We start from the raw sequence: 288358 nt of genomic DNA, 5'->3' as shown, positions 1-288358 counted from the left end.
TCAAAATCCACTTGATGAAAGACAAAGATAAGCAAGGAGGTAGCTGGCATCTCTTGATGCGCACAGTTCAAAACTTAGCGTTTTAAATAAAAATGACCGCCGATAGCAGAAACCAAACACTGGCCGCCACAGAGGCGTACAACCCGAACGTAGCCTTGAGACCACCGTGCCGGACAGGTCAATCCATAGATATTTTCAGGACAGTGAGGTTTGTTTAATATGTGGCGCATATGGGCATTCCAAAAGCTGAATTGCAATATCTTCAGCATGTTGTGAATATATGTATCTAGGAGATAATTGAAATTCAACAGAATGTATCCCAGTGGATTGATTCCAACATTCCAACTTGTGATGCGTTGACTCCTGGCTAAGTTACCTCTGTAATTATCAGATGCATGGAACATTCAAGCTTGAGTTCTATTTTCCAAAATAAAAATGGAAAGTGTTCCTTCCTCTGTGAGATTGGTTAGCAGGTGGCAAGTGTCTTTTAACAAAAGTTTTTTTTTTCAATCAATCCGTAGACTTTTCCAAGACAGTGAGGTTTGTTTAATGAATGGCTAATACTCCTGATGGTGGAATTGCAATGTTTTCAACATGTTGTGAATATAGGTAACTTGGAGAATAGATTAAAATAGAATTGTGGTAGAAATTGAGTAGTTATGTATGGAACAAAGCACTTTTCACTGGTTAATAAATAGATCCCTGTATTTCATTGTGCACATCCACAGTTTTCCACGGAAAAGTAGAAAGCTAAAAGAAAATGTGATTGACTTGGAAAGAGTGTGATGTGGGAGTCTAAGAGGCCCCAGTGAGATTGAGATTTGAGCCCTGATTCAACCTTCTTTGGGGGGTGTCAAAACTCCACATGTGGAACGTCGTCATCCAACTTGCAAGGAAAACCAAGGTTAATTAATATGGTAGGAAGAAAAGATATTTCTCTTGAAGGACATAGCCAGTTTGCTTCTCTGAAATATGTTGCTGAGAAAAGAAACAATTGGAGAACACACCTAGAGCAGCAGCAATATATGGTCATCCAATTAGTTGTAATGTAGCTGGCGATACCAAGCAAGCTAACGATAGATCGCGATTGCTTTGAGCAAGAAATAAAGCAGTAATGTCAGAAGTGGGATTCGAACCCACGCCTCCAGAGGAGACTGCGACCTGAACGCAGCGCCTGAGACCGCTCGGCCATCCTGACTGGCTTGTGCTTGACTGGCAAGTGAGCACCGGCTATCGCAGACAGCTTGGAGAGCGACAAATGGAACTTCTGTCATATCCTACTTTAGTCCCTCAGCTCTACTAACAAGGAAGGCAGCCCAATAGCTATGTCTTTTTAGTCCATAGTGTAGAATTTAGAAGATCTGCATTTTTCTCTTGCACGTCTTGAAAGAAAACACATGAATGCGTCTTTTTTGTATGAGATTAGTAATTGAGAGGCAATGAGCACGAAAAGTCGGTTTTCCTCTTCAAAATCCACTTGATGAAAGGCAAAGATAAGCAAGGAGGTAGCTGGCATCTCTTGATGCGCACAGTTCAAAATTTAGCGTTTCAAATAAAAATGACCGCCGATAGAAAAAACCAAACACTGGCCGCCACAGAGGCGTACAACCCGAACGTAGCCTTGAGACCACCATGCCGGACAGGTCAATCCATAGATATTTTCAGGACAGTGAGGTTTGTTTAATAAGTGGCGCATATGGGCATTCCAAAGGCTGAATTGCAATATCTTCAGCATGTTGTGAATATATGTATCTAGGAGATAATTGAAATTCAACAGAATGTATCCCAGTGGATTGATTCCAACATTCCAACTTGTGATGCGTTGACTCCTGGCTAAGTTACCTCTGTAATTATCAGATGCATGGAACATTCAAGCTTGAGTTCTATTTTCCAAAATAAAAATGGAAAGTGTTCCTTCCTCTGTGAGATTGGTTAGCAGGTGGCAAGTGTCTTTTAACCAAATGTTTTTTTTTCAATCAATCCGTAGACTTTTCCAAGACAGTGAGGTTTGTTTAATGAATGGCTAATACTCCTGATGGTGGAATTGCAATGTTTTCAACATGTTGTGAATATAGGTAACTTGGAGAATAGATTAAAATAGAATTGTGGTAGAAATTGAGTAGTTATGTATGGAACAAAGCACTTTTCACTGGTTATTAAATAGATCCCTGTATTTCATTGTGCACATCCACAGTTTTCCACGGAAAAGTAGAAAGCTAAAAGAAAATGTGATTGACTTGGAAAGAGTGTGATGTGGGAGTCTAAGAGGCCCCAGTGAGATTGAGATTTGAGCCCTGATTCAACCTTCTTTGGGGGGGTGTCAAAACTCCACATGTGGAACGTCATCATCCAACTTGCAAGGAAAACCAAGGTTAATTAATCTGGTAGGAAGAAAAAATATTTTTCTTGAAGGACATAGCCAGTTTGCTTCTCTGAAATATGTTGCTGAGAAAAGAAACAATTGGAGAACACACCTAGAGCAGCAGCAATATATGGTCATCCAATTAGTTGTAATGTAGCTGGCGATACCAAGCAAGCTAACGATAGATCGCTGTTGCTTTGAGCAAGAAATAAAGCAGTTATGTCAGAAGTGGGATTCAAACCGACGCCTCCAGAGGAGACTGCGACCTGAACGCAGCGCCTTAGACCGCTCGGCCATCCTGACTGGCTTGTGCTTGACCGGCAAGTGAGCGCCGGCTATCGCAGACAGCTTGGAGAGCGACAAATGTAACTTCTGTCATATCCTACTTTAGTCCCTCAGCTCTACTAACAAGGAAGGCAGCCCAATAGCTATGTCTTTTTAGTCCATAGTGTAGAATTTAGAAGATCTGCATTTTTCTCTTGCACGTCTTGAAAGAAAACACATAAATGAATCTTTTTTGTATGAGATTAGTAGTTGAGAGGCAATGAGCATGAAAAGTCGGTTTTCCTCTTCAAAATCCACTTGATGAAAGACAAAGATAAGCAAGGAGGTAGCTGGCATCTCTTGATGCGCACAGTTCAAAATTTAGCGTTTCAAATAAAAATGACCGCCGATAGCAGAAACCAAACACTGGCCGCCACAGAGGCGTACAACCCGAACGTAGCCTTGAGACCACCATGCCGGACAGGTCAATCCATAGATATTTTCAGGACAGTGAGGTTTGTTTAATAAGTGGCGCATATGGGCATTCCAAAGGCTGAATTGCAATATCTTCAGCATGTTGTGAATATATGTATCTAGGAGATAATTGAAATTCAACAGAATGTATCCCAGTGGATTGATTCCAACATTCCAACTTGTGATGCGTTGACTCCTGGCTAAGTTACCTCTGTAATTATCAGATGCATGGAACATTCAAGCTTGAGTTCTATTTTCCAAAATAAAAATGGAAAGTGTTCCTTCCTCTGTGAGATTGGTTAGCAGGTGGCAAGTGTCTTTTAACCAAATGTTTTTTTTTCAATCAATCCGTAGACTTTTCCAAGACAGTGAGGTTTGTTTAATGAATGGCTAATACTCCTGATGGTGGAATTGCAATGTTTTCAACATGTTGTGAATATAGGTAACTTGGAGAATAGATTAAAATAGAATTGTGGTAGAAATTGAGTAGTTATGTATGGAACAAAGCACTTTTCACTGGTTATTAAATAGATCCCTGTATTTCATTGTGCACATCCACAGTTTTCCACGGAAAAGTAGAAAGCTAAAAGAAAATGTGATTGACTTGGAAAGAGTGTGATGTGGGAGTCTAAGAGGCCCCAGTGAGATTGAGATTTGAGCCCTGATTCAACCTTCTTTGGGGGGGTGTCAAAACTCCACATGTGGAACGTCATCATCCAACTTGCAAGGAAAACCAAGGTTAATTAATCTGGTAGGAAGAAAAAATATTTTTCTTGAAGGACATAGCCAGTTTGCTTCTCTGAAATATGTTGCTGAGAAAAGAAACAATTGGAGAACACACCTAGAGCAGCAGCAATATATGGTCATCCAATTAGTTGTAATGTAGCTGGCGATACCAAGCAAGCTAACGATAGATCGCTGTTGCTTTGAGCAAGAAATAAAGCAGTTATGTCAGAAGTGGGATTCAAACCGACGCCTCCAGAGGAGACTGCGACCTGAACGCAGCGCCTTAGACCGCTCGGCCATCCTGACTGGCTTGTGCTTGACCGGCAAGTGAGCGCCGGCTATCGCAGACAGCTTGGAGAGCGACAAATGTAACTTCTGTCATATCCTACTTTAGTCCCTCAGCTCTACTAACAAGGAAGGCAGCCCAATAGCTATGTCTTTTTAGTCCATAGTGTAGAATTTAGAAGATCTGCATTTTTCTCTTGCACGTCTTGAAAGAAAACACATAAATGAATCTTTTTTTGTATGAGATTAGTAGTTGAGAGGCAATGAGCATGAAAAGTCGGTTTTCCTCTTCAAAATCCACTTGATGAAAGACAAAGATAAGCAAGGAGGTAGCTGGCATCTCTTGATGCGCACAGTTCAAAATTTAGCGTTTCAAATAAAAATGACCGCCGATAGCAGAAACCAAACACTGGCCGCCACAGAGGCGTACAACCCGAACGTAGCCTTGAGACCACCATGCCGGACAGGTCAATCCATAGATATTTTCAGGACAGTGAGGTTTGTTTAATAAGTGGCGCATATGGGCATTCCAAAGGCTGAATTGCAATATCTTCAGCATGTTGTGAATATATGTATCTAGGAGATAATTGAAATTCAACAGAATGTATCCCAGTGGATTGATTCCAACATTCCAACTTGTGATGCGTTGACTCCTGGCTAAGTTACCTCTGTAATTATCAGATGCATGGAACATTCAAGCTTGAGTTCTATTTTCCAAAATAAAAATGGAAAGTGTTCCTTCCTCTGTGAGATTGGTTAGCAGGTGGCAAGTGTCTTTTAACAAAAGTTTTTTTTTTCAATCAATCCGTAGACTTTTCCAAGACAGTGAGGTTTGTTTAATGAATGGCTAATACTCCTGATGGTGGAATTGCAATGTTTTCAACATGTTGTGAATATAGGTAACTTGGAGAATAGATTAAAATAGAATTGTGGTAGAAATTGAGTAGTTATGTATGGAACAAAGCACTTTTCACTGGTTAATAAATAGATCCCTGTATTTCATTGTGCACATCCACAGTTTTCCACGGAAAAGTAGAAAGATAAAAGAAAATGTGATTGACTTGGAAAGAGTGTAATGTGGGAGTCTAAGAGGCCCCAGTGAGATTGAGATTTGAGCCCTGATTCAACCTTCTTTGGGGGGGTGTCAAAACTCCACATGTGGAACGTCATCATCCAACTTGCAAGGAAAACCAAGGTTAATTAATCTGGTAGGAAGAAAAAATATTTTTCTTGAAGGACATAGCCAGTTTGCTTCTCTGAAATATGTTGCTGAGAAAAGAAACAATTGGAGAACACACCTAGAGCAGCAGCAATATATGGTCATCCAATTAGTTGTAATGTAGCTGGCGATACCAAGCAAGCTAACGATAGATGGCGGTTGCTTTGAGCAAGAAATAAAGCAGCAATGTCAGAAGTGGGATTCAAACCCACGCCTCCAGAGGAGACTGCGACCTGAACGCAGCGCCTTAGACCGCTCGGCCATCCTGACTGTCTTGTGCTTGACCGGCAAGTGAGCGCCGGCTATCGCAGACAGCTTGGAGAGCGACAAATGGAACTTCTGTCATATCCTACTTTAGTCCCTCAGCTCTACTAACAAGGAACGCAGCCCAATAGCTATGTCTTTTTAGTCCATAGTGTAGAATTTAGAAGATCTGCATTTTTCTCTTGCACGTCTTGAAAGAAAACACATGAATGCGTCTTTTTTGTATGAGATTAGTAATTGAGAGGCAATGAGCAGGAAAAGTCGGTTTTCCTCTTCAAAATCCACTTGATGAAAAACAAAGATAAGCAAGGAGGTAGCTGGCATCTCTTGATGCGCACAGTTCAAAATTTAGCGTTTCAAATAAAAATGACCGCCGATAGCAAAAACCAAACACTGGCCGCCACAGAGGCGTACAACCCAAACGTAGCCTTGAGACCACCGTGCCGGTAATGTCAGAAGTGGGATTCGAACCCACGCCTCCAGAGGAGACTGCGACCTGAACGCAGTGCCTTAGACTGCTCGGCCATCCTGACTGGCTTGTGCATGACTGGCAAGTGAGCGCCGGCTATCGCAGACAGCTTGGAGAGCGACAAATGTAACTTCTGTCATATCCTACTTTAGTCCCTCAGCTCTACTAACAAGGAAGGCAGCCCAATAGCTGTCTTTTTAGTCCATAGTGTAGAATTTAGAAGATCTGCATTTTTCTCTTGCACGTCTTGAAAGAAAACACATGAATGCGTCTTTTTTGTATGAGATTAGTAATTGAGAGGCAATGAGCATGAAAAGTCGGTTTTCCTCTTCAAAATCCACTTGATGAAAGACAAAGATAAGCAAGGAGGTAGCTGGCATCTCTTGATGCGCACAGTTCAAAATTTAGCGTTTCAAATAAAAATGACCGCCGATAGCAGAAACCAAACACTGGCCGCCACAGAGGCGTACAACCCGAACGTAGCCTTGAGACCACCATGCCGGACAGGTCAATCCATAGATATTTTCAGGACAGTGAGGTTTGTTTAATAAGTGGCGCATATGGGCATTCCAAAGGCTGAATTGCAATATCTTCAGCATGTTGTGAATATATGTATCTAGGAGATAATTGAAATTCAACAGAATGTATCCCAGTGGATTGATTCCAACATTCCAACTTGTGATGCGTTGACTCCTGGCTAAGTTACCTCTGTAATTATCAGATGCATGGAACATTCAAGCTTGAGTTCTATTTTCCAAAATAAAAATGGAAAGTGTTCCTTCCTCTGTGAGATTGGTTAGCAGGTGGCAAGTGTCTTTTAACCAAATGTTTTTTTTTCAATCAATCCGTAGACTTTTCCAAGACAGTGAGGTTTGTTTAATGAATGGCTAATACTCCTGATGGTGGAATTGCAATGTTTTCAACATGTTGTGAATATAGGTAACTTGGAGAATAGATTAAAATAGAATTGTGGTAGAAATTGAGTAGTTATGTATGGAACAAAGCACTTTTCACTGGTTATTAAATAGATCCCTGTATTTCATTGTGCACATCCACAGTTTTCCACGGAAAAGTAGAAAGCCAAAAGAAAATGTGATTGACTTGGAAAGAGTGTGATGTGGGAGTCTAAGAGGCCCCAGTGAGATTGAGCCCTGATTCAACCTTCTTTGGGGGGGTGTCAAAACTCCACATGTGGAACGTCATCATCCAACTTGCAAGGAAAACCAAGGTTAATTAATCTGGTAGGAAGAAAAAATATTTTTCTTGAAGGACATAGCCAGTTTGCTTCTCTGAAATATGTTGCTGAGAAAAGAAACAATTGGAGAACACACCTAGAGCAGCAGCAATATATGGTCATCCAATTAGTTGTAATGTAGCTGGCGATACCAAGCAAGCTAACGATAGATCGCTGTTGCTTTGAGCAAGAAATAAAGCAGTAATGTCAGAAGTGGGATTCAAACCCACGCCTCCAGAGGAGACTGCGACCTGAACGCAGCGCCTTAGACCGCTCGGCCATCCTGACTGTCTTGTGCTTGACCGGCAAGTGAGCGCCGGCTATCGCAGACAGCTTGGAGAGCGACAAATGGAACTTCTGTCATATCCTACTTTAGTCCCTCAGCTCTACTAACAAGGAAGGCAGCCCAATAGCTATGTCTTTTTAGTCCATAGTGTAGAATTTAGAAGATCTGCATTTTTCTCTTGCACGTCTTGAAAGAAAACACATGAATGCGTCTTTTTTGTATGAGATTAGTAATTGAGAGGCAATGAGCAGGAAAAGTCGGTTTTCCTCTTCAAAATCCACTTGATGAAAAACAAAGATAAGCAAGGAGGTAGCTGGCATCTCTTGATGCGCACAGTTCAAAATTTAGCGTTTCAAATAAAAATGACCGCCGATAGCAAAAACCAAACACTGGCCGCCACAGAGGCGTACAACCCGAACGTAGCCTTGAGACCACCATGCCGGTAATGTCAGAAGTGGGATTCGAACCCACGCCTCCAGAGGAGACTGCGACCTGAACACAGTGCCTTAGACTGCTCGGCCATCCTGACTGGCTTGTGCACGATTGGCAAGTGAGCGCCGGCTATCGCAGACAGCTTGGAGAGCGACAAATGTAACTTCTGTCATATCCTACTTTAGTCCCTCAGCTCTACTAACAAGGAAGGCAGCCCAATAGCTATGTCTTTTTAGTCCATAGTGTAGAATTTAGAAGATCTGCATTTTTCTCTTGCACGTCTTGAAAGAAAACACATGAATGCGTCTTTTTTGTATGAGATTAGTAATTGAGAGGCAATGAGCATGAAAAGTCGGTTTTCCTCTTCAAAATCCACTTGATGAAAGACAAAGATAAGCAAGGAGGTAGCTGGCATCTCTTGATGCGCACAGTTCAAAACTTAGCGTTTCAAATAAAAATGACCGCCGATAGCAGAAACCAAACACTGGCCGCCACAGAGGCGTACAACCCGAACGTAGCCTTGAGACCACCATGCCGGACAGGTCAATCCATAGATATTTTCAGGACAGTGAGGTTTGTTTAATAAGTGGCGCATATGGGCATTCCAAAGGCTGAATTGCAATATCTTCAGCATGTTGTGAATATATGTATCTAGGAGATAATTGAAATTCAACAGAATGTATCCCAGTGGATTGATTCCTACATTCCAACTTGTGATGCGTTGACTCCTGGCTAAGTTACCTCTGTAATTATCAGATGCATGGAACATTCAAGCTTGAGTTCTATTTTCCAAAATAAAAATGGAAAGTGTTCCTTCCTCTGTGAGATTGGTTAGCAGGTGGCAAGTGTCTTTTAACCAAATGTTTTTTTTTCAATCAATCCGTAGACTTTTCCAAGACAGTGAGGTTTGTTTAATGAATGGCTAATACTCCTGATGGTGGAATTGCAATGTTTTCAACATGTTGTGAATATAGGTAACTTGGAGAATAGATTAAAATAGAATTGTGGTAGAAATTGAGTAGTTATGTATGGAACAAAGCACTTTTCACTGGTTAATAAATAGATCCCTGTATTTCATTGTGCACATCCACAGTTTTCCACGGAAAAGTAGAAAGCTAAAAGAAAATGTGATTGACTTGGAAAGAGTGTGATGTGGGAGTCTAAGAGGCCCCAGTGAGATTGAGATTTGAGCCCTGATTCAACCTTCTTTGGGGGGGTGTCAAAACTCCACATGTGGAACGTCATCATCCAACTTGCAAGGAAAACCAAGGTTAATTAATCTGGTAGGAAGAAAAAATATTTTTCTTGAAGGACATAGCCAGTTTGCTTCTCTGAAATATGTTGCTGAGAAAAGAAACAATTGGAGAACACACCTAGAGCAGCAGCAATATATGGTCATCCAATTAGTTGTAATGTAGCTGGCGATACCAAGCAAGCTAACGATAGATGGCGTTTGCTTTGAGCAAGAAATAAAGCAGTAATGTCAGAAGTGGGATTCAAACCCACGCCTCCAGAGGAGACTGCGACCTGAACGCAGCGCCTTAGACCGCTCGGCCATCCTGACTGTCTTGTGCTTGACCGGCAAGTGAGCACCGGCTATCGCAGACAGCTTGGAGAGCGACAAATGGAACTTCTGTCATATCCTACTTTAGTCCCTCAGCTCTACTAACAAGGAAGGCAGCCCAATAGCTATGTCTTTTTAGTCCATAGTGTAGAATTTAGAAGATCTGCATTTTTCTCTTGCACGTCTTGAAAGAAAACACATGAATGCGTCTTTTTTGTATGAGATTAGTAATTGAGAGGCAATGAGCAGGAAAAGTCGGTTTTCCTCTTCAAAATCCACTTGATGAAAAATAAAGATAAGCAAGGAGGTAGCTGGCATCTCTTGATGCGCACAGTTCAAAATTTAGCGTTTCAAATAAAAATGACCGCCGATAGCAAAAACCAAACACTGGCCGCCACAGAGGCGTACAACCCGAACGTAGCCTTGAGACCACCGTGCCAGCAATGTCAGAAGTGGGATTCGAACCCACGCCTCCAGAGGAGACTGCGACCTGAACGCAGTGATTTAGACTGCTCGGCCATCCTGACTGGCTTGTGCATGACTGGCAAGTGAGCGCCGGCTATCGCAGACAGCTTGGAGAGCGACAAATGTAACTTCTGTCATATCCTACTTTAGTCCCTCAGCTCTACTAACAAGGAAGGCAGCCCAATAGCTATGTCTTTTTAGTCCATAGTGTAGAATTTAGAAGATCTGCATTTTTCTCTTGCACGTCTTGAAAGAAAACACATGAATGCGTCTTTTTTGTATGAGATTAGTAATTGAGAGGCAATGAGCATGAAAAGTCGGTTTTCCTCTTCAAAATCCACTTGATGAAAGACAAAGATAAGCAAGGAGGTAGCTGGCATCTCTTGATGCGCACAGTTCAAAATTTAGCGTTTCAAATAAAAATGACCGCCGATAGCAGAAACCAAACACTGGCCGCCACAGAGGCGTACAACCCGAACGTAGCCTTGAGACCACCATGCCGGACAGGTCAATCCATAGATATTTTCAGGACAGTGAGGTTTGTTTAATAAGTGGCGCATATGGGCATTCCAAAGGCTGAATTGCAATATCTTCAGCATGTTGTGAATATATGTATCTAGGAGATAATTGAAATTCAACAGAATGTATCCCAGTGGATTGATTCCAACATTCCAACTTGTGATGCGTTGACTCCTGGCTAAGTTACCTCTGTAATTATCAGATGCATGGAACATTCAAGCTTGAGTTCTATTTTCCAAAATAAAAATGGAAAGTGTTCCTTCCTCTGTGAGATTGGTTAGCAGGTGGCAAGTGTCTTTTAACCAAATGTTTTTTTTTTCAATCAATCCGTAGACTTTTCCAAGACAGTGAGGTTTGTTTAATGAATGGCTAATACTCCTGATGGTGGAATTGCAATGTTTTCAACATGTTGTGAATATAGGTAACTTGGAGAATAGATTAAAATAGAATTGTGGTAGAAATTGAGTAGTTATTTATGGAACAAAGCACTTTTCACTGGTTAATAAATAGATCCCTGTATTTCATTGTGCACATCCACAGTTTTCCACGGAAAAGTAGAAAGATAAAAGAAAATGTGATTGACTTGGAAAGAGTGTGATGTGGGAGTCTAAGAGGCCCCAGTGAGATTGAGATTTGAGCCCTGATTCAACCTTCTTTGGGGGGGTGTCAAAACTCCACATGTGGAACATCATCATCCAACTTGCAAGGAAAACCAAGGTTAATTAATCTGGTAGGAAGAAAAAATATTTTTCTTGAAGGACATAGCCAGTTTGCTTCTCTGAAATATGTTGCTGAGAAAAGAAACAATTGGAGAACACACCTAGAGCAGCAGCAATATATGGTCATCCAATTAGTTGTAATGTAGCTGGTGATACCAAGCAAGCTAACGATAGATCGCTGTTGTTTTGAGCAAGAAATAAAGCAGTAATGTCAGAAGTGGGATTCAAACCCACGCCTCCAGAGGAGACTGCGACCTGAACGCAGCGCCTTAGACCGCTCGGCCATCCTGACTGTCTTGTGCTTGACCGGCAAGTGAGCGCCGGCTATCGCAGACAGCTTGGAGAGCGACAAATGGAACTTCTGTCATATCCTACTTTAGTCCCTCAGCTCTACTAACAAGGAAGGCAGCCCAATAGCTATGTCTTTTTAGTCCATAGTGTAGAATTTAGAAGATCTGCATTTTTCTCTTGCACGTCTTGAAAGAAAACACATGAATGCGTCTTTTTTGTATGAGATTAGTAATTGAGAGGCAATGAGCATGAAAAGTCGGTTTTCCTCTTCAAAATCCACTTGATGAAAACCACGATAAGCAAGGAGGTAGCTGGCATCTCTTGATGCGCACAGTTCAAAATTTAGCGTTTCAAATAAAAATGACCGCCGATAGCAAAAACCAAACACTGGCCGCCACAGAGGCGTACAACCCGAACGTAGCCTTGAGACCACCATGCCGGACAGGTCAATCCATAGATATTTTCAGGACAGTGAGGTTTGTTTAATAAGTGGCGCATATGGGCATTCCAAAGGCTGAATTGCAATATCTTCAGCATGTTGTGAATATATGTATCTAGGAGATAATTGAAATTCAACAGAATGTATCCCAGTGGATTGATTCCAACATTCCAACTTGTGATGCGTTGACTCCTGGCTAAGTTACCTCTGTAATTATCAGATGCATGGAACATTCAAGCTTGAGTTCTATTTTCCAAAATAAAAATGGAAAGTGTTCCTTCCTCTGTGAGATTGGTTAGCAGGTGGCAAGTGTCTTTTAACCAAATGTTTTTTTTTCAATCAATCCGTAGACTTTTCCAAGACAGTGAGGTTTGTTTAATGAATGGCTAATACTCCTGATGGTGGAATTGCAATGTTTTCAACATGTTGTGAATATAGGTAACTTGGAGAATAGATTAAAATAGAATTGTGGTAGAAATTGAGTAGTTATGTATGGAACAAAGCACTTTTCACTGGTTAATAAATAGATCCCTGTATTTCATTGTGCACATCCACAGTTTTCCACGGAAAAGTAGAAAGCCAAAAGAAAATGTGATTGACTTGGAAAGAGTGTGATGTGGGAGTCTAAGAGGCCCCAGTGAGATTGAGCCCTGATTCAACCTTCTTTGGGGGGGTGTCAAAACTCCACATGTGGAACGTCATCATCCAACTTGCAAGGAAAACCAAGGTTAATTAATCTGGTAGGAAGAAAAAATATTTTTCTTGAAGGACATAGCCAGTTTGCTTCTCTGAAATATGTTGCTGAGAAAAGAAACAATTGGAGAACACACCTAGAGCAGCAGCAATATATGGTCATCCAATTAGTTGTAATGTAGCTGGCGATACCAAGCAAGCTAACGATAGATCGCTGTTGCTTTGAGCAAGAAATAAAGCAGTAATGTCAGAAGTGGGATTCAAACCCACGCCTCCAGAGGAGACTGCGACCTGAACGCAGCGCCTTAGACCGCTCGGCCATCCTGACTGTCTTGTGCTTGACCGGCAAGTGAGCGCCGGCTATCGCAGACAGCTTGGAGAGCGACAAATGGAACTTCTGTCATATCCTACTTTAGTCCCTCAGCTCTACTAACAAGGAAGGCAGCCCAATAGCTATGTCTTTTTAGTCCATAGTGTAGAATTTAGAAGATCTGCATTTTTCTCTTGCACGTCTTGAAAGAAAACACATGAATGCGTCTTTTTTGTATGAGATTAGTAATTGAGAGGCAATGAGCAGGAAAAGTCGGTTTTCCTCTTCAAAATCCACTTGATGAAAAACAAAGATAAGCAAGGAGGTAGCTGGCATCTCTTGATGCGCACAGTTCAAAATTTAGCGTTTCAAATAAAAATGACCGCCGATAGCAAAAACCAAACACTGGCCGCCACAGAGGCGTACAACCCGAACGTAGCCTTGAGACCACCATGCCGGTAATGTCAGAAGTGGGATTCGAACCCACGCCTCCAGAGGAGACTGCGACCTGAACACAGTGCCTTAGACTGCTCGGCCATCCTGACTGGCTTGTGCACGATTGGCAAGTGAGCGCCGGCTATCGCAGACAGCTTGGAGAGCGACAAATGTAACTTCTGTCATATCCTACTTTAGTCCCTCAGCTCTACTAACAAGGAATGCAGCCCAATAGCTATGTCTTTTTAGTCCATAGTGTAGAATTTAGAAGATCTGCATTTTTCTCTTGCACGTCTTGAAAGAAAACACATGAATGCGTCTTTTTTGTATGAGATTAGTAATTGAGAGGCAATGAGCAGGAAAAGTCGGTTTTCCTCTTCAAAATCCACTTGATGAAAAACAAAGATAAGCAAGGAGGTAGCTGGCATCTCTTGATGCGCACAGTTCAAAATTTAGCGTTTCAAATAAAAATGACCGCCGATAGCAAAAACCAAACACTGGCCGCCACAGAGGCGTACAACCCGAACGTAGCCTTGAGACCACCATGCCGGTAATGTCAGAAGTGGGATTCGAACCCACGCCTCCAGAGGAGACTGCGACCTGAACACAGTGCCTTAGACTGCTCGGCCATCCTGACTGGCTTGTGCACGATTGGCAAGTGAGCGCCGGCTATCGCAGACAGCTTGGAGAGCGACAAATGTAACTTCTGTCATATCCTACTTTAGTCCCTCAGCTCTACTAACAAGGAAGGCAGCCCAATAGCTATGTCTTTTTAGTCCATAGTGTAGAATTTAGAAGATCTGCATTTTTCTCTTGCACGTCTTGAAAGAAAACACATGAATGCGTCTTTTTTGTATGAGATTAGTAATTGAGAGGCAATGAGCATGAAAAGTCGGTTTTCCTCTTCAAAATCCACTTGATGAAAGACAAAGATAAGCAAGGAGGTAGCTGGCATCTCTTGATGCGCACAGTTCAAAACTTAGCGTTTCAAATAAAAATGACCGCCGATAGCAGAAACCAAACACTGGCCGCCACAGAGGCGTACAACCCGAACGTAGCCTTGAGACCACCATGCCGGACAGGTCAATCCATAGATATTTTCAGGACAGTGAGGTTTGTTTAATAAGTGGCGCATATGGGCATTCCAAAGGCTGAATTGCAATATCTTCAGCATGTTGTGAATATATGTATCTAGGAGATAATTGAAATTCAACAGAATGTATCCCAGTGGATTGATTCCTACATTCCAACTTGTGATGCGTTGACTCCTGGCTAAGTTACCTCTGTAATTATCAGATGCATGGAACATTCAAGCTTGAGTTCTATTTTCCAAAATAAAAATGGAAAGTGTTCCTTCCTCTGTGAGATTGGTTAGCAGGTGGCAAGTGTCTTTTAACCAAATGTTTTTTTTTCAATCAATCCGTAGACTTTTCCAAGACAGTGAGGTTTGTTTAATGAATGGCTAATACTCCTGATGGTGGAATTGCAATGTTTTCAACATGTTGTGAATATAGGTAACTTGGAGAATAGATTAAAATAGAATTGTGGTAGAAATTGAGTAGTTATGTATGGAACAAAGCACTTTTCACTGGTTAATAAATAGATCCCTGTATTTCATTGTGCACATCCACAGTTTTCCACGGAAAAGTAGAAAGCTAAAAGAAAATGTGATTGACTTGGAAAGAGTGTGATGTGGGAGTCTAAGAGGCCCCAGTGAGATTGAGATTTGAGCCCTGATTCAACCTTCTTTGGGGGGGTGTCAAAACTCCACATGTGGAACGTCATCATCCAACTTGCAAGGAAAACCAAGGTTAATTAATCTGGTAGGAAGAAAAAATATTTTTCTTGAAGGACATAGCCAGTTTGCTTCTCTGAAATATGTTGCTGAGAAAAGAAACAATTGGAGAACACACCTAGAGCAGCAGCAATATATGGTCATCCAATTAGTTGTAATGTAGCTGGCGATACCAAGCAAGCTAACGATAGATGGCGTTTGCTTTGAGCAAGAAATAAAGCAGTAATGTCAGAAGTGGGATTCAAACCCACGCCTCCAGAGGAGACTGCGACCTGAACGCAGCGCCTTAGACCGCTCGGCCATCCTGACTGTCTTGTGCTTGACCGGCAAGTGAGCACCGGCTATCGCAGACAGCTTGGAGAGCGACAAATGGAACTTCTGTCATATCCTACTTTAGTCCCTCAGCTCTACTAACAAGGAAGGCAGCCCAATAGCTATGTCTTTTTAGTCCATAGTGTAGAATTTAGAAGATCTGCATTTTTCTCTTGCACGTCTTGAAAGAAAACACATGAATGCGTCTTTTTTGTATGAGATTAGTAATTGAGAGGCAATGAGCAGGAAAAGTCGGTTTTCCTCTTCAAAATCCACTTGATGAAAAATAAAGATAAGCAAGGAGGTAGCTGGCATCTCTTGATGCGCACAGTTCAAAATTTAGCGTTTCAAATAAAAATGACCGCCGATAGCAAAAACCAAACACTGGCCGCCACAGAGGCGTACAACCCGAACGTAGCCTTGAGACCACCGTGCCAGCAATGTCAGAAGTGGGATTCGAACCCACGCCTCCAGAGGAGACTGCGACCTGAACGCAGTGATTTAGACTGCTCGGCCATCCTGACTGGCTTGTGCATGACTGGCAAGTGAGCGCCGGCTATCGCAGACAGCTTGGAGAGCGACAAATGTAACTTCTGTCATATCCTACTTTAGTCCCTCAGCTCTACTAACAAGGAAGGCAGCCCAATAGCTATGTCTTTTTAGTCCATAGTGTAGAATTTAGAAGATCTGCATTTTTCTCTTGCACGTCTTGAAAGAAAACACATGAATGCGTCTTTTTTGTATGAGATTAGTAATTGAGAGGCAATGAGCATGAAAAGTCGGTTTTCCTCTTCAAAATCCACTTGATGAAAGACAAAGATAAGCAAGGAGGTAGCTGGCATCTCTTGATGCGCACAGTTCAAAATTTAGCGTTTCAAATAAAAATGACCGCCGATAGCAGAAACCAAACACTGGCCGCCACAGAGGCGTACAACCCGAACGTAGCCTTGAGACCACCATGCCGGACAGGTCAATCCATAGATATTTTCAGGACAGTGAGGTTTGTTTAATAAGTGGCGCATATGGGCATTCCAAAGGCTGAATTGCAATATCTTCAGCATGTTGTGAATATATGTATCTAGGAGATAATTGAAATTCAACAGAATGTATCCCAGTGGATTGATTCCAACATTCCAACTTGTGATGCGTTGACTCCTGGCTAAGTTACCTCTGTAATTATCAGATGCATGGAACATTCAAGCTTGAGTTCTATTTTCCAAAATAAAAATGGAAAGTGTTCCTTCCTCTGTGAGATTGGTTAGCAGGTGGCAAGTGTCTTTTAACCAAATGTTTTTTTTTTCAATCAATCCGTAGACTTTTCCAAGACAGTGAGGTTTGTTTAATGAATGGCTAATACTCCTGATGGTGGAATTGCAATGTTTTCAACATGTTGTGAATATAGGTAACTTGGAGAATAGATTAAAATAGAATTGTGGTAGAAATTGAGTAGTTATGTATGGAACAAAGCACTTTTCACTGGTTAATAAATAGATCCCTGTATTTCATTGTGCACATCCACAGTTTTCCACGGAAAAGTAGAAAGATAAAAGAAAATGTGATTGACTTGGAAAGAGTGTGATGTGGGAGTCTAAGAGGCCCCAGTGAGATTGAGATTTGAGCCCTGATTCAACCTTCTTTGGGGGGGTGTCAAAACTCCACATGTGGAACATCATCATCCAACTTGCAAGGAAAACCAAGGTTAATTAATCTGGTAGGAAGAAAAAATATTTTTCTTGAAGGACATAGCCAGTTTGCTTCTCTGAAATATGTTGCTGAGAAAAGAAACAATTGGAGAACACACCTAGAGCAGCAGCAATATATGGTCATCCAATTAGTTGTAATGTAGCTGGTGATACCAAGCAAGCTAACGATAGATCGCTGTTTTTTTGAGCAAGAAATAAAGCAGTAATGTCAGAAGTGGGATTCAAACCCACGCCTCCAGAGGAGACTGCGACCTGAACGCAGCGCCTTAGACCGCTCGGCCATCCTGACTGTCTTGTGCTTGACCGGCAAGTGAGCGCCGGCTATCGCAGACAGCTTGGAGAGCGACAAATGGAACTTCTGTCATATCCTACTTTAGTCCCTCAGCTCTACTAACAAGGAAGGCAGCCCAATAGCTATGTCTTTTTAGTCCATAGTGTAGAATTTAGAAGATCTGCATTTTTCTCTTGCACGTCTTGAAAGAAAACACATGAATGCGTCTTTTTTGTATGAGATTAGTAATTGAGAGGCAATGAGCATGAAAAGTCGGTTTTCCTCTTCAAAATCCACTTGATGAAAACCACGATAAGCAAGGAGGTAGCTGGCATCTCTTGATGCGCACAGTTCAAAATTTAGCGTTTCAAATAAAAATGACCGCCGATAGCAAAAACCAAACACTGGCCGCCACAGAGGCGTACAACCCGAACGTAGCCTTGAGACCACCATGCCGGACAGGTCAATCCATAGATATTTTCAGGACAGTGAGGTTTGTTTAATAAGTGGCGCATATGGGCATTCCAAAGGCTGAATTGCAATATCTTCAGCATGTTGTGAATATATGTATCTAGGAGATAATTGAAATTCAACAGAATGTATCCCAGTGGATTGATTCCAACATTCCAACTTGTGATGCGTTGACTCCTGGCTAAGTTACCTCTGTAATTATCAGATGCATGGAACATTCAAGCTTGAGTTCTATTTTCCAAAATAAAAATGGAAAGTGTTCCTTCCTCTGTGAGATTGGTTAGCAGGTGGCAAGTGTCTTTTAACCAAATGTTTTTTTTTCAATCAATCCGTAGACTTTTCCAAGACAGTGAGGTTTGTTTAATGAATGGCTAATACTCCTGATGGTGGAATTGCAATGTTTTCAACATGTTGTGAATATAGGTAACTTGGAGAATAGATTAAAATAGAATTGTGGTAGAAATTGAGTAGTTATGTATGGAACAAAGCACTTTTCACTGGTTAATAAATAGATCCCTGTATTTCATTGTGCACATCCACAGTTTTCCACGGAAAAGTAGAAAGCCAAAAGAAAATGTGATTGACTTGGAAAGAGTGTGATGTGGGAGTCTAAGAGGCCCCAGTGAGATTGAGCCCTGATTCAACCTTCTTTGGGGGGGTGTCAAAACTCCACATGTGGAACGTCATCATCCAACTTGCAAGGAAAACCAAGGTTAATTAATCTGGTAGGAAGAAAAAATATTTTTCTTGAAGGACATAGCCAGTTTGCTTCTCTGAAATATGTTGCTGAGAAAAGAAACAATTGGAGAACACACCTAGAGCAGCAGCAATATATGGTCATCCAATTAGTTGTAATGTAGCTGGCGATACCAAGCAAGCTAACGATAGATCGCTGTTGCTTTGAGCAAGAAATAAAGCAGTAATGTCAGAAGTGGGATTCAAACCCACGCCTCCAGAGGAGACTGCGACCTGAACGCAGCGCCTTAGACCGCTCGGCCATCCTGACTGTCTTGTGCTTGACCGGCAAGTGAGCGCCGGCTATCGCAGACAGCTTGGAGAGCGACAAATGGAACTTCTGTCATATCCTACTTTAGTCCCTCAGCTCTACTAACAAGGAAGGCAGCCCAATAGCTATGTCTTTTTAGTCCATAGTGTAGAATTTAGAAGATCTGCATTTTTCTCTTGCACGTCTTGAAAGAAAACACATGAATGCGTCTTTTTTGTATGAGATTAGTAATTGAGAGGCAATGAGCAGGAAAAGTCGGTTTTCCTCTTCAAAATCCACTTGATGAAAAACAAAGATAAGCAAGGAGGTAGCTGGCATCTCTTGATGCGCACAGTTCAAAATTTAGCGTTTCAAATAAAAATGACCGCCGATAGCAAAAACCAAACACTGGCCGCCACAGAGGCGTACAACCCGAACGTAGCCTTGAGACCACCATGCCGGTAATGTCAGAAGTGGGATTCGAACCCACGCCTCCAGAGGAGACTGCGACCTGAACACAGTGCCTTAGACTGCTCGGCCATCCTGACTGGCTTGTGCACGATTGGCAAGTGAGCGCCGGCTATCGCAGACAGCTTGGAGAGCGACAAATGTAACTTCTGTCATATCCTACTTTAGTCCCTCAGCTCTACTAACAAGGAAGGCAGCCCAATAGCTATGTCTTTTTAGTCCATAGTGTAGAATTTAGAAGATCTGCATTTTTCTCTTGCACGTCTTGAAAGAAAACACATGAATGCGTCTTTTTTGTATGAGATTAGTAATTGAGAGGCAATGAGCATGAAAAGTCGGTTTTCCTCTTCAAAATCCACTTGATGAAAGACAAAGATAAGCAAGGAGGTAGCTGGCATCTCTTGATGCGCACAGTTCAAAACTTAGCGTTTCAAATAAAAATGACCGCCGATAGCAGAAACCAAACACTGGCCGCCACAGAGGCGTACAACCCGAACGTAGCCTTGAGACCACCATGCCGGACAGGTCAATCCATAGATATTTTCAGGACAGTGAGGTTTGTTTAATAAGTGGCGCATATGGGCATTCCAAAGGCTGAATTGCAATATCTTCAGCATGTTGTGAATATATGTATCTAGGAGATAATTGAAATTCAACAGAATGTATCCCAGTGGATTGATTCCTACATTCCAACTTGTGATGCGTTGACTCCTGGCTAAGTTACCTCTGTAATTATCAGATGCATGGAACATTCAAGCTTGAGTTCTATTTTCCAAAATAAAAATGGAAAGTGTTCCTTCCTCTGTGAGATTGGTTAGCAGGTGGCAAGTGTCTTTTAACCAAATGTTTTTTTTTCAATCAATCCGTAGACTTTTCCAAGACAGTGAGGTTTGTTTAATGAATGGCTAATACTCCTGATGGTGGAATTGCAATGTTTTCAACATGTTGTGAATATAGGTAACTTGGAGAATAGATTAAAATAGAATTGTGGTAGAAATTGAGTAGTTATGTATGGAACAAAGCACTTTTCACTGGTTAATAAATAGATCCCTGTATTTCATTGTGCACATCCACAGTTTTCCACGGAAAAGTAGAAAGCTAAAAGAAAATGTGATTGACTTGGAAAGAGTGTGATGTGGGAGTCTAAGAGGCCCCAGTGAGATTGAGATTTGAGCCCTGATTCAACCTTCTTTGGGGGGGTGTCAAAACTCCACATGTGGAACGTCATCATCCAACTTGCAAGGAAAACCAAGGTTAATTAATCTGGTAGGAAGAAAAAATATTTTTCTTGAAGGACATAGCCAGTTTGCTTCTCTGAAATATGTTGCTGAGAAAAGAAACAATTGGAGAACACACCTAGAGCAGCAGCAATATATGGTCATCCAATTAGTTGTAATGTAGCTGGCGATACCAAGCAAGCTAACGATAGATGGCGGTTGCTTTGAGCAAGAAATAAAGCAGTAATGTCAGAAGTGGGATTCAAACCCACGCCTCCAGAGGAGACTGCGACCTGAACGCAGCGCCTTAGACCGCTCGGCCATCCTGACTGTCTTGTGCTTGACCGGCAAGTGAGCACCGGCTATCGCAGACAGCTTGGAGAGCGACAAATGGAACTTCTGTCATATCCTACTTTAGTCCCTCAGCTCTACTAACAAGGAAGGCAGCCCAATAGCTATGTCTTTTTAGTCCATAGTGTAGAATTTAGAAGATCTGCATTTTTCTCTTGCACGTCTTGAAAGAAAACACATGAATGCGTCTTTTTTGTATGAGATTAGTAATTGAGAGGCAATGAGCAGGAAAAGTCGGTTTTCCTCTTCAAAATCCACTTGATGAAAAATAAAGATAAGCAAGGAGGTAGCTGGCATCTCTTGATGCGCACAGTTCAAAATTTAGCGTTTCAAATAAAAATGACCGCCGATAGCAAAAACCAAACACTGGCCGCCACAGAGGCGTACAACCCGAACGTAGCCTTGAGACCACCGTGCCAGCAATGTCAGAAGTGGGATTCGAACCCACGCCTCCAGAGGAGACTGCGACCTGAACGCAGTGATTTAGACTGCTCGGCCATCCTGACTGGCTTGTGCATGACTGGCAAGTGAGCGCCGGCTATCGCAGACAGCTTGGAGAGCGACAAATGTAACTTCTGTCATATCCTACTTTAGTCCCTCAGCTCTACTAACAAGGAAGGCAGCCCAATAGCTATGTCTTTTTAGTCCATAGTGTAGAATTTAGAAGATCTGCATTTTTCTCTTGCACGTCTTGAAAGAAAACACATGAATGCGTCTTTTTTGTATGAGATTAGTAATTGAGAGGCAATGAGCATGAAAAGTCGGTTTTCCTCTTCAAAATCCACTTGATGAAAGACAAAGATAAGCAAGGAGGTAGCTGGCATCTCTTGATGCGCACAGTTCAAAATTTAGCGTTTCAAATAAAAATGACCGCCGATAGCAGAAACCAAACACTGGCCGCCACAGAGGCGTACAACCCGAACGTAGCCTTGAGACCACCATGCCGGACAGGTCAATCCATAGATATTTTCAGGACAGTGAGGTTTGTTTAATAAGTGGCGCATATGGGCATTCCAAAGGCTGAATTGCAATATCTTCAGCATGTTGTGAATATATGTATCTAGGAGATAATTGAAATTCAACAGAATGTATCCCAGTGGATTGATTCCAACATTCCAACTTGTGATGCGTTGACTCCTGGCTAAGTTACCTCTGTAATTATCAGATGCATGGAACATTCAAGCTTGAGTTCTATTTTCCAAAATAAAAATGGAAAGTGTTCCTTCCTCTGTGAGATTGGTTAGCAGGTGGCAAGTGTCTTTTAACCAAATGTTTTTTTTTTCAATCAATCCGTAGACTTTTCCAAGACAGTGAGGTTTGTTTAATGAATGGCTAATACTCCTGATGGTGGAATTGCAATGTTTTCAACATGTTGTGAATATAGGTAACTTGGAGAATAGATTAAAATAGAATTGTGGTAGAAATTGAGTAGTTATGTATGGAACAAAGCACTTTTCACTGGTTAATAAATAGATCCCTGTATTTCATTGTGCACATCCACAGTTTTCCACGGAAAAGTAGAAAGATAAAAGAAAATGTGATTGACTTGGAAAGAGTGTGATGTGGGAGTCTAAGAGGCCCCAGTGAGATTGAGATTTGAGCCCTGATTCAACCTTCTTTGGGGGGGTGTCAAAACTCCACATGTGGAACATCATCATCCAACTTGCAAGGAAAACCAAGGTTAATTAATCTGGTAGGAAGAAAAAATATTTTTCTTGAAGGACATAGCCAGTTTGCTTCTCTGAAATATGTTGCTGAGAAAAGAAACAATTGGAGAACACACCTAGAGCAGCAGCAATATATGGTCATCCAATTAGTTGTAATGTAGCTGGTGATACCAAGCAAGCTAACGATAGATCGCTGTTGTTTTGAGCAAGAAATAAAGCAGTAATGTCAGAAGTGGGATTCAAACCCACGCCTCCAGAGGAGACTGCGACCTGAACGCAGCGCCTTAGACCGCTCGGCCATCCTGACTGTCTTGTGCTTGACCGGCAAGTGAGCGCCGGCTATCGCAGACAGCTTGGAGAGCGACAAATGGAACTTCTGTCATATCCTACTTTAGTCCCTCAGCTCTACTAACAAGGAAGGCAGCCCAATAGCTATGTCTTTTTAGTCCATAGTGTAGAATTTAGAAGATCTGCATTTTTCTCTTGCACGTCTTGAAAGAAAACACATGAATGCGTCTTTTTTGTATGAGATTAGTAATTGAGAGGCAATGAGCATGAAAAGTCGGTTTTCCTCTTCAAAATCCACTTGATGAAAACCACGATAAGCAAGGAGGTAGCTGGCATCTCTTGATGCGCACAGTTCAAAATTTAGCGTTTCAAATAAAAATGACCGCCGATAGCAAAAACCAAACACTGGCCGCCACAGAGGCGTACAACCCGAACGTAGCCTTGAGACCACCATGCCGGACAGGTCAATCCATAGATATTTTCAGGACAGTGAGGTTTGTTTAATAAGTGGCGCATATGGGCATTCCAAAGGCTGAATTGCAATATCTTCAGCATGTTGTGAATATATGTATCTAGGAGATAATTGAAATTCAACAGAATGTATCCCAGTGGATTGATTCCAACATTCCAACTTGTGATGCGTTGACTCCTGGCTAAGTTACCTCTGTAATTATCAGATGCATGGAACATTCAAGCTTGAGTTCTATTTTCCAAAATAAAAATGGAAAGTGTTCCTTCCTCTGTGAGATTGGTTAGCAGGTGGCAAGTGTCTTTTAACCAAATGTTTTTTTTTCAATCAATCCGTAGACTTTTCCAAGACAGTGAGGTTTGTTTAATGAATGGCTAATACTCCTGATGGTGGAATTGCAATGTTTTCAACATGTTGTGAATATAGGTAACTTGGAGAATAGATTAAAATAGAATTGTGGTAGAAATTGAGTAGTTATGTATGGAACAAAGCACTTTTCACTGGTTAATAAATAGATCCCTGTATTTCATTGTGCACATCCACAGTTTTCCACGGAAAAGTAGAAAGCTAAAAGAAAATGTGATTGACTTGGAAAGAGTGTGATGTGGGAGTCTAAGAGGCCCCAGTGAGATTGAGATTTGAGCCCTGATTCAACCTTCTTTGGGGGGGTGTCAAAACTCCACATGTGGAACGTCATCATCCAACTTGCAAGGAAAACCAAGGTTAATTAATCTGGTAGGAAGAAAAAATATTTTTCTTGAAGGACATAGCCAGTTTGCTTCTCTGAAATATGTTGCTGAGAAAAGAAACAATTGGAGAACACACCTAGAGCAGCAGCAATATATGGTCATCCAATTAGTTGTAATGTAGCTGGCGATACCAAGCAAGCTAACGATAGATGGCGGTTGCTTTGAGCAAGAAATAAAGCAGTAATGTCAGAAGTGGGATTCAAACCCACGCCTCCAGAGGAGACTGCGACCTGAACGCAGCGCCTTAGACCGCTCGGCCATCCTGACTGTCTTGTGCTTGACCGGCAAGTGAGCGCCGGCTATCGCAGACAGCTTGGAGAGCGACAAATGGAACTTCTGTCATATCCTACTTTAGTCCCTCAGCTCTACTAACAAGGAAGGCAGCCCAATAGCTATGTCTTTTTAGTCCATAGTGTAGAATTTAGAAGATCTGCATTTTTCTCTTGCACGTCTTGAAAGAAAACACATGAATGCGTCTTTTTTGTATGAGATTAGTAATTGAGAGGCAATGAGCAGGAAAAGTCGGTTTTCCTCTTCAAAATCCACTTGATGAAAAACAAAGATAAGCAAGGAGGTAGCTGGCATCTCTTGATGCGCACAGTTCAAAATTTAGCGTTTCAAATAAAAATGACCGCCGATAGCAAAAACCAAACACTGGCCGCCACAGAGGCGTACAACCCGAACGTAGCCTTGAGACCACCGTGCCGGTAATGTCAGAAGTGGGATTCGAACCCACGCCTCCAGAGGAGACTGCGACCTGAACGCAGTGCCTTAGACTGCTCGGCCATCCTGACTGGCTTGTGCATGACTGGCAAGTGAGCGCCGGCTATCGCAGACAGCTTGGAGAGCGACAAATGTAACTTCTGTCATATCCTACTTTAGTCCCTCAGCTCTACTAACAAGGAAGGCAGCCCAATAGCTATGTCTTTTTAGTCCATAGTGTAGAATTTAGAAGATCTGCATTTTTCTCTTGCACGTCTTGAAAGAAAACACATGAATGCGTCTTTTTTGTATGAGATTAGTAATTGAGAGGCAATGAGCATGAAAAGTCGGTTTTCCTCTTCAAAATCCACTTGATGAAAGACAAAGATAAGCAAGGAGGTAGCTGGCATCTCTTGATGCGCACAGTTCAAAACTTAGCGTTTCAAATAAAAATGACCGCCGATAGCAGAAACCAAACACTGGCCGCCACAGAGGCGTACAACCCGAACGTAGCCTTGAGACCACCATGCCGGACAGGTCAATCCATAGATATTTTCAGGACAGTGAGGTTTGTTTAATAAGTGGCGCATATGGGCATTCCAAAGGCTGAATTGCAATATCTTCAGCATGTTGTGAATATATGTATCTAGGAGATAATTGAAATTCAACAGAATGTATCCCAGTGGATTGATTCCAACATTCCAACTTGTGATGCGTTGACTCCTGGCTAAGTTACCTCTGTAATTATCAGATGCATGGAACATTCAAGCTTGAGTTCTATTTTCCAAAATAAAAATGGAAAGTGTTCCTTCCTCTGTGAGATTGGTTAGCAGGTGGCAAGTGTCTTTTAACCAAATGTTTTTTTTTCAATCAATCCGTAGACTTTTCCAAGACAGTGAGGTTTGTTTAATGAATGGCTAATACTCCTGATGGTGGAATTGCAATGTTTTCAACATGTTGTGAATATAGGTAACTTGGAGAATAGATTAAAATAGAATTGTGGTAGAAATTGAGTAGTTATGTATGGAACAAAGCACTTTTCACTGGTTAATAAATAGATCCCTGTATTTCATTGTGCACATCCACAGTTTTCCACGGAAAAGTAGAAAGCTAAAAGAAAATGTGATTGACTTGGAAAGAGTGTGATGTGGGAGTCTAAGAGGCCCCAGTGAGATTGAGATTTGAGCCCTGATTCAACCTTCTTTGGGGGGGTGTCAAAACTCCACATGTGGAACGTCATCATCCAACTTGCAAGGAAAACCAAGGTTAATTAATCTGGTAGGAAGAAAAAATATTTTTCTTGAAGGACATAGCCAGTTTGCTTCTCTGAAATATGTTGCGGAGAAAAGAAACAATTGGAGAACACACCTAGAGCAGCAGCAATATATGGTCATCCAATTAGTTGTAATGTAGCTGGCGATACCAAGCAAGCTAACCATAGATGGCGGTTGCTTTGAGCAAGAAATAAAGCAGTAATGTCAGAAGTGGGATTCAAACCCACGCCTCCAGAGGAGACTGCGACCTGAACGCAGCGCCTTAGACCGCTCGGCCATCCTGACTGTCTTGTGCTTGACTGGCAAGTGAGCGCCGGCTATCGCAGACAGCTTGGAGAGCGACAAATGGAACTTCTGTCATATCCTACTTTAGTCCCTCAGCTCTACTAACAAGGAAGGCAGCCCAATAGCTATGTCTTTTTAGTCCATAGTGTAGAATTTAGAAGATCTGCATTTTTCTCTTGCACGTCTTGAAAGAAAACACATGAATGCGTCTTTTTTGTATGAGATTAGTAATTGAGAGGCAATGAGCAGGAAAAGTCGGTTTTCCTCTTCAAAATCCACTTGATGAAAAACAAAGATAAGCAAGGAGGTAGCTAGCATCTCTTGATGCGCACAGTTCAAAATTTAGCGTTTCAAATAAAAATGACCGCCGATAGCAAAATCCAAACACTGGCCGCCACAGAGGCGTACAACCCGAACGTAGCCTTGAGACCACTGTGCCGGTAATGTCAGAAGTGGGATTCGAACCCACGCCTCCAGAGGAGACTACGACCTGAACGCAGCACCTTAGACCGCTCGGCCATCCTGACTGTCTTGTGCTTGACCGGCAAGTGAGCGCCGGCTATCGCAGACAGCTTGGAGAGCGACAAATGGAACTTCTGTCATATCCTACTTTAGTCCCTCAGCTCTACTAATAAGGAAGGCAGCCCAATAGCTATGTCTTTTTAGTCCATAGTGTAGAATTTAGAAGATCTGCATTTTTCTCTTGCACGTCTTGAAAGAAAACACATGAATGCGTCTTTTTTGTATGAGATTAGTAATTGAGAGGCAATGAGCAGGAAAAGTCGGTTTTCCTCTTCAAAATCCACTTGATGAAAAACAAAGATAAGCAAGGAGGTAGCTGGCATCTCTTGATGCGCACAGTTCAAAATTTAGCGTTTCAATTAAAAATGACCGCCGATAGCAAAAACCAAACACTGGCCGCCACAGAGGCGTACAACCCGAACGTAGCCTTAAGACCACCGTGCCGGTAATGTCAGAACCCACGCCTCCATATTCGAACCCACGCCTCCAGAGGAGACTGCGACCTGAACGCAGTGCCTTAGACTGCTCGGCCATCCTGACTGGCTTGTGCATAACTGGCAAGTGAGCGCCGGCTATCGCAGACAGCTTGGAGAGCGACAAATGTAACTTCTGTCATATCCTACTTTAGTCCCTCAGCTCTACTAACAAGGAAGGCAGCCCAATAGCTATGTCTTTTTAGTCCATAGTGTAGAATTTAGAAGATCTGCATTTTTCTCTTGCACGTCTTGAAAGAAAACACATGAATGCGTCTTTTTTGTATGAGATTAGTAATTGAGAGGCAATGAGCATGAAAAGTCGGTTTTCCTCTTCAAAATCCACTTGATGAAAGACAAAGATAAGCAAGGAGGTAGCTGGCATCTCTTGATGCGCACAGTTCAAAACTTAGCGTTTCAAATAAAAATGACCGCCGATAGCAGAAACCAAACACTGGCCGCCACAGAGGCGTACAACCCGAACGTAGCCTTGAGACCACCATGCCGGACAGGTCAATCCATAGATATTTTCAGGACAGTGAGGTTTGTTTAATAAGTGGCGCATATGGGCATTCCAAAGGCTGAATTGCAATATCTTCAGCATGTTGTGAATATATGTATCTAGGAGATAATTGAAATTCAACAGAATGTATCCCAGTGGATTGATTCCAACATTCCAACTTGTGATGCGTTGACTCCTGGCTAAGTTACCTCTGTAATTATCAGATGCATGGAACATTCAAGCTTGAGTTCTATTTTCCAAAATAAAAATGGAAAGTGTTCCTTCCTCTGTGAGATTGGTTAGCAGGTGGCAAGTGTCTTTTAACCAAATGTTTTTTTTTCAATCAATCCGTAGACTTTTCCAAGACAGTGAGGTTTGTTTAATGAATGGCTAATACTCCTGATGGTGGAATTGCAATGTTTTCAACATGTTGTGAATATAGGTAACTTGGAGAATAGATTAAAATAGAATTGTGGTAGAAATTGAGTAGTTATGTATGGAACAAAGCACTTTTCACTGGTTAATAAATAGATCCCTGTATTTCATTGTGCACATCCACAGTTTTCCACGGAAAAGTAGAAAGCTAAAAGAAAATGTGATTGACTTGGAAAGAGTGTGATGTGGGAGTCTAAGAGGCCCCAGAGAGATTGAGATTTGAGCCCTGATTCAACCTTCTTTGGGGGGGTGTCAAAACTCCACATGTGGAACGTCATCATCCAACTTGCAAGGAAAACCAAGGTTAATTAATCTGGTAGGAAGAAAAAATATTTTTCTTGAAGGACATAGCCAGTTTGCTTCTCTGAAATATGTTGCTGAGAAAAGAAACAATTGGAGAACACACCTAGAGCAGCAGCAATATATGGTCATCCAATTAGTTGTAATGTAGCTGGCGATACCAAGCAAGCTAACGATAGATCGCTGTTGCTTTGAGCAAGAAATAAAGCAGTAATGTCAGAAGTGGGATTCAAACCCACGCCTCCAGAGGAGACTGCGACCTGAACGCAGCGCCTTAGACCGCTCGGCCATCCTGACTGTCTTGTGCTTGACCGGCAAGTGAGCGCCGGCTATCGCAGACAGCTTGGAGAGCGACAAATGGAACTTCTGTCATATCCTACTTTAGTCCCTCAGCTCTACTAACAAGGAAGGCAGCCCAATAGCTATGTATTTTTAGTCCATAGTGTAGAATTTAGAAGATCTGCATTTTTCTCTTGCACGTCTTGAAAGAAAACACATGAATGCGTCTTTTTTGTATGAGATTAGTAATTGAGAGGCAATGAGCATGAAAAGTCGGTTTTCCTCTTCAAAATCCACTTGATGAAAGACAAAGATAAGCAAGGAGGTAGCTGGCATCTCTTGATGCGCACAGTTCAAAATTTAGCATTTCAAATAAAAATGACCGCCGATAGCAAAAAACAAACACTGGCCGCCACAGAGGCGTACAACCCGAACGTAGCCTTGAGACCACCGTGCCGGTAATGTCAGAAGTGGGATTCGAACACACGCCTCCAGAGGAGACTGCGACCTGAACGCAGTGCCTTAGACTGCTCGGCCATCCTGACTGGCTTGTGCATGACTGGCAAGTGAGCGCCGGCTATCGCAGACAGCTTGGAGAGCGACAAATGTAACTTCTGTCATATCCTACTTTAGTCCCTCAGCTCTACTAACAAGGAAGGCAGCCCAATAGCTATGTCTTTTTAGTCCATAGTGTAGAATTTAGAAGATCTGCATTTTTCTCTTGCACGTCTTGAAAGAAAACGCATGAATGCGTCTTTTTTGTATGAGATTAGTAATTGAGAGGCAATGAGCATGAAAAGTCAGTTTTCCTCTTCAAAATCCACTTGATGAAAGACAAAGATAAGCAAGGAGGTAGCTGGCATCTCTTGATGCGCACAGTTCAAAATTTAGCGTTTCAAATAAAAATGACCGCCGATAGCAAAAACCAAACACTGGCCGCCACAGAGGTGTACAACCCGAACGTAGCCTTGAGACCACTGTGCCGGTAATGTCAGAAGTGGGATTCGAACCAACACCTCCAGAGGAGACTGCGACCTGAACGCAGTGCCTTAGACTGCTCGGCCATCCTGACTGGCTTGTGCATGACTGGCAAGTGAGCGCCAGCTATCGCAGACAGCTTGGAGAGCGACAAATGGAACTTCTGTCATATCCTACTTTAGTCCCTCAGATCTACTAACAGGGAAGGCAGCCCAATAGCTCTGGGCTGCATTTTTCTCTTGCACGTCTTGAAAGAAAACACATGAATGCGTCTTTTTTGTATGAGATCAGTAATTGAGAGGCAATGAGCACGAAAAGTCGGTTTTCCTCTTCAAAATCCACTTGATGAAAGACAAAGATAAGCAAGGAGGTAGCTGGCATCTCTTGATGCGCACAGTTCAACATTTAGCGTTTCAAATAAAAATGACCGCCGATAGCAGAAACCAAACACTGTGCGCCACAGAGGCGTACAACACGAACGTAGCCTAGACACCACCGTGCCGGACAGGTCAATCCATAGATATTTTCAGGACAGTGAGGTTTGTTTAATACGTGGCGCATATGGGCATTCCAAAGGCTGAATTGCAATATCTTCAGCATGTTGTGAATATATGTATCTAGGAGATAATTGAAATTCAACAGAATGTATCCCAGTGGATTGATTCCAACATTCCAACTTGTGATGCGTTGACTCCTGGCTAAGTTACCTCTGTAATTATCAGATGCATGGAACATTCAAGCTTGAGTTCTCTTTTCCAAAATAAAAATGGAAAGTGTTCCTTCCTCTGTGAGATTGGTTAGCAGGTGGCAAGTGTCTTTTAACCAAATGTTTTTTTTTCAATCAATCCGTAGACTTTTCCAAGACAGTGAGGTTTGTTTAATGAATGGCTAATACTCCTGATGGTGGAATTGCAATGTTTTCAACATGTTGTGAATATAGGTAACTTGGAGAATAGATTAAAATAGAATTGTGGTAGAAATTGAGTAGTTATGTATGGAACAAAGCACTTTTCACTGGTTAATAAATAGATCCCTGTATTTCATTGTGCACATCCACAGTTTTCCACGGAAAAGTAGAAAGCTAAAAGAAAATGTGATTGACTTGGAAAGAGTGTGATGTGGGAGTCTAAGAGGCCCCAGTGAGATTGAGATTTGAGCCCTGATTCAACCTTCTTTGGGGGGGTGTCAAAACTCCACATGTGGAACGTCATCATCCAACTTGCAAGGAAAACCAAGGTTAATTAATTTGGTAGGAAGAAAAAATATTTTTCGTGAAGGACAAAGCCAGTTTGCTTCTCTGAAATATGTTGCTGAGAAAAGAAACAATTGGAGAACACACCTAGAGCAGCAGCAATATATGGTCATCCAATTAGTTGTAATGTAGCTGGCGATACCAAGCAAGCTAACGATAGATTGCGGTAGCTTTGAGCAAGAAATAAAGCCAGAAGTGGGATTCGAACCCACGCCTCCAGAGGAGACTGCGACCTGAACGCAGCGCCTTAGACCGCTCTGCCATCCTGACTGGCTTGTGCTTGACCGGCAAGTAAGCGCCGGCTATCGCAGACAGCTTGGAGAGCGACAAATGGAACTTCTGTCATATCCTACTTTAGTCCCTCAGCTCTACTAACCAGGAAGGCAGCCCAATAGCTATGTCTTTTTAGTCCATAGTGTAGAATTTAGAAGATCTGCATTTTTCTCTTGCACGTCTTGAAAGAAAACACATGAATGCGTCTTTTTTGTATGATATTAGTAATTGAGAGGCAATGAGCACGAAAAGTCGGTTTTCCTCTTCAAAATCCACTTGATGAAAGACAAAGATAAGCAAGGAGGTAGCTGGCATCTCTTGATGCGCACAGTTCAAAATTTATCGTTTCAAATAAAAATGACCGCCGATGGCAGAAACCAAACACTGGCCGCCACAGAGGCGTACAACCCGAACGTAGCCTTTAGACCACCGTGCCGGACAGGTCAATCCATAGATATTTTCAGGACAGTGAGGTTTGTTTAATAAGTGGCGCATATGGGCATTCCAAAGGCTGAATTGCAATATCTTCAGCATGTTGTGAATATATGTATCTAGGAGATAATTGAAATTCAACAGAATGTATCCCAGTGGATTGATTCCAACATTCCAACTTGTGATGCGTTGACTCCTGGCTAAGTTACCTCTGTAATTATCAGATGCATGGAACATTCAAGCTTGAGTTCTATTTTCCAAAATAAAAATGGAAAGTGTTCCTTCCTCTGTGAGATTGGTTAGCAGGTGGCAAGTGTCTTTTAACCAAAGGTTTGTTTTTTTTCAATCAATCCGTAGACTTTTCCAAGACAGTGAGGTTTGTTTAATGAACGGCTAATACTCCTGATGGTGGATTTGCAATGTTTTCAACATGTTGTGAATATAGGTAACTTGGAGAATAGATTAAAATAGAATTGTGGTAGAAATTGAGTAGTTATGTATGGAACAAAGCACTTTTCACTGGTTAATAAATAGATCCCTGTATTTCATTGTGCACATCCACAGTTTTCCATGGAAAAGTAGAAAGCTAAAAGAAAATGTGATTGGCTTGGAAAGAGTGTGATGTGGGAGTCTAAGAGGCCCCAGTGAGATCGAGATTTGAGCCCTGATTCAACATTCTTTGGGGGGGTGTCAAAACTCCACATGTGGAACGTCGTCATCCAACTTGCAAGGAAAACCAAGGTTAATTAATCTGGTAGGAAGAAAAAATATTTCTCTTGAAGGACATAACCAATTTGCTTCTCTGAAATATGTTGCTGAGAAAAGAAACAATTGGAGAACACACCTAGAGCAGCAGCAATATATGGCCATCCAATTAGTTGTAATGTAGCTGGCGATACCAAGCAAGCTAACGATAGATTGCGGTTGCTTTAAGCAAGAAATAAAGCCAGAAGTGGGATTCGAACCCACGCCTTCAGAGGAGACTGCGACCTGAACGCAGCGCCTTAGACCACTCGGCCATCCTGACTGGCTTGTGCTTGACTGGCAAGTGAGCGCTGTCTATCGCAGACAGCTTGGAGAGCGACAAATGGAACTTCTGTCATATCCTACTTTAATCCCTCAGCTCTACTAACAAGGAAGGCAGCCCAGTAGCTATGTCTTTTAGTCCATAGTGTAGAATTTAGAAGATCTGCATTTTTCTCTTGCACGTCTTGAAAGAAAACATATGAATGCGTCTTTTTTGTATGAGATTAGTAATTGAGAGGCAATGAGCACGAAAAGTCGGTTTTCCTCTTCAAAATCCACTTGATGAAAGACAAAGATAAGCAAGGAGGTAGCTGGCATCTCTTGATGCGCACAGTTCAAAATTTAGCGTTTCAAATAAAAATGACCGCCGATAGCATAAACCAAACTCTGGCCGCCACAGAGGCGTACAACCCGAAAGCAGCCTTGAGACCACCGTGCAGGACAGGTCAATCCATAGATATTTTCAGGACAGCGAGGTTTGTTTAATAAGTGGCGCATATGGGCATTCCAAAGGCTGAATTGCAATATCTTCAGCATGTTGTGAATATATGTATCTAGGAGATAATTGAAATTCAACAGAATGTATCCCAGTGGAATGATTCCAACTTGTGATGCGTTGACTCCTGGCTAAGTTACCTCTGTAATTATCAGATGCATGGAACATTCAAGCTTGAGTTTTATTTTCCAAAATAAAAATGGAAAGTGTTCCTTCCTCTGTGAGATTGGTTAGCAGGTGGCAAGTGTCTTTTAACAAAGGTTTTTTTTTTCAATCAATCCGTAGATTTTTCCAAGACAGTGAGGTTTGTTTAATGAATGGCTAATACTCCTGGTGGTGGAATTGCAATGTTTTCAACATGTTGTGAATATAGGTAACTTGGAGAATAGATTAAAATAGAATTGTGGTAGAAATTGAGTAGTTATGTATGGAACAAAGCACAGTTTTCCACGGAAAAGTAGAAAGCTAAAAGAAAATGTGATTGGCTTGGAAAGAGTGTGATGTGGGAGTCTAAGAGGCCCCAGTGAGATCGAGATTTGAGCCCTGATTCAACATTCTTTGGGGGGGTGTCAAAACTCCACATGTGGAACGTCGTCATCCAACTTGCAAGGAAAACCAAGGTTAATTAATCTGGTAGGAAGAAAAAATATTTCTCTTGAAGGACATAACCAATTTGCTTCTCTGAAATATGTTGCTGAGAAAAGAAACAATTGGAGAACACACCTAGAGCAGCAGCAATATATGGTCATCCAATTAGTTGTAATGTAGCTGGCGATACCAAGCAAGCTAACGATAGATTGCGGTTGCTTTAAGCAAGAAATAAAGCCAGAAGTGGGATTCGAACCCACGCCTTCAGAGGAGACTGCAACCTGAACGCAGCGCCTTAGACCACTCGGCCATCCTGACTGGCTTGTGCTTGACTGGCAAGTGAGCGCTGTCTATCGCAGACAGCTTGGAGAGCGACAAATGGAACTTCTGTCATATCCTACTTTAATCCCTCAGCTCTACTAACAAGGAAGGCAGCCCAGTAGCTATGTCTTTTAGTCCATAGTGTAGAATTTAGAAGATCTGCATTTTTCTCTTGCACGTCTTGAAAGAAAACATATGAATGCGTCTTTTTTGTATGAGATTAGTAATTGAGAGGCAATGAGCACGAAAAGTCGGTTTTCCTCTTCAAAATCCACTTGATGAAAGACAAAGATAAGCAAGGAGGTAGCTGGCATCTCTTGATGCGCACAGTTCAAAATTTAGCGTTTCAAATAAAAATGACCGCCGATAGCATAAACCAAACTCTGGCCGCCACAGAGGCGTACAACCCGAAAGCAGCCTTGAGACCACCGTGCAGGACAGGTCAATCCATAGATATTTTCAGGACAGCGAGGTTTGTTTAATAAGTGGCGCATATGGGCATTCCAAAGGCTGAATTGCAATATCTTCAGCATGTTGTGAATATATGTATCTAGGAGATAATTGAAATTCAACAGAATGTATCCCAGTGGAATGATTCCAACTTGTGATGCGTTGACTCCTGGCTAAGTTACCTCTGTAATTATCAGATGCATGGAACATTCAAGCTTGAGTTTTATTTTCCAAAATAAAAATGGAAAGTGTTCCTTCCTCTGTGAGATTGGTTAGCAGGTGGCAAGTGTCTTTTAACAAAGGTTTTTTTTTTCAATCAATCCGTAGATTTTTCCAAGACAGTGAGGTTTGTTTAATGAATGGCTAATACTCCTGGTGGTGGAATTGCAATGTTTTCAACATGTTGTGAATATAGGTAACTTGGAGAATAGATTAAAATAGAATTGTGGTAGAAATTGAGTAGTTATGTATGGAACAAAGCACAGTTTTCCACGGAAAAGTAGAAAGCTAAAAGAAAATGTGATTGACTTGGAAAGAGTGTGATGTGGGAGTCGAAGAGGCCCCAGTGAGATTTGAACTCACGACCCCTGGTTTACAAGACCAGTGCTCTAACCCCTGAGCTATGGAGCCCTGATTCAACCTTCTTTGTGGGGGTGTCAAAACCCCACATGTGGAACGTCGTCATCCAACTTGCAAGGAAAACCAAGGTTAATTAATCTGGTAGGAAGAAAAAATATTTCTCTTGAAGGACATAGCCAGTTTGCTTCTCTGAAATATGTTGCTGAGAAAAGAAACAATTGGAGAACACACCTCGAGCAACAGCAATATATCGTCATCCAATTAGTTGTAATGTAGCTGGCGATACCAAGCAAGCTAACGATAGATCGCGGTTGCTTTGAGCAAGAAATAAAGCAGCAATGTCAGAAGTGGGATTCAAACCCACGCCTCCAGAGGAGACTGCGACCTGAACGCAGCGCCTTAGACCGCTCGGCCATCCTGACTGGCTTGTGCTTGACCGGCAAGTGAGCGCCGGCTATCGCAGACAGCTTGGAGAGCGACAAATGGAACTTCTGTCATATCCTACTGTAACGGACCGTTTCACTTACAAGAGGATAAAATCCGTTTAGGCGATAATCCCCTTTTTGAGAGACAGGCACAGCTACTGCAGAACACCAAACTCCCGAACTGGATACAAGATAACACTCCGAACTGGAACAGCTGAACAAGAAAAGCATACAATCCGCTTACACTCCTGGCAGTCAGCTTACAATCCAATTCCCCCCAAGAACGAGACGACACTTCATTTTGAGGGTTAAACAGGAACTCTGGACTGGCTCATCCAGCCTGGCTTTTATTTCCAACTCACACATACAGGCCACACCCAGGGGGAGGCATAAAAGAACCAATGACATAGATGTTACCTCCCACACATCCCCTCCCCTTAGTGTGACACATAATCCCATTATTCATACAGTTGAAAATATACTTTTTACACAATATTTATAACTTCAAAACCATACCTCACATTCACACAAAATTACATATCCACAATCAATCCATTCAGGGGAACAACATATTAAAAAATGGCATGGATCAGACCAGGGGTTCAAAAGTTACTAAAAGTATCTTTTAAAACCCCTAGCTTTCCAGGGCCTTCTCTGTGCTGGAGAAGTAATCCAATTATCTCCCAGCACAAAGACAGACTCCATTAAGCACATGGGGACACAAAGACAGTAAAACACTTTGAAATACATAAATTCACCTTTTACACATAGCACACAGACATTTCACCTATCCCCAGATAGCTGGGATCTGTGCGCACAAAACTACCGAATAGCACGCAGATCCTACTCACACAGTACAATTGCCATGGAGCTAAAGTCTTTCCCATAGTCTTTCATTATGAATAGGCTCCATGGTATAGATATCTGGGGTATCACATTCCCATAAAGTCTGGTCCATAGTCCAAAGGCAAGAGGCGGGCAATCGGCCCCCTCCAAGGACACGTGGCGAGGTCGGTTTCGCCACAATCCCAAAAAGTCCCAATATGTCCATCGATGATTTTAAAAGGGCCAGTTGCAGCAATATAAAGTACAATATGCCCCAAATAACCCAGGGGCCATAGTCAGCAGGTAGGAGGCTAGCAAACAGGCTTCTCCAGGGCCCAGTGGCGAGGTTGGTTTCGCCACATTTCTCCCCTTTTCCAAACAGACTAACAGGGTACCTGACCTCTTGCCGGTCAGTGCCCTTGTTAGTCCAGCAGCCCACCCACAAGACAGAAACAGCAGTACAGCCCACCCGCAATAAATGGTTACTACACCTGGGTAAGGGAGAATCTTGTCCATGTCCAGGTGCCTTACCACGGCTGTGTGGGGGACTGGTAGGCTGCCTTGGTGGGTTGCTGAGGGGGCAGAGACCAGCGGTACTCTGTCCTGGTGCCAGCAGTACCACGGGAGTAGTCTGGTTGGAGCCTGGTTGCTGGAGACCGACTGTCTCCTCTTTAGCTGCACAGCTCTGCTGCTGGAGACCGACTGTCTCCCCTTTGGATACATAGCTCCGCTGTTGGAGGGGGAGACCGACTTTCTCCCCTTTGGCTAAGCAGCCTTGTTGCTGGGGGACAGGACTGACTGTCCGAACCCCCTGTGCTGTAGGTGCAGAGACCACAGTCCCATCTGCACAGTTGTGGGGCTTACAGTCTCCCCCTGGTACATTAAGCTGCCGCTGGGGAGAGGTGGTAACCAGCTCCTCTCCCATTAGAACACTCTGCCACTGGGGAGAGGTGGTAACAATCTCCTCTCCCATGCATACTTTCAGTCTTTGTGGAGGGAGACCGACTGTCTCTCCTCCCAATGCAGTGTCCTGCTGCTGGGGAAAGGAGACTGGGCTCTCTATTCCCTGCTGGACACTCTGCCGCTGGGGAAAGGAGACTGGGCTCCCAATTCCCAACAAATCACACTGCCGCTGGGGAGGGAGGACGGCCACTTCAGCTCCCTGTAACTTGGGCGCAGAGACCACAGTCCCATCTGCGCTGGTGTGGGGCTTACTGTCTCCCCTTGGTGCGCTAAGCTGCTGCTGGGGAGAGGGGGTAACAAACTCCTCTCCCTTACACACTTTCAGCCGCTGGGGAGCAGGGCTGACCCTCTGTACTCCCTGTATTCAGGGCGCAGAGACCACGGTCCCATCTGCGCTGGTGAGGGGCTTACTGTCTCCCCTTGGTGAGCTGCGCTGCCGCTGGGGAGAGGGAATAACAAACTCCTCTCCCTTACACACCTTCAGCCGCTGGGGAGAGGGGATAACAGGCTCCTCTCCCTGCACCGTAGACTGCCGCTGGGGAGCAAGAACGGCACCTTCAGCTCCCTGTAACGCACACTGCCGCTGGGGATCTGGGCCGACTGCCCAGCATCCCTGTAGGGCCGGTAGAGAGACCGCAGTCCCATCTCCTGGGTCTTCCCAGGACCAGGACCAATCCGTGAGGCCCCTCAACATTTGTGAGTAAGGGCCACCTGCTTCCCCACCTGGCAACTCTGGCTGCTGCTGGGGATCTGGGCCGGCTGCCCAGCATCCCGGTGGGCCCGGTGGAGAGACCTTGGTCCCATCTCTACCTGCCTGTTGTGGTTCCTCACAGGACCAGTCTATGAGGACCCCCACTTCGGGTTCCTCCCGCCGCCTCAGGGAAAGACGGCTAACCTCCTCGGATGCAGTCTCTACTCGGCTGCTGTAATGCTCCTGCTGCTGAGCATACTTCCTCTCTTTTGCCAACCGGAATTCTCGGTCCAGCCTTGTGTTTCGCTCAGCCATGACCTGGTTCCAGATCACCCGGCGTGTCTCCATGGGTATATCATCCCCATACTCGGCCACTTGCTGCCTCACCTCGGCCAGCCAATCATCTCCAGAGCCAGAACCTTCCATACTTGTCTGCTCCCAGGGGCGCTGCACGACTGCTAGCGTTGCCCTCAATTTGTAAATCCAAACAGTGTCTCTGAGCTGCTTTACCTCGCACTAGGATGCCATCCCACCGCTTGCCACCAATGTAACGGATCGCCTGGCCCCCCGACTTGGTACCTCCGTTAATGGATGCTCCTAGTGCTTCCTGAGGACTCCAAGCACTCTGGCAGACACCACAATCACAGAACCGATGCAGCATATGAACCTTCTCAAGCATAGGAATGCTGTAGACCGTTGAATAGGAACCATACGAATAGGCTTGCACTCCTAGCAGTCAACTGGAACAGCATGCAATAAATCCTCCCCCCAATAATGAGACGACACATCACTTTGAGGGTAAAACAGGAACTCTGGACTGGCTCATCCAGCCTGGCTTTTATTTCCAACTCACACATACAGGCCACACCCAGGGGGAGGAATAAAAGAACCAATGACATAGATGTTACCTCCCACACATCCCCTCCCCTTAGTGTGACACATAATCCCATTATTCATACAGTTTAAAATATACTTTTTACACAATATTTATAACTTCAAAACCATACCTCACATTCACACAAAATTGTAGATTATGCTAGCTTTAGTGTACCTATAATCTTAATTTTATTAATGACAGGAGGCGAGTATTTGCTTAAGTCTCTCTTTACTAGAACTCCACAGCAGCACAGAAAAACAACCAATCAGAAAAAAGTTAGGTACTATAAAACTCCCCTCCCCATGCATCATTTCCTCTTTCAAGCTGCGACAAAAACAGAAAAAAGGCAGAGAAACATCATGGGGAAGAAACGAAGTCCTAGATACGATGAAAATAACGATGTCCATCATCCGAGAGTAACCGTCCTACTAGATAGTGTTGATGGACTGTAAACTGAAACGAGAGAAAAACAGAATCGAACAGGCTGATTATCCAATGAAATGTACTCTAAATAAACATGTAGGCAACCAAAATTAACTCTAATATATCCCAACCCTACTATGAAAAAGCACAGACATAAGGAAAAAGCGACAGGTAGCAGAGACAACAAACAGAGTTGCATACATACCTGACAATCCAAACTATAACATTAACAAGGGAGGGACAAGAATGGGTGGGAAATACTCGCCTCCTGTCATTAATAAAATTAAGATTATAGGTACACTAAAGCTAGCATAATCTACAATTTTATAACATGACAGGAGGCTTCGTATTTGCTGTTTCAACGCTCAGTTCACCAATCCAACGCTGTTTGTGTCGCTGGTATCTATTCCAGGAAATTTCAGAGTAATCCTAATCGGACATTCCAAGAACGATAAACGACAGCCGACGGATCAAAGAAGATGCCAGCCGACGAAGCATCTCAAATACAGAAAAAAGCACCATCCGCTGGTAAATCCATTGTACGTGGTGTTGCGACCTGTTTCCTAGCAGTTGGTCCCTGAGCTGGCAAGTTGACCTGTTAGCCATATTCCTGTAGTTGTATAATATTGAAGGTCAATCTCGGACTTAGGGTCGCGAGGAGAAACTGCCACCCTGTCTCAACTCACGATCCATAAGGCGGCTCCTCCGATCGCGCCAGGGTCCTTCGGCGATGCGGCATTGCAGGTAGATCTCCAATCTCAAGGAATGCGCCTAAGTCCCCCACCAAAATTGCAATAGAGAAACCGAGGAAGATCTTCCGTTCCTTCCTGTCCTACCCGGTGAGATGTCTCATCCGACGATAAATACATAATGCAGGCAAGAGTGTGGCCAAACCAGCCCTACTCTAAGTGATACCAATATGCCAAATGGACTGAGTAATCCTCGGACGCAGTAGAGAAAAGACTCCAAAGGACGTCCATGCAGGGTTCCGAACTGAACTTGTGTGGAGGAAATGGTGGTCGACTACTCTGGGAATAGTGAATCCCAGAAATCTGCAAAGGAATGGGAAAAGCAAACTGGAGCGCAGATTTCCATCCAGAAATGCCCTCGTCCAAGAGTGAAAGATGTCTGTGTAGGAATCGGGGCACACCAGGTACCTCCATGAAGTCTCGTAGGCCTCCTCGACGGTAGTTGAAAAGTAGGTTAGCACGAATCCAACAAAATGGCTCTCGTGAGGGATAAATAGAGCATAGACGGAGGGCCCTCGTCCGAGGAGACGGGGCAGTCCAGCCGCCTTATCCCAAGATCATAAAGACCGGGGAAGTCAAGACAACCGGGGTTTCCAGTCTTACCCTGTGATCCATACGTATGGTTTTACCTTCCGACCAGGAAATAGGCCTTCCATAATCTTGTTACCCGAGCAAGGCAGTGCCCGTTTGCTCCATGAAGGTCTCTATATCTCCTGACATCTTGACATGGGAGAAACTGTCTTCGCAGTTTGTTCGGAATGGTCTGGATATCCAAAACAGAAAGCAATCTCTGTATTACATGGTGCAGAGTCTGCCAAAAAACCTGCACACTCCTAGTACCGGAGGGTCACCTGTTAGCCGTACCATCTCCAGGGGTGTGTGCAAATAAGTGTGAGACTCCCCCCCGTTATACCTCTGAGTATCTCTTGCTCGTTTTACAGCGGTCCGGATCCAGGGATCTAGACTAAACATGCAATTCTTGCATGACCAGGCAGACCTCTAGAACGAAGTCAGTAGCGTGGATGTCAGTTCTAATTGAATGCAGGGGGGACGCCCCTCTGTGTAGTCATCGATGTTTTGCACAGGTACAAGCCTGTGTGATGAACAAATGGCCAGTATAGTAGAGCGTCGAGTGTATGAGAGAGCCGCGCTCTCTACCACTGTGATCGCATACCGTGAGAGCGTCCGGCTGCTAGCCTGAGCGGGCCGCACCCGTTAGTAACCAACAGCCGTGACCGGATGCGAGTGGGTCCTCCCAACCTGTCCTCTGAATCCAGCCCAGTATCAGGTTGAGGACGAGTGAGGGGTTGCGCCCTCTAATAACAAATCAGTATCCGGTTCTGTATGAGAGGGTTCGCCCTCTGTTCCCGAAAGAAAATATACTCGGATCGAGGTGATGGAGGGCCGCACCCTCCCGTGGTGCAAATTAGAGTCCCTAGAGATTCAGGGGGACCAAACTGTAGTGCGCACCAATTATTAATGTCAGCATAAGGCTGAGGGCAATCTTCGGAAACAACGATGGAAAACTATCAACCGACTATCCGGATCCCGTGCGTGCGCGCGGGGTCCAGGTAGACCGTTGGTAGTCTGAGGAAAGCTGGAGACGTTCTCCTGCGATCCACGAGTGCCTGGGAGGTCGGAGGAGGTCAAGTCTGGCCTCACGACGACCCGAGCGAAAAGGAAAAGGAAGTCAAGAAAGAAACAAAAGGCAACAATTAACGTAGATAAGAATAATACGCCAATTCTATCTCGGATAGAAGGTAAACAGCAGGCCGGAACGTAGGAAAAGTAAGTCCCGCTGGACATGGCCAGGAGCTAACCTAACGCAGGAAAAAACTACTGAACCTATAAGGATTCCGGGAGGCAGATACGGAGTAGCCGGTAAAGACAAGGAAAAAACACAGCTTTCTCCTGTAGGAGTCTGAGTACCGGTCCTTGCTTGTGCGAAGTTCTCCTTGGAGATGCACCGTCACCGGTTTGGAGGAAAACGTGGATGTGTCCGGGGTCTTCATAAGAAACTTAGCCCTCCAGGCCTGAGGTTTAGGGCTTTCACCCTTCCCACCATACTCAGATGGCCGTATACTTGTGTCCTCTCGAACACTATGGCAATGGTGTTTGTCTGGACACCTGCCTACCTCCATGTCACTGGTGGGCTCAGGGTTATCCTCAGTGAAATTACCCCAGGCCGGCGGCCAAAAGGGGATCGGTACCAACAGTGTAGGCCCATCAGTAGGGCACAGGCCCAGCAGACCAAACGAATGGACACGGAAAGGTAGCCAAGCAAATAGTCGCATACATAGCAGGCCATCAAGTAGGCACCAACATAGCAGGCTATTCGATGGGGCACAGGCATAGCAGGCCGTTTTAATGGGCACAGACATAGTAGGCCGTTCTTATGGGCACAGACATAGCAGGCCGTTCTTATGGGCACAGACATAGCAGGCCGTTCTTATGGGCACAGACATAGCAGGCCGTTCTTATGGGCACAGACATAGTAGGCTGTTCTTATGGGCACAGACATAGTAGGCCGTTCTTATGGGTATAGACATAGCAGGCCATTCTCATGGGCACAGACATAGCAGGCCGTTCTTACGGGCACAGACATAGCAGGCCATTCTTGTGGGCACAGACATAGCAGGCCATTCTTGTGGGCACAGACATAGCAGGCCATTCTTGTGGGCACAGACATAGCAGGCCATTCTTATGGGCACAGACATAGCAGGCCAATCAATGGGGCACAGACATAGCAGGCCAATCAATGGGTTGAGTGATACCAATATTATTAATAACATGTATTTATATACAGCGCCTTCCAATTCTGTAGCGCATTACAGTGGGTATCGAATGAGTAACGAGGACCTCTGAGTTCGGGTAGAGGTCCCCAAAATTGTAGATCCTCAGGGCATCTTGTGACATAGGACCCTTATACAATCAACCCTTTTAGACAGCGTAATGCTGTCTGAGTAACTTGAACCGGGACTGGCAGTCCCTAAATGCCCAGCAGGCAAATAGCGTTATCCCAGCTGTATTGGTATAAGCGGAAGTTGTCACAGTGATTACCATGTCCATGAAAGTAGGATACATAGAGCGATACTCTCCTTAAACTGTGAATTGGTATGCACAAGCTCACACAGATCTGTTTGATGTCTCAATCGTAAATATAGATACCATCATCATCATATCTGAAAATATTGAATAGAATCAATGTAGACTGGTATTCCAGATCCAGGTCTGTTAACACTATATGTATGCCATGGACAGTGAGTTCATACCAGAGTAGTCTCCTCAGAGACCCCATAGCTGGACCCGAAAAGCTATATACTGCGAGGCACACTAATCCAAGCTCACAATACCTGTAACTCACAGGAATCTGTGATATACACTGTCAGCAAAACTACAGTATCCTGAGATATACACAGCAGTCAAACTCACCGCAATATGTGATATACACTGTCCGTAAAAACACGCAGCAATCTGCGATATACACTGTCAGTAAAAAACACCCAGCAATCTGTGATATACACTGTCAGAAAACACATAGTAATCTGATATACACTGACAGAAAAACATATAATAATCTCACATACCCAGTCAGAAAAACACACAGTAGTCTCATATATACTGTCAGAAAAACACTTAATAATCTCATATACCCAGTCAGAAAAACACCCAGTAATCTCATACACAGTCAGAAAAACACCTAGCAACCTCATATACACAGTGAGAAAAACACATAATAATCTGATATACATAATCAGAAAAACACACAGCTATCATATATACACTGTCAGAAAAACACATAGTAATCTGATAAATATAGTCAGAAAACACACAGCTAGCTCATATACACTGTCAGACAAACACATAGTAATCTGATATGCACTGTCAGAAAAACACCTAGTAATCTCATATACACTGAGAGAAAAACGCATAGTAATCTCATATACACTGAGAGAAAAACGCATAGTAATCTCATATACACTGTGAGACAAATACACAGCCAGAAAATAAAAAACTGTCATAGGAAACCAGAAGTCTGACCTATAAAAAGCCCTAAAGCTCACAGCAAGCTGTGAGATCTACACTAAATAAACTATAGTGATATATGTGGAATTGTGGTAAACCTGCTGAGACCCGCCGGGGAATCTTAGCAGGGCAACAAACGCAGAGATCCGACCGTGGAAGGAGGAGGGGCCGTGAGCAGGCACCCCTTTCTCCAGCCGGTCGGATCCACGAGGCTGAAAGAAAACCCGGCCGCGGCGAGGCGGCCACGTGCGTTAGCAGACCCGGTCGCGGGGTGCTCGCGTCTGACTGCGAGGAACCCCGGGCGCCGGCAGTCTCACACCAGAGCGGAGTCAGAGGAGGCAGCCAAGCGGCTAGTCTCCTGACACCCGAGCAGAGCGCCCGCATCCCCACAGGGGAGGGAAACTAATAGAATGGCGCCAGGGAGTGGAGAGGGGGGGGAAACAAACAACAGGAATCCCCAGGGGCCCCCCAAATACCACAAACATCCCCAAAGACACAGGGGAAAAGAGCAAAAAAACAGGCAGAAATCCAGAAGCAGAAATAAAAGTAAAAACGGAAAATAATATAGGTATAACTAAATGCTATAACATAAAATATATACATGAAAATACAATATATATATAAGCAAAACAACATGACTAAAATAACAAATATACACCCTAAATAAATCATAATAAAACCCAAAGCCACCAACTAATATTAGCAGGAGGCAGTGGTACTCTGACCTGTACTGATGCGAAGCAGCAAAGAAAGAGGAAATAATGCATGGGGAGGGGAGTTTTATAGTACCTAACTTTTTTCTGATTGGTGGTTTTTCTGTGCTGCTGTGGAGTTCTAGTAAAGAGAGACTTAAGCAAATACGAAGCCTCCTGTCATGTTATAAAATTACATATCCACAATCAATCCATTCAGGGGAACAACATATTAAAAAATGGCATGGATCAGACCAGGGGTTCAAAAGTTACTAAAAGTATCTTTTAAAACCCCTAGCTTTCCAGGGCCTTCTCTGTGCTGGAGAAGTAATCCAATTATCTCCCAGCACAAAGACAGACTCCATTAAGCACATGGGGACACAAAGACAGTAAAACACTTTAAAATACATAAATTCACCTTTTACACATAACACACAGACATTTCACCTATCCCCAGATAGCTGGGATCTGCGCGCACAAAACTACCGAATAGCACGCAGATCCTACTCACACAGTACAATTGCCATGGAGCTAAAGTCTTTCCCATAGTCTTTCATTATGAATAGGCTCCATGGTATAGCTATCTGGGGTATCACATTCCCATAAAGTCTGGTCCATAGTCCAAAGGCAAGAGGCGGGCAATCGGCCCCCTCCAAGGACACGTGGCGAGGTCGGTTTCGCCACAATCCCAAAAAGTCCCAATATGTCCATCGATGATTTTAAAAGGGCCAGTTGCAGCAATATAAAGTACAATATGCCCCAAATAACCCAGGGGCCATAGTCAGCAAGTAGGAGGCTAGCAAACAGGCTTGTCCAGGGCCCAGTGGCGAGGTTGGTTTCGCCACACCTACTTTAGTCCCTCAGCTCTACTAACAAGGAAGGCAGCCCAATAGCTATGTCTTTTTAGTCCATAGTGTAGAATTTAGAAGATCTGCATTTTTCTCTTGCACGTCTTGAAAGAAAACACATGAATGCGTCTTTTTTGTATGAGATTAGTAATTGAGAGGCAATGAGCACGAAAAGTCGGTTTTCCTCTTCAAAATCCACTTGATGAAAGACAAAGATAAGCAAGGAGGTAGCTGGCATCTCTTGATGCGCACAGTTCAAAATTTAGCATTTCAAATAAAAATGACCGCCGATAGCAGAAACCAAACACTGGCCGCCACAGAGGCGTACAACCCGAACGTAGCCTTGAGACCACCGTGCCGGACAGGTCAATCCATGATTTTTTCAGGACAGTGAGGTTTGTTTAATAAGTGGCGCATATGGGCATTCCAAAGGCTGAATTGCAATATCTTCAGCATGTTGTGAATATATGTATCTAGGAGATAATTGTAGATTATGCTAGCTTTAGTGTACCTATAATCTTAATTTTATTAATGACAGGAGGCGAGTATTTGCTTAAGTCTCTCTTTACTAGAACTCCACAGCAGCACAGAAAAACAACCAATCAGAAAAAAGTTAGGTACTATAAAACTCCCCTCCCCATGCATCATTTCCTCTTTCAAGCTGCGACAAAACAGAATAAAAAGGCAGAGAACATCATGGGGAAGAAACGAAGTCCTAGATACGATGAATATAACGATGTCCACCATCCAAGTGTAACCGTCAAACTAGATAGTGTAGATGGACTGTAAACTGAAACGAGAGAAAAACAGAATCGAACAGGTTGATTATCCAATGAAATGTACTCAGAATAAACATGTAGGTACCCGATGTAGCAACCAAATTAACCTAATATGTAAATATCCCAACCCTACTTATGGAAAAAAACGGACATAAGGAACAAGCGACAGGTAGCAGAGATAACAAACAGGGTTGCATACTTACCTGATAATCTAAACTATAACATTAAACAAGGGAGGGACAAGAATGGGTGGGAAATACTCGCCTCCTGTCATTAATAAAATTAAGATTATAGGTACACTAAAGCTAGCATAATCTACAATTTTATAACATGACAGGAGGCTTCGTATTTGCTGTTTCAACGCTCAGTTCACCAATCCAACGCTGTTTGTGTCGCTGGTAATTATTCCAGGAAATATCAGAGTAATCCTAATTGGACATTCCAATACGATAAATGACAGCCGGCGGGTCAAAGAAGATGCCACCCGACGAAGTATCTCAAATACGGAAAAAAAGCACCTTCCGTCGGTAAATCCATTGTACATGGTGTAGCAACCTGTTTCCTAGAAGTCGGTCCATGAGCTGGTAAGCTGACCTATTAGCCACATTCCTGTAGTTGTATAACTTCGAAATCCGATCTAGGACCTAGGGTCGCGAGAAGAAAACTGACACCAAGTCTCAACTCATGACCCGTAAGGCGGCTCCTCCGATCGTGCCAGGGCCATTCGGCGATGCGGCCTTGCAGGGAGATCTCCAATCTCAAGGAATGCACCGAAGACCACCACCAAAATCGCAATAGCAACCGAGGAGGATCTTTCGTACCTTCCTGTCCTAACCGGTGGGGTGACTCATCCGAGCATAAATTCATAATGCAGGCGAGAGTGTGGCCAAAACAGCCGTATACTAAGTGATTCCAACATTCCAAACGGACTGTGTAAACTTCGGACGTCGTAGAGAAAAGGCTCCAAAGAACGTCCATTCAGGGTTCCGAACTGAACTTGAGTGGAGGAACGGTGGTCGAGTATTCTGGGAATAGGGAATCCCAGAAATCTTCAAAGGAATGGGAAGTGCAAACAGGAACGCAGATTCCCATCTAGAAACGCCCCCGTCCAAGAGTGAAAGCTGTCTGTGTAGGAGACGGGGTATACCAGGTACCACCATAAGGTCTCGTAGGTCTCCTCGACGATAGGTGAAAAGTAGGGCAGCGCGAATCCAACAAAAACGGCTCCCGTGAGGAATAACTAGAGTATAGACGGAGGGTCCCCCATCTCCGAACCCTGATCACCAGGTATGCGTTTCGAGGAGACGGGGCAGTCCTGCCATCTCATCCCAAGATCTGATGACCGGGGAGGTCAAGACAAACCGGGTGTTCCGGTCTTACCATGTGAACCATAGGTACGGTTTTTACCTTCAGAGCGGGTAATAGGCCCTCCTTAAACCTGTTACCCGAGCAAGGCAGAGCCCGTTTGCTCCATGAAGGTCCCCGTATCTCCTGCCACCTAAATACGGGAGAAACTGTCTGAGCAGTTGAACACAACGGTCTGGATATCCAAAAACAGAAAGCAATCCTCTGTTTTTATGGTGCAGAATATACCCAAACCTGCACTCACATAATACCTGAGTTCCATCCGATAGTCGAACCATGTCCAGGAATGTGTATAAAATAAGTGGGAGTCACCCCTCGATATACCTCTGTGAGAATATCCCTCCATGACAGGAGATAGACTAGAGGGATCCAGTCCAAATATGGATATCTTGCATGACCAGGCAGTCCTCTATATCGAAATCAGTAGCACGGACGTCAGATCTACTTGAATGCAGGAGGGACACCCCTCCATGTAGTCAGCGATGACTTGCTTACAAGTCTGAGTGCTGAACAAATGGATGGCACCGTAGAGCGTCGAGTGTATGAGAGATCCGCTCTCTCTACTAATGTGATCAAATAACGTGCTAACGTCCGGCTGATAGCCTGAGCGGGCCGCACCCGTAAATAACCAAACAGTAGAGTCTGCATCCGTGACCGTTCCTCTCTATGAGAATGTTTCCTCCAAACATGACCCCTGTATCCAGCTCAGTCTCTGGCTGAGGTTGAGGGAGGGCTGCGCCCTCTAATAACAAATCAGTGTCCGGTTCCGTATCTGAGAGGGGTTCGCTCTCTGCTCCAGCAGATAAAATATTCTCGGATTGAAGAGATGGAGGGCCGCACCCTCCTGTGATCCAAGCTAGGGTCCCTAGAGACTCAGGGTGACCAACTAGAGGGTAAACCAAATATGAGTATCAGCAGAAGGCTGAGTGCAATCTACGGAAAAACGATGGAAAAACTATCAACTGACCATCCGGATCCCGTGCGCGCGGGCACAGACATAGCAGGCCTTTCTTATGGGCACAGACATAGCAGGCCGTTCTTAAGGGCACAGACATAGCAGGCCGTTCTTATGGGCACAGACATAGCAGGCCGTTCATATGGGCACAGACATAGCAGGCCAATCCTGGGTTGAATATTATATCCTATGAGTATCTGTTATTTATATAGCGCTACCCAAATCCACAGCGCTTTACCATGGGTCTTGGAAGAGTAATGGGGACCTCTGAGCTAGGGTAGAGTTCCCCCAAAATTTTGTAGATCCTCAGAGCACCTTGACATAGACGTCAACCCTTTTAGACAGCGTAATGCCGTGAGAATAAACTCGAACCGGGACTGGCGGTCCCTGAATGCCCAGCAGGCAAATAGCGGTATCCCAGCTGTATTGTTATAAGCGGAAGTAGTTTCAGTGATTACCCCGTCCACGAAAGTAAGCTACATGAGCGATACTCTCCTTAAACTGTGAATTGGAATGCATCTGCACACACAGATCTGTTTGATGTTTCCATCATCGATATAGATACCATCATCATATCTGAAAATATAGTATAGTATCCGTCTGCAATTCACAGCAATCCGTGATCTACACTGTCAGTAAAACTCCCAGGAAACTGTGATATACATCAGCAAACACACAGCAAACTGTGATATACACAGTCATGAAAACACACAGTAATCTGTGATATAACTGTCAGTAAAACACCCAACAATCCGTGATGTACACTGGCAGCAAAACGCGCAGCAATCTGTTTGCCATAATAGGGTCTGGTGTACCATGCGAAAAAGGGGGTCAGACGTAGGTCCCTGATACAGTAGATATGGTGTATGCAGGGCACAGGTTCCCACTGGAAGTAAGAGTAAGAAGTAAGGAGCCAGTGGTAAAATAAGGTCTGTGTCACAGACAGAGCATTAAATGGATACTGTCTATAGGCTGTACTACAATCCAGAAAAGGATATCAGATATACACATATCTCAACATCCACACACACACACCTATCTACATATATATACAAATACATACACCCACACATACATACACCTGGATATAGAAGAACTCATGGAAAAGTCAAATAATGTCCCATGTAGAAGGTGTCAGCTCAAAGCTGCATTAGGTCCCCCAAAGCAAAAACTGACGTGCAGTGGAAGACGCTGAGCTGGTGGAGGCAGACCTCCCACAAGTAATGCACCGACGAGGGAGGGACCGCGAGCGGTCGCACTCCCTCCCGGTCGGGCTCTCCCCCACCCGGTCGGACACACGCGGTCCACGGGCGGAGGCGGCCGCGGCCACGTGGGGAAGAAGATCCGGCCACTGGGTACTCGTGTTGCGTACGCGAGTGCCCCCGCGACCGGGAAACCACATGGGACCGCCGGAGATGAAACTCCGCGGTCCCGGAGCTCGGGGTCGAAGGAGGCAGGAGTAGTCAGCCTCCTGAAGCCCCCGAGCGGCACGCACAGCGCCAGGCAAGGCAGGCAAACAAAGAAAAGTGAAACGGACAGGGAGGGGGCACAAGTCTAAGGAAAAGACAGCAAGGACCCCAAAGCCCCCACAAAACATACACAAATAAGGGAAAATACAGTGAAAGCCTGAAGAGCAGGCATTAAGAAAACCCCACAAAGATATATAACAGTACATTGGATTAAAAACCCACACAGATATATAACAGTATATAGGAGTAAAAACCCACACAGATATATAACAGTATATAGGAGTAAAAACCCACACAGATATATAACAGTATATAGGAGTAAAAAACCCACACAGATATATAACAGTCTATAGGAGTAAAAACCCACACAGATATCTAACAGTATATAGGAGTAAAAATCCACACAGATATATATAACAGTATATTGGGATAAAAACCCACACAGATACATAACAGTATATTGGGATAAAAAACCCACAAAGATATATACCAGTATATATGAATAAAATCCCACAAGGATATATAACAGAATAGAAAAGAATACATCTAACCAGGGCAAAACAAACAACTGGACATAGATTAAATCCCACAAGGGTAATCTAAAATATAGAAAATAAAATACTGAAAATAAGAGCAAAACCCAAAGCCACCCACTATAAGCAGGAGGCAGAGGTACTCTGACCTGTACTGGTGCGGAGCAGCAAAGAAAGAGGAAATGATGCATGGGGAGGGGAGTTTTATAGTACCTAACTTTTTTCTGATTGGTTGTTTTTCTGTGCTGCTGTGGAGTTCTAGTAAAGAGAGACTTAAGCAAATACGAAGCCTCCTGTCATGTTATAAAATTGAAATTAAACAGAATGTATCCCAGTGGATTGATTCCAACATTCCAACTTGTGATGCGTTGACTCCTGGCTAAGTTACCTCTGTAATTATCAGATGCATGGAACATTCAAGCTTGAGTTCTATTTTCCAAAATAAAAATGGAAAGTGTTCCTTCATCTGTGAGATTGGTTAGAAGGTGGCAAGTGTCTTTTAACAAAAGTTTTTTTTTCCAATAAATCCGTAGACTTTTCTAAGACAGTGAGGTTTGTTTAATGAATGGCTAATACTCCTGATGGTGGAATTGCAATGTTTTCAACATGTTGTGAATATAGGTAACTTGGAGAATAGATTAAAGTAGAATTGTGGTAGAAATTGAGTAGTTATGTATGGAACAAAGCACTTTTCACTGGTTAATAAATAGATCCCTGTATTTCATTGTGCACATCCACAGTTTTCCACGGAAAAGTAGAAAGCTAAAATAAAATGTGATTGACTTGGAAAGAGTGTGATGTGGGAGTCTAAGAGGCCCCAGTGAGATTTGAATTCACGACCCCTGGTTTACAAGACCAGTGCTCTAACCCCTGAGCTATGGAGCCCTGATTCAACCTTCTTTGGGGGGGTGTCAAAACTCCACATGTGGAACGTCGTCATCCAACTTGCAAGGAAAACCAAGGTTAATTAATCTGGTAGGAAGAGAAAATATTTCTCTTGAAGGACATAGCCAGTTTGCTTCTCTGAAATATGTTGCTGGGAAAAGAAACAATTGGAGAACACACCTAGAGCAGCAGCAATATATCGTCATCCAATTAGTTGTAATGTAGCTAGCGATACCAAGCATGCTAACGATAGATCGCGGTTGCTTTGAGCAATAAATAAAGCAGTAATGTCAGAAGTGGGATTCGAACCCACGCCTCCCGAGGAGACTGCGACCTTAGACCGCTCGGCCATCCTGACTGGCTTGTGCTTGACCGGCAAGTGAGCGCCGGCTATCGCAGACAGCTTGGAGAGCGACAAATGGAACTTCTGTCATATCCTACTTTAGTCCCTCAGCTCTACTAACAAGGAAGGCAGCCCAATAGCTATGTCTTTTTAGTCCATAGTGTAGAATTTAGAAGATCTGCATTTTTCTCTTGCACGTCTTGAAAGAAAACACATGAATGCGTCTTTTTTGTATGAGATTAGTAATTGAGAGGCAATGAGCACGAAAAGTCAGTTTTCCTCTTCAAAATCCACTTGATGAAAGACAAAGATAAGCAAGGAGGTAGCTGGCATCTCTTGATGCGCACAGTTCAAAATTTAGCGTTTTAAATAAAAATGACCGCCGATAGCAGAAACCAAACACTGGCCGCCACAGATGCGTACAACCCGAACGTAGCCTTGAGACCACCGTGCCGGACAGGTCAATCCATAGATATTTTCAGGACAGTGAGGTTTGTTTAATAAGTGGCGCATATGGGCATTCCAAAGGCTGAATTGCAATATCTTCAGCATGTTGTGAATATATGTATCTAGGAGATAAATGAAATTCAACAGAATGTATCCCAGTGGATTGATTCCAACATTCCAACTTGTGATGCGTTGACTCCTGGCTAAGTTACCTCTGTAATTATCAGATGCATGGAACAATCAAGCTTGAGTTCTATTTTCCAAAATAAAAATGGAAAGTGTTCCTTCCTCTGTGAGATTGGTTAGCAGGTGGCAAGTGTCTTTTAACAAAAGGTTTTTTTTTTTCAATCAATCCGTAGACTTTTCTAAGACAGTGAAGTTTGTTTAATGAATGGCTAATACTCCTGATGGTGGAATTGCAATGTTTTCACCATGTTGTGAATATAGGTAACTTGGAGAATAGATTAAAATAGAATTGTGGTAGAAATTGAGTAGTTATGTATGGAACAAAGCACTTTTCACTGGTTAATAAATAGATCCCTGTATTTCATTGTGCACATCCACAGTTTTCCACGGAAAAGTAGAAAGCTAAAAGAAAATGTGATTGACTTGGAAAGAGTGTGATGTGGGAGTCTAAGAGGCCCCAGTTTCTTACTGTATTCCATAATTTTTGTACAGTCTGTGTGACGGAACCAATCTCGCCACATTGTTTTGGAGGAGCCTGATTGCCCGCCTGCTGCCTTTGGACTATGGCCCTGGGAGATTGGGCCCTTTAAAAACAGTATTCGGCCATACCAGAGTGTATGTCACTCATTCTGGCCCTTTACATACAGTGGGGTCATTTGGTACTTGCCCTGTGTGAGCTGTGGTAACCCAGATAGCTATGCCATGGAGCCTATTCGTGTGATTAAAGTCTTTGGCTCTATGGCGATTAAACTGTATTCGGTTGGTCTGAGTGCCATTCACCTAATAATGTGCACTCAGACCTGAGCTATCTGGGGATATGTGAAATGTCTGTGTGTTATGTGTAAAATGTGACTTTATGTATTTTAAAGTGTTTTATGTCGTTTTGCAACCATGTGGTTAATGGAGTCTGCCTCTAGTCCTGGATAATTGGATTACTTCTCCAATTATCTCCAGGGCAGAAGGGAGGAAACCGGGATGCATTGTGGGGATGTTTTTCTTCTGTTTGAGCCAGATTTTGCCATGCTGCAAGCCAGGGCCCAAAAGATACTTTTACTAACTTTTGAACCCCTGGTCTGATTCATGCAATTTTTGAGTATGTTGTTCCCCCGAATGGATTGATTGTGAATATGTATTTTTATGTGAATGTGATGTATGGTTTTAAAGTTATGAAAGTTGTGTAAAAGTATATTTTGAACTGTATGCATAATGGGATTATGTGTCACACTAAGGGGAGGGGGATGTGTGGGATGTAACATCTATGTCATTGGTTATTTTATGCCTCCCCCTGGGTGTGGCCTGTATGTGTACTCATGTAATAAAAACCAGGCTGGGTGCCCCAGCACCTCAGACCACTGCTTGACCTTCAAAACGGAGCCTTGTCTTGTTCTTGGGGGGATTCACTGTATGCTGTTGGAGATTGACTGCTAGGAGTGTAAGCTGATGTCTGCTTTTTCTATTCATCTGCTAGCAGCTATTCATGAGGTTCCAGCTTGGAGTGCTATCTTATTCCCTGGTATGCAGTTCGGGAGTTTGATGTATTCGCCTATAGCCAATTCGTGAGTTTTGATGTTCTGCAGTAGCTGTGCCTTTCTGAGAAAAGGGGATTATCGCCTAAACGGATTTTAACCCCTCATATGCTGAAACGGTCCGTTACAGTCTGTTTTTCTGATTGACTTGGAAAGAGTGTGATGTGGGAGTCTAGGAGGCCCCAGTTTCTTACTGTATTCCATAATTTTTGTACAGTCTGTTTTTCTGGTAATGATGATTCATGTTCCAATTCTTCCATATCAATTGTAAATATATTATCGTCTATCCGTAGATCCTTCTCCTTTGCATTTACAATTATCTGGTCATGAGTTAGTCTATTGCGAGGCTGTGAGATGGGTTGCTTTTCCATTCTCTTTTGGGTTTCCCTTGCTTCCTTCGACAGTATCTATTGTGTCAGGGTCAATGGCTCTGTGGACATTTTGGAAATGCTTGGTTTTAAATTATCAATGCTTACTTTTCTCTGTTGGCCTTGTTTGTTCTCCGTAATAAAAGTTCTCGGATTTAGAATCGTCACAATTTTCACAGGCTTTTTCCAGCGTGGTCGCAGGGGGCGTATTGTATGGACCCTCTCTCGAACTGGCCAACAGTAGGAACCCAAGTAGGAGTTGACAGATTGTGGTGCATCGTGGGTCGAGAAAACAATTCTCTAATTTCCTCTCACAGAAAAAGCTGTTCTAAACTCCCTGGTGCAGAAATATGTTCAGTAAAAGTTGTGTTACAAGGGACACCATACAACATTTCATATGGAGTTTTACCATTAGTAGTATTAGGCATGTTGTTAACGCCCAATTGTGCTATAGGAATAAGTGGATACCACTTTGTGGGGCGAGCAACTAGCAACTTGGTTAATAGTCTTTTTACCTCAGCATTTTTCCGTTCTACAACCCCACAACTTTGGGGGTGGTTGGGGGCACTGATTTCCCAAAGTAACCCAAACGAGGTTGCCCAGTTCTGGATTTCTTTTGCAGTAAATGCAGGACCACCATCTGATTGGATGGTCCTAGGTTTACCAATGCATACTAAGGAAGTGAGACTAGCAATCGTGGTATTAGAGGTCCCACTTCGCAAAGGGTATAACCAAGTAAACCTAGTACATGCATCAACACATACTAAACATATTTATAACCATGTGATGGTGGCAATGGTCCAATATGATCAATATATAACAATTCAAAAGGTACATTGGGTATTGATTTTTCAATAAATGGTACGACTGAATGATTCGGTCTATTCACTAATAAGCATTGCTTACAATTACCAATAACATGAACAACAGTCCTTCTCATATTGGGCCACCAGTATTTTTTTTTTCAGAGTAATAAGTACATTATTTCTACCCAAATGAGCTTGTCCTAATCCCGAATGCGCCTCTAGGGCAAGTTTTTCCCTCTCTTTTACAGGGGGAACAATGAAGTTATTACCATTAATGGTTACTATACAATCAACCCCTTCTAGATGAAAGGAGTATTTGGTAGGATAGCCAGATGGATTAAGTCTGACTTATCCAGGCAATCATTTAACTCTGTATCTATTTTGAGAGAAAGGGTATGTTTCTGTGATCTAGTGACCACATTAACAGAATAGCTGTGGCTGACACTTTGCGCCAAAGTGTCTGCCAGCTGGTTACCAACTGTATGAGGTGAAGAACCTAACTTCCTGTGTGCAGGTTCATACACAATTTCAATGTCAGGTTTCTTTTGCAAATTTGCATCAATTTGTTTCCACAAAGAAATATGTTTCAACGGTTTACGTTGTACTGTAAGAAAACCATTTGAGCGCCAGACTGAGAGGTCTTGTACAGTGGATCTTGCGAGATAAGCTGAGTCTTTCACTATCAAAACCGTCCCCACTATTGACAAACTTTCCTTTAAAGCATGTGTACAGGGCCGCCACCAGATATTTTGGGGCCCCTGACAAAGCACAAGGTCTGGGCCCCCCTGCCCCATCCCCCCAGGCCCGCCCACGAGTCCGCCCACAGGACTCTTACCTAGTCCGCAGACAATGATGCAGGACTGAATGTGGTGTGTATAGTGGAAGTGAATTAGAATGTGTGTAATGGATGTAGTGTTTGTGTGTATTAGATACTGTTTGTGCAGTGAATGCAGAGTGTGTGTTTGTGTAGTGGATGCAGTGTGTGTAGTGGATGTAGTGTGTTTGTGTAGTGGATGTAGTTTTTGTGTGTACTAGATGCAATGTGTTTAGTGAATGTAGTGTGTGTTTTAGACACAGTGTCTCTGTATAGTGAATGCAGAATGTTTAAATGTGTGGTGGATGTAGTGTGTGTACTGTGAATACAGGATGTTTGTGTAGTGGATGCTGTGTGTATAGTGAATGCAGAGTGTGTGTCAGTGTAGTGAATGCAGAGTGTGTGTCAGTGTAGTGAATGCAGAGTGTGTCAGTGTAGTGAATGCAGAGTGTGTGTCAGTGTAGTGAATGCAGAGTGTGTGTCAGTGTAGTGAATGCAGAGTGTGTGTCAGTGTAGTGAATGCAGAGTGTGTCAGTGTAGTGAATGCAGAGTGTGTGTCAGTGTAGTGAATGCAGAGTGTGTGTCAGTGTAGTGAATGCAGAGTGTGTGTCAGTGTAGTGAATGCAGAGTGTGTGTCAGTGTAGTGAATGCAGAGTGTGTATGTCAGTGTAGTGAATGCAGAGTGTGTATGTCAGTGTAGTGAATGCAGAGTGTGTATGTCAGTGTAGTGGATGCAGAGTGTGTATGTCAGTGTAGTGGATGCAGAGTGTGTATGTCAGTGTAGTGGATGCAGAGTGTGTATGTCAGTGTAGTGGATGCAGAGTGTGTATGTCAGTGTAGTGGATGCAGAGTGTGTATGTCAGTGTAGTGGATGCAGAGTGTGTATGTCAGTGTAGTGGATGCAGAGTGTGTATGTCAGTGTAGTGGATGCAGAGTGTGTATGTCAGTGTAGTGGATGCAGAGTGTGTATGTCAGTGTAGTGGATGCAGAGTGTGTATGTCAGTGTAGTGGATGCAGAGTGTGTATGTCAGTGTAGTGGATGCAGAGTGTGTATGTCAGTGTAGTGGATGCAGAGTGTGTATGTCAGTGTAGTGGATGCAGAGTGTGTATGTCAGTGTAGTGGATGCAGTGTGTGTGTGTGTGTGTGTGTGTTGTGGATGCAGTGTGTGTGTGTTAGTGTTGTGGATGCAGTGTGTGTGTTAGTGTAGTGAATGCAGTGTGTGTGTGTTAGTGTAGTGGATGCAGTGTGTGTGTTAGTGTTGTGGATGCAGTGTGTGTGTGTTAGTGTAGTGGATGCAGTGTGTGTGTTAGTGTTGTGGATGCAGTGTGTGTGTTAGTGTAGTGAATACAGTGTGTGTGTTAGTGTTGTGGATGCAGTGTGTGTGTTAGTGTTGTGGATGCAGTGTGTGTGTTAGTGTAGTGGATGCAGTGTGTGTGTGTGTGTGTGTGTGTGTTAATGTAGTGAATACAGTGTGTGTGTTAGTGTTGTGGATGCAGTGTGTGTGTTAGTGTTGTGGATGCAGTGTGTGTGTTAGTGTAGTGGATGCAGTGTGTGTGTGTGTTAGTGTAGTGGATGCAGAGTGTGTGTTAGTGTAGTGGATGCAGTGTGTATGTTAGTGTAGTGGATGCAGTGTGTGTGTTAGTGTAGTGGATGCAGTGTGTGTGTTAGTGTAGTGGATGCAGTGTGTGTGTGTTAGTGTAGTGGATGCAGTGTGTGTGTTAGTGTAGTGGATGCAGTGTGTGTGTTAGTGTTGTGGATGCAGTGTGTGTGTGTTAGTGTTGTGGATGCAGTGTGTGTGTTAGTGTAGTGAATGCAGTGTGTGTGTTAGTGTAGTGGATGCAGAGTGTGTATGTCAGTGTAGTGGATGCAGTGTGTGTGTGTGTGTGTTAGTGTTGTGGATGCAGTGTGTGTGTGTTAGTGTTGTGGATGCAGTGTGTGTGTTAGTGTAGTGAATGCAGTGTGTGTGTTAGTGTAGTGGATGCAGTGTGTGTGTTAGTGTAGTGGATGCAGTGTGTGTGTTAGTGTTGTGGATGCAGTGTGTGTGTTAGTGTAGTGGATGCAGTGTGTGTGTTAGTGTAGTGAATACAGTGTGTGTGTTAGTGTTGTGGATGCAGTGTGTGTGTTAGTGTTGTGGATGCAGTGTGTGTGTTAGTGTAGTGGATGCAGTGTGTGTGTGTGTGTGTGTGTTAGTGTAGTGGATGCAGTGTGTGTGTTAATGTAGTGAATACAGTGTGTGTGTTAGTGTTGTGGATGCAGTGTGTGTTAGTGTTGTGGATGCAGTGTGTGTGTTAGTGTAGTGGATGCAGTGTGTGTGTGTGTTAGTGTAGTGGATGCAGAGTGTGTGTTAGTGTAGTGGATGCAGTGTGTATGTTAGTGTAGTGGATGCAGTGTGTGTGTTAGTGTAGTGGATGCAGTGTGTGTGTTAGTGTAGTGGATGCAGTGTGTGTGTTAGTGTAGTGGATGCAGTGTGTGTGTTAGTGTAGTGGATGCAGTGTGTGTGTTAGTGTAGTGGATGCAGTGTGTGTGTGTTAGTGTAGTGGATGCAGTGTGTGTGTGTTAGTGTAGTGGATGCAGTGTGTGTGTGTTAGTGTTGTGGATGCAGTGTGTGTGTGTTAGTGTTGTGGATGCAGTGTGTGTGTTAGTGTAGTGAATGCAGTGTGTGTGTTAGTGTAGTGGATGCAGTGTGTGTGTTAGTGTGTTTACTAGTGCATGTATGTAATGTAATGAAAGTTATTCCCCCCTCCCTGTTTCTTACCTGGTTCAGGGAGTGAGGAAGATTCTTTGATCCCTGGTGGTCCGATGGCATTCTGGGGCCCCCCGGCTCCCTGTATTTGCAGAGGGGGCCCAGCGGACTGCAGGAGCACTTTCCAGCATTTCCCTGTCTCTAACTCCCGCGAGACGTGGTTTGCGCGTCGCGCGGAGCGTTGCCATGGTAACCCATGGCACCGCTCTACCGACCGCACATCTCGCGGGAGTTAGAGACAGGCAAATGCTGGAAAGTGCTCCTGCAGTCCGCTGGGCCCCCTCTGCAAATACAGGGAGCCGGGGGGCCCGCGGCTGCACATATATATATAGCGATCATCGCTATATATATGTGCAGAGTGTAATTGTGGGGCCCTGGACTGCCAAAGCAGTCCGGGCCCCCCAGGACCGCCGGGCCCGTGACAACCGTCACGGTTGTCACCCCCTGATGGCGGCCCTGCATGTGTATATGCATATATTTCGGCATACTGTGCTGAATGATCACCTATGGGTATTGACCAAGTCTGATCTACTTGTCCATGCACACATTTTACAATACCGCAACCTGCAATTTTTTTTTGTTTTTGTTTATAATTAATATAGCTTTATAAAAATCATTAGGGTGTGTCTGCCTTTCCCATTTATTTTCAGAATCTGATGAGGTTGGTAGATCCTCTAATGTTGGTAGTGTTTTGTCATGAATAAAGGTCAGTTGTGGATCTTCTAGCAGAGCATACCATTTGAGCCAACGGCTTTTTAAAGCCTTTCTTTCTGGGATTGTTTGTTTTTGCAGAGCATTTGGTGAAGCAACAGGTATATATAACACAATCTTTTGTCCTTGAGCTATGTCTCTTAATTTTAATAATGTAATCGAAATAGCTGTCAAAACCTTTTTTCAGAGGAGTATATTTTAATTCAGTTTTAGTAAAAACATAAGATAGTAGACATAAAGGAATCACGTCTTTATCATTATATAAATGTGCATATGCTACATGTTGGGCACATGTGATTATAGCTATGAGCTTCGTATCACAGTTTCGTTGGGCAAGATATGATGTGTTATTCACAGCATTAATAAGAGCTTTTAATGCTTTGTCATTTTCTGTTGTCCATTCAAAAGCAATTTTATTGCGTTCATTGTTAATTTCTCTTGAGATGGCTGAGTTTAATGAGACTATCAGTTCTTTATAGTTTGGAATAAAAAACATTGCAGAATTTAGAAGGCCAACAATACTCCTCAGTTGTTTTAAATTCTTTGGAGCAGAAATATTCAATATTTTGTCTTTGTAGGACGTAGTCAAACCACGACCTTGATTCGAGATTTCAAAGCCTAAATAGTTTACTGTATGTCTTGCTATTTGTGACTTTTTTTTTTTAGTTCTTTATTTTTGAGTGCAGAGTTAGGTACAGGCGTAAGCAGTGATATGTTTGTCATTACATAGCATTTTAAATGTGTGGTTTTCTGGCAAAGTTGGATATACCTAAAGTAGTCTTTGGTGTTTAAGGGGGTCAGCGTTTTTAGGTTGTCAAAGGATCGGAACGTGCCCGCCTGGTATAGCTGATGATACCTCTGAATGCCCGTATTCTCAATGTTTCGGAAGTCCCTAGCCGTGAGACCGGGTGGGAAAGCTTTGTTTCTGAGGTATGGGGTGAGGGGAGACGTCGGGTGGGATAGAGCATATTTATGTGTTGTGGCATCCCATATCCTGATGGAGTTCAGGATGACTGGGCAGGTTGTGCTTAGTGCAGGTCTGTCTGTGCGGGGTACCCATATCCAGTATTGTGGGAGGTCTGTATTCATGAGCCCGGTTTCTAGGTCTACCCATCTGTGCTTGTCAGGTGGTGAGTGCCATTCTATGACTTGCGCTAACTGGGCGGAGAGGTAATAGAGATAGAGGTTGGGCAGGCCTAGGCCGCCCTTGCTTTTGGGGGTGTAAAGTGTCTGTCTTGCTATTCTGTGCCGCTTGCGCGCCCAGATGAAGTCGTCTATCGCCGTTTGCAACGATTTTAGGTCCCCCTTAGTTACCTTAATCGGGAGTGCTTGGAAGATGAATAGCAGTCGGGGAGGAGGTTCATTTTGACCCTGTGTAATCTGCCAATCCACGAGATGGGTTTTTCGTGCCACCTGTCGAGATCTCTCATGAGGGTGTTTATGATTCTTTGGTGGTTCTCTTTGTATAGGTCATTGGGGTTGGCGGTTAGCTTAACCCCTAGGTATTTAACTGGTCTGGGGCATATGTTTAGGTTCGTCGCCTGTTAGAGTCTTGTAATATCCGTCACTGTCATCCCTAGCGGCATGCCGACCGACTTGTTGAGGTTTATCTTGTATCCCGATACCTGGCTGGAGTCGTCTAGTAGTGTGAGGAGGTGTGCGGTCGAGCTGGCTGGGTTAGTGAGGGTGAGGAGTACGTCATCTGCGTACGCAGACACCTTGAACTCTTCCGTGGCTATTTTGATGCCCGTTATCTGCTGGTGTGTCCTTATGAGGTGTAGCAAGGGTTCTAGGGCCAGTATGAATAGGAGCGGGGAGAAGGGGCATCCCTGACGTGTGCCATTTGTAAGCTTAAGTAGTCTCGGTGTAGCGTTTGGTATCACGGTCTGTGCCCTCGGGTTAGTGTATAGGGCTTTCACCGCTGTTATATAGAATTCAGGCATCTGCAGCCTGCGCAGAAGCGCAAACATGTAGTGCCATTGGACTCTGTCGAACGCCTTCTCCGCATCCAGGGAAAGGACCAGAGAAGGCGTCCGATGTTCCCCTGCCCACCAGATAAGGTCGGTGGCTCGTCTTGTGTTTTCGTATAGCTGCCTAGTGGGTACAAATCCCACTTGGTCCACATGTATACAGTTGGTTAGTATTTAGTCTATTTGCAAGTATTTTAGCATAGACCTTGATGTCGAAATTTATGAGTGAAATTGGACGATAGTTGGCTGCCTGTGTGTCGTCTCTGCCAGGCTTGGGGATCAGTATGATATTTGCCGTTGCTAAGTCTTGGTTGGGCGCGTCTCCCTCCGTCCACCGCGTGTACATGTTGGCTAGATGGGGTACTAAGTCTTCCTTGTATATTTTGTAGTACGCCCCGTCATATCCGTCTGGACCCGGGGCCTTGTTTCCCTTCAGGCCTGTGATCGCCCTTTCTATTTCCTCTTCCTGGATGGGGTCTTGTAGCGGTGCTGTTATGTCTGCCGGTAGGCGTGGGAGCTGGGCTCGGTCTAGGAATGTGTCTACAAGGGTAGCGTAGTGCTCGTTATGTGCTGTCAGCATGGGGAAGTGGTTGTATACCGCCATGAAGAAGTTCGTGAATTCGTCGTTTATGTCTTTTGGGGTAGTGAGTAGTTTACCCTGTTTGTCTTTCAGGGCGGTGATCATGGCGGTTGCGGTCTTGGGCCTGAGGGCTCGAGCTAGGAGTGTGTCCATTTTGTTGGACTTTTCGTAGAGTTCTTTACTGACACCGTCAAGCATCAGTTCCCTAATTAGGTGTCTAGTGTCTTTCAGTTCTTTGGTTGTGGCGTGGGTGATTGTTTGTTTATGACGCAGTTCTATTTTGCGCAATTGTGTCTGGAGGTCTGCTAGTCGTTTACTTCGTTCTCGTTTTAGACGGGTGGCCGTTTTTATGAGGAGTCCACGGATTACTGTCTTGTGAGTGAACATAGAGTCGTCGGGGAGATGTCTGGTGTAGCGTTGGTCTGGAAGTATTGTGTAATTTCCTTTTGGATTTCGTCCTTGACCTGTGGGTTTCTAAGTAGTGATGCATTCAGTCTCCATCTCCACGGCGTGTGGATACCTGGGGTTTTGAGAGTGAGGGCTATATCTGCGTGGTCTGACCACGATATGGGGTTGATCGCCGTTGATTGAATCCAATGCATGCCTATTTGGTTTGTGAGGAAGAAATCTATTCGGGAGTAGGAGGTGTGTCCCGCCGAGTAGAATGTATAGTCCTGTTCCCCTGGGTGCTGGAGTCTCCAGGGGTCCAGCAACCCATTGTGTCGTATGAAGTTATGCAAGAGTTTTTCCTGTCCCCCCCTGTTCTGGGACCTAGGGAGGCGGGGTCCTCCACTTCTGTCGGAGGCCGGACAGGGTGTGGCGTTCCAGTCCCCCCCAGGATGAGTATCCCCCTCGGGAGCGTCCTAATCAATGTTTCTAGATCTGTCCAGAACTGCGGGGAAGGGGTGTTTGGAGCGTATATATTTATGAGGTGGTAGACATTAATGTGCATTGTTCCCGAAAGCACCAGGTACCGGCCCTCCGCGTCTGTTTGTACCTCGTTGATTTGCATGGGACAGCGTTTGTGTATGAGTGTTTCGACCCCGTTTTTTTTGTATGGTGCCCTGGATGCGTAGGCCTTTGTGTAAATGTGATTTGTTAGTTGCATCTTCGCAGCGCGTGGTATGTGCGTTTCTTGGATGAAGGTAATGTCAGCGCGTTGCCTGCTAATTTCCCTTAAAAGGAGCCTGCGCTTGTTAGGGGCGTTCAGCCCGTTAACATTCAAGGATGTTAGTTTGAGTTCCATGTTTTGTTAGTGTCGGGTGCGATTTGCGGCTTACCCGTCTCTTGGTGAGGCAGTTGTGGTTCAGTGGCGTGTTTTTTAGAGTACCACCAGCTGTCTGTCCCCAGCGAGTGTCGATCCCTCCGCTGGCTGGTGGGGGAAGGAAGGGGGGGGATTGGGAACGGGGGTAGGTTGGGTGGAAGGTGTCCAAGATATACAGGGACGGTAGTAGGCTGTAGTCAGTCTATCTGATGTGAGAAAAAGAAGAGAAGTAGAAAATAAAGATAAAAAAAGAGAGAACTATATACAAAGTAGTACTCTACAGGTACTTAGTACTGCAAATTTATCAATAATTTGACAATTCTAGATAACAAATCCGGGTCTTACCTATCGCCAGGAGCCAGTGGGGTGTGCTCCCACCGCGCCGAGGTGTGTTCCTCTCGCGGGGTGGAGGCTCAGCTGCCTAGCACCCTGGCGAGACCCATATGTATGTATATAACAACCAGTGCTGCTCCATCCGATCGGTCAGCCTCCTGTCGGGGGTGGGGGTGTTGGGGTGTCACAGTGTCCTCGTTATGTGTCGTGCCTCATCGTCCCGGGGTAGGGTGTCAGCCTGTGCAGGGGGGGGGCCTAGTGGTGGGATGTTATTTCACAAAGCGGGTCAGCCTCAGTACTATCACCTGATTTCGTCCCTCTCTGAGCACTTGCCCATCTGAACCACAAGGCAGCGGAGCCCCAACCTCCAGGGTATGTCCGTCCCCCTTTTTTATTTTTTTTTTAATATTTGTCTTTTTTTTTTTGTTCTTCTGGGGGGGGGGGGTGCCCTCTCTGTCTTTCCTTCTGATGGGGTGCGTTTGCCTCAACGTCATGTGTTACAAATCGCTATTTGTAGCTGGCCCTTTAAATGGAAAATTGCCCTGCTTCCCTGGATTGTGGAGAAGCCTATTTGCCAGTCTCCTTCCTCATGACTATGGCCCCTGGAAGATTGTGCCCCTGAAAACTTATTAACCTATATTGGGCTGCTGCTGGCCCTTTAAGAACTGTCTGGGGTCATATTGAGACTTTGGGTAACAATACCCTTTAAGACTATGGCCCCTGGAAGGTATTACCTGTTAAAGACTCTTTTAGCAGATTGGATTTTATAAGACTGTCCCTTTAAATAATTTGGAACAGTGCTGCAGCTTTAAATGGGCACTTCGGATGCAGCCGAAGTGCCGAAGTATTCGAAGTGGCCGCCATTCGACAAACGAACACGTGGCGGCGGCCATCTTTGTTCATTCGAACGAGGTCAGCAGTATGTGTAGCCAAATTCATGGAACTGAAATCGGCTACACATTTTACCGAACACCGCTGACCCTTACCTTCTCCTACACTTCGTTTTTCAGCTCCAGAGACTAAGTCCCGTTCGAAATGGGACTTAGTTGTTTTTTTGGCATGAAATTGACCGGCGGCACAGCCCAAATCTATGGAACTGTTTTGGGCAGGAAATTGTGCTTGCGGTCGGTCATAAAGGGACCTCCAGCTAACTTTTGATCCACTGGGGGGATTTGGCTGATTTTTGGAAGTGTTTATGTTTGAAGTGTGCTGAGTTTTATGGAGATTGAATGTATAGTTTTAAAGTTACAGTGTATGTGTGAAAACTGTATTTTTACTGTATGCTATAATTATGTTATATGTTTATCTGAGGGGAGGAGACGTGGGGGTGGTACCATGTAGGTGATTGGTTAATTTCATCCTCCCCCTGGGAGTGTCCTGTGTGTACCTTTTTGTAATAAAAAGCAGGCTGGGTGTCCCAGTCCTCAGTTCTTCTTGACCCTTCAAAACGTAGCCTCGTCTCGTTATTGGAGGGAATTGCTGTATCACACTGGGGATTGCTATGCTCTGCATATTCCCCTGAGCTTAATCACTTAGCTCTTTTAAGAGCTTGTTCCGGATACGCTCTCCTGGAGGAGAGGTCTTCCCCACACGGTCCTGCATGCTGGAGGTTCATTCCAGGGTGGAAGGAAGACGGCGCGGCTCCAGTTAAGCTCCGGCGGTTGTGGAGCGTGCGGTAGTTGTGGTGTCGTCTGCAGTGCTTGGAGTCCTCTGAGAGCGCTAGGAGCATCCATCAACGAAGGGTACTCGGTCGGAGTACACGGAGCTCCGTTACATCCGGTATGCCCCCTGTCTTTCCAGTCCTCTGCAGGGAGCCCAGAAGCCTGTGTGGTAGTTACATCGCTCGGTCTGGGCGCTGGGTCACCCCTGCTGTATATGGGAGTCTACATAGGTTTCTAGTGCGGGTGTCTGGTGTGGCCTGATATCTGGGTGGTGGGCCATTTAAGGGCCTCAGAGGTGTACCTTCCACCTGGTCTCTTGCTGGCTCAGTCCGTGAGCCCCACTATGTGGACGTGCCCTCCCGCCTTGTCCCCCTTTTCAAACGGCCCATGGCGGGCTTCTCTATCTGCTCACTGGGTGTGTTAGCCATATTTATGGTGCTCCAGGCCGGCACACCAGTGTCCCCGGTAGTAACATGTCCCCCGAGCCTCCTCCCCCTCCCCCTTCGAGTCCCTCTCCCCTGTGAGGCATAATCGGTCTCAGCTTCTACTCACAGTAATAATCAGTTCTATTCTATGCTAGCTGAAACAGGTATAACATGCAAACTTTGAACATGAAAGAAGAAAAACATTAAAGATATGGTTAGCTTGCGTGCATATGAGTCCCCTGGGGTGTCTATCTCCCGCCGTCGCGGGCTCAAGTGGAACTATTGCTCAGTTCTTCCCAGGATACGGGCAGTAGGGCGATGTCGTCTGCGCCATGTGTGGGCACCTGCAGGTCGTCTGGAGCTTCTATGTTAAGGTCTCTTAAAAATGCCCTGGCGTCTGCTGTTTGAAGTAGAACGGTCGGTCTGGGGCCGTTGAACGCGATGATCTTGAAGGGGTAGCCCCATGCGAAGCGGACCCCTTTTTCTCTCAGCAAGTCGGTGATCGGCTTCCATTCCTTCCGGCGCTGCAACGTGGACGTCGACATCTTGATAAAGTTGGAGTGTCGTACCTTCCCACGTGTAAGGCTGTTGTCGGCTCTGTTTAAGGATCGCCTCTTTCGTTTTGAAATGGTGCCACTTCATTATGACGTCCCTGGGTGGGCTGTTGCTGGGTCCCTTGGCTCTCAGGGCACGATGTACTCTTTCTACGTGCCAGAGCTGATCAGGGATGTTGGGCAGTCCCTGGCAGAGGCATGCCACCAAGATGGCTTCCAGGTCTGTATCTTCAACCGTTTCGGGCAGGCCCCTAATCCGTAAGTTGTTGCGCCTAGCCCTGTTTGAGAGGTCTTCCAGTTCCAGTTCTAGGTCCGCAATCCGGTGTTGCATGGCGTTGGTAAGTTTTGTTGCTCCGTTGTGGGCAGTGGCTACTTGGGCCATGCGTTTTTCTATGGCCGAGGTGCGGGCCCCAATGGCGGCAATCTCCGCTTTCACTTCCGCCGTGGAGCGGGCTATTTCTGCCGCCAAAAACACCTTCGTTTCTGCCAGCGATTTTAATATCGCGGTGCTGGAGGCATCTCTGACAGTATCGGGCATTGTTGCAGTGCCGTCCGCCTCCGTGGGAGATGTGCTGGCTTGCGAGCCTCGTGCAGCAGGCCTGTGAGTAGTCAGCATGTCCGCTAGAGATATTGCCTCCTTCTGGCCCTTCTTTGCCGATTTGCGGTTGGACATCCGTGTACAGGGAACGGGTCCGGTTCTGTCGGGTGTGAGGCCGCTTTTCGGGTCACCAGCCTTGGTTGTAGCAGGTTACAGTGCTTTTTTATGGGTCTCGGGTGCGGAGCTCTGCGTTTAGGCGGCCATCTCGGTCGACAGTCAAAACCACCTATTTGTGACTTTTTTAATGAAATTATGTAGCCAGCTATTTTCAGTCTGTGAAGAACTGTTTTCAAAACATCCAAATGTTTGCTTTCAGTGTCATGTGAAAAATATATGTCATCTACATAAATTTCCACATTCGGAATGTCTGTTAGCAATGAGATTACATCCGCTGTAATTAATGCTGGAGAATTAATTAAACCTTGGGGTAATCTCGTCCAAACATACTGTTTACCTGCCCAGGTAAAACTAGTTATATTATAACTTTCAGGACTGATGGGATGGCTCCAGAAACCATTGGATAAATCCAATGTACGTATATACCCGAGTATAAGTCGACCCGAATATGAGCCGAGGCCCCTAATTTTACTCCAAAAAACTGGAAAAACGTATTGACTCGAATATAAGACTAGGGTGAGAAATGCAGCAGCTACTGGTAAATTTCTAAATAAAATTCAACCCTAAAAAAATTATATTAATTGAATATTTATTTACAGTGTGTGTATATAATGAATGCAGTGTGTGTATGAGAATGCAGTGTGTGTGTATAAGTGCAGTGTGTGTATGAATGCAGTGTGTGTGTATGAGTGCAGTGTGTGTGTGTATGAGTGCAGTGTGTGTATGAGTGCAGTGTGTGTGTATGAATGCAGTGTGTGTGTATGAATGCAGTGTGTGTGTATGAGAATGCAGTGTGTGTGTATGAATGCAGTGTGTGTGTATGAGTGCAGTGTGTGTGTGTATGAGTGCAGTGTGTGTGTGTATGAGTGCAGTGTGTGTGTATGAGTGCAGTGTGTATGAATGCAGTGTGTGTGTATGAATACAGTGTGTGTGTGTGATGCAGAGTGTGATGCAGAGCCTTGGTGGGGGGTTATTTTTTAATTATTATTTTAAAATTGTTTTTTTGTTTCATTCATTAATATTTTTTTATTATTGTTATTATTTCTTTTTTATTATTACTATTATTTATATATATAAATTTTTTTGTCCCCCCTCCCTGCTTCCTAGCTGGACAGGGAGGGGGGCTCTCACTCCCTGGTGGTCCAGTGGCATTGGTAGTTCAGTGGGGGGAAGAGGGGGACTGGCAGGGAGCACTTACCTCTCCTGCAGCTCCTGTCAGCTCCCTTCTCCTCCGCACAGGTCCGGTCAGCTCCTCTGTCAGCTCCACTGTAAGTCTCGCGAGAGCCGCACTATGACCCCGCGGCTCTCGCGAGACTTACACTGGGAGCTGACAGAGGTGCTGAATGGACCGGCGCGGAGGAGAAGGGAGCTGACAGGAGCTGCAGGAGAGGTAAGCGGTCGCTGCCAGCCCCCTGTCTGTATTATGGCAATGTAAATTGCCATAATACAGACAGTGACTCGAGTATAAGACGTGTTGGGGGTTTTCAGCACAAAAAATGTGCTGAAAATCTCGTCTTATACTCGAGTATATACGGTAGTTTTATATTTTCCTCTAAACATATGCTGTAATATGGATGGGGAATGTGTATTCTGAGCTGCTACAGGTGGTGTAACTCTATTCACCTCTCTATAGTCCAATACAATTCTCCATTTATGGTCTGATTATGGTACAGGATAGATGGCGGAATTCATGGAACTATATTGTTCCTTAATAACACCTTGTTTCAGCAAGTCATTTATTACGATCTGTATATCAGGTATTCCAAGTGAGTTCATTTTATATTGTGCCTGTTTCCTAGGTGCAAGTGTGCCTGTTGCTATATGGTGATAAATGTCTCTCCTGTGTCCTACTTGATTTTCCCATTGTTGAAAACATCCTTATTCTGCACTAGAATTTCTTTTAATTTTTGTTGATTTGATAATGAGGTGTAATTTAGTTGATGTTCTATTTGTGAATCAGCATTAATTGGTACAGTAAGCTGTAATGTAGGTTTTGAAACTATATCTATGAAATGTGAAAAAATCTTTATATGCAATTAAGAATGAAACATCCCAACTGGGATGTTCAGCTAGTTCAAGATTAACCTTCCTTCCATTAACTTTAATGGTCTCATGATATAAAGGATATGTACCATTGCCCTCTAACGTTTCAATAGTAACATTAGAAAATGGATTGGTTTTTAATATGTTTTTCTGTACAAGTGAGATTTCTGCTTGTGTATCTAAAACCCCTTCATGTGTCCTCAGATTGTCAGGGCTCCGCGGGCAGCGGTGAGGGGAGGCTGCAAGCCGCTCGCAGCACTCACCCTCGGTCCATCGCTGCCCGCGGTCCCCCCTCCTCTTACTGTTCGGCGAGCGGCGTCCTCTCCTCTTGACACGCCGCTTGCGTCCTCTCCTCCTCCTTCCCCCAGCGGCAACATGTCTAACGCTGCACGCTGGGAGCCGGCACCCATATGAGTACGCCGGGGTCACTCACGTGACCCGGCGTTAAAGCGACAGTACAAAAATCACAGTGGGGGGTATAGATACCCCCCACGTGTGTTTGTTAATTCTTGTAACGGACCGTTTCAGCATATGAGGGGTTAAAATCCGTTTAGGCGATAATCCCCTTTTCTCAGAAAGGCACAGCTACTGCAGAACATCAAAACTCACGAATTGGCTATAGGCGAATACATCAAACTCCCGAACTGCATACCAGGGAATAAGATAGCACTCCAAGCTGGAACCTCACGAATAGCTGCTAGCAGATGAATAGGAAAAGCAGACATCAGCTTACACTCCTAGCAGTCAATCTCCAACAGCATACAGTGAATCCCCCCAAGAACGAGACAAGGCTCCGTTTTGAAGGTCAAGCAGTGGTCTGAGGTGCTGGGGCACCCAGCCTGGTTTTTATTACATGAGTACACATACAGGCCACACCCAGGGGGAGGCATAAAATAACCAATGACATAGATGTTACATCCCACACATCCCCCTCCCCTTAGTGTGACACATAATCCCATTATGCATACAGTTCAAAATATACTTTTACACAACTTTCATAACTTTAAAACCATACATCACATTCACATAAAAATACATATTCACAATCAATCCATTCGGGGGAACAACATACTCAAAAATTGCATGTATCAGACCAGGGGTTCAAAAGTTAGTAAAAGTATCTTTTGGGCCCTGGCTTGCAGCATGGCAAAATCTGGCTCAAACAGAAGAAAAACATCCCCACAATGCATCCCGGTTTCCTCCCTTCTGCCCTGGAGATAATTGGAGAAGTAATCCAATTTTCCAGGACTAGAGGCAGACTCCATTAACCACATGGTTGCAAAACGACATAAAACACTTTAAAATACATAAAGTCACATTTTACACATAACACACAGACATTTCACATATCCCCAGATAGCTCAGGTCTGAGTGCACATTATTAGGTGAATGGCACTCAGACCAACCGAATACAGTTTAATCGCCATAGAGCCAAAGTCTTTAATCACACGAATAGGCTCCATGGCATAGCTATCTGGGTTACCACAGCTCACACAGGGCAAGTACCAAATGACCCCACTGTATGTAAAGGGCCAGAATGAGTGACATACACTCTGGTATGGCCGAATACTGATTTTAAAGGGCCCAATCTCCCAGGGCCATAGTCCAAAGGCAGCAGGTGGGCAATCAGGCTCCTCCAAAACAATGTGGCGAGATTGGTTCCGTCACAATTCTGATTGGAAGCTATCCAATCAGAATTAAGGCTAGGATATTTATACTTACCTTTCCTGCCTCTCAGTGCCCTGTTGTGGTCTTTGCTTTATAGTATTGATACTGAACGTGTGCTTTCTGGTTACGTACTCTCTGGCTTGTTATACTGACTTTGTGACTTTCTCCTACCCTTTGACCTCGGCTTGTTTATCGTTATTCTGTTTTCTGGTTCCCCTTACTCAGCTTATCTCCTGACTATTCTGTGTGTGCTTAGCCCGGCCACTCTAAGGTCCGGTACTGCACACTTTCTGTGTGTGTGTCTGGGTGTGTTAGCGTGTTGGGTTCCCCGGAATCGTGACATTACAACAGGGCCATAATGGAACCTGCTGATGTACCACAGCTCCTAGTTAATCAGGAGGCTAGAATGGATGGCTTGGACCACCATATGGATCAGTTTGCTCAGGCTTTACAGACCATACTGGCTCGTACTGCACACTTGCAGCCTGCCGTCCAGGAGGCGGCTGCTGCTGTGCCCGAACCCATTGCCACTCCAGTACCCGTTCCTGCTCATGTAGTCCATATGACACCGCCACAGCGCTATAGTGGTGACCCAGCTTTGTGTCGTGGTTTCCTCAATCAAATTGACATCCATTTGGTAATGAATCCACGTTCCTATCCCACCGACAGATCCAAAATTGCCTTTTTGATAAACCACCTGTCCGGGAGAGCTTTAGCATGGGCAAACCCCATGTGGGAAAATATATCTCCTATGTCCTTTGCCGATTTTTTGTCAGCATTCAAACGCATTTTTGATCAACCCGGTAGGGTTGCCTCTGCTGGCAAAGCTCTGCTTAGGGTTCGACAGGGTAACAGATCTGTAGCGGATTATACTATCGAATTCCGCACTCTAGCAGCTGAAGTGGTTTGGAATAACGACGCCCTCGTAACAGCCTTTCAGGAGGGTTTGGCCGCTTACATACTGGATGAAATAGCATCCAGGGAACTGCCTATCCTTCTAGATGATGTTATAGACTATGTAATCCTTATTGATAACCGCATTAGAGAGAGACGTAGTCAAAGGCGGCTGGATACACGGGTGTTACCTGCTCTACCCAGTACTGCATTGCTAGCGTTACCCGCTCCTAGGCAGCCGTCCCCAGAACCCATGCAATTGGGTGCTACAGGGTTAACTGAGGCTGAAAGAACGTATCGTAGAAGGGAGGGGTTATGTCTTTATTGTGGAAAGAGGGGGCACCACTGTAATACCTGCCCTAAATTACAGGGAAACTGCAGCACCTAAGGCCTAGAGAGGGGTCGGCCTCGGGTGTTATGACTTTGTCCCCTCATGTGTCCATCTCCAGACCGTTTATTACGGTTTCTCTTTTGGTCAATAAAACCACCATAACAACTAAAGCCTTGATCGATTCAGGTGCGGCAGACAACCTAATGGATGAGAACTTTGCCAAAACCGCAGCCCTGACTTTGATCCGAAAGGCCACACCCTTGGCCGTTGAGGCCATAGATGGTAGACCACTTGAGAAGCCTCTGGTGACCCATGAAACCCAAGATATAGTGATGTCTGTGGGTGCTTTACACAAGGAAAGGTTAACCTTCCAAATAATTGACTCTCCTACTGCTTCCATCGTTCTGGGTTTTCCCTGGTTAGTTAAACACAACCCAGTACTGGATTGGGGTTGTTTAGACATACTCTCCTGGGGGGAATCCTGTCAACGAGACTGTATGGGCCAGGTACGTCCCGTTTGTTTACTCAACGTGCCCACGGCTAAACCACTTTCTGTTTCTATCCCTTCTGTGTATGCTGACCTTGCATTGGTTTTTGAGAAAAGCTACCCCCACACCGTGAGTATGACTGTGCTTTCTGGTTACGTACTCTCTGGCTTGTTATACTGACTTTGTGACTTTCTCCTACCCTTTGACCTCGGCTTGTTTATCGTTATTCTGTTTTCTGGTTCCCCTTACTCAGCTTATCTCCTGACTATTCTGTGTGTGCTTAGCCCGGCCACTCTAAGGTCCGGTACTGCACACTTTCTGTGTGTGTGTCTGGGTGTGTTAGCGTGTTGGGTTCCCCGGAATCGTGACACAGATCATATGTAATCTGCAAATCAAGATTATTCATCCTGATTTTCTTCTTGTTCTGAGTTTTGATTCTCGGTTTTCTTTATTTTTTGTATCTTTCTGGTTGTTGCTGGAGGATGTGTTGGAGGATGTGTAGATGATGATGATGATGATGATGGGGTGGTAGAACTTTTATCTTGTCCTGTTCTGTCTCTGTCCATGACTTGTCCTGGGGACCCTCCGTATTTGTCTGGACCTTTAACCCTTGGTCTAAATCTATATCCTTCCGCTATATCCAGGAAATTCTGAATATCTTGGGGCTTCTCCTTTGGAAGTTGACTGATATCGTTCAGTACGATCTATCTCTGCAGTCCCTTTGAAATGTCCTATATGAGGGACGAGAATAATCCCTGTTAGTGCCATCTAAAGATGTAGATGGTCTAGATTCCCTTTTTATGTATGTAGAACTTCTCCTATCTTGCTTCTGCCTGTCTCTTCTAGGGGTAAATGCTGCGTTACTTTTTCTCTCTTTGTTTCCTGTTTTTTCTTTGCTTTTATACCCTTCTCCTGTAAGATCCTTACCTAGGAGTGTGTATGTGCTCCTTAGGATTTGAGGCATTCTGTCACTTTTCTCATTCTCAGTCAATCCATGCAACCTTCTTTCTATGTCAAGTATTAATGCTTGACCTTTTACTAGTGGTTTCAAACAACCCCAAACCATGGAATGATTTCTGCTTGTGAATCTCATCCCTAAATTATATGCTGCTATAATCCCTGACTTTGAATTCACTCCCGCTAGTGTGTCTGACAGTGTAGAAATTGTCACTTTGCCATAAGTCTTTTCATATAGAGTGGATATTACAATATCCCAGTTTTCAGCTTCTGCTTGTGTAATTGACAGTCCAGAGGGCAGTACTGCATTTACTAGCCCTGTCTCTGAACTGCAGTTTGAGGTATTTTTTCATTAAGCCATAATGCTATTTCCTTAGCAGATGTTGGTACTGTACCAATAGTAGCTTTAATATTAGACATAGGAATACCCTGTATTCCTGTCCCCACTGTGTGAACTATAGGAGCACTAACAATTGGTGCTAATAACGCTTGTCGTAACAAGTCTCTCAAGAAAATAATTTCTGGCATTAACCTCTCTCTTTCTGCTCGTGCAGACTGTGCAGTCGCCGGTAGTTCATGGCTGTGTACGGGAACATATAGTAATCCCCTACCTACCCCACTGTACAGGGACTAATGAACCATGTCTTGCTGGTGTATTAGGTATATTAGGGCGTTTACCAAATAGTTGTATATATATCTCTCTTGGCATATTAATTAAGGTCTGTGTACTTAAATGTCATGCCCCAACTACCGGTAATTCCTTGTCTCTTCCGGGTTGACGGAGTTTAGCCACACCCCCTCTCTGACGTGGTCTCGCCACGCTACATAATGCGACCGCGCCAGATACAAGACGCTGGATTATTGGACAGCGTTACCGCGATATCAAACCGGCTAAAAGTTTCTCTGCAAACATACCTGTGTACCGAACCGGACTGGAACTCAAACTAACCTCCTTCTCCTCTCCTCGACCACGGCTAGTATCTGGACTTCTCTCATCCTGTCTCAGAAAGAACCTCCCCGGAGGAGAATTCCGGGAACCTGATTTTTCACCCTCTGGAAGCTAAGTCAATTGTTTCATCTGTGATAAGAGCTTTCCCTCTCTCAAGCCTGCTGAGCATTCCTTCCATAGTCTGCTCTCAAGTCCGTTAAGCATTCAGGCACCAGCTGCTCCCTGGCCTGCTATCTCTAACCCCAAAACGAATCTCTCTTGTTACAACTTCAATTATAGCTTTCCACATTTCCCTAAAACTTGCAAACACCAATGTGCTAGATTGCATGTATATAGGAAGCTGCTTACTCCAATTAAACCAACAGCGAAGTAATTAAAGATACAGTACCTGTATTTTCCTATATTAAAAAATACAATTCCTATATTATTCTCTAATTTTCCTAATCATCAATTTAAGTCCTAAGAAATCTGCAGTTGCGCTCCATATCAATCTATGTAAATGTGACATTAAATCTGGTAGAATATTAGGTAGTTCTGTAAGTGTTGGCTGATCTAGATCCACATTTTCCACATCAGTCAATTGAATGCTGATTACAGCATACCTGGCTCCTGCACACCAAGAGCCTTGTACAATTTCACATAGTACCATTTCTCCATGATGAAGATCTCTCTGTGTCTGGGCTACAAATAGTTCATTAAATTCTCGATATCTCAAGAATAATTGTCCCATGACAAAGAATTGTGTCTACTCTTAGGTATAAGAGGTTACCTAGGTAATTTTGTTTAAAATGCGTAAAGTTAGTGCCTCCAGCCCCACATTGGGCGCCAATTGTAACTGCTAGTACTCCTATATACCGCTATCACGTCTTAAAACTTAGAATTTAGCAGGGCTAACCATACAGATATCTTAGCTAACATTTTGTATAGTTGGTATAGAGTTTCTCTATTTAAAATACATAAATAATTGAGAATACAATAAAAATTGTCTTATTAATATAGTTTATTGAATATAAATGAATACAGTTATATAAACTTAATAATCCATTAATATATCATAAAGCAGAGTATATAAAATTAAATTAATAAATGCTTGCAAAAGTATTAGTATAACATACCCTCCTGCATATACAGGTAATATCTCAGTATGTCACCTCCAGAGCCGGTCAGTAAGTCTCTACCTAGCATTGATTATGCATGTATATATATATATATATATATAGTATAGCATTTCTAATTACTACTGGTAATGTATGGGTTAATTCATCTTAGGGTTAAAAGCAGTTCATATATTAAAATAAAAGAAAAACACCCTTATCAGTCTTATGTCATAACCCAGACATCTTTAATCTGTATTTGGACTAGAAGTTAGGTTGACATGCACCTTAGGGTTGAAAGCAGTTCATATTTAAAAATAAAAGAAAAACATACTTATCACTCTAATGTCATAACCTAGACATCTTTAATCTTTATTTGGACTAGACGTTAGGTTGACATAGGCAAAGCCTTGAATTGTTAACGCATTAGTCTAAGACAAGATGGAGTAAACATGTTGTGTACTGTAAATAGGTAAAAGGTTATTAGTTAAAGAAACAGTTGCAGTTTAAAGAAATACAATTTAGCAATGCGTATTATACCTACAATTGCCCATCACAGTGTGAGGGTGCTGTTAGTGTGAGGGTGCTGTTAGTGTGTGTGAGTGCTGTGTGTGTAAGGGTGATGTATGTGTGTGGGTGCTGTTAGTGCTGTTTGTTTGTATTGTGTGGGGTGGGGGACCATTTAGTTAATATCCCCCCTCCCTTCTTACCTTATGTAGGGAGGGGGGAATCCTTGCTGCCATGTGCCATCCCTGGTGGTCCAGTGGAGAATGAACTCTAGCCTGCGCGGCAATGCTCCGACCTTGCAAGAGGAAGCCAGCAGAGCTGCTGACTAGAGCTTCCCGGGTCCTCTCCTGCCTCCCTCCATGCTGCTGTGGGCCAGTGAGGTAGATCTTTGACCTCCCCACCGCCCCATGGAGGGAGGTACATAGTGCGGGTCGCGGGGATTAGGGTGTGCCCAGGCACAACCAGCACACCCCTTGCGCACGCCTATGATAATACTACATATGTTGCTCAGCTATGTCGGCTGAGTACAGCAATACCCCCGTATGTACCTTTGCCAGGTATATGTGGACATCGAAGGGGCACATTTGAGACACAGCCATTCCAGTTTTTTTCAAACTTTAAATTTTTACGCTGTGCTCATGTCCCATTTTAGAGTATTTTAGTAGGCTATATAATCCAACTACTCCATAAAGGCTTACCATTTCTTAAAAAGACATCCCAGGGTATTTCAAAAGGCATATTTTGAACCTTGGCGTGGGATCATTTTTACCGCTAGCTTGTACCGAGTGTAGTGGTAATAAGCGTTTTTTCTGCCTTTTTGACACACAAAGTGAGTTTGCACAGTATATTTTGCAAACCTTATGTGTGCTAGAACTGTATAATACTCATTGACGTGTGCAGCATAAATATCTGCACCCTAATGCACAAACACACATGCCCCATATATATATATATATATATATATATACATATATATATATATATATATATGTACATACACACTGCTGTGTGTGAGGGGGGGCGCTGTGTGTGTGTGTGGGCGCTACGTGTGTGAGGGCGCTTTGTGAGTTTAAGGGTGCTGTTTGTATGAGGATGGTGTGTGTTAGGGTGCTGTGTGTGTGAGGGCACTGTGAGTGCATGAGGGTGCTGTTAGTGTGTGTGTGTAACGGTGCTGTATTTGTGAGGGTGGTGTGTGTATGTAAGGATGCTGTGTGTGTGTGAGGGTGCTGTTAGTGTGTGGAAGGGTGCTGTGTGTGAGGGCACTGTTTGTGTGTGTGTGTGTGTGTGTGTGTAAGGATGCTGTGTGTAAGGGTGCTGTGTGTGTAAGGGTGCTGTGTGTTTGTGAGGGTGCTGTTAGTGTATATGTAAGGGTGCTGTGTATGTTTGAGGGTGCTGTTAGTGTGTATGTGTATGTGTATGTGTGTGTGTGTGTGTGTGTGTGTGTAAGGGTGCTGTGTGTGTAAGGGTCCTGTGTGTGTGTGAGGGTGCAGTTAGTGTATGTGTAAGGGTGCTGTTTGTAAGGGTGCTGTTAGTGTATGTGTAAGGATGCTGTTTGTAAGGGTGCTGCGTATGTGTGAGGGTGCTGTTAGTTTTATGCTGTTTCCATGTTCCATTTTGGAGTAGTTTAGATGGTTGGTTATTGAAACTTCCCCCAAATACCTACTTTTTATTAAAGAATACACCCTGGGGTAATTCAAAATGTGTATTTTGAAACTTAGCATGTGATCATTTTTTTCTCTAGTTTGTTCCAGGTGTAGTGGTAATGAGCATTTTTAAATCTAATTTTTACTTTTTAAAACTTTTTTTACTTTTTAAAACTAGTTTTTAAACTTTTTTTGCTTATTCATTTTTCTAAACTTTCCTAAACTTTCTTAAAACTTTTTTTTACAGATTTAACATTTTTAAAAGCTTTTTTTTTTTTTACCGTCAACCCCTAACTAGCAGTAAGCAGCACTAACCGTAAATTCCCCAATTTCCCATAACTCCCACCCACCCCGGTTAGCAAAATATATCATTTTAAAATATTGAAATTAATTAATTAAATACATTGAACCCCTGAGGGTTAAAAAAAAAAAAAAAGTTATCTGTGATCTGTATTTTGATCACTGTAGGTAGTGATCAACTGGCAGGGAAGGGGTTAATTTTTATTAGGACTGGGTTAAGGTGGGTGGGATTTTTTCACTTTTTTTTTAAACTTTATTAAAACATTTATTTAATTTTTTTAACGTTAACCCCTAGCTAGCCTAACACCAAATTCCCCAATTCCCCACTAACTTCCACTCACCCCAGCTAGCTAAATATATCATTTTAAGATATTTCAATTAATTAATAAAATAAAATTAACCCCTGAGGGTTACAAAAAAGAAAAGTTGACCCTCAGGGGTTTAAAAAAAAAAAAAAAAAACAGATCACAGTAAAATTTAGTCCTTGCCAATTGATCACTTTAGTCAGTGATCACTTGGCAGGTAATGGGTTAATTTTTATTTAAAATGGGTAAAGGGGGGTGGGATTTTAAACAAATTTTATTTATTTTACAGGGGAAGCAGATCATCACTGATCCGTCTCCCTGCACTTCACCCGCTGATTACATTTACATCGCTTACATTTAAATTCACTCTTTTCTCCACTATCAATCAATATTTTCGACCGGCAAGTTATGCTATTGGCCGTGGCATCAAGTTATGAAAACCAGGCTTGGAAGAGGAGTGGAGCTGCTCTTAATAGAGAAATTCTTGAAACTGCTCAGACATCTCTTTAAAGGATATTCATATATCCAGCTTGTAGACAGCTTGTAGACATATCGAAGAAAATCTCCCAATCTTACAGCGGTCAAAACGAAGAAGGATCTCTATATGGAAAAACAGGGAAATATCTGCTGAACATTCTCAGATAAGTTGAATCTTTCTCCCAGAAATACTATTGTATAACTTTTTTTTTATATGTATATATTTGGAGGATTATTTTTTTTGGGGGGGGGGGGGGGATTTATAATCAACAAGTATTGAGAGGCTAAGGGAAGCTAAGAAAAAAAAAAAGAACAGAAAGGGAAGCAAAAGTGTGGTTAAATTTCCACCCCTATATGGAAAACTTTGGTCTAAAACAGGCATAATACTTTTTTTTTTTTTTTTTTTTGCATTTTGTCAGCAGATATGAGAATAACAGATCGGTTGATATCCAGCTTATTCTGAACGTTTTGGGGAAACTTGAAATTGGTTCATGGGAGAATTTTGCAAAAAAAGAGCAAAGAACTAAATACACATATTTTTTTTTTTTTCCTCTCATTGTATTAGGGGTAGCTTTCCCAGTAAGGCAATATTTTTTAAATATATGTCTATCTGTCTATCTAGGATTATCTTATATGTACATGAATCATATATATGAATAGAAGCTTGAGCAGTATTAGGTATTAGATCCAAAGGGTAAATCAATTAGGCTGCCAGGTACTGTCAGGAAACTGTAAAACTCATCTTCATATAAGAAGATGGCCAGTAAAGATAAAATTAAAATTGTAACAATGAAAGATAAAGAAAGGAACAGATTAGCAGAAAAGATAAAAACATATCAGGGTTTTTTTCACTCAACTCACAAAAGGACACATCAACCTCCTTAAACTCCCCGGTAGCCCTGAAAGATAGACTATCATCTGGGAAGATACAAGCTCCACATTCATTAGATCTATCTACAGAACTTGATCATGCAACTAGTTCTTAAAATCCTCCTTAGAGACCCAATGGGAACGTATAAGAACTGAAATCCAATTAAATGCACGGGAGATAAAGAAAGATATTAAATCTGATTTATTAGACCTAGGAAATAGAGTTCAGTCCCTGGAAGGGAAAATAGAATCTATACAGATCTCTTCATATGAAAATAAAGATCAATTAAAAGAACTGGAAACAAATGTAGTCTCCATGCAAAATAAGATAACAGACCTGGAAGACTGGTCTCAAAGAAATAATATAAGAATTAGAAATATACCTGAAGCTATTACTACAGATAATCTAGAGCATTTTTTTGCTAGAATTCTTTGAGTCTTTGGGTATCACAACCCAATCTCCTCAACCACTGATGGAAAGTGTCACATCCTGTTCCTAGCTGCGGATCATAATGGCTATGGCTTCTGGTATCCAGTATCCAGTATTCTTTTTACAATTCTTGTTTAGTTTATCTTGTTTTTTTTTGTTTTCTATTCTATGTCTGGTTTTCTTTATGCTGGGTTTTTCTGGGTTCATTCCTGTAATCCGTCCCTGGAATTCCCAGTCTCCAGGTTTCCTTTAAATGTTTGTTTTATGTTGCCACACCCGTTTGTTTTCCATCATTCCTTTTGTTTCAGTGTTTCTGCAGGCAGCTGCTCAAGTCTTCTGCCCTTTCTTGCAGGTAAATACTATGTGTGTTTTCTTTGGTTGGTTTAGCTTGCATTAGGCAGAGTAGGACCTGCCAGATATGGGGTACATTGGCGTTGTTGGCAGGCTTCTGCAATGTATGATTTTTATATATAGTACTTAGTTATTTCTCCTCTTGTTTTGCCTATCATATCATATCTTGTCTTGTTTTAGTTTGTATTTCCAGTCCATGTACAGTTCTCTCCAGTCCTGCCCATGTTATGTCCCTAATGTATTGTGTACATGTTCTGGGTTTAGCTTCCAATCCTTCTCTGGTTCTGAATTAAAAATGTAAAGATCTGAAAATCTTCCAGGATCTCTCCTATTCAACCAGATCAGCTAGGAAAAGTTTTAAAAACAAAGCAGAAGAAATGCAAATAAAAGGCATTAAATATAGCTGGGGATTCCCCACAAGCATGATTGTATATAAGGAGGTCACCAGATTGGTTTTTAAAAACCAGGAAAAAGCCAAGGAATGGCTTGAGAAACAAAAATGATATATAGAGATAGGATTTATACACTAAATTATAAAAATAGAGCTAGGATACATAGAACACTTAGAAATGGAGGGGGAATTGTAGAACAGTGTTCTATCCTTATTTAGGTTCAAATAATAAGAAATAATTGCTCACACATATAAATTCATCACAGAATATTCACTTAGTTTTATTTAAGCCTTACATTACTATATGAGGTAATTATAAACAGTTAACTGGGTCACTGGAGCACATAGGTAATTTTATTCTAACACAGATTGGACAACATATAACACAATATAAATAAAATCTGCACTATGAATATTAAACTAGATAAGATATAGCAGCCCTAAAAAGTAGTGGTATACACTCCTAGAAATGGATATTAGATATTTATACTATAAGGAGAACCGGGAATAGATCCCCTCCTCTCTCGTAGATTTTGGTCATGAAAAATATCCAACTCATCAGTTTTTGCCCTATCTCTTTTTGGACTAAGGAGAGGTTATCGGAGAGATAATTAGGAAGTATGAGACGACAGAGAGAAATAGTTAAGGAGAAAAGCCTTAAAAATATAAGTATTACTTACATTTTGTTTAGTCCTCTCTTTTGCAGGACTTATTTTGAATCTTTTATATTCTTAGAAATTACATATATAATGAGATCCTTTTTTTTTTAAATATTAAGTGGGGCACCCCAAGAGGAATGCCTCCCCTGTTAGAGGTCGTAAGACCGTTCTTTCTTTTTTCACTATGCATTGTAGAAAAATGAGGGTCAATGCAGAAGCCAATATCTCCAGGGGATATGGAGATTTGGCTTTTTATGTTAAATGTTTTGTGTTATTTGTTATCGATGGTAAAATAAAAGGGCCAACTCTAGTCAATGAAAATGATTGTTCGGATCGGGAGGAGAGGAGAGGAGAGAGATGTGGGAGGTTTTTGTGAGATATGGTTAAATTCTTATCTCTGAACATACAGGGATTAAACTCTCCCAATAAAAGATCACTTCTTACCAATCTATTATGGAAAGAGAAAATAGATATTTGTTTGATCCAAGAGATGCATTGCTTAATAAAAGATCTGGATAAAATGAAATTCCATGGTTAAAAAGTCTTAACTAATGCTTCAAGAATAGAGGGGGAAAAAGAGGAGTTTCTATCCTAGCAGCAAGCACATTAGCAGTGGAAATACTATACCAAGAAAATGATGCTGATGCAAAATATAACATTCTCATATGTAATATAAATCAAATAATAGTCACACTAATAAATGTATACGCAGCGGCTGGAGAACAGATAAGTACACTGAATAAAATTATAGAGATAACAGATAAAATCAGAAAAGGCCCAGTTACCTGGGCGGTAGATTTTAATATGGTGATGGAACCTACTCTAGATAAAATGTTACCAAAAGGCTCTAAATTATCACGAGAGGTAGGTTGAGGGTTCATAATTCTTACTCCCGCATAGACATGGTCCTTTGCGAACCTATATCCCTACAAAAGATAAATAAGGTCGGCCATGTGGAAATAACTTGGTCAGACCATAATGCTATTTACTGGGATTTAAATATTTAAGGAGAGATCAGGTCCCATACATCTTGGAGACTCAATGAGACCCTCTTGAAATCATATGATAATTGTAAATATATGAAAGAAACAACCCAATTTTTTTAAATGAAAATATGACCCCAGATATTCTGCTTGAAAAAATATGGTGCACATATAAATGTGTGGCAAGAGGCCACTTGATCCAAAACGAGCAAAAGGCTTAGCCATAGCAGACTTATATCTAGCCCTCTCAGTAGAGAAGGAGAAAAATAAGGAAAATCTTTCTGAAGAATCAGCTTCTCAAATAGGTAATATTAGAGAAGAAATAAACCAAATATTATTAGACAATGTCAAAGAGGCTCTAACAAAGCTCAATCAAACCTCAAAGGAAACAAAGCAGATAAAATCTTGACGGCTAAATTAAAAAAACGAACTGCCACCCAAAGAATTTATACAATATTAAATAAAGGAAAAAACGTATATTCTCCATCAGAAATAGATGAGGCCTTCAGATCCTTCTAGCAAAATATGTATAATCTAAAAACTACTAAAACAGACTTAGAGATCCAAGAATATTTACAGAAATGTTGTTTATCTACTCTTACAGATGATGAAATTAGGGATTTAAATCAACCAATAACGGAAGAAGAAGTAGGTAAAGCCATAGATAAAAAATTGTAAAAAAAATAAAGCCCCTGGCCCAGATGGGTTTCCAGGTTCCTTTTATAAAATTATGAAAGATGACTTATGTAAACATCTTGTAAAATTATTTAACCCCTTCAGGACCGCTGACGGTTCAGGACCGTCAGCGGTAAAACGTGCGTTTGGACCGCTGACGGTCCTGAACCGTCATTGCGAAAAACGGGCCGTGGGAAGCGATCAAAGATCGCTCCTGCCAGTATAACGCTGTAACTATCTGCCAGACATCCCAGGCAGATAATAACAGCCAATTGCGGCATGTGAGCGATCCGCGATCGCTCACAACTGGCTGCTGTCAAAGTGGGTGTTACAAACACTAACTTTGAAAGTGATCTCTGCCCCTCTCTCCTCTGTAGCGTTTTGTGAGGCGAGAGAGACAGAGATCGTGATAGTTTGTTGCAGCAGAAGTGTTCCAGAGCTTTATACAGTATCTAAAGTGAATAAAAAAATCAGTTTTGGGGGGCGGGGCCAGGCCAGCAAGCGGAGCAGTTACACGAAAGCTGTGCTCCCGCCGAAATTACAGAGAATCCATGTAAACTCGCTAAATCCGAGCCAAACACTTACTGGAGTTTGTGATACCTGAACTCAGGCAGCCACGGTGAGAAGCCTGATACGAAAATCAAGCATTTTAGAGCCCGGGAACACAAAATGTCTAGCCGGGGCCTGCAAGCTATGGAGGCGGGGGGAGACGGCCACTCTCCCCATCAACAAACCAGAGATACAGCCCCACAAAAGCCCTGCTCCCCCCCCTGGATCGGTGGGGGTTATCCCGGTCCGACCCCAAGAGTACACATGCGGGTCGAGACCCTCAGAGAAAAAGCGGGAGAGCTGAGAGACGAGGCGCTCGACGCACTGAACCGCCAGACCTCATGTCCAAGCTAGATGCCATACTAGCCGCGTTCTAGAGGCGAATGGCAGAGAAGGAGCAACAAACGGAGGTAAGCAGACCGACTACACACTCACCCGAGGGACTGCTGCAACACTCCCAACAGTCGCCATCGTCTGACGGAGACAGACGATGGCGACGAAAACAACGAAGATCCCAGCGGGCACGCATACCCAAGCGACCGACTTTACCAAGAACAGTGCACCGCCGAGACAAAAAAACGCACCCTGCACAACCTAGCCCATCAACCTGGCAAGCAGAGGGAGCCCTCATGGAGCGATACTTAACCCAGCGCTGGGACCGGGCAACACCGAACAGATCTAAGCGGCGCACTCTCCCCCACACAACCAGTATGGACTTAACCTTACAAATGGGCATGCCACCGGGTAAGCTCCTGGTACATCTGCGGGACTCTGTAACACCTCAGCAGGGGGTCGGCTGACCCAGGCAAAGAGCGGATGCACATACTTTAGCAAGACGCAGGGACTGCACTGTTTAATCGTTAATTAGTTCTAATATGGTATTTTATTTAGGCACATACCCTGTGGTACGCTTTATTTAACCTCCACTTCTCTAGCCATGTTTTTCAGTGGTAGGGGCAAATGCTAGCATGATATGACTTAAACATGAAAAAATAATGTGTTCAGTGCATGAAGGGTGCCTAGACTGAGCCCAAACCTACATGCTCCAGCTGCCCTGTTCCTATTCCCAGGGGCATAATATCAGCAGTTAACTATCTTAAGTTCACAGAGTGAATCCCACTGTCGCTAAACATAGCCTGTATGTGTGTCTCCTTGGTTAATCTCACATGTTCAGCCTAAGCCCACAAGCATATTATTATATTAACGGCAATGCAAATAATCAGTACTGTAGTCACTCGCAATTAATATGTCTCACGAATGCCGAGATGATTATTTTACTTGTGTTGTATTTCAATTCATTCGTTTTATCTTTATTTTATGACAATTATTACGCTAAACCTGTTAGTAATATTATAGAATGCTTGAATAATATAAAAGGAGGCAGTCACTCTTAGGAGAGATGCATTGTGTTAGCATGATCCCAACCTGTATGACAACCATACATCCCCTTCTCTCTATTCTGTATCCCATTTACCAATTGCCTCAATAAAAGAAAGATTGGCAAAAACAAATCCGTTTTAACCCCTTCCCTGCCAGATCTGTTACAGCAGTGCATTTTTTTTGCCCTTAAAGGGTTACATTTGTTTTAAAAATCTGTGTCTTGGTCTGTCTTGGTCTGTCTTCGTCTGTTTTGATCTGTTTTGGTCTGTCTTGGTCTGTCTTGGTCAATCAATTTCCTTCCCCCAAATCTCCATTAGATTTTTGTGACAGGAGCTAGTTTTGGGATTGCTGTTTAGTCTGTTTTAGTAAAAAAACAAAAGGAAAAAAAATGTTTTGTGCTATTTTGTGAAGCTACAGCGCCATATAGGAGACCTGTCCTTTTCAGTATTCACAGTCGAATTTTGAGAAAAAAATCCACAAAGGCCTACCATTTGTAAAAGTAGACACTCCAGGGTATCTCATAAGGTGCATATTGTGCCTTAACATGCCCCCATTTTTTTACCAATATATGCCAAAGTATGTGGTAAAAAATATGTAACGGATCGCCTGGCACCCCGACTTGGTACCTCCGTTAATGGATGCTCCTAGTGCTTCTTGAGGACTCCAAGCACTCTGGCAGACACCACAATCACCGAATCCGAGAAACCTTTAAATTCTCCCAAGCATATGAATGCTGTAGACCATTGAATAGGAACCATACGAATAGGCTTGTACTCCTAGCAGTCAACTGGAACAGCATGCAATAAATCCTTCCCCCAATAATGAGACGACACATCACTTTGAGGGTAAAACAGGAACTCTGGACTGGCTCATCCAGCCTGGCTTTTATTTCCAACTCACACATACAGGCCACACCCAGGGGGAGGCATAAAAGAACCAATGACATAGATGTTACCTCCCACACATCCCCTCCCCTTAGTGTGACACATAATCCCATTATGCATACAGTGTAAAATATACTTTTACACAACTTTCATAACTTTAAAACCATACATCACATTCACATAAAAAATACATATCCACAATCAATCCATTCAGGGGAACAACATATTAAAAAAATGGCATGAATCCGACCAGGGGTTCAAAAGTTACTAAAAGTATCTTTTGTTCCTTTCTGGCTGGCAGAAAAACATCCCCACAATGCACCCTGGTTTCCTCCCTTCTGCCCTGGAGTTAATTGGAGAAGTAATCCAATTACCCAGGACTAAAGGCAGACTCCATTAACCACATGGTTGCAAAACAACATAAAACACTTTAAAATACATAAAGTCACATTTACACATAACACACAGACATTTCACCTATCCCCAGATAGCTGGGATCTGCACGCACAAAACTACCGAATAGCGCGCAGATCCTACTCACACAGTACAATTGCCATGGAGCTAAAGTCTTTCCCATAGTCTTTCATTATATGAATAGGCTCAATGGTATGGCTATCTGGGGTATCACATTCCCATAAAGTCTGGTCCATAGTCCAAAGGCAAGAGGCGGGCAATCAGCCCCCTCCAAGGACACGTGGCGGCTCGGTTTCGCCACACTTCTCCCCTTTACCCCCCAGACTAACAGGGTACTTGACCTCCTGCCGGTCAGTGCCCTTGTTAGTCCAGCAGCCCACCCACAAGACAGAAACAGCAGAGCAGCCCACCCACAATAAACAGTTACTACACCTGGGTGAGGGAGAATCTTGTCCAGGTTCAGGTGCCTCACCACGGCTGTGTGGGGGACTGGTAGGCTGCCTTGGTAGGTTGCTGAGGGGGCAGAGACCAGCGGTACTCTGTCCTGTTGCCAGCACTACCACGGGAGTAGTCTGGTTGGAGCCTGGTTGCTGGAGACCGACTGTCTCCCCTTTAAATACACCGCTCTGCTGCTGGAGACCGACTGTCTCCCCTTGAGTTACACCGCTCTGCTGCTGGAGACCGACTGTCTCCCCTTGAGTTACACAGCTCTGCTGCTGGAGACCAACTGTCTCCCCTTGAGTTACACAGCTCTGCTGCTGGAGACCAACTGTCTCCCCTTTAGTTACACAGCTCTGCTGCTGGAGACAGACTGTCTCCCCTTTAGTTACACAGCTCTGCTGCTGGAGACCAACTGTCTCCCCTTGAGTTACACCGCTCTGCTGCTGGAGACCGACTGTCTTCCCTTGAGTTACACCGCTCTGCTGCTGGAGACAGACTGTCTCCCCTTTGGCTAAACAGCCCTGTTGTGGGGGGGCAGGACCGACCGTCCCTACCCCCTGTGCTGGAAGTGCAGAGACCACGGTCCCATCTGCACAGGTGTGGGGCTTACAGTCTCCCCCTGGTACATTAAGCTGCCGCTGGGGAGAGGTGGTAACCAGCTCCTCTCCCATTAGAACACTCTGCCGCTGGGGAATGGAGACTGGGCTCTCTATTCCCTGTACATTAATGATCCGCCGCTGGGGAGAGGTGGTAACAATCTCCTCTCCCATGCATACTTCCCGTCTCTGCGGAGGGAGACCGACTGTCTCTCCTCCCAGCACAGAGTCCTGCTGTGGGGGAAAGGGGGCTGGGCTCTCTATTCCCTGCTGGATACTCTGCCGCTGGGGAATGGAGACCGGGCTCCCAATTCCCAACAAATCACACTGCCGCTGGGGAGGGAGGACGGCTCCTTCAGCTCCCTGTAACTTGGGCGCAGAGACCACAGTCCCATCTGCGCTGGTGTGGGGCTTACGGTCTCCCCTTGGTGGGTTAGGCTGCCGCTGGAGAGAGGGTGTAACAAGCTCCTCTCTCTGATTTGTAACCCGCCGCTGGGGATCTGGGCCGACTGCCCAGCATCCCTGTAGGGCCGGTAGAGAGACCTCGATCCCATCTCCACCTGCCATCTGTGGGTCTCTCCAGGACCAGTCTATGAGGTCCCCTACTTCTGCAACTGGTAGTGAAGCAGGGGGTACCTCTGTCGCGTTTTCCCAGCTATAGGCTAGCAGGTCTGGGTCTGCCACCCAGTTTTCCCGGTCTGCGTCCCTGCTCTGCGGCTGGCAGGAATTTAATAGTTCTACATAGTCCATCTCCAGCTCTCGTTCCATGGCAGCGAAACGGCGGAGGTCTTCTCCCAGACCAATAGATCTCGGGCCCTGTATCATCTCACCTCGGTAATGAAAGATAGCCCAGTACCGTGACTCTGCTGGACTGCCGAAGTCGACATCCTCCACTAAGGCTTTCCACAACAGGCCAGGGCTTGTGTAGTTATCCCCCTCTGGCTGGATGCCCTCTGCCCTCCACGTCTCTGGCTGGACAGTGCACCACCACAGTGCCCGGTATGAGGCGTCCAGGCTCAGTTCCCTTTCCACGAGGTACTCGAGTTGTCTTACCCGCTGCCCTCCAGGTTGATCTCCCAGAAGTGGCATCCGCCAGGCCATTTGTTCCTCCAACTGGTATGCGACACCAGGAAGGCGCTGCTGCCGTTGATACTGGACTTCCTCCAGGGCATCGTACCATAATTCTTTCCGGGCATTATCTCTCCATTCTAATTCACTCTCTTCCTCAGGTGTGTGTGTTGCCCAGGGGTCTACGAACCCCATTTTCCCAAATCTTTGTGTAGACAGGGACGCTGTAGGCACACTAGCGTCGCCCTCAATTTGTAAATCCAAACGTACTGTGTCTCCGAGCTGCTTTACCTCGCACTAGGACGCCATCCCACCGCTTGCCACCAATGTAACGGATCGCCTGGCACCCCGACTTGGTACCTCCGTTAATGGATGCTCCTAGTGCTTCTTGAGGACTCCAAGCACTCTGGCAGACACCACAATCACCGAATCCGAGAAACCTTTAAATTCTCCCAAGCATATGAATGCTGTAGACCATTGAATAGGAACCATACGAATAGGCTTGTACTCCTAGCAGTCAACTGGAACAGCATGCAATAAATCCTTCCCCCAATAATGAGACGACACATCACTTTGAGGGTAAAACAGGAACTCTGGACTGGCTCATCCAGCCTGGCTTTTATTTCCAACTCACACATACAGGCCACACCCAGGGGGAGGCATAAAAGAACCAATGACATAGATGTTACCTCCCACACATCCCCTCCCCTTAGTGTGACACATAATCCCATTATGCATACAGTGTAAAATATACTTTTACACAACTTTCATAACTTTAAAACCATACATCACATTCACATAAAAAATACATATCCACAATCAATCCATTCAGGGGAACAACATATTAAAAAAATGGCATGAATCCGACCAGGGGTTCAAAAGTTACTAAAAGTATCTTTTGTTCCTTTCTGGCTGGCAGAAAAACATCCCCACAATGCACCCTGGTTTCCTCCCTTCTGCCCTGGAGTTAATTGGAGAAGTAATCCAATTACCCAGGACTAAAGGCAGACTCCATTAACCACATGGTTGCAAAACAACATAAAACACTTTAAAATACATAAAGTCACATTTACACATAACACACAGACATTTCACCTATCCCCAGATAGCTGGGATCTGCACGCACAAAACTACCGAATAGCGCGCAGATCCTACTCACACAGTACAATTGCCATGGAGCTAAAGTCTTTCCCATAGTCTTTCATTATATGAATAGGCTCCATGGTATGGCTATCTGGGGTATCACATTCCCATAAAGTCTGGTCCATAGTCCAAAGGCAAGAGGCGGGCAATCAGCCCCCTCCAAGGACACGTGGCGAGGTCGGTTTCGCCACAAAATAATTTTGTGCATTTTTTACATACGGATTGCATTTTTGCTGGGTATTTTGTATATTTCATATGTGCCACTAAGTTCAAACCCCCCAAATTATGCTCAGCTAAGTCTTCTGAGTAAAAAGACATCCCCAATGAATGTCTTTGGCACTATTTTGTGAAGCTACAGTGCCATATAGGAGACAAGCCATATCAGTTTTTACAGAACTTTGAATTTTGATGCTGGGCCTATGTGCAATTTCCAAGCATCTTCGCAGGTTTTAAATTCAAACTACCCCACAAAGGCCTACCATTTCTTAAAGTAGACACCCCAGGGTATTTCAAAAGGCATATTTTGAACCTTAGCGTATTTTTTCCGCTAGCTTGTACCAGGTGTAGTGGTAATAAGCGTTTTTTCTGCCTTTTTGACACACAAAGTGAGTTTACACAGTATATTTTGCAAACCTTATGTGTGCTACGACTGTATAATACTTCATATGTTGCTCAGCTATGTCAGCTAAGTACAAAAATACCCCCGTATGTACCTTTGCCAGGTATATGTGGACATCGGAGGGGCACATTTGGGACATAGCCATTCCAGTTTTTTTCAAACTTTAAATTTTTACGCTGTGCCCATGTCCCATTTTAGAGTATTTTACCAGGCTATATGATCCAAATACCCCATAAAGCCATACCATTTCTTAAAGAAGACATCCCAGGGTATTTCAAAAGGCATATTTTGAACCTTAGCGTGGGATCATTTTTCCGCTAGCTTGTACCAGGTGTAGTGGTAATAAGCGTTTTTTTCTGCCTTTTTGACACACAAAGTGAGTTTGCACAGTATATTTTGCAAACCTTATGTGTGCCACGACTGTATAATACTTCATATGTTGCTCAGCTATGTGGTCTGAGTACAGCAATACCACCGTATGTACCTTTGCCAGGTATATGTGGATGTTGAAGGGGCACATTTGAGACACAGCCATTCAGTTTTTTTCTAACTTTGAAGTTTTACGCTGTGTCCATGTTCCAATTTGGAGTAGTTTAGATGGTTGGTTATTGAAACTTCCCCACAAACACATACTATTTATTAAAGAATACACCCTGGGGTAATTCAAAAGGCATATTTTGAACCTTAGCGTGGGATCATTTTTTCTCTAGTTTGTTCTAGGTGTAGTGGTAATGAGCATTTTAAATGTATGTTTTTACTTTTTTTTTTACTTTTTTACTTTTTAAAACTATTTTTTAAACTTTTGTTTAGCTTATGAATTTTTTCAGCTAGAAAAATATATTTAATTATACAATATTTAATTTAGTTAATTAAATAAATTGAACCCCTGAGGATTAAAAAATAAATAAAAGTTAATCGTCAGGGGTTAAAAAAAATTAGATCACAGTATAATACTGTGATCTGTGTTTTGATCACTGTAGGCAGTGATTGACTGGCAGGGAAGGGGTTAATTTGTATTTGGACTGGGTAAAGGGGGGTGTTTTTTTTTTTTTTTTACTTAAACATTATTAAAACTTTTTTTCACTTAATTTTTAACTTTTTAAAGCTTATTTTAAAACTATTTTAATGTTAACCCCTAGTTAGCCTAACACCAAACCCCCCAATTCCCCACTAACTTCCACTCTCCCCAGCTAGCTAAATATATAATTTTAAAATACTTAAATTAATTAATAAAATAAATTTAACCCCTGAGGGTTAAAAAAAGAGAATTAACCCTCAGGGGTTAAAAAAAAATCAGATCATAGTAAAATGCAATACCTGCCAATTGATCACTGTAGTCAGTGATCAATTGGCAGGGAAGGGATTAATTTTTTATTAAATGGTAAAGGGGGGTGGGATTTTAAATAAACTTTACACAGGGGGCAGCATCAGCACTGATCCATCTCCCTGCACTTCACAGTGAACCCGGAAGTGCAGGGAGGCGGAAGGTGCTGTCAGAGCGGGCACATGTGCTGGGACAGCCCGATCCTGTTTTCCCGGTCTGCCTCTAATACAGAGGCAGACAGGAGCACCATTAACCCCGCGATCGCCACGATTGCGGCGATCTGGGGTTAATTTTACCGCGTGACGGACAAGGTCCGTCACTCGTCGTTAAGGGTTTCCCCTGAGTGACGGACCTCGTCCGTCACTCGTCGTTAAGGGGTTAAAGTTTGTCAATGATATAGAATTACTGAATTTCATCTCTCTGCCAAATGTCTGACTTAAAAATTGAGAGTTTCTGGGGTTTATAGGATGGCTCAGATATGTCTGATATTATAATTTTGATGATATGTGATTGTATCTGGGGTTTATAGGGAGGCTCAGATATATCTGATATTATAATTTTGATGATATGTGATTGTATGTCTTTTTATATCTGAAAAAAACAATAAATATTTATAAATAAAAAATAAAAAATAAAAAAAATCAGATCACAGTAAAATGTAGTCCCTGCCAATTGATCACTGTAGTCAGTAATCAATTGGTAGGGAAGGGGTTAATTTTTATTTTAAACTAACTTTATTTTTATTTTCATCACTGATCCGTCTCCCTACACTTCACACACAACACGGAAGAGCAGGGAGGTGGATGGTGAGTCCCTGCAGCACATGTGCTCCCTCTGACAGCCTGTCAGAGCGATCAGTGCTGCAGGGGCAGCATGATCGGGTGCTCCCGGTCTGCCCGTTAACCCCGCGATCACCCGAATCGCAGAAATCTGGGGTTAACTTTACCGCATGACGGACCTGGTACTGTAGTAATGGAAAGGGGTTAACAGAAAGGGGTTAAAGGGATACTGTAGTACCAGGAATGCAAAGCTGAATAAATGTGTACTGAAGATATTGTTGTAAACATGGCTCCATAGCTCAGGGGTTAGAGCACTGGTCTTGTAAACCAGGGGTCGTGAGTTCAAATCTCACTGGGGCCTTGCTTTATATTTTAAACAGATACGATTTGGACATTTTAAGTTTCCTGAATAAACATGGCAACATTGCTTATAGGTCAAGTCCCCCCCCCAGCTGACAGGAGTAATTAATTAACAATTTAAGATTATATTAGCTTTAGTGTACTAATAATCTTAATTTTAGTAATGACAGGAGGCGAATATTTGCATATCTTTCTTTACTGAAAACTCCAGCAGCATAGAAACAGTAACAACCAATCAGAGAAAAGATATGGTGCCCATAAAAGGCCCTGTCTATGACATCACTTCCTCTTTCTTTGAAGCGAAACAATAAGTAACAACAAGAGACATAATGATATTACGTCAACAGTTCAACAACATATTAGACTATCCAACTCCAGTAGTTCCGCGATGCAGAGGTATGGAAGGTGAATCTTTGTCTCGATGAGAGGACGTTCACGCTGCAAGAAAAAGAAAAAGGTGAAAGGTTTCTGGCGTGATAACTTGTCCGCATACAATAAGCATTAAGCATCTGACATACCAACGAACATTAGAGTGTGAAACATATCAATATATATTAATACTAAAGCAATGATATTTAAGAATCTATAAACACAACATAATTCAAGGTTCGTGTCTAATATTCAACCTATACAAGACCCTCAAGATACAGGTCTAATTAGCAAACATACAAACCATAACGTACTTACCTTCCTGAACATAAGGGCATATTCTGGTCCACAAAAGGAAACATGGGAGGGATCCTATAGGGTGGGAAATATTCGCCTCCTGTCATTACTAAAATTAAGATTATTAGTACACTAAAGCTAATATAATCTTAAATTTTACCACATGACAGGAGGCTTCATATTTGCATTTTTAAAGCTTTGAATTGACCAATGTGAAGGAAGCATGAGATGTTGTCGAAATAGAACGTTCCAAACGTACTTTCTCGCGCCCTGACCGCGCAGCGTATAATGCCGGCTAGGGGAGCGTCGGCCTGAAATTTGCTTGTGAGACCGCCGCTCCCCTGACCGAGTGGGCTCCGAAACAAGGTTCGACGCCCGCGAAAGACAATAGCCAGCGGACCCATCTGGCCAGTGTTGCGGTAGTCACCGGTCCATGAGGGTTCACGTACGACGTCAGGAGGTGACCCGTCGAATGAGTTCGAAGGGGGGTATTGATATCGGCATACCCATTAGCATTCTGACCACGCATAGTGTGGTGTCTGACACTGAAGACGAATCGGACTTAGTTTGTCTCGACATGGTAAAGGCAACCCCGTCTGGTGTGAGAGAGAAGCCATCCATATCGCAAGCCCTAACGTCCGCCACACATCTAAATGAGTCGAGGCATAATAAGAGGGCTAGTTTGGCTGAAAGTTGTTTCAGTGACAAACCAGGATTGTCCGGCCATTCCCTAAGGGATCTAAGCACCACATCCACCTGTCAGCGGTGTGAGTACTTGGGTGCCAGGGGTCTCGATAATTCGGCACACCGTAGTAGTCGACAAAACCAGTGAATATTGAACTACTGGCCTGCCCTGTACCGGAACGTGCGCCGCCGATATGGTGGGTCAGATCGCGTTGAGGGATCGACATGACCGACCCACGAGACCAGGTGTGACAGATAGTAAGGATCAGCGTGACAGGTGCGGTAAAGGGGTCGGAATCCCTTTCCACCCACCAGTCACACCAGGCCGACCAGGCAGGAAATAGCATTTCCTGGTGCCGGGAGCCTACGAGTCCCATAGAAGGACTTAGTTGATGCAATAGGTCGTGGACTGACCAGGAGCCCCTGAAACCGTCCAGGCCACTAGTGCCAGTTGTCCTTCCCTGACAAGGGAGTGAGCTTCCCCTCGCGGGCCCGTCAGAAGTAGAGGAAAGTCAGGGAGTAGTAGAGGGTCTTCGCGAGACATCTCCAGGCGATCCGGGAACCGCGGTTGATTTGTCCGAGGGGTGTCATGAGCAGGAGCGATATCTTGTGGGTACGTGTGTATCGAAGCACCCTTGCTATTGTGGAGAACGGCTGGGACACATCCACCGCTTTGCATCCGGAGGAAGAGTCAAGGATCGTTCAGCCAATTCAAGTTTGTATGTGAAGTAATCACCATCGAAATTCCGTCCTCCTTTCTGCTGACCGTGAGATCCAGTGGTCGTAAGAGTGGCCGGTGCGTACGTATCTCGCCAACAGCTGTTGCATGGCCCTGTAGTGTAGTGGGCCAGGGAATATCGCTTGTATGGAGGGGGAGAGGAGGAGAGGAATCCCGCAATCCGGCTAGTATCCTGAGAGGAATCGTATCCAACCTTAGAGTGTGTCTGACCTCTATCCTCATAGAGGCGATCTTTGCCCTAGACCGACGCGGAACGTGGTTCTCCAAGCCGATGTCGAAACCGAGGAATTGGCCCAACTCGGATGGATAAGCGATCTTAGTTTGTGTACTACCAAATGTGTAAACCAGTCGTTATCGCTTAGGCGGTCTTGTAGAAGATGAATTTCCTCCATCTTGAAGTGTTTGTATACCACGTGGGAGTTCCATTGATGTAGCCTCCTGGCTTCTGCTTGACCAGGAAAACATTATCTGAGGAAGCCTTCCCCTCCGGTGCATATTGGATTGCGCCCTTCTTGAAAAGGGGTGCGGATTTCTCTGTCCACGAGGCGTTCCAGTTCTGCCAGCATGCGTAATGGAGGCGAAAGGGCGACCTGAACGGCTGTGATAAAAAATTCTGTGAGATAGCCTTGTAGTGTCTGGAGAATTGGAAACAGTCATCTATGTAGGTCGACTCACTAGTAGAGAAGCGAGTAAGAAAATATCCGAGGACTGTGTATACGATCTGGAACCTGTCGCCCAGAAGCGGCTGGCGGCTCGGTTCCGCTACCGACCAGTCCTCCCAAAAACATCTTTCCCCGTAGGGGAGACTTGAATAGATTTACGTGCTCCTTGAGTCCTGCCATGAACACTACTTCAAATAGTAGGCCTTGTGCTTTTGGGCCGAATTCTTGTCTTTCCTAAGTCCCATAATGTGTTGTTGATGCGCACCAGAACAGAATTGTGTCTGTCGGCGCATAGTACGTCATCCATTGAGCTCGGGCGCAACTACCACTTGTCTGGTAGCAGTGGTCTGGGGTATTTGGCCCTGAGGCGTGCGCATACTTCCATCCCCAGAGGGTTGCGCGGCCAATAGCGTTCCTCCAGGAACGGTCCGTCTTCGGTCACTCTGGTTTAGTGCCGCTATTGCTATCTCTGCCTCGGCCGCTGTCACAGAGTCAGGTTTCCCTAACGTACTTCGAGGAAGTGTCCATCAAGCGATGTGGGGCAGAGCCCATAACAGAACCTTCTCCACTGAGGCCGCTACAGCGGCGTTTGTCATTGCTTAGAAATCTTGGGAAGGTTGAGAGTGTCCACCATGACTCATTCCCGTCCTGTTTGGAGACAGTGGTAGTCAGTGGGAGTAGTGTTTGAGGATCAGCACGTAGGGGTGCTAGACTCCTGTTAGAACTGGGGATCACCCGGGTAAAATGGTTTGACTTGCCTGTTTAGTTTGTTTGAGTGTATGAATACCTGTGCCAAGTGTAGAGGGGTCACCTCTATTAGTGTAATCTGGCTACTGAGAGCCGCGGTGCAGGCGCGACTGACTGGTAGTGGTGTTAAGTCAGGTTAGCCGGGTCCACCACAAATGTACGCCAGAGCTGTATGTACGGTATTAAATTATACCGGTTGATTATAGAGGCGCGTGGGGCCTGTCTCCATAAGGTCTGTAACCGCAGGACCCACATCTGTTCGGGTGGATTTATCCCAGGTGGTGTGCCATGGTAACCCAGAGGACACTTACATCAAAGGTAATGGTCTGTCAGTGACCTCGCATGCATATCTGGGGGGTCATCCCAGGTGGCGTGCCATGAAAAAGTACCCAGAGGACACCCACATCATAATTATTGGTACCTTGCAAGTATTGCATGCATATCTGGGGGTCACCCCAGGTGGTGTGTCATGTAAAAAACAACCCAGAGGACACCCACGTTCAATACGTACCCTAGGCACCGTAAATATACATATACGTAGCCCTGTGAAGGGTACTACGCAGTACACTCAGTTTCCTTAGTGGTCCTGCCGTCAAACCGTATCCAGCATGGTACTGTTGCTTTAAAGTAAACTGACAGGCAGTGAGAGGGCTGTATATGCACGTAGTAAGTGAAATCAGGGCTGTATGTGTTTATCTCTTGAAAAATACAGGCCCTTGTGCATATCATCGGGGTTCACCCCGGGTGGTGTGCCGTGGCAATCAGAGGACACCCACATCAATTGAAATGGGCCGTCAGCACCCTTGCATGCATATCTGGGGGGTCGCCCCAGGTGGTGTGCCATGAAAAAATACCCAGAGGACACCCACATAAATTTTTTGCACCCTTGGGTACAGTAATGTAATATAACCCTGTGCCGGGTAATCAGTATAATAATCCCTTTGAAGGGTATTGCAGTCTTTGATCCCCTGAGGGGAAATAACGTTGCCTCAAAAGGTTGACTACCATTGCTATAGCCAGTGTGTAATTCCACAGCAGACTGAACTCTTGCTGAACTCTTGCTGCACAGGGGAGTTGAACTCATGGAGGAAAACTCCCAGTGCAAGCCTTTAACCACTGAGTGACCAGCGAGGCAGTATGGCAGTTAAGGTATGTATATCATATATAGTACAGCCTCCATACCAAAGAAACTCAATTGTGCAGGATGGAGAGTAATGCCTACCACAAACTTAAATTTGTACCTTAGAAACTGGTACATAGGTAAAATAGGACACTTATTAAACTAATAGGTTAAATTTAAACGTGGATAATGAATGTTATTTACAAATATGTGAGGAAAGGTCCTTATATATATCCTGCTTTTATTGCCAGTAAAATGACCTTGTTGGTCATGAAAAAATACCCAGAGGACACCCACATAAATTTCACCCTTGGGTGCAGTAATGAGGTATGACCCTGTATAGGGAAACCATATAATATACCCTGGATGGGTAAAGTGATACCACCAAATTCCCCTGAGGGGAGGAAATATAAGCATATGTCACTTGAAATTGCTTGTATCATATCAGCAGGGACACTGATAGCTTGTATAATAATAAGCCTTCAACTACAAATGTATATTATATGCATGCACTCCACTTGCCTCACTGAGGCAGATATACAGGAAAACGTAAAAAATGAAAAAATGAAAAACTTTTTCACCCTTTGGGGTAGGATGCAGAAATGTAACTCTCCCCTGCACCAGAACGAAAGTGGCTAGGGGAGAGAGCGGGGAGTCACCCTGAGGGCAATCCCCGGTACCGTGGCGGCGGTCGGGTGAATACCGAGTCGCCGTGATGGGAGAGAGACGGTCGCCGCGGATCTCGCGATAACCGTGAGATCCAAGATGGCCGCCGGCCGCGTGGGGAAGGGGTTCCCACTCGCGGCCGCTAGCGAGACGCAGAACGCGGCAATCACAAAGCAAACACAGTAATAACAATAACCCCGGCTACCCTCCACCCGTCCCCACCAGCCCCTGTATAATAGCAGGCAGGTCCGCGCGGCGAGCGAGGCACGGGCAGCCGCGCCGCCCGCGGATCGCCTGGAAAGTGTGGTAGAGATATAAGGCAAAATACAGGGACAGTTAGAGACAGAGAGGGGGAAAAACGGGTACAGGTAGACAGGGTATTAAGAATGTTAGATCAAAATAAAACGGTACAGAATACAGAATAACAAGGAATAACCAATATGAAGCATCAGGTAAAAAATACTCTGACCTGTTGATGGCTGGAGCAGCAAAGAAAGAGGAAGTGATGTCATAGACAGGGCCTTTTATGGGCACCATATCTTTTCTCTGATTGGTTGTTACTGTTTCTATGCTGCTGGAGTTTTCAGTAAAGAAAGATATGCAAATATGAAGCCTCCTGTCATGTGGTAAAATTCCTAGATTTTACTAGTAACATGACGTAAATTCATGATTTTATTAAAGACACGGAGGCTCCTATTATGCATATCTCTTTCTTTATTTCCTCAGCAGCAAAGATAGAGGAATATAAATATTATCAAAAATGAAAGAAAAAACTGTACAGGCATAACGAGTAGCCAATCACATAACAGAGGAAGTAGCTATATAAGTCCTGTGTCTCCCACAATCCCCCTCTTTCTTGCGCAACCGAAGACCAGGTAAGATAAACGATGTCCCACTTGATCCAAACAGGAAACGGGAAACAAAACGAGAACTTCAAGCTAAAAAAGATAGAAAAAATATGGTAATTTCCAAACTCAAAACTGTAGACTTACCAAACATAAACGTGAGGGATCTACATGAAACATGATTCTGAAATAGAATATATACATGATTAGAAATCAATATAAAACTGTCAAATCATCTAAGCATGATAAAACTACACGGTACAAAACCATGAACTCAATACAGACCCAATTGCCCACGTACTTGTATTGCATCGAAGCATCTCCGATCCCAAATCCACACCGGGAGGGCGGGAGGGAATAATACTCGCCTCCGTGTCTTTAATAAAATCATGACTTTACGTCATGTTACTAGTAAAATCTAGGAATTTTATTAAAGACACGGAGGCTCCTATTATGCAAGTTCAAAGCTGTGCTATCACCTGAGATGCGACGTGTTCAATTGGTCTGAAATAGAAGTCTCTGAAGGTCGACTCTCGGGACCAGTCCGCTGCGCGCATGATGTCCTCCAGGCGGCAACCAACTGTGGATGCCTTCGAAGCCATAGCACCCCTTACAGAATGAGGCGTAAAGACAGATGTGTCTATACCCGCTAGGGATAAAAGCCAACGAATCCAACGCGCCAGCGTCGGAGTCGATACTGGGCGATGAGGAGCCTTAAACGAAATGAATAGGGGATGGCGTTCAGATGAGCGCACCGTACGTGTAGCCTCTAGATAGGCCTTCAAACAATCCACCGGGCAGAGCGCCGGACACAACGGGAATCTAGGATATACGAAGGATTTGGACGCCGACTTAGTTCTCCTAGATATGGTGAAAGTAACGCCATCCGGCGTAAACACAAAGGCACCCCAGTCAAGAGCCCTAACATCGGAGACTCTCTTACAAGAGACCAGGCAAAACAGCATAACCATCTTGGAGGATAGTTGTTTAAGAGTCAAGTCCTGGTTAGGGTACCAATCCGACAGGAACCGCAACACAATGTTGACGTCCCAAAATGTCGAAAACCGCGACCTAGGCGGACGGACGAAGCGAATACCCTTGAGAAGACGGCATACAAAAGGATGTTTGCCGATGGGTACACCTTCCAAACCACCATGACCGGCCGATATGGCCGATCGAAAAACATTGATAGTCCTGTACGCCTTGCCTGAGTCGAACAGGGCTGTAAGAAAACCCAGGATCAAATGGAGAGGGGCAGATATGGGATCCACTGCCCGTTCCATGCACCAATCAGACCAAGACTTCCATGCAGCTCGGTAAGCTGATCGCGTGCCCGGAGCCCAGGCGTTATCGAGGAGCAAGAGAGTCGACTGTGGAACGTCAGGGACAAGCCAGTGTCCCCTGAAAGGAACCATGCTACTAGGGGCAACTGGTGCTGGAGCACCAATTCGTGCGAGTTCCCATCCGGATCCAGAAGGAGGTCCCGGAAGTTCGGCAACAGACGAGGGAAGTCTATGGACAACTCCATCAAACGAGGGAACCACGGACGTGATCTCCACAGAGGGGTGATCAGGGCCAGACAACAGTCGTGACGAACCAGCTTCGAGATCGTACGAGCGATCATGTTGAATGGGGGAAAGGCATACAGGTGGCCTGGAGGCCATTCTTGAAGAAAGGCATCCGTCGCCACTGCCGCCGGGTCCGGTCTCCAACTGTAGAACTTCGGCAACTGAGTGTTCAGTCGAGATGCGAACAGGTCCATCTCGAACCGACCCCACAGCCTGTTTAAGCTTTGGAAGACCGAGGCGTGCAAATGCCAGTCTCCCGAGTCTCTCAAATGTCTTGAGTTCCAATCCGCACCTGAATTGTCCAGACCCGGAATATGTTCCGCCGTCACCGAAACGTTGTTCAGAAGGCAGAATTGCCAAAAGTCCTTCGCCAGCAGAGCCAACATTTTGGACTTGGTTCCGCCCAAGTGGTTTATGTATCGGACTGCCGATACGTTGTCCAATTTGAGGAGAACACAACAGTTCGCCCTTCCAGGGGTAAGGCTGCGAATCGCAAAGGCCCCCGCCAGAAGTTCCAGGCAGTTGATGTGTAACGACTTCTCTGCGTCGGACCATCTGCCCCCCGTGGAAATGTCGCCACAACGAGCCCCCCAGCCGTGCAAGCTGGCATCTGATTCTATGACCACGTCCGGAACGGAACCGAAAATTGCTTTTCCGTTCCAGGCTTCCATGTGTGCCAACCACCATACCAGCTCGTCTCTGGACTCCTCGTCCAGACAAAGTCGGGATTCGTACGATCGACCCGAACGTAGGTGTGACCCCTTGAGCCGCTGGAGAGCCCGGTAATGTAAGGGGCCTGGGAATATCGCCTGAATGGAGGAGGCCAGCAGGCCGATGATCCTCGCCAACTGCCGGACTGACAAGTCCGAAGCGCGAAGAGCTCGACGGAGCTCCTTCTGGATGGCTTTTATCTTGGATTCTGGCAAGTACAGGAACTGCCGTACGGAATCCACCTGGAACCCCAAAAACTCCATAGACTGGGCGGGTGTCAGGACCGACTTGTCCCAGTTTACCAGAAAACCTAGGTTCTGTAAGAGGTTGATCGTCCAATCTAAATGCAACTTCAGGCATTCCAACGACTGGGACATGATTAGGATGTCGTCCAGGTAAATAATTAGTCGAACCCCTCGGGTACGGAGGAACGACACCACCGGCTTCATAACCTTGGTGAAACACCAAGGAGCCGAGGAGAGGCCGAACGGAAGGCATGTAAAACGCCAACGCCGTCCGTGCCAGGTGAAGTGCAAGTAGTCCCTGGATTCTATCGCTATTGGAACCGTGAAGTACGCATCCTTCAGGTCCAATTTGGCCATCCAATCCGACTGTCTCAGAAGGTCTCTGAGACAATGGATGCCTTCCATCTGGAAATGTTGGTAGCGTAGGAAGGCGTTGAGAGGGCGAAGGTTTATCACTGGGCGGGCACCGCCCCCTTTCTTGGGTACAAGGAAGAGATTGCTCGTAAAGCCTGGAGTGGCGAACGGCAATTCTTCGATGGCGCCCTTTTGAGAACATCTCCGCGACTTCCGCGGAGATCATCGCGTCCTGCTCCTGTGGGAGGGACAATTCCCTGGGGGTATACGTTTGGACAGGTAGGGAAACAAAATCTAGTTGGTAACCCTTTACGCATTGCAGAACCCAAGCATCTGAGGTAATAACTGCCCACCTTGGGTAAAATAAGGCTAGCCTCCCCGCCACCCGAACCTGATCGAGAAGGGAAGAAGGGGTACTCACCATAAGGGCGTCTGCCCGACGACCCACCACGGGGGTATCTAGAGCCCCACGATCTCCCTCTAGCCGGGAAGAAAGGAGGCGTTTTCGGGTCCTGGAACCCTCGAGAGGGGAAAAAGGAACCTCTGTTGGCACGGAATGAGCCTCGGAAACCACGGCCGGGAGGACGGTTCCTGCTACGCCCGGCCCCACCGAAAACCTTGGGCGCGAAGACGCGCTTCATATTAGCTTGCGCCTTGTCAATAGCCGTAAAGGTTTTTACATAGGACCCCATGTCCTTCACAAAGGATGTGCCGAACAACATCCCCTCATCGGCTGAGTCAGGTTCAGCTACGGTCATAGCAGCCAGCTTAGGGTCTATTTTCAAAAGAATAGCCTTGCGTCTCTCGGAAGACATAGCTGTGTTGGCATTCCCCACAAGGCATATAGCTCGCTGGACCCACCCGATGGCCACATCCATATCTAGAACTGAGTCGCCATTACGGGCTGCCTCAAGGAGCTCGTACAGCTTAGACAGGGGGCCCAGCGTATCCAGAATTTTATCCTGGCACCCTTTCAGGGAGTGATCAAGACCCTTTTTGGGCTTCCACCCAGACTTATTAAGAAATTGGGCAATTTGAGGGTCCACGTCAGGGGTCTTACAGGCAGCGCCAGGGAGGGAAGGTCGTGGGCATTCGGCACGCAATTTATTGCGGCCTTCCTTTGACAGAGGCGTGCGAATCCTCTTAGCCACATACTGGGCGATATGGTCCGGAGGGACCCATTCGGCAGACCGCGGGTGACGCAGGTCGTCTGGGTCAAACAGGGGGTTCCCCTGTGGGTCTAAAAGCCCTTTTTCATTATCCCCAGCGGGGTCTGGCACTTTTCTACGGGGAACGGCAGAGGACCCAGAAGGGGTTACACCCGTAAGGGGTTGATCCTCGCCAGACTCGTCCTCCCCATAGGAGTCATATTCCATAACATCGGAATCATTGTCCACACTCCGGTCGGTATACGACCCATCATCCAGGGCTCTAGCCCGTTTCCACAATCTAGCCTTTTTAGCCCGGCCAGGGGCTCTTGTGCGCGTGGGATGCGCGCTATCTGCGACCGCCAGAGGCGTGTCAATCATGACAGGCAAAGCCTGCATCGAGGAGTGGGACCCGATATGTCTAGCCTTTGCCTTCGCCTTACGGGCACCCGGCACAGTTAGGGCAGGGGAGGGGGACCCCACACCCAGGGGGTTAGGGGCAGCCATAGAAGGCAAGAGCACAGACTGAAGGGACTGGGCAAAAGAGGATGAGACAGTCCCCATAGCGGAGGCAATAGCCTTTTCAAGGGAGGAAGCCATAGTAGCTTCTAACAGGGCCTGGAGCTCCTGAGAGGCCATAGCGCCCTCAGGATTATCTACTGGAAAATCCCCAGAGGGGACAGTAGGCCCATCCTTGCTATCCTGCATAATGAGGTACAAGAGAAGCAAACTGAATACTAGAAATGGGTTGATTAACCCAGCAGAACAGAAAAAAGGCTAAACCTGATCGTTGGTGTAGTAAGGGGACCCGTAGTAAAGGGACCGACCGCACGGCACAGCAGGGTGAAACGAATGATCGCCCAAAATGGCCGCCGCACGTGTCAGGGTGTGCCCGTGGACCGGCTCCAGGCGGGGGAAGGGGCGCGTGCACCTACCCGCGTGGGCAGCCCGCGAGAGGGGAAAACGAGCACACTCAGTCGCGTTCACAGAGAAAGGGGGCACGCGGCTGAGATAGCGCCGAGAAGCGGCAACAGGGGCGGTATGAGGGAAAACAGCCCGCGGCGGCGGGCAAAGCCCCTAGGGGAACCCCCAAATACACCAACGATGTAGGTACTAGATAGTAATCAACAATAAATAAAAACGACAATAATGAAACAAAGCATAAGCAAAACATGAATCACAAGTAAACAAAATGCAATGAGTAGGAGAGCTCAAGTAAAATACTTAGCTGTCTGAGGAAGCAGCAAAGAAAGAGGGGGATTGTGGGAGACACAGGACTTATATAGCTACTTCCTCTGTTATGTGATTGGCTACTCGTTATGCCTGTACAGTTTTTTCTTTCATTTTTGATAATATTTATATTCCTCTATCTTTGCTGCTGAGGAAATAAAGAAAGAGATATGCATAATAGGAGCCTCCGTGTCTTTAATAAAATTAAATAAATGTAATAAAAGCCGTTTTACCCTCTGAAAACTCCTGTCTGTTTTTTTTCTGTCTTTTTGTTCTCAGTGCTTTTTAAAGTTTACACCAAATGCATCTAAATATTAAGTGCATCCATTTTGTTCAGGAGAATCCAAATTTTGTTCAGGAGAATCCAAATATTTTTATATGAATTCAATTTAATATGAATAAAATCTAAAAATGTTCTGTATGACATTTTAACTGTGAATGTCATAATGCTGTTTGATTTTACTGCAATAAAATACAAATATTTGTATTAAAAAATGTCTCCCAAGTACAACAGTACCCCCCATGTTCAGTTTCTATGGGTTTTTGGAAACTTACAGGGTTCAAATATAGGGCACCGTTTGCACATTGAAATTTGCCAGATTGGTTTGCTGGGCCTATGAAACCAATTGAGACCATATGGCAGCCCAGAAATGAAAATTAACCCCATCAAGTTTCCCCCTGGAACAATAAGGAAAGGGGGAGCATGACTGCTGCCCAAGATTGTGGGCTGGGTCATGAAAGATACAATTGTAACAAAGTTGGGTAAATGAGGTATGGGGGGGTGCAGCCTACAAATCAGGTAAGTGAGAGATGGGGGATCCACCTACAGATCAGGTAAGTGAGGGATGGCGGAGGAGACAGCCTACAGGAAGGGTCAGCAAGGAGCAGGAAGGTAAAGTAAGAGAAGGAGCATAAAGGAGAAGGAACAGAAATTAGCAGAAAGGGACATCAAGGAGCAGAACGGAGACGCAAGGAACTGGAAGGGGCAGCAAGGAGCACAAAGGTAAAGTAGGTAGGAGAAGGAGCACAAAGGAACAGAAATGAGCAGCAAGGGGCAGCAAGGAGCAGGAAGGGTCTGCAAAGAGAATTTCTGCATAACAAAGTCTACCTTGTGTAATCCTAGTTGAGAACATTAGAACATTAGAACAGACAAGCTGTTACATTTACTGAGAATGATTCATATTCTACTATTTTGTCCTAAAACTTGCCAATTCTCAACAAATCTGGGCTAAATAAACGTCAGTCATACCTCTGTAATTGCAAAAAAATAAATAAATAATGTTTAAAAGAAACAAAGGCCCCAGCGAGATTTGAACTCGCGACCCCTGGTTTACAAGACCAGTGCTCTAACCCCTGAGCTATGGAGCCTATATAGAGTTTAAGAAGAATGCTTACTTTAAAAAAAAAAAAAAAAAGTTATGAGTCTTGTGTTAATTTCTGTGCAGCATTTTTACAAAACTTTTCATAATTGAATCGCTTGTAATGTTGTCAAGGGTGTTCAGCCACACTTAAATTAGGTTAATTAGGGTTAATGAGTATATAGGAAATGCTATAGGAAAGTATTTATATTAATATTAGAAAGATGGTTGCTGGTTCTTTGTATCAATACAGCTAGTATGCAATAATAAGAGGGGTAGAAAAAATAAAATAAAAATGGAGATGCCGGGGATTGAACCCGGGACCTCATACATGCAAAGCATGCGCTCTACCACTGAGCTACATCCCCTATAACAGAAAAACAAATGCCAATGAGCTTAAAGCAATACTAAAGGCACCCAGATCACTTTGGTTCCTTTATTAAGCATTACAGGCTTGACATCTTCTGAGCTTCTAAAGCCTCTTTCGGGCGTAAGGTGCATCATGCAGTGGTTTCCTCATTTCCCCCCCCCTCCTCCTTTTTTGCACGGGGGATCTTGTTATATCCCTCCTGTACTGCCACCATATGACAGGGAAAACAGCTATTTTTTACTTAGCGTAAATTCCTTTCTCCTTAATATGGTGGTAGCAAGCTCTCCCTCCCTTTTTGATAATAAATATTTTGCAGCAGTAATGTTGGATTTCTTGTTAAATACTGAGGTATAGTGGGCACTTGGGAGTCTTCTACTTGCGATAAAGAACTGTGTTTGTTGTCAGCTAAAAAAACTGTTCCTGTGTACCGTTTTCCATAGGTTCCATGGTGTAATGGTTAGCACTCTGGACTTTGAATCCAGCGATCCGAGTTCAAATCTCGGTGGAACCTTATATTTTGTTTTTAAAAATTGTTTGTTTTTAAAAATGTTTTTTTTTATATTTAGAAAATCTGAACTTCTTTAACCCCTTAAGGACCAAACTTTTGGAATAAAAGGGAATCATGACATGTCCACACGTCATGTGTCCTTAAGGGCTTAATCAAAAATTACATAGAAATAATTACATAATTACAATAATTACATAAATCTTGGTTAAGAACATGAGAAGAATTGTAAATGTTTCACAAAACCTGTTCATTTACAAAATTACCATAGAAATTAAAAAAGTTACATTTTATCTTAAAGCTTTCTGAAAGTAAAAAAAAAAACGTTACACATCGACGAGGATGGGATTCGAACCCACGCGTGCAGAGCACAATGGATTAGCAGTCCATCGCCTTAACCACTCGGCCACCTCGTCGTCTGGTCAACCAAAGTTAGGTATTGCCCTGAAAAATATCTGTATATATAGTCCATGTGCTCCACGTTTAATTGAAAATAGCATAAAGTTTTACTGATAAAACCGTTCCACAATATTTTGTAAATAATGATTTTGCATTGAAATCACATTACATTGTCAGCATAGCAATTAATGAACAATAAATAAATGTCACATAAAATATATATATTTAAAAAAAAAAAATTTGGAGATGCCGGGGATTGAACCCGGGGCCTCACACATGCGAAGCGTGCGCTCTACCACTGAGCTACATCCCCTACATCATTGGTGTGCACCACAATTGAACTTTGGTGAAAAGATTGTACTTTTGTTTTTTTGTGTGTGTTTATGCATGTGTGTATATTTGTGTGTATCTATATATATACATATATATTTGTGGCAGGAACTTGATTCGTGTATGAAAATAGAGAAGAGAGGGAAAGTTGGTAGTCGTGTGCCGAAACCAACGTACAGGTCGGCCTGTAATGAAGAGGGCCCACCAGAGGTAATGTAAAGATGATAGTAAGTTATTAGAGGGAGTGGTGGGAGGGGTCGCTCTAACAGGAGCCAGCACAGGTATACAGGGGGGTAGAGCTTTTATAGGGAAAACTCCTCCCACAAAATCAGGCCTATGACCTTTTACTTGTGGTCAGAACTTACTTTGTATAGAAAATAGAGAAGAGGGGGAAAGTTGGTAGTGGTGTGCCGAAACCAATGTATGGGTAGGCCTGTAATAAAGAGGGCAAAAGATATTGCAGAAAACACACTTTATTTCATAATGTTTGCAATGCTAGACATTTAAAGGCTTTGAGAATAGACTTGATGGTGTACGTGTAAAGAAAAGGTGGGTGATTGAGAAAAGTCGTGACGACATGGTGCTGTATACCTGTAAGATATAATTTGATAGTGAGTCTGGTGGCAAAGTAATAATTATCCCTCCATTTGATGCCATGGATATGCCAGAGAGATGGATGGATTGGTAGTAATTAGAAGGCGTTCGTTATATCCATCTTACTGAGCCAGGCTCGTTTGCCGGCCAGTGGAAAAGCTTGTATGGCATGATCCGCGGAGGCATAATGGAGAGAGAATTCTTCAGCCAGTATTAATGAATTTAAACTAGGGTTCTTTGAGGAATGAGGCGCAGACAAATCGATAATCAAAGTTTTTTATTAGATGTGCTATTTGTAACCATTCCAATAGGGTTTGTGCGCCATGTAGAAAAAGGAGGGTGCGGAAAAGAACTTTGAACTTTGGTGAAAAGATTGTACTTTTGTTTTTTTGTGTGTGTTTATGCATGTGTGTATATTTGTGTGTATCTATATATATACATATATATTTGTGGCAGGAACTTGATTCGTGTATGAAAATAGAGAAGAGAGGGAAAGTTGGTAGTCGTGTGCCGAAACCAACGTACAGGTCGGCCTGTAATGAAGAGGGCCCACCAGAGGTAATGTAAAGATGATAGTAAGTTATTAGAGGGAGTGGTGGGAGGGGTCGCTCTAACAGGAGCCAGCACAGGTATACAGGGGGGTAGAGCTTTTATAGGGAAAACTCCTCCCACAAAATCAGGCCTATGACCTTTTACTTGTGGTCAGAACTTACTTTGTATAGAAAATAGAGAAGAGGGGGAAAGTTGGTAGTGGTGTGCCGAAACCAATGTATGGGTAGGCCTGTAATAAAGAGGGCAAAAGATATTGCAGAAAACACACTTTATTTCATAATGTTTGCAATGCTAGACATTTAAAGGCTTTGAGAATAGACTTGATGGTGTACGTGTAAAGAAAAGGTGGGTGATTGAGAAAAGTCGTGACGACATGGTGCTGTATACCTGTAAGATATAATTTGATAGTGAGTCTGGTGGCAAAGTAATAATTATCCCTCCATTTGATGCCATGGATATGCCAGAGAGATGGATGGATTGGTAGTAATTAGAAGGCGTTCGTTATATCCATCTTACTGAGCCAGGCTCGTTTGCCGGCCAGTGGAAAAGCTTGTATGGCATGATCCGCGGAGGCATAATGGAGAGAGAATTCTTCAGCCAGTATTAATGAATTTAAACTAGGGTTCTTTGAGGAATGAGGCGCAGACAAATCGATAATCAAAGTTTTTTATTAGATGTGCTATTTGTAACCATTCCAATAGGGTTTGTGCGCCATGTAGAAAAAGGAGGGTGCGGAAAAGGACCGATCATAAAGCCTGATGGGGTCTCTCTCCATAGCAACTCGTCAACAGCAGATGGGTCGTTTGTAGCCAAGTAAATTAGGGCATACCAGTGTGCCTGTTGGGAGTGCTACTAACCCTGTGTGGAAACCCTCAGAAAACCAGAAATCAAATATTGCACCAGGTGAGGGGAGGGGTGGGTGCGTAAATGGTAAGCTAAGGTGTCGATGTTTTACCTCCGTCAGTCTTTTCCTAGAAAAAAGCTTAGAAGGGCACATGGCTTTTGTATGTGCCCTGAAGCAGGTGGAGCAAATATGCAACAACCTGCAGGCATTGTAGTAACATGTTCCAGCATTAAAGTTGTTGTATATCTGCACCTTGCCCAGGTATACGACTGGTCTGCCCAGCTTATCTCTCTGTCCCTTATCCTGACTGATTGAGGGGTTGGGGGATGGGTAGGATGTGGAGGGCTGAGATGTAGAGTGTTCTGCTTCTCAGGGACACAAGTTGGAGGAGTGTGAGGTAGAGAAGCAAGCCGCACAAGTCTGAATTTGTAGACTGAAACGTTGATTTTTTAAACTTGGTCTTTTTTTTTTTTTTAAAAGACCGTGGAGTGCTATCTACTTTACCTTTATATATATATATATATATATATATATATATATATATATATATATATATATATATATATATATATATTAAGGCAATTTGGCCTGAATTTGTGGGAGGTGCTGGTATCCACTCCTAGCCTACTTAAGGCACACCCCTTACCTTGCTCCTAACCGTTCGAGGTCAGCGTTGAATGAGGATCCACTTCCGGGTTCTCTCAGACGCCATCTTGGTTTTCTGTATCCACGAGTTTTTTTCCGCGGCAAGCTGTGTCCAGGAATCCTGTTGCAGGCCTTTCCGTCTGTCCAGCTTCTTCTGACCCCGGTCTTCGTCGTAGATCGCGTCCCAGGGACTCGTAAACCGTAAGTTAGACCTACCTGTCACGCCAGGATCGGTTCCCACGGCGCACGGGTCCTCGCTTTACAGTTTTTCCCTGTTATGCCGCAATTCAACAAGCCGTTCGCGGCTTCATTTCGTACTGTTATTCGGCTAATCATATATATTAGTTAAGTGATCATTTCGCATATAACTGTTCCCATGCTACAGTGTAACAAGTTATCATTTCGGTTGTTTTGCCGTTCGGCACTTAATTCATGATATGCTTAAACACGCTTGCTGTTTGCATAAAATTCATACGTTTAAACTATTCGTCCCAGCTTCTGTTTCCCTTCACATTGGGTTTCGGTTTTCTTGCTATGTATTACGCATAAATCCTTTCGTGGATTACATTTCATCATTTCATGTATATACCATTCGGTTAACGATTTGCTTGATTAAATACAAAGATTATTTCCATTACTGTTTAAAGGTATCAGTATTCTATCAATGTTCATAAAAAACAGCTAACATATCTGTATGGATCATTTTGACTCCCACGCTTTCAGGGGTCTTCCATACTTATCCATTTCATTCAAGTTTGTTCAGCCTACATTACAGGCCTCATTTCTGTGTTTTAAACTACGACACATACATAAGGATACAGTTTTTCTTTTCCAAACAATGAATTCTCGGGTTCTGATCCAACCAATCATATGTCTTTTACAGTACAGTAATATACATATATATATATAACTTTACATAATTTTAAAGCATTGTGTTTTCCCTGCCACATTTGTTATTATATAACACATATATGCTGTTTAAACATAGGCCACGGCCTCCCTCAGCTCCTGAGCACATTAAAAGAGATATCCTGGAAGGTAAAGACGTCAACCTGGCTTCCCTGATGATTGCCTCCCAGGATATTGTGGAAAATAAGATTTACGCTTATGATGATGTCAGATCTAGGGACGCCCGCCTAAACAGAAAACTGACTATCCCTGAGTTTGTACTGGCCTTTGATATTTACCGGGATGTCATCTGTGCGGTATATCCCAATAGAAGAGAGGAGTTTGATCTTTATATGCACAAGCTGGTAGACCTGGGCAACAAATATGGTGGTTCAGCCTTTTATGATTACCATAGTTCTTTTTCTACAAAAGGGTCTGGAGCCTTCTCCCAGTATGGAACAAGATCCAATTGGGGAAGGATTGATACCGTCATATTTTGCAGACACTTTGCAGGTCACCGGCTTGTGCATACTGCTCCTCTATAGCCCATACGACAAATTTCTGTCCCAACACGGCGGACGAACATGCCTCCACGCAAGGAGCTAGTTCCTCTGTTGTTCCAGAGAAATTGTCAAGAGACAAACTGGGACGCCCAATCAAGTTTCTGGGCAAGTCCCAGATATGTAATAATTTCAATGTTGGGCAAAAACCATGTGTCCAAATAAAATGTACTCCAAACCTTACCTAACGTCCATTAATATGCCGGTATTTACTGCATTTATGTCACATCACCCGTCTAGACACTTGGTGGACTTTCTTATCTCTGGTTTAACAGAAGGCTTCCACACGGGTATTCTACACATACCATCCGGGACTCTGGAATGCCCTAATCTACAATCCGCACAACACAACCCCACAGCGGTTGACACTCTCATAGCCCAAGAAGTGTCTGAGGGTTTCGTATTGGGTCTTTTCAAAACTCCTCCATTCATAGAATGGCGCACTAACCCCATTGGTATTGTCACAGGGAAATCTTCCCTTAAACAGAGACTCATCATTGACTTGTCAGCACCACACTCATCGGCCAACCCCAGTCTTAACTCCCTCATACCCTCCGAGGAATTCTCCCTGCAATACACCACCATAGATCACGCCATTACAGCTATCATACAAGCAGGGGTCGGAGCCTGGCTTAGTAAGACCGATATTACTAATGCCTTTAAATTGCTGCCAATCCACCCAACACTGTGGCACCTGCATGGCATCAAGTGGGCTAGGAACTACTATTTTTCCCCCGTTTAACTTTTGGGTCCAAAAGTAGCCCAGCTATTTTCGACACATTTGCCGAAGCATTGTGCTGGTTGCTATTGAACATAGCCAGATGCCCTACGGTATTACATTACCTGGACGATTTCTTACTGGTCGAGGAAAATACTTCACCTCCTAGTAGCCTTAAAGCTACCACCAAGCTATTTGAGCACGATTATCACTTTCCTGGGTATTCAATTAGACTCAGCCACAATGCAAGCAAGCCTACCACACGACAAGATAGAGAACATTCTTACCTACATCAACCGCTACCTTCAGCTCGGTACTTGCAACCGTAAAGAGCTACAGTCCCTGCTGGGATCACTAAATTTTGCCATGCGTATCATACCTCAAGGCCGCTCCTTCATATCACGACTCTTGTATCTTTTTCCACACTTCCTACTCGACACACACAGGTTGTCCTTAGATACCCAAGCTACGGCAGACCTACGCATGTGGAAGAGATTTTTAACCACTTGGAATAGTGAAAGTATGTTCCTCCCTCAATTTACTGACTCATCTCCTACCATTTGGTCAAATGCGGCATCTACCACAGGTTTTGCCTCAATTTTTGGGTACGAATGGCTTTGGGGCAGCTGGCCTACAGCAGTTCAGGATTTGGAAGGTTTTTCCACTACCTCAGCTCTCTTTGAGATCTATCCCATCGTGGCGGCTGCCGTAGCATGGGGTCATTTATGGGCAAATATGCCAGTTCATGTTACTCAGACAACCAGGCAACCTGTCACATCATCAACAAAGGTCGTTCCAAATCCCTTACGATCATGAGATTTCTGAGGAAACTCACTTGGTTGGCAGCTTGTCATAATTTTTTTCTATATTGTTTCCATGATCCAGGTATATGTAACACAGCTGCTGACAGTTTGTCTCGTTTTAAATTCCAGGCATTTCATCAAGCACTCCCGTCAGCTGCGCCCACAGCCACCACCACTCCAACATTTCAACAACTAATACTGGACTAGACACCATCATGCATCATAGAAGGACACTGTCCCAATTGGCACTATCAAAAATACACATAAAACATACGACAGGGCTTTTACCCTATTCAAAAGATTCCTTTTGGAACATAACATCATGCAACCATTTGATATGACATCTTTTTGGGGTTTTGCTTCTTTTTGCCACCTTAAACTCAAAATGTCATATAACACCATCTCACAGGCATTCAACACCATATGCTAATCTTACAACCAAACAACACTAGTTTCATGGCCTCTCACCAGATTAAGACCATACTCAGAGGCATTCAGAAATCTGAACCCACACATACATCACAGAGGCTACCCATAGATAACCATATCTTCAAAGCATTGTCTAACCTGCTTGATTTAAAACCTTTTGACACCACTACAAATTATGTCATCAAAGCAGCAATATACATAGCTTTCTATGGATTCCTAAGACCTAGAGAGTTCACTACAACCAACACAACACAATCTACTCCTATTCTCCTCTATTCCCACTTAACAAAACACATGGATCATTACATCCTGACTCTACCTCACTCCAAAACCAGTCAGCACATACCAGTAAACATTCCATACTATCCCACGCACAACAGGTGGTGCCCCGTCAGGGTTCTTGATGCATACATACAGCATCATAATTTACTACCATCACAACCATTACTACTATTACAAGGTTCGGTACTCACCACTACAACCTTCATGACCTATGTCAGGTCTTTGCTCACTCAACTGGGCCTCAGCGCAGCTAACTACTCAGGGCACTCCTTCCGCATAGGGGCAGCATCCACAGCCTCCAGTGTCAACATTCCAATTCATGTTATAAAAACACTGGGGCGCTGGAAGTCATCCGCTTACTCACGATACATACCGAACCCAGTACAAGAATTAAGGGATGTTTTCAAAAACATGTCTGGTTGATATATGCATCTGTATTGGTTATCTGTAATAAATTTGATTACTTAATTTTTGCCTTCTTCTTTTTCAGGCCTACCTCATCGTCGGTTCCGGCACACCACAACCGACTTGCCCTTTTTACTATCCTACATTTAATTATGGTATTTCACTCTGTACTATCAGAAGCACCTAACACAAGTATTAAGGCAATTTGGCCTGGATTTGTCGGAGGTGCTGTTATCCACTCCTAGCCTACTTACCGTTTGAGGTCAGCGTTGAATGACCCTCCCACCACACCACATTTTAACATTTATTTCCTTTCTATTTCTTCTTCCTGGGTAGGCCCTCTTCTTTCTCAGGCCTACCTCATCGTCGGTTCCGGCACACCACAATCGACTTGCCCTTTTTACTATCCTACATTTAATTATGGTATTTCACTCTGTACTATCATAAGCACCTAACACAAATATAAATATATATATATATATATTTGTGTGAAGGGCTCATGATGGCAAAGAGAAATAAGACCTTAATAAGTGTAGGATGGTATAAAAGTAGCAAGTCGGTTGTGGTGTGCCGTAACCGACGATGAGGTAGGCCTGAAAATAAAGAGGGCCCACCAAGAAGAAATGTAAGAAAAAGGAGTTGATAAAGAGGTGTGGGTGGGAGGGTGATGCAACGCTGACCTCGAAGGTATGGAGCCAGGTAAGGGGTGTCCCTTAAGTAGGGAAGGGGTGTGTCATACGCCCCTCCCACAAACACAGGCCAAAAGGCCTTACTACTTGTGTGAAGGGCTCATGATGGCAAAGAGAAATAAGACCTTAATAAGTGTAGGATGGTATAAAAGTAGCAAGTCGGTTGTGGTGTGCCGGAACCGACGATGAGGTAGGCCTGAAAATAAAGAGGGCAAAAATAGAAATTTCAATATTTAATACAAACTACCAATATACATACTTTTAACAAGACATGTTCTGAAAAGCATTTCTTACTTCTTGTACAGGGTTAGGAATGTATCGTGTGTAAGCGGATGATTTCCAGCGCCCCAGTGTCTTGATAACATGAACCGGTATGTTAACACTGGAGGCTGTGGAGGCCGCTCCTACGCGGAAGGAGTGGCCTGAATAGTTAGCTGGCTTGAGTCCCAGCTGTGTTAGTAAGGACCTAACGTGGGTCATGAAGTTGGTAGTAGTGAGAACTGAACCTCGTAGAACAAAAAGTGGTTGTGATGGCGGTGCCTTGAGACTCTCTGTATAAGAGTCCAGTATTTGGACGGGGCACCATCTGTTGTGAGTCGGATAGTATTTAACCTCTACGGGTGGAGCGTGTTGACTGTTTTTGGAATGAGGTAGTGTCAGGATATAATAGTCCATGTGTTTGGTTAAGTGCGAATGGAGCAGTAGGTGAGTGGATTGTGTTGTATTGATGGCGGTAAACTCTCTAGGTCTCAGAAACCCATAAAAAGCCACGTAAATAGCTGTTTTGATGACTAGAGTTGTGTTGAAGGAGAAGGGTTTTAGATCTAGTAGTTGTGATAATTTCTTAAGGATATGAAAATCTATAGGAAGCCTCTGTGCTGTATGCGGGGGTTCGGATCTTTGTATACCCCTAAGGATGTTCTTGATTTGGTATGATGACATGAAACTTGAGTTGTTGGGTTGTAATGTCAGCATGTGATGTTGGATGCCTGTAAGATATAGTTTGATTGTGTTGTAAGAAAGTTTGAGTTTGATGTGGCAAAAAGAGGCAAAACCTAAAAAAGATGTCATGATGAATGGTTGTAATATGTTGTGTTCCAAAAGGAATCTTTTGAATAAACTGAAGGCTCTGTTGTAGGTTTTCCTGGTATTTGTAGATAGAGCTAGTTGGGACAAAGTTCTGCAATGTTGCATGATAACGTCTAGTCCATTACTAGCTGATGGAACAGTGGAGTGGCCGTGGCTGTGAGCGCGGCTGATGGGAGAAGTTGATGAAAGGCCTGGAATTTAAAACGAGACAAATTATCAGCTGCCTCGTTACAAATACCTGGAATATGAACACAATGCAAGAAAAAATTATGACATGCTGCCAACCAAGTGAGTTTCCTCAAAAATCTCATGATAGTAAGGGAGTTGGAGCGACCTTTGTTAATAATGTAACAGGTTGCTTGGTTGTCTGAGTAACACCTGACTGATGAACCTGTCCATAGATGTCCCCATGCCACGGCAGCCGCCACGATGGGATATATCTCGAAAAGAGCTGAGGTAGAGAAAAAACACTCCAGGTCCTGCACCTCTGAAGGCCAGCTACCCCAAAGCCATTCGTTCCCAAATATCGCTGCAAAACCTGTGGTAGACGCCGCGTCTGTCCAAACAGTAGGAGAAGTGTCAGACAATTGAGGGAGGAACATGCTTTTTCCATTCCAGGAGGTTAAAAAGTTTCTCCACATGAGAAGGTCTGCCGTGGCTTGGGTATCTAGGGATAATCTGTGTGCATCATGTAGAAACAGTGGGAACATGCTGAGGAGACGTGAGATGAAAGCACGGCCTTGAGGTATAATACGCATGGCAAAATTGAGTGACCCCAGTAAAGATTGTAATTCTTTGCGGTTGCAAGTGCGTAGTTGTATATAGAGGTTGATGTTTGTCAGGATGTTTTCTACCTTATTGCGTGGTAGGCTAGCTTGCATGTTGGCCGAGTCTAGCATGATGCCCAGGAAAGTGATGATGGTATCTGGGCCTTCGGTCTTGGTAGGGGAGACTGGGACCCCCAACTGGTTGAATAGGCTGACGGTTTCTTTGAGGCTACTGGTAGGGGAAGAATTCTCCTCGACCATTAGGAAATCGTCCAGATAATGTATGACTGTAGGGCATCTGGATATATTGAGTAGTAACCAGCATAGGATTTCGCCAAATGTGTCAAATATGGCTGGACTACTTTTAGAACCAAAAGTTAGTCGTGAGAAAAAGTAGTAGTTCCCTTCCCACTTGATGCCATGTAGGTGCCACAGTGGGGTGGATTGGTAGTAGTTTGAATGCATTTGTTATGTCGGTCTTGCTGAGCCATGCACCGACTCCTGCCTGTAAGATAGCCGTAATGGCGTGGTCTATAGTGGAATATTGCAGGGAAAATTCCTCCGATGGTATTAGGGAGTTGAGGCTAGGAGTGGTAGAGGTGTGTGGTGCCGACAAATCGATAATAAGTCTCTGCATGTTGGAAGATTTTCCTGTGACAACCCCGATAGGGTTTGTCTTCCATGTAGTGAAAGGAGGGGATTGAAAAGGTCCCAATAAGAAACCTTCTGTCACTTCTTTAGCTATGAGTGTGTCAACAGCTGTAGGGTTGTGTTGGGCGGATTGTAGATTTGGACATTCCAGGATTCCTGAAGGCATATGTATGATACCTGTGTGGAATCCTTCTGATAGACCAGAGATTATGAAATCTACTGTGTAGATGGATGCTGGGACAGAAATGTCGCAAGTAGGGATATGTTGATAGACGTTAGGTACTGTTTGGGATACATTTTATTGGGACACATGATTTTTGCATGTGCCCTGAAACATTTTGAGCATATATGCAATAAACGACAACCGCTGTAATTACATGTACCAACATTAAAGTTATTACATATCTGGGATTTGCCCAGAAACTTGATAGGTCTACCCAGTTTGTCTTTAGCTATTTTCTCCGTAGGACCAGCGGAGCTAGGTCCTTGCACGTGGGTATGCTCGTTAGCAGTGGTGGGACAAAAATTTGCCGAATGAGACATGGAGGAGCAGTATGCACAAGCCGGCGTCCTTAGCCCTGCAAAGTGTCTGCAGAAAATCACTGTGTCTATCTTACTCCAGTTGGACCTTGTCCCGTACTGTGAGAAGGCGCCTGACACTTTCGCAGAAAAAGATCTATGGTAATCGTAGAATGCCGATCCACCATATTTATTGCCCAGGTCCACCAGCTTGTGCATATACATGTCAAATTCCTCACGCCTGTGTGGGTAAACGGCACATATGACATCCCGGTAGATGCCAAAAGCCAACACAAATTCCGGGATGGTGAGTTTCCTGTTTAGGCGTGCATCCCTGGACTTGACCACCACAGAAATATCCTCATACGCATAAGTTTTATGCTCCACCACATCCTGGGAGGCAATTAGTAGTGCAGCTAAGTTGACATCTTTACCTTCCAGGATGTCTTTCTTAAGGTGCTCAGGTATCATATGGGCAGGGTTAACCTCTTGCTCGTCAGAGGTGGTGGCTGGAGAAACTAGTGGCAACTCGACCAGTGGCGGAGGGGTCACAGTGGCTGACCCAGCCAAGGTAAGGGCTGTGGTGACCGATTCCAGTTTCTCCAGCCTGGAGTTGACCTTGCCCATGGATGACATGAGGGATGTAAGCATGCCATGTATATCTGTCGGGTTAGACTGGCTAGTCCCTTCCCCTGCATCAGAGTTATCAGTTGAGGTGTGCAACAGTTTGTATAGTTCCGCTTTCCTGGCAGTAGCGGGGAAAGGAATGTGTCGCCTCCTGAGTTCGCTAGTTATGCGAGGGATTGTCCAGGACCTGAATGATGCAGGACTAGCCATGTCTTCTTCCGGTGATGGGGTGTTTGGTCTAGCCGGAGTGCTCGGGATGGAGAAATCCTCTACCCCTTCTTGAGACATACTAGATGAGAAAATATATACCGTTAGTGTTGAAACCCAGGGGATGTACTGGCGGGCTAATTATGCCGTGTGAGGCGAAAAAATTAATCTTGTCCTTTGGTGACAGGTGAGGCCCTGCTATTTGCCAAGTGGCTATGAGAGGCTCTATCTATGCGTTGGCGCGAGGGAATATTGAGGCCACCCATCGTAGTGGCAGGAATTCGTAGGCCTCTCGGTGACAATAAAAGAAAAACAGGGGAAGGGAGTGACAGGTGACGCCCTCTCTAAACTTTGCGAGGCGGCTAACTAACGTGTGGCTCGAGGGGTGTTTGCCTCCGAAACGTTGAGGCGGGGTGTTGGCCTCGCGGGCCTCTAAACTATAGGCGGTGTGCCAAGAGGGGAGATACCTATTTGGGCCTATACCCCTAACTTGCCAGTACTCTATGTCCTATTTAGGGAGAACGTATGTGATATGTGAGCAGGCTTACGTACCTGATAGTATGTATACGTATATGATGCGTAAGGTATAGAAAACCTGGATAAACCTAAATGGGTAGAAATAGATATGATAGTATGAGAAATGGATCCTGTGATACTAACGTAGACTAGATATGCTGTGATTGATTTTATTAACCGTATGTGTTGAAGGGGAACAATTTAGAGTAAGGTAGTACCCAGCCTGATTTGTTATGGAGTAAATCCGTAACGCAGGGATTAGCTTGTAGTGGCTACGTATAATGTGTATACATGGTGACCAATTTAAAAATATATATGGCCGTGCTACTGTAGTAATCATGGTGCAGGGAGTATTACGTGATTTATCCGGTATGGATTATATAAGTCTGGGTGCAAAACGACAGATGGTTTGGGTGAGTTATAAAATATGAAAATTGACCATATGCAGAAAAAAGTTGACGTATGAGAGGTTAAACCAAAAGTGTGATTCAATCCCGAAAGTGTGTGATGTTGGGACCGTGTTCTGTATACACGATATATCGTTTGAGTATATGCAGAAAGGTCAGGAATTGTACGTGCCATGTAATCGGGTGTGCATGGTAGTGACAACGTAATATACACAAATAACTTAGAGAAACCTTATCACATATATATACTATACCTATTCCCTGATTAATTATCTGAGTTCTTGTGTATGTAATTTGAGTACATAAAGAAAAAGTCAGCATATGAAAACGTGCCATGTAATAGAAGTGTACATGGTGTGTTGAAACAGGAACAAAACCCGTTGTTTTAAATAAAAATTCTCTAAGTGCTGGTGGAAGGTACACAAAATAATGTAAAGTTTAATCAAGCAAGACTATGTATATGTATACCAAGATTAATATCAAGATCTAATAATACAGAGAGCCCTAACCTAAGTATAATTAATGAATATGAAAGCACAAATTAGGAAGTGTATGCTCTGATCATTATATGTATATAAAATACAGACTGTGTACTCAATGAACTATAAACAGCATATTTAAAACGGATAATACTAATATCAGACACTAAAAGTTTTATAATATGGTAAATAGCAAAACTGAAGTGAAGGAGGGAGAAAAGCAAAGCATCCGAATGCTACATACTCAGTACATTGGTTTCCGGAAACCAGAGGGTTAAATTCGCCTGAGACTTGGCCGTAAAGCGTGTGGCCGTAAAGTAAGGCTGAATAATGATTGCGACGCCGTGGGAATTAATCCGGGCGACGGACTTACGTTTTAGAAGTCCTGGGGACTCAATCAGCGAAGAAGACCGGGTTTTAGTGCGTGGCTGGCCGTGGAAAGACCTGTAAGGAGTTCCTGGACACAGCTAACACTGAAGAAAAAACGCGGAGTTTCTGAAAGCAAGATGGCGCCGTCCGTGAACCGGAAGTGGATTCAGGATGCAACGCTGACCTCGAAGGTATGGAGCCAGGTAAGGGGTGTCCCTTAAGTAGGGAAGGGGTGTGTCATACGCCCCTCCCACAAACACAGGCCAAAAGGCCTTACTACATATATATATATATACATACACACATATACACTGCTAAAAAAAATAAAGTGAACACAAAAATAACACATCCTAGATCTGAATGAATTAAATATGCTTCTGAAATACTTTGTTCTTTACATAGTTGGATGTGCTGACAACAAAATCACACAAAAATAAAAAAAAAAATGGTAATCAAATTTTTCAACCCATGGAGGTCTGGATTTGGAGTCACACTCAAAACTAAAGTGGAAAAACACAGTACAGGCTGATCCAACTTTGATGTAATGTCCTTAAACAAGTCAAAATGAGGCTCAGTAGTGTGTGTGGTCTCCACGTGCCTGTATGACCTCCCTACAACACTGTGCATACTCCTGATGAGGTGGCGGATGATCTCCTGAGGGATCTCCTCCCAGACCTGGACTAAAGCATCTGCCAACTCCTGGACAGTCTGTGGTGTATGCTGGTGGATGGAGCAAGACATGATGTCCCAGATGTGCTCAATTGGATTCAGGTCTGGGGAACAGACGGGCCAGTCCATAGCATCAATGTCTTGCAGGAACTGCTGACACACTCCAGCCACATGAGGTCTAGCATTGTCTTGCATTAGGAGGAAACCAGGGCCAACCGCACCAGCATATGGTCTCACAATGGGTTTGAGGATCTCAACTCGGTACCTAAAGGCTACCTCCGGCAAGCACATGGAGGGCTGTGCGGCCCCCCAAAGAAATGCCACCCCACACCATTAGTGACCCACTGCCAAACTGGTCATGCTGGAGGATGTTGCAGGCAGCAGAACGTTCTCCACGGCGTCTCCAGATTCTGTCACGTCTGTCACATGTGCTCAGTGTGAACCTGCTTTCATCTATGACGAGCACAGGGCGCCAGTGGAGAATTTGCCAATCTTGGTGTTCTCTGGCAAATGCCAAACGTCCTGCACGGTGTTGGGCTGTAAGCACAACCCCAACCTATGGACGTCGGGCCCTCATACCACCCTCATGCAGTCTGTTTCTGACCGTTTGAGCAGACACATGCACATTTGTGGCCTGCTGGAGGTCATTTTGCAGGGCTCTGGCAGTGCTCCTCCTGTTCCTCCTTGCACAAAGGCAGAGGTAGCGGTCCTGCTGATGGGTTGTTTCCCTTCTACGGCCTCCTCCACATCTCCTGATGTACTAGCCTGTCTCCTGGTAGCGCCTCCATGCTCTGGACACTACGCTGACAGACACAGCAAACCTTCTTGCCACAGCTCGCATTGATGTACCATCCCTGGATGAGCTGCACTACCTGAGCCACTTGTGTGGGTTCTAGACTCCGTCTCATGCTACCACTAGAGTGAAAGCACCGCCAGCATTCAAAAGTGACCAAAACATCAGCCAGGAAGCATAGGAACTGAAAAGTGGTCTGTGGTCACCACCTGCAGAGCCACTCCTTTATTGGGGTGTCTTTCTAATTGCCTATAATTTCCACCTGTTGTCTATCCCATTTGCACAACAGCATGTGAAATTGATTGTCACTCACTGCTGCTTCCTAAGTGGACAGTTTGATTTCACAGAAGTGTGATTGATTTGGAGTTATAGTGTGTTGTTTAAGTGTTCCCTTTATTTTTTTTGAGCAGTGTGTGTATATATATATATATATATATATATATATATATATATACATATATATATATATATATATATATATATATATATATATATATATATATATATATATATATATATATATATATATATATATATATATTACATTAAAACTACCTGCCCAATATTATGTAGACTGTAGATCCCTCCTGTGCGGTCAGTAATTTTCACCTTTCCAAACCCAACCAATATGAAAATTAGGGCAAATTATGTGTTAATTTGTCTTCTACATTTGTAAAAAAAAAAAATTTTAAATTACAAAATGTTTTCATTTGTTTTGGCCTTCATTTACTTTTCCTTGTGAGGGGTTAATAGTGTGAGGGAGGGGGGTGATGACAGTGTGAGGGAGGAGGGTGATGATGGTGTGAGGGAGGGGAGGTTAATGATGGTGTGAGGGAGGGGGTGATAATGGTGTGAGGGGGGAGGTGATGATGGTGTGAAGGAGAGGGGTGATAATGGTGTGAAGTAGGGTGATAATGGTGTGAGGGAGAGAGAGTTATGATGGTGTGAGGGAGGGGATGATGATAGTGTGAGGGAGGAGGGTGATGATGGTGTGAGGGAGGGGAGGTAATGATGGTGTGAGGGAGGGGGTGATGATGGTGTGAGGGAGTGGGTTGATGATGGTGTGAGGGGGAGGTGATGGAGTGAGGGAGGAGGTGATGATGGTGTGAGTGAGGGGGATGATGATGGTGTGAGGGAGGGTGATGATGGAGTGAGGGAGAGGGAATGATGATGGTGTGAGTGAGGCAGGGGGTGATGATGGTGTGAAGGAGGCGGTGATAATGGTGTGAGGGAGGAGGTGATGATGGTGTGAGGAAGGGGGTGATAGTGTGAGGGAGAGGGTAATACTGAGAGGGAGGGGGTAATACTGTGAGGGGTTAATAGTGTGAGGGAGGGGGGTGATGACAGTGTGAGGGAGGAGGTTGATGATGGTGTGAGGGAGGGGAGGTAATGATGGTGTGAGGGAGAAGGGTGATAATGGTGTGAGGGGGGAGGTGATGATGGTGTGAAGGAGAGGGGTGATAATGGTGTAAGGGGGGTGATAATGGTGTGAGGGAGAGAGAGTTATCATGGTGTGAGGGAGGGGATGATGATAGTGTGAGGGAGTGGGGTGATGATGGTGTGAGGGAGGGGAGGTAATGATGGTGTGAGGGAGGGGTGATGATGGTGTGGGGGAGTGGGGTGATGATGGTGTGAGGGGGAAGTGATGGAGTGAGGGAGGAGGTGATGATGGTGTGAGGAAGGGGGATGATGATGGTGTGAGGGAGGGCGATGATGGTGTGAGGGAGGGTGATGATGGTGTGAGGTGATGATGGAGTGAGGGAGAGGGAATGATGATGGTGTGAGTGAGGCAGGGGGTGATGATGGTGTGAAGGAGGGGGTGATGATGGTGTGAGGGAGGAGGTGATGATGGTGTGAGGGAGAGGAAGTGATAATGGTGTGAGGGGGTGATGATAGTGTGAGGGGGAGGTAGTAATGATGGTGTGAGGGAGGGGGTGATGATGGTGTGAGGGAGGAGGGTATTGATGGAGTGGGGGTATTGATGGAGTGATGATGGTGTGAGGGTGGTGATGATGGTATGAGGTGGTGATGATGGTGTGAGGGAGGGGGGTGTTTATGGAGTGGGGGTATTGATGGAGTGATGATGGTATGAGGGAGGTGGGCGGTGATGGTAAGGTATTAAATACCTTTTTGTTAGTTCCCTGGTGGTCCGGTGGGCTCCCTGGTGGTCCGGTGGCCATAATATCCGGTGTGCAGCTCTGCATCTTGCGAGATCCTATAAAAGGTAACACTCTAATTAGCCAAATCTTGCGAGACACATGGTCTGCTGCACTGTACATTGTGGAGAAGCAGACCTGTGTCTGCGATTGGCGCTCTCCGGCCAGGCAGATGGGAGGGGCCTCGCACCCAGTGGCATGCAGAGCAAGCCGCCGGGCCCTCTCCTCTTGTCGGTTCCTTGGTAACTGACCAAGGACCCGACACAGTCTGCCCTAAGGTAGTTTTGGCAGCCGCGAGGCCCCAGGCAGTGCGAGGCCTTAGGCAGTCGCCTAAATCACCTAATTAGAGAGCCGCCTCTGCAGGGCTCAAAACTTCTACTTGTCCATAGTGACTGTAATTTAAACCCTGGAGAGTGGCCATTCAAGCCCTTTTCATTGTACCATGCCAACTAAAAGAGGGAACATAAAAGGGAGAATTGTTTGGAATTCATTTAATTTAAAGTGAATTTAAAATTTAAGAACTAAATAGCTGAAATGAAAAAAAAATTTAAGTCTGCAGTTTGGCTTCTTTGGCCTTTTCCATCAAGTTGAATTTCAAATTTAGCAAATAACTCATTGAAACTTTGGCCATTTGAAGGAATTGTATTGTTATTTGCAGTATTCAGATAGACTTTGTATATTTATGTTTGACTTTTTTATGAACAATTGCGTTTAATACTTTAGCTGTATTTAGCTGTTCATTTTTAAACTTTCATATTAAAATTTACACAATAATAATTTTACATTATTAATAGTTTTACTATAGCACTGAAATATCTGCCATTTATACCGAATGTAAGCTCATGGAACAGGGCCCTCCACCCCTTTGTTCCTGTATGTCCAGTTGTCTGGTTACAATTACATGTATGTTAGTCCACCCATTGTACAGCGCTACGGAATTTGATGGCGCTAAATAAATAATAAAATAATAATAATAATAATAATAAATCATAAAAAGTGAAATAGCAAACAAACTACAGTACTAAACTTTCTTAAAAAAAATACAGTATATTGTTGCAATAGTGTGTGGTGCTGTGGCTTAGTTGGTTAAAGCGCCTGTCTAGTAAACAGGAGATCCTGAGTTCGAATCTCAGCAGTGCCTACATGTCTTTTCGTATTTTGACATGCCTTTCAAAAGGTTTTGATTAATACATTGTTGATCAGTACAGTCACAAGCAGAGATTTTTCTGGCCACATGTATATGTATAAGCTTTCAGCATCTCTAACTAGTGTTTGCTTAAAATATACTTAGTATTATACTACATACCTGTATCAATATTTCTTGCACTTACTCAAATTGTGGAAAAATATGCCCAAGTGCAGCCTCATATAACAAACTTTTTTTTTTTCAGCAATAAAATAACATGCAACATACAGGGTAACAATTGAGTAGTGTCATAGAAGACATCAAGAAAAAGTGAGGACCGTCTAGCTATAGGCAGGAGGTTGTCACCGTAGAGTTTAGCTAGTCGTTGTTAGCTGAGCGTAAGACATAGGTTATATAGCTAAAACACATGCTTGATGAAATTGGCAATAATACCACTGGGTGTTTGGAACTACAGAAAAGCTTGAAAAGATGCTGCTGCTGCAACTCACTCCAAAGGTGCCCCAGCTATGCCAGATGAGGGTACCAACCAAAGGAGGTTCAGTAGTGGGGTATAATCAAGTTTAGTCGGGAGCTCAAACAAGTCAAACAAGTCAAACAAGTGTGTTATGCCTGTAAATGTAGAAAAGGCTGTGTGCTCATACAATAAAGCAGTTCCTTGAAGTTTTATTTTACAGCAACAAGAAGCTGGCTTTTAGTTTTTTTTGTTGTAACTATCTACAGCCTGCTGTAGTGCAATTGCTCATAGGAGGATCGCTAGCAGTTTTCAGTTAGAATAGCCAGTAATAGCAACTATGCAATGTATCCTGCTTTGCCAGGGGATTAGCAACTCAAGTACTAGGGTCTTAGTGCTCAGGGTAGAAGTTCACCAGGTGAGCTAGCGGAAGTTCCTGCAGGTGATACAAGGTCTCAACCGTTACTCCTTCGGACACAGAGATGCCAGGACCTTATTGCTTCCAAGTGAATTGTTAGCAAGTAGAGACGCTGTGTTCGCTAGCGGAAAAAGTACAGGCTAATGCAGGGAATGCCATGGGTGATACTTGGCCTGAACTGGTCCACCTTCAGGGCCAAAGACGGCAGGGACGTATCACCATACCAACTTTTTATATTCTATGTCTGATATTTTATTACACAGTTGATGAAACTACTGTTACAGAGTGATATGGAACTTACTGAAAATCTTTTTTTTCATTATACAAATGCATTTAATATCATTGTCCACAACATCTTATTATAAGAGAACTGGCCCATCCAGGGATTATTAAAGAGACACTATAATCACCAAAATACCTTTAGCTTATTGAATCTCACTGTCTCTGAAGCCTCACTGCTCAATTCTCTGCCATTTTGGAGTTAAATCAATTTTGTTTCCATTTATGCAGCCCTAACCATACCTCCCTTGGCTGAAAAAAATGTTTAATTCAATCAGATGTAACTTACTTTAAAAGTTTGTATCTCCTGTTATGTAAATTTAACTTTAATCACATACAGGAGGCTCCTGCATGGTCTAGCAAGCTATTAACAGAATAGGAGTCAGGAAATTTTAAATTAAACAGAATTTGCAATAAAGGAAGTGTAAATATTAGATGACTCTTTACAGGAAGTGTTTAGGAAGCCTATGTAAGTCACATGCGGTGAAGTGTGCCTAAGATTTTATAAACAAAGTGGTTTAACTCCTAAACTGCATAGAATTGAGCAATGATACTGCAGGGGCAAGATCTATACCATAACTGCTTCATTAAGCCAAAGGTGTTTTGGTGACTATAGTGCCCCTTTAATTAATAGTTACAGTATGTTTCCCTTATATTTTTCAAATATGGATTTGTTAGGTGTGATAAAATTAAATGTAGACATTCCCACATCTTTTCCTGCTCCTGGAAGCCTCCATCTTAGGTTCCAGAAAAACTGTTATGAACTCAGTCCCTTGCACATGATAGTCAGCATAGAGGAAGTATTCAGAGAAGAGGAAAATAAAACACTCTCAGGGTTATTTACTAAATTCCGAATGACTCCGTGCTATCCAGATATTGTTCACAGTATGTCCAGATTTTCCCAACCAGGCTATAAATGAGCAGCCGTATCATGAATACAACATTCCTTGATGTATTATTACTTTGTGTAAGTAACTGTTTCTAAATATTACTGAGACATGGTTACAGTCTATGTGTAGATACATGTATACGCACACTACAGACTCAATTTGCATACAAACCATCTAGACACACACTACACTCCATAGACAAATACATACACTACACCAACGATGGCGAACCTTTGGCACACGTGCCAGCTGGCACGCCGAGCCCTCTCTGTGGGCAAGCAGCCATAGGTCCCTGGGGGGTGCTTCTGGTGCCGGTCGGCAGCCTTAGGCCCCCCAGCAGCAATGCAGAGTAGGCACCTGCCTGCCCAAAACGACAGACACCTATTCTGCTTTCATATTGTGGTGGGTGGGATGGAGGGCTGCGAGGAAGCACTGACTAAGGTGATTGACATCATTTCCTGTCTCCCGGTGGCATCAGCGGAGGGAGCAGTGCTGGAACAGCAGGTAAGTCTGTGCTCCCTCGCACCCACACCCCCTCACAGCAGCGGATTTGAATCTGATGCTGGGGGAGAGGAGGAGGTGATTTGGGGGGGAAAGGGGGAGAGGAGGAGAGGAGGAGAAGATGCTGGGGGGAGAGGAGGAGGAGATGCTGGGGCTAGAGAACGGAAGATGCTGAGGGAGAGGAGGAGGAGATGCTGTGGCTAGAGAATGGAAGATGCTGTGGCTAGAGAATGGAAGATGCTGGGGGGAGAGGAGGAAGAGATGCTGGGGCTAGCGAACGGAAGATGCAGGGGGAGAGGAGGAGGAGATGCTGTGGCTAGAAAACGGCAGATGCTGGGGGGAGAGGAGGAAAATATGCTGGGGGAGAGGAGGAAGACATGCTGGGGGGAGTGGAGAAGAAGGTGCTGGGGGAGAGGAGGTGGAGATGCTGGGGGAGAGGAGGAGGAGATGCTGTGGCTAGAGAACAGAAGATGCTGGGGGAGAGGAGGAGGAGATGCTGGGGCTAGCGAACGGAAGATGCAGGGGGAGAGGAGGAGGAGATGCTGTGGCTAGAAAACGGAAGATGCTGGGGGGAGAGGAGGAAAATATGCTGGGGGAGAGGAGGAAGACATGCTGGGGGGAGAGGAGAAGAAGGTGCTGGGGGAGAGGAGGAAGAGATGCTGGGGGAGAGGAGGAGGAGATGCTGTGGCTAGAGAACGGAAGATGCTGGGGGAGAGGAGGAGGAGATGCTGTGGCAAGAGAACGGAAGATGCTGGGGGGCAGAGGAGGAAGAGATGCTGGGGGGAGAGGAGGAGGTGATGCTGGGGAGAGGAGGAGGAGATGCTGAGGGAGAGGAGGTGCTAGAAAAGAGGAGGAGGAGATGCTGTGGCTAGAGAACGGAAGATGCTGGGGGAGAGGAGGAAGAGATGCTGGAGAGAGGAGGTGGAGGTGCTGGGGGAGAGGAAGCGGAGGTGCTGGCGGGGAGGAGGAGATGCTGGGGGAGAGGAGGAGGAGATGCTGGGGGGAGGAGGAGAAGGTACTAGGGGAGAGGAGGAGGAGATGCTGTGGCTAGAGAACGGAAGATGCTGGGGGGAGAGGAGGAAGAGATGCTGGGGGAGAGAAGAAGGAGATGTTGGGGAGAGGAGGAGAAGATGCTAGGGGAGAGGAAGAGAAGGTGCTGGGGGAGAGGAGGAGGAGATGCTGGGGGGAGAGGAGGAGGAGATGCTGGGATAGAGGAGGAGGAAATGCTGGGGAAGAGGACGAAGAGATGCTGGGGAGAGGAGGTGGAGGTGCTGAGGGAGAGGAAGCGGAGGTGCTGGCGGGAAGGAGGAGGAGATGCTGGGGGGAGAGGAGGAGGAGATGCTGGGGGAGAGGAGGGAAGATGCTTGGAGGAAAGGAGGAAGAGATGCTGGGGGAGAGGAGGTGGAGGTGCTGGGGAGAGGAAGCGGAGGAGCTGAGGGGGAGGAGGAGGAGATGCTGGGGGAGAGGAGGAAGAGATGCTGGGGTAGAGGAGGAGGAGATACTTGGAGAGCAGAAGTAGATGCTGGGGGAGAGGAGGAGGAGGAGATGTTCCTCATACAATTTCAGTCTGGCATGTAATCATATTACAAGTTGAGGTGATGGTTGTGGATAAATGGCACAACAATGAGCCTCAGGATCTCGTCACGGTATCTCTGTGCATTCAAAATGCCATCAATAAAATGCACCTGTGTTCGTTGTTCATAACATACGCTTGCCCATACCATAACCCCACCGACACAATGGGCCACTCGATCCACAACATTGACATCAGCAAACTGCTCACCCACATGCTGTCTGACATCTGCCCTGTACAGTGAAAAACAGGATTCATCCGTGAAGAGAACACCTCTCCAAAATGCCAGACACCATCAAAGGTGAGAATTTGCCCACTCAAGTCGGTTATGTCGACGAACTGCAGTCAGGTCGAAACCCCAATGAGGACGATGAGCATGCAGATGAGCTTCCCTGACAGTTTGTTCAGAAATTCTTTGGTTATGCAAACCGATTGTTGCAGCAGCTGTCCGGGTGGCTGGTCTCGATGATGTTGGAGGTTAAGATGTTGAATGTGGAGGTCCAGGGCTGGTGTGGTTACACATGGTCTGCAGTTGTGAGGCCAGTTGGATGTACTGCTAAATTCTCTGAAACGCTTTTGGAGACAGCTTATGGTATGGAAAAATGAACATTCAATTCAAAGGGAACAGCTCTGGTGGACATTCCTGCAGTCAGCATGCCAATTGCATGCTCCCTCAAAAACTTGCAACATCTGTGGCATTGTGCTGTGTGATAAAACTGCACATTTTAGGGTAGCCTTTTATTGTGGCCAGCCTAAGGCACACCTGTGCAATAATCATGCTGTCTAATCAGCATCTTGATATGCCACACCTGTGAGGTGAATGGATTATCTCGGCAAAGGAGAAGTGCTCACTATCACAGATTTAGACAGATTTGTGTACATTTTTTAAGAGAAATATGACTTTGTGTACATAGAAAAAGTCTTAGATCTTTGAGTTCAGCTTATGAAAAATGGGGGCAAAAACAAAAGTGTTGCGTTTATTATTTTTAAACTTATGACAGCAATATTTGTTTTTTGCAGATACTATAAAATGTCGGACTTGTGGATCTCACTTAAATATGGTTTCAATTCAAACCACTCTACCGTTACAGAGTGACACGGAACAAGATGAACTTACTGGAGATATATTTGTTTTGGCTATATTCATTTTGTTAAATAAACTGTGTTTTTACTGTATTGTACTATGGACTGCTTCTTTTTATTTTTCTAAAGGTTTATATATATATAAATGTTGTCATTTAAAGGGACTTTATTGATGTTTCCAATACGCAATCTGACGTTGCTGCTATCATCACTTTATAAATATTTGTTAAGCTGTATTTGAATAGACTTCGTTGCCAAGGTTATATATATTTACGTCTAATCTCACGTCAGTTGGTGATATTGTTTTTAAATGTTTTAAATGTACAGCTCTGCTGTTACAGGGTGACATGGAACAAAGGGAACTTACTGTAAATATTTTTCTTTATTATACAAATGCATTTAATGAATTGCCCACAACATCTTATTACAAGGGAACTTGCCAATCCAAGCATTGTTCAAAATTATTTACAGTATTTATCCCCTATATTTTTCACATATCTATTTGCTAGGTGTGAATAGATTAAATGTAGAAATTAACACATCAAGATCTCCCTCATCAGCCCAAAGACACTGAAATCTGGCAGAAGAGGAGGGGGAGGAAGACCTGAGGGGGGTCAAACCTGCAGCTCTGCCAGGTCTTGACATGCGCATAGTCGTCTCCTAGGCATATCCCTAATAAACCCACCATTAAACCACCCACCAATTAAACACGGACACCAATATTTCTTGGGAAAATATCACAGCTTTTATTAATCATCTTGTTTACGCATAAAATGTAAATAAGCGGTCAAATTCAAACACACTTAAAGACATTGACACCCAACAAATTTCAATGTAAACATTTACAGACAATGACCCCCACATAATTGACAGCAATCTTAAAACAATATCTATAAAAAAAAACAAAAAAACGTTATCACAGCCACCAAGGGCATCTTTTCCACAGCCACCAAGGGCATCTTTACCACTAGTAGGGGTATACAGAGATACCCCTACACACCCAGGTTCAGAGCAACCGACGAGCTCGACCTTATCAAACCAATGCAAACATAACTATTGCTCCTGAACTTGAACTTCCCCCCACTTATCAAGCCAACCTACCCCCAATTATCCTATCCATCCCCCACGACAGCACAGAGCTTGACCAGCTCAATCTACCTGAGTGCCCCCTATCTGGGTTGGCAGATTAGAAAGGGGCAATCTCTAAGATGGCCGTCATATATACCCCCCTATTAATCCCTCACCACCCCCACCATTTGTTTCCTATGCCTGCCTCTAGCTCTGTCAGGGCCCATTCCACCTACTATGCTGTTCCAATGGCTACATGACATGCGCATAGTTGCCTTATTGGACATATCCAGCTTAACCTTGATACCCATTCCCAATAAAATGCAGACTAAAATTTTAAGTTGGAAAATATTCCACAGCTTTATTAAAACACATATTAGCAACATAAGGTCATTGTCCCCTCCAAAAACCCGTTACTTAAATATCCTTCACTCACCACATGTAATTAACCCACTCAATGATCCACACATATACATATAAACCATGATTGGCATGCTTTCCAATATATTACTACAAATTGAGTAAGGAGCACAACCATAAATGTTTATGTAAAAAAATAAAAAATCTTTATTCAATAGGTACACACTAATAATATATCTCATTACATGAAAAACCAAGATATAAAGTCATATCATGTTGTAAAACAACAACCAGAACAATTCTGGACATATATAAACGCCAAATGTGCAATGAGTGAAAAGAAAAAAATGTCAATATCATAGATAGTAAAAATGAGATACCAATACAATCAAACCCTACAAATACAAATACATATAGAAAAAAATTAAGCATACCAGACCTAGTGAGAAGCAGGGACAGGGTCAATCACCAAAAAACACCCCCAACGTTTCGGCAAAAATGCCTTTATCAAGGGAGCCTGTTGAGAGAAACTAGATCCTGTTCTTAAAGAAAAGATGAAGCCTTAGGGGTCAAGCAAAGCTTGATCTCGAAGTCAACATATAAATGGACTATGTGGGTATAAAGGGTCCTAAACCCTAAATAGTGCAAACACAAGAAAGGTTGCCTAAGAGGGTGAAAGAGTGAAGGGCTACTTGCCTTTCCTCTAACACTCCCGCTAGGTATACCCACAGTAGTGAAAATAACTCATAGGGTATGAATAGAGTAAAAATTACAAACTTTTGTTTATTAAATTCTATTTAAAAATCTCTTTAAGGACAAAAATTGATGAAATAAGTGAAACACACCGTACTGGGGAATTTAAAAAGGAAAGGTTCGATGCAGTCTAGATAGTCTCTTGTATATGTAGTTGCTAATAAATTGATTTATACAGTAAAATACGGTAGTCTCTTGTATATAGAAGTGTAACTAACTGTAAGTTGTTACTAATGAATTGACTTCTACAATAGACACAGTCAAAAGCTAGTAACTGTCAATAAGTTGTACTTAGTTGGATAGTATCTGATAGGATCTCAAATTGATAAAGCCTCTATATATCCACTAGTAATAGATAGATGGGACTATGTTCAAATACTCTCTACCTTCCCTGTTAATATGGAACTATATTCAGGTAATCTCTCTCTAATAGTGCTATTATCAATACTAGTATAAATTTAGCTTACATCAAATAAATGCGAAGACGCCTAATAGTGGTAAGAGGCTACACTTGCTTGTTGCTTATTAATGGCAAAAGGTGCCAATTAGCAAGCAGGTTTATTAGGGTGACTGTAGCTAACATCCGTGTAGAAATGGAATACAGTTATAAGCAATATAATGCCATGAATATTCCTAGGAGTTAATGCACACAGTAACCCAACATATAACCTTAAAAGGAAAACCTCAACATATAACAGACACACCATCAAAGTCTAATCTGTTTGAAATTGCACTTTAGAAATATAAAGAAAAAAAAAAAAAAACATAAGCAGGCTAGATATATTGCACTGCCTTAAGTAGTGTCAAACCTATCATAGTACCAAATATAAGGTCTTAGGGAAGATTAGAAAAAATCTATATTTGAAATAAACAAAGATCCCCTCCCAAGGTCAAATCCCATTAGAAAAGAGTATTTTGATCCTTGAATAAAAAACAGGGGGTAATTAAACCCAATCAGTCTATCCAAAAGAAAGAACTAGAGAGAAACTAGATCCTGTTCTTATATACCTCAAAAAAACACACAAATTAAGAACACCTGAATAATGACCCATAATGACTGGAATCCTCCTAACCATAAATACCTGTTTATGGTTACCAAGGAAACCAAAAGTACTGAAATGTACACATCCATGTAACATACAGGTTTAGAAAAGAGATGTGCAAGCAAATAATGTACAGCATTCAATATAGAACATGCATACATGTAGTGTCAAAAATTAGTATCATAAATAAACTGGCAGAGATATGTTGTAATGAAACAGACAAAAATATAACTTTAAGTCAATGTTAATGCATGTATATATCACCATCAAGAGTCCTAAACTGTAACAAGTAAAGAAAAAAATAAAATTCATTAGAAGTGTAATCAAAACAGAAATAAAAATTTATTTGCTCACACCTACCCAATTGCCACCCCGAAAACCCATCCAACACAAAGTACGGGAGAAACCCAGCTGCATCCCCTGTTTCCAAACAGCTGCTCTCCGGTGCGCCCAGTAGATGAAGGAGTGGCCAATCAACCATGCCACCCAACCTGTAAAGCAGGGGTCCTGAAACTCCCGCCCCCAGGTGTTGCTGAACTACAACTCCCATGATTCTTTGAGTTACATAGATAGCCAGAGAATCATGGGAGTTTTAGTTCAGCAACATCTGGGGGTCCAAAGTTTGAGGACCCCTGCAGTAACAAGAACAAGAAACTTGACTATTGTGGGACAAGCCCCCCCCCCATCCAAACATCCGCAACCCCATTAACAACTCAGATTAGGGCATACGTACTAACGGAATCGTATCGATTCCCATCGTCCTATCCGTTTGACTAGATCTTCACAAGCCCCATGTGAGATGCCTCAGTTGCTGACTCAATCCGGAAGGAGTGGGTCCCGAACTCTAAGGGTTCCAAATCTAAGCTCCGTAGACACAATCGGAATACTCAAATAAACTGAAAGCACGACAGAGAAGATCCATTTTCGTGAACCAGAAACGAGCCTGCATCTTCAGAACGAACCTCCATTAATGCAGCGGCACATGATACCGGGCATAAGACCAACCCTGGCAGAGAAAACAGCGTGACCCGGCACCCTTTCCCAAACACATCTGTCTTGGACTGTCGCAGCCGAATCCGCACCTTTGCCTGAGATATCTCGACATCTGCTAGATGAACCCCGCCAGCATTCGACCAGCTCCTACTAACGATCTCTCCAACCCTAAATGCCCATAAAAAAGCCCACCCAAAAGCCACTGTGAACAGCACCACCGAGAAACCCGAGAAACATACTGTAGGTAACGCCCCTACCAATCGCTGCAGACCCTCAAAAGTTACCAGACGCTTTTTCACCATGTCGGATTGGGTTTGTGAGAGTGAGTATAGGTGAGAATAATAGGTTCTCACTGCTTCCAGAAGTTTGGTGGGTACGTGGTGTAGGGTGTCGTGTTTGTCTCTTATTCTGTCAATGTATGTCGCCTATCTCCCCTTAGCTAGCATTCTGGCTAGCAATTTGTCACTCTTATTTCCATGGAGGGAAAAGAAGGCTCTATGCTAGAGTTGAGCGGACACCTGGATGTTCAGGTTCGCCGGGTTCGGCCGAACTTTGGCAAAAAGTTCAAGTTCGGGACTCGAACTTGACCCGACCTTGACCCCGAACCCGAACCCCATTAAAGTCAATGGGGACCCGACATTTGGGGCACTAAAATGGCTTTAAAAAAGTTCTGGAAAGGGCTAGAGGGCTGCCAAAGGAAGTAAAATGTATTGCCTAAGTACTAATATACTTACCCAGTGGAAGAAGAAGAATGTTACACTGTATACAATTTTAAATAAAAAGTATACAAACATAGCCAGGATTCACCTGTAAGCATTTGCAACACTTACAACAATCAAGTAATGAATAAGTAGATAACTCCCTAATTCCCACGGTATTAGGGTGCTATCTACTAGAAGGCTGAAAGACCTGAATTGGTCTTTCAGCCAAATTTACTAATACTAAGTAAAGATTACTTAGTATTAGTAAATTATGCCCCTACTCGCTATACCTATGGCTGCTCACTGTTAAAAAACAAAAGGTTCCCCCCTCCTGAGCCCCCACCCCTGAACGGCGGGTGGGGGCCCTAAAGTAAAATAAGGGGGGGACCTAATGTCCTCCCCTCTGGCCCTCACCTGTGAGCCTTTGCCTGGTTTACCCGATGGCCAGTCCGGGCCTGCTGCCAAAAATGGAGTACATTGACATTGTGGCAGGCTTATGCAATATATGATGATATAATGTAACTAAATCCCCATTATTTTTTGCCTAGGTGAGGTGTTTTTAAATGAAACACGTTCTGTGAGATTTGAAATCATTGTTTAGTGAATAAGCGAGTGCGTTGGATTGTGTATTTTTTACGCTATATTTCCAGGAACATATATTGTGTGGTGGTACAGTCCAGGGAAAGAGGGTTCTGGCTGACATCTTGTGTTCTGGGCCTGTAGGACTGTGAGGGCACAGTAGGGAGCTGATTATGTTAGCTGGGGATAAAATAATTAAGTCCCCAGACAGAGTGGCGCCAGAGTGAAACTATCGTAAAGGCCACTGCATTGTGTGGATGACTCCTTGTTGTGGGAGTCAACATTTCTGTGTATAAATAGCTGTATTTTGTGCAATAAAGATACATTCTAAACAGTCCAAAAAATGTATTAATTAATTAACAACTCTGTACCATCAATCTACTCTTACACTTGAAACAATGGCAAAATGTCAGTCTCTTATCTCCGACTAAAATAGTTTCAAGTGCCCCTAGCAGACACTAATAGCTAGATAGTGCTGTCAGTTAAGCCTAGTCTCACACTACAATCATTTGTATAATGCCAACGTATTTTTGCAGCGCTGTACAGTAGGTGTTGTGGTTTAAATTCAGCAGTTATATCCAATTCTGTAGGTAGACAAGACAAACAATTGATTCTAACAAAACATGTTTGACATACTGGAATAGTAGGTGAACAGGAACATGCCCAAACAAGCTTACACTCTAAAGAATCAATGGCCCAGGCTAGGCTTGAGGATCTGTTTTATTATTGTTGCTGAATGAACATAACACTCCCCAAAAGAAGGATCCTCTTTTTCAAAACATTTTCACGAAAATAAGAATTTTTTAATAACTATATATTGGTAACATAGTCTCATACTGGGAACAATCTCCTATTCTCATTAAAAGCTGTTTTAAGTGCACCTGGCAGTAGCTAATAGCTTAAAACAGAAGAACAGTGTCGCAAATAACGTGACTGCAAATCATTAGCATAGCCACATCAATGCACAGACACTGTGTCATAAATAGACATGGAGACACAGCATTTGAGGTCAGCAATGCTGCCAGGTGAAGCCAGGCATTAGCATGGGGGGGGGGGGTGAGCAGTAACATGTCCACACCTATTATTAAAGTTAAGCCTCCGCCTGATGTCTATGATGGCACATAGGGGAATGTTGCTACAGAATTTTTACTTATGCAGAACCTCTGAATGTTTAAATGGGTTTATTGATAATAGCGCTGCTAACAGAAAGTCTTAGTGCATAGTGCATGAAACCGATCATTGCTAACTAAGATGTTTTGGAGAAGGATGCATACATTACAATAGAAGGGTGTGTCGACAATTAACCTGTATAGCTATTCAGGCTCTCTATACTAGTTTTAACTGGTTTCTTTTAATTCAGAACTAGTGTAGTAGAAATAGCACTGACGTGACAATTAACTAAAACTGTACTAGGCTAGGGCTTTGTAAAAGAACCGGAAATGTAACTAAACAGGATGTGCAGCAAAAGACACCAGATAAATGTCATTAGGCAGGTAAACTACACCCACACTTCTCCCCCCAAAGAGACACTGTCATTAACAGCAACATTGCCTTCACCCAGCAAAAACCCAAACCAAAAGGAATTAATTAAAATATATATATTTTTTATTTTTTTTATCTTTTTAGTATGGCAACTGAATACCAAATGCTGGCTTGTCGTATACTTAACCCCCACACCCCAAAGATGTATTCCTGACACTATAGTTTTAAAAAAACACCATTTAGGTTCTCACTGTATTATGCATACTGAGGTTTTCGGCAATACGACTGATGGCCCCTTGGTGGCACTCTTGTACAACTAATGAGAATGCATCTCAGGTCAATAGATGCTACAGAATGTTTAGCTGCAGTAACATTTCCAATGAAAAATAAAACTGTAATCCATTTGCCTATATTTCAGATATATTATGCAGTGTGTATATAAAATATGATTTGGTCAACTAGACTTCAATGAAAACAGATACAGTGGTAGACTTGTTCTTTTGCTTCACGCTATGCAGTTACATACATTTTATATATACAGTTTGTATACAAATAAAACTTACTATACTATATATAATATATATATATATATATATATATATATATATCCTTTGTTGTATTTTGCTTAAAAACAAATGGCGTAAAACATAATTTTCAGGTTTTAGAAAATATATTATTCCATTTTTTTTTTTTTAAACTCCAGTAGTGAAAATAGAAGTCATGTTTGACGTCAGAGGCATTCTGAACATACAAACTGTAGTAGAATTCGTTGGATTGTGCGGCGCTGTGGCTTAGTTGGTTAAAGCGCCTGTCTAGTAAACAGGAGATCCTGAGTTCGAATCTCAGCAGTGCCTACATTTTTTTTTATTTTTTTATTATTATTTTCTTTGTTCTATGTTATCAATCTTCCTCACTTTTTTATTGTACCAGCTGCAATATTTATGAATGTTTACATAGATACCAAATATATATATTTACATAGGTGTAGCAGCAATTCCAAACGGAATTAAAAGCTTGATAATGAGTATTGTCACTATATTGCTACTTTGAAATACAATGTAAAAATATATTCGAGGCATTTATGTATAAATTGAAATTTAGTAATGTGAAAAATGTTAAAATGCTTTACAGATTTGGATGTAAAGCATAGGAATGAAATGTTGAAGAAAAAAAAAAAGTCGTAGTCGGCAGGATTCGAACCTGCGCGGGGAAACCCCAATGGATTTCAAGTCCATCGCCTTAACCACTCGGCCACGACTACTACATAATGTACTGATCATCAAAACACTATCTTAGTCAAAAAGTATTTTATCACACTAACGAAATGTTTCAATATATCTAATTGACAATTAACAATTAATTAACAATTGTAACACATTGGAATGTAAGGAGATATGATTTGTATATGTAAGGAGATATGATTTTATATGAAATTAAAGTGTCAAGTCTGCCACCCTTTTAAGTAAGAACATTTAGTAAAAAAAACAATGTCTTTCATATGTCTACTGGCAAAACCCTTTTAAGTATGCACATTTAGTGAAAAAACAATGTCCTTCATATGTCTACTGGCAAAACTGAACATTGCAACAGCTGTCTGCCTCAATACTTGGCTCCATAGCTCAGGGGTTAGAGCACTGGTCTTGTAAACCAGGGGTCGCGAGTTCAAATCTCGCTGGGGCCTTCACTCCTTTATTTATAAAGATTTCTTTAATCTTCATGTTTTTTACACAATGTTTTAAAAGTAGTCTGTGTCAGTCTGTGTATTTCCCTCTGTGCATCATGGTGTGTGTTTTTATGTCAATCTGTGTTATGGTGTGTGCATGTATCAATGTTTGTGTATGTGTATTAAGGTGTGCTAGGTGTGTGTGTATGTGTCAGTGTCTGTATGAATTTGTGTGTATGTGTTGGTGTGTTTATATGTATCTGTGTGTTAATGTGCATGTATATCTGTGTAAGTATGTATGTGGTTGTGTATGTGCATACATCCAAGCTGTCACAACACCAGCATGGGCGTAGGAACCCCAAAAAATCTGGGGGGATAGCATTTTTACTCGCCGGGTATATTTATTTATTTATATTTATTTATTTATAAAATATTGTACCAGGAAAGATACATTGAGATTTCTCTCGTTTTCAAGTATGTCCTGGGTCCACAAATCATTGCATTGTTACAGTTAGAGTACAATAAAATACAAATACAATATTAATATACAATATATACAAAATTTAACATAGAACAGGTAGGAAATATATAATCAACAATGACAGGTACATTCTGTTTTCAAGTATGTAGAGAGGGATCTCTTAAAGGACTTTAAGCTTAGGGAAGATTTTAACTTGTGCAGGAGGTCGTTCCACAAATGCGGTGCTCTGTAGGAGAAGGAGGATCGGGCTGCTTTCTTTTTATATTGAGGTAGACTAAGTAAAGTGTTGGCACTGGATCGGAGGTTATAGGAAGTGGGAACAGCCGGGGAAAGCATTGCGTTCAGGCAGGGCCGCCACCAGAAATTTGGGGGCCCCTAACTGAGCTCAGGGTCTGGGCCCCTGGGGGCCCGCCTCCAAAAACCGCCCACAGAGACCGCCTCCAAATCCCGCCCACAGGAATACACACACAGACACAAACACATTCACTGATACAAAAGGACACAGATACACACACACACACACACACACACACACTGATACATACTAACAGACACACATACTGATACGCATATAGGCATACATACTGACACACAAATACTGAGACATACACACATATACAGACACACAGGCGTACATAGTGACAGACACATACTAACATAGATACAGACACACATGCATAAGGACATACAGACACAGACACATTCATAATGACATACAGACAGACATTCATACTGACATACACACATTCATACTGACATGCAGACATACATACACTGACATTCATACACACATAATGACATGCATACAGATAGACATACATGCATACATACATACAGACATACATTCATACTGGCATCCATACAGACACTGACATCCATACATACACACATTCATAATGACATACATTCATACTGGCATACATGCATTCATACAGACACACATTCATAATGACATGCAGACATACATACACTGACATGCATACACATAGACATACATGCATACAGACAGACATACACACATTCATAATGACATGCATACATACATACACTGACATTCATACACATAATGACATGCATACAGATAGACATACATTCACACACAGACACACAGACAGACATACACAGACATAGACAGGCATACACACACACAGACAGACATACACACACACAGACAGACATACATACACACAGACAGACATACAGACATACACACACAGACATACACACACAGACAGACAGACATACACACAAACAGACAGACATACATACACACAAACATACATACACACATACATACATACATACATACACAGACAGACATACACACAGACAGACATACACACAGACATACATACACACAAACAGACAGACAGACATACACACAAACATACATACACACAAACATACATACACACAAACATACATACACACAAACATACATACACACAAACATACATACACACATACATACACACACACAGACATACATACACACAGACATACATACACACAAACAGACAGACATACACACAAACAGACAGACGGACATACATACACACAAACATACATACACACATACATACATAAACACAGACAGACATACACACAGACAGACATACACACAGACAGACATACACACAGACATACATACACAGAGACATACATACACACAGACATACATACACACAGACAGACACACATACATACATACACACAGACATACATACACACACAGACATACATACACACACACAGACAGACATACACACAAACAGACAGACATACACACAAACAGACAGACATACATACACACAAACAGACATACACACATACATACATACACACAGACAGACATACAAACAGACATACATACACACAGACATACATACACACAGACAGACACACACACACAGACAGACAGACATACACACAGACAGACAGACATACACACAGACATACATACACACAAACAGACAGACATACACAAACAGACAGACAGACATACACACAGAGCTCATTTTCCAGCCACCCTCCTGTTTCTTACCTTGTCTTTGCAGGAGGGTGGCTGGCTGGGGCTGATGGGACTGTCAGTCCGCTGGCTCTCCCTCTTCATTGTCGGGCGGGCGGGGCTCTCCCTCTTCATTGTCGGGCAGGCGGGGCTCTCCCTCTTCATTGTCGGGCAGGCAGGCTGTCGGGCGGGCGCTCCCTCCTCCCGCGCGGAGTGAGCTGGGAGGAAGTGACTACTTCCTCCCAGCAGCACTTGCGCTGCGGCGGCAATTTATTTTTTAAAGGGGCCCGGTCGCGCTATACCACAGCCACAGCGCTGACCGGGCCCCTGAAGATATGGGGCCCATCGGGTGGCCCTAAGGCCACCCGATGGGCCCCATCAGCGTGCGGGCGCCGCAGTTCCGCTGCTACACGTGGGGCCCGGGCAGCCGGGCCCCCCAGGGCCGCCGGGCCCGTGACAACCGTTATGGTTGTCACCCCCTGATGGCGGCCCTGCGTTCACCCCCCCCCCTCCCTTGTCACTCTCTTTTTTTCTCCCCCCTCCCTCCCTTGTCACTCTTTCTCCCCCTCCCTCCCTTGTCACTCTTTCTCCCCATCCTTTGTCACTCTCTTTCTCCCCCTCCCTCCCTCCCTCCCTTGTCACTCTCTTTCTCCCCCTCCCTCCCTTCCTTGTCACTCTCTTTCTCCCCCTCCCTGCCTTGTCACTCTTTCTCCCCCTCCCTTCCTCCCTCCTTTGTCACTTGTAACGGATCGCCTGGCACCCCGACTGGGTACCTCCGTTGAAAGATGCTCCTAGCGCTTCCAGAGGACTCCAAGCACTCCACCAGACACCATAAGCACCGCAGGCTGCAGCTATCTCCCTTCAGAATGAAGCAGGAACAAGCTCTTACAAGAGCTCAGTGATTATAGCAAGGGAATATGCCTAGCATAGCAATCCCTTGTAGCAGATTCCCCCAATAAGAGACAGGACTCAAGTTGAGGGTAAAACAGGAACTCTGGACTGGCTCATCCAGCCTGGCTTTTATTTCCAACTCACACATACAGGCCACACCCAGGGGGAGGCATAAAAGAACCAATGACATAGATGTTACCTCCCACACATCCCCTCCCCTTAGTGTGACACATAATCCCATTATGCATACAGTGTAAAATATACTTTTACACAACTTTCATAACTTTAAAACCATACATCACATTCACATAAAAATACATATCCACAATCAATCCATTCAGGGGAAAAACATATTAAAAAATGGCATGAATCAGACCAGGGGTTCAACAGTTAGTAAAACTATCTTTTATTCCTCCTGGCTCAAACAGTAAAAGTAAAACATCCCCACAATGCATCCTGGCTTCCTCCCTTCTGCCCTGGAGATAATTGGAGAAGAAATCTAATTATCCAGGACTAGAGGCAGACTCCATTAACCACATGGTTGCAAAACAACATAAAACTCTTTAAAATACATAAAGTCACATTTTATACATTAAACACAGACATTTAACATATCCCCAGATAGCTCAGGTCTGCGTGCACATTATTAGGTGAATGGCACGCAGACCACACAAATACAGTTTAATTGCCACGGAGCCAAAGTCTTTCCCATAGTCTTTCATTATATGAATAGGCTCCATGGCATAGCTATCTGGGGGGTATCACATTCCCATAAAGTCTGGTCCATAGTCCAAAGGCAAGAGGCGGGCAATCAGCCCCCTCCAAGGACATGTGGCGAGGTCGGTTTCGCCACACTTCTCCCCTTTACCCCCCAGACTAACAGGGTACTTGACCTCCTGCCGGTCAGTGCCCTTGTTAGTCCAGCAGCCCACCCACAAGACAGAAACAGCAGAGCAGCCCACCCACAATAAACAGTTACTACACCTGGGTGAGGGAGAATCTTGTCCAGGTTCAGGTGCCTCACCACGGCTGTGTGGGGGACTGGTAGGCTGCCTTGGTAGGTTGCTGAGGGGGCAGAGACCAGCGGTACTCTGTCCTGTTGCCAGCACTACCACGGGAGTAGTCTGGTTGGAGCCTGGTTGCTGGAGACCGACTGTCTCCCCTTTAAATACACTGCTCTGCTGCTGGAGACCGACTGTCTCCCCTTGAGTTACACCGCTCTGCTGCTGGAGACCGACTGTCTCCCCTTGAGTTACACAGCTCTGCTGCTGGAGACCGACTGTCTCCCCTTGAGTTACACAGCTCTGCTGCTGGAGACCGACTGTCTCCCCTTTAGTTACACAGCTCTGCTGCTGGAGACAGACTGTCTCCCCTTTGGCTAAACAGCCCTGTTGTGGGGGGGCAGGACCGACCGTCCCTACCCCCTGTGCTGGAAGTGCAGAGACCACGGTCCCATCTGCACAGGTGTGGGGCTTACAGTCTCCCCCTGGTACATTAAGCTGCCTCTGGGGAGAGGTGGTAACCAGCTCCTCTCCCATTAGAACACTCTGCCGCTGGGGAATGGAGACTGGGCTCTCTATTCCCTGTACGTTAATGATCCGCCGCTGGGGAGAGGTGGTAACAATCTCCTCTCCCATGCATACTTCCCGTCTCTGCGGAGGGAGACCGACTGTCTCTCCTCCCAGCACAGAGTCCTGCTGTGGGGGAAAGGGGGCTGGGCTCTCTATTCCCTGCTGGATACTCTGCCGCTGGGGAATGGAGACCGGGCTCCCAATTCCCAACAAATCACACTGCCGCTGGGGAGGGAGGACGGCTCCTTCAGCTCCCTGTAACTTGGGCGCAGAGACCACGGTCCCATCTGCGCTGGTGTGGGGCTTACTGTCTCCCCTTGGTGTGCTAAGCTGCCGCTGGGGAGAGGGAATAACAAACTCCTCTCCCTTACACACTTTCAGCCGCTGGGGAGCAGGGCTGACCCTCTGTACTCCCTGTAGGCAGGGCGCAGAGACCACGGTCCCATCTGCGCTGGTGAGGGGCTTACTGTCTCCCCTTGGTGAGCTGCGCTGCCGCTGGGGAGAGGGAATAACAAACTCCTCTCCCTTACACACCTTCAGCCGCTGGGGAGAGGGGATAACAGGCTCCTCTCCCTGCACCGTAGACTGCCGCTGGGGAGCAAGAACGGCACCTTCAGCTCCCTGTAACGCACACTGCCGCTGGGGATCTGGGCCGACTGCCCAGCATCCCTGTAGGGCCGGTAGAGAGACCGCAGTTCCATCTCCACCTGCCATCTGTGGGTCTTCCCAGGACCAATCCGTGAGGCCCCGCAACATTTGTGAGTAAGGGCCCGGTGGAGAGACCTTGGTCCCATCTCTACCTGCCTGTTGTGGTTCCTCACAGGACCAGTCTATGAGGACCCCCACTTCGGGTTCCTCCCGCCGCCTCAGGGAAAGACGGCTAACCTCCTCGGATGCAGCCTCTACTCGGCTGCTGTACCGCTCCTGCTGCTGAGCATACTTCCTCTCTTTTGCCAACCGGAATTCTCGGTCCAGCCTTGTGTTTCGCTCAGCCATGACCTGGTTCCAGATCACCCGGCGTGTCTCCATGGGTATATCATCCCCATACTCGGCCACTCGCTGCCTCACCTCGGCCAGCCAATCATCTCCAGAGCCAGAACCTTCCATACTTGTCTGCTCCCAGGGGCGCTGCACGACTGCTAGCGTTGCCCTCAATTTGTAAATCCAAACAGTGTCTCTGAGCTGCTTTACCTCACACTAGGACGCCATCCCACCGCTGCCACCAATGTAACGGATCGCCTGGCACCCCGACTGGGTACCTCCGTTGAAAGATGCTCCTAGCGCTTCCAGAGGACTCCAAGCACTCCACCAGACACCATAAGCACCGCAGGCTGCAGCTATCTCCCTTCAGAATGAAGCAGGAACAAGCTCTTACAAGAGCTCAGTGATTATAGCAAGGGAATATGCCTAGCATAGCAATCCCTTGTAGCAGATTCCCCCAATAAGAGACAGGACTCAAGTTGAGGGTAAAACAGGAACTCTGGACTGGCTCATCCAGCCTGGCTTTTATTTCCAACTCACACATACAGGCCACACCCAGGGGGAGGCATAAAAGAACCAATGACATAGATGTTACCTCCCACACATCCCCTCCCCTTAGTGTGACACATAATCCCATTATGCATACAGTGTAAAATATACTTTTACACAACTTTCATAACTTTAAAACCATACATCACATTCACATAAAAATACATATCCACAATCAATCCATTCAGGGGAACAACATATTAAAAAATGGCATGAATCAGACCAGGGGTTCAACAGTTAGTAAAACTATCTTTTATTCCTCCTGGCTCAAACAGTAAAAGTAAAACATGCCCACAATGCATCCTGGCTTCCTCCCTTCTGCCCTGGAGATAATTGGAGAAGAAATCTAATTATCCAGGACTAGAGGCAGACTCCATTAACCACATGGTTGCAAAACAACATAAAACTCTTTAAAATACATAAAGTCACATTTTATACATTAAACACAGACATTTAACATATCCCCAGATAGCTCAGGTCTGCGTGCACATTATTAGGTGAATGGCACGCAGACCACACAAATACAGTTTAATTGCCACGGAGCCAAAGTCTTTCCCATAGTCTTTCATTATATGAATAGGCTCCATGGCATAGCTATCTGGGGGGTATCACATTCCCATAAAGTCTGGTCCATAGTCCAAAGGCAAGAGGCGGGCAATCAGCCCCCTCCAAGGACATGTGGCGAGGTCGGTTTCGCCACACTTCTCCCCTTTACCCCCCAGACTAACAGGGTACTTGACCTCCTGCCGGTCAGTGCCCTTGTTAGTCCAGCAGCCCACCCACAAGACAGAAACAGCAGAGCAGCCCACCCACAATAAACAGTTACTACACCTGGGTGAGGGAGAATCTTGTCCAGGTTCAGGTGCCTCACCACGGCTGTGTGGGGGACTGGTAGGCTGCCTTGGTAGGTTGCTGAGGGGGCAGAGACCAGCGGTACTCTGTCCTGTTGCCAGCACTACCACGGGAGTAGTCTGGTTGGAGCCTGGTTGCTGGAGACCGACTGTCTCCCCTTTAAATACACTGCTCTGCTGCTGGAGACCGACTGTCTCCCCTTGAGTTACACCGCTCTGCTGCTGGAGACCGACTGTCTCCCCTTGAGTTACACAGCTCTGCTGCTGGAGACCGACTGTCTCCCCTTGAGTTACACAGCTCTGCTGCTGGAGACCGACTGTCTCCCCTTTAGTTACACAGCTCTGCTGCTGGAGACAGACTGTCTCCCCTTTGGCTAAACAGCCCTGTTGTGGGGGGGCAGGACCGACCGTCCCTACCCCCTGTGCTGGAAGTGCAGAGACCACGGTCCCATCTGCACAGGTGTGGGGCTTACAGTCTCCCCCTGGTACATTAAGCTGCCTCTGGGGAGAGGTGGTAACCAGCTCCTCTCCCATTAGAACACTCTGCCGCTGGGGAATGGAGACTGGGCTCTCTATTCCCTGTACGTTAATGATCCGCCGCTGGGGAGAGGTGGTAACAATCTCCTCTCCCATGCATACTTCCCGTCTCTGCGGAGGGAGACCGACTGTCTCTCCTCCCAGCACAGAGTCCTGCTGTGGGGGAAAGGGGGCTGGGCTCTCTATTCCCTGCTGGATACTCTGCCGCTGGGGAATGGAGACCGGGCTCCCAATTCCCAACAAATCACACTGCCGCTGGGGAGGGAGGACGGCTCCTTCAGCTCCCTGTAACTTGGGCGCAGAGACCACGGTCCCATCTGCGCTGGTGTGGGGCTTACTGTCTCCCCTTGGTGTGCTAAGCTGCCGCTGGGGAGAGGGAATAACAAACTCCTCTCCCTTACACACTTTCAGCCGCTGGGGAGCAGGGCTGACCCTCTGTACTCCCTGTAGGCAGGGCGCAGAGACCACGGTCCCATCTGCGCTGGTGAGGGGCTTACTGTCTCCCCTTGGTGAGCTGCGCTGCCGCTGGGGAGAGGGAATAACAAACTCCTCTCCCTTACACACCTTCAGCCGCTGGGGAGAGGGGATAACAGGCTCCTCTCCCTGCACCGTAGACTGCCGCTGGGGAGCAAGAACGGCACCTTCAGCTCCCTGTAACGCACACTGCCGCTGGGGATCTGGGCCGACTGCCCAGCATCCCTGTAGGGCCGGTAGAGAGACCGCAGTTCCATCTCCACCTGCCATCTGTGGGTCTTCCCAGGACCAATCCGTGAGGCCCCGCAACATTTGTGAGTAAGGGCCCGGTGGAGAGACCTTGGTCCCATCTCTACCTGCCTGTTGTGGTTCCTCACAGGACCAGTCTATGAGGACCCCCACTTCGGGTTCCTCCCGCCGCCTCAGGGAAAGACGGCTAACCTCCTCGGATGCAGCCTCTACTCGGCTGCTGTACCGCTCCTGCTGCTGAGCATACTTCCTCTCTTTTGCCAACCGGAATTCTCGGTCCAGCCTTGTGTTTCGCTCAGCCATGACCTGGTTCCAGATCACCCGGCGTGTCTCCATGGGTATATCATCCCCATACTCGGCCACTCGCTGCCTCACCTCGGCCAGCCAATCATCTCCAGAGCCAGAACCTTCCATACTTGTCTGCTCCCAGGGGCGCTGCACGACTGCTAGCGTTGCCCTCAATTTGTAAATCCAAACAGTGTCTCTGAGCTGCTTTACCTCACACTAGGACGCCATCCCACCGCTGCCACCAATGTAACGGATCGCCTGGCACCCCGACTGGGTACCTCCGTTGAAAGATGCTCCTAGCGCTTCCAGAGGACTCCAAGCACTCCACCAGACACCATAAGCACCGCAGGCTGCAGCTATCTCCCTTCAGAATGAAGCAGGAACAAGCTCTTACAAGAGCTCAGTGATTATAGCAAGGGAATATGCCTAGCATAGCAATCCCTTGTAGCAGATTCCCCCAATAAGAGACAGGACTCAAGTTGAGGGTAAAACAGGAACTCTGGACTGGCTCATCCAGCCTGGCTTTTATTTCCAACTCACACATACAGGCCACACCCAGGGGGAGGCATAAAAGAACCAATGACATAGATGTTACCTCCCACACATCCCCTCCCCTTAGTGTGACACATAATCCCATTATGCATACAGTGTAAAATATACTTTTACACAACTTTCATAACTTTAAAACCATACATCACATTCACATAAAAATACATATCCACAATCAATCCATTCAGGGGAACAACATATTAAAAAATGGCATGAATCAGACCAGGGGTTCAACAGTTAGTAAAACTATCTTTTATTCCTCCTGGCTCAAACAGTAAAAGTAAAACATCCCCACAATGCATCCTGGCTTCCTCCCTTCTGCCCTGGAGATAATTGGAGAAGAAATCTAATTATCCAGGACTAGAGGCAGACTCCATTAACCACATGGTTGCAAAACAACATAAAACTCTTTAAAATACATAAAGTCACATTTTATACATTAAACACAGACATTTAACATATCCCCAGATAGCTCAGGTCTGCGTGCACATTATTAGGTGAATGGCACGCAGACCACACAAATACAGTTTAATTGCCACGGAGCCAAAGTCTTTCCCATAGTCTTTCATTATATGAATAGGCTCCATGGCATAGCTATCTGGGGGGTATCACATTCCCATAAAGTCTGGTCCATAGTCCAAAGGCAAGAGGCGGGCAATCAGCCCCCTCCAAGGACATGTGGCGAGGTCGGTTTCGCCACATCACTCTTTCTCCCCCTCCCTCCTTTGTCAATCTTTCTCCCCCTCCCTCCCTCCCTCCTTTGTCACTCTTTCTCCCACCCCCTCCCTCCTTTGTCACTCTTTCTCCCCCTCCCTCCCTCCCTTGTCACTCTTTCTCCCCCTCCCTCCCTTGTCACTCTCTTTTTTATCCCCCTCCCTCCTTCCCTTGTCACTCTCTTTTTTATCCCCCCCTCCCTCCCTTGTCACTCTCTTTTTTTCTCCCCCCCCTCCCTCCCTTGTCACTCTTTCTCCCCCTCCCTCCCTTGTCACGCTCTTTTTTATCCCCCTCCCTCCTTCCCTTGTCACTCTCTTTTTTCTCCCCCCCTCCCTCCCTTGTCACTCTTTCTCCCCCTCCCTCCCTTGTCACTCTCTTTTTATCCCCCTCCCTCCCTTGTCACTCTTTTTCCCCCTCCCTCCTTTGTCACTCTCTTTCCCCCCTCCCTTGTCACTCTCTTTTTTCCTCCCCCCCTCCCTCCCTTGTCACTCTCTTTTTTATCCCCCTCCCTCCCTCCCTTGTCCCTCTCTTTCCCCCCTCCCTTGTCACTCTCTTTTTTTCTCCCCCCCCTTGTCACTCCCTTATTTCTCCCTCCCCCTCCCTCCCTTTTCACTCTATTTTTTCTCCCCCCCCCTCCCTCCCTCCCTACTCTCTTCCCCCCCTCCCTACTCTCTTCCCCCCCCCTCCCTCCCTGTTTCTTTCTCCCCTACCAATGATGTAGCGTGGCCGAGCTCTGTATGGTCCACGGGTACAGGGAGCTTTTGTTTCCTGTACCCGGCCGGACTGAAAGGAAGTGCACACTCAGTGTGCACTTCCTGTTAGTCCGGCCGGGTACAGGAGACAGATGCTCCCTGTGCCGGCGGACCATATACAGCGCTCGGCCACGCTACAGTGAGGGAGTGACAGGAGGGAGCGCTGAGCGCTTCCCTCCTGTTAGTCCCTCTCCTCGTGCGACCGTGTGGTGCGCCCTCATGGACGCACCAGCCCGGGCAAAGCTGCAGCCGCCTGAGGCTCTTTACAGAGTGCTCGGGCGGCTGCAGCATGAGGGGGGCCGGCGGAGTTGGGGGGGATTTCCCCATAACCAGTCCCCCCCCCCCGCATGATTTGCTGGGGGGGATGCGTCCCCCCCATCCCCCCTGGTTCCTACGCCCATGAACACCAGCACAACATACAAACATACTCCGGCATTCTAATACAAATATTACATAAAAACACAAATACTTCACACATATGTACATCCGCATTTAAAACTGAACATTGCATTCAGACACACCCTTGCAATCATATTCAAACATTACATACAAACACTGTATTAAAACACAAAAACTATATACAAGTATCCCTTCAAACACCAACACTATACAGTGCTGTACAGATATACAATATTAAGGGCTCCTTGAACCTAAAAAAAATTGTGAACCATTGATGTAGAATTAAAAAAAAGAAAAAATTGTTTCTGCCCGGTTTCGAACCGGGGACCTTTCGCGTGTGAGGCGAACGTGATAACCACTACACTACAGAAACTGCTGAGTGTATTTGTCTCCGGAAACAGAGATGTCTGTATGGATGAGCTGCTCAGGAATTTGATTGTGTATTACACAATGAATCATTTGGTATACTTCATGTATCAAACCGCTAATTGCAAAAACATTCCATATATATTAAATTCTATCATGAGAGCTATTCACTACATAAATAAAACTTGCCTATATTTTCATATATGACCTCGTGGCGCAACGGTAGCGCGTCTGACTCCAGATCAGAAGGTTGCGTGTTCAAATCACGTCGGGGTCAAACATATTTTTTTTCTATTCTCTGCCATACTATATTTTTCATATTGAGCAGTGGACATCACTCTTGTTATATTTATATACCAGTTTCAATACCTTAGTTTATACTCTTTTATAGGTTAATTTTCCACTGCATTCACACTTGGAATATTATGTATGAGTTACGTTTTGCTGTGACTGCAATTTACAGGGATTTGTGAATGCTTTTTCCTTAGGTACCAATAAGAGCCCATATTCATCCTATCAGATGAATACAAATGGCATTTCAAAATCTATTTAGCAAATTAACAGCATACAGAAGTCGATTGTTAGCAGATAACTATGAGATGAGTTTGTTCACTATAAAAGTGAGCTGTGGTGGGTTGTGGTAGAATCTTATATATTTGCATTGTATAAATCAGATCACTATATTTGCACATGGGGCTCATTTAAACAGTGCCAGGCTTTGAATGTGCTGTTATATCACCCAATAGTATGTACTTCCCTCAGAGATCAATGCTGCACAATGCAATTTCTGAGCAAGCTTGTTGCAAAGACAAAAAAAATAAATAATGCATGTAATTTCTAGAATAAAAAAATAAAATAAAAAAAACTTTAATACAAATACAATCAGTACAAGAGTAATGCAGAAGGAAGTTGTGCAAACTGAAATTCACAGTGCATTTGTAGGTTGGTTGTTCCCACAGCTCCTAAAGAGGTTCACACGGAGGTATATAGACCATTATTTAAACTAATGCAGTCATTTTGGGGGGGTTCACCACTGAATCAAAGTTCACCTCAATGTCTGAAGAAGTAACTCATAGCTTAAGAATGTTACTGCATTAACAGGAAAGGCTCTGAGGCTGTTAATAGTAAGACCTTTCAAGAGGACGTTTGCTCCTTCCTCTTGAACACTTTTTACAAAACAGTCCAAAATCCCTCGATATTTACTGCCATTGATCCCATCCATCTGCATGCGAGATTTTATTACATCCATGGGGTTTGCAGCAGCCCACCCTACAGTCCCTGCACAGCCACCAGCAAATAGCATTGCCCATGTACCTAAATATGAAAGAAAAAAAAGGGGTGGGGAGGGGGAGAAATATTAATACATTTAGATACTCTAAAATATCATGTATTAATACACACTAATGCATCATGCAGTTTCCTGAGAATAAAATGGCATGGAATACACATTTTAGCTGTGCACTCCAACTGTCCATTCATGAGGAGTGTATTGGCTATGGCATTCAACCTATAAAGTATATTTATACAGAATTTAGAACCCACCTAGATTATTTTCAGAAATTTGACATTTGTGTTGTCGATATACTTTTGCATAAATTATCCCCAAACAATCCTGAAGGTCTGCACACTCCGACCTTAGTAATGTAGAGGTACTTACCCAGTCCTTGTACCGGCTGGGGTCCTCTGCTCAAGCCGCACGCGGCCTAAGCATAAAAACATAGAATGTGATGGCAGATAAGAACCATTCGGCCCATCTAGTCTGCCCAATTTTCTTAATATTTTCATTAGTCCCTAGCCTTATCTTATAGCTAGGATAGCCTTATGCCTATCCCACGCATGCTTAACCCCTTAAGGACCAAACTTCTGGAATAAAAGGGAGTCATGACATGTCACACATGTAATGTGTCCTTAAGGGGTTAAACTCCTTCACTGTGTTAACCTCTATCACTTCAGCAGGAAGGCTATTCCATGCATCCACTACCCTCTCAGTAAAGTAATCCTAAGATCACTGAAAAAGATCAACCTTTCAGGAGAGTATGAAGCGCTAAAGGTCTTGAAACAATTAGGTCAAAAGTATACCAGAAGCTAGGAAAAAAATGATAAAAGAATGGAACCTGTAAAAAAGGGGGGAAGAAGCGTGTAAGAACCTGTAAGAAGCGTGAAACACGTTCAGGGCATTTCGGTCCTTCATTGGTGACTTTTATATGGTTCTTCCCCCTTCTCACAGGTGCAGTTCTTTTATAAATTTTTCCCAGTTTCTGTTATGTTTTTGACATATATTTTTTCCCCAGTGGAATTTACTGCATATTATGACATGCTAGGATCACAGAGCATGTTGTCATCAACTTTCACGCATTATGATTTTGGACTGGTGCATATGAGGACTGTTCTAGGCAATTTTTTGCTTGTATTTCATGTTTTATATTTTTTTTCCTTTTTTGGGGCAAATAAACGTCCCTTTTCTAAGAATATTGGTGTGCAGTGGAATGTACTACTCTGGTCGGAGTGTGCAGACATTTGGAATCGTTTGGGGATAAGATTTTCTATCGGAGTTTTACAAAGCCCAGCACCAAGGATGTGTATGTTAAATTTTATCCACATGCATTTAATAACTGACAACGATATTCCATGAGATTGTAGCTGCACCAATCTGTTCGTTTGATTGTTTAGTTGGTAATATTTGCATAAATTAACCCATAAAATTAGGAGCATTGATAAACTTTTAAAGGACTACTCAAGAGTGGAAAATATTTTTACCATGGTATTTTCATAATGCATTATCTCTATATTGCTTTATTAAAATTATTATTATTATTTTTTGCTCAGGTGATGTTTATCCTGCAGAACATATGCAAGGCCCAAAGAAACCAGGACAAAGTAACAGAGGTAAAAAAAGAAAGGACAAACCATATTTTATTTTTTTGCACATTTGTAGCACTATTGTACACAATGCTTCATAAATAATATATTTTAAGAGTGCCTGCTATGTATTTTCATAATAGTAAAATGCTTTAAGTGACCGTATAATAGCAATATGACTCAGTTTAGAGTAAGTCCTATTTACATCTTGCAGCAAAAATCTAATTTTGAGCAAAAATCAACAGATTTTAGCTAAAAAAAAATGCCATTGCATGTAAAAAAAAGAAATTGCTCTCTTTTTACTGTACGATGTAAATAGGGCTGTCAGCTTGCATATGTACATAGAATATATGTTACTATACGTTTTTCTGAGACTGTATTCCTGCACTCTATAATTGCAATTCATAGTGATTTGGGAATGATTGTGCCATGTACATAGAAAAAAGGTGTCTCAGGTGGGCCTAGGCATACCCTACCATGCTCAGATACATTGCCTCTTGCTTAGGATCCAATGGGGAGTTTTGCAAGAATTTGGGTTAGATAGTTATATTTTCAACCTTATTTTAGATTGCAGTATTTTTAAGTAAACTTTACTTGGTAATATTCTCTTGGGCAGCAATGTAAAACTGTGCCCACCCACCTCTCTCCCTAGTTGTTCATGGACTACAACTCAAAATTCTCTGAAAGCAATAAATGGCAAGAGAATCATGGACATTGTAGTTCAACAACATATGGGGGGGCTAGAGGTTTAGATGCATGCACTACATGCACACCTTAAAGCAATCTGCAGCACATGCAAATATTTTATTTGCGATAATATGCCACCCACCTGGTACCGCTCCGTCGTTGGTCATCCACTTACAGAGAACCTCATAAGCAAGGAAATATAGTCCAGTGGTTGGCACATCCCGTAAAGTCAAAGCAATAGAACCCCTGTAAAGTCCAGCAACGCCTTCTTTCCTGAGGATGCAGGCAGCGCAATGAAAAGGACCTTTGTATAAAGACTTCACATGGAGTGTTTTCCCATGGCTCTTAAATGATTCGGTCTGATTCTGTAGTCTAACTTTGATGAGGTCAACTGGAGCAGTAAATATAACCTAAAGTGTTGAAAATGTAATGGAATAAATAAACATTTAGCTAACAGCTGGTATTACAGGGCTGCATTTACCTTTAGAATATGTACACTGTCCGGAAATAGGAAACGCATTTGCAAGATTTTCTTAGCTGTAGATTGTGCACTCTTTCTTATTTTACTATATCTTATTTCTATATCAATCTTTACTGAGTTACATAATATTTTTTTACACCGTCACACTTCACCCAAACCTAGCATCACCTTTCAACCTCCTTTACTCCACCTATCCCTCTGGTAGTTACTGGGATGTGTTACTATGTTGCTTTAAATACTGCCAGACATATATATATTCACCATACATGACGCAGGGAGTTTTTACCCCAAATTTTGCAGTTACACCGTAGATTACTCTATAGCACTGGGTTTATTTGCTAATTGGAGTTATTTGAAGCCTTTACAGTGGAATTCCATATTTTAGGCTATAAGGGGTGAGTTTTAAAAATAATTAACTTGGAGGTTTTTTCAGTTTGGCATCTTTGGTCTAAAATTTGTTGCCGTTTCCTCATCAACTCTCCACAATTACAGATTTACTGAATATACTCTTCTGCCTCACATGTATCGCATGTTCCTTTACATTATAAGCTTATTAACAGGAAAGTCTCTATAACGTGTGCTCAATCCTACCACCAAACAATGTAAGACTGTGAGTAAATACCAGTCTTTACCTATTTAGATTTGACTGTTTTTCTCACGTTACCTGCACTAGTGGTTCCCAAACCCAGTGCTCAAGGCTTTAAATATTTGTCCGTTATGTTCCTATTTCAGGTGTTGTCTCTGTTATATTCTGTTTGTCAATTACATGTGGTCAAATATCCCCATTCCATAATTGTAAAAAGCTGCGTAATTTGTTGACACTATGTAAATAATAATGAAGATACAGAAAAAACCTGGAACATGGGTGTGCATTGAGAACTGAGAACAACTGTTATAAATAGGGATTATTAGTGTGTGGCGTGGTATTTTTAACATTTGTAATGCTTGCTATATTTAGCAGCACAGGAACAGACACTCCGCATCAGATCAATTGAAGTAGGGGTCTACCACACCAGACAGGACCCAAGGTGCAGACTGTGCAAAGAGGCCTCTAAGACAATAAAGCATAGAGTAGCAAAGTGTTAGCAAGGACAGCATATACTGAGATACACACCAAGTTGCTGGGATTGTGTATTGAAGTATCTGCACAGAATATGTTGGTGGACCTACCTAATTCCAGATTGGAGACACAACAAAAGGTAGTTGAAAATGACAGGGTTATGTTCCTTTGGGACTTTCAGATCCAGACAGACAAGCAAGTAGTGGCCAACCAACCTGATATTGTGGTGGTAGACAAGAAACAGAAGACTGCAGAAGTGGTGGAAATAGCAAGACCCAGTGACTATAACATTAGGAAGAAGGAACATGAGAAAGTGGACAAATACTAAGCACTGAAAGAGTAGCTAGAAAGGATGTGGAAAGTGAAGGCAGTTGTGTCCCAGCTATAATAGTAGCACTCGGGCTGTGACCTCCAAGTTTGGTAGTGGCTTTAACAAATTCCAGGAGTGACATCTGAGATCGCTGTTCAGAAGAGTGCAGTTCTAGATATTGCTCAGAACCCTCAGAGTCCCAGGCCTTTGGTAGTTGACCCGTGAATGAGGAATATACAAAAAATATTATATAACACGCAGGAGGGGATAAAAAATAAATTTAGAGAGAGAGAGAGCAATGAATGAACAGATCACTCCACAGGATTTTTTCAAAGTGTGTATTGAGAAAATCAACGTTTCATCCCTCCTGGGTCTTTATCAAGATTGATAAAGACCCAGAAGGGTTGAAACGTTGATTCTCTCAATCCACACTTTGAGAAAATCCTGTGGAGTGCTCCGTTCATTCATTGCTCTATATCTACGCTGGGAAGCACCTGGGTTATTTTGGAATTGTTTTACTTTGGGTGAGTGCCGGAATATTGGACTATTTTATATATACACACATATATAGTTAATACAATGTTAAACAAAAATGTGCACACCAGTAAAGCCATAAGACTCGTTTTTCACATAGAAATCACAAATTTGCAGTGATGTTACTAGCGCAAAGGATTCATATTAACTATCCACAGACTTCAAGTGGAAGGGGTTTTCAATTTATATATATATATATATATATATATATATATTTATACTTACTTGTACTCCTCCAGCAAAGCAGCCAGCCATAAAAATGTGGAGATTATGTTTTGGATTTGCTCGATCTTCAAAATGTTTGCCACTTAGGTAGAGCAGTGCATTGCTATATGATCCAAACATTAAAGAATTGCTGATCGCCACCATTCCAACAGGGAAACTCATTCCTTTAAAAAAACCAAATATCTAGAAAAAAGAATTCAAAGAAAATCAAGATAAAACATTGCATCACAAGGTCATCTGGCATTCTCTTTTCTTAATTTTTGCTATGAGTTTTTGGTAACATTCAATGGGCCATGAATTTTGGTGTTTGTGCACTGTGGGAAAAAGTTGACTGCAGGAGTATACAATTTCCTGAATGTGATGTTTCAGTACAAGTTTTTTATTGATCGTATGTACAGTTTGTATTATAGTTAGAATTAAGATTAAGAAATATGTTTAGGAATGCATTCTTCCCCATTCTGAACGCTTAAAAATCATTCCAAATAAAGGTTTTACTTATCTTCAACCAGCGCCGGGCAAAGCTCCCGGGGATGCTTGAAATCACTGAAGTGATCATGGTGGCTGGAGTAATCTTTTAGGGTTAATTTATATGTGACAGAATAAGGGTTAGTATTTAGGATTAGAAACAGAAGGTTTAGGGTTAGTTGTAAAAATTGTATATTACATAAAGTTTAGACACAGTTTTAATTGTATTCAGGGCTAGGGGCAGGGATATTATTTCACAATAGGATTTGCATCAGTATATCAACATGAATTATAAAGTGGCAAGCAAGACTCCAATCTTTCAGTGTAGGGTTAAGGCTAAGGTTACAGTTAGGACCAGAGTAGGATCTATGGTTTGGGTGAGGATTATGGCAAAAGCTTAGGATCCTTTAATCTAAGGGCAGCACTTGGAGATGCATGTTCTACCCTTACCAAGAATAATGGAGACTACACTCCTGGGCCGCGGCTGATATTTGTAGCTGCTGTCTTTATTTCAGGCCCCATCTAAATACTGATATGCTAGGCAAGTGCTCTTTTATTCAGCAAATATTTAATGTGATTATTCCGTAATGACCATAAGTGACCATAAGCAGAGTGCTATTGTTTTTCATAAACATTGTTGGAGGCACCATAGAATTTGGAAGTAACGTTAAGTGCCGGTAATGTTTGTTTGTTTGTTTATATATATATAGAGAGAGAGAGTTTGCAGTACTGAATCCTAATTTACAAACATTGCATGCAAGGTCCGGAACCCATAAAAACCATTAACATTAGCACATCACACAATAGTGAAATAAAACTGGCCTTACTGTCTCTCTTCCATACGTTTTCAATATGCAGTCCAGAATTCCACGGTATTGGGACTGTGTTTGCAGGCGTACCTGTAACAAAATGGGAACATTACTCATACATCAATACATTGTCGTTGTTTTTTAAAATAGACATTAAATGCAGAATATCTGACAAAAGTAGTGTTTTACATCGAGCTGTAATGACACCTCTAGTGGTATTCACTCAGGCAGCCACCAGAGATGTTTTCAACTCTGCATGAAAACATGGAACACTCCTTATAGAGATGCATTGAGCCAAATGCTGAACTAAAGTAGCCCTCTAATGCTTCCCTATGTAGAGGTATCAGATGGGCTGAGAATATTATCGCTGGCAACATGGGCCAAAACGTAGGTAATTATATTTTAAATATTACTGAAGGGACTAGAATGATAAAATTAAAGGAGAACAGTATATGGTAGGACATTTGTATGTCTGATATTAGAGTGCTACTTTAACTTTTTCAGTAGGGACCTTCAAGTTTTGCGTTATCTACTTCTCATTGTTATTGATTTATGAAAAACTATATTTACATCTATGTGAGGAGCTCTGAGTAAAACTCTGGATGAGACCATTTTTAGTAGTAGCATCAGGATTGTTGTTGTCTTTATTTTTTTCTGGAAGCATATTTTCATGGGCAGAACATAAGGATGCAGTGATTTTGTTTGATAAAACTCGAAAAGTGTTAAAATATTTTATTTTTACAAGGTTTTTAATTGCTACTCAAACATAGGGAGGACTTGATCTTGTCAGTAATTAGAGGGAAGGAGTAAGCATGAATGAGTTAATAACTTTTGTTAATTATTGTTCTGCTGCTGAATTTTTATGAACATACTCTATGTTTAAAGGACCACTATAGTGCCAGGAAAACAAACTTGTCTTCCTGGCACTAAAGTGCCCTGAGGGTCCCACTCCCGCCGGTCTGAATGGAGATGAAGGGAGTTAAACACTCACCTTTCTCTAGCGTCGGGCTCCTTCAGCGCTGGGTACTCTCCTCCTCCTTTGACCGTCTTCTGCTGAATGCGCATGCGCGGCAAGAGCCGCACGCGCATTCAGCCAGTCCATAGAAAAGCATCCTCAATGCTTTCCTATGGATGGTGGTGTCTTCTCACTGTGAAAATCACAGTGAGAAGCACGGAAGCCCCTCTAGCGGCTGTCAATGAGACAGCCACTAGAGGCTGGATTAACCCATATGTAAACATAGCAGTTTCTCTGAAACTGCTATGTTTATAGCAGGCAGGGTTAATCCTAGATGGACCTGGCACCCAGACCACTTCATTGTGCTGAAGTGGTCTGGGTGCCTATAGTGGTCCTTTAGGGGGATTTGGAAGCCACTAGAAAAGCCTATTTGAATGGACTGGGCATTTAGCACCCGGGCTTCGGACCAAGAAGACCACCATAATTATGCACCAAGACCCTTAATTATATGTGCTATCCCCTCCAGTGGCGTACTAAGTGGGGGGTGGGGGGAGCGGCCCGCCCCGGGTGCCACTGACTAGGGGGGTGCCATGACGTTCAGTGTCATGTGTCACCCCCCATCATTACGCTGCGGAGGCTGCGCACAGCCTCAGCACCTTTGCGGCCCGGCGGGACTTACTTCAATGAGAAGGGGGAGGAGTGTTGCGGGCCGCGGCGTCACGCAACGTGATGACATCGTGCGCAGCGCCGTCAGCCCGCCTTCACGGATATTCATCGGAAGGATCCAATATCCGGGCGGTGGGGCACCCAGTCGGTCAAGGCATCATCAAAATGTGAGTAGTCATTTTATGTGATGGGGCTAAATTAATTAAAGGGGGGGTGGATAATGGATTAATTAAAGAATTAAAGGGGAGGGAGGTTTAATTAAAGGGGTGAGGATTAATTAAGGGGGTGTATTAAGGGGTGTGTGGATTAATTAAGGTGGTGTATTAATTAAGGGGGAAGTGAGGATTAATTAAGGGGGTGTATTAAGGGGGGTGTGGATTAATTAAGGGGGGTGTATTAATTAAGGGGGGAGTGAGGATTAATTAAGGGTGTGTATTAAGGGGGGTGTGTATTAATTAAGGGGGTGTATTAATTAAGGGGGAGTGAGGATTAATTAAGGGGGTGTATTAAGGGGGGTGTGGATTAATTAAGGGGGGTGTATTAATTAAGGGGGGAGTGAGGATTAATTAAGGGTGTGTATTAAGGGGGTGTGGATTAATTAAGGGGGGTGTATTAATTAAGGGGGAGTGAGGATTAATTAAGGGGGTGTATTAAGGGGGGTGTGGATTAATTAAGGGGGTGTATTAATTAAGGGGGGAGTGAGGATTAATTAAGGGGGTGTATTAAGGGGGGTGTGGATTAATTAAGGGGGGAGTGAGGATTAATTAAGGGGGTGTATTAAGGGGGGTGTGGATTAATTAAGGGGAGTGAGGATTAATTAAGGGGGTGTATTAAGGGGGGTGTGGATTAATTAAGGGGGTGTATTAATTAAGGGGGGAGTGAGGATTAATTAAGGGGGTGTATTAAGGGGGGTGTGGATTCATTAAGGGGGGTGTATTAATTTAGGGGGGTGTATTAATTAAGGGGGAGTGAGGATTAATTAAGGGGGTGTATTAATTAAGGGGTAGTGAGGATTAATTAAGGGGGGTGTATTAATTAAGGGGGGAGTGAGGATTAATTAAAGGGGGTGTATTAATTAAGGGGGAGTGTGGATTAATTAAGGTGGGTGTATTAATTAAGGGGGTAGTGAGGATTAATTCAGGGGGTGTATTAATTAAGTGGGGTGTGGATTAATTAAGGGGGTGTGGATTAATTAAGGGGGAGTGAGGATTAATTAAGGGGGTGTATTAATTAAGGGGTAGTGAGGATTAATTAAGGGGGGTGTATTGATTAAGGGGGGAGTGAGGATTAATTAAAGGGGGTGTATTAATTAAGGGGGAGTGTGGATTAATTAAGGTGGGTGTATTAATTAAGGGGGTAGTGAGGATTAATTCAGGGGGTGTATTAATTAAGGGGTGTGTGGATTAATTAAGGGGGTGTGGATTAATTAAGAGGGAGTGAGGATTAATTAAGGGGGGTGTATTAATTAAGGGGGGTGTATTAATTAAGGAGGTGTGTATTAGTTAAGGGGGTGTATTAATTAAGGGGGGTGTATTAATTAAGGGGGAGTGAGGATTAATTAAGGGGGTGTATTAATTAAGGGGGGTGTGGATTAATTAAGGGGGTGTATTAATTAAGGGGGTGTGGATTAATTAAGGGGGGTGTATTAATTAAGGGGGAGTGAGGATTAATTAAGGGGGGTGTATTTATTAAGGGGGGTGTATTTATTAAGGGGGGTGTATTAATTAAGGGGTGTGTGGATTAATTAAGGGGGTGTATTAAGGGGGTGTGGATTAATTAAGGGGTGAGGATTAATTAAGGGGGTGTATTAATTAAGGGGGGTGTATTAATTAATGGGGGTGAGTATTAATTAAGGGGGTGTATTATGGGGGGTGTGGATTAATTAAGGGGGGAGTGAGGATTAATTAAGGGGGTGTGAGGATTAATTAAGGGGGTGTATTAATTAAGGGGGTGTGTATTAATTAAGGGGGGTGTATTAATTAAGGGGGAGTGAGGATTAATTAAGGGGGTGTATTAATTAAGGGGGAGTGAGGATTAATTAAGAGGGTGTATTAATTAAGGGGAGTGAGGATTAATTAAGGGGGTGTATTAATTAAGGGGAGTGAGGATTAATTAAAGGGGTGTATTAATTAAGGGGTGTATTAATTAAGGGGGGTGTATTAATTAAGGGGGAGTGAGGATTAATTAAGGGGGTGTATTAATTAAGGGGAGTGAGGATTAATTAAAGGGGTGTATTAATTAAGGGGTGTATTAATTAAGGGGGGTGTATTAATTAAGGGGGGTGTATTAATTAAGGGGGTGCATAAATTAAGGGGGAGTGAGGATTAATTAAGGGGGTGTATTAATTAAGGGGGAGTGAGGATTAATTAAGGGGGTGTATTAATTAAGGGGAGAGAGGATTAATTAAGGGGGTGTATTAATTAAGGGGAGTGAGGATTAATTAAAGGGGTGTATTAATTAAGGGGTGTATTAATTAAGGGGGAGTGAGGATTAATTAAGGGGTGTGTGTATTAATTGAGGGGGGTGTATTAATTAAAGGGGGTGTGGATTAATTAAGGGTTGGTGTATTAACTAAGGGGGTGTATTAAGGGGTGTGTGGATTAATTAAGGGGGGTGTGGATTAATTAAAGGGGGCTGTGGATTAAAGAATTAAAGGGTGAGGTTTAAATAATGGGGGTGCAGGGTTTTTTGATTAAGGGGGTTGCAGTATTCTATTTATTAATGGAGGATGTGCACTGCAGATTTTTGTTTTTTGTTAAGGGGGTGTACAGGGTTTTTATAAGGGGGTGTGCAGGTTTTTTGTTATTAAGAGTGGTTGTGCACGTTTTTGTTTTTTATTAAGGGGGTGTGCAGGGTTTTTTATTAAGGGGGTGTGCAGGATTTTTATGTGTAGGGAGTGAATTAAATTTATGTGATCAGGGTGCAGGGTTTTTGTGTGTAGGGAGTGTATGAAATTTATGTGATCGGGGTGCAGGGTTTTTATATGAAGGGCGAGACAAGGGGCTTTGTAGAAAGGGGCAGGGCAGGAGTTTTCTAGAAGGTTCTCACCAGCCCCCTTCTACAAAACTGGCACATTTTACAAATTTTACAAGCAGCTTACAAATTTGTGCAATAAATATTATTGAAAACATTGAAAAAAATGTGGGTGTTTTCTTACATTTTTATTATGGGGGGGGGGGGGGGGGGATGCCACACTCAGGGTCCGCCCCGGGTGCCAAATGCTCTAGGTACGCCCCTGATCCCCTCTGATGCCACCATGCCAAAGTCTGAGGAGTTGGAATCTATGACACCCTGCAGACACTGTACATTATATTAGAACCCTCATCCACTGCACATAAGATAAGTGCAGAGGTTAAGTATTCTTACGGCCCCTCCTTATTAAGAGGGTTCCTGGAGACACTTTTCCAATTTCCAATCTCTGAACAGAAGGTGAAAAAGAAGCTGGAATATGCTCGGATCCTGGACCACCACTTTTTTTTTATCTTTGAATTAACACCTCTGCACAGGGAAGGCAATATGATTTTGCCATTGTGTGCCATTTTGAAGCACACATCAGTTTTCATGGATATCCTGGAGACATCTAACACTTTTATTTATTAAAAGGGACACTCTAAGCATCAGAACCACAATGTTGCAATTAGTGATGTAGCGAACATAAAATTTTCGGTTTGCGAACGGTGAACGTGAACTTCCGCAAACGTTCCTCAAACCGGCGAACCGGGCAAACCGCTATAGACTTCAATGGGCAGGCGAATTTTAAAACCCACAGGGACTCTTTCTGGCCACAATAGTGATGGAAAAGTTGTTTCAAGGGGACTAACACCTGGATTGTGGCATGCCCGAGGGGGATCCATGGCAAAACTCCCATGGAAAATGACACAGTTGATGCAGAGTCTGGTTGTAATCCATAAAGGGCAAAAATCACCTAACATTCCTAAATCACAATGGATATGGATTGACACCTGACATATGACATATTGACACCTTGACATATGGATTGACACCTGTCCTCAGAGACCCTGATACACACTGACACAGAGCAGTATAGGGACTGTTCCCCCTACATAGGGTCACTTGGCAGATATTGATTGACACCTGTCCTCAGGGACCCTGATACACACTGACACAGAGCAGAATAGGGACTGTTCCCCCTACATAGGGTCACTTGGCAGATATGGATTGACACCTGTCCTCAGAGACCCTGATACACACTGACACAGAGCAGAATAGGGACTGTTCCCCCTACATAAGGTCACTTGGCAGATATGGATTGACACCTGTCCTCAGGGACCCTGATACACACTGACACAGAGCAGAATAGGGACTGTTCCTCCTACATAGGGTCACTTGGCAGATATGGATTGACACCTGTCCTCAGGGACCCTGATACACACTGACACAGAGCAGAATAGGGACTGTTCCCCCTACATAGGGTCACTTGGCAGATATGGATTGACACCTGTCCTCAGGGACCCTGATACACACTGACACAGAGCAGAATAGGGACTGTTCCTCCTACATAGGGTCACTTGGCAGATATGGATTGACACCTATCCTAAGGATCCCTGATACACACTGACACAAAGCAGAATAGGGACTGTTCCCCCTACATAGAATAACTTGGCAGATATGGATTGACACCTGTCCTCAGGGACCCTGATACACACTGACAGAGAGCAGAATAGGGACTGTTCCTCCTACATAGGGTCACTTGGCAGATATGGATTGACACCTATCCTAAGGATCCCTGATACACACTGACACAGAGCAGAATAAAGACTATTCCCCGTACATAGGGTCACTTGGCAGATATGGATTGACACCTGTCCTCAGGGACCCTGATACACACTGACACAGAGCAGAATAGGGACTATTCCCCCTACATAGGGTCACTTGGCAGATATGGATTGACACCTGTCCTCGGGGACCCTGATGCACACTGACACAGAGCAGAATAGGGACTGTTCCTCCTACATAGGGTCACTTGGCAGATATGGATTGACACCTGTCCTCAGGGACCCTGATACACACTGACACAGAGCAGAATAGGGACTGTTCCCCCTACATAGGGTCACTTGGCAGATATGGATTGACACCTATCCTAAGGATCCCTGATACACACTGACACAGAGCAGAATAAAGACTATTCCCCGTACATAGGGTCACTTGGCAGATATGGATTGACACCTGTCCTCAGGGACCCTGATACACACTGACACAGAGCAGAATAGGGACTATTCCCCCTACATAGGGTCACTTGGCAGATATGGATTGACACCTGTCCTCGGGGACCCTGATGCACACTGACACAGAGCAGAATAGGGACTGTTCCTCCTACATAGGGTCACTTGGCAGATATGGATTGACACCTGTCCTCAGGGACCCTGATACACACTGACACAGAGCAGAATAGGGACTGTTCCCCCTACATAGGGTCACTTGGCAGATATGGATTGACACCTGTCCTCAGGGACCCTGATACACACTGACACAGAGCAGAATAGGGACTGTTCCTCCTACATAGGGTCACTTGGCAGATATGGATTGACACCTGTCCTCAGAGACGCTGATACACACTGACACAGAGCAGAATAGGGACTGTTCCTCCTACATAGGGTCACTTGGCAGATATGGATTGACACCTGTCCTCAGAGACCCTGATACACACTGACACAGAGCAGAATAGGGACTGTTCCCCCTACATAGGGTCACTTGGCAGATATGGATTGACACCTGTCCTCAGGGACCCTGATACTCACTGACACAGAGCAGAATAGGGACTGTTCCTCCTACAGAGGGTCACCATTTTTAGCCGAAGGCAGCTCACCTCATCAGGCCTTTTTTAGTCGAATATATCGCCCACTGTCAGTTAAAGCGTCCTGTCCTTGCCGGAGTGGTCGTGGGAGGAGGAGGATTACTTTCACCTCTTCCCCTGTTAGATTCTCGTTGTGCTGTGACATCACCCTTATACGCTGTGTAAAGCATACTTTTTAATTTATTTAGCAAATGCTGCATCCTTTCCGACTTGTTGTAATTTGGTAACATTTTAGGCACTTTCTGCTTATACCGGGGGTCTAGTAGCGTGGACACCCAGTACAGGTCGTTCTCCTTCAGCCTTTTTATACGAGGGTCCCTCAACAGGCACGACAGCATGAAAGACCCAATTTGCACAAGGTTGGATGCCGATCTACTCATTTCCCGTTCCTCCTCCTCAGTGATCTCAATGAAGGTATGTTCTTCCCCCCCAGCCACGTACAACACCACTGGTACCAGATAGGTGACAATGAGCACCCTGGGATGCCTGTTGTGGTTGGTCTTCCTCCTCCTCCTCAAAGCCACATTCCTCCTCTGACTCCTCTTCCTCACAATCCTCTCCCAGCGTTGCCGCAGGTCCAGCAAGCGATGCTGATAAGGCTGTTTCTGGTGGTGATGGTGACCACAACTCTTCCTCTTCCTCTTCACGCTCATCTTCGCAGGGCACGCTCCAGGAAGAAAAGAAGTGGTATGATGTCGCTGATGGTGCCTTCGGTGCGACTGACTAGGTTTGTCACCTCCTCAAAAGGACGCATGAGCCTACAGGCATTGCGCATGAGCGTCCAGTAACGTGGCAAAAAAATTCCCAGCTCCCCAGAGCCTGTCCTAGCACCCCGGTCATACAAATATTCATTAACGGCTTTTTCTTGTTGGAGCAGGCGGTCAAACATTAACAGTGTTGAATTCCAACGTGTCGGGCTGTCGCAAATCAAGCGCCTCACTGGCATGTGGTTTCGCCGCTGGATATCTGCAAAGTGCGCCATGGCCATGTAGGAATGCCTGAAATGGCCACACACCTTCCTGGCCTGCTTCAGGACGTCCTGTAAGCCTGTGTACTTATGCACAAAGCGTTGTACGATCAGATTACACACATGTGCCATGCACGGCACATGTGTCAACTTGCCCAACTTCAATGCCGCCAACAAAGTTGTTCCATTGTCACAAACCACTTTGCCGATATCCAGTTGCTGCGGAGTAAGCCACTTTTCCACCTGTGTGTTCAGGGCGGACAGGAGTGCTTGTCCGGTGTGACTCTCTGCTTTCAAGCAAGTCAAACCCAAGACGGCGTGACACTGCCGTATCCGGGATGTGGAATAGTACCTGGGGAGCTGGGGGGGTGCCGTTGATGTGGAGCAAGACGCAGCAGCAGAAGAGGACTCAGCCGAGGAGGTTATGGAAGAGGATGGAGTAGGAGGAGTAGAGGAGGTGGCAGCAGGCCTGCCTGCAAGTCATGGCGGTGTCACCAACTCCTCTGCAGAGCCACACATTCCATGCTTGGCAGCCGTCAGCAGATTTACCCAATGCGCAGTGTAGGTGATATACCTGCCCTGACCATGCTTTGCAGACCAGGTATCAGTGGTCAGATGGACCCTTGCCCCAACACTGTGTGCCAGACATGCCATTACTTCCTTTTGCACAATCGAGTACAGGTTGGGGATTGCCTTTTGTGAAAATAAATTTCGTCCGGGTACCTTCCACTGCGGTGTCCCAATAGCCACAAATTTTTTGAACGCCTCAGACTACACCAGCTTGTATGGTAAAAGCTGGCGGGCTAATAGTTCAGACAAGCCAGCTGTCAGACGCTGGGCAAGGGGGTGACTTTCTGACATTGGCTTCTTACGCTCAAACATGTCCTTGACAGACCCCTGACTGTGGGCAGATGAGCGGGAACTGCTCAAGGCGAGAGACGGAGTGGCGGATGGTTGAGAGGGGACAAGGAGGACAGCAGTGGTTGACGAGGCTGCAGATGCTGGACCAAGAGGAGGATGGCGCCTTTGAGTTTGTGTGCTGCTTGTACTCATGTGTTGATCCCATAGGCGTTTGTGATGTGCGATCATGTGCCTACGCAAAACAGTTGTACCTAGGTGGGTGTTGGACTTCCCACGACTCAGTTTCTTTTGGCACAGGTTGCAAATGGCATCACTGTTGTCAGAGGCAGACACACAAAAAAAATGCCACACTGCTGAGCTCTGCAATGACGGCATTCTGGTGGTGGACACAGCATGCGTTGATTGGCGTGCTGTCGGGCTGACCCCGGGTGCCGATGCATGCTGTCTGACTGTGCCACTAGCTCCTTGCGACTACCTCCCCCTGCTTCCAACTCGTCTCCTCCTCCTCTCTGTCTCCCCATCTGAACCCACGTGACCCATGTGACATCCATGGACGCATCGTCATCATCAAACGCTTCGCTTGTATCTGACAACTCAGCAAAGGAAGCAGCAGCGGGTACAACATCATCATCATCACACCGTACGTCCATGTGTGTAATGCTGCCTGACTGAGACATATCCCTGTTATCTACATACTCTGGCAATAATGGTTGCGCATCACTCAATTCTTCAAACGGATGTGTAAATAACTCCTCTGACAGATAAAGTGAAGCGGCTGTGGTGCTAGTGTTGGTGGTGGCGGCAGGCAGGGAGTGGTATCTTGAGAGGTGCCCAAAGCTAAGCTGGAGGAGCATGGTGCATCAAGTTTCCGAGCGGAAGCTGTAGAAGATTGGGTGTCCTGTGTTAGCCAGTCAACTATGTCCTCAGAACTTTTCAAGTTCAGGGTACGTGGCCTCTGAAAATTGGGCATTATTCTAGGGCAAAAGGGAATCACAGCACCACGACCGCGACAGCCCCTGCGGGGTGGCCTGCCTCTGCCTGTCATTTTTTTTTTTGGATTAGTGGTACTATGCGTTCAAGCTACTGTGACACCAGATATGAGTGGCAATGTGCACTTGCAGAGGTTGGCAGAGTACACGCTGTAGGCCTGACACACCCGCTTGAAGACAACTAACTGCTATTCAATCTATAACAGTGAAAAAAGTTTTTGGTTTTAAATGCACGCCATTGTGACACCAGATATGAGTGGCAATGTGCACTGGCAGAGGTTGGCAGTGTACACGCTGTAGGCCTGACACACCCGCTTGAAGACAAGTAACTATTATTCAATCTATAACAGTGAAAAAAGTTTTTTGGTTTTAAATGCACGCTATTGTGACACCAGATATGAGTGGCAATGTGCACTTGCAGAGGTTGGCAGAGTACACGCTGTAGCCCTAACACCCGCTTGAAGACAACTAACTGCTATTCAATTAATAACAGTGAAAAAAGTTTTTGGGTTTTAAATGCATGCTATTGTGACACCAGATATGAGTGGCAATGTGCACTTGCAGAGGTTGGCAGAGTACACACTGTAGGCCTGACACCCGCTTGAAGACAACAAACTGCTATTCAATGTATAACAGTGGAAAAAGTTTTTGGGTTTTAAATGCACGCTATTGTGACACCAGATATGAGTGGCAATGTGCACTGGCAGAGGTTGGCAGAGTACACGCTGTAAGCCTAACACCCGCTTGAAGACAACTAACTGCTATTCAATCTATAACAGTGGAAAAAGTTTTTTGGTTTTAAATGCACGCAATTGTGACACCAGATATGAGTGGCAATGTGCACTGGCAGAGGTTGGCAGAGTACACGCTGTACGCCTAACACCCGCTTGAAGACAACTAACTGCTATTCAATTAATAACAGTGAAAAAAGTTTTTTGGTTTTAAATGCACGCCATTGTGACACCAGATATGAGTTGCAATGTGCACTGGCAGAGGTTGGCAGAGTACACGCTGTAGGCCTAACACCCGCTTGAAGACAACTAACTGCTATTTAATTAATAACAGTGAAAAAAGTTTTTGGGTTTTAAATGCATGCTATTGTGACACCAGATATGAGTGGCAATGTGCACTGGCAGCGGTTGGCAGAGTACACGCTGTAGGCCTGACACCCGCTTGAAGACAACTAACTGCTATTCAATCTATAACAGTGAAAAAAGTTTTTGGGTTTTAAATGCACTCCATTGTGACACCAGATATGAGTGGCAATGTGCACTGGCAGAGGTTGGCAGAGTACACGCTGTAGGCCTGACACACCCGCTTGAAGACAAGTAACTGCTATTCAATCTATAACAGTGAAAAAAGATTTTTGGTTTTAAATGCACGCTATTGTGACACCAGATATTAGTGGCAATGTGCACTTGCAGAGGTTGGCAGAGTACACGCTGTAGGCCTGACACACCCGCTTGAAGACAACTAACTGCTATTCAATCTATAACAGTGAAAAAAGTTTTTTGGTTTTAAATGCACACTATTGTGACACCAGATATGAGTGGCAATGTGCACTTGCAGAGGTTGGCAGAGTACACGCTGTAGGCCTGACACCCGCTTGAAGACTGTCAGGGTACCTGAAGCCTCTACCTCTGAGAGAGGTAGAGACTTAGAAGTTTATCAGTCCGGACGGCATGTCTCCTCGGCCCCTCGCGGTTCACTCGGTCTTGCTAACGCCGGCCGCGAGGGAGTCACTTCCTTTTATAACAGGAGGACCGGAGGTAGACGTCATGACGCCAACCCGGAACGTCCTGTCACTCAAATCTCGGGAGACGAATCAGGACTCGCCGGAGGCGTGTCTTCTCTCCCTAGCCAGGATACTTAACAGTGGCTCTCTCATTCACTCATTGCCCTGTCGTGGTTCTAGTCCGCCTAGTCACACAGTGCTTTGTTATTCTCTTGTCTTTTGGTTCTGACCCGGCTTTGGTATTTACTCTCCTGTCTTTCCGTTATCCTTGACCCGGCTTGTCTCTCGCTTACCTGTCTTCTCGTTCCCTCGACCTCGGCTTGTCTCTGACCATTCTATCGTAGTTATACGTTAAGTCCGGCCATTCTAAGGACCGGTATACGTATCTGCTACTCTTTGTACTCTGCGTGTTGGATCCCTGACCCGATCCTGACATTACGACAGGGCCATGGATCCTGCAGGTACAAATTGTCAGCTTGGTTCTCCTGATCCTAGGTTTGACGCCATGGATCATAGGATGGATCAGATGGCTCTAGCACTACAGGCGCTGCTGTCTCGTCCTATTAATCCACCTGAGGAGATGCGTAATATGTCTGCTTCTTCTGTGGGTTCAGGACTAGAGGTAGCTACTGTAGGTGCGTCTTCCCGAGTTACCCCACCTGTACGTTATGCTGGTTCTCCTGAGAGGTGTCGTGGCTTTTTGAACCAGATCAGTATTCATTTCGAGCTGCAGCCTCGTTCATACCCTACTGATAGGGCAAAAGTGGGATTTATTATTACCTTACTCATTGAGAAAGCTCTGAGATGGGCTAATCCGTTGTGGGAGAATGATAATCCATTAGTCTACAACTATAATGCCTTTGTAGCTGCTTTTAAAAGAACTTTTGATCCTCCTGGCAGGAGGGTTAATGCAGCCAGATTACTGTTGCGCCTTAGACAAGACAACCAAACTCTTGTGGATTACGCACTAGAGTTCAGGTCTTTGGCGGCAGAGATAAAATGGAATGAACAGGCCTATATAGACGTATTCTTAAATGGATTATCTGATGTAATACTTGATGAGGTAGCAACAAGAGAGCTTCCCGAGAATCTGGAGGACTTAATTTCCTTTATCTCTCGTATTGACGAACGTCTAAGGGAGAGACAGAATACTCGAGATAGAACCGGTAAATCTTCCTTTAGACTAGCACCATCATTTCAAATTTCTGAAACCAAAAATCCACAGGTTTCAGAACCTATGCAGTTAGGCCTTACTCGTCTCTCAGAGGAGGAGAGACAGTACAGGAGAAGGGAGGGACTGTGTATGTATTGTGGGGCCAGAGGTCATGTACGTTTGAGCTGTCCCAGTCGTCCGGGAAACGCTCGCACCTAAGTTTCTCTAGAGGACAGACCTTGGGTGTTTCGATTTTGTCCTCTACTCATAACTACAAGGAACATAGACTCCTATTACCGGTCTCTTTAACTTGGGAGAAGGGAACTTTAGAGACTATGGCATTGATAGACTCCGGCGCTGCTGAGAGTTTTATCGACCAAAAGTTTCTCACCAAACACACTATCCCATCCCAGTTAAGGAAGACACCCTTGGCTGTTGAAGCCATTGATGGTAGACCTTTAGTTGAGCCTGTGATTTTCCGGGAGACCACACCTCTTTACTTAACTACTGGTATTTTACACAAGGAGGAAATATCCCTACTACTCATTTCATCTCCTTCTGTTCCCATAGTCCTGGGATACTCCTGGCTTAAGAGACATAACCCCGTTATAGATTGGAGATCAGGGGAAATAGTTTCGTGGGGTCAGGATTGTCAAGAGAATTGTTTAAAGAAAGTGTCACCTCTTTGTAGTGTCAACTCACTTAATAACGCTACCGACTCTACCAAAGTACAAATACCGTCCTTGTATCAAGATTTAAAGGCAGTATTTGACAAAGGAAAGGCTGATACCTTACCACCACATAGGCCTTTTGATTGCAAAATTAATTTACTTTCTGGTACCATGCCTCCCAGGGGTCATGTATACCCTTTGTCTACGAATGAAAACTTAGTTCTAGAGGAGTATATTCGTGAAAACCTAGACAAGGGGTTCATTAGAAGATCCTCCTCTCCTGCTGGGGCTGGATTTTTTTTTGTTAAAAAGAAGGATGGTTCTTTAAGACCCTGCATTGACTACCGAGGTCTTAACAAGATAACCATCAGAAATGTATATCCGATTCCCTTGATCACCGAGCTTTTTGATCGATTAAAAAGTTCTAAAATTTTCACTAAGTTAGACCTTAGAGGTGCTTATAATTTGGTGAGAATTCACGACGGTGACGAGTGGAAAACTGCATTCAATACTCGATATGGGCACTATGAGTATACTGTAATGCCTTTTGGTCTCTGCAATGCCCCGGCAGTATTTCAGGACCTTATTAATGAGGTTCTTAGGGAGTTTCAGGATGACTGTGTGATTGTATACCTTGATGATATACTTATACATTCCAGGGATATTGAGACTCACCACGGACAAGTCAGAAGGGTTCTACACAAACTCCTTCAGCATGGCTTATACTGCAAACTAGAGAAATGCAGCTTTGACCAATCCCAAACTACCTTTCTTGGTTATGTGATTTCTGGGGAAGGGTTTGAAATGGACCCGGAGAAGCTCCAATCCATATTAGATTGGCCTTTACCTAAGGGTCTCAAGGCTATCCAGAGATTTATTGGTTTCTCCAATTACTACAGACGTTTCATTAAGGGATACTCCTCTATCATTGCTCCCATCACCAATATGACCAAACAAGGGGCTGAGACTAAGAATTGGTCTACTGAAGCACTTCTGGCTTTTAAGACACTCAAGGAGCTGTTTGCTTCCGCACCAATTTTAGTTCACCCTGATACTACACTACCTTTCCTACTCGAAGTTGACGCTTCTGAGACAGGTATAGGTGCTGTTCTGTCCCAAAGGTTGGGTGTAGATAAACCATTACATCCTTGTGGATACTTTTCCAAAAAATTGTCAGGTACTGAAAGCAGATATGACATTGGTGACAGGGAACTACTAGCGGTTATAATGGCCTTGAAGGAGTGGAGACATTTATTAGAGGGTACTTTGCATCCTGTTACTATTTTGACAGATCATAAAAACTTATCCTATATTGGAGAGGCTAAACGACTTTCATCTAGACAGGCTCGTTGGTCCATATTTCTCACTCACTTCAACTACGTACTCACATATAGGCCAGGTTCTAAGAATTCTAAAGCCTTATCTCGCCAATACCTGAGCCGGTTTTGTCTTCTATAGTCCCCAAGTGTAACATTAACGCTAACACTACTCTCAAAGTCCATTCTCCGCTACTTGATCAGATAAGGAGCTTGCAGCATCTGGCACCTAGACTGACTCCGGCTTCCAGACTTTTCGTTCCTCCTGAACTCCAATTGGAGCTCTTACAGTGTCTTCACGAGGGTAAGGTGGCTGGTCATCCGGGTGTTCGCAAGACGTATTCTTTGATCTCCAAGGATTTCTGGTGGCCTTCGTTACGGAAGGATATTAAGGATTTTATCGGAGTTTGTGTGGTCTGTACTAAAACTAAACTACCGCATTCGCTTCCTTGTGGCCTTCTACAACCTCTGGAAATTCCTGACAAACCTTGGTCCTGTGTGGCAATGGACTTTATTGTGGATTTGCCTGTTTCTAAAAAGCACACTGTTATCCTCACCGTAGTCGATAGGTTTACCAAGATGGCACATTTCGTACCTTTGCCTAAACTCCCGACTTCTCCTAAATTGGCGGAAATCTTTGCTAAAGAGATTTTTCGCTTGCATGGGATTCCCTCGGAGATCACTTCTGATAGAGGCTCCCAATTTGTTTCACGTTTTTGGAGGTCGTTCTGTTCTCAATTAGGCATCAAATTGAATTTTTCGTCCGCCTATCATCCTCAGTCTAACGGAGCTGCCGAACGAACCAACCAGAAGATTGAGCAATACTTACGTTGTTTTGTTTCCGAGCACCAGGACGATTGGGTCGGTTTGATTCCTTGGGCGGAGTTTGCGCACAACAATCTCGTTTGTGACTCTACGCATTCAAGCCCCTTCTTCATGAACTATGGCTTTCATCCATCTATTCTTCCCTCGGTTTCTCCTTCCCAAGGAGTGCCGTCGGTTGATGTCCATGTGGCCAATTTGAGGAAGTTGTGGGATCAGACTCGACAGATTCTTCTACATAATTCTGTACTGGTTAAGAAACATGCTGACAAACGTAGAAGGGCGGCTCCGAATTTTGTTCCAGGCGATAGAGTTTGGTTGAGTACTAGGAATATTCGCCTTAAAGTTCCTTCCATGAAATTCGCTCCTCGTTATATTGGTCCCTACAGGATCTTGACTCGAATTAACCCAGTGGCGTATCGTCTAGCTCTCCCAGCTACGTTACGCATCCCGAACTCCTTTCACGTGTCATTGCTGAAACCTCTAATCTGTAACAGATTTTCCTCCACAATCGCCCCTCCGCGCCCTGTTCAGGTGGAGGGTCAGGAGGAGTATGAGGTTAACTCCATTATTGACTCTCGTGTCTCCCGGGGGAGAGTACAATATTTAGTTGACTGGAAGGGATATGGTCCTGAGGAGAGGAGTTGGGTACCACAAGAGGATGTTCATGCTCCTCGCCTTCGCAGGGCATTTCACTCCCGCTTTCCATCTCGCCCCGGCTCCTTCCGCCCGGTGGGCGTATCTGAGAGGGGGGGTACTGTCAGGGTACCTGAAGCCTCTACCTCTGAGAGAGGTAGAGACTTAGAAGTTTATCCGTCCGGACGGCATGTCTCCTCGGCCCCTCGCGGTTCACTCGGTCTTGCTAACGCCGGCCGCGAGGGAGTCACTTCCTTTTATAACAGGAGGACCGGAGGTAGACGTCATGACGCCAACCCGGAACGTCCTGTCACTCAAATCTCGGGAGACGAATCAGGACTCGCCGGAGGCGTGTCTTCTCTCCCTAGCCAGGATACTTAACAGTGGCTCTCTCATTCACTCATTGCCCTGTCGTGGTTCTAGTCCGCCTAGTCACACAGTGCTTTGTTATTCTCTTGTCTTTTGGTTCTGACCCGGCTTTGGTATTTACTCTCCTGTCTTTCCGTTATCCTTGACCCGGCTTGTCTCTCGCTTACCTGTCTTCTCGTTCCCTCGACCTCGGCTTGTCTCTGACCATTCTATCGTAGTTATACGTTAAGTCCGGCCATTCTAAGGACCGGTATACGTATCTGCTACTCTTTGTACTCTGCGTGTTGGATCCCTGACCCGATCCTGACAAAGACAACTAACTGCTATTCAATCTATAACAGTGAAAAAAGTTTTTTGGTTTTAAATGCACGCTATTGTGACACCAGATATGAGTGGCAATGTGCACTTGCAGAGGTTGGCAGAGTACACGCTGTAGGCCTGACACCCGCTTGAAGACAACAAACTGCTATTCAATGTATAACAGTGGAAAAAGTTTTTTGGTTTTAAATGCACGCTATTGTGACACCAGATATGAGTGGCAATGTGCACTGGCAGAGGTTGGCAGAGTACACGCTGTAGGCCTAACACCCGCTTGAAGACAACTAACTGCTATTTAATCTATAACAGTGAAAAAAATTTTTTGGTTTTAGATGCACACCATTGTGACACCAGATATGAGTGGCAATGTGCACTGGCAGAGGTTGGCAGTGTACACGCTGTAGGCCTGACACACCCGCTTGAAGACAACTAACTGCTATTCAATCTATAACAGTGAAAAACATTTTTTGGTTTTAAATGCACACCATTGTGACACCAGATATGAGTGGCAATGTGCACTGGCAGAGGTTGGCAGTGTACACGCTGTAGGCCTGACACACCCGCTTGAAGACAACTAACTGCTATTCAATTAATAACAGTGAAAAAAGTTTTTTGGTTTTAAATGCACGCCATTGTGACAGCAGATATGAGTGGCAATGTGCACTGGCAGAGGTTGGCAGAGTACACGCTGTAGGCCTAACACCCGCTTGAAGACAACTAACTGCTATTCAATTAATAACAGTGAAAAAAGTTTTTGGGTTTTAAATGCATGCTATTGTGACACCAGATATGAGTGGCAATGTGCACTGGCAGCAGTTGGCAGAGTACACGCTGTAGGCCTGACACCCGCTTAAAGACAACTAACTGCTATTCAATCTATAACAGTGAAAAAAGTTTTTGGGTTTTAAATGCACTCCATTGTGACACCAGATATGAGTGGCAATGTGCACTGGCCGAGGTTGGCAGAGTACACGCTGTAGGCCTGACACACCCGCTTGAAGACAAGTAACTGCTATTCAATCTATAACAGTGAAAAAAGATTTTTGGTTTTAAATGCACGCTATTGTGACACCAGATATTAGTGGCAATGTGCACTTGCAGAGGTTGGCAGAGTACACGCTGTAGGCCTGACACACCAGCTTGAAGACAACTAACTGCTATTCAATCTATAACAGTGAAAAAAGTTTTTTGGTTTTAAATGCACACTATTGTGACACCAGATATGAGTGGCAATGTGCACTTGCAGAGGTTGGCAGAGTACACGCTGTAGGCCTGACACCCGCTTGAAGACAACTAACTGCTATTCAATCTATAACAGTGAAAAAAGTTTTTTGGTTTTAAATGCACGCTATTGTGACACCAGATATGAGTGGCAATGTGCACTTGCAGAGGTTGGCAGAGTACACGCTGTAGGCCTGACACCCGCTTGAAGACAACAAACTGCTATTCAATGTATAACAGTGGAAAAAGTTTTTTGGTTTTAAATGCACGCTATTGTGACACCAGATATGAGTGGCAATGTGCACTGGCAGAGGTTGGCAGAGTACACGCTGTAGGCCTAACACCCGCTTGAAGACAACTAACTGCTATTTAATCTATAACAGTGAAAAAAAATTTTTGGTTTTAAATGCACACCATTGTGACACCAGATATGAGTGGCAATGTGCACTGGCAGAGGTTAGCAGTGTACACGCTGTAGGCCTGACACACCCGCTTGAAGACAACTAACTGCTATTCAATCTATAACAGTGGAAAAAGTTTTTTGGTTTTAAATGCACGCTATTGTGACACCAGATATGAGTGGCAATGTGCACTTGCAGAGGTTGGCAGAGTACACGCTGTAGGCCTGACACACCCGCTTGAAGACAACTAACTGCTATTCAATCTATAACAGTGAAAAAAGTTTTTTGGTTTTAAATGCACGCTATTGTGACACCAGATATGAGTGGCAATGTGCACTTGCAGAGGTTGGCAGAGTACACGCTGTAGGCCTGACACCCGCTTGAAGACAACAAACTGCTATTCAATCTATAACAGTGGAAAAAGTTTTTGGGTTTTAAATGCACGCTATTGTGACACCAGATATGAGTGGCAATGTGCACTGGCAGAGGTTGGCAGAGTACACGCTGTAGGCCTAACACCCGCTTGAAGACAACTAACTGCTATTCAATGTATAACAGTGAAAAAAGTTTTTGGGTTTTAAATGCACGCCATTGTGACACCAGATATGAGTGGCAATGTGCACTGGCAGAGGTTGGCAGTGTACACGCTGTAGGCCTGACACACCCGCTTGAAGACAACCAACTGCTATTCAATCTATAACAGTGAAAAGTTTTTTGGTTTTAAATGCACACTATTGTGACACCAGATATGAGTGGCAATGTGCAGTGGCAGAGGTTGGCAGAGTACACGCTGTAGGCCTGACACCCGCTTGAAGACAACTAACTGCTATTCAATCTATAACAGTGAAAAAAGTTTTTTGGTTTTAAATGCACACCATTGTGACACCAGATATGAGTGGCAATGTGCACTGGCAGAGGTTGGCAGAGTACACGCTGTTGGCCTGACACACAGACGCTTGCAGACAACTAACTGCTATTCAATCTATTACAGTCAAAAAAGTTTTGGGGATTTTAAATGCACGCTATTGTGCCACCAGATATGAGTGGCACTGTGCACTGGCAGAGTACATGCTGTTGGCCTGACACACAGACGCTTGGAAACAACTAACTGCTATTCAATCTATAACAATGAAAAAAAAATGTTTTTAAATGCACGCTATTGTGACACCAGATATGAGTGGCACTGTGCACTGGCAGAGGTTGGCAGAGTGCACGCTGTAGGTCTGACACACAGACACTTGCAGACAACTAACTGCTATTCAATCTATTACAGTGAAAAAAAAAGTGTTTTTAAATGCAAGCTATTGTGACACCATATATGAGTGGTGGCACTGGGCAAGTGGGCACAGTATCCACTGTGAGCCTGACACAGAAGCTGGCAGGCAGGTAGGCAACTGCAATTAGATTACACAAAAAAAAAGCAGACTGATGTTCTAGCCCTAAATCAGAATAAGAGGGGGACACCTTTTGTCCTCCCCCCTGGCCCCCACCCCTGAGCAGCAGGTGGGGGTCTTAAATAACAAATTACCCCCCCCCCAGGTGACTAGGGGTCCCCAAACCCCTAGTCACCCCCCTCCCAAATAAAATTACCCCTACCTACCCCCCTACCTACCCCTACCTACCCAAGTGGGCACAGTTTCCACTGTGAGCCTGACACAGAAGCTGGCAGGCAGGCAGGCAACTGCAATTAGATTACACAAAAAAAAAAGCTATACATTTCCCTATCAAATGAGCAGCATCTACACTTTCCCTCCTCTATCTAAGAATGCAGCTTCAGAATGAACCTAAAATGGATGCTGTACAGGAGGTGGGAGGGTCTGGAAGGGAGGGTCTGCTGCTGATTGGCTGGAATGTGTCTGCTGACTGTGAGGCACAGGGTCAAAGTTTAATCAATGGTGACGAATAGGGGCGGATCGAACCGCGCATGTGTTTGCCCGCCGTGGCGAACGCGAACACGCTATGTTCGCCGGGAACTATTCGCCGGCGAACAGTTCGGTACATCACTAGTTGTAATATAGTTGTTTTGGTTCAAAGAGATTGCCCCTTCTATCTCTCCATTGTAAACACTGTCTTTTTCTGTGTTAAAGCAGTATTTACATTTGTCCCTAAGGACACCTCTAGTAACTGTCACCCAGAGAGCCATCACAGGCACTTCCCATTGTTTTGTTTTCTGCTATTTTTGGAAGTTGAATAGAATTGGTTAAAGGCAATACAGTAAATATTTTGTGTGTATTACTATGGAGGAAATCTTTCATTAATTCATTCTTTTGTTTTGTAGTAAAGCTTTGCTAACAGCATAGCCTGCAAGAAAACAATACATCATATTGGCTCCTTCCTTGTAAATAACTTCCAAAAATATGGACCCCTTCGTGTGTTAACATTACACACAAAATGAATGTTGGTGGACCTTTTTGCTAAGAGTATTGTTAATGGATCTACAGATGCCTACAGTATATGAAATATTGTTAATTTGTAGAAAAAAAGAAGAGGAAATCCTTTTTAAAGGACCACTCTAGTGCCAGGAAAACATACTCGTTTTCCTGGCACTAGAGTACCCTGAGGGTGCCCCCACCCTCAGGGACCCCCTCCCGCCGGGCTCTGGAGAGAGGAAGGGGTTAAACTTACCTCTTTTTCCAGCGCCGGGCGGGGAGCTTTCCTCCTCCTCTCCATCTTGATCGCGACGTCATCGGCTGAATGCGCATGCGCGGCAGGAGCCGCGCTCGCATTCAGCCGGTCGCATAGGAAAGCATTTACAATGCTTTCCTATGGACGCTTGCGTGCTCTCACTGTGATTTTCACAGTGAGAAGCACGCAAGCGCCTCTAGCGGCTGTCAATGAGACAGCCACTAGAGGATTTGGAGGCTGGATTAACCCTCATTATAAACATAGCAGTTTCTCTGAAACTGCTATGTTTATAAAAAAAAGGGTTAATCCTAGAGGTACCTGGCACCCAGACCACTTCATTAAGCTGAAGTCGTCTGGGTGCCTAGAGTGGTCCTTTAACAGGTTGCTTTCTCCCCCTCCCCCTTGGGCCCTTACTCATAGAGTCCTAATATTCTTCATTATTATTATTATTATTACCATTTATATAGATTCCTCAGCGCTTTACAATATTATAAAAGGGGGATTTAACTATAAATAGGACAATTACAAGAAAACTTACAGGAATGATAGGTTGAAGAGAACCCTGCTCAATTGACTTATATAACAGACTTTACATTATTACCTTAACTGTGTCAATAGGGTGTCCAACTACAATACCAATGGTACCTATAATTGGAAAAGATAAGGTGAAAATAGAGCGCATACGTAGACACAAAAATTACAATTCTACATGTTCATAACAAACAAATATATATATATATATTTCATGGTCGATTTATTTATTTATTTGATTGTTATTAATAAGTAGGCATGTGCATGGGGAAAATTTTCAGTTCGGTTCGGCATTTTGAAATTTGGGACTTCGGCAATTTGGGACTTCGGCAGCTTCGGAACTTTGGCAACTTCGGCACTTCGGAATTTCGGGACTTCGGCACTTCAGGACTTCTCTTGCAGCCGCTTAGTAGATAACTCCCTAATTCCCACGGTATTAGGGAGTTATCTACCAAAAGGCTGAAAGACTTAAATTGATCTTTCAGCCAAATTTACTAATACTAAGTAAAAAGCCTCACTGCTCACTGTTAAAAAAAGAAAAACCCTTTTTTTTATTTTTTTGCGGGGACCTATTGCCCCCCCCAGTCCCCCACCCCTGAGCAGCGGGGGGGCCCTAAAGTAAAATAATGGGGGGGACCTATTGTCCTCCCCCTGGCACACACCCCTAAACAGTGGGTGGGCGCCCTAAATTATAATAAGGGGGGGACCTAATGTCCTCCCCCTGGCCCCCACCCCTGAGCGGTGAGTGGGGGCCCTAAATACCAATTAGGGGGGCCTAATGTCCTCCCCCTGGCCCCCACCCCTGAGCGGTGGGTGGGAGGCCCTAAATTAGAATAGGGGGAGACCTAATGTCCTCACCCCTGGCCCCCACCCCTGAGCGGTGGGTGGGGGCCCTAAATACTAATAAGGGGGTGGGACCTAATGTCCTCCCCCCGGCCCCCACCCCTGAGCGGCGGGTGGGGGCTCTAAATCAGAATAGGGGGGGGACCTTTTGTCCTCCCCCTGGCCCCCACCCCTGTGCGATGGGTGGGGGCCCTAAATACTAATAAGGAGGGGACCTAATGTCCTCCCCCCTGGCCCCCACCCCTGAATGGTGGGTGGGGGCCCTAAATTAGAATGGGGGGGGCTTAATGTCCTCCCCCCTGGCCCCCACTCCTGAGCGGTGGGTGGGGGCCCTAAATACTAATAAGGGGGGACCTAATGTCCTCCCCCTGGCCCCCACCCCTGAGGGGGGCCTAAATTAAAATAAGGGGGGGACCTAATATCCTCCCCCCTGGTCCCCACCCCTGAGCGGTGGGTGAGGGCCCTAAATACCAATAAGGGGGGACCTGAGCAGCGGGTGGGGGCCTTAAATAAAAAATTACCCCCCCCCCAGGTGACTAGGGGTCCCCAAACCCCTAGTCACCCCCCTCCCAAAACAAATTACCCCTACCTACCCCCCTCACCCTAAAAATAATGAGGGGGTGACCATTAACTAAATACCTATAAAAAAAATTAAATACAACTTACCATTTGATGTTTTCTTTCTTCTAAAATCTTATTTTTTCAGCCCCAAAAAAGGGCAAATAAAAAATCCATAATAACCAACGCACTTAAAAAAAAAAAAAGATAATCCTTCTTCACCCATGGAGGGCTCCGCGCAGAATGAGCTCTGCAGGGTGGGGGAAGGCTTATAAAGCCTTGCCCCGCCCTACAATTAGGCTCAGAGCACTCTGATTGGTGAGTTTAAGCCATCCAATCAGTTCTCTGACAGGTAGATGAAGAGACTGACAGGTAAGTCTCTACAATTACCTGTCACAGCACTCTGATTGGTTGGCTTGAAATCCACCAATCAGAGTGCTCTGTGTCATTTTACACAGCGTGGGAAAGTTCTTTGGAATTTTCCCACGCTGTGTAATTTGACTCATAACTCTCACAGGCTGCTCACTGTTTACTAGACATGCCCCTACTCGCGGTATAGCGAGTAGGGGCATAATTTACTAATACTAATCTTTACTTAGTATTCGTAAATTTGGCTGAAAGACCAATTTAGGTCTTTCAGCCTTTTACTAGATAGCTCCCTAATACCGTGGGAATTAGGGAGTTATCTACTTATTCATTCCTGTCATTACATTGACTGGCTAAGTAACTTACATTTTATATGAATGTATGTTACTTGATTGTTGTAAGTGTTGCAAATGCTTACAACTGAATCCTGGCTATGTTTGTATACTTTTTATTTAAAATTGTATACAGTGTAACATTCTTCATTCTTCCAATGGGTAAGTATATTAGTTCTTAGGCAATACTGTACTTCGGAACTTCGGCACTTCGGCACTTCTGCACTTCGGAAATTTAGTAATTTCGGAACTTCGTCAATTCGGCAATTGATCTATTCGGACATTCGAAAGTACCCGAATACAAGTGAACAAACAGTATAGTACAAAGACATATACCAATAGGGGGCGCCACAATCACAAATCGTGCGTATATTTATCATATATATTGCATGGTGATCATATGAAAAGAGGAATAAAAACATACATAGTGAAGTATTTAATGACATAAAACATAAAAAACAGCAATAAAAATATACACTCACAAAGACGGTGGCACAAAGAGACTTATGCCTAGTTGTGCAAAAACACTTGTCAACCTCTCATGGGTTAAAAATCCCTTTGAATGTAGTTCCAATGTCAATGCCTCTTGAAGTAATAAGCCAGGCAAGGAGATGATGGAGTCTTTTAGGGAGGTGTTGACAGGATTCTCTGCTCAACGCGTTTCGTCCCCAGGACTTTTTCGAGAGCTGTGTGTCCTCAGCTGTTCCGGCTTTTTAAACTTTCATTTTCGCGCGGCTTATTCCGTGCGCGCATGCGCATCGTGGCGAAAGTGACAGAGCACATCACCGCGCATGCGCGCGTGTTCAGCCTGACACGCAGAAAAACTTTAATGTCAATCTGTGCCCGAGGACAGTAGACATTGCCAGACCACTTGATTTGGCAATCTTCTAAGGGCAAACATAATGAAATCTTCAAAGTCCATTATAGAGTGTGAAATAAATAAAATCTTAGGGAAATACATCCACATTGATAAACTAACAATATCCATAAACTTTATTAAAAAAACAATATATGCAAGGGTCATTATCATATTTAAAAGAACATCATATTTAAAAATCATCATATCTAAAATGCATGAAGTGTACAAAACCTCTATTAAAGAAACATATATATACAAATATAAGTAGTAAATTGCAGGACCATAATATTTACTATTACACTAATATAGTTTTAACGATTTAAAGGGAAAAAGCTAATTAGTTATAAATTAATCATAAAAATCGAAGTGCATTATAAAAGTGAAAATACCTAAGTAAGGAACATATGGAGAGGGAGATAGTTATTAGAGAACATCATTCTTCTAAACGATTTTCTTTCGACCAAAGAGCATGACAACCGGCCTCAAACTTAAACGGCACACTAGGTAGAGGTCCATTGCGAAAAAGATAATTAGTAACAAGAAAGCTATATATTATAAAAGAGTGGGCTATAATCCCTATATAGATGTATAACCTAAAATAAATCAAAAACAAGATTGAGTAAAAAAAAGAAATCCAGACTCAAATATCAATCCATAAAAACTAGCAAATCTATATCTATGCTTAAACCACTGGGTGAGGAAGTTTTAAGTCTATGTATCCACTCCGTTTCTTTCATGGCCAAGGCTTTCTCAGTGTCTCCTCCTCTCCAGTGGGGAGTGACAACATCTATTCCTATACATTTAAAGTCCTGGAAACTGAAGTGGGAACAACTTGTGCAGTGTCTAGGGACACTATGTTTCATATTACCTGTTTTAATACCGTTAAAGTGCTCCAGGATTCTGACATGCAGTTTTCTAATGGTGCGTCCTACGTATTGAATGCCACACTTGCACTCAAGGAGATAAATTACATTTCTTGTTTGGCAATTTATAAAATGTTAAATCTTAAATATCTCCTTTGTTGCAGCACATTGAAACTCCTGTGTTTTTTGTTTCTGGAATTTACAAGTATTGCAGTGTCCGCACCTGAAGAAACCTTTAGGTTTCTCCTTAAGGAAACTGTCTATGTCTTTGTCTGAATTTGCTGCTCCTTTAGAAGATTTAACAGTCGGTAAAGTGCTGGGTGCTAGAATTGATTTTAAATTCTGTGTTTTTCTGTAGATAATCTGAGGTCTAGATGCTAAAATATTCTTTAAAAACTGATCTTGTTTTAAAATTGGCCAAACATTTCTAATAGTTCTCTCAATCTGGTTTGCCTTATTATTATACCTGGTAATAAAGGAGGTACTGAAATCTCTATTCGTTTTTCCTGAAGTTTTTTTGTTTTTTAAAAAGGTAGTCCTATCTTTATTATCTATCTCTCTTTTATATTGATCCAACAGCGTGGGAGGATAATGTCTATTTTTGAACTTTTCATTTAAAATCTCAACCTGTTCGTTAAAATCCCTTATATTAGTACAGTTCCTCTTAAGTCTTGTTTGTTGGCCTTTCAGTATATTTCTCAGCCAATTTGGGTGATGGCAGCTTGAAAATTCTATAAAAGAGTTGCCATCTGTAGGTTTAAAGTACGTCTTACTACAAACCACCCCTGAGGACACAAACAAAGAGAGATCTAAAAAATTGATCGTTTCAGTGTGGATATCAGCAGTAAAGCGTAACCCATAAGCATTAGTGTTGATATACTTTAAAAATTCATCCAACAACAGTCTATCTCCCTCCCAAATGATTAAAACATCGTCGATATATCTTCTCCATAGCACCAGGTTCGCGCCAAATGGGTTATGTTCCCATATATTTTTAGCTTCCCAATCTGCTACAAAAATGTTCGCGTAGCTGGGCGCGAACCTGGTGCCCATGGCTGTTCCACACGTTTGCAGGTAATATACACCTTCGAACCAAAAAAAGTTGTGTGCAATTATTGGAGATAGTACTCTCTCCAATAATGCCATTGTCATGCTCCCCGGTCTCCCCTTTCTTTTTTTCAAAGAAACGTTTAATGGTCATCTTTCTCATAAATTTGTGTGTATCTATAAACAATTCAAACTGGTTTGGGCCTTTTTGTGGGGCAAATTTTAGTCCCTTTTTTAAAATACTTAGTTCTTCCTTACTTAATTCGTGTTTAGAAAGATGTTCTCTAATAACTATCTCCCTCTCCATATGTTCCTTACTTAGGTATTTTCACTTTTATAATGCACTTCGATTTTTATGATTAATTTATAACTAATTTGCTTTTTCCCTTTAAATCATTAAAACTATATTAGTGTAATAGTAAATATTATGGTCCTGCAATTTACTACTTATATTTGTATATATATGTTTCTTTAATAGAGGTTTTGTACACTTCATGCATTTTAGATATGATGATTTTTAAATATGATGTTCTTTTAAATATGATAATGACCCTTGCATATATTGATTTTTAATAAAGTTTATGGATATTGTTAGTTTATCAATGTGGATGTATTTCCCTAAGATTTTATTTATTTCACACTCTATAATGGACTTTGAAGATTTCATTATGTTTGCCCTTAGAAGATTGCCAAATCAAGTGGTCTGGCAATGTCTACTGTCCTCGGGCACAGATTGACAATAAAGTTTTTCTGCGTGTCAGGCTGAACGCGCGCGCATGCGCGGTGATGTGTCACTTTCGCCGCGATGCTCATGAACGCACGGAATAAGCCGCACGAAAATGAAAGTTTAAAAAGCCGGAACAGCTGAGGACACACAGCTCTCGAAAAAGTCCTGGGGACGAAACGCGTCGAGCAGAGAATCCTGTCAACACCTCCCTAAAAGACTCCATCATCTCCTTGCCTGGCTGATTACTTCAAGAGGCATTGACATTGGAACTACATTCAAAGGGATTTTTAACCCATGAGAGGTTGACAAGCGTTTTTGCACAACTAGGCATAAGTCTCTTTGTGCCACCTTCTTTGTGAGTGTATATTTTTACTGCTGTTTTTTATGTTTTATGTCATTAAATACTATGTATGTTTTTATTCCTCTTTTCATATGATCACCATGCAATATATATGGTAAATATACGCACGATTTGTGATTGTGGCGCCCCCCATTGGTATATGTCTTTGTACTATACTGTTTGTTCACTTGTATTACGTTTTGGGGATTGGGAGTTATCCCTTATTGGAAGTGGCTGTCCTGCACTATCTTTGCACTTTATCCCACATACCGTTTTTGATATATTTGGAAAGTACCCGAATGTCTGAATTGCCCGAAATTCGTCCGAATTCACATTCAGACCGAAACAAATTGCACATGTCTATTAATAAGTTATTTGTTAAAGTATAGTTTAACACTGAATTGGAGCCAAGTCTGGATTCCTCTCTTGAACAGTTTGGTAAATGCATTTATTTAAGCATCAGTTATTAGGGCCGGATTAAGAGCCCATTGGGTCTAATGCTAACAATTATGGTGGACTTTATTACAGAATTTTATCGACAGAAAACATTTAAAAAAGTCATACCTCCCAAGCGTCATGTATCTGAGGGAGGTGTTGCTGGAGGGGAACTCACAGGATGTAACTATAAGAAAACGCATACCCTATGCTAATGCTAATCTCTCGCTTACATCTCTCAAGCAAATCCATACCCCCGAGCAGCAACATCTGGTGAAGGTAACTGCTCCTCTTGCATTCTGGTGGCCATGGGGTGCAGGAAAATGTAGTTTTTAACTGTCCTTGGTGGGCACCACCATTTTCTTCCTTGAGGTCCTCTTCAACTCCTGGCGTTTCATCTGCTAGGAGCCAACATCAGTTTTGTAATCTGGCACAAACACGAGAGTACAACACTAATGACTGTGGAGGATCCCGCGAGGCCTAGTGATGGCTGACGGCTTGACAAGGCTTGACAAAAGGTAACTCCACCCCTTGTCAAGCGTAGAAACACACATAAGACCAAGTAGTTCTTATTTTGCCTTATATGTTTTGACGAGGATGGAATTTCAGTGAAATTCCAACACAGCCATTATGAGCATTTCATAAAGATTTTATCTTTATGAAATTCTCATTTTTTTTGTGGGGAGGGGGTTCACAAAACGACTTTAAGCAATATTTGCATTTCCTTTCCTTTGTCTTCTACTTGTTAACTTCTTACTTTTCTGTTTGTTTAACTACCTTATGACCAAGGTTTTTCCAGTTTCACTATTTTAATGACAAACATAATCTTGTCATTTATACACACAGGGTTATTTACTAAAGTGAGAACTTTTGGCATTTAAGGGGAATTTCAATTTAATGGACAAAATAGCTGAACTGGCAAAACGTATAAAATTCAGCAATGCCTCCAAGTTTGAAATTCACTTTGAATTCCTGCCAATTCTCACTTTAGTAAATAAGCCTGGAAGAAATGTATATTACATATATAACCATTTTATTATTTGCTCAAAAGCTATATGAAGTTTAAAGATGGCGCTGCCTCAATCCCAACTTGTTGGGTTCTACCCACTTAACCTCATGATATACCACGCCATGTTCAAACCCAGCTACATCTCCAGTCATCAATAAAGCGGAGAAAAGAAACGAGAGATATAATCATGACAGATACATTTCTTTCTTTTTCTAACTATCTATCAGTAGTCCTTACAGTGCCAATAGATTAGATTTTTTTTTTTTGCAACAATAACTGTGGGGAGGGAAAGGTGCCCCACCTTCCACTGTGTACCAGTGTCAACTGAGATAAGTCCTTATTAACTTACCTGAAATCCACCCTGCGACAAATTCAATAGCAGGCATTGCAACACGATCAGATAAGAACAGATTTCACCTTAAACACAAAGAAGAATTTTGATCTCATGTACAAACCATCTGAACTTTGAAGCATGTGTTAGATGTTTAACTAATAGATTTGCTGTTAATGAATCTCTACCATTAGTTACAAATCTGATAAACTGATAGCATTATGGGTTTAGACATTAACTGCAAGGGATCAAACATAAAATCTATATTTCATATTTAATTAATTTTAAACAGTCGTACTTACAAGATATTGGATCTTCGTGTACATTTCACATATGTTTACATATTGGATTATCATATAGATAAATAATCTTTAAATGATCCCTATAGGTTCAGGAACACAAACATGTTGTAGCGGTACTTACCTTATCCGGGGGCCGGCCGCGGTCCTCTCTTCAAGCCGCGCGCGGTCCTGCGGCTGCACGAGCCGCGCGCGGCTCATCCGACTCTCCTAACAGGAAGACGGGCAGTGACCGCGAGATGCGGTCACGTGTCCCGCCTGCAGCTAAGAGCGCGCCGCGAGTCTCGGGCGCGCTCTTAAAGAGACAGTGGGAGCCTAAATTGCAAAAAGGCTCCCATTGGCTCCTGTCATGCCAATCACCCCATACACTTACCTGTTGGGGGTGTGGAAGTGACAGGAGCCAATCACATTAGTTTGAAGGCTACTTATACTCACCCTTTTCCCTTAGTTCCTTGCCCTATCGTGGTTTCTGCTACAGTTCCCTTTAGTGCTTGTTGTGTTCAGTTGTGTTTCTCCATATTTGACCTTGGCTTTGTATTCTGACTTCGTTTTCGCTTTATCCTTGTCTGTACTGTTTGCCGGCTTGCTGATTCCTGTGTACCAGACCCCGGCTAGTTTTCGTTTACGCTGTCTCTTTGTGCCCTTGACCTCGGATCGTTCCTGACTCTGTCTTCTCCTATTACGTCGAGTCCGGCCACTCTAAGGTCCGGTAGACGTATCTCTCCTCTGTGCTGTCTTCTGTTTGGCTGGATCCTGCGTGTAGGGGTATATACTCGTTACACATGTATTCCTGACCCTATAGTGTTAAAACCACCATCTAGCCCCCCTGGATCCCTCATGCCTCCATAAATATAGCAAAATCTTACTGTATTCAAGCCTGAAGCTGTAGATCTGCATGCAGTTGCCTCAGAAAAACAAGCAGTCTGCTGTCATCATCAGAAGTGGTCCAGATCCAATCACAATGCTTCTTCATAGGATTGGCTGAGACTGACAAAGAGGCGGATCGGGGCAGAGCCAGCAGAAGTCAAACACAGTCCTGGCCAATCACCTTCTCCTCATAGAGATTCATTTAATCAATGAATCTCTATGAGGAAAGTTCAGTGTCTGCATGCAGAGGGAGGCGATACTGAATGTTTGAATGAATTTTAGGCAGCCATGACCCAGGAAGGATCTCTAACAGCCATCTGAGGAGTGGCCAGTGAAGTTATCACTAGGCTGTATTGTAAACACTGCATTTTCTCTGAAAAGACAGTGTTTACAGCAAAAAGCCTGAAGGTAATGATTCTACTCACCAGAACAAATTCAATAAGCTGTAGTTGTTCTGGTGACTATGGTGTCCCATTAATTTGTTTTGGAGAAGCTTGTGCTTCATTATAGTGAACTAGGTAAAATAATTACCTTAAATCCAACCTGTATTAATAATAATACTTTGAGCCAGATCACTGGTACTTAAAGTGTTAGTTTACATAATCACATAAGGCAGCCGCTCCCATTAAGATGTTGCGTAAAAGCATGGATTTCTGAAACTGTATGAAAGGTCAACTGATAAGCATGAATAAGTTATGTATTTATTATGGATTTTAAGAAGTCATTATTTTCAGTAAAACCAATAATATGAAAATTATAGCATGTGCTTACAGGACCACTCCTCGCTTTAAAAAAGGAGTAGATATACCCCTTATGAATGCATTTTTCATGCATGTATTCATTGGGGGTATATGCATTTCATTGAAGGTATATTTTAAAAGAGTAGGGAAAAGCTGCAGCCTTTGCAAGCCCTCCAATTTATCCATGGAAGAGACCTTAGAAATAATCTAACAGAGGCTTCCCAATGAGATGTCTCTGAGGCTCTCCCTCCTTGCACGCACACACACACGTCAGTTCATGCACACATTGCACAGCTTTCAGAAAGAACACTTGTCTGATCTTAGGTCTAAGAAAGGGTATAGAGGGGGAGGCAGGTGCACCAACGTAGAGTGCGCCTGTGTGTGTCAGTGTATGCTTCGTGTATGTGTGTCATTGTTTTTGTGTGTCAGTTTTGTATCTGTGCATTTGTGTCAGTATTTGTGTCAGTATTTGTGTGTGTATACAGTATATGTATCCATGTGTGACAGACTGCCTGGCACCTCGACTGGGTACCACCGTCAAGCTCGCTTCCTAGCTCTCCAATAGGACACAGGTATGCTTCAGCCCCTAGGTCAGCTTTCACACTCCTCCAGGAGTTCGTGGCAAATGTTTGTGGGAAGGAGCGTTTATCACACTGTGCATATGGGTCTCCCTATTGACCATCTCTGCTCTATAGCAGGGGGGGCCTTAACAGATTCTTGCACCAGGGCCTGAGACTTCCAGTTTCACCTCTGCTTGGGTAAGAAATGCCCTGCACAGACGAGAGAGACTATCAGTTCCTTATAGCCCCAATGAAAGTTTGCTATACACAGACAAAACACGCGTTTATTTAAGTTTGGGCACAATTGGGACACTGTAGCTCAGGGCTGCCATCAGGGGGTGACAACCATGATGGTTGTCACGGGCTCGGCGCTCATGGGGCCGGGTCCCACATTCCCCATCTGTAGCGGCAGAACTGGGGACCATCGGGAAGCCCATGCGCTTAGGGCCACCCGATGGGCATATGTCTTCTTGGGCCTGGTCAGCACTGCAGCCCTTTATGACCGGGCCTCTTTAAAAATGGCAGCTTCAACTAGTGCTGGGAGGAAGTGAAGGCCATTCACTTCCTCCCAGCTTACTCCGTGCGGGAGGGAGGAGGTAGAGCAGAGGCAGTGAGGAAGGGAGAGCCAGACCGACTCCCATCAGCCCCGGTCACCATCCTGCACCCAAAAGATGACCAGAGGGTGGCTGAAGAATGAGCTGCATGTGTGTGTGTGTATCTGTGTGTGCCAGGAATGTCTGTGTGTCAGTGTATGTGTGTGTGTCTGTGTATCAGTGTGTGTATCTGTGTGTGTGTGTATCTGTGTGTCCTTTTGTGTTAGTGTGTGTGTATCTGTGTGTCCTTTTGTGTTAGCGTGTGTGTATTTTTTGTCAGTTTGTAAATCTGTGTTTGTGGGTATGTGTGTGTGTGTGTGTGTGAATCTGTGTGTCTGTGTATTTGCATGTGTGTCACTGTGTGTGTGTCTGTGTATCTGCTTGTTTATATATGTATCAGTGTGTGGAAGTGTATACAGCTGACAGTTTAACAGAGGAAAGCCGTTACTGTGTGAAACCACGGGAGTATTGGCTTGTCACCCTCCGTGGGACCAATAGGAAACCTCCATAGCCGAACAACCCTTCCCCCCTCCCCCAGCCAAGTTATGCGATAGAAACCAAACGGACACATATGCTCTATCCAGGCATAGGGTCTCTGTGTCAGCAATTGCTCAACCCTATGGTCGAGTCCTTGCGACCGTGCCCCCCTGCCAGCAAGTGTGCTAGGAGCTGCCCCAGTGGCCTCTGTGCAGGCCGAAAAGCCCGTGTGAGCAAGGTAAGCTTACGGGTTACTGGACCGCGAGAGGACCCCAATGACGTCCCTGAAAGATGCCGACACAGCCGTCTACCTGCCGCCGGAGTGTAGATTGGACTACCAGGTAGGCAGTAGCAACCATGGGAACAGCGAGCTGGGGCGACGGAGCCACTCAGGAGCTGGAGTAGTTAGACACCCTGATAAACCCGGATACTGAGAGCAGGATACCAGCGTTCTGCAGAGGAAATGTCGGTCTATAGCACTGCAGCTCGTCAGACCAATCGCGGTAGGGAAGGAGGGAGTCCCTTTTAAACATCCATAAACCCCTCCCACAACTTCAGGCCAAGCCTTCCAATATATAACAGAGCTCCACAGTAATAATACTCACTGTAATGTGTCCTCAAACTACAATAAATGTGTTTAGAAATCAGACTGTAAATTACATTTTAGGTGCAGAAATTATTAGTAGTAGTTCACCTAAACTTTTTCAGTACAGCTCTTCCCAGTACAGCTCACTCACCCCATTAGCAGGCATTTGTTTTGTTTAGCTTTCATTTAATTTTAACATTGATTATTATATTCCTACAAGCCACAAGATGGTGCTCAAGTACAATGTTTGTTTTTAATTTTTTTGCCTCTTGTTATCTACTTAAAGTGACTCTTTTACCTTCTGGGGTCTTTGCATATTTTGCAATGACCCTCGATGGTGACATCACCTCTTGGTGTGATGAACAAACTGACAGCTAGGGCATATATTCAATATGTGCCAGTTCAATATGTGATGTGATACATAGAAATTGTATAGGGCAGCATTTCCCAATTGGTGTTCAGGGTTCCGCGAAACACGAATTGGGGTTCCGCCAAAGATTTTAAAAATTAAATGGCCGTGGGCGGCGAGGGAGCAGTGAGCAGTGAGCAGTGATCTCCCTGCTCAGGTCCCTCGCGTGCACAGCAGTGATGCTGGAACCGGAATATGACATCACTTCGGCTCTGGCATCACTAGGGAGCTGATCAGGGAAATCACTGCTCCCTCGCCACCCGCACGCCAGCCGCTCAGCAGCCTCGCTGGACCCCAGAGACTGAACGCTCAGCACATCAGCACTCCTAAAGGTGGAGTAAAATGTAAAAAAGGCTGGGTGGAGTAAAATGTAAAAAAAAAAAAATTATTGTATGTGTGTCTGTTAGTGTCACGTATTCACCCCCTTATAAAAATGTGGTTAATGACGGAATTGGATACAGATCACTCTTTACTTCTAAACGTTCCATATATTAACAAATCCCGTGGTTACAAAACCAACTCTGAACTTTCTGCACAACCACTAACTGCTTACAAAAAGACTCTCCTGAATTATACGAAAGTTTGCGAATTGTACACAGACTGGATCCTCACTTTTCCAGAAAAGGGATACTCATATTCCAGAGAATCTATGTGGAAATTAACATATAGAACCACTATTCTTCACTTTTACAAGCTTTTACAATAGTCTTACAAGGAATTTAGTTTGTTGTCAAAGATGTAACCATATTAATATCAAATACCACTACATTCGATCAGTGAGCAATGAAGTGTGGCATGGCTCTTCATTACTGTCCAACCAACAGGATAGCAGATAATGAAGCTCAAGCTTATTTGTTATGCTAGTTTAAAGCTGATTAATTACTGACAATAACATGTGGCCTACCAGGTGGAAGTAATATTCTTTAAATGTAGATTCCCTCGGCAAGTCTATGAACTTCGTAGCATCTTTCAATTTCAATCCCCGATAAAGCTAACAACTACTTCACCCATGCAGACATTGTCAGAGTAGGTACCATCTTATGAGTATTATGGCAATTTACATTGCCATAATACAGACTGGGGGCTGTGGGGGCTGGCAGAGCTGTAACTTACCTCTCCTGCAGCTCCTGTCAGCTCCCTCCTCCTCCGCGCCGTCCGTTCAGCTCTTCTGTCAGCTCACAGTGTAAGTCTCGCGAGAGCCGCGGCTCTCGCGAGATTTACACTGGGAGCTGACCGAGGTGCTGAACGGACGGCGCGGAGGAGGAGGGAGCTGACAGGAGCTGCAGGAGAGGTAAGTTACAGCTCTGCCAGCCCCCACAGCCCCCAGTCTGTATTATGGCAATGTAAATTGCCATAATACAGACAGTGACTCAAGTATAAGCCGAGTTGGGATTTTTCAGCACAAAAAATGTGCTGAAAAACTCGGCTTATACTCGAGTATATACGGTACCTAACTGGTGACAAGCCCATGCTTCGAATATACTCCATTGACTACAACCCTCTGGTACCTGTCACTGTCACAATATTGGAATCCAAACTTAAAGATTGCAGTCTATTGATAAGCCTTCTATGTGCAACAGTGTCAAAAGCCTTACTGAAATCTAGGTAAGCAATGTCTACTGCACCACCCTGATCTATTATTTTAGTTACCCAATCAACAAAATCAATAGGATTAGTTTGGCATGATCTCCGTGAAGTAGACCTATGTTGTCTCTTATCTTAACGTCCATGTGATTTTAGATGTTCCACAATCCTATCCTATCCTTTCTCCACTACTGAAGTAAGGCTTATTGGCCTATGGTTGCCCCACTACTTCCGTTCTTACTACCTTTCTTGTGAATTGGCACAACATTCACTAACTTCCAATCTTCTGGGACTACTCCTTTTAACAATGATTGGTTAAATAAATCTGTTAATGGTTTTGCTAGTGCACTACTAAGGTATTTTAATAACTTTGGGTGTTTTCCACCAGGTCCCATTGACTTATTTGTCTTTACTTTTGACAGTTGCAATAGAACCTCTTCCTCTGTAAACTCACATGTAACAAATGACTCATTTGTCCTTTTTCCTAACTGAGGCCCATTTCCTCCATTTTCATCTGTAAATACTGAACAAAAATATTCATTGAGGCAGTCAGCTAGACCTTTATCCTCTTCTACATACCTTCCTTCTTTTGTTTTTAATCTAACTAATCCTTGTTTTACTTTCCTTTTTTCATTTATGTATCTAAAAAATGTTTTTTCCACTTTTTTTTTACTTACTGTGCTATTTTCTCTTCTTTGTTTGATTTGGAGGCTCTTATAACTTGCTCAGCCTCTTTCTGCCTAATCTTATAGATCTGTCTATCTTCCTCGCTCAGTTTTTTGTTTGTTTTACAATTACTAAATGCTAACTTTCATTAATGTTCAACTCTATTCAGAATCTCTGTTCAGAAATACACGGGCATATCATAATACTCATAAGATGGTACCTACTCTGACAATGTCTGCATGGGTGAAGTAATTGTTAGCTTTATCGGGGATTGAAATTGAAAGATGCTACGAAGTTCATAGACTTGCCGAGGGAATCTACATTTAAAGAATATTACTTCCACCTGGTAGGCCACATGTTATTGTCAGTAATTAATCAGCTTTAAACTAGCATAACATGAGTCTCTGGGTCCAGAGACTTAAAGGACCACTCTAGGCACCCAGACCACTTCAGCTTAATGAAGTGGTCTGGGTGCCAGGTCCAGCTAGGGTTAACCCATTTTTTTTTATATAAACATAGCAGTTTCAGAGAAACTGCTATGTTTATTAATGGGTTAAGCCTTCCCCTAAATCCTCTAGTGGCTGTCTCATTGACAGCCGCTAGAGGCGCTTGCGTGATTCTCACTGTGAAAATCACAGTGAGAGCACGCAAGCGTCCATAGGAAAGCATTGTAAATGCTTTCCTATGCGACCGGCTGAATGCGCGCGCAGCTCTTGCCGCGCGTGCGCATTCAGCCGACGGGGCGGAACGGACGTGGAGAGGAGGAGGAGAGTTTTAACCCTTTTCCCCTTTCCAGAGCCGGGCGGGAGGGGGTCCCTGAGGGTGGGGGCACCCTCAGGGCACTCTAGTGCCAGGAAAACGAGTATGTTTTCCTGGCACTAGAGTGGTCCTTTAATGGAGTAGGTCTCAAGTTACAGGTATTTTTCACATAAGATAATGTATAAATAAAAACAATACAATAGATGATTAATATAAGATAATATATATACATTTATACAAAACAAAATATCTCTTTTTTTTTTGTCAATCTTTATTTTATTGTGCTGTGTTGTGATCTCTCGTAGTCCAAGAGTGTGTTTTTAGTTTTTATTATCCCTTGAAACGTTAAGCCCTGCCACTTCTAAGGATGGGTAATAAGGCAATGGCCTTATCTGTGTCCTTAAGCTGATCCAGGTTTGTGTGTTGGGATTCTCTGTTATTTGTGACAGTAATAAAATATTACAAGATACAAATTTTATTTGTTTTTTACCTCTACATCACTGGACTAATACGGCTACAATCTCTACTTGAACTCTATATAATATATATATATATATATATATATATATATAAAATCAAAGTTGAGTTTCGCAAATACAGGGAGTGCAGAATTATTAGTCAAGTTGTATTTTTGAGGATTAATTTTATTATTGAACAACAACCATGTTCTCAATGAACCCAAAAAACTCATTAATATCAAAGCTGAATATTTTTGGAAGTAGTTTTTAGTTTGTTTTTAGTTATAGCTATTTTAGGGGGATATCTGTGTGTGCAGGTGACTATTACTGTGCATAATTATTAGGCAACTTAACAAAAAACAAATATATACCCATTTCAATTATTTATTTTTACCTGTGAAACCAATATAACATCTCAACATTCACAAATATACATTTCTGACATTCAAAAACATAACAAAAACAAATCAGTGACCAATATAGCCACCTTTCTTTGCAAGGACACTCAAAAGCCTGCCATCCATGGATTCTGTCAGTGTTTTGATCTGTTCACCATCAACATTGCGTGCAGCAGCAACCACAGCCTCCCAGACACTGTTCAGAGAGGTGTACTGTTTTCCCTCCTTGTAAATCTCACATTTGATGATGGACCACAGGTTCTCAATGGGGTTCAGATCATGTGAACAGGGAGGCCATGTCATTAGATTTTCTTCTTTTATACCCTTTCTTGCCAGTCACGCTGTGGAGTACTTGGACGCGTGTGATGGAGCATTGTCCTGCATGAAAATCATGTTTTTCTTGAAGGATGCAGACTTCTTCCTGTACCACTGCTTGAAGAAGGTGACTTCCAGAAACTGGCAGTAGGACTGGGAGTTGAGCTTGACTCCATCCTCAACCCGAAAAGGCCCCACAAGCTCATCTTTGATGATACTAGCCCAAACCAGTACTCCACCTCGCTGGCGTCTGAGTCGGACTGGAGCTCTCTGCCCTTTACCAATCCAGCCACGGGCCCATCCACCTGGCCCATCAAGACTCACTCTCATTTCATCAGTCCATAAAACCTTAGAAAAATCAGTCTTGAGATATTTCTTGGCCCAGTCTTGACGTTTCAGCTTGTGTGTCTTGTTCAGTGGTGGTCGTCTTTCAGCCTCTTACCTTGGCCATGTCTCTGAGTATTGCACACCTTGTGCTTTTGGGCACTCCAATGATGTTGCAGCTCTGAAATATGGCCAAACTGGTGGCAAGTGGCATCTTGGCAGCTGCACGCTTGACTTTTCTCAGTTCATGGGCAGTTATTTTGCGCCTTGGATTCTCCACACGCTTCTTGCGACCCTGTTGACTATTTTGAATGAAACGCTTGATTGTTCGATGATCACGCTTCAGAAGCTTTGCAATTTTAAGAGTGCTGCATCCCTCTGCAAGATATCTCACTATTTCTGACTTTTCTGAGCCTGTCAAGTCCTTCTTTTGACCCATTTTGCCAAAGGAAAGGAAGTTGCCTAATAATTATGCACACCTGATATAGGGTGTTGATGTCATTAGACCACACCCCTTCTCATTACAGAGATGCACATCACCTAATATGCTTAATTGGTAGTAGGCTTTCGAGCCTATACATCTTGGAGTAAGACAACATGCATAAAGAGGATGATGTGGTCAAAATACTAATTTGCCTAATAATTCTGCACTCCCTGTAATTAGGACTGAAATGAAACAGAAAGACAAAAAGAGAATGAACTTTGAAAAGTAAAGTGACTGTTTAACGAGCAATACGTTCCCAGGTTTGGACCTCTGTAGTGAGTAATGCAACAGATAATAGGTGTTTTTTATGTGCTATGCTATTCAGTATTCAGTGCCCCTCTCTGTGTTTACGTGTGGTCTACCACTTAGTAGCTGGGCTGTTTTTCCTAGACACAATACTGTTGACCAGGGCAGATGCAGTGGGGAAAAAATGACACAATCTGACTTGAGGAGAAGGTGGCATCCAATGACTGTGCAATTTTTCTACAGTAACTGAGCTCTTTATTACAACCAATTCCACTGCCAACATTTATCTATGAAGATTATATGGCTATGTATTGGATTTTATGCACTTGTCAGCAATGGGTGAGGCTGGAACATTAAAACTTTATAATTGGTAGGCCATAGTTGATACTTTTGGTCATAGTGTATATTTTAAAGAGGTCTGACACTGCTCTAGCTTTTAATGTTATGTTTACATATCCCCTGTATTTAGGAAATATCTGTTCATATAGGTTTGTGAAAAAAATCCACACTGTTGTTTTTAGCTTTATCCTTGAACTGGGTGACTTCATGTTGGCTCTTTTTCAATCGCTGTTATAAGCTAAGCCCAGATCTGTCACTGAACAGTGAATGGAGGAGGTAAAGCAAAAAAAATTCTATTGCTCCTGTTTCAATGCGAAGTATGGTGTGGCTGTGCCGACACTGGACTGGAGTGTGCTGACAATTGCTAATTTCTCAGTATACATTTAAAAGAAAAGGGAGAATCACATGAAAAATACACAAGTTATAGGGAACTAAATACTCCAATCAAAAAATAACCCTTGTTGTGCTGCCCCCCTCCCCCCCCCCTCCCAAAATAAAAAAGAAAGAAAGAAAAAAAGAAAGCTAAAGCTTACTTCTGCTTCAGGGCATGTGCAGCACACAGGAGGGGTTGTGCTGCCACTGGACGAATGTCGCCAGCATGTTGCTAATTACGACGTGGCTAATGGTGCCCCAATGACGCTGCCTGGCACGTTCAGCACCAGAGGATTTATACTCTGTATGTGCAGGATTCCATAATGAAACGCTGCACATATAAACTACAGGCAACAGAGAAAACCCTCTGGTGCTGAAGGTGCCAGGCAGCGTCATTGGGGCACCATTAGCCACGTCGTAATTAGCAACATGCTGGCTGTATTTGGGCTGATGTGTACTATGGTCATTGCTGCCACCCAGGAGTAATGGGAGTTTGAGCGCAGGACTTGTTTCTTTGTATTTGTATACACATTCAGACCGACCCTGTGTTCAAATCCATAAATCCTTATATACTCTGGGGGGCAAAGGGAATTGTATTAACGCATTAAATGCATAAACCTTGTATTTCAAGGCAATGTGCAGCAAATACATAAACCTTGTATATCATGAGAATGAGCAATAATGCTAGTGAACAAGTGGGATGGTCACAGTGTGTGGGGGTGATAGTGTGGGAGGGTGACAGTGTGAGTGGAAGGGTGACAGTGTATGTGGGATAGTTATAGTGTGTGGGAGGGTGACATCCCCCCTTCCAGCCATGTAGCTCTTCCCCTTCCACCCATGTCTTCCTCCTCTCTTCCATCCATGTCCCCCTACCCTTTCCATCCCCTACCACTTCCATCCAAGTTGCCCTCCCCTCCATGTCCCCTTACCCATTCAATCCATGTCCTCAAACTCTCCATGTCCCCTACCCTATCATCCATGTCCCCCTCCTAACCATGTCCACATACCCATTCAATCAGGGCCTGCGCATCCTATAGGTGACCCATTCAATCCTTGTCCCCCTCCCCTCCATGTCCCCCTACTCCTTCCATCCATGTGCCCCTCCTCTCCATCCATGTTCTCCTCCCCTCCATGTCCCCTTATCAATTCCACCAATCTCCCCCTACCTCTTTCATCCTTGTGTCCCTCCTTTCCATATCCCCTTATCCCATCCATCCATACCCCCTCCTCTCCAAGTCCCCTCACCCCTTCCAACCACGTTCCCCTCCACATCCCCGTAACCCCGTTCTCTCCCTGTCCCCCTTCTCTCCATGTCCCCTTACCCATTCAATCCATGTCCTCCAACTCTTCATGTCCCCTACCCCTATCATCCATGTCCCCCTCCTAACCATGTCCCTTTACCCATTAAATCAGGGCCCTCGCCGCTGCGCTTCCTATAGGCAACCTATTAAATCCTTGTCCCCCTCCCCTCCATGTCCCTCTACCCCTTCCATCCATGTGCCCCTCCTCTCCATCCATGTTCTCCTCCCCTCCATGTCCCCTTATCAATACCACCAATCTCCCCCTACCTCTTTCATCCTTGTGTCCCTCCTTTCCATGTTCCCTTATCCCTTCCACCCACCCACTCCCCTCCATGTGCCCTTACCCAGTCAATCCTTGTCCTCCTCCCCTCCACGTCCCCCTACCCCTTCCATCCATGTACCCCTCCACATCCCCTTACCCATCCTCTCTCTGTCCCCCTCCTCTGCATGACCCCTTACCAATTCCATCCATGTCCCCTGTGACTAATTGCCCTTCACCACTTGGTCCTGGAGAGGCCTGCTTGCCAGCCTCCTCCCCTGTGACTATGACTCTTTGATGTATTTGGCTTTAAAGCCCCTATTCTACCTTCAGACAGACTATTTATGTAGGTTGCTTTATGTCTCTTATGTTTTAGTCACCCTGTACCCATTATAGGTGCAGGGTGTGTGTAATGTTATTGTTTATAGTGTGTGTGTGTACTGTGAAATGTATTGCCTGCTCTCCTGTACTGCTGAGTGTGGCGGAACCAACGTCGCCACTGGGCATTGGAGAAGCCTGTTTGCCCGCCTCCTGCCTGCTTACTATGGCCCCTGGGAGATTTGACCCTTTAAATACAGGATTTGGGCATGTTGTATTGTATTATGCTGCTACTGGCCCTTTAAGAACCATCTGGGGACATACTGTGGAGTTACTGGGTGGCCACCATTTCATGTATCAGAGGCACATGGTGAGAACAATGGATGAAGCACATGATGAGAACAATGGATGGCGGCCATTTTAACTCACAGACACTGTTGTGACTTTTCTACATGGTGCCATCTCGACGGTATTTGGTGCACAAAGACATCGTAGTTTTAAACTATACAACAGGGGACACATTATACAGTGATTATTTTTCATATAGCCTGTATATGTTCTGCGGAATCTGCATTAAACTGTATCTTCCAAACCACTGAACGGATCTGGGTGAATTTTGGATATGCGGTTCCGAGGACATACGGTTTGTTTTTTTTGCATGTTTTGGGGTCCCTGTGATATGTTTTATAAAACTGTATTTCTCTGCCTGTGATAATTAGATTACCCATTGTGTTCAGTAATCATATCACAGGCAGAGGGGAGGATTTTGTGTGGGAGTGCCTGTGTGTATTGTACAGATTGATTGGTTGTATTTAAAAAACCCTGTGGGCAGTACTATGTTTGTGGATTGTATATAAAAGAGGCTGTATGTGCCAGTACAGTGAGTTCTGCTTTGACCTCAAAATGAAGTGTCGTCTCATTATTGGGGGAATTGGATTGTAAGCTGATTGCCAGGAGTGTAAGCTGATTGAATGCTTTTCCTGTTCAGCTGTTTACAGCATTCATATGCTTGAGAGCATTCGTATGCTTCTCCAGTTCGGTGGTTGTGGTGTCTGCTGCAGTGCTTGGAGTCCTCAGGAAGTGCTAGGAGCAACCTTCAACGGAGGTACCCAGTCAGGGTGCCCGTCAATCCGTTACACTGAGGTTTGCTACCAACTAGGTGGATTTGGCTATGGAGCTTGTCTAGTGCCCTCTGTTGGTAGAAACAGCAATATGCACTACCTGAATAGCAAGACTGGTTCATTTGCATATTCGGGTAGATTTGCATATTGCTAATTCTGCAGGCACGTGAGATATTTTCTGTTAAATATTGTCTCCCCCACCCCTTTTAAAATATGCCATTGTGTATAATAAGTCACTGTAGGTTGCCTGCTATGATTTGACTGTTTGTAATTGTATTGAGTTTTCACAGCAATGGTAATGTAATGACCATATGGGCTAGTCCCAAGTAAAATAAAGTTTTAGACAGTTCTTCTTGATCCCTCAAAATGTAGCCTTGTCTCGTTATTGGAGGGAGCTGTTATAATCACACTGGGGATTGCTATGCTCTGCATACTCCCCTGAGCTTTAAGCACTTAGCTCTTTTAAGAGCTGTACCTGTTACGCTCTCCTTGGAGGAGAGGTCTTCCCCACACAGTCCTGGATGCTGGAGGTTCATACAGGGTGGAAGGAAGAGGTCTTTCCCACACGGTCCTGAAGGACAGAAGCTGATCCAGGGTGGAAGGAAGACAGCGAGACTCCAGTCAAGCGACGGCGGTTGCAGAGTCTGCGGTGGTTGTGGTGTCCGGTGCAGTGCTTGTGGTCCTCGGCGCAAGCTAGGAAGCATCCATCAACGGAGGGTACTCGGTCAGGGTACGTGGAGCTCCGTTACATCCCCCTCCTCTCCATGTCCACCTACCCATTCCTACTATGTCCCCTCCCCTTAATGTCCTCTTACCAATTCCATCCATGTCCCCTTACAATTCCATCTATGTCCCCCATATCCCTTCAATCCACATCCCCCTTCTCTCCATGTCCCTCTTCCATCCATGTCCGCATCCTCTCCATTTCCCCTTACCCATTCAATCTATGTCCCCTATCTCCCTCCTTCCCCAAATAGCAGGCAGGCTGTCACTTACAATCTGTAATTGAGCCCCCTTCATGTCCAGCGGCGCGACTCTGCCTCCTTCACACTGAGCACAAGGTAGTCACATAACACCCACCACTCCTACGCAGAGCGGACTGACAACTGATTTTTGCGCTCCTAGCAGTGGCCATCTTCGCTAATTGTTCGGCAAACTTGTTAAATGTTAGTAACAAGTTGGTGAGAACCGGCTGAATCCCACCACTGCCTACAGCTACATGGAGAACTTCACTCCCAACCAACACTGAATTAAGGGGCTGAACTGGGAGAACAGTTCAGAGGCAGCATCTCCACAACTCCCAGAACCCTTTTATCCATACCAGTTTGCAAGCCAGACACACTCCAAACCAGTCGGGCAGACACTCAACCAGTCTGCAATGCAGCAAACTAAATAGCCCCAAACCAGGAGGGAGAAAAGGGAAATTACATAGAGGAGGAGCAAGAGGACCTGAGACAAAAAGAGTACTGGAAATGGAGCCTGAGAGAAAGGGACATAAGAAGCCATGGGAGGTAGGTGAATTGAGACCACAGACTTAAAGGAACACTATAGTCACCCAGACCACTTCATCTCAATTAATTTGTGTAATGACAATGTCCCTGCCCCCTTAACACTGCAATGTAAAACATTGCAATTTTGGAGAAACTGCCATATTTACATTGCATGGTTAAATCCTCCTCTAGTGGCTGCATGCTAACAGCCACTAGAGGCTCTTCCGTGGCACAGACCCCACTATGCGGAGCATTGGTTTGGACCTTCACAGAGAAGGCAGGACCTGGATGATAGAGGCACAGGGCAGCTGGCACCAGTGCATATGGCTACTAATTTTATTCAGCTAGTATATGGACCCTTTCCAACACCTCAAGGAGATTGGGCAGAGCAGGGGGTAGAGACCTAGAAAGTAGTTGGGATAGGGACACTATAGCGTTACAAATACAGATTTGTATTCCAAATTCTATAGTGTTTCTTTAAAAGAGTAGGTAGGGCTCAAGCGCCAGGTGTTTCTCAAACTTAACAACAAATTCTTAAAATGAAATGTAGACAATAGTTTATGAAAACAAAAACTAAACTCCCACAGTGATTTACAGATTAAATTACACATAAACTCTTTAGTATGGCTACTTCACCTTTTACATAATGAACATCTTACTTCCATTAGATAACGTTGTAACCATACAAAACTGGACCCTTGACCTACCTAAAAATGTTACTTACCTTACTGAGGATTAGATTTCAAATGAAAAATGTTTAAAAGTTTACAATATCCTTTGAGTGCTCTATTCAGTAGTAAAACTTTTTTTTTTCCAGGTGAATTATTTAACATTTGTTATAATCAATTCAACTTTAGAAGCCTATGTTTGTGATTTCTCTGTATACTGCTTTAGTTAATGTTTTACACAACCCAGATAAAATATGACTAAGTTGGCACTCTCTGCAATTTGCAAATCTAAAAAACAACAAAACATACCACAGTGAGCACTTTACTCCCCATTCTCTTTAGTTGCATCTCTGACAGCAAAAGATCTCAACTGCACTCAGAATGATCCGGTTTGAATCAGATGAGTATGTTGTGCATTTTTTTTTTTTTTTATATATACACAAAAACGTAAAATTAGAAATGTACACATTTGCAAAGAGATATTTACATATAAACCCTTCAAACACATATCAATAAACCTACAAACCATTTTAACAATAATTAACACGCAAACTTCATGCACCAGAACACCAAATGTAACCTACATGCTTAACCCCTTTAGGACACATGACATGTGTATCATGTCATGATTCCCTTTTATTCCAGAAGTTTGGTCCTTAAGGGTTTAAAGGAACTCACTGAGTATTATAATCACTACAGTTTATTGCTATGTAGTGGTTATGGTGCAAGAAATCTTTGGTGTGTTTGACACCAAGCATCCATCCTCACTGCCACCAATATAATAAAGAGGGATTTTGAAATCCTTATTATCCTGCAAAAATGTTTGTACTTGTCAGTAGAATTTAGATATCACCATTAACATTTCTGGCGCTGGTGAATTGTGGTGATCTGAGCCTTTACGTTTAAAGTAGGAGCATGGCAAAAACAAAATTTGTGTTAGGTGATTCATGTTTGATTCATGTGCAATTTGGGTTTGGATAAATTTTCCTTCATACGTTTGATTCAAGAAATATGATTTGGATTAAACATATGGTGAAAAAAATGCCTATAAATATTATGTATATTTTCCAGTACTCTGATAGGCGCATTTTCACACCATTTGGTTCACAGATGTTACCAATAGAAAGAAAAAAGGAGGATCAGTAAAAAAAAATAAAAATCTAAATTTATATAGTTACAATTATTATATATTGATTAAATATATATGCTGATCAGCCACAACATTACAACCACTGACAGTAAAGTGAAAAGCATTGACTATGTTGTTACAATGGAACCTCTCAAGGTGTGGTATATATTAGGCAACTAGTGAATAGTCAGTTCTTCAGTTTCATGTGTTGGAAGCAGGAAAAATGGGCTGAAAAAGATACGAGTGACTTTGATAAGAGCCACATAGTGATGGCTGGGTCAGACCATCTCCAAAATGGCAAGTCTTGTGGGGTGCTGCCAGTATGCAGTGATTAGTATTTACCAAAAGGAAGAACAATCGGTGAACTGGGATCAGGGTCATGGGCACCTAAGGCTCATTGATGCACGTGGGGAGTGAAAGCTAGCCCTTCTGGTCCGATCTCAGAGAAGAGTTATTGTAGCTCAAATTGCTTAAAGATTTAATGCTGGCCATGATAGAAAGGTATCAGAACACATAGTGCATTTCAGTTTGCTGCATTTGGGGCTGCATAGCCTCTAACCGGTCAGATGGTCCCTGTTCACCGCCAAAAGTTCCTTCAATGGGTATGTGAGCATCAGAACAGGACCATGGAGCAATGGAAGAAGGTTGACTGGCCTGATGCATCACGTTTTGTTTTAGATCAGGTAGACAGCCAAGTGTGTGCATAGGTTACCTGGGGGAGAGAAGGCAGGCATGCTGAGGCAGTGCCATCCTCTGAGCAATGTTCTGCTAGGAAACCTTGGGTCCTGGAATTCATGTGGATGTTACATTGACACGTACCAACTACCTAGAGATTGTTGCAGACCACGTACACCCATCATAGCAATGATGTGCCATGATGGAAAATGTGTTCCCTGCCACACTGTTTAGAAATGGTTTGAGAAAGATGAGTTCAAGGTGTTGTCTTGGCCTTCAAATTCCTCAGATCTCGATCCAATTGTGCATCTGAGAGATGTGTTGGAACAATAAAGTCCATCCATGGAAGCCCCACCCCGCAACTTGCAGAGCTTAAAGGAACACTATAGTCACCTAAATTACTTTAGCTAAGTAAAGCAATTTTAGTGTATAGATCATTCCCCTGCAATTTCACTGCTCAATTTACTGTCATTTAGGAGTTAAATCACTTTGTTTCTGTTTATGCAGCCCTAGCCACACCTCCCCTGGCTATGATTGACAGAGCCTGCATGAAAAAAAAACTGGTTTCACTTTCAAGCAGATGTAATTTACCTTAAATAATTGCATCTCAATCTCTAAATGGAACTTTAATCACATACAGGAGGCTCTTGCAGGGTCTAGCAAGCTATTAACATAGCAGGGGATAAGAAAATCTTAATTAAACAGAACTTGCAATAAAGAAAGCCTAACAGATTTATTTAACCAATCATTGTTAACAGGAGTAGTCCCAGAAGATTGGAAGTTAGTGTATGTTGTGCCCATTCACAAGAAAGGTAGTAGGGAGGAGTCAGGCAACTCTAGGCCAGTAAGCCTTACTTCAGTAGTGGGGAAAGTAATGGAAACCATGTTGGAAGATAGGATTGTTGAACATCTAAAATCACATGGATTTCAAGATCAGAGACAACATAATAGATCAGGGTGGTGCAGTAGACATTGTTTACCTAGATTTCAGTAAGGCTTTTGACACTGTTGCACATAAAAGGCTTATCAATAAACTGTAATCTTTAAGTTTGGATTCCAATATTGTTGAATGGGTAAGGCAGTGGGTGAGTGACAGGCAACAGTGGGTTGTAGTCAATGGAGTATCTTCAAAGCATGGTCTTGTCACCAGTGGGGTACCTCAGGGATCTGTACTTGGACCCATGCTCTTTAATATTTTTATGAGTGATATTGAAGGTCTTGATGGTAAGGTAATGATTTAGGTAAACTAGAAAAATGGTCAGAGCTGTGGCAGCTGACATTTAATGTGGATAAGTGCAAGATAATGCATCTTGGACGTAAAAACCCAAGGGCAGAGTACAGAATATTTGATAGAGTCCTATCCTCAACATCTGAGGAAAGGGATTTAGGGGTAATTATTTCAGATTACTTAAATGTAAGCAGGAAATGCTAGCAGCAGAATGCTTGGTTGTATAGGGAGAGGTATTAGCTGCAGGGCCGGATTAACATAGGGGCTGATGGAGCTGCAGCTCTAGGCCCAGGCCCATGGAATAGGCCCATTAATGAAAAAAAAAAAAGAAAAAAAATGTTTTACTTTTTTTTTTTTTAACACACTACTCTTAGGTTTGTTCACCTGGCCGGTATTTATTTATTTGAGATTACTCTGCAATACAATTACCGGCCATTAGGGGTTGCTGTGTGTGTGGAGAGAGGCAGGGATAGGAAGTTACAGCATATACCTGCATTGCTCTACTCACTGATCCGCGGGGGAGCAGTTACACAGCACAAAGAGACCAGACAGCAGCTCCCAGCCTGCAGAGACAGCCTACAGCTCAGAGAAGTGAGGGATGGTGTAAAGGCTGCAGGGAGACATGGGGACACTGAGACGCTAGGGGACACTATGAGACATGGGGACACATGGAGACCTCTGGGGATGCTGAGACACTTGGGGACACTTGGAGATATGGGGACACAGACACACACACACACAGGGACACTGAAACACTAGGGGACATGGGGACACAGACACACATGGGGACACTGAGACATGGGAAAACAGAGACACATGGGGACACTGAGACACCAGGAGACATGGGGACAAAGACACTAGGAACACAATGTCCCCAAGTGTATCAGTGTCCCCATGTCTCCCAGCCAGTGTCTCAGTCTCCCCATGTCTCCCAGTGTCCCTAGTGTCTCTGTGCCCATGTCTCCCAGTGTCCCTAGTTTCTCAGTTTTCCCATGTCTCCCAGTGTCCTTAGTGTCTGTATGTCCATGTCTCCCAGTGTCCCTAGTGTCTCAGTGTCCATAGTCTCCTAGTGTCTCAGTGTCCCCATGTCTCCCAGTGTCTGTGTCCCCATGCCTCCAGTGTCTGTGTCCCCATGTCTCCCAGTGTCCCTGGGAGACATGGGGACACAGAGACATGGAGACACAGAGACATTGTGATGCATAGTCTCAGTGTCCCCGTGTCTCACAGTGTACCCTCGTGACATGGGGACACTGGGCGACATGGGGACACTGGGTGACATGGGGAGACTGGGAGACACTGGGAGCAATCCATCTATATAGCAGAATCAAACTAAGTAGTTTTTTGGTGATTTCACAGAATATTCTCTGTCACTCCTTGTGATTTAAATCATGTGATGTCACGCATACATAATTAGTTATGCAAATTAGTAAGGCCTGTAATTTTTTTTCCAAGAAAGGTGGCAACCCTAATTACTCTTCACATACTCTTGCTTAAGTATGGAAACTTAAGAGGGATGTAGAGGAACACAACTTGTGTGGACTAGCTGAAATTAAATTAGTTAAGGTAATGCTGACTTTGGTCTCTCTAACACTGTGCCATGTTCCCTTTCTTCTACACTCACTACATCCACCTTTTCTCTGTCTCAGACTGTATACCAGGAGCTTCTTCCTTCTAGTAAGTAGGTTAGGATAGAAGTGGACCAACGAGTACTAGGGGACAGTCCTTAGAAAGCACAGAGCGCATCATTAGATGCATTTATGCCAAGCTCAGGAAGCTGTTGGCCAGCATGCATGATTGGCAGGCACCCTGACATGCATTCATGCTAGACTAGCATTCCAATTCTTTGGGCAGACACGCCTCCTTTTTGGGCATGTTCGGCCTTTTCGGAAGTTCTGGTTCCATGATACGCTTCACTGGCCCACTCTTTTACACCGCCCATTGACTTACTGCTTCACTGGACACTGCTGTTAGGGGGTATGGATTTACTTCAAAGATGAAAGCATAATTTAGAGAGAGATTAGCATAATTTAAGAGAATCGGAGTTTTTTTTTTTTTATAGCTGCATCCTATAAGTTTCCCTCCGGCAACATCTCCACCAGATACATAATGCTTGAGAGGTATGTCTATTTTAATTGTCAGCACCAGGCCCACTGGGCTCTTAATCCGGCCCTGATTAGCAGCAGAAAGAGGGAAGTGCTCATGGCATTGTACAGAACACTGGTGAGACCTCACTTGGAGTATTGTACGCAGGACCTGAGATCGTATCTCCAGAAGGATATTGATACTTTAGAGAGAGTTCAGAGAAGCGCTTCTAAACTGGTTAATGGATTGCAGGATAACACTTACAAGGAAAGGTTAAAGGATCTTAACATGGATAGTTTGGAGGAAAGATGAGACAGGGGTGATATGATAGAAACATTTAAATACATAAAGGGAATCAACACAGTGAAGGAGGAGACTATATTTAAAAGAAGAAAAACTACCACAACAAGAGGACATAGTCTTAAATTAGTGGGGCAAAGGTTTAAAAATAATATCAGGAAGTATTACTTTACTGAGAGGGTAGTGGATGCATGGAATAGCCTTCCGGCTGAAGTGGTAGAGGTTAACACGGTAAAGGAGTTTAAGCATGCGAGGGATAGGCATAAGGCTATCCTAGCTATAAGATAAGGCCAGGGACTAATATGAGCATTTCGAAAATTGGGCAGATTAGATGGGTCGAATGGTTCTATGTTTCTATGTTTCTATCAGGCAAAATTCCCCAAAACCTTGGTTAGGGCCAACAGTACAGCTGACTGGGTAGCTCCAAGGTGAGTGATGTATTGAACGGCCGATACATTTACCATACGTAGCTTGATGCAAGTATGAGTTGAAACGGACTCAGACATGTCCTAAAAATGGGAAAGAGGTTCCCTAGTCTCCCTAGTGCCAGGCAACTTGTCTGCAGGAGCAGGTTTATGTATATAGACAAATATACAATTTGTATCAGTTGGAGAGACAATAAACAATATTAAAATGTAGAAAATCAGAGAAACAATAACTGGATAGCTCCCTATTAAAGGGGTGCTTCCAATCAATCTGGTAGTGTTGTCATAAAAACGCTAATTGGTATAAGGATATACCTATGAGCTTATAAAGGAGAAAAAGGCAAAAGGTAGAGACTACAGGGAAATAGTACACTAATATATTAGACACTGTATGAACATGTATCCTAACGTAAACAGTGATACACTGAAACTTTATTGACTGTACTCTAGGAAGGATACAATTGTATCAGTGTCTCAAATGTGCTATTAACCCTATATTCCTCTGGGAACCTGTCTCAATGCCTAAGTAGCAATTAATTGCATTCCAAATACTCAAGCAATGGGATAAAAGCCTTATCAGGGTGATCCACAGGGGAAAAATAAAATCCAAAATGATAACCCCCTTAAGGACACATGACATGTGTGACATGTCATGATTCCCTTTTATTCCAGAAGTTTGGTCCTTAAGGGTTTAAACCAATGAATAGGTAGGGCAATAGAGGAGACAGGAAAGAGTTATATAGAGAGTGTAATCAAAGTGTTGTAATAAGATAGCTTATAGATAAATTACTATCATGCATAGGGAGCAGTAGGAATTATGGAATACAATCAGTGGACACTGTAACGTAGTAAAGTACTCCTGAAATCGCAACTATTCTAATCCCCTGCAATCTCCTGTTAACACCTTCGTGGGTGTTCTATGCTAGGTCTAGCTATCCAGATACTATCCCTCTATCTATTGCCACTGAACCGATCAAACTCCAAATGAGAATAACATTTAAACTAACGAAAGAAACAAAAAAAGGAAAGGTGAGCAAAGGATTCCCTTAGTGCATTGTGAAGTGCTCAAGTGAGTGAAAGGGAATCCGTGAGAAGACCCAATATTAGTATAACACTAAATAAAACACTAAGACAGGCAAAAGAGAGAGGGCAATGACTGAGACCCAAAGACAATGAAAAGTATTAAGCTGGTAGAGTGGGCAGGCACAGTAACCTACACAGGACAGAGGAGCATAAAGAGTATAATTAGCAAGCCAACCTGATTGCAGTAAAAACTAGCAAGCAATTTAACCATCAGGGCAGGGTAAAGAACACATCGACAGCAATAAAATAATGCTGGAGTAAGAAAGAGGCATAGGGGACTGCAAGCCTCCTGAAATTGCGGCCTAGAATACAAATCAAATGGGGTCTGTGCTGGGTAATTGAATTGTGGTGTTACACTGTGAATGCTGAGGAAAACAACTGAGGTATACGTGGAAAGGGGACGCAAAGGTAGAAAAACCTTGGGGAGAGCAAACAGGGGAAGGAAGCCTTATAGGGGGCTAAAATGACAGAGCAACAAAAAAAAAATACAGAGAGCAACAAAACAATCAGGAAATTACCTACAAATAAAAGATAAGGCAAAATGGTGTAAATATGAAGTTAGCATTTAATGTAATACAGTAAGAGACAAAAGATCAGGGAATGTGGAAAATACTTAGCTGAACTCCACAGGAGCAGCAAGGAAAGAGGACGTGTATAGACATGTTTAAGGGTGATGTCATGGTGGTACGGGTATATGGAACATTGTATTGTTTTATATTTTATATTGATTTATTTGCTGCTATGAGGGTAAAGAAAGAGTTTAATGCCCAATACTCACCTCCTTGCCTTGGAATAAAGTTTAGAACAAGAACAATGGTTCCTTTTTTCACAGACTGGTTTCTAAATACATTTACTTTTTAAAGACACATTACTGAGAGTATTATTGCTGTTGCGATCTTGTCTAAACTCAGACACACAACAATTACTGAGCTCCTACAAAAGAGGGAAATTAGAATAGAAAAAGGGACAAAGGGATTTGTGTCCAAATCAGGACTGCCTCTCCTAAATAGGGACACTCCCTTGCACCCATTTCAGTCTAATCCACAAAATGTTTCTGCTTCCCTGCTTTATTTTATTGGTGGCATTGCATTTCAGCAAAAGCAATGTGAGAAATACACAACGTACATTATAGGATAGAATCATTTTTGATAGGGATTCAGTAAAATGCAAGCAAGCCGTAGGGAACTTGTGCATCATGCAGTACAGCAAATTAAAGAAGCTTGATTTATAACGTGAACTTATACCACTACAATCTCTGATAGGAGATATGTAAAGGGACGTGTGGGTTGTAAACTAACCTATGTGCAAACAAACAAGTTATGCACCTTAACCTTAACACATCTAATTCCTTGTCTGCCAGGTTGACTACCTTAGATTTACGAAATCACTTCACTTAGCATTGAACTTCGCTGGATGAGTTCAGCAAAAGTGACAAGTTGGTCACTTTCTACATGCACTTGCTATGGTAATTAAAGTGTTTCGTGTGAGAATACCTAAGCTGGCATGTCAGGTTGGAAGGGAACTTGAGAATACTTCTGGTGTAGCACATTTTTTAGGATCTTTGCGATTAGCAGAAAAAAAAAAAACTTAAATCAAAGAAAAAATATAATAATATAGAAACAAAATATTATTAATATGTCATCCAACATTAGAATTTTCTCCTGGGTGAACTGTGACTACAAATGAATGTAGAGGTTATATAAAACTTTTCCTAATGGGTGGGGGAAGCATGTAAAGCTTGGCAGGTGTATGTTGGCATCAGTTTAATAGTTCACGTTGCAATCTTTAACATTTTATTGTTCAGGAAAACTCTATGGACTCTAACTACCGAAACTTTGCTAAAACAATTAGTAAAAAGTATTTTTTTTCATACATTTCATGTTGAGGAGAGAGTTCTTGGCTCCCACCCATACCACTCACCCATCCAATGTTAGATAAGGAGATAATAATCCACGCAGGCTGGCTGCTGTGCCCTCGGAATATCTCCAGGGCAAATTTCTAAAATATGAGGGCAAACCAACCTTGCTATATGCCCTAGGTTGTGAGATGGATGATAAACTGTTTAATATATGGGGTCCTGATACCGGAGAAACTGACGGAAGCCAAGCACAGAGAGATGGACACAGGTTTCTTCAGGAAGGAAGAGATTCTTTATTCGGTTCACCGATCGGGACTCAGAGGGACTAATGTCACCAAAATACAACAAGTTCTGAGCCCCGGACAATAGTGCAGGCTCCTTATATAGGCACATAACTCCTCCCATATTAAGCTCCACCCGCACATTCTCTTGACCAATCAATACAAATAAGAATTAACTTCCTGCTTGACCGCATGGCCTGTCCAGCACAATGGAGGAGGGGAATACTACATCCTGTATTCTTGCACATGCTCCGTACACTACTGATCGTATCTTGCCACGTGCAACTAACTGATCGATACGTCAGCATATGCACGTACACATGCCACGTGGTAATCTCGGCCTACTAAATTTATTTTTACCGAGATTCCACCACATTCCCCCCTTTGATGCCTCTTGATATTTCACAATTACTTGAGGCATCACTTAACCTTAGTTTGCATACACCGCAAGTTACCATGAGCCCGACCAGACTTATTTATGATGTGAATCTTCAACACTCATCTTCCTGCATTGGTTCTCCCTGATCTAGAGCCTTATATTTATAAATTGCAATTATCTGTGCAGCAGCCTTCCTCTCTGCTATATTTTCTATCAGGCTTTGCACAGACCTAACTACTAAGGGTATAAGACATGGCAGGAGTAGACACAACATTAAAATCAGTAGGACTCCACCTACCAATGCCTTAAGCCCTCCAAACGGCTCATACCAGCTACCAAACCAACTACTTGGATTGTACCCTTTCCATACCTGAGTAGGCACATGCGCTAGTTTAACCATATGGCTAGTAAGCTCAGCTATTGCTTGCCCTTCGTCATCTATTTGAAGACAGCAATTGCTCAGGTTAAACTTCCCACATACACCTCCCTCTACTGCCAATAGGTAATCCAAGGCTCATCTATTTTGGTATACTGCTGTCCTCATCCTGGTATTATGCTTCGCTAGAAGATTGAGCGCTTGTGAGGTTTCATTAGTAATAATCTCAACCACTGCCTGTAATCTTATAATACGGTTGAGCATATAAATTGGGGTTCTATAACCAAAGGTACCATCCTCTGCCCACGTGGCTGGCCCATAGTAATCTATAATACACTGGGGAGGCCATTCATCATCTTCCCAGGCGCCTATCTCTATGGGTCCCCTTTTCTTCCTATGATTCACATCATACACTTTAACACCTAAAGTCTCACCTGTTTCGATAGGTAACAAGAAGAAGGATGGTTTGAGCATACCCAACACACATGCCCCTTCCCAGTCCTGTGGCAACTCCGAATAGGCTTTCTTACCACAGATCCAGTACAAATTTGCTGGGGCTCTCCAACTAGATGTGATGGATAGATCAAACCACACATTCTTTAAATTGGCGTATCTTGCAAACGGGTTAGATGGTTCTGAGACATTTGAAGCCGACCACCAAGTTGTATTCTTTGTATCATCATCATAAGCTTTTTGCCCTAGACAAGTCAATTTTCCTACAGATGTATTAAACATTATTCCTTTCCTCGCTATGCAAACATAACCTATGATGGAGGTCTTTAATCTCCACTCAGATTTACCTCTAACACTCATATGATAATCGGTTTGTGAAGATATTAATTGGTCAACTGCCTCAGAACCGGACATTACCTCCTTTGCTTCCCAAGGCCATTGGTCTCCCATGTTAGTACCTCCACACACATAGCAGTTGGTAACATTAAGACTACCGGCAATACTTTCAGCTAAATCAATGAACAGGTTTTTAGCATTATGGGGGATCTTATTATCTATACTCATTTCTTCATAGAAGGAATGGTATACCTGATGAGTCTGGGAGGTTACCGTATCAGTCTCTATCCCTATAAACAATACTGTCCCAGGGTCTAAACCCGTCCCATATATTTGAAACCCAAATAAATTACCATATTTATCTAAGAACTTGTCGGGGTTATTTATAAGTATATGGACTGGATTGCATTCCATAGACTTACAGTATGGATTGGTAGGCAACTTAGTCACAATCATGTCCTTGTCTGCTGTCTGTCCCCAAGTTGCCCACCCCACACAAGACCAATATGGGCAAAAGTTATCATCTCTATTTGGGCATCTAGGACTCACATACTTATTTTTACTACTGGGACAAATATATTTATCGTTAGACCCATACGTTCTCTCCCATCTAAGATCCCCACATACATTCCACGGCTTTCTACCACTTGATATCGCTTTACACGCATCAAATAGCAGAACACCTGAAGAATATACGGATTCTAATACCGTTTTGTTAATTAGGGTCCCCTGAGGATCTCCATTCCTGAGAGTCAACCAAATTGTACGGGGTTGATACTCTGGACTGAAGCACTTAGGTTCTCCTACTCCTAAATGGCACACACTATATTCTATATTTAAGTATCTACATCTTGATACATCTCCTTTACACTCGTATTGCGAATGCCAAATTAGGGTCTGGGAAATATGGTTACCTGTTCTTGTAGTCTTAATGCATACCTCACAGCTAGGAGTGTCGGTACCTCTACCTTCCTGAATATAAAAATACACATATAAAAATACTATCAGAAACACATCTTTCGTCGTCATCCTCAGTCTTCGTCCGTGCGATGGCACCTCAGCTTCCAGGATGTAAGGGCTGCATGGAATGGAGTTCTGCTCGTCTTCACAGGGGTCCCTTTGAGACTTTTCCTGACTTATACACTACACGTCGGTGAGCGGACAGGCTTTATTATGGCCTTCTCACTCACTTACCAATCTCTGAAACAATAAAATTTGTAATCCACAAGGTTCCTCGTCACTCCGACTGAGTCGTGCGCTTTAACCGGATCTTGCAGGGATTCTCTGGATCTGCTGTAGCTTGCCAAGAATCGACTGCTGCTGGTTTAACCCTGGAGTGATGTATCCACGGAGTCACTTCGGCTACTTATCGCTGTAGGGGTAGACAAAAGAACAACATAAGGACTTCTCCACTTGGGCCCTAACGGTACATTATTCCACTCTTTAATCCACACTTGGTCTCCTGGGTGGTAACTATGAACTGGGGGATAAATATTCACAGGTAATCTCTTATACCCATTTCTGTACCTCCTCCATAGTCTTACCCAACTCTACAACCTGCTGCCGGGTAATTCCTTCTCCCAACTGACTCAAATCCCCCCTTAAGTTACCAAGTACGGGAGGTGGTCGCCCGTACATGATTTCAAAAGGAGAGAGGCCCATCCTTCTGGTAGGTGTACTGCGGATTCGCAATAGAGCTATGGGCAAGAGAACGTTCCACTTAAGTTGGGTTTCCTGACACATTTTAGCCAACTGATTCTTAATAGTTCTATTCATTCTCTCTACCTTACCAGAACTCTGGGGTCTATATGCCGTATGAAGCCTCCACTTTATACCAAGCATATGAGTCAGTTGTTGTAGGCACTGATGAACAAAAGCTGGACCATTTTCCGATCCTATAGAGCAGGGTAGTCCATATCGGGGTATTATTTCTCGTAGCAGGAATCTCACAACTTCTCCTGCTTTCTCCGTACGAGTAGGACATGCTTCTACCCAGCCTGAATAGGTGCACACAACTACCAGTAGGTAGCGATGTCCACCAGATTTAGGCATTACTGTATAGTCAATTTGTAGATCGGACATGGGGAGTCCCCCCATAAACTGGACTCCTGGTGGCTTTACTGGTCCTTGCCTTGCATTTTTTTTAGCACACGTTACACATCTTCGTACAATGGCCTGAGTCAAGTTGGACAATCTTGGTATGTAGAAATGTTTTCTGAGAGATTCTTCTGTACTATCTCTCCCAGAATGTGTCCCGTTGTGATAGTTTTGGACAATTTCTACCGCTAGTGATGCTGGAATGACTATTCTTCCATCTTCTAACTGATACCATTTGTTCTCCAAATACTTTCCAGGTTCAGTCTTTAACCACTCCTCTTCTTGAGCTGTATAAACTGGAGTCCATTGAGACAGTGGAGTTGGTATAAGAGCAGCTATATGCTCCACATATTCCTGTCTTCCTGATTCAGCGGCACGCTTAGCTGCACTATCTGCCATCCGATTTCCTTTGGTTACATCACCATCTCCTCTCAGATGCGCTCGACAATGTATAATACCGACTTCTTTCGGCTCCCACACTGCTTCCAATAGTTGTAGGATTTCAGCTGCGTACTTGATTTATTTGCCTTCTGAATTCAATAGTCCTCTTTCTTTATACAAAGCTCCGTGGGCATGAGTGGTTAAAAACGCATACTTGGAGTCCGTGTAGATGTTCACTCTTAAACCTTCAGCCAATTGTAACGCTCGTGTCAGTGCTATCAATTCTGCCTTTTGTACTGATGTTCCTTTTGCCAGTGGCCGAGCTTCTATCACCTTGTCTATCGTTGTTACTGCATATCCTGCATAGCGGATCCCTTCTTTCATATAACTACTGCCGTCGGTGTAATATTGAACATCGGGGTTCTGGATGGGAAAATCACGAAGATCTGGTCTACTTGAAAATACTTCATCCATCACTTCCAAACAATCATGTTGACTTTCAGTAGGTTGTGGCAAAAGGGTAGCTGGATTTAAGGTATTAACAGTCTCTAAATGTACTCTTGGGTTTTCACACAACATTGCTTGATACTTGGTCATACGGCTGTTACTAAACCAATGATTTCCTTTGTAATCCAACAACGTCTGTACTGCATGTGGAACTCGTACATAAAGTTTTTGACCCAGAGTGAGTTTATCAGCTTCAGCTACTAGCAGGGCGGCTGCAGCTACGGCTCTTAGACAAGGTGGAAGTCCGCTGGCCACTGCATCCAGTTGCTTAGACATGTAGGCAACAGGTCTTTGCCATGATCCCAAGTACTGTGTCAATACTCCCACAGCCATTCTTCTTTGCTCATGTACATACAGGTAGAATGGTCGTGTGTGATCAGGTAGACCTAATGCTGGGGCACTCATCAAAGCCTTCTTCACATCTTCAAATGCTGTTTGCTGTTCTTGAGTCCATAAGAAGGGGTCGTGCTCTGTACCTTTGATAGCTGCATACAGAGGTTTTGCCAGTATCGCGTAGCTGGGAATCCATATCCTACAGAAGCCTGCTGCCCCCAAGAATTCTCGCACTTGTCTTCTATTCTTGGGTATCGGTATTTGGCACACAGCTTCTTTTCTCTCTGGCCCCATAATTCTTTGACCTTCAGAGATATGGAATCCCAGATATTTGACAGTTGGCAAACACAACTGAGCCTTCTTTCTAGACACCTTGTATCCTGCCTTCCAGAGAATGTGTAGTAGATCGTGCGTTGCTTGCTGACATATTTCCTTTGTAACTGCTGCTATCAACAAGTCATCTACATATTGTAACAATACACACTCTCCTGGGATGGACTCGAAATCCAGTAGATCTTGACTTAGAGCTGAACCAAATAGGGTAGGTGAATTTTTAAACCCTTGGGGCAGTCTTGTCCAGGTCATTTGGCGTTTTGAGCCCGTCACAGCGTTTTCCCATTGGAAAGCGAAGATACATTGGCTTTCTGCGGCAATTCGGAGGCAAAAGAAGGCATCTTTGAGGTCTAAGACTGTAAAATAAGTAGCCCCGCCCGGAATTAAAGCAAGCAGGTTATACGGATTGGGCACAACTGGATGTATACTAACAACCGCATCATTGACTGCTCTCAAGTCCTGCACAGGTCGATACTCATCTGTACCGGGCTTTTGAACAGGCAGCAATGGGGTGTTCCAGGGGGAAGTACAGAATTTTAGGATACCATACCGTATGAACTTATCCAGATAAGATTGAATGTTCTTCTTAGCCTTCTGCGGGATGTGATATTGCCGTAGGCTCACTGGATAAACCCCAAGTTTTAGTTCGATTTTAATAGGTGGAATATTGCGGGCCAGTCCTGGTGGGTTGTTCTCTGCCCAAACTCCTGGTATGTTGAATAAGGATTCATCACTCCTAGGGTTTTGGCTAGTCAACGCTGTATAAAGTCGCCACTCTTCTTCCTTTGGTACGGATAATGTCATAATACCTGAAGGTCCATTAAACTTTAAGGATGTTGTTCCATTTGGTAGGAACGTAATCTGCGCTTGTAATTTAGATAGCATATCACGTCCCAGCAATTGGACTGGACATTCAGGCATGTAAAGGAATTGATATTTTACTACGTGGCCTCCCAATGTACAGAGTCGACTTTTAAGAACCGGTTTTGCAGCACTTCTTCCAGTTGCTCCTATTACAGTAATAGTTCTTCCAGATGGAGGAGCAACTAGGTTAGTCACCACCGAATGTTCAGCACCAGTGTCGATCATGAACGCACTCCTTTTTCCCCCTATTGATACATCGACCATAGGCTCCGCTCGACCAAGGGGGATGGAGCTCGGTCGGTATCAATAGTCCTCCATGACCGTGTCAGCCAATCCCACAAAGTCCCTACCTTCTCTATCGCGGGACCTTTGCGCTGCTGGATAGTACCTGTCTTCTCTTACACTTCCTCTGTTCCCATTACTTCCTCTATTACCATTGCTCCCTCCGGGGCCTCCTCTACCTCTCGCTCTGCCTCTAAAGTTTCCATATCCTGCCCTGGGTGGGTCTCTCTCGTACTGCTCTCTTTGCGGACACTCGCTTCTCCAATGCCCTTCTTCTCTGCAATACGCGCACTGATTCCTACTCAAGGGCTCCCTATTCCACCTACTATCACCTCTATCTGGGCCCCGTCTATCTACGCCTGCGATCGCTACCGCTAGCATATCAGCCTTTTTACGCATCTTGCGCTCTTCCTCTTTCTTACTTTCTGACTCCCTATTCATGTACACCTTATTCGCTACCTCCATTAGTTGGGTGATAGACATACCTGCAAACCCTTCTAACTTTTGTAGCTTGCGCTTAATATCTCCGTAAGCTTGGCTGACAAAGGCGGAGTTTACCATTCGGGAATTATCAGCGTCTTCCGGATTAAAGGGGGTATACAAGCGGTATGCCTCCAATAATCGGTCATAAAAGACACTGGGCGCTTCATCACTTTTCTGAATCGCCTCAACTGTCTTCGACATATTAATGGCTTTCTTCCCTCCGGCTTTCATGCCAGCAATTATAGCGTCTCTATAGGCTTTTAGTTGAACCATATCTGCGCCATTAACATTCCAGTCGGGATCAGTGTTAGGATAATGTGTTGCGGCCCATGCTGCTGGATTGGCTTGATTTAAAGCACGGGCTTCATCCTCTAGCGCTTTAATGGCCGCTTGGTTAATCCTAGTCCTTTCCTCATTATTGAACAATGTCATTAATAACTGCTGGCAATCAGCCCATGTCGGATTATGTGTCTTAACTATCGAGGTGAACAGATCGGTCATAGCTTGTGGTTTCTCAGTGTACGAGGAATTGTGGGTCTTCCAATTCAAGAGATCGGTAGTCGTGAACGGGACATATACGAAGACTGGGTCAGCATATACCATTTGACCTGCGGCATCAAGATAGGCTGACCCAGGATTCAGACGAAGAGGCATCTGGTAATGTTTGGGTCGTTGGGTACCGGTCAGTTGTCGGGTTAGTATAGGGCTACGTGGAGGGGCGTCGTTTAGAGGTTCCGGTCGGGGGGTGGCAAGGCATGAGGATGTAGAAGCTTGATTTTGGGGAAGGTCGGTGAATAGAATATTCCGAGCCGAGCTAGAAGAAGCTTGACCGGAAGTTTGAAGTGGCGCCAAATCAGGATAATCGGATCTAACGGGGGTTGGTTCCGGAAGGGAAGGTTTAGTACGACAGGGGGTGGATTCTGCACTGGAGGAGGAAGCGGAAGCGGATGGGGGCAATGGGGGAAGGGGTCCTGTAGAACTTCCTGTACTCGTATCACTTCCTTCTAAAGGGAAGTAAGGGGGCGGCAAAGGGATCTCGGACTCAGGGGGCGTGTCCAAAATGGGCCTAACCATAGTCCTTGTGGACAAACAAGTCCTGGCCACCATGAGGCGACATTGCTCCTCGTGGCATATCCGAATCCATCTTGGCGAGTTGTTTACGGCCTGTCTCCAACAATCAATATATGGAAACTGTCCGTAAAGTTCAGGCCTACCTGATACAGCCACGTGTACACGCTGTACCAGAGTTGGATCCAAACTGCCACGTGGCGGCCATGCCGCAACCAAAGTAGGCCACTCCCTAGTGCACAAAGTGACCAAACGTACAGGGGACATTTTAACCCCAAAATCACATGTTGTAAATCCCTTTTTAAAATTCTTTACCATACAACCTAAGGGATCCAAAATCGTCGACTCCGACGCGCCCATACTTATCAATGGAGCGTCGTTGACAACGAATACTATGCACACGTTCTATTCAACATTCACACCCGTTTCTTCAGCCAACAGCACCACGTGGTACAGTTACCAAGTGAAACGTACACAATAACACAATAAACACTCAGGGAATTCCCGTACACACACAGCTGTTACACCAGTCACTAAATAATCAATATTATGCCCTTTGGCGAAACTATACAGTCACCCACGCTATAATTCTCTATATATGAATTACCCGTCTATAACACACCCCAGTAACATCGTCTTTTACAAATAGTAGTTACAGTGCGGTTAGCATAGGTCAAAGCACAATTTAAGGTCACAATACAATTATTAGTGGTTATGGTGTTAAACATGCAATAGACGACAATGATTAGTACTTATATACAGTGTCAGTAAATATACAGGGTTATGGTACCGTGCACTATGATACAGCAACACACTATTAACACTCTCGCTAGACGGCTGAGCTCGCGCTATCTAACAAGATATACACTTTACTAACAATCTTTAACACATATACAATCCCAACTAAACTATTGGCCAGTACCTTGATGGACTACCTAAAACTATCTACATCCGTTTTGGTTAGCCACACTGCCCAAGCACCACACTGCCCAAGCCCAAGCAAACTAGAGGGCGGAATTTACAACAGAACCCTTTTAGTCTTTCTACTCTATCAATAGTCTAGTGGGTTCCAAATTTACACGCCTTCCCACTTAGCCAAGATAGGTTGAGATCTAGCAAACGATAATGTACATCAGAGTCTGCTTAGTCTCCCGGTCCCTCCGACTTAGCGAACGAATTGTACACCCTAGAACGCTAGTCTAGACAAGACACCGGTGTCCGGCTAGGGCTATTTACACCAGAACCCCGCCTGACTCCAAACCAAATCAAACGGTCTTACTAAAGAGCGTTCGATTGAGCGGTGCGCCTTCGCTCCTTCCCTCCGACAGAGGGGGCAGATTCCATACACAGATTTAAACCCCTTATGGGCCTACCGCACAATCGGTATACCCCTAGTGGGTCTGCCGTCTAAAACAGCAGTCGTCTTACCTCCTCGTTCCTGAACCTGAGTTCACACTCATCGACGGGGACACCCCAGCACTTCTTACGTAGAGGCCGATGATCTCCTGGACAACAGACCAGTGGCGCCGAGATGAAGGGAGGTCCACGCAGAAGTTCAGGGGTGCAGCCGTAGAGAACGTGGGCAAAGATAGACCGTCTCACGCCTCTGCCTCTCAGCTACCGTTGAACGATGAGCTTCCCGGCCAATGCACCAAATGATACCGGAGAAACTGACGGAAGCCAAGCACAGAGAGATGGACACAGGTTTCTTCAGGAAGGAAGAGATTCTTTATTCGGTTCACCGATCGGGACTCAGAGGGACTAATGTCACCAAAATACAACAAGTTCTGAGCCCCGGACAATAGTGCAGGCTCCTTATATAGGCACATAACTCCTCCCATATTAAGCTCCACCCGCACATTCTCTTGACCAATCAATACAAATAAGAATTAACTTCCTGCTTGACCGCATGGCCTGTCCAGCACAATGGAGGAGGGGAATACTACATCCTGTATTCTTGCACATGCTCCGTACACTACTGATCGTATCTTGCCACGTGCAACTAACTGATCGATACGTCAGCATATGCACGTACACATGCCACGTGGTAATCTTGGCCTACTAAATTTATTTTTACCGAGATTCCACCACAGTCCTACAAAATGGTCTGCTATGCCCTTTATTGTATTAATAATTTTAATCAAATTAATTTTTCATAAAAATTATTTGTTATATTTTGCCCCAAAATTATCGCTACAGGGTGAGGATTTGAAAGCTGAATCATGTGTTCATAAATTATATATTTTTTTCTCATCAGGTTGAAAAATCTGGATACTGCTTCACTTCAACTTCTAGTTCCCCTACATGGGGTTCTTATGGGTAAAGAAATTGTTGATAACTGGGAACGAGTGGAACAATTTCAGGCAAGACCAGATGATGTCCTCATTTCTACATACCCGAAAGCAGGTAACATGCAACAACATATTACTTTTCATGTCATGATGCAAGCAAGGTCAATTAAAGATATTTTGAGGCCTCTGTCTCTTTGCAAAAAGAGAACTATTACATCTTGCAAACTCAAAGTGTAAACTGAAGCGAAAACATCTTAATTCAAAGTGGTGTGCTACATGATAACATGTGAAAACATTCACCCTTTAGCACGGGAGGTGTATAAAACATTATATAAATATGCCCCCCTGTGATGAAGTTCCTCTACTCTAACCGAGTACCTCAGCCCAATCCACTTCCTAGCCATTGGGAAGGGGGGAGCCTGGAGCGCTTCAACCCCAGTCAACATGGCTTGACTGTGGTCTTTCTTGAGCTTTTCTACCCAACCAGGTTGCAGATGTCAGGATATACCAGAACCTGAACACACAGACAGAATCACTCACAGAAATATTCATAATACCGGTCCTTAGAATGGCCGGGTTATACGAATTAACAGAGTCAGTATATCAAGCCGAGGTCAAAGGCTTACAGAGGTGCGGAATAACGAGGAAACAAGCCAAGGTCAAAGGATTACAGAGGTGCGGAATAACGAGGAAACAAGCCAAGGTTAAAGGAGTACAGAGGACAGGATAAACGAAATACAAGAGCCAGTCAAGGTACCAAACAAATCACAAGAATGCGCTATTGGGCTACCAAGAAACCACAACAGGGCAACAAGGAATGGGAGAGGGAAGTATATATAGGCATAAGTTACCAGTGATTGGATGAATACCGTTTGGAATTAACCACTATTCGTGGGGGTACATGACCCTCCTAAACTGAGCCCTGATGTCATTGATCTGCACTGAATCCCGTGGGTTATTTTGGCTGCATATATAAACATGCTGCACAGAAGCATGCAGTGTTCGTCGGAATGCCGGAGGGGATTGTGGCACTCAGAGTCGAGCCGTTGGGTAAGCAGGCGGAAAGTCTGACAGCAGCTCTCTTTCGAGGCAGGTATCCACCTCTGCCTGCAATGTGATTGCTATCGCCTTTACTAAGGCACTTGCAGCTCACAGGCCTAGCTCTCTTGATTTATCCAGGTGTAGAGGGTTCATGCAGCCTTCCAACAGGTCCGAAGACTCTGTTACACACAGTTCCAAAAAGAACTAACATACACAGCTTTATTTTACTTGGGACTATGCTCATTACACTTAGATTGCTGTGACAACTTCAATAAAATACAAATAACCAAATCATAGCAGACAACATATATCTAATAACACAATGACATATTCATAAAGGGGAAGACAATAATTAACACAAAATATCTCTCCTGCCTACAGAATTAGCAATATGCAAATATATCTGAATATGCAAATTACCAAACCTTGCTAGTCAGGTAGTGCATAAAGCTGTTGCTACCATCTGAGGGCTACCATCCACTTAGTTGGTAACAAACATCAGCAGGACAGGAGACCATACAAAACAATTAACAATATACACACACATTATAAAAACCCTGCACCTATAATGCGCACAGGGTGACTTAGACATAGGAGCAATTTATGAACCTTTGCAAAGTGTCCTTCTGCTCCCAGTGATGGTGACTACAGTCACCCCCCACCCCCTACTCCCCTCCCCCTAGAGGAACAATCTACTGCAGCTTAGTATAGTAAAAATATTAATTAAATATAAAAGCTAAATACTCCTCATTAACATGTGGAGGAATCTATAAGAATCAGCTTCAAAATGGTGTGTGTGTGTAAAAATAGAGAGAACCAAAAATGGTGTGGTATCCTAAAGTAAATGCAACCAACATATGTTGTGATTAATGCTCCCTTTTTCTAGAGTCACAATGGTCTCTAGATAAGGTAAGAGTCAGAGCTGTGATGGTAGTAATACAGAGGCAAAGTCAGTCCAAAGCCAAGTGTCAGGGAAGGCAGCACAAAGTAAAAAATCTAACAGAGGGGCCACAGGTTAGGAATCTGGGAGTAGGCAGGCCAGGGACTGGGGTTAAGCAAGGACGGGATGAACAGAACACTGGTCACCAGGACAAGGAGCTACAGAATAATTCAGCATTAGGTCAGGTATACACTATATGGACATTTATAGGCAGAAACTGCCAAGAGGTGCATGCCCGACACAGGATACATGCCTTTTGTTTATGTAACTCAGGTGGGGCTATCTTTGTGACCACAAAAGTGCATCACATAACTGACGCAACCACAGCGTCTTACCAGTTGTGCATTAATAAGGATGCAACCTCCAAGTAATGCATCAATCCAAATATCAACCACCCCCAGACCGCACCAAATAACTGAAGATACTTCCAAGTCATGTGTCAGTAATGGGGCAGTTGCCTCCACAAGGTGAAGTCAAAGACACTGAGGACACTAAGGACCAGAGAGACACCAAGATGTAGGCTGCGGGTAGGCCCGGCGTTCATGAAACTGGTTTAACTAAAACTCAAATATAAAGAACTCATTTATGAAATTAGCTACCTTCTGAAAAGCATAATGAAGAAAAAAACTGAAAGCTGGTTCAAAGGCTATACTATTAGGCTTATTCAGGCGACAGAAAAACTACAAATTCTCAGACAAAATAGACAAAATTCTTAGCAAAATTGGACAATAATCTGAGCTAAGAATTTTTCAAGTTGTACTGCTTTGGCTTGAAATGTATAAATCCAGTTTTAGTTCAGAATAACACGTGGAATTTTATTCACCAAATTCCAAATTATAACAAATTTAAATCTGAAAGGGAAAATTTAGGCAAAAGTAGTTAGTTTGGAAAAAAAAACTCCAACTCAGCTTTAGTCACAGAAAGGTTAATTAAGCCTAAATTTAGATTTCATTTGGATTTGAATTCAAAGTATAATTTATAAGCCCCTTTTTAATTTATGTATGGAAATCTCATTGATCATCTTCGTATGGGGAATTAGCCACGTCTTTAAAAAATTGATTAGACAAACCCGATTATAGCATGACTGTCCTGGCATGTCATCTGTCCTGAAGAGTTTAAATCAAAGCAGGATGTTTGGCTTTCACTGATGCACAAAATCCCTGTAGAAAATCTTACATACCTTTGTTCCTGAATTACATTTTTTTTTGTAGGAACTACATGGATGAGCGAGATTGTGGACATGATTTTTTGTGATGGAGACGCTGAAAAATGTCGCAGAGAAACCATTTATAATCGTGTACCATATCTTGAGTTCCGAATTCCTGGAGAACCTTCAGGTAATACATCAGATCAATAATGAACAGCATGTCAACCAAACTCAAATATCTGGGGTGTTTTTTTTCTTTTACAATGTTCAAGAAAAAAATGACCGAATTCCAACCACAATGACAATTCAGACTTTAGTTAGGCTGTCGAATCTGCAAATTGTCCAAATGCATTTCATGTCCAGATTAAAATCGGTGCTTTCGCAACGGAATCATTTATAAAATATAGGATTTGGAATATTCACGAAGCACCAATTTTACTAAAATTTGAAACTGAATGCGTTTGGCGGAATGCACATTTGCTAATTATTGTTCACTTGTTTTTTTGCAAGTGAATTATAATTTTAAGTACAAATTTGCCACTGTCCAAATGCCCCTCTATACACCTGAATGGTATTTCCCCATTCAGTACATGGCCGTTCGGAGTTTAGTGAACAACATTGTTAATGTTATCACCACTAGTGATGCACCGCCGGCGAACATAGCGTGTTCGCGTTTGCCATGGCGGGCGAACACATGCGCGGTTCGATCCGCCCCCTATTCGTCATCATTGACTAAACTTTGACCCTGTGCCTCACAGTCAGCAGACACATTCCAGCCAATCAGCAGCAGATCCTTCCAGACCCTCCCACCTCCTGTACAGCATCCATTTTAGATTCATTCTGAAGCTGCATTCTTAGATAGAGGAGGGAAAGTGTAGCTGCTGCTCATTTGATAGGGAAATGTATAGCTAGGCTAGTGTATTCAGTGTCCACTACAGTCCTGAAGGACTCATCTGATCTCTGCTGTAAGGACAGCACCCCAAAAAGCCCTTTTTAGGGCTAGAACATCAGTCTGCTTTTTTTTTTGTGTAATCTAATTGCAGTTGTCTGTCTGCCTGCCAGCTTCTGTGTCAGGCTCACAGTGGATACTGTGCCCACTTGCCCAGTGCCACCACTCATATCTGGTGGCACAATAGCGTGCATTTAAAAACCCACAAACTTTTTTTTCACTGTAATAGATTGAATAGCAGTTAGTTGTCTGCAAGCGTCTGTGTGTCAGGCTCACAGTGGATACTGTGCCCACTTGCCCAGTGCCACCACTCATATCTGGTGGCACAATAGCGTGCATTTAAAAACCCACAAACTTTTTTTTCACTGTAATAGATTCAATAGCAGTTAGTTGTCTGCAAGCGTCTCTGTGTCAGGCTCACAGTGGATACTGTGCCCACTTGCCCAGTGCCACCACTCATATCTGGTCTCACAGTAGCTTGCACGCATAGTACCACTAATCCAAAAAAAAATGACAGGCAGAGGCAGGCCACCCCGCAGGGGCCATCGTGGTCGTGGTGCCCTAGAATAATGCCCAGTTTTCAGAGGCCACGTACCCTGAACTTGAAAAGTTCTGAGGACATAGTTGACTGGCTAACACAGGACACCCAATCTTCTACAGCTTCCGCTCGGAACCATGACGCACCATCCTCCTCCAGCTTAGCTTCGGGCACCTCTCAAGATACCACTCACTCGCCTGCCGCCACCACCAACACTAGCACCACAGCCGCTTTACTTGGTATGTCAGAGGAGTTATTTACACATCCGTTTGAAGAAATGAGTGATGCGCAACCATTATTGCCAGAGGATGTAGATAACAGGGATATGTCTCAGGCAGTCAGCATTACACACATGGACGTACGGTGTGATGATGATGATGTTGTACCCGCTGCTGCTTCCTTTGCTGAGTTGTCAGATACAAATGAAGTGGTTGATGATGACGATGCGTCCATGGAAGTCACGTGGGTGCCCGCTCGGCAAGAAGAAGAACAGGGCGAAAGTTCAGATGGGGAGACAGAGAGGAGGAGGAGGAGACGAGTTGGAAGCAGGGGGAGGTCGTCGCAAGGAGCTAGTGGCACAGTCAGACAGCATGCATCGACACCCGGGGTCAGCCCGACAGCACGCCAATCAACACATGCTGTGTCCACCACCAGAATGCCGTCATTGCAGAGCTCAGCAGTGTGGCATTTTTTTTGTGTGTTTTTTTGTGTGCCATTTGCAACCTGTGCCAAAAGAAACTGAGTCGTGGGAAGTCCAACACCCAACTAGGTACAACTGCTTTGCGTAGGCACATGATTGCACATCACAAATGCGTATGGGATCAACACATGAGTACAAACAGCACACAAACTCAAAGCCGCCATCCTCCTCCTGGTCCAGCATCTTCAGCCACGTCAACCACTGCTGTCCTCCTTGCCCCCTCTCAACCATCCGCCACTCCGTCTCTCGCCTTGAGCAGTTCCCGCTCATCTGCCCACAGTCAGGTGTCTGTCAAAGACATGTTTGAGCGTAAGAAGCCAATGTTAGAAAGTCACCCCCTTGCCCAGCATCTGACAGCTGGCTTGTCTGAACTATTAGCCCGCCAGCTTTTACCATACAAGCTGGTGGAGTCTGAGGCGTTCAAAAAATTTGTGGCTATTGGGATACAGCAGTGGAAGGTACCCGGACGAAATTTCTTTGCACAAAAGGCAATCCCCAACCTGTACTCGATTGTGCAAAAGGAAGTAATGGCATGTCTGGCACATAGTGTTGGAGCAAGGGTCCATCTGACCACTGATACCTGGTCTGCAAAGCATGGTCAGGGCAGGTATATCACCTACACTGCGCATTGGGTAAACCTGCTGATGGCTGCCCAGCATGAAATGCCACGACTTGCAGGCAGGCCTGCTGCCACGTCCTCTACTCCTCTACTCCTCCTACTCCATCCTCTTCCATAACCTCCTCGGCTGAGTCCTCTTCTGCTGCTGCATCTTGCTCCACATCAACGGCACCCCCCCAGCTCCCCAGGTACTATTCCACATCCCGGATACGGCAGTGTCACGCCGTCTTGGGTTTGACTTGCTTGAAAGCAGAGAGTCACACCGGACAAGCACTCCTGTCCACCCTGAACGCACAGGTGGAAAAGTGGCTGACTCCGCAGCAACTGGATATCGGCAAAGTGGTTTGTGACAACGGAACAAATTTGTTGGTGGCATTGAAGTTGGGCAAGTTGACACATGTGCCGTGCATGGCACATGTGTGTAATCTGATCGTACAACGCTTTGTGCATAAGTACACAGGCTTACAGGATGTCCTGAAGCAGGCCAGGAAGGTGTGTGGCCATTTCAGGCGTTCCTACACGGCCATGGCGCACTTTGCAGATATCCAGCGGCGAAACAACATGCCAGTGAGGCGCTTGATTTGCGACAGCCCGACACGTTGGAATTCAACACTCCTAATGTTCGACCGCCAGCTCCAACAAGAAAAAGCCGTTAATGAATATTTGTATGACCGGGGTGCTAGGACAGCCTCTGGGGAGCTGGGATTTTTTTTGCCACGTTACTGGACGCTCATGCGCAATGCCTGTAGGCTCATGCGTCCTTTTGAGGAGGTGACAAACCTAGTCAGTCGCACCGAAGGCACCATCAGAGACATCATACCATTTGTTTTCTTCCTGGAGCGTGCCCTGCGAAGAGTGCTGGATCAGGCCGTAGATGAGCGTGAAGAGGAAGAGGAAGAGTTGTGGTCACCATCACCACCAGAAACAGCCTTATCAGCATCGATTGCTGGACCTGCGGCAACGCTGGAAGAGGATTGTGAGGAAGAGGAGTCAGAGGAGGAATGTGGCTTTGAGGAGGAGGAGGAAGACCAACCACAACAGGCATCCCAGGGTGCTCGTTGTCACCTATCTGGTACCCATGGTGTTGTACGTGGCTGGGGGGAAGAACATACCTTCATTGAGATCACAGGAGGAACGGGAAATGAGTAGCTCGGCATACAACCTTGTGCAAATGAAGGTCTTTCATGCTGTCGTGCCTGTTGAGGGACCCTCGTATAAAAAGGCTGAAGGAGAACAACCTGTACTGGGTGTCCACGCTACTAGACCCTTGGTATAAGCAGAAAGTGCCTGAAATGTTACCAAATTACAAGTCGGAAAGGATGCAGCATTTGCAAAATAAATTAAAAAGTATGCTTTACGCAGCATATAAGGGTGATGTCACAGCACAACGGGAATCTAACAGGGGAAGAGGTGATCCACCCTCAGAGAACGACTCGACCGACAGGTAGCAGACTACCTCACCTTAACTGCAGATATCGACACTCTGAGGAGTGATGAACCCCTTAACTACTGGGTGTGCAGGCTTGACCTGTGGCCTGAGCTATCCCAATTTGCGATAGAACTTCTGGCCTGCCCCGCTTCAAGTGTCCTGTCAGAAAGGACCTTCAGTGCAGCAGGAGGTATTGTTACTGAGAAGAGAAGTCGCCTAGGTCAAAAAAGTCTAGATTAACTCACCTTTATTAAGTTGAATGAGGGATGGATCCCGAAGGGACTGACAGTGGGCGATACATTCGACTAAAAAAGGCCTGATGAGATGAGCTGCCTTGGGCTAAAAATGGTGACCCTATGTAGGAGGAACAGTCCCTATTCTGCTCTGTGTCTGTGTGTATCAGGGTCCCTGAGGACAGGTGTCAATCCATATCTGCCAAGTGACCCTATGTAGGGGGAACAGTCCCTATTCTGCTCTGTGTCAGTGTGTATTAGGGTCTCTGAGGACAGGTGTCAATCCATATCTGCCAAGTGACCCTATGTAGGAGGAACAGTCCCTATTCTGCTCTGTGTCAGTGTGTATCAGGGTCCCTGAGGACAGGTGTCAATCCATATCTGCCAAGTGACCCTATGTAGGGGGAACAGTCCCTATTCTGCTCTGTGTCAGTGTGTATCAGGGTCCCCGAGGACAGGTGTCAATCCATATCTGCCAAGTGACCCTATGTAGGGGGAACAGTCCCTATTCTGCTCTGTGTCAGTGTGTATCAGGGATCCTTAGGATAGGTGTCAATCCATATCTGCCAAGTGACCCTATGTAGGAGGAACAGTCCCTATTCTGCTCTGTGTCAGTGTGTATCAGGGTCCCTGAGGACAGGTGTCAATCCATATCTGCCAAGTGACCCTATGTAGGGGGAACAGTCCCTATTCTGCTCTGTGTCAGTGTGTATCAGGGATCCTTAGGATAGGTGTCAATCCATATCTGCCAAGTGACCCTATGTAGGGGGAACAGTCCCTATTCTGCTCTGTGTCAGTGTGTATCAGGGTCCCTGAGGACAGGTGTCAATCCATATCTGCCAAGTGACCCTATGTAGGGGGAACAGTCCCTATTCTGCTCTGTGTCAGTGTGTATCAGGGTCTCTGAGGACAGGTGTCAATCCATATCTGCCAAGTGACCCTATGTAGGAGGAACAGTCCCCATTCTGCTCTGTGTCAGTGTGTATCAGGGTCCCTGAGGACAGGTGTCAATACATATCTGCCAAGTGACCCTATGTAGGGGGAACAGTCCCTATTCTGCTCTGTGTCAGTGTGTATCAGGGTCCCTGAGGACAGGTGTCAATCCATATCTGCCAAGTGACCCTATGTAGGGGGAACAGTCCCTATTCTGCTCTGTGTCAGTGTGTATCAGGGTCCCTGAGGACAGGTGTCAATCCATATGTCAAGGTGTCAATCCATATGTCAAGGTGTCAATATGTCATATGTCAGGTGTCAATCCATATCCATTGTGATTTAGGAATGTTGGGTGATTTATGCCCTTTATGGATTAAAACCAGACTCTGCATCAACTGGTTATTTTCCATGGGAGTTTTGCCATGGATCCCCCTCCGGCATGCCACAGTCCAGATGTTAGTCCCCTTGAAACAACTTTTCCATCACTATTGTGGCCAGAAAGAGACCCTGTGGGTTTTAAAATTCGCCTGCTCATTGAAGTCAATGGCGGTTCGCCCGGTTCGCCGGTTCGCGAACGTTTGAGGAAGTTCGCGTTCGCCGCTCGCGAACCGAAAATTTTATGTTCGCGACATCACTAATCACCACATAATAATGCTGAACACATGCAATGCTTCTCTAAGAGAAGCATTGGATTTCTGGAAAGCAAGTGGTCTGCCAGATACACGTAACCTAAACAGGGGCGGACTGACCAGTCGGGCACTTCGGACATGGTCCGAGGGCCCGGCTGGGAGGGGGGCCCGCCGCCAGAGCCGCCATCAGGGGGCCCGGCGGCAGGGCCGGATTGCCCCACCGCGGCCTCGGCATCTGTGCATGTAAGTGCCACCGGGTGGCCGGTCCGGTGGCACACTGAAGGGGCCGGCCGCGGTACATGCTGGAGCCGCCGGGCCGGATGGCAGCCTCGCCGGTCCGGCGGCACTCCTGTCAGGCTGTCAGTAACGCTGAGGACGGAAGGAGGGGAGGAGCATGTCTCTCTCACATGCTCCTTTGCGGTTCCCACATCCTGTGCTGGGAATTGTGGGAACCGCAAAGGAGCATGTGAGAGAGACATGCTCCTCCCCTCCTTCCGTCCTCAGCGTTACTGACAGCCTGACAGGAGTGCCGCCGGACCGGCGAGGCTGCCACCCGGCCCGGCGGCTCCAGCATGTACCCGGCCCCTTCAGTCTTCTCTTGGTAAATGGGAGGGGGAAAAATAAAACACAGAGGGGGGAAAGATAGAGGCAGGGGAAGAAACAGACAGTGGGAAAATAGAGAGACAGGGGGAGGGGGAAGGAAAGAGACAGAGGGGGGGGGAGAGAGTGACACAGGGAAAGGAGGGAGAAATAGACAGGGGGGGAGAGTGAGACACAGGGGGAGAAAGAAGGGCAATAGAGAGATGGTGGAGGGGGGAGAAAGAGACAGAGGGGAAGAGAGATGTGGGGTAGGGAGAGACACAGGGAAAGGGGGGAGAAAGAGACAGAGGGGACGAGAGATGTGGGGTAGAGAGAGAGACACAGGGAAAGGGGGAAGAAAGAGACAGGGGACGAGAGATGTGGGGTAGAGAGAGACACAGGGAAAGGGGGGAGAAAAAGACAGGGGATGAGAGATGTGGGGTAGAGAGAGACACAGGGAAAGGGGGGAGAAAGAGACAGAGGGGAAGAGATATGTGGGGTAGAGAGAGACACAGGGAAAGGGGGAGAAAGAGACAGGGGACGAGAGATGTGGGGTAGAGAGAGACACAGGGAAAGGGGGGAGAAAGAGACAGGGGATGAGAGATGTGGGGTAGAGAGAGACACAGGGAAAGGGGGGAGAAAGAGACAGAGGGGACGAGAGACACAGGGAGAAAGGAGAGAGACCCACAAGGGGAGGGGGAGAAAGAGGCAGAGGGGGAAGAGAGACTGGGAAGGAGAGGGGAGACATGGACACAGAGGAGCAGTGAGGGGGAGAAAGAAACATACAGAGGGACTGGGGGAGACAAAAAGGCACACAGTAGGGCTGTATATATAATTGGTGGATCGCCCCAGCCGATCTCTCTCCCCGGTCTGCAGGCACCGTGCGGGCAGCTGGCAGGGAGGGAAGAAGAGAGGACCCGGGAGCTTAGCCTGCAGCTTCTCTGGGTCCTTCTCACGCAAGCACAGAGCGTTGCCGCAGTTACCACGGCAACGCTCCGGCTCTCGCAAGAGTGAACTCTAGCCCTGGAGCTACGGGCTAGAGTTCACTCTCAACACTGCGACCACCAGGGATTCCTGGTGGTCGCAGTAGTGAGAGTGAACTCTAGCCCCATACACACACTGCCCCCCACACACACACCATACACATTCACTCACTGCCCCCCATACACACACACTGTCCCCACACACACCCTACACATTTACACACATTGCCTCACACACACACATACACAGACCCCCATACACAGCCCCCCATACTAACATTGCCACACACACCCTATATGTTCACACACACACACACACACACACACACACACACTGAACCTTTCACACACACTGCACCCCTCACACATTGCACCACTGCTCCTATACCCTACTACAGCCCCATATCCCAGCAGACCCCAGGTAAGTTTTCAAACTGTTCTTAAACGGTTTGACTACTTACTCTGGGAGGGGGTCCTGGCCCTCCTGGCACCATAACCACTACACAGAGCAGCAGTGGTTATTGTGCATGGATTATTTCTTTAAATAATCTACAAGTGCCCCCGTAGCCAGCCCACAGGCCAGCCAGCCAGCCCACAAGCCAACCAAGCCACCAGTTAGCCAGCCCACAGGCCAGCCAGGCCAGCAGCCAGCCACAGGCCAGTAGCCAGCCCACAGACTTACAACAAGCCACAGGCTTACAGCCAGCAAGCCCACAGCCTGCCGGCAGTAGCCAGCAAGCCCACAGCCTGCCGGCAGTAGCCAGCAAGCCCACAGCCTGCCGGCAGTAGCCAGCAAGCCCACAGCCTGCCGGCAGTAGCCAGCAAGCCCACAGCCTGCCGGGAAGCCACAGCCTGCCAGCCGCAGCCAGCAAGCCCACAGCCTTCCAGCAACAGTAATTAAGGTAGGAGGAGCCAACTTGGCCTAGGTATCAGCAAGCTATGTTGTGTTGCTATATTGTAAATAGGAACCAGAGTGTTGGAGAGACCCCCCCTCCAGGCCCCCATTAGACTCCATTGTAGTCTCTAATGGGACTCGAGTAGATTCTTTCTAACACTCTCTAAATAACACTGAGATAGCCTCTGCTAGAAAGACCCCCCCTCCATGGCCCATTAGCCCTCAATTGTAGTCTCTACTGGGGCCTTGAGGGGATTATTGCACTTTTGTTCCTTGTGTCTAAAGATTGTGTAGGGTGTGGCTGGAGGCGGGACAAGGGTGGGGCTTGCTACGGAGCATGGGTGGGGCCTGTAAGGGGGCCCTTGATTTATTTTGCCCGTGGGCCCTCAGGGTTCTCAGTCCGCCCCTGAACCTAAATAATACATAACCTACTTGTTCTCCTGTTTCCTGTTCAGTTTTGGTTAGCTAACTAGTTGGTAGAAGAAATTCACAATATAACTGGTTGTCACTATAGCAAAAATATGGCTTGAACTTTTTTAAGTTTGTATTTATAATTATAGCATTGTTTTTAATGTTATATGTCTTTTAACACTGCGCTTTCAATAAATCCATAATATAAAAAAAATCTTTAATAAAAATTAAAAAAAATTAACCAAATTAACCACAGTAACCAAATACTTGCCAATAGGTAACAAATGTCATAAATGGTAACAAGTCATAGTCAGTGCACCAGAATTAGGAAAGGTATACAAAAAAAACAAAGGGTCAATACAAGTAAAGTCAGGAAATTTATATAACATATATGCTGCATAGGTAAAACTATGAAATGTCCCAAAGGTGTTTTCAGGGATTCTTTGTAAAAAGTGGATGGAAAAGTATGAACGAGGTGGATCAAAAGGCAACATAAAGTGTATAGCTATATTGGTTTCAGCATCAATATTTACATGTGGGTGGACCAGAGGCGTATCTAAGTTAGATTGTACCGCAAAATCAAATTTTTACATCTACCCACCCCTGTATACATTTTTTTGACTCTCATTTTACTTCCCCAACCCACTTTTGTCATGCACATTACATGCACATACAATCAGATACACATAAACATTTATATACTTAGTAATTCATATTTACATACACTTATACACAAACACAAATTCACATGAATACACAGACTTCACACACTGACTCATATACACACAGATTCATACATACAAACACACATTCATATACACACAAACCCACACAAACACTCATCTACACACAGACATCCACACACACTTAATTTTCCTTTTATATGATTGAGGGGAGGGATCACATTGGGGTTCACCTAGCCTATTTTTCCTTATGTTGAAAGGGAGAGCTAGAGTGGAACCTCATCCCTGGGGTCCACTGGGCAGCTGCTGGGATCAGTCTCTGTATTGATTACTGTTATGTATTGAGGTTTATGCAGTCCACCTTCCAGTAGATGGCAGCATAGTGAAGTTATGCACTTGTTCTGTTGTGTTTAGTCTCTTTGGTGTTATGTCATTATGTGTGTGTACTGAGTAAAGAGAAGTTCTATTTTACTACAATGTCTGAGAGCCATTTGTGAATATATAACATGCTAATACACTAAACTGGCGACGAGGATGGGATTCCAATAAATGGACACTGCAGAATATATATACAGGAAATTAAAATCAGCCTGAGTGAGGAAGTAAAACTTTTTGTTTTTGGAATTCTTTTATCTACAAATATTTCCAGCATGGCTTCTCTGGGACACATGGAGGAATTTGATCTGGCTAATCCAGCCTCATGGGACTCATATGCTGACAGGTTAGTGTTTTTCCTGGAAGCTAATAAGGTGGTGGATGCTATTCAGAAGAGAGCTGTGTTACTGAGTGTTATTGGATCCAAAACATTTGATATTGTTCGCTCACTGATATCTCCTGCTAAACCACAAGACTACTCATTTGAAGAAATACTGGCACTGTTAAAAAATCATTTAGCACCCACCCCATCTGAAACAGTGAGGCGTTTCCATTTCAATAGAAGAAATCAGAAACCAGGTGAAAGCATTGCAGCATACATTGCAGGACTGCGCAGGCTGTCTGAAAATTGCAATTTTGGTACCAGCTTAGAATCCTTGTTAAGGGACAGGCTTGTGTGTGGGGTGCAAGATGAAGCACTGCAGAGGAGACTGCTTGCAAGACAGAATTTAACTTTTATTATTGCACAAGAGGAAGCGCTCGCAAATGAGGCTGCATATGTCCATTCAAAAGAGATACAATTCTCCAGCAAAGATAACTCACATGAAGTAAATCTAGTGAAGAAGACTGATGTTAAATCAAAACACTGTTCACCACACACTGATGTCACAGCTCCATTTAAAGGAACTTGTTATAGTTGCGGTGGAAAACACAGGCGTAATACATGTCGTTTTCGAAATGCAGTTTGCCACACATGTAAACGTACAGGTCACATACAGACAGTTTGCCAAAGTCAAGCCAGTGGAATTCAGACCAAATATAAGAATGTGAATAAAATACAAACCACAGTGCACTCTTTTAATACTCCACAAACCGTTTCAGATAGTGAAATGACTGCAGGTGTTTACTCAAATGACTATGTGAATAAAGTGGAAAATTCACCATCAGGACTGAAGATTTACACTGAAATTGTGCTTCAAGATGTTCCGTGCAAAATGGAAGTAGATTCTGGGTGCGCATATTCTTTGATTTCAGAAGAGACATTTACATTGTTATGGCCTCATAATTCTCCTTCAATAGTACCTTGTGATATTCATCTCGTGGACTACAACAAACAGGCTGTGGATGTTAAAGGGGTTTGTTTTATACCAGTAAAATATGGTAAATTCAGAGGACATTTACGTTTAATAATTACTAAGGGACAAAGAGCAAGTTTGCTAGGTAGAGAGTGGTTTGAACCCTTAGGAATTTCATTAACTGGAGTTAATAATGTATCCACAGATATTCTACAGAATGTGATTGATAAATTTAGTGCAGTCTTTGAAGAAGGTCTTGGCATGTTTAAAGGCCCTCCTGTTTATTTTGTATTAGATTCAAAAGTACCCCCAATTCGTATGAAGCCTCGCAAAATTGCATTAGCTCTCAGACCAAAAATAGATGCTGAGATTACACGTCTTGTGGAACAAGGCATACTTGAACCCATAACACACCCAAAGTGGTGTACACCCATAGTTCCGGTCATGAAACCAAATGGGGATGTCAGAATATGTGCTGACTACAAATGTACAATAAATAAAGCGTTGCAAGAGCATCCCTATCAAATTCCAGCTGTTAATCAAATTCTTACTACTTTGGCAAAAGGAAAAGTATTTGCCAAGTTGGATATGGCTCAAGCCTACCAGCAGTTACCTGTGGATGATGAGGCTGCTGATGCACAAACGATAATAACACACAAAGGAGCTTTCCGAGCAAGACGTTTGCAGTTTGGAGTTTCCATTGCTCCTGGCATATTCCAGAATTTAATGGAGGACCTCTTATCTGGACTTCCAGGTGTAGTGCCTTATTTTGATGACGTTCTTATTGGAGCAGATTCTATACAGTCATTGGCTGCACAGCTACAACTTGTTTTACAACGTTTTCTTGATGCTGGTCTAAAACTTAAAAAGGAAAAGTGTGTTTTTGGTGTAAGCAGCGTGGATTTCCTTGGTTACCGAGTTGACGCACAGGGCATTCATCCAACTGATTCTAAGGTTGAAGCTATCCATAGAGCTCCGGTTCCAACAAACAAACAAGAACTGCAAGCTTTCCTAGGGTTGCTTAATTTTTACCATTCTTTTCTGCCTGATAAAGCCACTGTTGCTGAACCTCTGCATCGTCTACTAGATAAAGATGCTCCATGGAAGTGGACTGACGTTCATACTACCGCTTTCAGCGCTGCTAAAAAACTGTTGTCTTCTGACAGTTTGCTTGTACACTATGATTTGGAGAAACCGCTCAACCTCACCTGCGATGCTTCTCCGTATGGCATAGGGGCTGTATTGAGCCACACTTTGAGAAATGGGGTTGAGGCTCCTATTGCATTTTATTCACGGACTTTATCTACTACAGAGAGGAATTACGCCCAAATTGACAAGGAGGCTTTAGCTATTGTGTCCGGTGTAAAAAAGTTTCATGACTATTTGTATGGGCGGAGGTTTACTATTATAACAGATCATAAACCTTTACTGGGTCTGTTCACCAGCAATACTCCCACTCCTCAAATAATTTCACCACGCATGCTCAGGTGGTCCCTTCTGCTGAATGCCTATGATTGTGAGTTCAAGTATCGTCCTGGCAAGGATATCGCACATGCTGATGGATTAAGCCGATTACCTTTGCCTTCTCCTGACTTCCTTGTTCCTCCTATGTCTGAGGTCCTCATGTTGGAATCCATTCCAAACCCTCCGTTACATGCAAGTGACATTGCTTGTATGTCTGCCAAGGATCCTTTGCTGTCCCGTGTGCTCAACTGGGTTTGGAGGGGGTGGCCAAAATCAAAAGTGGAAGACAAGTTCAAACCATTTGTAGTGCGCCAACATGAACTATCTGCCTATAAAGGGTGCCTATTATGGGGAAACAGAGTGGTAATTCCAAATGCAGGACAAGCTCGAGTATTGCATGCTCTTCATGAAGGACATCCTGGAATAGTTCGCATGAAAGCTTTAGCCAGAAGTTATGTTTGGTGGCCTAAAATGGATGAAGTTATTGAAAAGTGGGTGAAGAACTGTGTACCATGCCAATCTACTCGTCATGCTCCACCTAAAGCCTCAGTACATCCTTGGGAAGTGACTAGGTCACCGTGGTCCTGTTTACATATAGATTTTGCTGGCCCTTTTCACGGACAGATGTTTTTTTTAGTTGTTGACTCCTTTTCAAAATGGTTAGAAGTTGTTCCAGTTACATCTGCTACCTCAGTCACAGTCATAAAGATTCTAAGGAGGTTGTTTGCTACACATGGGTTGCCAGATACAATTGTGTCTGATAATGGAACACAATTTACCTCGTCAGAATTCAAAATGTTCATGGCAAGTAATCTTATTCGACATGTTACTATTGCACCATTTCACCCATCATCAAATGGTCAAGCTGAGCGTATGGTTCAGACTACTAAAGACTCATTAAAGAGAATTATTGAAGGAGATTGGAATCGTAGACTTGCAAATTTCCTTCTGCAACAACATGTGACACCTTGCTCAAGCACCGGTAGTAGTCCAGCAGAGCTCCTTATGAACCGGCGTCTTAAAACTTGTTTGGATCGTTTACATCCTGATTTGACAACTGAGTTACAAGAGAAGCAAGAATTGCAATTCAATAAGAACTATAATGCTTCTACTGTCAGAGTATTTGCACCTGACAGTGATGTCTATGTCAGGAACTATGTTTCTGGGCCTAAATGGATACCTGCAAAAGTACTTATGGCCACAGGACCTTTGTCATACAAAGTACGAATTCCTGATGGTAGAATATTACGAAGGCATGTCGATCAGATTCGGGAACGGAGTGATGAGATTGTGCCTGCTGCCGGTCCCAGTCATACTGGGTTTTCTGTGATACCAAATGATGTGGAACCACTGGATGATACAGGTCTCAGTTCTCCAGGAGTTGTTATTGAAGAACCAGTTCTGTGTGGTCCATCTGACAGAGCACAGGAAGAAGGGATGGGCACAACTGAAGGTCCAGGTGAAGCAGTTCCAAACACGGTTTTGGGGCGCCCAAGACTAAATATTAAACCTCCCAGTTATCTCAAAGACTTTGAGGTCTAGGGGGGAGGAGTGTTATGTATTAAGGTTTATGCAGTCCACCTTCCAGTAGATGGCAGCATAGTGAAGTTATGCACTTGTTCTGTTGTGTTTAGTCTCTTTGGTGTTATGTCATTATGTGTGTGTACTGAGTAAAGAGAAGTTCTATTTTACTACAATGTCTGAGAGCCATTTGTGAATATATAACATGCTAATACACTAAAATTACACAGATCCATTTTGCTACGTACTGATGCATTGGCTGGGATGATGTCTCATTTCAGCTCCAGCATCGGTACAGGGAGTGCAAAGGAGCTGGAACACCAATGCAGAGGGATCCCAGCAGCCCCCTCAGTGTTCACTCTATAGGTACTGAGAGGACAGCTGCAGAGCAATCATCTGCCGCATGGCACTCTGTCCAACAATGTGCACTCCCCTGCAGAAAAGAATTCAAAGTGGATTTCAGCCAAAGCAAAGCTGGTGTGGATAATATTTCTAGTTTGGCTATTTTGGCCTAAATTTGGAAATAGACTTTGAATTTCCAATATTTCTCACTTTTGTGAATAACCCTGTCTAATTTACCTGGGAACTTGAAGTATGGCCACCAGAAAACAGATCTCGATTCTCAGTGTTCAGATTTCTATGTTGATCTTTGGTTTTACTAAATCGGATGTGTGTGAGCATATGAAGAAGCAATGTTGTGGTGTTACAATTTATATTTTTCTTCAATAACTTAATATAATTTACATGATGTTTTGTTCTTTAGTGTTAGTACAAAGGAAACAGGAACATCCTAACACATAACAAAATAGTGTGACCATACTAAGAATGAAGTGCCTCCAAAGGTTCCAACACCAAGCTTGACAGCCACCTTCTACATTTTTCGTTTTACAACTTTATCAAGTCTTGATAAAGTTGTAAAACAAAACACGTAGATGGTGGCTGTTGCCTTTCTCATAATTTAATCTAATAATTTATATTTTTATTTTACTTACATTTTTATTTACAAAAGAAAAATGGATAGGGTAGATACAAAACTTCACAAAAACACATGCAAAGCATTGAAAATAGCCCTATACATGGCCTACCTCAGAGCCGCAGAGTAGGGGGTAACCCAGAAAAATACACAGAAAAACAAGGGGATCCTGAGAAGCAGCTCTGGTAGTAGTGTAGCCTTGTTCTGGTTGCGCCGCTCATGCGTTTACTTTTCTTTTTATGTTTATTTTTCACTTTGTTTAGGTAGCACTTAGGTAGTTAGTATGCGGTGATTCTTGAGTTATCCAGGGTATTCAGATTTTTAGGACAGCCTTGGTCCTGGTGGATGTTATCCACGGGCAGTACTACTTAGGCGGCATTTCGAGAGTTGGGATCCTCCTTTCTAACATTGCCTATGATGGGCAACTGATTACTACTACACTGTAAGGAGCTGTGTATCAAGGAGGTTTGGGGGATTGTACAGGGTTATGTTTTATCCTTTCTCTTTCCCCCACCTATTATTCTCTCTTCCTTTCCTGTTACCTGGCATTCAAGTGCCTTTTCCGTGTCCAGAGCTGCTTCTCAGGATCCCCTTGTTTCAAGGGTCTCCTTTACATTTTTATTTCATGTTTATACGCATATCCTACTCTAACAGCACAGTTATATGCCTTGTTATTTATGAGCTAAATCTAGACAGCTATTCGATACAACTAGCAGTCCTAATTTGACAACTGGCAATGTTTACCTATGTGCTGTTGAGGCTTTTACCATACCCTAATTCTTTTTTTTTATACTTTATTTTTGAGCTCAGGTAGATTTATGACAAATAGTTAGGCATCTCGTATCAGTGCACAAAGGTTAGAGTGTACAGGTCTTTGATAGATGCAGTTTAACAATCAAAGTAGATTATATATTTGGTTGTGTTACATCTTCATGACATTATGCATACATCAGGTACAAGATATGTAGTGGTGTCGGCTAGTATATGGTGTAGCAAAGCGGGATAGGTTCGTGGGATGTTTACATTTCGGACATGCAGGCCATGTTAATCACCCGCAATAAATAGGCTTGTACCTGCTCTTAGACCCTCGTGTACTATCTCCTGTCTCAGTTTTTACTTTGGTTTATCTGGAGTTGTGAAGAAGAAAAGGTAGAGGGAGGATGAGGGGGGAGAGGTAAGCTGTAGGAAGGAGGAGGAGACAATTGTGGGGGGGAGTTGAGATGGAAAGCGAGGGAGCGATGGATCCTGGCTCCTTAGTTTAGACATACACGTGAGGAACCTCTGTTTGTCAAAGGCAAACCCATTTTCCCATTACCTCTGGGCTTTTAGCATTCTAGATATTCCTCCCAGGGTTGCCAGATCTTTGTGAACGCCAGCTCGATGTTTCTAACCTGAGCTGTTAGTTTTTCCATAAGGTAGATATCTTTTATTTTGAGAATGGCCTGGTATATGGTGGGTATGGTGCTGTTGAGCCAGGATTGAACTATTGTCGGTTTTGCTGCCAACGTGATATTGTTATGCAGCTTTTTTCGTTTGGTGGTCAGGTCCGTTACTGGACTGGATCACAGAAATGTCCAGGGTAGTGATGTCGCGAACATAAAATTTTCCATTCGCGAACAGCGAACGCGAACTTCCGCAAATGTTCGCGAACGGGCGAACCAGGCGAACCGCCATAGACTTCAATAGGCAGGCGAATTTTAAAACCCACAGGGACAATTTTTCTGGCCACAATAGTGATGGAAAAGTTGTTTCAAGGGGACTAAAACCTGGACTGTGGCATGCCGGAGGGGGATACATGGCAAAACTCCCATGGAAAATTACATAGTTGATGCAGAGTCTGGTTTTAATCCATAAAGGGCATAAATCACCTAACATTCCTAAATTGTTTGGAATAACGTGATAATTATGCTCAAAAAAAGCAAATAAACTACTCACCTGCGGTTGGGCAGCAACGGTCCTGAGGGCAAGGAGGTGCTGGAGCTGAGGCTACTCGGACTTCAAGCGTTTTGACCCCTGAGAAGGCACATAAGCGCAGCTCCATCTGAGGCCTACCCGAGCGGTGAGTTAGGCGGACGGCCGCCACCTCGCTATTCTGCCCTGCGGTTTTCCTTCGGAACTCCGATGCCATGCGGTAAGGGCCCCGTATCCCCCCCCGTTGGACCGGGGGGGTCATCACGGTCCCAGGAGACTGCCTCCACGGCCTGTAGTGCTTGTGCCTGAGAGGGCTCCCCACGACCAAAATGGCGGAAACGGGAGGCATCCTGAAAATGGCGGCGCAACCAGAACAAGGCTACACTACTACCTAGAGGCTGTCCAGAAAAGCAACCGTAGCCACCTACTTACCCACCCACAGAAGGGGATCCCCAGCGCCCGCGGCAACGAGCAATCTGGACTCGACACCCGGTCCATCAATAGGCAAGGCTGCTACTCCCGCCGACCTGCAAGACAACACAGCACTCCGACTACGTCCAGCTGAGAACCACACAATGGAACCTCACAAGGGGAGAGCACTTAACCCTCTCACCGGCGAACACGAGGGGCTTATTACTACCATGCCACACACTCTGCAGGTCGAGAATTGAACTAGCATGAACTGCCGCAGCACAAACTGCCAAAGGGACTCTCTCTCAAGGTTTGAGCTGCACTCAGTGGGAGCGGCTCCTGTCACTTTTCAGCAGCTACAGGATGCCAGTCTAATGTTGTATAATTAAATGTGCCTTAATGCAATGTTAAGCTGATTCCTCTCTCCTATCTACAAATCTACTTTAATCCGTTTGACCTCTCTGTGGACAAACATTACTAGCCTGTATACTAATATCTATATTAACCATCAGTACACTCAGACAAAGGCTATGCTTAAATATGTCTACTAATTACATAAGCATGTATAGAATTCTATTCTCTAGTACTCAGTAACTAATCTACAGCAACAGTTAAACTTAACCTACCATACTATGCAAACTTATGCAGTATAGTTTAATCGACTACTAACCTAAAAAAAAAAAAATTGTGCAAAATATTCTACATGCCAACCAACTGTCAAATGTTTGTTTGTATGCTTGTCAAAGCTGTTGGGGCATGACGAGCCCACTTGTTATATTTTCATGCACGCAAAAAATAAAGAATTAAAAAAAAAACCCCCAAAAAAACCCATCAGGTATGATGTTGTATCGATTAGGTAGTGTAAGGGTTACGACCGCTTCACAGTGACAGACCAAACTCCCCGTTTAACGCACCGCAAACAACCGCAAACAGTCCATTTGCACAACCGCAAACTCCCCATTTGCACAAGGTTGGATACCAAGCTAGCCATGTCCCGTTCCTTGTCCTCACTGATGTCATTGAAGGTCTCTTCCTCCACCCAGCCACGTACAACACCAAGGGTCCCTGAAAGGTGACAACAAGCCCCCTGTATTTTTTTTTTTTTTAAATGTACACTACTGTTACACCAGATATGAGTTGCACTGGTGTGACACTGTGCCCTGGCACGCCCTGAAACGCACACCTGTGAAGGAAACTGACTGCTATTATATTACAGTCAAAAAAGTTTTGTTTTTTTTAAATGCAAGCTATTGTGACACCAGATATGAGTGGTAGCACTGGGCAAGTGGGCACAGTATACACTGTGAGCCTGACACACACGCTGGCAGGCAGGCAACTGCAATTAGATTACACGGGAAAAAAGAAAAAAAAAGCAGACTGATGTTCTAGCCCTAAAAAGGGCTTTTTGGGGTGCTGTCCTTACAGCAGAGACCAGATGAGTCCTTCAGGACTGTAGTAGACACTGAATACACTAGCCAAGCTATCGATTTCCCTATTAAATCAGCAGCAGCTACACTGTCCCTCCTCTCACTAAGAATGCAGCTTCCGGAGGGCGGGGCCTAGCTGTCATGGAGGAAAGACGCACTTCGTGTGAGCTCCCTCAATATCTCACTTTAAGCAGCTATCAACAAGCGAATTTCACCCCAGAAGGGGATGACCCGCCTAATAGCGGTCAGCAACTCGACAGAGTCTTACTTACCTCCGCATGGCAAGTGTGGCCTGGTGCTCACCGGGCGGGAGAAGCAGCCGATCTCCTGATCCTTCTTCCCGGCAGGAGCTCCGTTACCCCCCCCCCCCCCCCCTCGGACCGGTGGGGGTTATCCCGGTCCACCCCTGAGAGGTTGTCTGGAGCTAATGGACGCACAGAGCACAGCCGCCCAAGCTGACATACTCATCTGCGACTCTCCCAATATGGCGGCAGCCGCGTGTCCTCCTGGTACCAGCAAAGCATGGCAGGATATTGAGTCTAAGCTGGACAGACTCTTTAATCAGTTTTGGAAGCAAATAACAAGCAGGAAGCCCCAACAAGCTCCACCACAGCCCCAACAAGCTCCACCACAGCTAAGCGAAGCAGTCTCCATTAAAATCCACCAACGCAAAAGGCGTCGAAGACGGGACCGGAGGCACAAACAGAAATGCAGAGCCTGCCCCACGTCAAGCACTCGCCTCCACCTCAAGCCACCACAATCCCGCACCGGACGTGAAGCACCACCGGGACAGATCCGACCACCCGACAAAACAAGCTTCCACCACCTCAAGCCGCGAACCCGGCACTCAGCCAGAGACTTGCCTTTGTTGTTCCAGGTATCAGGGACTCCCAGGGTCTGCACCTGGCGCCCAGAAGGGATCGGATGAGCACATGCAGTAAACAGCAGCCTGCCAAGCATGTCCCACTATAGCCGATCCTCCACACCATGCCTTTGATCACATGAACTGCTCTCTGCACATTAACTAATCGTAAAGTAGCAAGCGTTTAAACATGTCATTATTTCACCTCCTAAAGAGTTTATTGTCGTAGTTCCTTACATGCCTTTACCTTAACCGTTCATGTATTATGTTATTCACTAGTCTCATCTCATGGGGCGACTCACACTTGATTTATAACTAGTGGTGGAGCTGCTGATATAAATACACAGTTGATAACGTGCAACAGAGGCGGCTCTAGACTTTATGAGGCCTTAGGCGAAACTCAAACATGAGGCCCCACTAACAAAAAAGTGTCACATATACACATTGATGCACAGTTTGCCTGTGTATGTGCCTGAGAGTGTGTCTGACAGAGAGTATCCTTGTGTGTGAGAATGTATGTCTCTGTGAGCATGTTTGCGCTTTTGTCTGAGACTGAAGTGTGTTGTGTGTATGGCCGGTGATGGTGTGAGGGAAAGGGGGGTGATGGTGCGAGTGAGCGGGGGTGATGTGAGAAGGAGGGGGGGTGATGTGAGAGTGAGGGGGGGTTGATGTGAGGGGGGGTTGATGTGAGAGTGAGGGGAACGATGTGAGAGGGAGGGGGGTGATGTGATGTGAGAAGGAGGGGGTGATGTGAGAAGGAGGGGGTTGATGGTGAGGGTGGTGAGGGTGGTGAGGGGGTGAGGCTGAGGGGGTGGGGGTGAGGCTGAGGGTGGTGGGGGGTGATGCTGAGGATGGTGAGGGGGTGATGCTGCGGGTGGTTGGGGTGGGGGGTGATGGTGAGGGGGGTTATGCTGAGGGTGGTGAGGGAGGGTGATGCTGAGGATGGTGGGGTGGTGAGGCTTAGGGTGGTGGGGGGTGGTGAGGCTGAGGGTGGTGGGGGGTGCTGAGGCTGGTGGGGGTGCCTAAACCGCCTAATTAGAGAGCCGCCTCTGACGTGCAAGCTACACCCTAAACATGACAGCCATCTTTCACAACAATGTACTGCTATATACTCATACCACAGTGCAACTAGCCATGATATACGCACGTTCAGCCTAGCATGCTCAAACACTTCTGTCTAAAAAAAAAAAAAAAAGAATACAAAAAAAAGAATGCAGCTTCAGAATTAATCTAAATTGTATGCTGTCTAGGAGGTGGGAGGGTCTGGGAGGGAGGGTCTGCTGCTGATTGGCTGGAATGTGTCTGCTGACTGTGAGGTACAGGGTCAAAGTTTACTCAATGATGACGAATAGGGGGCGGACCGAACATCGCATATGTTCGCCGTCCGTGGCGAACGCGAACAAGCTATGTTCGCCAGGAACTATTCGCCAGTGAACCGTTCGGGACATCACTAGTCCAGGGCTCTACATCTATTTGTCTTTGCATCACCGCTGTAAGGAGGTCTCTGACTAGAACCCAGAAACTAGCTTTTTTGGGCAGTTCCACCACATGTGTACAAAAGTGCCTTTGTTACGACATTCTCTTCAGCATTCATCTGTGGTTGTTTTACCCATGCGGAAAAGTTTCTCTGGTGTTGTGTACCACCTCATGAGCACTTCGTACGGTTGCTCCTGGAGAGTGACACATATTGAGCTTCTTTTGTCCGCTTCCCAGATATCCCAGATGGGTGGGCCGTTTGGAAGGGCCTTTGCCCGCAGGGCCCTATGGACCCTATTAATGAGCCATAGCTGGTCTGGTATGTCAGGCAGGCGTTCCCTGAAACAGGTGAGCAGAGTGTGTTCCAGGTCAGTGTCCCTTATGCTCTCTGGCAGGCCCTTTATCCTCATGATATTTCTTCTGGACCTGTTGGAAGTGTCCTCCATTTCCAGCTCGAGCTCTGTGACTCTGTCTAGGAGCATGTTGGTCAGTATGGCTGCTCCATTGTGCGCCATCACCACGTGCTCCATGTGTTGCTCTAAGGCGTCTGTTTGGGCTCCCGCAGCCTGTATTTCTGCTTTCACCTCATGTGCTGTCCTCTCAATCTCCGCTGCCAGGAAGCTTTTTACCTCAGCTAAGGAGCAGACTATGGCCCCTGTTCAGTCTGGATGTGAGTGGCAAGCTGAGTCTGGTGAGCCCGGGGAGACAGAGTGGGCCCGGCTGGCACCATCTTGGAAGGTGAGGGGTGAGGGCCTCTGTTTCCTGCATGTCTGCCATAGAAGGTGCGTTACCCTTATGTTTTTTGGTCACTTTGCGACTGGTCATGTTCTGGAACTGTTCTGTCAGCATTCCCGGCAGGTTGCTGCAGGGGATGTCGGGGAAGAAGCTTGTTACAGTGCTTTTTAGGGATCTCGGGTGCGAAACGCTCTGATTATGCAGCCTTTTCTCTCGTTGATCAAACCACCCTAATTCTTTTGTATAACTATAATGAGGTGTTTTTTTCTTGTGTGCCAGTTCAGCTTATGACATTTCTTATGTAAGATCCATACTGTTATGCAGCTGTATGCTGGTGATCTTAATCGCCTGTAACATTTTATATTTCCGGCTGTTCCTGTTTACTTTGTATTATTACCTGGGACTGACCTCACCCTTTGCAACCCAAGAACAGTGAGTACTTGAATGGTACACTTGGTTTGGACCGGAATACTAAACTTTTATTTCATTTTCATTGGCATGCTATTTTTTTTTCTTGTATTTAAGGTGTTTTTTTTTTTTTTTCATTAGGTGTAGAACAACTTGACGCTACACCTTCTCCAAGGCTAGTAAAAACACATCTCCCCATTAAGCTGATGCCCGACTCATTTTGGGAAAAAAACTGCAAGGTATCGGAGTATTCTTCAAGGCCTTATATTTTATATTACCTATTGTGTGAACATTGAATTACTTTCTATAAATTGGATAGGAACACATATTTTAGTAACATTTAAGAGCCAATCAGAGTTTACTCTGGATGTTTCTAAAAGCATGTAGTTTTCTTGCTTTTATGTCCTTTATGATAGCTAAATTCCTGTCCTGCCATATTTTTAAACACCCCCACTAGAAGACTATTCCGGTACTTCCTAATTCTGTCCTGAAAACATAGCAACGGGGCTGCCATCAGAGGCATGCAAGCCAGGCTGTGATCTGTGGCCCGGAAGGACCCTGTAACACTATGTTGTCTGGTTGGGAATCGTACTGCAGGTCTATGACAACATGAGCCCCTTACAAGTACAGCCTCTACCCATTCATTCTGAGCATTGGCGCATTGGGAGGAAGTGATATCAATTCACTTCCTTTCAGTGCTCAAAAAATTCAGCACGGGAGGAGAGTAACACGCCAGCACAGCTCTCTCTGCACAGCTCAGAGCCAGGTCTCCAATGGGCTACAATGAACCTTGTGGGCAAAGAGGTGGGTAGCTAAGACATTTTAAATGTGTGTGTTTCTATCAGTGTGTATGTATGTATCTTTGTCAGTGTGTGTGTCTGGCAGTAGGTGTGTGTGTATGTTTGTCAATATGTGCATACTCCCAAGTGTCCCTACTTGGGAAAACAGTCCCTGTTTTGGGCCAAAATCTTTCTGTCCTTCTGTTCTATCCTAATGTTTGACTTTTCTAGATATAGTTGGTGTGTCTGAATGTATAATTTGTAATCAGTAAGTCAGAACAACCCGTCCTCTAGCCCCAACCCTTTTTACATCACTAAAATTACAGTATCCCTCTTTGTTCATTTGACATCTTGGGAGGCATAGTGTGTGTCTCTTTGCGAGTGTGTATTGGTATCTGTGGGTGTATCTGTCTGGCAGCTTGTATCTGGGTATGTGTGTGTACCTTTGGGTGTGTCTGGAATGCATATATGTATAAGTGGTATCTGTATGTCTGTAATGTATATGTGTGAGTGGCATCTATGTGTCATGGTGCATGTGTGTGAGTATGTGTGTATGGGTGGGGGCCCAGTCCCTAGATTTGTAAGTGGCCCCAAGTGTTTTGATGGCAGCCCTGCATACCAACGGTCCAGGAGCTCGGCAATTTCCAATTATTTTCCTATGGACAAAACTTTGACTGTTGGAGGCCTGAGATTGTAACTATTATTTCTTATATACGCAAATATTCCTTTATAACCAAATTTCCTGATGTTGCTCTTAAATTTAATTAAAGTACACTATCGGCATCAAAACATCTTTAGCTTAGTGAAGCAGTTTGGGAGTGTCGATCATGCGTGAGACTTCAGGGGCATGCTTTATCAAGCTAAAGTTGTTTGAGTGCCTATAGAATCCCTTTAAGTAATCAAGGCAAGTATGTATATTGTTTTGGGATTTTTTGCACGGTACTGAAAACGTTGTCTTACAAAACTGCCAAACTATATGCCCTTTAAAACTCCACATGTGCCTCTCTCTCTTGCAACTATAATTTTCAGCTACTGCCTATAACTTGTTGCAAACAGGTTTTCTTCAGAGATAGTTACAGGATGTGGACCACTTTATGCACTTTGTATCAAATATACATAAAGCAAGTATTACTTCAGCACCACTCTTTTCTACTGTAAATTCTTGCAAAAAATTTCGGTTTATTTTTTTTACTTTGTCACATTGTTTATTTAAAACACAATGGCACTTTACAATTTTTTTTTATAACCTTTCTCTATTCTGATTAATTTTACTTCCTCAAAAGGTTATTTATGTTGCTCGAAATGCCAAGGATGTAGCAGTTTCATACTTCTACTTCCACAAGATGGTTAAAGCTTTGCCTGATCCAGGTCCATGGGATAAATTCTTAGATGACTACATAAAGGGGGATGGTAAGAACGTAGAAATAAATATGTAAGTGCGGAAAAACAAGATTTCCTAAGCACTGACACTCTCCCATTTTTTCTTTCAGTGGGCTATAGTTCCTGGTACGATCACGTGATAGGTTGGTGGGAAAAGAGAAACGACTATCGAATCCTTTATCTATTCTATGAAGATATGAAAGAGGTATCAAATAAGAAAACACCTTGCATGGAGAAATTCCCTCTTTAGAAGAAAGCACTATCCTAAACTTGCATATGTTAATTGGCGAAGAACACAAACACATAATGCAGATTATAAATCTATAAACACTGCCCAAAAATAGATGAATGACATAGAGATTCATATATATCCATTTTGGTGGGTTCTTACATACTTACATTAACAAGGCATTATCCATGGTAGCCAAATTGGAAGCAGCTTTCAGGCCTGTGTGTCCAATTCAGACCTTTGAATTTCTCCCTCGCTCTGCTCTCCCATGGTCTAGAGCTGGTATTTTATGCCTATTACGGACCTTAAATGCTATTGTTTACCTATTAGCTGAGCTGCCTATTGGAGAGAGAGGAGGTGACCTAATGGGTGCCCAGGGACAGAACTTTGGATTTAAACCATTCTGAAATGGTAAGACGGAGCCTAGGAACTGAAGGTCTCATAATTACTTAATTGAGATTAAGTTATCAGGCTGGAGTGGTCCTTTAAGTAGTAAAGATGGAAAAAAAAAACATAGTTACATTTTGTGTGAATGTAAGGATATAAGTGAGGATGGAAATGGCAGTAAAATGTATGGATTGGCCCCTAGAATAGTTCATCAATTAAAAAGTAAACAGTACATTTAGCAGCGTAACATATTCATATCTTAAATGTGCTTGCAGCATGGACTGTGTACTTCTACTCAAAAACACTATTTAGTCAAAGCTACACTCTTTAAAGTCCATATGCCCTGTGGAACAAGCAGACCCGTTTTAGCTGATTATTACCAGCAGGGGGGAATTCACTTCCCCATATGAGGAGAAGCTCTTGGATAGGGGGACATATATCAAGTCTCTGTTCCTTCTTATGCTTAACATTATTTTTACATTTATTTATTTTTCTTTAAAAGCGTATTCTTTTTATGTCTATGTTGTGTAAAGAAGTTGATTCCACGCTAATGATATTCAGCCAAAATGGGGCCTTGTGTGCTATGGGGATCCAGACTTGACAAATAAACTCTTATGAAACACAAAGACAGAGCACCCACTTATGGGTTAACAAAGTCAACGGAAAAAAAACAGAAGTAGGCCAAAGTGGACAAACAAGCAGAGGCAATGCAGTCAAACAAGCAAAAAAAACAAACAACAAAAGAGGAAAAAACTAACAGAATGACGAAGATGTTTACAGGCTACTTAGAACCAGGAAGACAATAGACCACAATTGATTTGGATTATGTAGCATCCATATTTAACATCAGTGCTGAAATAAAGGCAGCTGGAATGATGATTAACTTATTTTTCAGTTGCAAAAAAGGGCAGCATTTAAGTGAGAATGGTCAGAGTAGTAGTAAGTTCACATGTTTCTAGGATTTCCTATTAATGTTGCACTATTATCATTGCACCACTTATAAAACTAGGCATCATATGGAAAGTACTACACAGCCTAACTCTTGTGTATATCTAGCACCAGTTCATTACATGGAAAATAAGATGGGAAATGCTACTGTGGGCATATAGCTGTACACCCGCTATGATTAGTGAAGTCATCTAAGGAGAAGAAATAAAAGCGAGAGCAAAATATTAAATGTTTCGTTTTACTTTTGCACACTTAATACCATGAAAATGGAATCTAATGCAAATTCCAAACATTTCAACATTTTGTATGTTGGTTAATTTTTCTCTCCAAATGACCTTTAAAATTCTTACTCCCTAATTTAAAAACTACAATATTCCATTCCTTTACAGGACCCAAAGAGAGAAATTCGGAAAATATTACACTTTCTAGAAAAGGAGATGCGTGAAGAGGTTATAGAGAAGATTGTTCATCACACATCCTTTCAGGAAATGAAAAATAATGACATGGTAAATTGCAAAACCATCCCCAACGAACTTATGGACCAGTCTACATCTTCCTTCATAAGAAAGGGTAATTATTTTTTATCATTATTTATATATATATATATATATATATATATATATATATATATATATATATATATATATATATAGTGATGTCGCAAACACAAAATTTTCGGTTCGCGAACGGTGAACGGGAACTTCCGCAAACGTTCGCGAACCGGGCGAACCGCCATTGACTTCAATGGGCAGGCGAATTTTAAAACCCACAGGGACTCTTTCTGGCCACAAAAGTGATGGAAAAGTTGTTTCAAGGGGACTAACACCTGGACTGTGGCATGCCGGAGGGGGATCCATGGCAAAACTCCCATGGAAAATTACACAGTTGATGCAGAGTCTGGTTTTAATCCATAAAGGGCATAAATCACCTAACATTCCTAAATCACAATGGATATGGATTGACACCTGACATATGACATATTGACACCTTGACATATGAATTGACACCTGTCCTCAGAGACCCTGATACACACTGACACAGAGCAGAATAGGGACTGTTCACCCTACATAGGGTCACTTGGCAGGTATGGATTGACACCGGTCCTCAGAGACCATGATATACACTGACACAGAGCAGAATAGAGACTGTTCCCCCTACATAGGGTCACTTGGCAGATATGGATTGACACCTGTCCTCAGAGCCCCTGATACACAATGACACAGAGCAGAATAGGGACTGTTCCCCCTACATAGGGTCACTTGGCAGATATGGATTGACACCTGTCCTCAGAGACCATGATACACACTGACACAGAGCAGAATAGAGACTGTTCCCCCTACATAGGGTCACTTGGCAGATATGGATTGACACCTGTCCTCAGAGATCATGATACACACTGACACAGAGCAGAATAGAGACTGTTCCCCCTACATAGGGTCACTTGGCAGATATGGATTGACACCTGTCCTCAGTGCCCCTGATACACACTGACACAGAGCAGAATAGGGACTGTTCCCCCTACATAGGGTCACTTGGCAGATATGGATTGACACCTATCCTCAGAGACCTAATTGTGTAATAATGGTAATACTATTACCTATTATATAATATTGGCAGGGGCAAGGAAATTCCTTCTAAATAGATGGGTATAGGCAGAGAGTATGGAGACCGGAGTGATAAAGTGTCAATAAGGTGATATAAAGTTAAATGTATCACAGACACACAGACACCCTTTCTCTTAGCTAGTTTCCAGAAATGCTGGATAGGTAGAAGGGCTATAAAGACTCAGAGAGGTCTAAGAAGAATCCTCTAAACTAGCCCTAATCTCCTTAAACACCTTCAAGGGTGTTCTAAGCTAAAGCTCAATCTAAACATTTAGATGACTGCCTGATTTCCCATCACAGATGCTGGCTAGGAATAACAGAGTGCAAGACAAAGAGTGGGTCTAAGTGCCCATAGTGCAGTAAAGTGTCCCTAGTGAAGTGAAAAAGAGAATAACGAGCTGGCGCCCAAGAGAATAACGAGCTGGCGCCCTATCAGGGGACGTGTATATGGCATCGATTTTAGGAACCGGGAGATGGAAAAAGATGCTTGGTCGGTCCTCCTACTTCAAATTTGGGGCACTGCGCGTGCAATCTAATGTGCCACCAGATAGGAGTGGTGTGTTAAGTAGCCCTATTCCTATCAGTTTAATCCCTGTTATGTGCCTTTTTTTTGTTTGGTTTTTGAAGCCACAGTGCAGCACCAGAGGGCCGAAAAATTAGGCATGTACACATGCCTGAAAAATTAGGTATTGTTGCAGCCGCTGCTGTAGCAGCGGCCATAAAAATTGATGTTTGTTTCCCAGGCAGAAAGTGCCCTAAAACATTGCGGCTTGAACCCTAGTTGGTGGCGGATAAGTCACGCAAGTCAACCGGCATTCAGAGCTAAAATACAGCAGCGTGTGGACCATTTTTAGCCCAAGGCAGCTCATCTCATCAGGCGTTTTTTAGTCGACTGTATCGCCCACTGTCAGTCCCTTCGGGATCCATCCCTCATTCATCTTAATAAAGGTGAGGTAATCTAGACTTTTTTGACCTAGGCGACTTCTCTTCTCAGTGACAATACCTCCTGCTGCACTGAAGGTCCTTTCTGACAGGACACTTGAAGCGGGGAAGGCCAGAAGTTCTATCGCAAATTGGGATAGCTCAGGCCACAGGTCAAGCCTGCACAACCAGTAGTCAAGGGGTTCATCGCTCCTCAGAGTGTCGATATCTGCAGTTAAGGCGAGGTAGTCTGCTACCTGTCGGTCAAGTCATTCTCTGAGGGTGGATCTCGAAGGGCTGTGGCGATGCGTAGGACTTAAAAAGCTCCGCATGTCCTCCATCAACAACACGTCTTTAAAGCGTCCTGTCCTTGCCGGCGTGGTCGTGGGAGGAGGAGGATGACTTTCACCTCTTCCCCTGTTAGATTCCCGTTGTGCTGTGACATCACCCTTATACGCTGTGTAAAGCATACTTTTTAATTTATTTTGCAAATGCTGCATCCTTTCCGACTTGTTGTAATTCGGTAACATTTCAGGCACTTTCTGCTTATACCGGGGGTCTAGTAGCGTGGACACCCAGTACAGGTCATTCTCCTTCAGCCTTTTTATACGAGGGTCCCTCAACAGGCACGACAGCATGAAAGACCCCATTTGCACAAGGTTGGATGCCGAGCTACTCATTTCCCGTTCCTCCTCCTCAGTGATCTCAATGAAGGTATGTTCTTCCCCCCCAGCCACGAACAACACCACGGGTACCAGATAGGTGACAACTAGCACCCTGGGATGCCTGTTGTGGTTGGTCTTCCTCCTCCTCCTCCTCCTCAAAGCCACATTCCTCCTCTGACTCCTCTTCCTCACAATCCTCTTCCAGCGTTGCCGCAGGTCCAGCAAGCGATGCTGATAAGGCTGTTTCTGGTGGTGATGGTGACCACAACTCTTCCTCTTCACGCTCATCTACGGCCTGATCCAGCACTCTTCAAAAGGACGCATGAGCCTACAGGCATTGCGCATGAGCGTCCAGTAACGTGGCAAAAAAAATCCCAGCTCCCCAGAGGCTGTCCTAGCACCCCGGTCATACAAATATTTATTAACAGCTTTTTCTTGTTGGAGCAGGCGGTCGAACATTAGCAGTGTTGAATTCCAACATGTCGGGCTGTCGCAAATCAAGCGCCTCACTGGCATGTTGTTTCGCCGCTGGATATCGGCAAAGTGCGCCATGGCCGTGTAGGAATGCCTAAAATGGCCACACACCTTCCTGGCCTGCTTCAGGACGTCCTGTAAGCCTGTGTACTTCTGCACAAAGCGTTGTACGATCAGATTACACACATGTGCCATGCACGGCACATGTGTGTCAACTTGCCCAACTTCAATGCCGCTAACAAATTTGTTCTGTTGTCACAAACCACTTTGCCGATATCCAGTTGCTGCGGAGTCAGCCACTTTTCCACCTGTGCGTTCAGGGCGGACAGGAGTGCTTGTCCGGTGTGACTCTCTGCTTTCAAGCAAGTCAAACCCAAGACGGCGTGACACTGCCATATCCGTGATGTGGAATAGTACCTGGGGAGCTGGGGGGGTGCCGTTGATGTGGAGCAAGACGCAGCAGCAGAAGAGGACTCAGCCGAGGAGGTTATGGAAGAGGATGGAGTAGGAGGAGTAGAGGAGGTTGCAGCAGGCCTGCCTGCAAGTCGTGGCGGTGTCACCAACTCCTCTGCAGAGCCACGCATTCCATGCTTGGCAGCCATCAGCAGGTTTACCCAATGCGCAGTGTAGGTGATATACCTGCCCTGACCATGCTTTGCAGACCAGGTATCAGTGGTCAGATGGACCCTTGCCCCAAAACTGTGTGCCAGACATGCCATTACTTCCTTTTACACAATCGAGTACAGGTTGGGGATTGCCTTTTGTGCAAAGAAATTTCGTCCGGGTACCTTCCACTGCGGTATCCCAATAGCCAAACATTTTTTGAACGCCTCAGACTCCACCAACTTGTATGGTAAAAGCTGGCGGGCTAATAGTTCAGACAAGCCAGCTGTCAGACGCTGGGCAAGGGGGTGACTTTCTGACATTGGCTTCTTACGCTCAAACATGTCCTTGACAGACACCTGACTGTGGGCAGATGAGCGGGAACTGCTCAAGGCGAGAGACGGAGTGGCGGATGGTTGAGAGGGGGCAAGGAGGACAGCAGTGGTTGACGTGGCTGAAGATGCTGGACCAGGAGGAGGATGGCGGCTTTGAGTTTGTGTGCTGCTTGTACTCATGTGTTGATCCCATAGGCATTTGTGATGTGCGATCATGTGCCTACGCAAAGCAGTTGTACATAGGTGGGTGTTGGACTTCCCATGACTTAGTTTCTTTTGGCACAGGTTGCAAATGGCATCGCTGTTGTCAGAGGCAGACACACAAAAAAAAGCCACACTGCTGAGCTCTGCAATAACGGCATTCTGGTGGTGGACACAGCATGCGTTGATTGGTGTGCTGTCGGGCTGACCCCGGGTGCCGATGCATGCTGTCTGACTGTGCCACTAGCTCCTTGCAACGACCTCCCCCTGCTTCCAACTCGTCTCCTCCTCCTCCTCCTCCTCTCTGTCTCCCCATCTGAACTTTCATCCTGTTCTTCTTCTTGCCGAGCGGGCACCCACGTGACATCCATGGATGCATCGTCATCATCAACCGCTTCACTTGTATCTGACAACTCAGCAAAGGAAGCAGCAGCGGGTACAACATCATCATCATCACACCGTACGTCCATGTGTGTAATGCTGCCTGCCTGAGACATATCCCTGTTATCTACATCCTCTGGCAATAATGGTTGCTCATCACTCATTTCTTCAAACGGATGTGTAATTAACTCCTCTGACATACCAAGTGAAGCGGCTGTGGTGCTAGTGTTGGTGGTGGCGGCAGGCGGGTGAGTGGTATCTTGAGAGGTGCCCGAAGCTAAGCTGGAGGAGGATGGTGCGTCAAGGTTCCGAGCGGAAGCTGTAGAAGATTGAGTGTCCTGTGTTAGCCAGTCAACTATGTCCTCAGAACTTTTCAAGTTCAGGTTACGTGGCTGTTACGACACTCACCGCCAGATAGATGAAGCCGCCGTTTAGTAAATAATCCCCTTTTCCAGAAATACAGATTTCATCCAGCCGATCGTCAAACTCCCGAACGGAGAATACGAACGCAGCAACTCCCGATCAGCAAATTCTTCTACAGCTAGAAATAACGAAAGCGCTGTCCCAATAATAATTCTCCCCCACAAACGAGACCAAGCTCCGTCTTGAGGGTCAAACAGGAATGTGTTTAATGGGGGCTACCTGCCCGGTATTTATGCAGGTCTCCACAAGGTGGACACTCCCCTAGGGGACCTTGTGGAAGACTGTAAAACATATTTAACAGTAGCCAATCGCAGTGGCTTCAACATAAGCCCTTCCCATCTTACCCATAAATCCTTCTTCTCTATCCCGGAGATAATTGGGAAGAAACCTAATTAACTCCAAGGATAGAGACAATCGACATTTTAAAATACAGTAAGAAAAATACATTAAAATACATAAATTAAGAAATACCGAATAAATATGGTTCGTATAACGTATCCCCAGATAGCCTGGATCTGAGTGCATATTTCTACCGAATAGCGCTCAGATCCAATGTACCTAGTTCAATCGCCATGGAGTCAAAGTCTTTCACAAGTCCTTCGGTATACGAATGACTCTATGGGACGGCTATCTGGGTAAAGTCCATACGAATGTTATAAAACTCCTGAACTGACCGGTGTTTGTACGCCTCGATGAAATAGAAGGCGGGCGGCAGCTTCCAGCGGTGTTCGGTAGATAAAGTGTCCGTTTTTAGTTCCATAGGATCGACACTGAACACCGCTGATCTTCCTCGTGTCCCAAAATGGCCACCGCCTCGTGGTCGGCATACGAACGACGACCACCCGTATGAATGGAATGGAGAGGTGTCTGCGGTTAACCACAACGTTCTAATTGGGGCCAAGAGGTTAACCAGCAGCACACTCCTCTCCTGGGTGGCCGTCTGTTCTGTAGTTTCAATCGGTATTCCAGAATCACACGAACAGGGGCATACGGACAGGAAATCCAGCGAAAATAAAGGCAAACGAACCAGCAATACTAGTCTATACAGATGGATCTGTCACAGTGGTCTCTGAAAACTGGGCATTATTCTAGGGCCAAAGGGAATCACAGCACCACGACCACGATGGCCCCTGCGGGGTGGCCTGCCTTTGCCTGTCATTTTTTTGGGGGGATTAGTGGTACTATGCGTGCAAGCGACGAGATATGAGTGGCAATGTGCACTGGAAGAGGTTGTCAGAGTACACGCTGTAGGCCTGACACCCGCTTGAAGACAACTAACTGCTATTCAATCTATAACAGTGAAAAACTTTTTTCTTTTTTTTTTAATTCTTTATTTTTGAGTGCATGCATAGACATAACCGCTTACTCTGCCACAATAGCGTTCGTAAGCATAAACATATCACATTGGTTTTACATTTATGGCAGTTAAGCAGTGCATTATTTTTTACGTTTGTACTTGCACATTTTTATGTTAACGTCGCTTTCTAATAAGATGATGTACAGCATTATTTAGTTATATAGCTAGATGAGTTATGCAGGCAGGATATATATATAATAAGGTTAATTAAACAAGTGAATACGGTACACAACGTTTAGGCATATACTCATAAAAACAAAACAGCTTGTCTACAGACGCTTACTCAAGTTAAAGTTAGGCCACCAGGCAGATTATGGCATATTAGGTTATGATCTGCACTAATCAGGGCGCTAAGACCTTTATATACTGTAGCCTCAGTTATAGTACCAGTAGCAGGCATGTCTGTTTAATGGTACCCACAGCCTGGGTTTCTGTTATGACGGCTGTCAGCAACATGTCCAGCAACTCCCGCTGTAATTGCCATCTGCCATAAGGAGCTGGGGTACCCGTCGCTGTGGCAGCAGGAATGGTGTCGGTCAGTGTCCTCTTTTCCAGCACATAGAGAGTCCTCATAGGGCACCACTAAGTGCCTTACGTTTCTGGAGCCCACTGCAGATCAACATGTCTGCGGTTGTGAGTGCGGGCATGCTGCTTTGTGGGCGCAGGAACCAGGTGTGGGCAACTCTGTAGTGGGGTATTCGTTTGGGGGCGACCTTTCCGGGCACTGTTAAAATGTTGGTTCGCGGTTTGGATTGTAAGGAGCTCCGGTGAGGTATGCTCAGTGTAAGTCCATGCTGGGTCCTCCGCTGGTGAGTAAGTCTGCTCACGGCCTGAGTAGCCAGCAGAACCGCAGGTCTCCGTCGCTGCCCCATCGTGGTTACCTTGAAATGCTTTGGGAGGTTACAGCTCAGGCCTTGTGTTATAAAAGTTCCCTCACAGCGCGCCTTCTTCATTGCAGTCCCCCATGTTGTGAGGGCCGCATGGTGGCTGTCGGCGGTGAGTTGCCTGGGAGCACTGCCAAGATGTTGCCTGCCCGGTGGGGGCCGGGATAACCCCCGCCGGCCCAAAGGGGGGGTAAGCGGGGCCGGGGACCCTGGTTAAGTCGTGGTTCTCAGTAGTTGCCGGGGCGGGAAGCGAGGCAGCGGCCGTCCGCCCCACTCTCCTCCCGGGTAGGCCTCAGTCTCCCCAGCCCCGGAGCATCTCTCCAGGACCCAGTCCACCTGATATCAGGTGTTCCAGCTACACCGGGACACTCCAGGGCCAGGTATCTTGCCCCTCCAGGGGGTCCCAAGCCGATTATGATGGGTTTTTACCCAATATTTGTCAAGTTCCCCAGGAGCTGCAGTGACTTGCCCGGCCCGGCCCCGCCCCAACTTTTTTGCTTTTTAAAGGCACGCTATAGTGACACCAGATATGAGTGGCAAAGTGCACTTGCAGAGGTTGGCAGAGTACACGCTGAAGGCCTGACACCCACTTGAAGGACACTGACTGCTATTAGCTTACAGTGAAAAACTTTTTTGCTTTTTAAAGGAACGCTATAGTGACACCAGATATGAGTGGCAAAGTGCACTTGCAGAGGTTGGCAGAGTACACGCTGAAGGCCTGACACCCGCTTGAAGGACACTGACTGCTATTAGCTTACAGTGAAAAACTTTTTTGCTTTTTAAAGGAACGCTATAGTGACACCAGATATGAGTGGCAAAGTGCACTTGCAGAGGTTGGCAGAGTACACACTGAAGGCCTGACACCCACTTGAAGTACACTGACTGCTATTAGCTTACAGTGAAAAACTTTTTTGCTTTTTAAAGGCACGCTATTGTGACACCAGATATGAGTGGCAAAGTGCACGCTGAAGGCCTGACACCCGCTTGAAGGACACTGACTGCTATTAGCTTACAGTGAAAAACTTTTTTGCTTTTTAAAGGCATGCTATAGTGACACCAGATATGAGTGGCAAAGTGCACTTGCAGAGGTTGGCAGAGTACACGCTGAAGGCCTGACACCCACTTGAAGTACACTGACTGCTATTAGCTTACAGTGAAAAACTTTTATGCTTTTTAAAGGCACGCTATATTGACACCAGATATGAGTGGCAAAGTGCACTTGCAGAGGTTGGCAGAGTAGACGCTGAAGGCCTGACACCCACTTGAAGTACACTGACTGCTATTAGCTTACAGTGAAAAACTTTTTTGCTCTTTAAAGGCACGCTATAGTGACACCAGATATGAGTGGCAAAGTGCACTTGCAGAGGTTGGCAGAGTAGACGCTGAAATCCTGACACCCACTTGAAGTACACTGACTGCTATTAGCTTACAGTGAAAAACTTTTTTGCTTTTTAAAGGCACGCTATAGTGACACCAGATATGAGTGGCAAAGTGCACGCTGAAGGCCTGACACCCACTTGAAGGACACTGACTGCTATTAGCTTACAGTGAAAAACTTTTTTGCTTTTTAAAGGCACGCTATTGTGACACCAGATATGAGTGGCAAAGTGCACTTGCAGAGTTTGGCAGAGTACACGCTGAAGGCCTGACACCCAGACGCTTGCAGACAACTAACTGCTATTCAATCTATTACAGTAAAAAAAAATGTGTTTTTAAATGCAAGCTTAAGCTATTGTGCCACCAGATAGAGTGGTGGCACTGGGCAAGTGGGCACAGTATCCACTGTGAGCCTGACACAGAAGCTGGCAGACAACTAACTGCTATTCAATCTATTACAGTGAAAAAGATTTTTTTGTTTTTAAATGCAAACTTAAGCTATTGTGACACCAGATATGAGTGGTGGCACTGGGCAAGTGGGCACAGTATCCACTGTGAGCCTGACACAGAAGCTGGCAGACAACTAACTGCTATTCAATCTATTACAGTGAAAAAGATTTTTTTGTTTTTAAATGCAAGCTTAAGCTATTGTGACACCAGATATGAGTGGTGGCACTGGGCAAGTGGGCACAGTATCCACTGTGAGCCTGACACAGAAGCTGGCAGACAACTAACTGCTATTCAATCTATTACAGTGAAAACAATTTTTTGTTTTTAAATGCAAGCTTAAGCCATTGTGACACCAGATATGAGTGGTGGCACTGGGCAAGTGGGCACAGTATCCACTGTGAGCCTGACACAGAAGCTGGCAGGCAGGCAACTGCAATTACATTACACAGAAAAAAAAAAGAAGAAAAAGCAGACTGATGTTCTAGCCCTAAAATGGGCTTTTTGGGGTGCTGTCCTTACAGCAGAGATCAGATGAGTCCTTCAGGACTGTAGTGGACACTGAATACCCTAGCCTAGTTATCAATTTCCCTATCAAATGAGCAGCAGCTACACTTTCCCTCCTCTATCTAAGAATGCAGCTTCAGAATGAATCTAAAATGGATGCTGTACAGGAGGTGGGAGGGTCTGGAAGGGAGGGTCTGCTGCTAATTTGCTGGAATGTGTCTGCTGACCGTCAGGCACAGGGTCAAAGTTTACTCAATGATGACGAATAGGGGGCGGATCGAACCGCGCATGTGTTCGCCCACCGTGGCGAACGCGAACACACTATGTTCGCCAGGAACTATTCGCCAGCGAACAGTTCGGTACATCTATATATATATATATATATATATATATATATATATATATATATATATATATATATATATATATATATATATATAAACAAACAAGGCAAACATTTAATTCTAGCAAAACATGTATGACTTATGAAAACAGTAGGTGAAGATGACCCTGCCCAAACACGTTTACAATCTGAAGTGGATAATGTCTTAAAATGCAAACAATTTACTTGAAATATTTACTAACGATGCTCCAATCCAGAGCATCTCATTCAGGTCTGTGGGGTGTCTACGTAGCCCATTAACCCCTCTCCAAGTTCATCTACAGCAGTGGTTTCCAACCCAGTCCTCAAGTACCCACAACCAGTCCAGGATTTAGGGATTACCCAGTTGTTTTTAGAAAAAGAAAAGAAAAAAAAAACACTTTTGACACAACAGGGTAATCCCTAAATCCTGGAATGGTAGGACGTACTTGTGGGCTGGGTTGGGAACCCCTGAATTCTACAGTAAATAAAATGTTTATTGAGTAAAGAAAAAATAAAATGAAATAAATATAATTCAATGTATATCTGCTTTTATTTATACAGGCATAGTCGGTGACTGGAAGAATCATTTCACCGCTTCCCAGAATGAAATTTTTGATGAGGATTACAAGGAAAAAATGTCAGGAACAAATCTGCATTTTAGAATGGAAATATAAAAACCATATGAACATTTAAGATGCTTTATTGCTTGATTTTAGCCATCCAAGAACTAATATAACAACATTATTACTATAATAATAATAATAATAATAATAATAATAATAATATGGCCATTATTTATTTCAAATGCATTCAAATCATAGTTTAAAAGGGGGATAATTGTTAAAGTTGTTGGTTTACAAACTGGGTAAAGCTAATTTTAAAAGATGTTTTAATACAATTTCTTTGCAGCAAATCAATTTTTAAATTTCTGAATGTTGCTTGTGTGTGTGTGTGTGTGTGTGTGTGTGGGGGGGGGGGGGGGGGGGGAAGATGTATCGGATTGGGTGGGCCCCCTCACAGATAGAGCCAGAGCCTCAGGCCTAGCCTGGGCCCTAGGAACCACCTATGTCGCCTTGTGGGTAGCTAATGATAAATAATAGTAAATCATGAGGGTATATCACAATGATAGCTAACCCTTGTTCTAAAGGCTGGCTGAACTCTATGATAAATGTACATCAGAAACATTGAAGCGAAAGTAAAAAATCACTAGTATAATTATAAGGTATTTACTGGTTTACTTTTGCTTTACTTTACTTTTGTCAACTTCAGGCTTGCCTATAAGACAAAGCTGCCCTTACTTTGTCTTAAATTGACAATATAGGCACCTAGACCACTTGATTTCATTAAATTGAGTGGTTTGGGTGAAGTTGTGCCCTTAACCCTGCAAAGTAAAAATAAAATCACTTTTAGAGAAACTGTTCCCTACTCCAGCCATCACCCATGGGTGGCAGGTGGGGACTCTAAATAATAATACGAGGGGGGTGAAGATGCCATTGTCCACCCCCTACAATTAATGGCATTGTCTACCCCCTCTTGGGTGACTAAGGGTCCCCAAGCAACTAGCCACCCCATCTTAAATTAGCCCAACTTACCCCCTCTCACTCTAAGAAAACTAATATGAGTAAAATGAGTAAAATAAACAAAATTGTACTAACAAAGTCTTTTAATGCTTATTTTCTTCAGCCCCCAAAAAGGCCAGATTAAAATTACTGGAAGCAAGCAAATAACAAAATGCAAGAAGTAAATGAATCCTAATTTGTGCATGGGCTTCCGCCCAGAAGTATTCGGTCAAGAATTTTGATAAATGTGTGTTTTGTGGATATTGCAAATCATATACTTTCTAAAAGGTTTGGAAATGATAGCACTGATTTAAATCCAGACACTGAAAGGATCACTATAGGGTCAGGAACACAAACCTGTATTCCTGACCCTATAGTGTTAACACCACCATTTAGCCCCCCTGGGCCCCTCATGCCTCCATAAATATAGCAAAATCTTACTGTATTCAAGCTGTATTCAAGATTGGCTGAGACTGACAAAGAGGCAGATCAGGGGCAGAGCCAGCATGATTCAAACACAGCCCTGGCCAATCAGCATCTCCTCATAGAGATGAATTGAATCAATGAATCTCTATGAGGAAAGTTCAGTGTCTGCATGCAGAGGGGGGAGACACTGAATGTTTGGATGCATTTTAGGCAGCCATGACCCAGGAAGGATCTCTAACAGCCATCTGAGGCGTGGCCAGTGAAGGTATCACTAGGCTGTAATTTAAACACTGCCTTTTCAGCAAAAAGCCTGAAGGGAATGATTCTAATCACCAGAACAAATTCAATAAGCTGTAGTTGTTCTGGTGACTACAGTGTCCCTTGATCAGTATGTATCAGTTTGTTACAAATTGTTGCAAAGTTTCAACGTACTTTGTCCATCTGGACAACATTCTGTGTTAATTGAATAACCCTCTATATCTTTTTAAAAAGCTGAGAAGTGACAGAGCCCTTTAAATAACTGCATAGGAGTCTGGATAAATATTTGCTGTGGGGTTTTTGTGTGCTTTGTGTTCTCTGTGCATCTCCCTTTAACCCCTTAAGGACCAAACTTCTGGAATAAAAGGCAATCATGACATGTCACGTGTCCTTAAGGGGTTAAGTACACAAAGGAATCTGAGACCAAGTCCCTGTTACACCAGGGCAAAGCTGACAAACAGGAAGCAAGATATCTAATTCCTCAGATTCAGGCAAAGCCTGTTTGTTTTTTTATTAAGTTACCAATACACCATTGTACACTTTAAAATATTATATTTCCACAACATTCTCACTCCCCTGCAGTCCACCATCAGCATTTAAAACTTACATTAAATGTTCCAAGTCTCTTATACCTTCACTTAGGGCTGCCTGCTGCTGCTTTGAAGTGCATGTGATTGCAGTGATTTAAGTGATTGGTCTGTGAAAAACTGCAGCAGTCGGCAAGTTAGGTTGAGCAGCAGTTGGTCAGATAAAAGTAGAATGTAAACAAAAATTTAGTGAGAAAAATGTTACAATAAAAAGTGTAAAGAATTGAGTGCAAGTCCTATATAATACGTTTATATATCCTTCCAAAATACTCCCTATGAATTGTGTAAAACAATTCAAAATCAGAAAAGTATAAAATAAAAGTGATCCGGGGGCGTGGCCTGGACGCCGGACGAGATGGCGGCGTGAAACGAGGGCTCCCACCAGGCTCACAGCTAAAACCCGCTAAACAAGCACTAAACATTGGAAAAATGGGGAAAAACACCAAGCAACAGCAGGCTGCCTCAACCACCGGCACACCGAGGAACTCTCAACCGGCAGGTATGCGCCAATACCTTACTACCCCGGCCGACCACACCGCACAGGCCTCCAGCGGCGCAGAAGCCTCGGGCCTACCACGCCCGTCCTCACCGCAGGGCGAACACTCACAACAGGTACAGCCCGGAATTAATCCACCCCAGGCCCAGTTCCAGCCAGACTGGGTAGCACTAATCAGCAGCTTACCCACTAAAGCCGACTTAAAAGAGGCCAACACGGCACTACATAACTCCTTAAAGGGTGAACTTCAAGCCCTAAGAGAAGACATACAGGGAATCCATCACAAGCTAAACAAACTGGAGGCAGAGTGTGACCAAGTAGTGGCAGCGCAAAATACAGCCGCAGATATCATACAGAAGCAAGCAGCCCAAATCCGCCAAATGGCCCTCCACGTTGAAGACCTGGATAACAGAGGGAGGCGGCAAAACATAAGAATTAGGGGCCTTCCAGAAGATCTAGACCAAACTGCCCCAATACGTGACACCCTAACTGAAATATTTAACTCCCTCCTGCAGAGGCCAACCGAGACGCCCATCATCTTTGTCAGGGCCCACAGAGCCCTCCGACCTAGGGGACCTCCAGATTCCCCCCCTAGGGATGTTATCTGCTGCCTACACCACTTTCAAGAAAAGGAAGACATCCTGAGAAGCGCTAGGGACAAGAAACAAGTCTCACATAATGGCCACGACATACAGCTATACCCTGATTTATCGCCGGCAACATTGGCGTACAGGCGGGCCATGCGCCCACTCACACACGTGCTACAGGCCAACCGGATCAGATACCGCTGGAACTTCCCAACAGGACTTCAAATCGCCACACCGACTGGCCCTCTCACGGCGAGGAAAGAAGAAGATCTAGGGGACCTCATGAAGGAACTACAACTACCCCCACTACACATGACTTGGCCGGACCCAATGGCCTTCTATAACTTTGCTCCTGAGACACACCGCCAGGCACAGCAACCTCCCAGAACCCGGAGGACGAGGCAACAGGCCACTCGTCCCTCGGGAGCCAACGCATAAGAAGACAACCGCAACCCTCCACCTCCGGATCCCACGGGAGACCGACCGCAACCAAGCTCACAATCGCCCACCCCCGCTTCAAGAGACTAAAGATACCCCGCACGTCTGAAACGCAAGTATACAGCCCAACGGGCGATAGACACTCAGAACTTACAGGGCCACAGGGAACTAGAGACACAGGCGGACATGTTCTGCCCGCAGAGTATAAAGGACAATGCGATACCAGGACATTGCTCCGGACTCCAGATTCCACCACTTAGCTGAATAGTCAGGGACAACAGGGTCCAACTGGGGAGGGCCACTATTGGGAAGAGAACAAGCTCGCAAACTTATCCAACCTTAGATGGCATAACACAGGGCGGCCCCGTATCCCGGCTGGGCCCCACCGCCGGAGCCCGCCCGACCTGTGACGAACCTCGGGGAGCAGGCGGGGGGCTCCGCTGGTGGGGCACACCTGGGAGGGGAGGAACAAACGACCAAACTCTGTAGAGCAGACGATGAGTAGACGGGTGATACGGAAGACCCAGAAGGGGGGATTGCAAGAATATCTGCTTTATGAATGTGGGAAGGGGACGGGGCCAACAAAGGGCATGCACCCTGGTGATCATCCTCTTAGCATAGCCAAAACACCCGTACTGCTTCCCTACTAAAACCGCCCTGGGTCTCAGACACCCATAATTCGGTCCCAACCTTCCACACGCATAGACCCAGTCGGGGGTGCCGCTCACGACACGGGATAGAGAGGCCCAGAACCTCGAGCACTACCTGACCCAGACGGCCTTGTTACGTTCAATCACCGGGTGGGGGAATTGTGTGGGTTTTGGGGGAGGGGGGGGGCGAAATGTACACGATCTAGTGAAGTTTACAAACTGTTTAGAACTGTTTAGACCTGTTTTCACCTGTTGTGATACGTAACCTGTTATACCACTGCTATATTAATGCGACCTTATTACAAATGACAGACCAGCCACACGCTGACTTAAGGCACTCAACGACACGCACCCATACAGGCCTTAAGGCCACTACACCCCGAGGCGGGGACGACAGAAACGCACATATCAAACGAACAAAGACGAGCCACATAGGGAAGCCACGTGACCCGACGCGCCACAGGGACACCGACTCGACACACCGGACGCCCAACCGACGCCCTACAGGGAGGCGCCAACCAGGTAACGAACCGCCCACTGACACCTCTGGAGGTGCGGTGGAGTGAGGCTCACCGACGCCTATACCTCATCGTCATTAGGTAGTGACGAGACTCCCGGAGGCACTTTCACTCCTCCACCACTCACCCTTCCACCCGAACCCCCATACCACCTCCATCCCCACCCTAACACCCACTCCTCTGACCGTACCCTCCCCGACACACCCGAGACTCGACGTGCCTACCCGACAGACAGAGACCTCGGACGGAGACACCCCCCTTAAACCCGTCCGGACACGGACCGACCACACGACATGACGCTGACTCCCGACCAACTACGTGTCCTCACAATAAATGCTAAAGGACTGAACAAACCGGAAAAGAGGACGGGGGCCCTACGAGACTTCCACAGACACAGGGCCTCAATAGTCATGATTCAGGAAACCCATTTCAAAAAAGGGGCAAGACCCAAACTAACAAACCATCACTATAGCCAAGGGTATTACAGCGACTACCATGGCGGTAAAGCCAGGGGGACAGCGATACTCCTTCACAAAAGGCTGCCGTTCCAGGAGGGGGGATGCATGACCGACGACGAAGGTCGATACCTGTTCCTCAAAGGGACAATTGCGGGACACCAATACACGTTCGCAAGCATCTATGCACCAAACAAACAACAAGCGCGCTTTCTCAAACAGACATTACGCAAGCTCCAACACTTCACGGCAGGGACTCTCATTCTAGGGGGGGACTTTAATATAGCTCTAGAACCGGCATGGGACACTTCATCGGGCGTCTCCCATGTCCCCACACAACACCTACAACACATCAAATCCCTTCTCCGTAGCCAACGCCTAGTTGACTGCTGGAGAGCCCACCACCCAGATGAAAGGAACTTCACTTTCTATTCCCAACCGCATAACTCCTACTCTCGGATAGACCATGTCTATACCACGCACCACGACCTTCCCCTGGTGACTACAGTCACAATCGGTGGGGCCACTTGGTCGGACCACGCCCCAGTATTACTGACCCTGACATCACCACTTTACCGTCCCACAAACCCGAAATGGAGACTCAATGAGTACCTCCTAGCTAACCAGGAGATCTCGGGCTTCATAGGCGAGAAAATAAAAGAATACCTCACACTCAACACGGCCGAACAGACCTCCCCGACAATCCGTTGGGAAGCGCACAAAAGCGTGATAAGGGGACACTACATACAACAGGGGGCACTACTAAAGAAACGGACCGAGGCACGGTTAAACGACCTACTGTCCAATATCCACAAGATTGACGAACAAAACAAACTAACACCTGACAACACACACCAATCACGACTTCTTCAACTAAGGAGAGAGCTCGCCACCCTACTACACACCAAACACCACAGAGAAGCAATAAGACATAAGGCCCTCTTTGCACAACAGGGAAACAAAAGCGGCAAGCTCCTAGCTGCGATGCTAAAAAAACAGAGACAACACACTTACATTGACAAGATTCGAGACAAACAAGGGAAATTACACCATCTCCCGAAAGACATACAAAACACCATCCGCACATATTACTCGGACCTGTACACGCTGCCACAACCACATACTCAAAAGGCGAAAGCCCGCCTGCACGAAGCGATCAGGAAATACCTAACTGAACACCCACTGCCGACCTTGGACCCAGACATAGCAGACATGATAGACATGCCTATCACGACAGAGGAACTAGCGATGGCAATTAAGCAAACCAAGACAGGTAAAAGCCCAGGGCCGGATGGCCTACCGACCAAATACTACAAGACCTATGCTGAAGACTTATACCAACCAATGGTAGAAGCCTTTAATGCAGTCAGAGAGGGACACAATATCCCTAAACAAGCCCTAGCGGCGCATATCTCCATAATCCCCAAAGACGGTAAAGACAGGGAACAATGTAGTAACTATAGGCCCATATCGCTCATCAATTGCGACATCAAGCTACTGGCCAAGATCCTGGCCACACGGCTCACAAAACATGTCCCATCGCTGGTCCACCCGGACCAGGTAGGGTTTGTGGCGGGACGTGAGGCCCGCGACAATACCATCAGAGCGCTTACCCTCATGCACGGTAGTACAGGTAAGAGGGAAGGCCTTCTTCTCCTGTCAACTGACGCAGAGAAGGCCTTCGATAGGGTCTGTTGGGTATACCTCTTCGAAGTGCTGGCCCACGCAGGACTAGGACCTCACCTGAGAAGGTGGATAGAGGAACTTTACCGGGAACCGACAGCCCAGGTAATAGTTAATGGAGCACCCACGGAGACCTTCACCATACACAACGGCACGAGACAGGGTTGCCCCCTCTCCCCGCTCTTATTTGTTCTAGCACTAGAACCGTTCCTCTCACACATTAGACACAACACAGACATCACCGGAGTGGAAACAGGGCAAGTGCACCACAAGGTCGCCGCGTACGCGGACGACATGCTCTTTGTGGTGACCAAACCCGAGATCTCCCTTCCAAACCTGCAGAAAGAACTAAGGGAATTCGGGAACATATCAAATCTAAAAATCAACCACGGGAAATCATTCATTCTCAACGTCAGTTTAAATGCCACACAAACAGAGCCCCTACGAAACAGCTTCCCATACCAATGGGCCGAACACAAAATTAGGTACTTAGGGATATGGCTGACAAGACATAGTGAGGACTTGTACAAAGAAAATTTCACGACCACACTACAATCATTCCAAAGAGACATGCGAGAATGGTCCTTCCCACACATCTCCTGGCTGGGAAGAGTCCAGGTCCTGAAAATGAACTTCCTCCCACGTCTCCTCTACCTCCTCCAGGCCATCCCCATAGCGATCCAAAAGACATTCTTCGGGTCCCTTAGATCGGAGATGACCAAATACGTATGGAACGGGGGTAGACCTAGATTGAAATTCACCACACTAACTCGCCCCAAAAACAGGGGGGGAATAGCCCTCCCAGACTTCTACCAATACTACGTCGCGGCGCACCTACTGCGGATCGTGGAGTGGTCAAAGGATACCGTCGGGAAGCTCTGGAAAACAGTAGAGGAGGCAGAAGTGGGCAGACCGCTCTCCGGACTACCCTGGGGCCGGGAGGCAGCGGATGGGAAAGACATGTCCATATACACATGGCACACTTTGAAGGTATGGAGGAGAGCCTCCAAGACCGGTAACATGTCGCCATTCCCCTCCCCCCTTCTGCCCCTTACATATAACCCCGACTTCCCCCCGGGACTAGACCCGAAAGCACTTCGCAACATTCTTCCGGACGAGACCCCTCGCTTACGCCACATCCTCCAAGCAGGTGAATGTAAACCACTGACAGCCCTACTAGGGGAGACACCTATGACATTCATGCACAGGTTCAGACACACCCAGCTGACTAACTTTATCCGAACGCTACCGCAAGGCCCGGCGCTTACTAGGGGCCTGACCACAATAGAAGCGGTCAGCGCAAGCCCAGAACCACTCCCGCATGGAATATCCTATCTATACTCCATGCTACAACTAGAAACCCCATCCGACACACCACTGTACATGGGTAAATGGGAGACGGCCCTACGCACCACACTCACGGATAAGGAATGGGAGTCCATCTGTTACCTAACACACCACTGCTCAACGCACAGTAAAACCCAAGAGACAGCATATAAATTATTAACACAATGGTACAAAACACCACACCTCCTACACCAAATTGACCCAACACACTCTGACCAATGCTGGAGATGCGAAAAAGAGGTGGGAACCATTAAACACATATGGTGGGACTGTGAGAAAATCAAAACATACTGGGAGGGAATACACAAGGTCCTGGAGAAGTTCTCGGATGCGCCCCCCCCCCTGGAACCGGCTGCGATGCTCCTACACCATACTACTGTCCCACACTCCAAATACAAAAAATCTATAACCGTTAGAATACTCAACACAGCCAAACAGGTGCTCCCCCAATTCTGGAAGCAAACTACAACACCCCCGCTACTGACATGGTTTAGCCAAATGGAAGACCTTAGGAAAATTGAGGAACTGACGATGACGGCCAACCAGACCCATAAGACCTACCTAGACATTTGGACACACTGGATCCTTGAGACAGCAAAAGAAGGATTCCAACAGACCATCAGAACTAACGCCAACTGAGACACAGCCAGACTAGACCAACCCACAACAAACACGACTGAGGACGACGGACGAAGGACGCACCCGACCCCCTCTTCTACCCGACATACCTTCAACCCACCCCCCTCCCACCTCCCCCCCCCCCCATGTTGACCTAGCTATACTCCTGCCTCAGCCCCCAGGAACGCACCAACACAAGGGAAAACGACAGACCCTAAAACAAGAGCTTACCCAGCCACCGTAGACCCCCCGCCAACACTACATACAACCCTGAAATCTAAGGAACCAAACAAGTTTCGGACTTACCAACTCACTCAACCCCTCGGGGGGACAGACATAGCATAGGAGGGTCCAACCACAGTAAGGGAATAAGGAAAACAAGGAGGGGAAGGAGCTAACTCACACGCCTACTGAAGAAAGCTACCCACAAACTACGCTCCAACAGCTATGGTGGCGCTCACTCTACCTGACTCCCAAACACAACCAAACCACACAGACACTGGGGGAGACACCAGCTAACACACACTTGACTACTTACCCAACCAGAAACGTGACTGAATTGACATTAGTGATTTGCGAAACCTACAACAATGCGGGCCTGCGTGCCCAAACTGTTAATGTTGATTTAAATTGTATATAACTCATTATGGAGACCTGCGAGTCTCACAGCTTCAAACGTCTTGATTAAAAAAAACAAAAAACAAAAAGAAAAGAAATAATGAACACAAAATCTACAAAAAAGAGGCTAACACCGTACAGGGATGATATGTATTGCATGGTATTACCCCCGTATTGTTTGAAAACCTTATTGTCTCCCTTTCTACATTCTGTACCCACATCCACATAACTTTATGCCTCAATAAAAAAGAGATTTACAAAAAAAAATAAAAGTGATCCATGTGTGTACCGCAAAATACAATATTTATACCGCCATATCTATTGATTACCTGGAACACAATATTATGGGAATAATCCTCAAATTAAATGCACCTAAAAAATCTGAATAGTGTAATCTGTTATATAACATATGCAATTGCACACAATAAAATACAGAATTGCACTCACATAAGGGAGAACCTCTTAAGACTGGTTCTTAATAATGCAGCTCTGTGAGAGAACATAGTCTTAAATTAGAGGGGCAAAGGTTTAAAAATAATATCAGGAAATATTACTTTACTGAGAGGGTAGTGGATGCATGAAATAGCCTTCCAGCTGAAGTGGTAGAGGTTAACACGCTGAATGAGTTTAAGCTATGGTGGAATAGGCATAAGGCTATCCTAGATATAAGATAAGGCCAGGGACTAAGTAAAGTATTTAGAGAATTGGGCAGATTACATGGGCTGAATGGTTCATCTGCCGTCACAGTCTATGTTTCTATGAACCTACATAAACACAGCAAAATGCATTGCATCAACCCCCTTTGTTTATCCTTAAGCAGCTCTTACATTTTAGGCTTAATTAGATATTTTTTGTTTAGATACTGATACCGGAGAAACTGACGGAAGCCAAGCACAGAGAGATGGACACAGGTTTCTTCAGGATGGAAGAGATTCTTTATTCGATTCACCGACCGGGACTCAGAGGGACTAATGTCACCAAAAAACAGCAAAGTCTGAGTCCTGATCATACAGTGTAGGTCCCTTATATAGGCATGTAGCTCCTCCCATAATCAGTTCAACCTACACATACTCTTATCTAATCAACCGAATAGAGACTAAATTCCTGTTTGACCACATGGCTTGCCCAGCACAATGGAGGAGGGGAAATACTCGTATATCCTGTATTCCTACACATGCTCCTTACACTACTGATTGTATCGTTGCCACGTGCAACCAACCGATACATCAACATATGCAAGTGCACATACCACGTGGCAATCTTGTCCTAGTAAATTTATTTTTACTGAGATTCCACCACATTCCCCCCTTTGATGCTTCTGATATTTCACAATTCCAGATGCATTACTTAACCATAGTTTGCTTACATCTCAGGTTGCTATGAACCAGACCAGACTTTGCGACTCCCTAACGATATGAATCCCTCAACATTCCTCTTCCTGTACTAGTTCTCCCTGATTTAGAGCCTCATACCTATATATAGCCATTATCTGTGCAGCAGCCTTTCTCTCTGCTATATTCTCTATAATGCTCTGCACAGACCTAACTACCAAAGGAATCAGACATGGTAGGAGAAGGCACAGCATCAAGATTAGCATGACTCCACCTACCAATGCCTTAAGTCCTCCAAACTGCTCATACCAGTTACCAAACCAACTACTTGGATTATACCCTTTCCATACCTGGGTAGGCACATGCGCTAGTTTAACCATATGGCTAGTAAGCTCAGCTATTGCTTGCCCTTCATCATCTATTTGAAGACAACAATTGCTTAGGTTAAACTTCCCACATACACCTCCCTCTACTGCCAATAGGTAATCCAAGGCTAATCTATTTTGGCAAACGGCTGTCCTCATCCTATTATTATGTTTCGCTAGGAGATTGAGCGCTTGCGATGTTTCATTGGTAATTATCTCAACCACTGCCTGTAACCTTATAATACGGTTGAGCATATATATTGGGGTTCTATATCCAAAAGTACCATCCTCTGCCCACGTAGCTGGCCCATAATAATCTATAATACACTGGGGAGGCCACTCATTATCTTCCCAGGTACCTATCTCTAGGGATCCCCTTTTCTTTCTATGATTCACATCATATACCTTAACTCCCAAAGTCTCTCCTGTTTCAATAGGCAACAAGAAGAAGGATGGTTTGAGCATACCTAACACACATGCCCCTTCCCAGTCCTGTGGTAACTCCGAATAGGCTTTCTTACCACAGATCCAGTACAAATTTGCTGGGGCTTTCCAACTCGATGTAGCAGATAGGTCAAACCACACATCCTTTAAATTGGTATAACTTGCAAACGGGTTAGGTGGTTCTGAGACATTTGAAGCTGACCACCAAGTTGTATTCTTTGTATCATCATCATAAGCTTTTTGCCCTAGACAAGTCAATTCTCCTACAGATGTATTAAACATTATTCCTTTCCTTGCTATGCAAACATAACCTATAATGGAGGTCTTTAATCGCCACTCAGATTTACCTCTAACACTCATTTGATAATCAGCTTGAGAAGATGTTATCTGTTCAATTGTCTCAGAACCGGAATACATTACCTCCTTTGCTTCCCAGGGCCATTGGTCTCCCATATTAGTACCTCCACACACATAGCAGTTGGTTACATTAAGACTACCAGCAATACTCTTGGCTAGATCAATAAACAAGTTTGTAGCATTATGGGGGATCTTATTCTCTACACTCATCTCCTCGTAGAAAGAATGGAAAACCTGATGAGTCTGGGCTGCCACAGTATCGGTCTCTATCCCTATAAATAATATTGTCCCAGGATCCAAACCTGTCCCATATATCTGGAACCCAAATAAGTTTCCGAACCTATCTATAAACTGTTCACTATTATTAATAAGTATATGGACTGGGTTACACTCCATAGACTTACAATATGGTTTGGTAGGCAACTTAGTAACAATCATATCCTTATCTACTGTCTGTCCCCAAGTTGCCCACCCTACACAAGACCAATATGGACAATAATTATAATTCTTATTTGGGCATTTTGGATCTATATACTTGTTCTTACTACTGGGGCAAATATACTTATCATTAGACCCATACGTTCTTTCCCATTTAAGATCGCCGCATACATTCCACGGTTTTCTACCACTTGATATCGCCTTACATGCATCAAATAGCAGAACACCCGAAGAATGTACGGTTTCTAGTATTGTCTTATTTATTAGGGTCCCCTGTGAGTCTCCATTCCGAAGGGTCAACCAAATTGTACGGGGTTGATACTCTGGACTAAAACACTTAGATTCTCCTACTCCTAAATGGCATACACTATAATCTATACCTAAGTATCTACACTTAGATACATATCCTTTACACTCATATTGTGAATGCCAAATAAGGGTCTGGGAAATATGATTACCTGTTTTTGTAGTCTTAATGCAAACCTCACAGCCAGGTGTGTCGGAACCTCTACCTTCCTGAATAATTAAAAACACAAATATACACATTATCAAATGCATTTCTCCTGACATCTTTATCCTAAATCTTCGTCCGTGCGATGGCACCTCAGCTTCCAGGATGTAAGGGCTGCAAGGAATGGAGTCCTTCAAGTCCTCTCTTCCCTTCACAGAGGTCCCTTCAAGACACTCTGGCTATGTATCGTGGGTAGGTGGTCAGGCTTTATTATGGCCGTCAAAACACCTACTTGCTGATCTCTTTGTTTACTCTTGAAGTCCCAATATGTCCTCGTCACTCCGACTGAGTTACACGCTTTAACCGGATCTTGCAGGGATTCTCTGGATCTGGTGTAGCTTGCCAAGAATCTACTGCTGCTGGTTTAACCCTGGAGTGATGAATCCACGGAGTCACTTCAGCCACCTTTATAGCTGTATGGTAGACAAAAGAACAACATAAGGACCCCTCCACTTTGGCCCCAACGGTACACTGTTCCACTCCTTTATCCAAACTTGATCTCCTGGATGATAACAATGGACAGGTGGATAAATATTCACAGGTAATCTATCTTGTACCCATTTCTGTACCTCCTCCATAGTTTTACCCAACTCTACAACCTGCTGCCGGGTAATTCCTTCTCCCAACTGACTTAAATCCCCCCCTTAAGTTACCAAGTACAGGAGGTGGACGCCCATACATAATTTCAAAAGGTGAGAGACCCATCCTTCTGGTAGGTGTACTACGAATGCGCAACAGAGCTATTGGCAAAAGAACATTCCACTTAAGTTGAGTTTCTTGACACATCTTTGCCAATTGGTTCTTAATAGTTCTATTCATCCTTTCCACTTTCCCAGAGCTCTGAGGCCTATATGCCGTATGAAGTTTCCACTTAATACCAAGCATTTGAGTCAGTTGTTGTAGGCACTGGTAAACAAAGGCTGGACCATTATCCGATCCTATAGAACATGGTAGTCCATATCGGGGTATTATTTCTCGCAACAGGAATCGCACAACTTCTCCTGCTTTCTCTGTATGAGTAGGACATGCTTCTACCCAACCTGAGTAGGTACACACAACTACTAGTAGGTAGCGATGTCCGCCGGATTTAGGCATTACCGTATAGTCTATTTGGAGATCGGACATAGGGAGTCCTCCCATATACTGGACTCCCGGTGGTTTCACTGGACCTTGCCTTGCGTTGTTCTTGGCACATATCACACATCTTCTTCAATGGCTTGAGTCAAGTTGGACAATCTTGGTATGTAGAAATGCTTCATAAGAGATTCTTCCATGCTATCTCTTCCGAAATGTGTCCCGTTATGATAATTCTGGACAATTTCTACGGCTAGCGATGCTGGAATAACTATTCTTCCATCTTCTAACTGATACCAATTGTTCTCCAGGTACTTCCCAGCTTCAGTCTTTAACCACTCTTCTTCTTGAGCTGTATAAACTGGAGTCCATTGAGACAGAGGGGTCGGTATGAGAGCAGCTATACGTTCCACATACTCCTGTTTTCCTGATTCAGCTGCACGCTTGGCTACATTATCTGCCATCCGATTTCCTTTTGTTACATCACCATCACCTTTCAGATGCGCTCGACAATGTATGATACCAACTTCTTTCGGTTCGCACATGGCTTCCAGTAGTTGTAATATCTCAGCTGCGTACTTGATTTCTTTACCCTCTGAGTTCAGTAGTCCTCTTTCTTTATACAAAGCTCCGTGGGCATGAGTGGTTAAAAACGCATACTTGGAGTCCGTGTAGATGTTCACCCTCAAACCTTCAGCCAATTGTAACGTTCGTGTGAGTGCGATTAGTTCTGCCTTCTGTGCCGATGTTCCTTTTGACAATGCTTCTATCACCTTGTCTATGGTTGTCACTGCATATCCTGCATAGCGAATCCCTTCTTTCACATAACTACTGCCGTCCGTATAGTACTGGACATCAGGGTTCTGGATGGGAAAATCACGAAGGTCCGGTCTACTTGAAAACACTTCATCCATCACCTCCAGGCAATCATGTTGACTCTCAGTAGGTTGTGGCAAAAGGGTAGCTGGATTCAAGGTATTAACAGTCTCTAGATGCACTCTCGGGTTTTCACATAACATAGCTTGATACTTAGTCATGCGGCTATTGCTAAACCAATGATTGCCTTTACAGTCTAGCAACGTCTGTACTGCGTGTGGGACTCGTAGAGAGTTCCTGCCCCAGAGTGAGCTTATCAGCTTCGGCTACCAGCAGGGCGGCGGCAGCTATGGCTCTTAGACAAGGTGGAAGACCACTGGCCACTGCATCCAATTGTTTATACATATATGCAACAGGTCGTTGCCATGATCCCAAGTACTGTGTCAATACTCCCACAGCCATTCTTCTTTGCTCGTGTACATATAAGTAGAATGGGCGTGTATGATCAGGTAGACCTAATGCTGGGGCGCTCATAAATGCCTTCTTCACATCTTCAAATGCCTTTTGCTGTTCGGGGGTCCACAGGAAGGGATCGTGTTCTGTACCTTTTATAGCCACATAAAGAGGTTTCGCCAATATCGCATAACTGGGAATCCATATCCTACAGAAGCCTGCTGCCCCCAAGAACTCTCGCACTTGTCTTCTATTCTTGGGTATTGGTATTTGGCATACAGCTTCTTTTCTCTCTGGCCCCATTATCCTTTGACCTTCAGAGATATGGAATCCCAGATACTTGACAGTTGGCTGACACAACTGGGCTTTCTTCCTGGACACCTTGTATCCTGCCTTCCAAAGAATGTGCAGTAGATCATGTGTTGCTTGCTGACATATCTCTCTTGTAACTGCCGCTATCAACAAATCATCTACGTATTGTAATAGTACACATTCTCCTGGGATGGACTTGAAATCCAGTAAGTCTTGACTTAAAGCTGATCCAAATAGGGTAGGTGAATTCTTAAACCCTTGGGGTAATCTTGTCCAAGTCATCTGGCGTTTCGAGCCCGTTACAGCATTTTCCCATTGGAATGCAAAGATACACTGGCTTTCCGCAGCAATTCGTAGGCAAAAGAAGGCATCTTTGAGATCCAAAACAGTGAAATAGGTAGCCCCGCCCAGAATTAAAGCAAGCAGGTTATATGGATTGGGCACAACTGGATTTATACTTACTACCGCATCATTGACTGCTCTCAAGTCCTGCACAGGGCGATACTCATCTGTACCGGGCTTTTGAACAGGCAACAATGGGGTGTTCCAGGGGGAAGTACAGAATTTTAGGATACCATACCTTATGAACTTATCCAAATAAGATTGTATGTTCTTCTTGGCCTTTTGTGGGATGTGATATTGTCTTAAGCTCACTGGATACACCCCAATCTTTAGTTCAATACGAATTGGTGGGATATTACGAGCAAGTCCTGGTGGGTTATTCTCTGCCCACACTCCTGGTATATTGAACAAGGATTCATCACTCTTAGGGTTTTGGCTGGTCAACACTGTATAAAGTCGCCACTCTTCTTCCTTTGGTACAGATATTGTCATTATACCTGAGGGTCCATTGAACTTCAAAGATGTTGTTCCGTTAGGTAGAAATGTTATCTGTGCTTGTAATTTCGACAACAAATCACGTCCTAGCAGTTGGACTGGACATTCAGGCATATAAAGGAACTGGTGTTTCACTATGTGGCCTCCCAATGTACAGAGTCGACTTTTAATAACCGGTTTAGCGGCACTCCTTCCAGTTGCTCCTATTACGGTGATAGTTCTTCCTGAAGGAGGAGCGACTAGGTCAGTCACCACCGAATGTTCAGCACCTATGTCAATCATGAAAGAACTCCTTTTTCCCCCTATTGCTACATCGACCATAGGCTCCGCTCGGCCAAGGGGGATGGAGCCCAGTCGGTATCAATAGTCCTCCATGACTGTGTCAGCCAAACCCACAAAGTCCCTATCCTCTCTCTCGCGGGGTCTCTGCACTGCTGGGTAATATCTATCTCCACTAACACTTCCTCTATTATTCCCACTATTTCCTCCAGGACCTCCTCTACCTCTCGCTCTACCTCTATGATTACTGCTATATCCTGCCCTAGGTCTGTCTCTCTCATACTGTTCCCTTCGTGGACACTCACTTCTCCAATGCCCTTCTTCCCTACAGTACACGCATTGGTTCCTACTCAAAGGTTCCCCATTCCACTTATTCTCACCTTTATCCGTTCCCCTATATACTTCCTTTTCCCTTCTATCTACGCCTGCGATAGCTACTGCTAGCATATCTGCTTTCCTACGCATCTTTCGCTCTTCCTCCTTCTTCGTCTCTGTCTCCCTATTCATATAGACCTTATTTGCTATTTCAATTAGTTGGGTTATGGACATCCCTACAAACCCTTCTAACTTCTGTAGCTTGCACTTTATATCTCCGTAGGCTTGGCTGACAAAGGCTGAGTTAACCATTCAGGAAATCTCAGGAGCCACTGGATTAAAGGGGGTATACAAACGGTATGCCTCCAATAATCGGTCATAAAAGGCACTGGGCGATTCATCACATTTCTGCAATACCTCAGCCGTCTTAGACATATTAATTGCCTTTTTTCCTCCGGTTTTCATGCCAACAATAATAGCGTCCCTGTATGCTTTTAAATGGGCCATATCTGCGCCATTGACATTCCACTCCGGATCAGTATTTGAATAATGTGCTGCGGCCCATGCTGCTGGGTTGGCCTGATTTTGTGTACGGGCCACTTCTTCCAGCGCTTTAATTGCCGCTTGGTTTATCCGTGTCCTTTCCTCGTTGTTAAACAATGTTATAAGCAGTTGCTGGCAATCAGCCCAAGTGGGATTATGTGTCTGGACTATGGAGGTAAACAAATCCGTCATGGCTTGAGGTTTATCAGTGTATGAGGAGTTATGGGTCTTCCAGTTAAATAGATCAGTAGTAGTGAAGGGAACATAGACGAATACAGGATCAGCGTGTTGTAACTGGCCGTTAATGTGTGTCGGGCCTGGTGTCAGTCGGAGAGGCATTTGATAATGTTGGGGTTGGAGGGTACCGGTCAGTTGTCGGGTTAGTATGGGGCTTCGTTTAGAAACGTCAGTTAGGGGTTCCGGTCGAGGGGTAGTAAGACGAGGGGAAGGGGACGCTTTACTGAGGGGGAGATCAGTGAGTAAAATATTCCGGGCCGGGTAGGAGGAGCCTGACCAGGAACTAGATATGACGGAAAATCTGGATAGGTGGGGTTAATGGAGGTAGGTACCGGAAGGGGAGGGTTTAAAACAAGAGGGCTGGGCTCTGAGCTAGAGAAGGGGGTAGGTGGGGACAACGGGGCAAGGGGAGTAGCGTTACCAGCAGCACTTCCTCTTCCTGTGGAGGAGGAGTAAGGGGGCGGCATGGGGATCTCGGATTCAGGAGGCGTGTCCAAAATGGGCGTAATTACGGCCTTAGTGGACAAGCGAGTTCTGGCCACCATGAGGCGACATTGTTCCTCGTGGCATACCCGGATCCATTTTGGCAAGTCATTTACGGCCTGCTTCCAACAATCAATATACGGAAACTGGCCGTAAAGTTCAGGCCTACCTGATACAGCCACGTGTACACGCTGTACCAGATTAGGATCCAAACTGGCACGTGGTGGCCATGCAGTCACCAAAGTAGGCCATTCCCTACTACATAAAGTAGTCAGGCGTGTTGGAGACATCTTTACCCCAAAATCATACACAGTGTATCCCTTTTTAAAGTTTTTCAACATACATCCTAAGGGATCCATAACCGTTGAATCTGACGCACCCATACTAACAATGAAGCGTCGTCTCCAACAGAAACTAAACAAACACACTTCCAACGGTCACACCCGTTCCCTTGGCAACAGCACCACGTGGTACAGTTACTAGGTGAAACGCACACAACAAAACACTCAGGGAATTCCCGTACACACACAGCTGTTACACCAGTCACTAAATAACTATTACTGTGCCTTTTGGCGAAACTATACAGTCACCCACGCTATAATTCCCTATATCTGAATTACCCGTCTATAACATACCCCAGTAACATCGTCTTTACAAACAGTAGTTATAGTACGGTTAGCATTGGTTAGAGTACAATTTAAAGTCACAGTTCAATTAGTAGTGGTTATGATGTTAAACATACAACATAGACGACAGTTATTAGTAGTTATTTACAATATCAGTAGTTATTATACATGGTTATGGTACCGTGCGCTATAATACAGTTACACACTATTCACACTCTCGCTAGACGGCAGAGCTCATGCTATCTAGCAAGATGTACACGCTGTTATGGTACTTTTTAGCAGTAAACCAAAATGTTTAAATGTCTATCTGTTCCTGTCCAAATCAATAAAATCAAATTGCGTATATACGCTGAAGTAATTAAGTCTGACACACAAGGTTCAGGTTAAAATAACTTCGAGAAAATTTATTGGCAAGTGATTAAAAAGCGGACGCGCAGGCCCTTTTAAGAGACATTTTACGTCATCATTGATTATTAGAATATCAGCAAATAAACATCATTAATTGGATTAATTGTTAAGTGTCGGGATTAGTGTCCTCCTATCAATATTATTAATTGGCTCAAAAACTAAGTGGTTAGTCCCGTGCCCACCCACCAAGAGGTGGGATTGTTCTGGACACGGGTGGGGACAAGGGGGTCTTGAGCGTCATTTTACACGGTCGGTGATCTCAGGCCTCGTGGCCAGGTGCAAGGTCTCTTATGAATAGAACATTTCATTACTACTGTGTTCTCATGGCCTTCAAATTATACTATGTTGCAAGTTTAAGGAAAAGTCAGCAATTCCTGTGTTAATCATGTCTTTATAGAAAATACAGTCTTTGTCTATTGTATTAGATGTGCTGGGAAATTCTGTCATGTAAGGTAGTTTTAAAATGAACAAGTTAGGTTATGAGGACAAAATGGAGGATTGAAGAAGTCAGGTTAGGAGGACAAAATGGAGGATTGTCACAGTATAAAGTTAAGATGGAGTTAGTGCAATAATTCAATACAAGTACAATAAGGATTTTTAATAATCCCACATCAGTCCCCCCCTATGAAATGTTAGATTCTAAGAGATAAAACTTTATTAAGTTAGTACCAGGAAGACGTGTTAACCCAAAGGCACAGAAACCCCGTGGCCGCTAGCTAGGTGTTAATGCAAAGTGCAAGACTGTCCCTAGATCTGACCCTGAGAGGCTAACTCATCCGTCAGTATGGCTCTCGAACACTTCACACCCATGGGTGTCCCATGGCAGCTAACCCACCACTTCTCCACACGGGGCCTTTACCATTCACTGACAGATGCTGTCCCTAAGCTAGTCCCTTCCTAGAATTCCTGCACTTTATCAACGAAAGGGATTGTTTGCAGCGGCAAACAGGGTGAGTTGATGTCTTGGAAATCTTGGTCATCCACTTCGAGATGGGTGAAAGTGGGTGCCGCTTGGTCAACAGTCTTCATGAGGGATTTTCTCAGACATGGGAGGATACAACAAAAGAGAAGAGCAAAGATAAAAAGAAAAATTAGTATAGCCATACCAATATGCATTAAAGCCTTTTGCCATCCTGTCATCCAACCAAACCATCTTTCCCAGGGATCTTGTATCCCAGAATTCCTTTTCAACTCTATAGACAGGTCATTTAATTTTTCTATGGCTAATGTAACTTTACCATTAGGGCCTGTGTTTTCTGGGATATAGGTACAACATGTCAAGGTGTCGGGCAAAATTTTACAAACCCCTCCTTTTTCGGCTAAGATCATATCTAGGGCCATTCTATTCTGAAAAGCCATTTGGGATGTGGCCTGCAATTGTTCGGCCAATCCCTGGAGGGCGTCTCTGGTATAATTAACAAAACGCTGTTGATTATAATAAATGTAATTTATCCAATTTAAATTCTTGTTTGTGGTAACTATGGCAAAAAGTGATTCAAATCCTGCAGCAACTTCATCTCTTGCTTTAAACTCATTGGGCACCCCCCTAGGCACTCCAATGGCGTCAATATACACATGAGGATCAAAACTTCCTTTCACTGGGGCGTCACGCTTAACCTTAGTGTGTCTGGACTCATGGGTGACGAGGTGTGTGTCAGAGATGATATGTATAGGCATAATAGCTTTAGCCAAAGTACACTCCCCCCACCACTCCTTGTCCATTCTGGATCTTAGCTGTAAATCCCCACACAACCAGTAGATATCCCCTAATGACCTGGTGTGAAACTGCAACAAGTTCATAGAGACACTTCTGTAGGTAGCACAATACCCCTTAGAGAAGTTACCCAAGAATTTACCAATTCCATCATAATTAGCATAACAAGTGTAATTACCTTTATACACGGTAATACCATCTGGGGGTTTGACATCCTTGGTTAGGAGAGGATACTCCTTTGTCCATGCAATACATATGGACCTGTTAAAATCATAGTGATAGGCAAAAAGGCTTAAAACACATTCCTCTACATCTGCTGGCAGGATTAGAGGTACAGTACCCAGGTGAGGCCGGGCACCGCCACACACATAGCATGCAGTCTTATTATGCTTATTAGCATTATATTTCATCCATTCTAACCATAAATTTACATCATTAAAACCTGTTTCAGCGGCCATGGTATCTTCAAAGGTGGGGTTAGCAATGGCCATCATGTCCTGAAAGGTCTGGATATGAGGTTTTAATGGGTTAGGGACCATATGGGTGGCCCCTTGCCACTCAGAAGAGTTGCACATATCTTTTAGGAAGAAATGCCCTAATTTGCGGTAGGAACCCTTTTTCCAATACATTCCCATCACATACTGGTCTGCATCCGTTGGGCTTGGATGCTCAATGTTAAGGATTAATTTCATTGGTGTACCCCCCCCAGGCTTTCTCAAAGTCATTCTCTGGAGAAGGGATCTACCTTGATCATCTACTTTAGATAAGGCACTTTTTGGTTTGTAACCCCAGGCAGGCCCGGCATTCCATCCCGCCGCCCCCCAATGGTTACAATTGTGCCCCCATTGTTTGTCAACTACACAAACATATGGGTCTTTTGAATGAGGGATATCTCTATAGATACTCTGGATTTGTGATGTGGGGAACGGGCATTCTACAATATCACAATAATCAAAGGTGTAAGTAGCCACATGGGTGCATGATGAGTTGTACCAGAAGGTATACCCACTAATATCTTTGGTGATGGCTACTTGTTGGGCCTTTATGAGGCTAATTAAGGAGAAGGTGTACCAGAGGTACATGCTTGTGCGGTATTGGCTTCCTCAGGGGCTGGAGATTTCTTGCAGTGGGAAGCGTGGATCCAATTTGGCCTACCGGCCAGTTTGACGGAGGTTGCGGTAATCAGGAGAACTTGGAATGGACCGTCAAATCTTGGTTCCAGGGTATTTTTCCGCACAAACTTCTTGACCAGAACCCAATCTCCGGGAAGCAGGTTATGGGTACCTGTATCCAATTCGGGATCTGGAATTGAAGAGAAAACTTGGGCATGTATTTTGTTCAAGGCACTTGCAAGTTCAGTTACATAATCTACTAAAACATCTGATTGGAGCTGTAACTGCTGCGGATAATAACAACCTAGTCTGGGTGCTGTCCCAAATAGAATCTCATATGGGGACAGTGAATGCTTCCCTCTAGGTGTGTGCCTAACACTAAATAAAGCTATTGACAGGCTTTCTGGCCAGGGCATTTTCGTTTCTTGTGACATTTTCAACATTCTGGCTTTTAGAGTGCCATTCATGCGCTCTACTTTACCACTACTTTGTGGGTGGTAAGGGGTGTGGAAGGCTAGGGTCACCCCTAGAGCAGTCCAAATTTCTTTAGTCACTGTTGCTGTAAAGGCTGGGCCTTGATCACTTTCAATGACTTCTGGGAGTCCGAACCTACATACTATCTCTGTAAGTAGGCGTCTTGCGGTTGTTTTTGCAGTGATATTGGCCACTGGGTAGGCCTCTGGCCATCCTGAGAACATGTCCACTATGACTAGTGCATATTCATGGGGCCCACTCTTGGGCATTTGGATGTGGTCAATTTGAATTCGCTGGAAGGGGTACATGGGCTTTGCCAGGTGTTTTGCAGGCACCTTGATTGGTCTTCCTGGATTGCATTTTGCACAAATGACACAGGCCTTACAGAAGCTGCTGATCAATGTTGTGATTCCGGGTGCTTCATAATACTTCTGTATGAGGGCGGCCATCAATTCCTTTGACAGATGTGCAGGCCCATGTGCCCATTGGACAACTGCTGGATATAGATTTTTTGGAAGACAAAATTTGAAGTTGTTGTAATATACTCCGTCCTTTTGGACAGCCCCTTTCTTTTTCCATTTCTGGATTTCTTCAGGAGTGACTGCAGCTTGCTGTTCTCGCAAAATTCGCAAATCAGTAGGAAGAGTTTGCAAAGCAAAAATAGGGACTTCTTCTTCTTCTTGTCCGGACACTTCTTCATCCACTTCCTGCAGATCCCTGGCTGCTAGCTTAGCAGCCTGATCAGCCAAATGGTTGCCCTTTGCTTCATCTGTATCCAATTTCCCATGGGCCTTTACCTTCAAAACGGCCACTTCTTTAGGGAGTAGGAGGGCATCCATTAGCTCCTTGATTGCAGTACTATGCTTGACTGGTGTACCGGCGGTGGTAAGAAATCCTCTTGTCTTCCAAATTAGGCCGAAGTCATGTGCCACGCCTAGAGCATATCTTGAATCTGTATAGATGTTGGCACGTTTTCCTTCGGAAATTTTGCATGCTGAAGTCAGAGCCTGTAATTCAGCTTCTTGCGCAGACATTGCTGGCGGTAGGGGTGATGATTTGATAACTTCATCTGTCGTGGTTACGGCATATCCTGTATGATATCTTCCTTCTTCATCAGCATATCTTGAGCCGTCCACAAACAGGGTAAAATCTGGATCTAGTAATGGATTCTCATGCACGGTTGGTAGGTGCACTGTCTCCATTTTCATCTGTTCAAAACAGTCATGAGGTGTTTCGGGGTCATAATCATTCACTATGACCAGATCTTGAAATTCATTTTCTAGGAAGTGGCGTGGCCATGCTTCCAGAAGGTCAGTTGTTGGGTATTTGACAATACCATTTTCCTGTAGCTGTTCTTCATCCATGGTGGCCCATAACTTTGCCATGGGCCCAAGATCATTCCATGACCTTGTCTTCAATTTGGTAACAGGAATATGTGGGATAGCAGTATCCCAATGGCGGTAGAGGTAGTTAAGTTGTTGAGGTAGTTGGACCAAGACCATGCTATTGCCTTCAGAGTCACAATAGAAATCTTGAGCAGTGAGCTTCACATCAGTCCAGTGGTAAAGCTCATCTTCATAGCAAGGTTCGGGAGTAATGTTTGGTTTGTACCACATGGTACAGAAGGCGTAATCTGGGCCTTCACAGAGAGGCTTCTCACCTTCATAAAATGTCAAATGTGGATGCATGACTTTCTTGATACATCCACAAAGCAGGTAAATGTAGGTTTCATCTGTGATAAATCCGTAATAGATACCCCCCTCAGGGAGTGGAAGAAGAGTGGATGGGTTAAGAACTTGACATCTTTGGATGGAAATGTTGTCAGGTAGAAGAAGATGGCACTGGAGGCGTAGGTGTCTGGCTGGAGACACGTGCTTGAGCTGGACTTGGTTGATGATGGCAGAAATGTCATGAGGGGCCAAAACAACCAGAGGGTGGCCAAGGACCAGGTCTGAGGTTCTTTCTATGAGCTCTCTTGCAGCAAAAACAGCCCTGAGACAGGAAGGAGTCCCTCTGGCCACAATGTCCAGTTGACATGAGAAATATCCAATAGGCCTCTGGCGGCCTCTTAAGTCATTAGTTTGGGTGAGAACTCCTGTTGCGTGGCCTTGTCTTTCAGAGACAAATAATTTGAAAGGTTTGGAGTAGTCAGGTAGGCCCAAGGCAGGAGCAGAAGCAATGGCACGTTTGAGAGCATTGAAATTGTCCAGAGCTTCATTAGTCAAACAGAAAGGGTCAGACTTAAGTGCGTCATAGAGAGGTTGCATGAGCAGGGAGGCTTCTGGGATCCATGCTCTGCAGTAGGAAATGAGGCCTAGGAAGGCATGGAGAGATTTTGAAGTCCTTGGAGTTGGAATATCCAGTACAGCTCTTACCCGGTCCCGAGTAAGATGTCTGGTACCTTGAGATAGGCAATGTCCAAGGAAAATTACTGAGGGTTGGCAGAACTGTAGCTTGATGAGCGAAGCTTTGCATCCTTGTCCTGCCAAATAACAAAGAAGACTAATTGAGCACTTTTCAGTAGTGGGTATGTCATCTCCACAGAGCAGCAA

General features: G+C 44.3%; 2 protein-coding genes and 29 non-coding genes across 31 annotated transcripts; 7 read left to right on the top strand and 24 right to left on the bottom strand.

Moving 5' to 3' along the window:
- Positions 1–1115: 1115 nt before the first annotated feature.
- TRNAL-CAG (transfer RNA leucine (anticodon CAG)) lies at positions 1116–1198 on the bottom strand. The gene has a single exon. It is a non-coding gene; the product is annotated as a tRNA-Leu (tRNA).
- Positions 1199–5517: 4319 nt separating this feature from the next.
- Positions 5518–5600, bottom strand: TRNAL-CAG (transfer RNA leucine (anticodon CAG)). The gene has a single exon. It is a non-coding gene; the product is annotated as a tRNA-Leu (tRNA).
- Positions 5601–7502: 1902 nt separating this feature from the next.
- On the bottom strand, positions 7503–7585 carry TRNAL-CAG (transfer RNA leucine (anticodon CAG)). The gene has a single exon. It is a non-coding gene; the product is annotated as a tRNA-Leu (tRNA).
- Positions 7586–9496: 1911 nt separating this feature from the next.
- On the bottom strand, positions 9497–9579 carry TRNAL-CAG (transfer RNA leucine (anticodon CAG)). Its single transcript has one exon. It is a non-coding gene; the product is annotated as a tRNA-Leu (tRNA).
- A 1912-nt stretch (positions 9580–11491) lies between these two features.
- TRNAL-CAG (transfer RNA leucine (anticodon CAG)) lies at positions 11492–11574 on the bottom strand. Its single transcript has one exon. It is a non-coding gene; the product is annotated as a tRNA-Leu (tRNA).
- A 1376-nt stretch (positions 11575–12950) lies between these two features.
- TRNAL-CAG (transfer RNA leucine (anticodon CAG)) lies at positions 12951–13033 on the bottom strand. Its single transcript has one exon. It is a non-coding gene; the product is annotated as a tRNA-Leu (tRNA).
- A 2438-nt stretch (positions 13034–15471) lies between these two features.
- On the bottom strand, positions 15472–15554 carry TRNAL-CAG (transfer RNA leucine (anticodon CAG)). Its single transcript has one exon. It is a non-coding gene; the product is annotated as a tRNA-Leu (tRNA).
- Positions 15555–17466: 1912 nt separating this feature from the next.
- On the bottom strand, positions 17467–17549 carry TRNAL-CAG (transfer RNA leucine (anticodon CAG)). The gene has a single exon. It is a non-coding gene; the product is annotated as a tRNA-Leu (tRNA).
- Positions 17550–18925: 1376 nt separating this feature from the next.
- Positions 18926–19008, bottom strand: TRNAL-CAG (transfer RNA leucine (anticodon CAG)). Its single transcript has one exon. It is a non-coding gene; the product is annotated as a tRNA-Leu (tRNA).
- A 1911-nt stretch (positions 19009–20919) lies between these two features.
- TRNAL-CAG (transfer RNA leucine (anticodon CAG)) lies at positions 20920–21002 on the bottom strand. Its single transcript has one exon. It is a non-coding gene; the product is annotated as a tRNA-Leu (tRNA).
- Positions 21003–22914: 1912 nt separating this feature from the next.
- On the bottom strand, positions 22915–22997 carry TRNAL-CAG (transfer RNA leucine (anticodon CAG)). The gene has a single exon. It is a non-coding gene; the product is annotated as a tRNA-Leu (tRNA).
- Positions 22998–24380: 1383 nt separating this feature from the next.
- TRNAL-CAG (transfer RNA leucine (anticodon CAG)) lies at positions 24381–24463 on the bottom strand. The gene has a single exon. It is a non-coding gene; the product is annotated as a tRNA-Leu (tRNA).
- Positions 24464–26374: 1911 nt separating this feature from the next.
- On the bottom strand, positions 26375–26457 carry TRNAL-CAG (transfer RNA leucine (anticodon CAG)). Its single transcript has one exon. It is a non-coding gene; the product is annotated as a tRNA-Leu (tRNA).
- Positions 26458–28903: 2446 nt separating this feature from the next.
- On the bottom strand, positions 28904–28986 carry TRNAL-CAG (transfer RNA leucine (anticodon CAG)). Its single transcript has one exon. It is a non-coding gene; the product is annotated as a tRNA-Leu (tRNA).
- Positions 28987–35341: 6355 nt separating this feature from the next.
- On the bottom strand, positions 35342–35414 carry TRNAT-UGU (transfer RNA threonine (anticodon UGU)). The gene has a single exon. It is a non-coding gene; the product is annotated as a tRNA-Thr (tRNA).
- A 288-nt stretch (positions 35415–35702) lies between these two features.
- On the bottom strand, positions 35703–35785 carry TRNAL-CAG (transfer RNA leucine (anticodon CAG)). Its single transcript has one exon. It is a non-coding gene; the product is annotated as a tRNA-Leu (tRNA).
- A 16010-nt stretch (positions 35786–51795) lies between these two features.
- On the bottom strand, positions 51796–51868 carry TRNAT-UGU (transfer RNA threonine (anticodon UGU)). Its single transcript has one exon. It is a non-coding gene; the product is annotated as a tRNA-Thr (tRNA).
- Positions 51869–92815: 40947 nt separating this feature from the next.
- On the top strand, positions 92816–92888 carry TRNAT-UGU (transfer RNA threonine (anticodon UGU)). The gene has a single exon. It is a non-coding gene; the product is annotated as a tRNA-Thr (tRNA).
- A 12679-nt stretch (positions 92889–105567) lies between these two features.
- TRNAT-UGU (transfer RNA threonine (anticodon UGU)) lies at positions 105568–105640 on the bottom strand. The gene has a single exon. It is a non-coding gene; the product is annotated as a tRNA-Thr (tRNA).
- Positions 105641–105926: 286 nt separating this feature from the next.
- Positions 105927–105998, bottom strand: TRNAA-UGC (transfer RNA alanine (anticodon UGC)). The gene has a single exon. It is a non-coding gene; the product is annotated as a tRNA-Ala (tRNA).
- Positions 105999–106439: 441 nt separating this feature from the next.
- On the top strand, positions 106440–106511 carry TRNAQ-UUG (transfer RNA glutamine (anticodon UUG)). Its single transcript has one exon. It is a non-coding gene; the product is annotated as a tRNA-Gln (tRNA).
- Positions 106512–106839: 328 nt separating this feature from the next.
- TRNAS-GCU (transfer RNA serine (anticodon GCU)) lies at positions 106840–106921 on the bottom strand. The gene has a single exon. It is a non-coding gene; the product is annotated as a tRNA-Ser (tRNA).
- Positions 106922–107145: 224 nt separating this feature from the next.
- TRNAA-CGC (transfer RNA alanine (anticodon CGC)) lies at positions 107146–107217 on the bottom strand. Its single transcript has one exon. It is a non-coding gene; the product is annotated as a tRNA-Ala (tRNA).
- Positions 107218–124959: 17742 nt separating this feature from the next.
- On the top strand, positions 124960–125033 carry TRNAT-AGU (transfer RNA threonine (anticodon AGU)). Its single transcript has one exon. It is a non-coding gene; the product is annotated as a tRNA-Thr (tRNA).
- Positions 125034–137993: 12960 nt separating this feature from the next.
- Positions 137994–138067, top strand: TRNAT-AGU (transfer RNA threonine (anticodon AGU)). Its single transcript has one exon. It is a non-coding gene; the product is annotated as a tRNA-Thr (tRNA).
- Positions 138068–138392: 325 nt separating this feature from the next.
- Positions 138393–138474, bottom strand: TRNAS-UGA (transfer RNA serine (anticodon UGA)). The gene has a single exon. It is a non-coding gene; the product is annotated as a tRNA-Ser (tRNA).
- Positions 138475–138821: 347 nt separating this feature from the next.
- TRNAT-UGU (transfer RNA threonine (anticodon UGU)) lies at positions 138822–138894 on the top strand. The gene has a single exon. It is a non-coding gene; the product is annotated as a tRNA-Thr (tRNA).
- An 11576-nt stretch (positions 138895–150470) lies between these two features.
- Positions 150471–150543, bottom strand: TRNAV-CAC (transfer RNA valine (anticodon CAC)). The gene has a single exon. It is a non-coding gene; the product is annotated as a tRNA-Val (tRNA).
- Positions 150544–150741: 198 nt separating this feature from the next.
- Positions 150742–150813, top strand: TRNAW-CCA (transfer RNA tryptophan (anticodon CCA)). Its single transcript has one exon. It is a non-coding gene; the product is annotated as a tRNA-Trp (tRNA).
- A 618-nt stretch (positions 150814–151431) lies between these two features.
- Positions 151432–187820, bottom strand: SLC25A45 (solute carrier family 25 member 45). The gene is made up of 6 exons (XM_063437549.1): positions 187746–187820; positions 180088–180131; positions 157985–158056; positions 156693–156875; positions 154225–154492; positions 151432–151850 (listed from the first exon to the last, which is right to left on the bottom strand). Exons 1-6 carry the CDS (start codon positions 187780–187782, stop codon positions 151582–151584), a joined length of 873 nt encoding a protein of 290 aa, XP_063293619.1. The 5' UTR covers positions 187783–187820; the 3' UTR covers positions 151432–151581.
- A 15838-nt stretch (positions 187821–203658) lies between these two features.
- On the top strand, positions 203659–263377 carry LOC134579091 (sulfotransferase 1 family member D1-like). Its single transcript, XM_063438254.1, has 8 exons — positions 203659–203764; positions 222571–222719; positions 225797–225922; positions 248313–248410; positions 250234–250360; positions 250441–250535; positions 252284–252464; positions 262999–263377. The coding sequence occupies exons 1-8, from the start codon at positions 203742–203744 to the stop codon at positions 263109–263111; spliced, it is 912 nt and encodes a 303-aa protein (XP_063294324.1). The 5' UTR covers positions 203659–203741; the 3' UTR covers positions 263112–263377.
- Positions 263378–288358: the final 24981 nt, after the last annotated feature.

Source organism: Pelobates fuscus, chromosome 12, assembly GCF_036172605.1.
Source record: "Pelobates fuscus isolate aPelFus1 chromosome 12, aPelFus1.pri, whole genome shotgun sequence".
NCBI lineage: Eukaryota > Metazoa > Chordata > Amphibia > Anura > Pelobatidae > Pelobates > Pelobates fuscus.
This window is presented reverse-complemented; position numbering and strand designations above follow the sequence as displayed.

Coding starts and splice junctions, on each gene's coding strand:
- SLC25A45 (XM_063437549.1), bottom strand. CDS start 187,782: ATGCCTGCTATTGAATTTGTCGCAGGGTGGATTTCAG. Junction 158,057..180,087: donor ACCCTATTGACACAGTTAAG/GTAATAATGTAA, acceptor ATTTTGTTACAG/GTACGCCTGCAAACACAGTC. Junction 154,493..156,692: donor GCTTTGCTGGAGGAGTACAA/GTAAGTATAAAT, acceptor TCAACACTTTAG/GTTATATTTACTGCTCCAGT.
- LOC134579091 (XM_063438254.1), top strand. CDS start 203,742: ATGATCCGGTTTGAATCAGATGA. Junction 203,765..222,570: donor ATCCGGTTTGAATCAGATGA/GTATGTTGTGCA, acceptor TTTTCTCATCAG/GTTGAAAAATCTGGATACTG. Junction 248,411..250,233: donor TTTGGGAAAAAAACTGCAAG/GTATCGGAGTAT, acceptor CTTCCTCAAAAG/GTTATTTATGTTGCTCGAAA.